The 283985-nt window shown below is 38.3% G+C and overlaps 6 protein-coding genes across 14 annotated transcripts; 1 reads left to right on the forward strand and 5 right to left on the reverse strand.

The window, feature by feature from the left end:
• Positions 1-17811: 17811 nt before the first annotated feature.
• On the forward strand, positions 17812-35851 carry cabp7b (calcium binding protein 7b). The gene is made up of 5 exons (XM_053485829.1): positions 17812-17920; positions 25125-25268; positions 29965-30077; positions 31971-32118; positions 35724-35851. Exons 1-5 carry the CDS (start codon positions 17812-17814, stop codon positions 35849-35851), a joined length of 642 nt encoding a protein of 213 aa, XP_053341804.1.
• An 8267-nt stretch (positions 35852-44118) lies between these two features.
• Positions 44119-52765, reverse strand: zmat5 (zinc finger, matrin-type 5). The gene is made up of 5 exons (XM_053486016.1): positions 52281-52765; positions 52101-52163; positions 50706-50786; positions 48090-48195; positions 44119-46304 (listed from the first exon to the last, which is right to left on the reverse strand). Exons 1-5 carry the CDS (start codon positions 52405-52407, stop codon positions 46163-46165), a joined length of 519 nt encoding a protein of 172 aa, XP_053341991.1. The 5' UTR covers positions 52408-52765; the 3' UTR covers positions 44119-46162.
• Positions 52766-62028: 9263 nt separating this feature from the next.
• On the reverse strand, positions 62029-103389 carry scai (suppressor of cancer cell invasion). Of its 5 annotated transcripts, none has more exons than XM_053485058.1 (18): positions 102993-103389; positions 102568-102631; positions 98599-98710; positions 82299-82394; positions 81688-81804; positions 81506-81604; positions 80753-80849; positions 80482-80580; positions 72277-72429; positions 70111-70251; positions 69916-70017; positions 68664-68742; positions 68078-68177; positions 67865-67946; positions 67480-67552; positions 65872-66045; positions 65627-65727; positions 62029-63334 (listed from the first exon to the last, which is right to left on the reverse strand). In XM_053485058.1, exons 3-18 carry the CDS (start codon positions 98703-98705, stop codon positions 63188-63190), a joined length of 1767 nt encoding a protein of 588 aa, XP_053341033.1. In that variant the 5' UTR covers positions 98706-98710; positions 102568-102631; positions 102993-103389; the 3' UTR covers positions 62029-63187. The 5 variants fall into 5 exon arrangements, with proteins under 5 accessions (XP_053341033.1, XP_053341035.1, XP_053341032.1 ...); XM_053485060.1 differs by having other exon boundaries at positions 70150-70251; positions 103046-103388; XM_053485057.1 differs by having other exon boundaries at positions 103046-103388.
• Positions 103390-103890: 501 nt separating this feature from the next.
• On the reverse strand, positions 103891-122419 carry ppp6c (protein phosphatase 6, catalytic subunit). The gene is made up of 7 exons (XM_053485053.1): positions 122268-122419; positions 116601-116696; positions 116426-116491; positions 115459-115600; positions 115270-115349; positions 107111-107320; positions 103891-104756 (listed from the first exon to the last, which is right to left on the reverse strand). Exons 1-7 carry the CDS (start codon positions 122340-122342, stop codon positions 104508-104510), a joined length of 918 nt encoding a protein of 305 aa, XP_053341028.1. The 5' UTR covers positions 122343-122419; the 3' UTR covers positions 103891-104507.
• A 3445-nt stretch (positions 122420-125864) lies between these two features.
• On the reverse strand, positions 125865-137099 carry ungb (uracil DNA glycosylase b). Its single transcript, XM_053486000.1, has 7 exons — positions 137030-137099; positions 136743-136912; positions 136555-136650; positions 136379-136476; positions 136139-136227; positions 135847-136025; positions 125865-126244 (listed from the first exon to the last, which is right to left on the reverse strand). The coding sequence occupies exons 1-7, from the start codon at positions 137088-137090 to the stop codon at positions 126104-126106; spliced, it is 834 nt and encodes a 277-aa protein (XP_053341975.1). The 5' UTR covers positions 137091-137099; the 3' UTR covers positions 125865-126103.
• Positions 137100-149356: 12257 nt separating this feature from the next.
• Positions 149357-242822, reverse strand: coro1cb (coronin, actin binding protein, 1Cb). Of its 5 annotated transcripts, XM_053485846.1 has the most exons (13): positions 242331-242822; positions 241756-241920; positions 240526-241533; positions 202258-202457; positions 201011-201133; positions 200764-200893; positions 179566-179747; positions 179248-179367; positions 165027-165131; positions 161286-161431; positions 156149-156206; positions 150612-150854; positions 149357-150387 (listed from the first exon to the last, which is right to left on the reverse strand). In XM_053485846.1, the coding sequence occupies exons 1-13, from the start codon at positions 242611-242613 to the stop codon at positions 150268-150270; spliced, it is 2883 nt and encodes a 960-aa protein (XP_053341821.1). In that variant the 5' UTR covers positions 242614-242822; the 3' UTR covers positions 149357-150267. The 5 variants fall into 5 exon arrangements, with proteins under 5 accessions (XP_053341821.1, XP_053341823.1, XP_053341824.1 ...); XM_053485848.1 differs by lacking the exons at positions 240526-241533; positions 241756-241920; positions 242331-242822 and adding an exon at positions 222494-222548; XM_053485849.1 differs by lacking the exons at positions 240526-241533; positions 241756-241920; positions 242331-242822 and adding an exon at positions 218998-219144.
• Positions 242823-283985: the final 41163 nt, after the last annotated feature.

Here is a 283985-nt window from a genome sequence, read left to right on the forward strand (position 1 = left end):
AAAACTAGTGATGGGCTGGTCTTTGAGACACTAACACCAAAATATTTAAAATAAAAATGATTTCTTGTTGAAGTTGGTTGGTTGGTTGGTTGGTTGGTTGGTTTTTCCTGAAAATGTCTTGCTTTTCATTTGCTTTTTCAAAACTGTAGTTTGGAGTTTATAATGGAAATGGGAAAAACACACATTGTATTGGTTAGCTGGAGCTGGTGGCTTGTTGAGACATCATTATGATTGTGCCAAAGAAGTCAAAGATAGTACATATGTGTGTTGATCTTACAAAACCCAATAATGCAGTGTTTCAAAAGAAACATACACTGCTGTCAGTGGGGGGAACACTGGGGAGACGGACTTTACTCTTTTTAGGAAACTAGACCTAATATGGGTTTTGTTAAATACAGGGACTGCAAACTGTCAGTAAATGTGTTGTCATGGACCTTAAAAGTGGTGCTGTTGCAGAAATGGCAGGCAGAGTGGAAGCTGGTAGAATATATTTATAGTTGAAAATCAATCACAAGCCTCCATTGGTCTCAAGCAAGAATCTGAAGAACAACAGTGTGTGTAGCTATGTAGAGAAGGCAGAGCAGGACACTCAAATAGGGATCCAGTCCTTAATCTGTAGCAGAACATACCTTCCTCCTGGTTAAAGATGTGCTCTTGCTGAAACAAACCATATAAAGTCATCCACTTTATTTTTTATTAGTTTAGACTTGTGTCTGCAGTCGCTCAATAATTCAGGACTGGAATTTCCTACAGTTTTGTACCTCAGCCTCTAATAACAAATTGGACTCTAAATAAACTTTGGACATAATAATTAAGACATTATCTATTATATTAAACTTCCAGCCACTCAACACACAATACTGTATGACTGCAAAACAATCCCTGCTATCTGTTATCACCTAAATGAGGATGGGTTTCCTGTTGAATCAGGTTTTTTTTTTTTTCAAGGTTTCTACCTATTGCCACCTCAGGTTTTTCCTTGCCACTGTCGCCCTCTGCTTGTTCATCAGTGACTATCTAATCATTTTAATTCATACACATTTTTCACATTTCATACAAATTTCCCTAATTTTCTTTTGATGCTGTAAAGCTACTTTGTGACAATGACCATTGTTAAAAGCACTAATTGAATTGAATTGAATTGAATTGAATTGAATTGAATTGAATATCAATTCATGAATAGGCTCATGCCTGGTTCCATGCACATAAAATTTTAAAAATCACCTTGTGCATAACACCTAGCATAATTGTGCACCTAGCATAATCATGCTCGTAGCATAGCATAAGTTTTTATTTACAGGTGCAACATGATGACATGACAGCCACAAAAAGACTGAGGATGAATGTAAAATTGCTATCATTTTTATAGTGTTTTTAAACAATATTGCCCGTCCATGGGCGAAGAGTAGGCAAAAATCAAGCATTATTTTCTGCCTGTCTGTTGTTTCAAGTTCAAGTTCAAGTTCAAGTGGGCTTTATTGTCATTACAACCATATACAGTTAGTACACAGTGAAACGAAACAACGTTCCTCCAGGATCAAGGTGCTACATGCAACATAAATCTACAACATAAATTAACAGAGACACTAAACTAGCTAACCAAGAGGCCTAGTTAGCTGGCTAGCAGAGACAGGACAGAGAGACCTAACATAAATTACAACATAAATTAACAAAAAACTAACTAGCTAAGTATAACATTTTTATAGACAACATAAAGTGCACGTGCAAATGTGCAAACAAAAGCAACAACAAAGTGACAGTGTTTATGGTTGGTAATCTATTGATAATCTGCAGACAGTTGACTGTTAGTTATTTATTATTTTTTTATGGCCTTCAGCTTGTCCATTGTTAATATTTCTATCTATGCAGTCTTCTTCTTTTTGGCGGAGTGAGGCTGTGTATAATTGTGTTATAAAAGTGTATTGCTTAGACATTGTCGTCTGCTTGCTGAATTTAGTACAAATACTTTGTAACTGTACGTAAGTATTTTTTGTGTATCTCCTTTACTTGAGTATTTTCTGTATGTGATACTTTTTACTTTTACTCACTATATTTTTTATTAAACACTTGTATGTTTACTCCAAAATGGTTGACAGTTTCCAGGGCAACAGATCCCGCCCACTTAAGCTCTGCGCTATGGATTCTTATCATCTCAAATGGGTAGAGTTGTGAATTTTTAAATGTTTGGTTTGTGCTCCATGCAAATAACATCATTTCTGTAAAAAGTTTATAAAGTCTTGGCATGTGTTTCTGTATTTGCAGTGTGTTTAATTGAAAAGAGTACTTGCATTATACAGTACTTGCATTATTCATTATACTGTATAATAGCAATGGTTACAACTACTGTAGCTATTTCAACTACCAAAGTAATTAAAAATTATAACAATCTGAAAACCATTTGTTTAATTAATGTCAAATCTTGTCCAGGGCCTCCTGTCCATTTGCTTTAGTAACGTAATATTCTCGTAGTTATGATTTTTATCTGCCTTTGTGAAAAACACAAATCACAATGCTATTACTGTTTTTTTCATGACATATTGCCAACTACTACATTACTATCTATTAAAAGCTGAAACCTTGATTTAAAAAAAATAAATAATCGACACTTTATTTTTAGCTACTGAAAAGACATGATGTCTATACAAAACTTCAAGCAGTCCATCACTCACTCTTTTCTTTCAGAGCAGGTAATTCTTATCTGGAAGAAATAAGAAGACTACAGCTAAAGTGCATAAACGTGGATACCATGTCTACAGGATGGGCCATAAAAAAAACTTTAAAAGTAAAATAGTAAAAACAATGCAGAAGAAATAAGTAAAAAGGCAGAAAGATAGAATACACAGACAGAGCTACTGCACAGGCTGCTACTTGCTTCCCCCCAACAAACTTGCTGACTAGCAGTGCTGGACTGGGATACAAAAAAACTGGCATGTTTGGTACAAGCGACTCACTATTACAATCCAGAGTTGGTCCAGTCAACTTTCAATTAATTTGCTTTGACACACTACTCTGAAAACCACCAGCCCTTTCAGCAGTGACTCTGTTGGGTGGGTGTGAATGATAGTGGTCTGGACAACTTTCAAGTCTGCAGGCTTCCCTCTAATTGTGGTTGTTTTTACTGGACTAAAATGAGAGCTGCACATATTTATACTGTATGTACTGTAAACAAACTCTCAATAAAACATTCTAATATTTGATGTTTCGGAATGTTGCTTAGGAAATTTAAATCATGCATGGCACAAGTGATTTTCTAATAATTTTTTTCTGATTTTATTTATTTCACTGTATCTTAATTCCAGCGGGTCAAAAGTTTACATAAACTTGTTTGTCTTTAAACAACTTGCACCTCATATATTCTATTGTATATTCAGTTTTTTGGCCCTTAGCCAAGTTGTTATGCTACTCATGATTTAGCTGCCTCCACCAGTATAGAAAGTCACTGTATGTTCTCATTCAGAGAAGCAGTTGTTGAAGACTTGAAGGCACATAAAAATGAGGATCTCCCCTGTGTTTGGCAAGAATCCAGCTTCTACCTCTTTACATCCACATGTCATCATATTAAAAAAGAAAACATCTCCAGGCAATTTGAGATGCAAGTGTCACACTAACAGCATAAAAATAGTTCCAATTTGTGCATATGACAATGTTAATTTTGAGTTTTGACCAACCAGTCTACTGACTGTGGAAATCATGCATCATGACAATGTCTTTTTTTCTAAGATCCATGTCAAAATAAATCAAGTCTTACTTTTACAAAATTCTAATTCTTTTGGCCTGAATGCAGAGCTTTGTTAATATTCAGCAGGCAGTGAGCTGCTTTCTTTTTCTGTCAGTTGCGTTGCTGTCTCTAGATAGGAGGGGACATCATGTCCTTGAGCACTACACCATGGTGCAGAATGTAAAATGGAAGATTTGTTACACTTCATAGCACCTTGTTTTTTAGACAAACAAGAAACCATTAAAAATGGAATAGAGATACTTAATTGATTTAGTCACAGATGAAACAGATTGACTTAGAATGTCTTCTGGATCAATCTGTCTAAAATTCTGGGACATGCAACTGACTGAGAAGCTAGTTTCCCAAGAGCACTGTAGAGATTGACTAATGACTTTATTCAAATCCTAGATCTGTAATGATGTAATTGAGTAAATTCAACTGACATTGTAATTGAGTGAAATGTCAGAAGTAGTTATGTGTAATTTAACTCTGGGTCATTATTAAATATTTAAAAGGGAAATGGATAAAGGTGAGATTAGGACAAATAAGAAATAGATGGAGGATACTGAGTTAGAGCGCACTATAGAGGACCTACAGAAGATCCGAGTAGGGCTACCCGGAATTTGAGCACAACAAGCAGGAAGAGCTAGCTCGTCGTGCATTTTCCCGGGGACTCCGACCGCCACAGCTTTGCAAGAAGATCCGGTTAGCGGCCCCAGCCTCCCTTTCTGAGGTGCTGCGCGAGGCCGAGGGTGCTGAGCCCATAATGGCAGAACATCACGGCAAAAGAGCCGAGCGATCTCCCGCAGCTCGGGCCCGCTCGGTAGGTGAGCCTAGCCGGGGACAGGGCTACACATCGCGACTAGGCATCAAACAAGCCTCCGAGGTTTCGCGACGACGCCGAGGCCAGGCACCGCAGGACAACCGATGCAACGTTCTCAGGCCTGAGGACAGCGTACGCCAGCAGCCGTTAAACTAGTTCCGGGGGGGGGGTGCAAGGGGAAGCCGCCTTTGTTCCCCAAACTGGTAGATTTAACTTCCGTTCGGGACATGTAAAAAGTCGCGCGGGGGTCTATGTAAACTGTGGCCTGGACAACGTCTCACTACGGGCGCTCGTAGACACTAGCTCTACGGTTTCGCTGTTGCTGGGAGCTATCTGAAGATACGGGCCTGTCGCACAGTGCGAATACAAGTAGGTGAAATTACTCATTCTCATGAATTCTTTGTGGGAAACATCGAGGATGATTGTATTTTGGGGTTGGACCTGTTGGAAAGGTGGGGTGCGGTGCTGAATCTAACTGACAGAACTCTGCGTGGTAACTTCGGGGTAGCCAGGTTGCTAGTGCCCAAACCACAGTCGGACGTGTTGGTAGCACACACCCGGGGGGCGGAACTTCCGGTGGTCACGCCATGTAAACATCCGGTAGCAGACTGAGCGAGTATACTGGGTATAATGCGACTTCTGCACGGCAAAGAAGGGCCCTACCCAGCGCTCGCGAGCACCGCTGCAGGATTTTCGGGTGGGGGCACCTATGGAGCGTGTGGGCGCGGACATTCTTGGGCCGTTTCCCATTTCAGATCGCAGGAACCGTTATGTGCTGTTGGCCATAGATTATTTCACAAAATGGCCGGAGGCTTTTGCTGTGCCTGACCAGAGCACTTCCACCACGGCTCGAGTGCTGGTGGATGAGGTGTTCAGCCGATTCGGCGCCCCGGAGCAGTTACACAGCGATCAGGGGCGCAACTTCGAGGAGGAGGTGTTTGCGGCAGTGTGCGAGCGCTTCAAGGTGAAAAAGACCCGCACCACGCCCCTTTATCCGCAAAGTGACGGCCTCGTGGAACGGTTCAATCGGACGTTCACCACACAACTCGCCATGCTTACCAGCGATCGGCAGAAGGATTGGGACGAACATTTGCCTCTCATGCTTTGGGCATATCACACAGCAGTGCAGGTGTCCTCACAGCTGACGCCAGCTGCTTTAATGTGTGTGGCCTGTTGAATGTGGCCTGTGTGCTAAATAAGGTACTTCCAGCCATTTGCATTGGGCAGCAAACAAGCTCACTCGTCTCTCCAAGTTCCTTTCTAGCGGTGAAAAACGCTACAATATAATTAAAAAGGAGAACCAGAAAGAAACATGAAGACTTCCTGGAAATAAGCCAGCCAGCAACTTTACCTATCAAGTTACCCTCATAAGTGAGCTCATGAGTGTGTGGGAAGTTAGGATCCAAATATACTAGTTCATGATAATCACAATGAATTCCCCAAATCTTTAAAAACTATTCATAAAAAGCAGGATTTCAACTAAAATCTCTTCCAATTCAGGGGGCGAAACCATTAAAATGTCTGTATACTCAGGTGGCAAGATGATCAACATGTCCTTTCATTCAGATGGCATACTATAACTAGATAAATATCCACAAATTCAGAAAGTATATTAAGTATATCAGGAAGTATATTGTTTTGAAATGCACTGTATTTTGCTGGTGTCCAACTGCACCTATTCTGAATTGTACTGGTGGGCTGCCTGGACCAAAAAACCTTCTGGAGGTATTAAGTTGTCAAAAATATTACTCCTAGCTGTATGAGTACTGTTTTGTCCGAATTCAGAAAAAGAAAGTTAATAAGAATCACAGTTAATGTCCTTTACACATTCCTCAAATGTATAAGGTTGGCGTCTCTCTTCTGGCTTTGTTGAAACATAAAACTGCATAACACCAGCATATCAGTAGAAATATATACTATGTTTATGAATATTTCACAGAAGAAGCATACAGTATATACAAAAAAAGCATATATGGGCCTAAATGGGCCTAAAACATTGTGAAATTTTACTTTAGTATTCATAAAAAAAGTCTCCAGTTACCATTTTTTTAACATAATTTGCAAACTAATAACGATCCATAACTGATCAAAGCATCAAATCAAAGACAGCTAATAATAATAATAGTAATAATAATAATAATAATAATAATAATAATAACACACTTATATACTGTAGTACATTTATATTAGTATATACCTTTTCTTTCAGTTTTATTACAAACTATATTAGAGCTCTTTGGAGAGATAACTGCTAATAAATTATTAATTATTAGTTGTGATTAATGATTAATGATTGCAGTGGTGGAGGAGGAGTTAAGGCAGAGGCCAGAGGGTTGGGTGAATGTGAATGAATGCACACCTCAAGAGAATGTGTCTAATTAGTGTTTGCGTCTCTGCAGTGGGCCTCAGGAGCAATAAAACATGAGCAGAGCAAGTGAGCAAAAGAGAAGTGTTCACTCACAGCACCATGTTTGTATGTATGTGTGTGTGTGTGTGTGTGTGTGTGTGTGCTGAATGCAACTGAAAGGCAATGCTTGAATTCTCAATGAGTACAAAAATAAAAACACCTGATCCGGTCCAGTGGACAAAGCTGTGACAACAAGCTGCTGTCTAGATTTAAAGCAGCTCTTTGCAAAGGCCCACTGCTACATGCACCTGACATTTCTCTGCCCTGAATTTTAAAGATGACCACCTGACATGTATGGTGATGGTTTGTGGTGGCTCTTTGAGGGAAAGAATGTGTTGAGACCTGATGTAAATGTGTCAAATTAGTGTTAGTCTATTTTGCATTGAGCAAAGAGCAGGCAGCGTGCATGGGCAAAATCAACACCCTATCATGTGTATGTGTGTGAGTGCTGAACATAGCTAAAAAGCAAAGTTTAAATCCACCCTATAATAAAAATAATAATGTCTCTCATTAGTGTTTTCCTGTTTGCAATGTGCCCAGGTCGCAATAAAGACAAAGTAGAGCAAGCCTGCCAGAGAGACAGGTCCACTCACAGTACTCCCATTTGTGTGCGTGTGCTGAAGATAGCTGACATTTTAATTCAATAAGAGTACAAAAATAAAAGCTGACTCACATCTACGTATCACCTATGCCCATCCTCCTTCACAAGAGTTATCCTGTCACACTGGTTAGAGTAACATGTTGGAAGTCAGCTCAGGGAGCTGATCTAAACTATTGGAGCTATTCATTTGAACTGCTTTAAAGCACACGCCTCGTGGCATCTTAGGCCTCATCAGGGAAAAGTAGGAGGAGACATCTTCTTCAAGTTAGAGTCAAATTCAATACATTGTTGACATGAAAGGAACTGGCATTCAGCCACCAATATTGTTTGTCTGAACACAAACAAGTGGTTCAGTGTTAACTCCAGGGTATGCTCAATTATGTGTTCCCAACGTGATGATAATCTCTGTGTGTAACATAGTAATAGACTTGCAATCTATACACTTTCTATCCATCTTCTTTCTTTAAAACAAATTCAAAATCCATCTTCAGGAACAACCCCATATCAGTTTTAAGATTTTTAAAGTAATTCCACGCTGCTAAATTTCATTTCTTTTTGGGGGATGGATATTCATGATATCAGTATTCTTTTTTTGCCATTCTATTTACTGCATGTATATGTGTGGCACCAGTCACTGAGTCTGACAGGTAGTCAAGAAGATACACAAGGAGGTACACAGACCTGTCTATGAATAACTCCACCCGTCTGTGTTGTGTACGTGAGGCGCTCATGAAATGCTCACAAACATACTGCAGTTCATATTGTTAAACAATGGAAAGGATTTCGCCAAAAGTGTTCTAGAACGACACCAATAAGTTGTGAAACAACTCTACTGGAAAATAAAGATGGTAAAAGCGGAAGTGGATAGTATGCATGCTGATTTAATCTGGAGTTTGTTTAAAGAGACACAACTCTTCAAATAGGTTGTTGGTAAAGCATGCAAGAAGAATGTTAAGGGTGGCTAACCTAGCATTAGCAGACAGGAGGGTTGTTGAGGTTAGCACCCACAGCTGCTAAGCATTTAAGTGATCTCTCAACTTACTCATTGGCTTGAGGCAAGCCTATAATATGACCCATCTAAAACCGTGTAACATCTTTACCATGACCACAGGATGTTTTCTGGAGGCTTCTTAATTATTTGCTTAGTTAAATCCAGGTGGTGACTTTTTTTGGCTTTGTAATGTGTGTATTGTGGTTGTAGTATGGACGTTGGTTAGGACATTTCAAAACGTTTTTTCTTTTTCAGTCATGTAGATGAGTTACTGATGGGCTTCGGGTCATTGTCCTGTTGCATTACTCAGTTTCGACCAAGTTTAAGCTGTCAGACACACAGTTGCCCCTAAAATACTCTGGTACTGTATATATACAGTATCTCATGGTCATTTCACTTACTGCAAATTATAATCCTTTGACTGCTGTGCCTGCCAGTGGGTATAAGTTATTTCTGCTGAAATGCTGTTTTTGCCAAACATGGCATTGGGCATTTAGGCCAAAAATTTCACCATGATCTCATCTGTTCCTTAGTACATTGTTCCAGCGATTTGGTTTGCTCAAATGCGGTTTTGCTGTTATGTGTCCATGTTCTTTTTTGAAAAAAAAAAGCAGGTTTCTTCTGAACACCTTTACAAACAAACTGTACTTGTGTGGTCTTCGTTTAATTATGCTGTCATGTACATTAACATGTAATATGCTTCGTGAAGCCTATAGGGTGTGAGATGTAGGTTTTGTTTGTTTTTTTCTGAGCATTGCATGGTCTGACCATGGGACATTCCTAGGAAGATTGGAAACTGGTTTAAATGCTTTTTCCTTGTGAATAATCTTTCTCACTGTAGAATTTTGAACTTCAAAATGTTTCAAATCTTGAAATGATTGACGTGCGGTAACAATTGCTTCTCTTTTTTTATTGATATTTTGGATTTTTCCTAGATTTCCTAGATTTTGTCCCTAATTTACTCATCTCCAATTCCTCCCCATCACTGGGGGGCCCCACATTAAGACTATTATGACCTTGTGTTTTCTTCCAAAACGTTATTATGACCCTGTGTTTTCTTCCATGTGACGCCACCAACTGCATCTTTTCGAACTGCTCGCACACGCAGTTACGGTGGTGTAACACATTCAGAGGACAGCGCTATACGTCCTTCCGCTTCCGTGAGCTCACAGACGTCCCTTGTTGGCTGTAGAGCCGTGATTAATGTAGGAGCACTAAGTACCTCTCATCCCTCCCCTCTGAGAGAGCTCGGCCAATTAGCTCTCTATAGACACTCAGCTGTGAGAGGCTACAGCATCACCCAGGGATTGAATCAGTGATCTCTGGATGATAGGGCAATCACTTTACCACCGCACCACTCAGAAGTTTTGAGGAGTCTTAACATGATCAAAAAGTAATTAAAAATGAAAACAGCAGACATGTTGGAATCTGCTGCCTTTAGGATACCTGATGATCTCTGCTGCAGCCATGGCACAGCTGCATACTGTAGCTCATACACACTTGCACTTATGCACACAAAACTCGGTACACATTTAGAGCTCATTGAGCTGATCAACTTTCGTATTGCATATCATGGGCTCTACTCAACAGGAAGTCAGTTTAAATTCTAATTAAAATTTTATTTGTCACATACACAGTCATACACAGTACGAGATGCAGTGAAATGCTTGTACGACCGCCGGTGACCTTTAAAAGAAATAAAAACTATATATAAGGAATAAATATTAATAAAAATAAATGAAATACAAAAGAGAATAAATGGAACTAGTAAAATAAACAAACTGTACAAATATGGGCAAATAATAAAAATATTACAAAATATAGAAATATAGGACCATACCATACCATACCAACTTTATTTATAAAGCACTTTACAAACCCACACTGGACTAAAGTGCTGTACAGAATCAAATAAAAGACATAAAAAAACTAAAAAGCTTAATAGCACATATAAAATAAATAAATAAAGACAACACAAATTAGGAACAGCAACTATAGAATAAGAACAAATGACACAAAGTAGAGTAAATAAGATAAGTAAAGTAAAACAAATGAATCAAATGCCAGCATCTGGCAAGTCATCAAAGGCTATGGAAAAAAAAAGGGTTTTGAGAAGAGATTTAAAAACAGCAAGGGAAGAAGCCTGTCTAATGTGCAAAGGCAATTTATTCCACATTGTTGGAGCTGCAACAGCGAAAGCCCGATCCCCTCTAAGCTTACGCTTAGTTTTCGGCACACACAGGAGCAGCTGATCAGCTGACCTAAGAGAGCGGGAGGGCGAATATGGGTGAAGCAGCTCAGACAGGTAGGTCGGGGCTAGACCATTTAATGCTTTAAAAGCAAACAGGAGAATTTTGAAATGAACCCTCAAATATACAGAGATCCACAAAAGGGTTCTCAGAGGATCCCCCAAAGACCATTACCTCTGTCTTTTTTTCATTAAGTTGTAAAAAATTGAGGGTCAACCAGGACTTTATTTCCTCAAAACACCTAAGTAAAGGTCTCACCGAGTAGGCATTTTTCTTTTTAAGAGGAAAATATACCTGACTATCATCAGCGTAACAGTGGAATGAGATGCCATGCTTTCTAAGAATGGAGCCAAGTGGGAGCAGATAGATTGAAAAGAGAATGGGGCCTAAAACTGATCCCTGTGGCACCCCATGTAGTAGAGGAGCAAAGGAGGACACACAATCACCAAGGGACACACAAACGGTTCGGTTCGCCAGGTAGGATCGGAACCACTCCAATGCTACGCCCCTAATGCCCACCCACTGCTCCAAACGAGGAAGCAGAATTTCATGATCCACTGTGTCAAATGCAGCAGTTAGATCTAAGAGGACGAGAACAGCACAGTCATCGGATTCAGTGGCTAAAAATATATCATTAAACACTTTTAACAAAGCTGACTCAGTGCTGTGCAAGGTTTTAAAACCAGATTGAAAAACTTCTAAAATATTATACTTTCCCAGAAAAGCAATTAATTGACTGTACACAATCTTCTCAATCACTTTAGAAAGAAAGGGAAGTTTCGAAATAGGTCTATGGGGGGAGAATATATATATAAAAAATTTTAAATGTTTTAAAGTAGCAATGGCTGTGCAAATATGCATGAAAAGTGACTTATGAAAATGAAAATGTTATTCTGACTAAGGTGATTTGTATGATATAAATGCAAGTGCCCTTTGAGCCTATTGTGTTTCTGGTGCGTCCGGGTGGTCATGGCGCAGGGTGCTTGGGCCCACTTATCGTTGCTTGCAACTATATTTATTGTTAATATTATTCTCATTATTATTATTATTATTATTATTATTATTATTATTATTATTATAAGTGACTTTATGGTTTTAAATAAATAATGGCAGGGTGAAAAAGGTTATATCAGGCCCACTACAATCAGGTGATTTTTTTTAATTATGTCTGTAAACAACAAAATATTTTTTTATTTAAAAAATTATGGTTAAGTAAATAACTTTATTAATTCTGCTACAATTAAACACACAAATACACACACATAGTGTTCACACTATACACTACACACTACAGACTTTTAGCTTGACTGAGCTAAGCACGCATTTCTGAGGACCCATCCACTAAATTTTTTATCTATTATCTCTAAATCTATATCCTTTTTTTATTTCAAAGTACAGTTTTCCATTTTTTTATCCTTAAAAGTATAGCAAAAACAGTTCATTCAACTCATACAACTCATTACATTGCTGAATTTTTATAAAAACACTGATATCTGAGAATATAGCCTCACACTTGACCATATATACTGTAATACGAATAAAACGCAAACAAAAGACATTGTAATACTTTAGAGATACTATTGTCTGCATGGCCCCTTTCAACATGTAACCCAATATCACACAAAGACAAATAATCTTGTCATATTAATGAGTCATTTTTAAATTAGATTTTTACCACAATAAAACTATAGCACAATTAATTCCTTAACAGTAAGACCACACATCAATAACTTATAAGCACAGTGAGATGTTAGCCCTTGCATGCTGTCGAACAGCAGTCAATACACTACAAATGTCCTGTCTTGCTTAGATGTTCTGCATTGATGGAAATGGTTTGCAGTTGTCTGTTATGAATCGTGTCAGTATATATTTCATGTTCGTGTAAGCCAAGTAAAATCAGGCTGCAGGCTTTTGGTTGGCATGTATTGTCTCTCATCAGAGCTCATAGCCTAATGTTATTTTCTAACAATAATAATTACAATAATAACAATTACTTTACATTTTGACTTTAATATCACAAAGAGCTTTTGAAAGAAAATGAAACATTTACCAAGATTTTGATACTAATGGATAAGTGCAATCTTTATCCTTTTTATTTTTAGTTAAAGGTTGAGTAGTGACAGTGACCAAATGATAATAAACCCATGACATTTCATAAAATAAACTCAAATAAACTAAATTTTTACTGTTAAGGTTGTTCCTTATAATTTGTCAAAAGAACTTCATCTGTTACACCATGTACTGTACATGTGAAACAGTAGGAACTAAATTACATTAAGAAAAAACAGAATTACATCAGGAATAATCATTCCTGAAAGGGCTAATGTGATCTGTATTATAATATTCACATGGATGGAAGCAATGCGTCAAACCTTTTACATCCAAATAGTAAGGGCTTTACTGTCTCCAGAATTAATGACAGGACAAAAGAGCTGACAGTAAACAAGGATAAGCAAGGACACCCTTCATATTGCTACTGCACCAAGGAAAAGGAAAGAAGAGGAAGCTTACCTGTGGAGCAACACTATTCTCGTATCTGCTTTTATTGCCATGTGATGCTATCATATGTGTGGTATATAAGGATAGAGTAGCAAATACTTATACTGGCAGGGACAGTCAATGCCGAGAATGTCGTGAATAAATATTATTGTCTTTTTCCATTCCAACTACTTAATATTCAAGATTCTTTATTGTTAATATACTGTCAGGACTTTGCATCACAGTGCATCACATATAGTGAGAATTGAAATAAGTATTTATATGGTCAAAAAAAGAAAAGTAAAGAAAAACTGCAGTCAAGGTGATGGCAATAAATAAGCCAGTTATGGTAAAGTGATGTACAGTATAAAGTACAAGAGCCATGTGGAGTATTGAATATAGTATTGCACAGGTCTTTTACATAACAAAATGTATAATTTAAAATGCAAAATATTCATATTTCTTTATAAATATTGATAATAAAATTGATATACAGTTAGCTTCTAGAAACATATGACCTGTAAAAAAAATGTTTACAGTTTTTTGGTAAAATTTTAACAAGCAAAAAATCTGTGGTGTCTGTAACCATGTTGTAATATCTTAACAATTTTGCATTTTAGAATAATATAGTTTTCAGATTTATGTATATTTTTGCGAAATTCAAACTGGTTTCCTTTAAATGACAGTACATAAAAGGGCATGAAATTGAGCAGATTGGTGCGATCTTTCAGTTTATGTATATGTGTGTTTGTGTGTGTGTGTGTGTGTGTGTGTGTGTGTGTGTGTGTGTTGCGTGCGTGCGTGCGTGTGTGTGTTCATGAGCCTGGAAGCATTTAACTCTTATATGATACTGGGGTAGAAGCTGTTCTTAAGTTTATTTTTTGTGAAGTGATGGACCCGAATTGTTTGAGCAGCAGTTTAAATGAGGGTGTGAAAATTCCAGGACGGGATGGGTTCTTTAGGATGTTTGCTGTAAGTAAAGTTCTTTCAGGGAAGGCAAAGAGCAGCTGTTGATTTTCTTTGCTGAGTCGATCATCCCCTGGAGGGCTTTCTTGTCCACCTCTGAGCTGCTGGTGTATGAAATGGAGATGAAGTTAGTAACACACTTTCAACTGGGCAGCGATAGAAGGACACTAGCAGCTGCTCTTGCTTAACAAATGTGTTTTTTCCCTAAGGAACCAATATCTATAATGTACAATTTTAGTCTATCAGTGCAGATATTGAACCACCATATCTAACACCATTTCTCACTTCTTTTCCAAGTCATTATATACTCAAGTCTTACAAAAGAATCTTTGATGATATAATGAGTATATTCAAACGTGACCTACATGACCTTAAATATCTCTTAATTGCCCTTTGGTATATGCAGGAATTTGGAACATGAATATATTTATTTTTCATATGCCAGCCTGATTTTAGGAAATGACTGATTGCAGAAGTATTTCATTTGCATAATGTTCTACAGTCCTTTTTCACCTTGGCATTGTTGATTGTTTAAATTCTGAGCTTCTGAGCATTTGCTTCAAGAAAGGATCACTTGTATAACAGCTCAATTATGCAAGTATCTAACCAGTCAATTGTGAGGTATCAGGTGTAGTTTATTGGACAATTGAACAGAAGGTCCCAGGTACAAACACCAGCACTACCAAGTTGCCACTATTGGGCCCCTGAGCCCTTGAGCAACCCTCAATTGCTTAAATGTAAATTGCTCTGGATAAGGGCATATTCCAAATGCTCAAATGTAAATGGATCAACCAAATACTTAAAAAACATACAGATACAAGACAAGAGATTTAGACATCATAATAAAATAACATTCCAGTGATCCGAATATTTTACCTGTTTACAAACCCTTGCATTAAACCTTTTGAAAGTCACAGAATGACATTACTTATTTTGAAACATTTAATGAGGCATTATGTGTCAATTTAAAAAATTCCATCACATTGTTTTATTGCCCATGTTCCTCATGTTATAAATATGAAGCCTACAAATTATGATTCTTATAATATTGTCATAAATGTAAGGATATCCTTTACTTACCTGGTTCTAAATTATGTAAATAAGCAGGATTAGATATGTTTTTGCATGCTCAAAAAATCGTAATAGAAAACCAAATCCATGCACACCGCTACCCATGCATGTTTAGCTTAGCAAAATGAGGACCATAAAAGATAATTAATACTGCCTAGATGAATACATCAATTCAAACACTTATGAAAGAATATCCTAAAGGACCACTGTGCTATTTATGCAAGAATTCTAAGGGGGAAATGTATAGCGCTATTTTTGTTGTTATTGTTTTTGTTTTTCAGACAATGTAGCTTAGGAAAGTTTTAGTAAGCTTTTTTATTGAAAATCCAGCTACATCCTTTTGTTTTACTTCATTTCTGCTGAGCGGTGTGTCATACTAATCTCAATGTTTTCTCTACAGTACTTTTTGAATACTTTTAGTGCTTCATGTTTCCCTGTTTTCAACATGATTTGCATTTGTTCCCTGTATGTAGATGATACATCTCAAGGTTATGCTTGTGTACATGTTTTCCAATGTACATTATGTTACTACCCTTACTGATAAACTGATTACATTTTGATCTCACATTTTTACAAAAACAGACATAATGAGAAATCCTCCACACAGACATAGATAATCAATATTTTCAGTAGAATTTAGATGGTAAACTGTAGGCCTGCAGGTTTCACTGAAAAAAGTTTCAGCTCTGCTGGTTTAAAAGATTACATATTTTGATGTTAGGAAGTATGGTTCTGATTACTGACTTAATACGTAGGTTTATAAGCATACTCGTATATTTCCTGATGTAAAATAAAAATAACAACAAAGTCAGAGATTCATTATATAGTAACTTGTTTTCAAACCACAGCAATAAGTCTATTCATTCACTCAATCATTCATCTTCTGTATCGTTTATCCTCATACAGGGTCATATGGGTCTGGAGCCTAGCCCAGGAGACTTTGGGCATGTGGACAGGGTGTGGCCATTCATGTGTCTAACCGGAGTGTACACAAGTAACACCTGTTATTAGATTGTCCATCAAAAAAGCATGTGAATACTTAGGATGACATATTGACAAAATTGTATTTTGTGCCATGACTGAGTGCTTTATGGTGTCCGAGTTCTTTTATTAATATTCCCAAGTCATTGTGCTACTGATGAAGAGGAAAGAGGAGAACCTTAAACTTTTATGCAAATGATATCACATTAATGATAGCACCCTGTGCATTTACTTGCAGTTGTCTCTTTTTATTTGCAGATAAAAACCTGCCTGACCAGGGGGAAGATAAACTGACGAAGGGCAGGGCATAACATGAACACACTAACTCTCCCTTAAGGGTAAAACCGCCAGTGGACTCTATTTTGCTCTAAAAGCTCTGTTTTGGGTTCGATTTTAGAGGTTTTATATTTACTCATTAGTTTCATCTAAATAAGTAAATATAAAACAAGTTTACTAGTGGTGGCATGGTTCAAATTCGGGTCTGGGCGCATGGAGTTTGCATGTTCTCTCGTGTTTGGTGGGTTTCCTCATACAGTCTCTAAAGACATCCAGATTGTGTGTGAATTAGCGTGAGTGTGCGTGTCAGGCGAGTTGGCAAGTGTGTGCCCTGCTGGCACCACATCCAGGGTGTACCCCGCCTCATGCCCTAAGTCTACTGGGACAGACTCCAGGCCCGTCTCGGACCCTGCAAACAGGATGAGGTGGTGTAGACTGTGAGTGAAATTTACCAGCCAAAGGTCTCCAAATAGTATATATTTTTTTATTTGATAACTACAAAAAGATACATGCAGGGCACCCAGACATAAAAGCTCATTATCAAAAAGAAAAAATACTTGCATATACAGCATGCTCAATCTCACACGTGTGATCCTGTTAGTGCTTCAAGAAAATGCGCGTCCCTTTTAAGTGCGTGTGAAGACACGCGCCACGAACCGTGCGCAACTGACAGCGGGGGTCTGAGTGTGGAGTCTGGCTCATAATGCAAGCGAGACGCAGCGATTTTCCTTCGGCGTCAGGGTCAGCGTTCGGAGAAGTAATTGCCAGCGTCTTGTTAAGAAATCGGTGTAGACATCGCGGTGAAAGACGGTTTTAAGACGGCTTATGGTAGAACTTGATTAGAACCTGGTCGTCTGGAGAGACACCAGCCGCTCGAACTGCAGTCACTGGAGGACGTTTAACAACCTGTAGGATTTCAGAGAAGCCAGGCCTAAAAAAAACAACACGCGTCTTGTACTTTCATTCATCCTTCGTTTTAATATGTCTAGCTGGAGATGCTTTCTAGAACAGCAAATAAAGCCTCATAGAATTGGACCTTGCTAACACCCGAGCATCCGGTGATCACCCTGGCTGAAGATTCCCAGAGAGCGGCCACTTCAATGGAGTGAGCTTCGCGTCTTCTACTCCTCAGAAACAAAAAAGGAAGACACCGTCGTTCGTGGGATTTTCTCCCAAGCACCATGTGAGGAATCCGCAGTGTGCAAAAGCACGGCGCGTTGTGTCAACTCCAAGCTTTTGTCATCGCAGAGATGCCGGTGCGCGCAGTGCCCTCCAGGTTCATGTACAGGGGACTCTGCTCCGTGCCAGATATCGTCTCGTACGGGACTCCTGTCAGCCTCCCCGAGGATGAAGTGGAGGGTACGTGACTTCGGGGTTTGTTCGTTTTTACAAGTGTTGGTGATACTTTGCTGAAATAGACCGCCATAGTTACCGTGTCAGTGGAGAGCTCCAGAGCCCCGCTGCCTCATCAGATTACTGCCGATTTCCTGCAGATTTAAAGCGCACTAGCGTGCTGCACCGGGAGAAGGCAGAACACGCCTTGTTTAAAATATGTGATCAATAATTCCCTTAAGGTGTACAAATAGAATAAAATGAAATAACCCTCGTACTATGGTCCCAATTACTGTATATATTTAACCTTAATTAACATTATTTAGCATTAGTACGCCAAACAACACCATATTTATTAATACCTGTTTAATGTCTAATATATACATAACAGAACCCAATTTAATTGTTCCTTGACTAAAGTAAGTACACACTGAGCTAATGCAGTTATATATCCATGATGAGTAATTGTAAAAACGTATTAATCAAAGACTATTGTGTAATGTTTTTCATCAAGCACAGGAAGAACTCAATTCTGCCCTTCATAGTCTTAAGGATTTTTTATTTACAAAAATGTTTACATATACCTTTACAAAAGTAGTTATTAATATTCTGACAAGATTTATTCTTGTACTTTTAATCTAAAAAATGTAATATAGTAAATAAGGTGTTTTTTTTTGGTAATTTAATAAAAACTTGAGACTCATATATTCTAAGTGAAACTCTCATGTATTCATATATTCATATGTTTCAAGCCTTTATTTATTTTTTTCCCCAACGATTATGGCTGGTGACTGGCATTCTCTCAAAATATTTCCTAAGATTAATCAAAATAGGATTAAAAATACAGAACCGTCCAACTTTTAAAAAAGTATATTATTTTATGCACGCAATACTTCTTTAACACAAATCAGTGCTGCATCACATAAAGGCGGTCAGCCTGTGGCACTGCTGTGGCTAATTGAGCCTTCAGTTCGTCTGTATTGTTGGGTCGGTGTTTCTAATCTTCCTTCGGACAGTAACCCACAGATCCTCTATGGGGTTCAGATCAGGCTAGTTGGCAAGTACAGTAATATCACAGTGTTAAACCAGTTAGTGGAAGTCCTGCTGAAAAAGAAAATCACCATGTGTTGACTTTGGACTTGATAAAACACAGTGAACCCACACCAGCAGATTAAATGGCACCCCAAATCATCCTGACTGTGGAAACCTCATAATGGACTTGCCACCTGGATTCTGTGCCTCTTCACATTTTTTCCAGACACTGGGACCTTCATCCGAAAAGACTTTGACCCTCTAAGCAGTGGTTCTGTTCATTTTGTCCTTAGCTTAGGTAAGACACTTCTGACATTAGGTATGTCTCAATTTGTGGGCTACATCCTTCAAAGCACACATTTGAAGGCTGATTATGTCGTGGTATCGCAGCAAAGACTGTCACATTTGGAAGGCTCTTAGAAATGAGCCTGACAAATGCGGCCTTCTTGTAACTGTTAATGATTCACATTAAATCTGCTCCCAGAAAGGTAGGCTTTCATAAAATGTGGTTAAGTGTGGTAACATGACATTAACCAGTGGTAGCTCAGCTGCCTGTATTTAACCTATGCAACAACTTAAACAATATTTTTTAACCACGATAATTGTGATTTTTTTGGGGGGGAGAGGGGGAATTTTTCACAAATTTTCTCCCTAATTTAGTCATGTCCAATTCCTCCCTGTCACTAGGGCACAACATTAAGGCTACTACTGCCACTCAGTCTGAAGGGCCGAAGACTATTGTGTTTCCTTCGAAAAACTTGACGCCAGCCGACCACATCTTTTTGAACAGCTCGCTCAGGCACTATTGGGGGTGGTGTAACACACTCGGAGGACAGCGCTATTCGCTCCTTTCGCTTGCATGAGCTCACAGACGTCCTTGATTGGCAGAAGAGCGGTAATTAATGTGAGAGCACTCTAAGAGGGCTTGGCCAGTCAGCTGTCGCTAGACCTTCAGCTATCACCCGGGAATCGAACTTGCCATCTCCGCATGATAGGGCAAGCACTTTACCACTGCCCCACTCGGAGGCTCAATAATTGTGATTTTATAGATAATTTATACTTCATATTGCAGTGATGTGAAGTAGGAAATCCCCCATAGACCAGACCATCTTATTTTGGTTCGGCCTTAGTGGTCTATGCAGACAGCAAATGACCACAAGCCTATCAAATAATGTGGCCGCCGAATTGAGATACACTAGTTGCCTCTGTATGAGAATTGACTTGATATTATTAATGCAATAGCTGTAGTCTGTTTGTGGTGGATCTTAATGCACTGACTCCAGTTGCATTCCACTCCTGGTGAACTTTTACCAAGTTCAGTCACCTGTGTATCCTACTCTCCTTGTGGAGGTCAGCAGTATTCCCCATTATTGTGATGACGTGTCCCAAACTTAACCAAAATATAACCCGTATCTATACTGTATGAATAGTAATTTAAACTTGAAAGGAAATATTAAAATAAGATATTGAACTTTTAAGATATTGAACTTTTGATTTTCATAAATTTAAAACAAAACCAAAAAGTTTTTAAATAGTTCACCTTATGTGCAATGAATCTGGAATGTATGAGTTTAACCCTTTAAACTAAATTACAAAAAAACAGTTACATGGTATTCAAATTTTTATTTAGATTTGCTGTTTATTATATGATGATATTTAATTATGAACTCCTGTTTGTCTGATTTTTTATAAACAAATTACGTGTATAGAAATGATCTAAATGGAAATAATGTTTTGTCATTTATAGATTAAATAGAGTTTGAAATATAGCCCTGTTAAATTTAAACTAAAATTTAACAGGTAATAATTGGGTGGTCATAAGAGGTAACCCCACCCCCTTATATATTCAAACAATAAACCTCTTATGACAAAAAAAAATACACATACACTAATTCATTCATTATTCACTAATACATAAAAAAACTAATTTCAACTAAATTGAAATAAACTTTTTTAGTAGAAGTTCTATCAGTCTCTCACAGCTGGAGAAATTGTTATAAGCCATAGCGCCCTCCTAGCACCTCTAAGAAATGTTTGTGGTTTATTTAGATTTGAATATATTTTTAATGTATAAAAAAACATAACTTATCTGAAAATTGACATACATTAATAAAACAAAACAATTATTTGTAACCGGAAAACATACAGTAAAGTCACAATGGGTGCAGTGCAAGCAACATTTTTGACTTTACTTTTGTCCTTTTAGCAAGTGTGAATGTTTGATGAGAGAGACGTTAATGATAATGTTTCCCTTTATGAATGCAGTATTTTAATTTGAAGATGTCTAAGGGTACATGTATAATTGTCCCCTTTTGTTTTTAATTATTAATTTATTGCATTTAGTGATTGAGGCACAAATTCTGTTTCCTTATATGTGAGGCTTATTCACATTCCTATAATGTGCAAGTGGAGTTTGCAAATGATTGTGCTTTGATTGTGCTCAAGTTGTAGACAAATTATCCACTGATTTTAAAGGATGAAGCATTTCACTCAGTCAGTGTTCTTCGGAATGACTGCAGTGGACCCGAACTGCCTCAGTCAGGATGAACGTTCTCGAATTCAGACATTCAGTGGGAGAAAAAAGTTCTTATAATGTTTCTCTGACAAAAAGATTAACAGGTGCTTCAGTTGCAGTAAGTGGTGTTTTCAGTGGTATTATGTGCACAATGTCAGCAGCACTTAGCACAAGCATTAACATGCTTTACCAGATGTCTTGGTAAAACCTTACCTGATTTTGACCGAGAGAAGGGGTGGAAACCCCTTGTTAATAAGCAAGAGCTGCGACCTCCCATGCATTGAGAGTGAGACTCACGCAATCAGGCATCTTCCCATTGTACCGAGGAGACGGATGGCTTGTGGAAAGAAACTGTTATATAGTCTCAGTGTGAGGGCCTGAATGATTCCGCACCTTATGCCAGATGGCAGGAGGGTGAAGAGAGTGTGTGAGGGGTGTGTATGATCAGCCACAATGCTGGTGGCTTCATGGATACAGCATGTGGTGTAGATATCCATGATAGAGGGAAGAGAGACCTTGATGATCTTCACAGCTGTTCTCAGTATCTACTGTGGGGTCTTTTGGTCCGAGATGGCAAAATTCCAGACAGTGATGTAGCTGCTCAGGATGCTCTCGATAGTCCCTCTAAAGAAAATGGTGATATTCGGTGGTGGAAGCTGTGCCTTCCTCAGCCTTCTCTGATGGGTTTTCTTGTGTAGCTCTTGTAGCATTTTAGCCATAATTTGTACAGCTGTTTTTTTTAAATAAACACACTTAGGTTAGGAATGTGCACTATAAAGCATAAAAAATATCCTTTTTTTTCAGAACAAAATAGGCAATATAATTAATTAATGTTAGTTTATTTGAACCAACTACCCCACATGACTGAGCAGAAAATTAGAAAATAGGTCACACAGGCAAAGATATAACAGAGATACACATGATCACATGTTTTTATTGTTGTTTTCAGTTGTTTCTATGACTGAAAAATAATAATAATAATAATAATAATAATAATAATAATGTGCTCATTTAGAGAGTTCAACATTATTGCAACATAATTTCCATATTCCAGTAGACGTTTTATCATCATTGACCTGCATTATTATTAGTAGTAGTAGTACATTTTCCTTTTGCTTACAGTATCTTCTGTTTTTTTAGGGTAGTTTTCATCACTAGTGTCACTTTTATTTTGCCTCTACAGTTAAATGCATATATTTAAAAATCTATTTATTTCTGTTATTTTGTGACTTGATTTTGAGCTTTGACAATATGAATAACCATATTTGTCATAACAATAAATCATCCTTGATTTCTTTGAATCTCTCTCTCTCTCTCTCTCTCTCATTGACTGATTCATTTTGGTGGATGTTTCTATTGTACAATTTACTATATAATAAAGTTAGGTATTTTCAGAATCCCACTTCAAGCTTTTCTGAATAGTTGGCAGCTTTGCTTGTTATTGTTGTTGTTGTTTATGTTAATGTTTTGCTTTTTTTGTTGATTTTGTATAAACTCTAGAGCAATATATTAGAATCCCAGGAGTTTCTTAAACCAAGCCCATATGAAACTAACAATCACAGTTAAAGTCACAGTGATCACTTTTTTTTCTACATATAGATCTTTGTTATAACCAATGACTATAAAAGAGTCAAAAGAAATCCAACCATACCAAAAGAAGAGTTATGGTACTAAGAAATGTTTTCCATTTTTGCATAATCTCAGTGTTTACAGACTTTGTGTTGATAAACAGCATGCGCTTACAATGATTCCAATGCAGTAAAGTGTATTAGAACTTGTATCACATCTAAGCAAGTCATGGGCAAGTTAATTTACTGTAGCACCTTGTCCTGAAACAGTCCCAGCTAAAGTTTTAATATTATAGCACTAGGTGGCACTATAGTGAAAAAAAATGTAAGCGCTCATAACTCTTCAATTTGGAGATGTAATTCCTTAAAGAATTAAAGTATGCATAAGAACTGAAGTCATGTATGTCTTTTAAATTCTCTAGTATAATTTGGCAGGCACTGATGATAAAAAAAATAATTGTGAGGCCATAACTCTGTTTGTTGAAAGATGAATGAATGAAATAAATATATTATTGTTTTGACCAATCTAATATCATATTTTAAATGACAGGGAGAAGAAACTGTTTAAACTGTTAAATTTAATTTAAACATGGCCATCTTCCTGTTTGGCGGATCACATATTCATTACATGTCACACTCTCTGTACATGTTAAGAAATCAAAAAAAAAGAAGAGTCATGATTAAGTAGTTCCAAAGTTATAAGATGTTTTAAATGTTGGAGACTTATCGCACCCAACAGAGGAGATTTACTGTAGGTAGAAGATTCTTAAAAGAAGATAATTTATTCATTTAAAAGATTTGGTCATCATCTGTTTCAAATTATATAAAACTTTCAAAATGAACTTTTTAAGAAAATATATCACCAACACTTAAAAACTTAAACAGGACTCAACTGAAACAGGAGACTGGAGATTTAAAGGTTTTGAGCAGTTTTACAAATTTGTTAAATATATAGTCAAAATTGTTTAAAACATGTTCAAAAGTTACTGTAGCATGCCCTTTTTTAATTCTTTAATAGCAGCAACAGTTGGTACTGTAAGACCATTAATTTTGATGTTCCCGCTTGGCATTGTGTTAACAAAACTACTGCTTTTACACAGGTCTGCACACCTGCTCATAATCAATTAATCAAGGGCTGAATCCTGTGAAATCAGTAAGAGGGTTCTTAGAATTGCCTACATGTTTTCTTAAATGTTTAAATTTTGTTAATTAAATAATGACATGAAAAAAGTTAAATGTTGCTGTTTATCTAAAGTTGTATTTGCAGAGACTCACTATGATCAGATGATTTTCGATTAGGATTATGATTTTCGGGTACGAATTTTTTAACTTGACTGTCTCGCCACCCAGAGGTGAATTACACTTAGGATGAGGTCTCTCAGTCATCCACCAAGTTTGATCAAAATATGTCAAGTGCTAAGATATGCCCGTACTTTGGGCTTACTCTGACCTCCTGTTTTGTGGATTCCCATCAATTTCTTTTCTGCTTTATGAACCACATAGTTATAAGTACAAAATCTAAATAAATTATGTGTGCAAAACTAGATGTACCCTTAATAAAATGTATTAAATAATAAAAATAAATGTATGAACAGCATTGCTGAATTTAAGCTTAATCACTCAAGTCAGGGGCAAGTTAATTTAGTTTCTGTTTATTGAACTAAAATTGACTCTTTGTCAAAATGTTGGTAAAATTCCAGTTGTTTAATTTAACCTTGTCTAACTAAAGGAATATTTTAAAGCGCATTTGATTTATAGAAGATTGTTCTTTGTAAGTGGCAATTTAACAGAGGATATTTGACCATTTGCTAAATATAGCGTGTTGAGTATCTCATTGCTCTTATGAAAGATTAATAAATTTAAAGAAGTGAAAGTTTTAAATAAAAATTAAATAGTTCATAATGGTAGGTAAAATCAATGGTAATCATCCAATGTACTATTTTAATTTGTTTTATGTTATTTTTGACCTCACAAATATTAATATTGTAAAATATGATCTTATTAATGTTTCATTTATAAGGAAAAAAGTGCATCTTTTAAATGAACAATCACAGTGTCATTCAAGGATGGACACTTCAGAAGCAAGAAACTCATCATGTGTGTGACACCTCCACAGAGATCCGAGAGGCATTTAAAGTGTTTGATCGTGATGGAAATGGATTCATCTCAAAGCAGGAGCTGGGCATGGCCATGAGATCTCTGGGTTATATGCCCAATGAGGTGGAGCTGGAGGTCATCATCAAGAGACTGGACATGGATGGTACAAACCTTAAGCTTTTTATTTTAATCATGTTGAAGGACTGCAAGAAATGCTACAATTATAATGACCCCAAACACATAGTTTAAAAAATAGTTTAACTATGTTTTAGCCATATCAATACAGGTATTAAGTTAAATAGATTATTTTGAGCTATGGTTAGTAATGTACAGTAAATGAGATATATCCAATGTTGAATTTCATCAAAAGTCAGTTGATAAATACGTTACTGTCCTGATCCTTTAACAGAATGAAGAAGTTTCAATCCTAAACATGATTTAAAGCACTTCAATGAACACTATCAAATATGAAAATATCCAAGTTCTGATAGTTGTGACAATATAAAACCGCACTACAAAACTGTGCTGCCGCTACAGTAGTTTTGGGAGTAGCAGGGAAATCAAAATCAAGATGAAGGGGTGTCAAAATGAATTAAAAAAGTTAAACGTCCATAAAAAATCATTAAAATTTTTTCCCCAAGCGCCAAAAACCCAAATATCAAAGAAACAGATACAGTGAGGTCAATAAGTATTTGATCACCCTGTGATTTTGCAAGTTCTCTTACTTAGAAATCATGGAGGGGTCTACAATGTTCAGCATAGGTGCATTTCTACTGTGAGAGACAGAATCTAAAAAGAAAAATCCTGAAATTACACTGTAGGATTTTTTAAACAATTTATTTGTGAATTACTGTGTCAAATAAGTATTTGATCACCTGAGTCAAAAATTTTCATATTTGGTACAGAAGCCTTTGTTAACAATTACAGAGGTCAAACGGTTCCTGTAGTTCTTCACCAGGTTTGCAAACATGGCAGGAGGAATTTTTTACTTATTGACCTCACTGTATGTCTTTAGTCGTGATTTAAAGATCGTCAGCGACAGTGGCTGTATAGACATCTAGAGGAAGTTCATTCCACCACCTCAGTGTCAGAACAGAAAACAGTCTAGATGCATGTCTTCCTTAAACTCTAAGAGATGGTGGGACCAGCTGAGCAGTTCCGGAGGATCGGAGGGAATGTGTTACAGTGCGTGGTGTGATTAGAACTGACAGGTAGGTGGGTACTGGGCCATCATTAGCTTTGTAATGAAGCATCAGTGTTTTGGATTAAATGCGGACAGTTACAGGAAGCCAGTGCAGGGAGCGGAGAAGTGGGGTGATGTGGGAGAACTTTTACTTGTTTATTTAAAAACAAGACCAGCGGCTGCATTTTGGATAAGCTGCTAAGAATGAATAGTGGACCGAAGCATCCCTTCCAGGAGTCCAGTCTTAAAATAACAAGGGACTGAACAAGCACCTGGGTAGCCTGTGTAGAAAGAAAAAGGTACATTTTCTGATTTTGTAAGCAAGTAAGATTATGGGAAAATGACAAGTGATTGTCCAGAAATACCCCAACATTGCGGGTAGTGACTGAAGGAATGATCCGATTGAAGGTCTGGACAAAGGGATGAATCATCTGAGATTAACAGCAGTTCAGTTTTACTGAGATTGAGTTTCAGCTGATGAGCTGTCATCCTCAGATGTTTTCCTCTTACTGTTTTTATTAGGCTATTATGCAACAGTTCGGTCCAACCGAATGATCTAATTGGATGAGATCCATTCCAATGGTGGTGATAATAGACAGTAACAGCACTGGGACCTTTAAATGTATTATTCATTAACTGTTGGTGAAAGTAGGTCTGTATGGTCCGCAGTGCTGAGGAGAGAGTAACTGCCTGCCAAGAACTACATTCACAAACCAGTTACAGAAGCACTTTCAGTAAGAAAACATGATTCAAATATATCATCTTTAAAAAATACTTTGAATCTTCAATAATTGCTTGTAAGGATGTGTTCACACTTACGTTTAGCTCAAATAAAACAAACCCTGGTGCGGTTGCTGTGTAAGTGCAGTTACTTGAAAAAATGTGAACGCTGCCACCCGAACCTTGGTGCGTACCAAATAAAAGAACTGAGACCATTTGAAAATGTGAGCATTGATGAAAATGTTGATTGACGTGAACACACCACAGACCAATGATATGTTAACATGCCAAGTCTGCTTCGCTAGCATTATCGGACAATTATTGTACCTGAGAACTTTCACTGTCCAATTCTGTATCTGTGATATCCGATGTAGAGATAGTGTTTGGATGGGCAGGGAGTGAGGAAAAAGTCCTAGCTACTGTACAACCCCGATTAAGGGCCCTTTATGTGTGGAACAATTAATTTCTAGCTTTGCATTAAAACACTATTTGAGATGAAATATCAGCATGTCTGCAATGTGGTTGGTTGTAGGCCTGAGGGTGCATGTACTGTACATTGATATTGCGTAAATACAGAAAGGGTTACAGGTTAAATACGGATTATTACTGCTGCATTATAAGGTTATTAAAAATGTGCTTGTAGTGTATGGAATATGTTCTGTGGAACGTGCATGTTCATGGGTTTTCTTTTCACTGTGAGCTATATGTAAATTATCTGCCTGTGTATCACCTGAATTATATGCCTAATTTTACATCATGTTGATAAGGTGAGTGGCAATTTTAGGCATCACATTTTTTTAGTAACATGACTAATCAGATCATTTGGGGACATTGATCTGTGTTTCACCATGGGCATAATGTGTCCATTAGTGGATGTGCCTGTCACCATAATTTACAATTATGAATGTGCATCTAACTGCATGGTAACATGATAATTATGTCTGTATGAAACTTTATACTGTGTTTTCTATTCTTCAAAGCATAACTATTTACCTAAGTTACCACAAGCTAGTTAGTTTTAACTTTAGCTTAGCTACAATGCTACGGTGGCTAATGTAGAGGTCATCCCTAACTTACACATCATGCCATTGTGCACAGAAGACAGCTAGTGGGTTGACACCTGCATTGAAGCTGTAACACAAATTGGCCATGCCCCTAATCATGCATAATTCTATGGCTTAATAGAATTTCAACTGAGGAGTACAATAAAAATAACTTACAAACAGTTCATATATGGAAAAACTAGATATAGAGACCATAAATGTTTTTGTATGTCTGTTGTAAAGTTGGACACTTTAACATGGGGTCTATGGACATTGACTCACTTTTGGAGCTAGCTCCCAGTGGACATTAGAGAAACTGCATGTTTTAGCACTTCAAATAAAATCAAATTCTAATTCTAATTTTATTTGGCACATACACAGTCATACACAGTACGATATGCGAATAAATGCTTATACGACTGACTGTGCCCTTAAAAAAGATTACCAATAAAAAATAAATCATGGAATAAAATAAATAAAATATAGAAAGCTATAGAAAATAAAAATAAAAATATATTATTTATATATATATTATATATAAAATATAAAAAAATAAGCTGTACAAGTTGTATAAGCTGTACTTCCATGTATGCTTAATTTTTCAAAACAGAGGTTACCCCTTAATTTTAGCATGTACTTTAGTCAAAATAAAAAATATGTAACTTTGATTTACTGTCTGTCCTAATTTAATAAATAAATAAATAAATCAGGTCACACACTATTTCCTTGATTGGACCTGTTTTCTTTACATTTATGGCATTTGGCAGACGCCCTTATCCAGAGTGACTTACATTTGATCTCATTGTACTTCTGAGCAGTTGATGGTCACAGTGGCAACTGTGTTCACAAGTGTGAACCTGGAATCTTTCAAGCACTAGTCCAATGCCTTAACCAGTGAGCTACCCCTGTCCACATTTATCTTTGATTATGGTACACATTCACCATGCCACTGTTTCAAGTGATACACTATCACAACATTTATTCCCATCCAGAGTGTTATCATTTTTGGCTGAAATCTTGTATGGGTAATGGGAAAGCATATCCACTCTGTAGTAGATCGAAGTCTTCTGTAGTAGATTCAGCATTTTAAAATTAAATTAAATTTGTGAAAATGATTCCCCATGGTCCCTAAACCACTCTTTTACATAATAAACCTAATGACTTTTGCCATTTTTATTCTGGAATTTGATTCTTGAATTTGTCACTCACCATCTCATCAGGATGTTTTTGTAACTAGCCAGCACATAGCATAGCTTCTGGACTAGTTTGCTTATTAATACATTTTTGGACACAAATTACATTCCAACGAGCTTGGGACATTTTTCACATTCTAGTAAAAGTTGTATATTTATATTTATAATGAAGAATTCACAAATGCAAAATTTTACTTCATATTTTTAATTGTTTAAGGTTGTAACTTTTTAAATTGTATTCTCACAGACAAAACCTCACCACGTCTACATTTTGTTTTTTTACACCACATTTTTACACCTCGTTTAAAAAATTCCATTGATTGGTCACTTCAAATGTCTGCTGTACAAGTCTCTGTGTATAAGGTGTTATTATAGAAACATAAAATATTACAACAATTCCATTAATAATAATGAGACAGTAACTACTGTCCTAGCCATGCTGCAATACAAAAAATACAATAAAGTGCATCTTCCAATCAGTCAGACATAAGTCTTTATATTCTAGCCCAGCTAAATGCTCGAATAAGGTTTATGTTAATGTGTCTATTCTAGTACAGTATTGTTTCTAGAGTAAAGCATAATAATATTGTATGACAAACAAATTTGAAACACACACACACACACACACACACACACACACAGGTCAATTCAATCTACTTGTTTGTTGCACATACTGTATGTTAGCAGTGTGGTCTGTCTGATCTGTTGTATTGTCTGAAGGCAATGGCCAGGTTGGTTTTGAGGAGTTTGTAACTCTGCTGGGCCCTAAGCTGACTGCGGCTGGCATACCTGACAAGTTTCATGGAACAGACTTTGACTCCATTTTCTGGAAGGTATGGACCTCTGAGCTGTTATACTGTGTTGTAATTTACATGATGTATCTATTCTGCTTTGTTATTGGGCAAATATCACTATAAAGTGCCTCTGAGCCTCCTAAATATGTGACATAGTGATTATAAAATGTATTGTAAAATTATTTTATGGGAAATGGCTGCTGATAATAATAGTAATAATAATAAAATCAACCCAAAGTGTGGCAAAAAACTTGCACATGTCCACTCTGTTATGGATTGATGACAGGGTTAGACCATGACAAGGTGGACTTTTTTTTTCCCTAAAGTTTGAACTTTATGAGCACACGCTGGACCTTAAGTTAGCTTGTTTGTTTGTTTATAAGCATCACCATTTCAGGACAAAAGAGGCAAATTGGTATTAAATCTTCACAGGAAGAATAAACATATTGATCTGTCCATTCATCTTCAGAGGTTCACTTCTCAAAGTGTATTGGAGTAAGCTATTCTGTATCACACGTTCGTTTGTGTTTTGTGAGGATTTTGGCAAAAATCTGTTGTTTCTGTGCATACTCTATGTACTGTATACAGAATAAGCTATCTCATTTATTGGCTCTGTTGATTGATGCGTATAGCCACTCACACCTCGAGGGAAAAAGTGCTAAAATAGAAAAGAAAAAAAAAAAACACTGGAAGCTGTGACGTACTATAGCACTTAACTGGTCATAACTTCACTTTTACTTACGACTTTGATTACATTTATGGTGCAGATTTAACTTTAGGCAAATACAGGAGGATTGAAAAAGTTTTATTAAATTCTATCAAGGACATGACAATGATGTGACAAAATCCGTTGAACAGACATACAGACAGGCAGACATACCGTAGAGACAGAATTTTTTCTTAGACTGGTTTCTGTGTATAAAACATAAGGAAATAATTAAAAGAGCGAGTTCTGACCAATGTTCAGATTAAAACCTTTCTTTTATTTATGTAGATTTATTCATAGTTTTTATATTTATCAATATTTCATTTTGACATTAATAAAATGTCACTACAACATCAAACCACAAATAAAAAATATGATAAAAAATTAGGAAAATAAAATAGGTCTAATCTACTCTAGTTAATCTACAGTACTTACAACAGTTGTTTCAATCGCCATTAAACAAAGACAAAATGGTGGTGGTGATGTCACTGATTACATGGGCCGGGCCACCTGAAATGGACAGGTGGGTGGACAGCCATTTTGGGGATATGTACAAAATGTTTATTATTATGAAAAAGAAGATTAAAATCAAAATGCTTGTTAAAAATAATAAGAACATATGTAAGGTATGTTATTGTTAGCAGAGCAGCATGTGGGGTAAATCAAACACACCCAATCAAAGATAAAATAAGGAAAACACACTTTAAAAGGCTTGTAATTCTACTGATATCTAATTTTTTTATCATTATAAATTAAACCTCATATTCTGTTGAGGACACCATTGGCACTTTATAGTGATATTAACCCTGTTATTAACTACGATCGCTTACAGAATGTGTAGGTCATTTTACATTGCATTGAAAAAAAAGGGTCATTTACTGTATCAATTAGTTTAAATTGAGGGGAGAATTTCCATTTAAATAAAATATGGGGGGTAATTAGATAAAATTATAAAAATATTATTAAATGTTTATTTTAAACTAATTAAAGAGAATTCCTTAATTGACTTTTCTTGTGTAGTAATAGACAATAGATATGTAAAAGCCACATAAAGGCAAAATTATATTTGGTGTGAGTGTATGCACATTCTGCTAATTTTATTACCATTATAATAATGATGAGCTAAGCTGGAAATATGTTGACATATTGACACGCAACCAATTAAGTGCCTCCCTATTTATCTGGAAGATGTTGATCATTATTCTCTTTTACATTTTTTTCATCAGTGTGATATGCAGAAGCTGACAGTGGATGAGCTAAAGAGACTGCTGTATGAGACATTCTGTGACCATTTGACAATGAAAGACATTGAGAACATCATTATGACTGAGGAAAGCCATATGAACAGCCCTGAGTGTCAAGTGAATATTGACAGTAAGACTGCACACACCAGCAATTCCATCATGACAATAATTATTTAAATAATTACTTTTTGAATAAAAAAAAAACTATAATATATACCATTTTACATAAATTTACATTTATGTGTGGTCACATGCTGGTCACATTGATCTGTATAGAGTATGTGCTTAATAGAAGGTGACAGGGCTCCAGACTAACTGAACATTTACTCAACTTATTAGGAATAAAAACATATTAGGGAAAAAAAGAGCACCACTTATTAACTGTACAAAGTAAATTATTACATACAGTCAAGTTTTTATTCTCTTCTTTCTAAAAGGAAGGACCTGGGCGTCCATATATATATATATATATATATATATACACACACACACATTGGTTTTTCAGGATTCTTTTTAAAGTGTGTGTGTGTGTGTGTGTAAGTCGCCCTACGCAATATACACCCCCAACCCTCCAAAACACACACACTGATCGCACATAACATAAAACAGAAAAAGCTTTAAAACACTATGGCAACTGAAAAGGGTTGATTTGGAGTTTATGTTAGGAGTATGTCTCTAGTGGCACCCTTGCCCATGGGTGCTTAATCGGATTGAGGTTTGGAGATTTTCCATCCACAGTGGGCTTTGGTGCACTAGGTGTTTTAGTGATTTTCTTTTGCAGCCATCATTGGCTTTTCTGTGGTGCCAGACTCCGGACAGTGTTTGTGCAGTGGCTCTAATCAATTGTTCCGCTCAATTGTCTAAGCTTCAAAATGTCTTGTTTTCCTCCCAAAGCCAGCTCTCTCATTTTCAGCTCACTCATTTTCATGTTTTTCATGTTGGGTTTTCATTGACCAAAAAAAAAAAAACTACAAACTAACTACAAATGCAATATTCACAGGTGGAATCAAAAATCCAAACTAAGAGACATAATGAAAGCTAATAATTGTTTAAACTTCTAACAGGAAACAATTGCCTAGCAGACAAATGTCTCAATGTACTGTATATCAATAATAAATAAAATTATGGTCAAAAGTTAACCTACAATACGATCATATTGACATGACATGTAATAGCAATATTTGGTTTTTAATACTTTTTTGAGCTGATCTTTGGCAGAATGAACATACAACATATTTTTTTTTTTGTTGAGATTTTTTCCTGATTTTCTCCCTAATTTAGTCGTGGCGGAGTAACACACTCGGAGGAAAGCGTTAGCCGCTCCTTCCGCGTGCGCGAGCTCACAGACGCCCCTGATTGGCTGTAGAGCCGTGATTAATGTGGGAGCACAAAGTACCTTTCATCCCTCCCCCCGGAGAAAGCTCGGCCAATCAGCTCTCTTTAGACCTCCGACTGAAAGAGAAGTTTACCACTTTTCTTGGCAGAATTAGGTATTTGATTAGATACAGTATGTTAGATACGTTTTCTGAAAGGATGCAACGTTTTGGGAAAATCCACAAATACAGCACAACCAGCTTTGATGTGCGTTTGGGATCACTGTCATTAAGTTTCAACCATTTAGCAAATCTACTACCAAACCTAAACAGAATGCTATCACTATGCTACTACTATAATGCTTTACAGTGTTCATGGGCTTCACTGCCTCACCTTAACTCCTCTGAACATACGTACTGTACCTCTGGCCAAGTCTTTTCTCGATATGGCTTTTTGATCAAGTTTAAGGGTGTGGATTGTGATTTTAAGTCAGTGTGGGGTGATTAGCTGAGCTCCTTAACTTTTATTCGATCTACAGTAAGCAAGATTACAGTAAGTAAGTGAAAAAAGATCAGGAAGATATTTCCTTTGATAAGATTCTTTTCCACTGTTGCAGTTTTCTCTCTAAATTTCAACGCAGAGAGAATAGGAAGAGCTTCTTCCCATATGTCATTCAGACCCTCAACACATACAGTACAACACCTGCGACTAAATCGATTGAATTTGCTTACACACACACATGCACGCACACACACACACACACACACACACACACACACACACACACACACACACACACACACACACACACACACATTTCTATCTTTAGGCCATAGTTAACTTATAGTAGTATTTGTTTGTATGTGACAAATGAAATTGAATTTCACTTTGTGCTGATTTCAAAAAACCTAAAATAAATTAAATGTTCTCCAAATTCTCTGGTTTTCTTCTGTTAAAAATAAATGTTGTACACTCATCATTTGTTCTGCTTCATAAAAAAGACCAGCTCATTAAAGCCACTAAAAGCCCAATATTGTCATGACATGCATGTTTATGATGAGCAGGTACTGTACATGCATTGCTAAATCTTCCTCAACCGCCCGCTTTTTGGCTGGGCTGCCCATTGGGAGAAATAATAACAAAAAAACAATAACATTTTAATTTTTAGGGTAACTTATGAGTCTTTTAAAGTTGTGAAAATGATTAATGATGAATGGTATAACCTGTGTGATTACTTGTAAAATAAATCTCCACAAACTCCCAAACAATTCGTGGCTTACTTTAAGCTTGGCTAGCTATATAACAAATTCTAAAAGGACGCTGACATTAGCTAAAAAGAAATTAACGCCCATGTTTACTTGCAGTATTGTTTAGTATGATACATTGCTTGATCTGAAAGCACTGCTGCTGTTTGGTCCAACACAGCTTTTTTTTATTATGTTCCTGAAGAATAAGTTGGATGATATCCCTTAAACCCTAAGTAGGGTATGTATTAGTAAAGATATTTATTATTTAATCCAAATATTGTGGTATTCATTATGGAAATATAAGTCCAGTTAAATAATTAAATAGATTTTCAACAAACTTTTAACATTAACCTATAACTTTCATACATTATACTTACTGTATAAATGTAACATGATTTATTCATTATCAATTCAAAATCATTCAAATTCGAAGAGTTATTTTGCGATATAAAAAAATATATTTTGCGTATAATTTGCGATAGTGTTTTTCACTTTTTTGTTTCCACAATATTTTCTCAGTCTAAATGTTTTACAGTACATAGCTTCTGCTCATTAAATGAAGCAATGTAGCATTGTGTCATGTTGAAACAGTTTTTCACATCACTCACAAATATATTGATAAATGGCAGCATTAAGTTCAAAACGCAAAATTAAAAAATGCTGCATTAACTAATATAGCAGAAACCGTATCTCCAAATATGAGTGTGTAAGTTTACATTTTTAATTCATTTATGGTAAACATAACATTTTTAAACTGAATAGTTTAAAAATAAATTACATTCATTATTTATTATTAAAGTTTTTATTAGTATTTTTCACATGCTTATTGGTGACACTTAAAGTTGGGGGGTTCCCCATGTTCAGGAGCAGGGGCCGCTTTGCACTTCCTTGATGATAAGTCTATGTAAAGTTTTGGTGGCCACAACTAGAGGGTGTCCCTTAAGTCACATTTGGCAAAATATCACTTGTTAAAAAAATATCTTCTACATGATTACAATTTGTGTGTAAACATACACAGAGGTGTCTTGCCCACAATTAATGAGCTGGTGTTAGTATTGGAGTTATGCATGTAATTGCATTTGTATATTTGTTGTTTTTTTCTGCTTTCTTCACATATGCATTCAATGAAAAATGCAAATAGTTAAAATATCTGATTTCGCTTTGTCTCCCCTAGCAAGCCCCATGCAACAAGTGAAGCACACATGTGTGCGAAAAAGCTTGATTTGTGCCTTTGCCATTGCATTCGTCATCAGCGTCATGCTTATCGCCGCCAATCAGATGCTTCGTCGAGGGATGAAGTGAGTCATCTTCCCAATCTCTGTGTATTTGCTCCCACAATTCTAGAATATCCATTTCTACGTTCTGCTTCATGTTTATATTTTTAAGTAAATACAGTAAATATTCTAATTCTGATGTGAATCAGAATTAACTGTAGGCCTTATGTAGCATTTGGACCCTTATTTTGTGTTATTTAAAAATATCGAATGTCAATGCATAATATTATAGTATATTTCATTATGGTACAGAGACAAGACCTATAAATTGCTTAAATGTGTTTAAAGTAACTTGTAGCAAACAAAGAGAAGCAGTTTGGGTGGATTTGCATGAATTTGCAGAATCTCCTAGGCCTTTTTCAAAAACTCTGGTCATCATCCAAATCTGATGTCATTATATTGGCAGCCGAGGTTAGCAAGGGTACATCCAAGTTAAAAAACAGCCAGAGGTCAAAATTTTATGTAATCAAATGTGCAGATATACAGGGTGGCCCAAAAATCTGGATCAATAGGTATTTTTCTGTTTTATTTAATATGATGTTTTATTCCAGACCTAAGATGGCTTGAAAACTAATAATATAAAAAATAATAGAACTTATTCCATTTCCAGGAATTTGTTTACATAACATTTACAGTGCTAACAGAAAGTGCTGTCTAGCATGGTGCCACATGATTTAGAAAGTAATTTACACTTGTTTTACTTTAAGCGCTTTCCTATTTATATACAGTATTAGTTTTTAATAGTAACAACCTGTCTTCAGCCTCAGTTTGGAATTCAGTAAGTGAGTTCTGTGATGGTCCTCACTGCATAACCTGAAGTTTAGATGGCAGAACTAAACCTAATCAGGCTGCAGTTTTGCCAAAATGAAACCAAGTATAAGTTAGAAATCAATAAAAGAAAATATTTACTAATATTTAATTTGGTATATGTATAAAAATTCTGATTTAATATACAAATCTGGCTATTTACAATTAATTACACATCACAAGCAACATATAATGTAGGGATAATCTGTTAAACAAAGTTCCCTATTTTAAATAAATATAAATAACATTTACAGTGTTATGTAACAATCATCTTGTGTGATGCAATGTTTATTGACGCGTAAAGCTATTTATTTTTTAAATAATAATATTATTAAATAGTTCTATTAGGATAACCATAGTAAAGAGGGACAAAGAGGAGCTCTCTCTTTCAGGGGAGGTGCAATGGGAATTTGGAAAGACTGAGTATATTGTGATATGTATTATTAAAAAAACGGAGAAAATTTATCAGAAAATTTAAACTGAAAGGAAGATGGTGGAGGTAATGCAACTTCTTGCATGCCAACCACAATAAAATAAGATCAGCGAATAAACAGTGCTATTATACCCAAACTAAAGTTGCTAATTCAAGTAGACTTTGCAATGTTCACATAAATAATTTGAATTTTTATTCTGAAATTTATAGTCAGAATAAACATTAAAATGCACTATATCTAGGTCTTCCACTACTGTGTAAATAATTCTTCCAGTCACTCCACCTACCCAGAAAAAAAAATCAAACTAGACTAATGTAATTAAACTGTGGTTAAATCCATCATTTTATGACCCACTGAAATGTTCTAAAGTAATCATCATTGAAGCTGTCAGGTCGTAGCATTAGTGCAGTATATAGATAGAAACAGAGAAAATTATTATGTTATTGACAAATTAATAATTGTCATTCATTTAAGATTTATGATACATTATTGAACTAATATTATTTATTATAATTCTTAATGGATCCTAGTAGAACAGAGCTACAGTATACAAATACACGTGTGTGTTGTGGAAAAGTTTTTTTTCCATCGTAAAAATGTAATTAAGAAACTAAATCTCAATTTAGGTTCATTACATATAAACTAAAATACCTTTGAAAAAAATCCAGTATCTCAATATACCATATTGCTGTTCGCCGAGTGTTGTGTCGAAGCAGATTCATGGAAAGTTCTTCGAAAAAAAAAAGCGGGGTGGGAAATGTGCACAAGCGACAGGAACAACTGGAGCCTTAGGAATATTGTCAAACAATTTAGATTCAAGAACTTGGGAGAGCTTCACAGGGAGTGGAGTGGGGCTGAATTCAGTTCATTAAGAGCAACCACGCACAGATTTCTTTAGGAAATATGCTACAACTGTTGCATTCCTAGCCTCTCCTAAAGACAACAAGACCCCGGGGTCTGAGGGAAGAGTGGGGAGGCACACAATCCATATTGGTTAAAGTTTAGTATGAAGATTCCACAGTCTGTGATGATTTTGGGTGCCATCTTATCTACTGGTATTGATCCACTGTGTTTTATCAAATTCAAAGTCACCATCGCTGACATTAGCATATTATCTGCTTACAAGCTTTATGATGATTTTTGATATGCAGATTTCCTTTTCCAGCAGGACTTAGCACTGCCCATTGACAAAACTACAACTAACTGGTTTGCTGACCATGATATTATCGTGCTCTATTGGGCAGCCAACTCATCTGATCTAAACAGATTCTATGGGGTAATGTCAGGAGAAAGATGAGAAACCCCTGACCCAACAATATAGATGACCTGAAGGCGCCTCAACCTGGTCTTCAATGATGTCCCAGCAGGCTTATTGCCTCAGTGCAATGTTGCAGTAATTTGTGCCAAAGATGTCCTGACCAAGTACTGAAATATTCCAATGTGTTGAGATACTTCAGATACTGGATTTTTTTTTTCATGAGCTGTAAGCCGTAATCATTTAAATTAAAACTAATATTCTGTTTACATGTAATGGATCTAGAATATATGAGTTTCACTTTTTAAATTGAATTATGAAATAAAAAAAAAGTTATATATATATATATATATATATATATATATATATATATATATATATATATATATATATATATATATACTGTATATATAACTTACACACATAAATATATATATATATATATATACTGTATATATAACTTACACATATATATATAACTTACACAATATCCTAATTTCTTTTATAGATGCACTACTATATACACACAAGCAATATTTTAACAATGTCTATAAAATGTCTATGCATCCATCCCTTGCCTCAGTATGATAGATAATATACAGGTTTCTGTTGGTTATCTGTATGCAATTAATGGTAATTTCAGTCTCTGTTTGCAATCCCAGGGCCTCACCAAAGAGAAACAATATTATTTCACAGTCCCCTCTGAAAGAATTGCAACGGCAATATAGCTTCCACATGTCTTTGGTCTTTGTGTTAGTTTTTAATTTTTAAGCACCAAATGCCATTTTCAAAAGAAAAGCCCAGGGTCCAAAAAAAGAGTTGACATTCAGAGCTATTAATTGTTTAAACAGCCACTCTAACATGGCAGATTGAAAAAACAAAAACATCTATTACGCAACTGATCCAATATTTTTGATCACATGACTATTAGGTGGTCTGCCACCAAAGGTGCCATGTTCTTAGTTGTAAAGCACATCTACACTAATCAGCCATAACATTAAAAGCACTGACTTTAATAACATTATTTATATAATTGAAACAACGCTTGTCAGGGTGTGGGACATATCAGTCAGCAATTAAACAGTCAGTTCTTAAAGTTAATATGTTGGAAGCATAAAAAATGGGAACATCTCTCAACAAGTTCTTAAACAGAAATGTTATTCGATTAATTTACATGCTGTAGGGGTAATTACTTATAGTAGTCCACTGGGTCAGCAACCATAACCCACTGTAAGCTATATTATATGGACAAAAGTATTAGATTGACATTGTATCCAAATACATATACTTCGATATGGAGTTTGTCCCCCTTTTGCAGCTGTAACAGCTTCCACACTTCTCGGAAGGCTGTCCAGAAGATTTTGGAATGTTTCTGTGGGAATTTGTGCCCATTCATTCTGTGGAACATTTATGAGGTCAGGCACTGATGTTCATCCCAGTTCATCCAAAGGCGCTTAAGGGGTTAAGTTCAGGGCTCTGTTCGGCCTAATCAAGTTCTTCCATGCCAAACTCATCAAGCCATGTCTTTATGGTCCTTGCTCATTTTGGAATAGAAAGGGGCCTTCCTCAAACTGTTGCCACAAAGTTGGAAGCATAGCGTTGTCCAAGATGTCTTGGTATGCTAAAGCTTACCCTTCACTGGTGATAAGGGGCCTGATTAAAACACCTGAATTTAATAATTAACAGGTTTGGCCAAATACTTTTGTCCCTATAGTGTATTTTACCAGGTCACATTTGGATGGGCCGAGAGCATTCTACAGTTCGGACACCACCGTTGCTAATTTAAACACCTCTACAAAGTTACTCTTACTAACTTCTGACAGAGAAGGATATATATATATCCATATGCATCTTTTAATTAAAGTAGGCCTTGCGGATCATAAAATAGTACTAGTTCACTCAGGTATTATGGCACAAGACCATTTAGTGCTTGTAGGTCAATTGTAGTATTTTTAAATAATATCTTCTACCCTTTACATTTAGGCATTTGGCAGACACTCTTATCCAGAGCGACTTACATTTTTATCTCATTACACATCTGAGCAGTTGAGAGTTAAGGGCCTTGCTCAAGGGCCCAACAGTGGCAACTTGGTGGTTGTGGGGTTTGAACCTGGGATCTTTCGAACCGTAGTCCAATGCCTTAACCACTGAGCTACCCCTGGCGACCTTTAGACTACCTGAGATTGTTTATGCATGTAATAAAACGTCCAGAGTTAGGGGATTACAGTAGTCTAACCTAGAGGTAACAAAAGCAGGTGTAATGCTTTTTATGCATCATGTTATGACATTATATTTTTATCTCCTTAGTATTTTTGAGATGACAGAAGGCTATCCAATGCTAAAACATAGAACTCTGTCATCAGCAAAACAGCTGAAACTAATACCATGTTATAAATTGTTGCACTCAGAGGAAGCATATTTTGAGTGAATAGAATTTGACATAAAACTGATCCATTCCGAACAACAAATTTTACTTTAGTATAGTAAAGTCGCCATTTAAATGTACAAACTGATACTCAATCAAATAGGACCTGGGGTAAGAGTGGGCTGTTTCTTTAACTTGTACAACATTTCCTATGTCAAGAAACATAAGCAGAGAAACAACCCTGATCAGAGACCAGTGTTAGGTCATTTACCATTCACTCACATGCCGAAACAGAGGTGGCTTGTTCATTTCAGCTGTGCATATTAAAGTAGCAAAATATGCAATAATCTTATTTAAACAGTTAAAATTGAGATGTATCTGCTTCTTGTGCTCTGTAAAGCCTTTATACCATTTCTAAACCGAGGTGCTGAGTAGGTCATCATGAGAGGCTGTTTTATCATAATGCTTGATGAGTTTTGCAAATGCACTTTACAATATTGTTCTTGCTGTTCTTGGTGTTTACTTATCTAATGCCATATGTGTTATTTAACAGTTTTGAAAAAATGCAGTTCTAGAAAGTAGAAAATAAATTCAAACCACACACACACACACACATACACCCATGTACACCAATCAGAGATGACCCACCTAATATTTAAGATACTCTTTGCACCCAAATCACCCCTGACCCATCGGGGCATGGACTCCCCTGAGAGGTGTGCTATGGTATCTGGCACCAACTTGTTAGTATAATTTCCTTTAAGTCCTACAAGTTGAGAGGTGAGGCCTCCATTGGTCAGAAATATTTTGCCAGCATCCTCAATTGAATTGGAAGCTGGGGATTTTGGAGACCGGGCACATCATCCTGCTGAAAGTGTGCGGCTGCACAGCACTAGATGCAACAAACTGTGATGCACAGTGTGTTCTGACACCCTTCCGAAACCAGCATATTTTTTTTTTGCAATTTGAGCTACAGTATTTTTTTTTATTGGATCAGAATACACAGGCCAGCCTTCACTCCACACATGCACCAACGACTCTAAATGCTGAGTAGAACAGGAACATCGAACAAGATCTGGCCCTTTAGCCCTTGTCTAAGATGCTTAAATCCTTATGCTTTTCTATTTTTTTTTTCTGCTTCTAATACATAAACTTTTGGGACAAATTGTTTTCTTGCTGCCTAATAAATCCCACCCACTTCCAGGTAGCATAGTAACGAGATAATTAATATTATTTACTTTACCAGTCAGTCATCATAATGTTATGGCTGATATACTGTAATTAACATGTGTGCATACACAAACTAATCCTGGGTTCAAGAACACAAATTTTAACATGATGTTTAATTCTTTAGAGTAAGGTTGAATAAGTTTGGTATACCTTTGACATAGCAAATTTTTCCATTTCTCCTTAAATCTATTACTGATCTATTTTGTTAATTAAGCAAAATGTTTGGAAAATGTTTGCAGTGTTTGTAATGTTTTGACTAATGTACTGTGATACTGTATGTTTGCCAGAGTCAGCATTTGTATTTAAAATAATGCAAATTTGTCTGACAAATTACTGTGAGGTACAGCTTTATTTAATAATTTAAAAAGATGTCAGGACAGCAGCAAATTAGTATAGAATTTTTGCAAATACGAGGGACATTCAAGCCAAACCAGCACTTGTGATGAAATTTCTTGTGACTAAAAATGTAATACCATTTAACATTTACAGAAGACTTTATATCGAAGTATGGTGATGAGAGACGTTTGACCGTTCACAGTATTACATTTGAAAGGCCAAATGTTAAGATGGCTGTATGTCCATGGATGACGATTCCAGCAAAGTTGGCTTAGAGCCATTTTCACATGTTTGAGCCAATAAAGAAGCTCCTAAGAGGCCAGTGCTTCAGATGTGAAGCAGGCAGTCCGTTTATCGCTCCAGCATGCATAGTAAAACTTCTATACCTTGATTTTGTCCAAGCACTACTGAAACGCTGGGATAAGTGCATTATTGTAGCAGGGGATTATATAGAGAAATAAAGGTAGTTTTTACTTCACAGGCCAGCCTTCACTCCACACATGCACCAATAAGCCTTGTCCACCAACAACTCTTTAATTTTGTTTTGATATTCTGCACAATCAAAAGTGACGGTTTGACTTGAACAGCCCTTGTAATGTGAGCAATATTATTTAAACATGCATGTAATTTACTTGTACAGGTGTGATAGGTGTTGTGAGATAAATCTTTTGGTAATGATATAAATTAATATAAATATACCAATTCACTCATACTTTTTAAAACATATTTTTAGCCACATGTATAATCAAGATGTACATAAATCCTAATTTATAATACAGTATCTTTTTTAATTTACAGATGTTACCATATGGTCACTGAGTTAATATAATTCAATGTAATAATATGAACACATTGTTACACCATGTACATCTGATGTATGTAATATTTATTGATATAACAGTGATCTTAGACCTACAGTGTGATGTAGGTATGTGCTAATGTTTTATGTAAATCTCATGTGAGCAAATGCATTAAACTGGTGGTGTTCATCGGTTTCTTTTAATGGACTAAATAAGTTGCGGTTTGTTGGTAAAGCGGTAGAAGCTTCGTCTTTTGTGCCAGTATTTTCCAACTTCAAGTATGAAAAAAGAAATGGTATAAAATTGTATAGGGCAGTGGTGGCTCAATCAGTTAAGGCTGTGGGTTTCCTTCAAGCACCAGCACCTCCAGGCTTATACTGTTGAGCCTTTGAGCACCGCCCTGAACCCTATACTGTACATGTATTCCTTCCTAACTGGGATATGTGGGGGAAAAAATAATTTTACTGTGTGAAAGTACCTGTGAAAAATAACTGAATTATTTATTTAGTCTGTCAATAACGTCACCATGAACACTCTTTTTAAGCAGCTAAAAAAAAAACTACATGTTAAAAACAATAAACAGTAAAATCTAAGATGGGTATGTATGCATTACAGGTAACTTGGTACATGTATTTGTACTGTTCCATTAAAAAAAAACATGTTGGTTTGGTGCGTGTTGTGATCCAATTGAAAATCTAGCTTTAAACAAATTTTGTGCTCTAATAGACAGTTAACCAAAACCTTAAAGAATAAAGTGATATTTTACAAAATGCAGTGTACCTTCTCTTCTAGAATTCTGTGTATGGGACTAAAATTCAAAATAGTCTTCTATCCAATTTCATAATGGAATCGAAATTAGCAACTGAAATACCAAATGTTCAGTGATGCAGCTTCATAAACACTGTAGTGCTGCTGCAGCACACCAGAATGATGCTCTGCTACTTTTTTTCCTCCTCTCTCATTATTGCATAATGCAGATGAAATTCACTTTCTTTTGTAAAAAGCTGAAAAAGTCAATTATCCTAAGGCACGTCATGCAAGACAACCACTAAAAACAAATGGAATTGGTCAGTTGTGACAGAAAAGTTTAATATGTGCTGATTGATTCACAAGATTAACCCTTGCATTAACATACAAAAACAACCCACATAAAAAGCTGCCAAAAGCCATTTATGAGCACAATAAACAATCATAATAAATAATGATAAATAAACACTATGTTTTTTGAAAAAGCTAAAAAAAAGTAAATGTTTTTGCAGGAAAATGAAAGCTTGCTATGGTCTATGTTACCATACTATAGCGTTGGAATGACCTCATTGCGTAATCTGCAACTTTTCTTCGAACAAAAATTAATTGGCTCAGGAAAAGCAAGTAAATTAAGACAAAAACTACTGGTGTTCACTTTTTGGCTTGATGGAAGGATAGATAGAATTCCTTGATATCTTGCTTTATAGGCGTTCCTTATTTGTTATAGGACAGTTTCCCCTGTTTATTATTTATAAGCCCCCAAAATGGCTGTGTATCTGACAACAGCTGTAATTCCTAAACGGTTAATGTCAGACTTCAGACCTTTAAAGCAGAAAGCCTTGACTTTGCTCACACCTTCACATACAGCAAAAAAAATATCAAAAATATTTAGTTGGACTGCTTTTTGCTTTGATTGCGATCATGGCATAGTTTCGATAGGCTTATGCAATGACACAACATTAATTTCTCACCAAGATCACGTTGTGTTGTTGATGGGAGAGTCAGACGGCTGTGGAAAGCCTTCTCTAGCACCTTCCAAAGATTCTCAGTAGGGTTTAAGTCTGGATTCTTTATAGGCCAATCTGTGTGAAAATCCTGCTCCCTGAACCACTCTTCGATATCCTGAATCATGGCCTTGTCATTTTGGAATATGCCTAAGCCATCAGGGAAGAATGTATATTTTTTAAATCCACTGACTGAAAAAATAGTCATTTTATCTATTCAGATCGTCAGCTGCTCGTTTTTTGGGCATGTTAAATTGCTGAACCTCTCAATCCTGCGGGTTCTCATCACATTATGTACATATAAAAAAAATACTATCACTATTAAACAAAGCTATGGTTTTATTGTTAATATTTTACCATGCAATTTAACCAAGTGACCAAATCTTAGCCCAGTTTCAGTCATTTTAAAATTTCCTTATTTTTTTCTATTCTTTAGATGAAAATTTTACACTTCTAAAAGGGCGATGTTTCTTTTTTTGGCCAGTGTGTGTTTGTGTGCGTTTGTATGTACATACTCATGTTTACATGGGCATCAGAGCAAACAAAGAATGTGCTTGCCAAGGAGACTTAACTTACCAAGCAAACACTTAAAAATAATTGTAAATTAAATAATATTCTGCTACATTGGCTTTTTAATCAGAACCATTAGATACACAAGGAATACAAAAGAATTGATTGGCTCTGGGGCCATTGCTCTCCCAGAGCATGGTAATGGCCTTTGAACAAATACACTTGAAACAATAGTCAATTAAGCCAGCAACTGCTAGATAGGCTAGACTACAAATTATTGTGCATATTAAGAGAGACCTCTAGAGCAAGACGGATTGTAATTCGCTAGACACATGTGGTGAAATAAATGCACAGAACATGCAAGGGATAAGCACTTGGAAATCAAAAGCAGTTAGACTGCTCATATTATTTTACTTACAATCCTGCTTAAAAACATTCTCTCAAATGACTTAAAATTCATGTTAACACAAATCTTTCATGTCCAAATGTTTGTGGACACCCAAACGACACCCATTTTTGGGCCTACCACAAAGTTGGAATCACACAAATGTCTAGAAAGCGGCTGAACCCTGGCCTCAACTTCAACAGAACATCTTTGGGATGAACTGGAATTGCTGCAAAGCCAGGCCTTCTTGAGCCCTCCTTTTATTAAGGCCTATGTAGCGGAATGAGCATAAATCGCCACAGCCAGATTACAAAATTGAGTGGAAAGCCTTTCCATAAGAGTGGAGACTATTATAGCAGTGACAGAGGAAACAAGTCTGTATTTATACGAGTCTGAAATGGAATGTTCAGGGCGACACTAAGGGGTAATGATGAGGTGTCCAGACTCTTTTGCCCACATTTGTATTTTAACTCCAGTCAGGATTGACCTTGCGTCTCCATCCTTCAGGATGCAGGGGCAGAAGTGATGGAGGGAGATCTGGGATGGAGAGCAGAAACGCTGGAACTTCTATATTTTTAGCTGTTGCTTCCTCTTGCAGTTTTAAAACACTAAAACACAAAAAGGTTGATGTCATGTTAAAAAAAGGACAAATTGAAGACAGAACTTATAAATCACCCATAAGGGGTCATTATAAAAATGATGCTGGGCAAAGACCCAGCATGTCAAGCCAAAACAATTGATTACCAGGAAGTCAGTAATCAAATACAATAAACAACTTTTGAGAATGGTTAAAAATTATTTTATGGTCTTATAATATTACAGGTATGAATAGATAGAGGAATCTGGTATACATGTTTGCTAATAATTTAATATTTTTGGCTAAATCAACATTAAATGACTCAGCTAAATTGTTTGGGTATGATTAATGGATAAGTCATGCATCTTCGTTAAAATCCTGTTTAAATAAATAAATAAATGAATGAAGACTTTTTGTCTTTTAAAAAAATGCTGCTGTATAAATTCTGTCTATCCTAATACTGCCCCCATCACGGTTTCAAAAAGTAATTAAAAAATTTACAAAACATTTTATAACACTGACCTTTTCATTTTAAAGGTGCTGATGAACAGCAGCTCGGAAAATAGCGTCAAATGCAATTTAAATCACAGGAAAAGGTGTCCAAATCAGGACCAGTTCAAATGTAAATGACAAGCTGCATTTTTGTGTTATAAATTCCAAGAGTGAGTAGGGGGAGAAAGCAAATTAGTTTTAGTTAGTTCTGACCAAGAAATCTGATTGGACAGGAGGCATTTCTGCTGATAGACAATAAAGGCACTGGTATGTTTTATTATGATGTGCCTTATTTCACTTTGAAGGTGTTCTAACAGTTATTAATTACACTAACTGATAATTGTTAGTTAATGTTAGTTTGACCAGTGGTGAGTAAGTTACGAATAACTGATTAAATAAACAAACAAATCATAATCTCTTAATAAATGGTGTTTGTGGAACCATTGTATAAAAGCAACATCACACTCAAGGTCATGTTGATGTACTGAATATGAGCATGGCTGTGATATCTTCAGCACTCTGGCTGTGGCCTGGTGCTTATGCTTATTAAAGCTGATGACGGGCCCTGAGTGGCGCAGTTGTAAAGTGCTCGCCCCTACTTTCTGTTACCTCCTGGAGAGACCTGATTGGATGATCTCCCTTAAAGAGGAGTGATGGAAGCTCACGTTAGTTTCGGCTCTAAGCCAATCACGGACGCCTGTAAGCTCACACAAGCGGAAGGAACGGATTGTGCTGTGCTCCGAGTGTGTTACGCTGCCCCGTGTGTTATGCAGCTGACGTCTCGAAGTTCGGATGAAACACTAGATATTCTTTAGCCCTCCCTGACCGGTAGTAGTAACCTTGATGAGGGAGTGCCCTATTGACGAGTGGGATTTGGACACGACTAAATTAGGGAGAAAATCTGCGGGGGCATCCTACATAACCCCCTCTATAAACTATGGTGACATTCCATAAAACAACAATCCCTCTTGTGATTTTTGCTCAAATAACCTCTTCAGATGCTTTTATCCAAAGTGACATGCCTTGCGATTCAAAACCATTCTTCTGATCACCTTACCCTTCCCTTAATCACTCAGCTCCCAATTCCAATTTTACATTAACATACCATCATACTTGCATAGTTACAGGTTCCATTTTGGAAAGAGACTAAACCGCAAGAATCTGAATGCATATTTTAATGGCGTTCCGGATTATTTAAATCTACACCATATTTTAAATGCTTATTGTTTCCCCAAAACACATGGCCTTGTTTTAGTTGCACCACTATAAAGAAACACTTTTGGGCATGACAAGTCATCATGTGTTCAAAGGCTAAAATACATACCTTTCTGATGATGGAGCTGCCCTTTTCTCTCTCCTAGACAGCCACTCCTCTAGTGAAGGTTTAGTGGAGATTTCACTTTGGTCCAAGTCCATCTCCTGTTGTCTTTCTTTTGATAACAAATTGAGAAATTACATATTTACTGTTAAGTAAATTTGTGAATATTTATTTTTCCAATGAAACATAAGTTTTAAAGAAAAAAAACTGCCTTGGTAATTTCCTATATGTTACAGGCCACCACCTTCCCAAGCAAAGGTTTTATATTTAAATATATATATACATATGTCAATTCAGGAAAAAGTACATATGCCAATTTAGGAGGGAAAAGACATACTGACCACTAGCACACAATAAAAGCAAATTTAGAGCAGATCAAGTTGAGTTAGCATTTTTTTTATTTAACTGTTGGGCACACAGACTGGTCATTATACTCTTTTTGAAACTGCATACAGGATTTGCTAACCTCTCCTGTTTCATGTCCTTTCAATCATTGCGCACGCACACAAGCTTAGCATGCAAGCTTTATGACCATTTGTGCTCATTGGTATTACTATAGAAATTCTATCCAATATTTACTTTAGCAAACCTTTCTGTCATCTGAATGTAGTTCCTGATTGTACTGTTGCTGGCTGATCTGTCAGGATTATGCCAAGGGACGGTGACAATCATTATTTAGCATTTAATTTGAACAATTAGAGGTCTCTCACTGAGTTAAGCTTACACGAGAGCCTGTGTGGTACACACTGCAAATCAGTCCATCATGCTTACATGCTAAGCTGGGTAACCATCCATCAGTCCATCATGCTTACATGCTAAGCTGGGTAACCATCTGGGCCAATACATTTTATTCAACACCTGTAAAACTTAATGGGCATCAGGTTTCATTTCAATTTTTAATGACAGTTCCTGTGGACTAGCAAGGTGTGCCGGCAGATGGCCTTAATCTGACAGGAGCTGCAAAGTGGCAGAGTGGACTATTCAGCTAGGACAGAGTATGTAAAGGAAATCACCTGTCTACCCCTTGTTCTCTACATATCCAAAAAAAACAAGCATAGATTGAAGTTACCAAAACACAACGTAATATGATCATTCAAGCTCAACATTCTCAGTCTGCATGATCTCTTCCAGTTTAAGCAGGTTTATGTTGAGCTCAAAACACACGCACAACAGCCATATACAGTATGCCTACAAGCCCATTTGCAAATTAAATAACTCACCAGGCTACCTGGCCTTTACACCCAGGTCAAACCATATGAAATTAACCAAGGGTTTCATGGGGGTTTAACCCTGATCTGACTGAAACTTGGTGTACCTTTTGATGTACAGGCTGTTCAGCCATATTAAGCAAGATTCCAAACCATAGGGAGAAAACTGCTCAGTTTAAAGGGAACTGTAAACAGTGTAGGGACCAAGTGATCAATTGATTAACCACTTAGCCAATAACTGTCAAGCAAGATCTCATCAGTCATTATATTCAAATCGAATGCATTAAATATCATAAAGGGCTTAATTAATAGGGGTGCTCTGATCATGGGTTTTGGGGCCAATCACTGATCCCCGAAAACAAAATTAACAGATACCCATATTGATCACCAATCGCTGATTACAGGTCTTTCATTTCACGCATTCTATTTATTAGATGAAGTATTGTTTATTTATTTACAGCAATAAAAAAAACTATGCCAAAACAGCAGTGCACAAATACAACTGAGATCTGAGACAATATTAATCACTGCAGTGATTATATATTATATATCCTATCATAATGTGAAATGGATATATATCTCCATCCATTTCACATTATGATAATTAAACTTCACAGACTGGATAGAGGGAGATGGTATCCAGCACAGAACTGCCACATGTTACTTTAATGCTAGGAGCCTTTTGTAAGCTTTCCACTTTAATCATCCTCTCACTCTTTCCTCTCTCAAACACACCCCTTATTGTGTGTTATGGTAGGTATCACAATATATACGTTGACTTTTTTTAATTATTTAATTGCAATTTGCACAGTTGAACTCATAACATGAGACTAAATAATCGCCCTTTCTTTAAAAAAAGAAAAGAAAAGAAAGAAATTGAGCCAAATCACTGTCAGTCACCATGAAAAGTTTTCTGATTTTGGTTGATTTCATATAGGATGAAATACATTTATTTATTTATTTATTTACCATACTGTACCAAGTGCACAAAGCAACCTATATGTTTGATTTCATATAGGATGAAATTTTTATTATTTTTTTCTCTTTAAATAGCATACTGTACAAAGTGCACAAAGCAGGGTTTATGAAAAAAAGTTTTGCTAAAACTAGAAGAAGTTGAATGGCTTGATCTAAATGTCACTCATCACTTTTGGGATGAGTTGAACCACTGTGTGCCAAGCCTACTCATACAACATCAGTGCCAGACGTCACTAATACTCTTGTGGCTGAATAAGCACAAACCCCCAAAGCCATGCTCCTATAGTACATTAAGTAAGAAAATCGGAGGAAAGTATTTCAGCAAGGTCAATAAGGGTGGTGGTGGTGGAACAAGATATTCAAAAAGCACACATGGGTTTGCTGGTTAGGTGTTCACAAACTTATGGCAACGCAGATTAACAAACAAGGCTCTCACCATGAATATGTTGCTCCAAATTCTTCATATCCTGTTCAGACATATGAGAGTACCTACAGCTGGAACCAAATACGCACTGCCCTGAAAGTGAATCAAAGATCTATTACTATAATGCAGTTGAACACAAATACATAAATAACACACACTGGTTAGACAACATAAAATTATCATAAAGTCTTTCGTACATTAGTTCACATGAATAATTATTAAATTCTTAAGGAACAGAATGTCTGCGTTAGCCATGGGGGACCAAATATTATGCAAATCATGATATTGGTCCCTCGTGTTTCTGGCCACAGAAATCTTTGCAAAAGAAAAAGTCAAATATACAATTACAAGTTGACATGTTTTGGAAAAGAGGAATCGCGTATCCCAGCATTAAAATAATGTTTCCCTGCATTACTATAAACTGACATTTGCTTTATGTTTGTAAAAATCATTTAGCACCATAACTTTATATAAACAGATTAGACATTAAAAAATTATTTTTTGGTTGGTCCCACAATAAATATCTTTAATCAGAAAAAACGAGATGTGGAGGTAGAGGGCTGGTGCACATCACCTAAGGTCACTGTGGGGGATCAGGAAAGAAGTGCACTCCTAACTTTACAGCGCTGCAATTAGTAACATCACTCACACTAAGAAATGTCACAGAATAAGCCACAGATCATTCAGAACACGAAATATTTACTGTAGATTTTCACAGACAAATTTATCCTTCTGTTCTGTGTAATATCATCGATAATAATATATAAGCAGTTACACACACCAGATGGGAAATTATTTAGTCTGAACTCTGCATCGAAATGTGATAATCTCCTGACATTCGTTGAATAAACAAATAAATAGAAGGAAAAGGTCAAAGCCATTCAGGTTACGGTTTAGAAAAAAAGTGAAAATAATAGGAGAAACATTGAAAGATAAAAGTAGATGTTATATCTCTGTAACAATATTATGTGGTAAAATAGGCGAGTATAACTCTCATGTTAACTTACCATCCTGTGTCTCTAGCTTATATAACATTTAATAAAAAATATAGTTTGTTTTTGTTAGCAAAGTTAAAGCAAAATTTTAAGCTGTGCAATCAGACAAATTATATTTTACTACAGAAATTACAAACTGAGTAGCAAATATTAGCTTTTATTTATAACACATACATGCTACATACAACTTTGACAAATATCTTACAAATTTAAACAGCTCATATACATACAGTATACTATAGATAGAATGAGGGAAAATATCAAACCGGAACTAAGTGAAACAATTAAAAATATTTTTTCTTTAATTTTTATAATAATAATAATAATAATAATAAATAAATTTAAAAAAGCCTACCACACCCTCCCAATCTCTTATTTCAGTTTGGCGCTGTACGCTAGCTGAGCGGTTTACCTGTCTGTAGAAACTTCCTGCAGGTTTGTTTTGCTCTCTCGTCCTGAAGAATCGCAGCTGCATCTACAATACAGACGCTGAGTATCAGAGAATACATACCGACATAGCAAAGGAAGTATTGATCAGGCTACAAGGACACACACACACACACACACACCCAGCTGACTCGGTGATCCTCACCTCGGAAGTTATCGAACCAGGCTTTTCTGGCTCGGTGGTGCTGGACGCCATTCAGATGTTTCTTTCTGTTGTGCAGCGTGTCTTGAAAACTGCGATCACAATAATCGCAGTGATAGCGCTTTCCCATTTATCTTAAACTCGAGCTTAAACCACTACTACCCGTGTAATATGTCGGAAAGAGCAGATAACAGGCTTATTCGTTTTCTCCGAGTGGTCTTCTCAAGCCCGAGTTGCTCGCACTTCAAGAGGTTCACTTCACATTGTACTTAGTGGTTGGAAGAAAAAGACACACATTCGTCACATTATCTTGCTAACATTGCAACTTGCTGCTTGCTAACATTAGACGAAACCTGGAGACCCCTGCGTAGTTTAGATTCGCTTAATAATTCCCTGCTAAGGGTGCAGCACAGCGTGTTCAGCCATTTTAAGTCAACAAGTGAACAATGGTTCATCACTTCACCGGAAGACAAGCAAAATTACCCACAAGTCATTGCGCGACGCTGGAACGCAATAAATAAATGTATTGAGCTCGGACAATACTTCACATTAGATTAGTGACCAATGGCGACATGAATGTAAATAATATGACATAAGGCTATTAATCTGGGTAATTGTGAAAGTTTTAAGAAACATCATGCAAAACTCCCAAGTCTGTCCATTTGCACAGCACACTTTAATTCAGTTTTATGACGCTTTTAACAACGGTCAAAGCCGCAAAGCTGCTTTACAGATTTAAAAGAAAATCATGGGTGTGAATGTGTAAGAAAATGTGTACGAATCAGAATAATCAGATTGTACCTTATGAGCAAGCCGACGGAGATGGGTATGAACACCATATGATTTTTTTTATTTTTTATTTATGCACTTGGCCGGGGTTCTTTTAGGATGAAATTATGCATGGAGGCAAGGTGGGAAACAAGCACAGTAATATGGTCAGCAAACCATATTACTGTGGGCAAGTCTTGCTGAAAAAGAAAATCTTCATCTCCATAAAGCTCGGCAGCTGACAGAAGCATAAACTGCTACAAAATCACCTGAAATATGACGTGTGCTGACTTTGGACTTGATATAACACAGTAGACCAACACCAGCAGATGACATGGCACACCAAATCATTGCAGACTCTGGAAACCTTATACTGGCTTTTAAGCAATTTGGATTTTGCATCTTTCCACATTTCCTGTAGACTCTGGGACGTTAATTTCCAAGTGAAATTTAACCTTTCATAATAACTTTCATCTAAAAAAAAAGTCAGTTTCAGATTATTGTGGTTGCATGTACTGAACTAGACAGGGAGACACCCGGTATTTAGACACACGATTTAGCCATAACATTAACAACAGGTGAATTAAAAAAGCTGATACATCACAAATTATTGAAAAAAAAAAGGTTAATGCCTGCTATGATAAAAAGGTATAAAAAAAAATAATAAAGCTTGTTGTGTATCCGAATTAACAGGCAAAGAGTTCAAAGTGATGACTCGGCCTTCAAACTCCCCAGATCTCAATCCGATCCAGAATCAGTGGGATGTGCTGACATGGAGTCTAATCTATGGAAGTCCCAAAGATCTGCTACTAATGTCCTGGTGCCATCTCCTACAGAACACCATCAGAGGTCTGTGGCCTCCTGCCCAAAGGGGCCAGTGCTGTTTTGATGGCACCATGGGAACCTAGCGAATAATTAATGCTTAATGTGTTGTGCATTGATATGATGGCTGATTGGTGCATAGTAATTCACTCAAAATTAAATATTAGAATATGTCCAGATACTGTATTTTGTTATCATCAAAATAAAACTTAAAAGGCTTGAAATATTTTACTTTATATGTAATGAATGTAGAGTATATGAGCATTTCATGTTTTTAATAAAATTATGAAGGAAAAAAACTTTCTTTATGATATTCTATTGTTATATGTAATCATATTAAGATATGTATAATGAGTGTGAGAATGTGGCCATTGAAAAAAAAATTTGATATTTGATTTATATTTACGTTTACTGTCCATTTTTGTAGAGACAGATACAGATTAGAGTTATTCTTGAAAACCTTTAGAGTAAAAACAAATTGGTCACACCAAAAAGATGTGAAGATGACTATGAATCACCCGTTACAATACTATGACATCTTTGGATATTCTCTGTGTAGTCACAGCCTTCCTTGTCTCAACTCTGGAGTGTTTCAATTACATTTTGCAATCAACCTCAATGAAGGAATAGCAATGAAACTAGGCTGCATAGACAGATCTTAAAAGTGCAGTTTACAAAGTGTGCCTAGAGTATAATAGCAGACACTTGATTTATAACATTGCCATTAGTTTCTATTTGAGGTTTCTATTTAAAAGGGTTTAGCTTAGAACTTAGCTCCTTAGACAGAACAGAGATTGTTTAAGCAATTTCCCTCTGGGATTAATAAAGTTATTTGAATCTTGAATCTAAATGTGATCAATCTTTCTTTAAATGCAACTCATGAGATTTATTTTTAGCAGTGGAGATACCTTTTCTTTATTATAGTGAAGAGGGCAGGTTGAAAATGTTTCAAATGTAGCTGCAATTCAACTCATGGACAGCAAAGGGCTAAAAATGTCCCTTCAAGATTAAAAAAAAAAGTCAACATAACTCAGCACAAAATAAACACATCAATTATATTTTAACATTCCTAAATAGCATTCTGAAAAAAAAAACATGTTTTCTATGACATTTTCCCTCATCATTTCTTTTTTGTACAGTTACAATTTGGCAAAAAAAATAAATAAGACAACATGAAATTACTTAAATCATGACAGTTGGATAATACAACTCCTTAACTGACAACTATAAATCGTCATTACTTATAAGGAAAGAGTATTCTTATTTGGTTATTTCTAAAATCATACCACCCCACAATAGCAGGAAATGCTACAAAAAAAAATCCAAACCTAGACTATCTAAGCAATCCTTACCCTCTACAAACAAGGCATCAATGGCATCTTTTCATTTTACCATGGTGTATATGCACATTAAAAATAATAAAGTGTCAAGAGTAGGTAGTTATCTTAGATATTATGACCATATACTGTACAGTATGTCACAGTTTCGGCATGAAAATGCCCTAAATATAACTCACCATTTCAATATTCAGATAAAGGTTTTGCCATCTCGGCCCTGTGCTTTAGGTAGTCCCTTACTGAATCGTCTTGACTTCATTCTTCTTATTCACTAAGTGCTACAGAGTCTCTAACTTACATAATTATAAAAAGATAACCAACAAATGTAGAGGGCTTGTTCAACCTTATTGTCCAACATGCTAAACCAACATCACTGACATGCACACAAAGAATTTAAGTTTAAATGAAGTTCAAGCAGAAATGACAACATGGAAGTGGAGGAACAAAAATCCCCCTATACTGTTCACCAATATATTTTTTTTCTTTAGTGATTTAAAGATGTACTTTACAAGGACAGGTTGGTGTATAAACTGTGCTGGGATTGCAAGAGTTGACTGGCAGTAAAAATCAATGAAAACTTTTTAATGCATCTGTTTGGCAGTGATTTGTACCATAAATATAAAATGAAGCGGAGGGGCAGGGGGAGGAGGGGGGTGGCATGCTTGGAACATGGCACCTTTTGTTTAAACTCACCCATTTTTCAAAATATTAACATGTGACTTGCAGATGTCCCTTTATTGGGACTCTTGGGGTCTTCTCTTGGTTTCAGCCATTGATTTTGGCATTAATTACATCACCAATAACCCCCAGATTGCGTGGAGGAAGATATCACAATGTAAATTAAAGACTTTAAGAGCAGAAATGTGGGGGTAATATCATGAGATTCATCAGCAGTACGAATTGCCAGACTGGAATTTGCAAAAAAAGAAAAAATTGAGATGTCACAGAAGTTATGGAATCATTATTAATATTTTACAACATTGACGCAAAGCCCAAAGTGTGAAGAAAATAAGACCTGCCAAGTTGTTTAACACATCCAGGTGTAAAAGATACATATTCAAACCCTAATGTTTTTGGTGTACACCAAAAGAAGTGGACTTGCCACAGCAATGCTTTCAGTAATCGCTTGCATACATGTTAATCTTTTTTTTTCCTTTTAGTCTGTAAATTGCCAGTGCGTCACCTAAACTCATGGAACATCAAGGACATTTTGTAATCGCTACAGATAATTCTATAGTCAAATGACAAAAAAATATATTTTAGGAGCATACATGGGGCCCAGCTTAAAATCTGGTCCCATGCGATAACAATCGTAACATGTAGCTTTATGATTAACCAGTAACTAGTAAATCATAGTTTTGAAATCACAAACACATGGTTGTGCTCAGTAAAAGGGATTTAAATCATTATGCTCTGTGGCAGAGCAGCAATAAAAATGGCACAAGCCATAACGGTGTGCTGATCATAGCTCATAGCTGTGGGATTTATTTATTTTTGTAGCTTTTGGGGGGATGTATAGAAAACTATAGAGAAAAGGACAAAAAGAGTCTGCCATGCAATGTTGTTTCAGACCAAACAAACTACAATAAAAGTTCAGACTTCAATAAAGTAAAGTGCAATGCTATCATCATCACAATAATTATCAACATTAAGACGGTGAATTGACAAATAAAATAATCACATCACAAGACAGTCGTATTCTAATGTTCTATCCGCTCCATTCATGAACACTGCACAAACTTGCAAGACGACAAGATTCATCTTATCAGACACTACTAAAAATCAAGTCTGACGGAAAGATACATGTCTCTGCATCACAATTTCTTTATAGACAAGCAGGTATATAAATATTCGTACATTTGGCAAAATTGTTATTTAAGCTGTCTACCAAAGTACAAGAATTTTTTTATTAAATAATGAATATGATTTTAAAATGCATACTTTCAGCTTAAATAGGATCATATTCACAACCAAATTAGGTGAATAGTGTAAGGATCCTGGAACCACATTCTACAGACAGATGAGACCAAATCCTATACCAACATAATAAAGAAAAGAGTATTAAAAAGTATTAAAAAGGTAAAAATGTGAAGCATATCCCCTTATCTAATTGTGTGAGCATGTATGGCTTAATTTATAACGTGACTACTGACAAAAACAGCAGGATGAATTCTGAAATGTTTAAGGTTACTTTATCTGCTCAGATTTTGCCAAATGCTTCATACCTTTCTGGGCTAGGTTTTACAATGAAGATTGTAAAATCTACAAAGCATACTTTGAGGAGTGGAATGCACCTGACCTAAATCCAATTGATCATGCACTTAAATTGATGCAACCACACTAAACACAAAATACCACAAAAACAAAAAAAATAATTAACTTGTACCATAATGATGGGAAGAGAAAAGTTATAGAAAGAATGGAACAGCTCATGATACAGAGCATACGACATCATGTGTCAAACATGGAGGTGTTATGGCATTAGTATATGGCTGCCAATGGAACTGGGTCACTGGTGCTTATTGATGACCTGATGGCTGATAAAAGTAGCAGAATGAATTCTGAAGTGTATAGGGCCATACTCTCTGCTCAGATGCTGCCAAATGCTGAAAAACTTCTAGGACGCTGCTTAATATTCCAGATATGATAATGACTTAAAATATACTGTAAAGGCTACCCAAGGCCCAAATGGGATATTCTTCACTGGCCAAGTCAGAAAGCAGAAATACCCACAAAAAAGCAACAGCTGAAGGCGACTGCAGTAAAGGCCTGGCAAAGCACATCAAGGGTACTGTAGAAACTCAGCATTTAGTCCTTGGGTTCCAGACTTCAGGCATTCATTGACTACAAAGGATTTTCATTTAAGTATTAAGGCAATCCTTGTTTTTATAATTATATTTTTTCAATTTAATTTGTTACATTATTTATGAGGAAGGTTGTAAATATACGAAAATAGCTGTGATTCCTGAATGGTTAATGCATTTGCCAAACGATTTGCTTTTTAAAAATTATGGACCTAGCTGTATATGTATGTGTTTCAGACTTTAGGAAGTCATAGACAAGTATTTGCAACCAAGTATTATTTAATTCCTTACCATCAGTGTCCATTTGCTTTTTGTAACTGGACAAAATATAATAGTTTGTAAATACTCATATTGAAGCTGAAAGCTAATTTCCATTCTAAAATACCAATAACTGTAAGTAGTTCCTAATTTTAAATGACATGAATAGATCTCAAATATGCCAGAATTGTACTGTACCTCATTAAGGCAAGACCTCTGAAGGTGTTCTTTGGTATTTAACAAGACATTAGCAGCAGATCCTTTATTTTTTTGTGTAGGCTGCGAGGTCGGTCCTCCTTATATCTGAGATGTTTGTTGAGCAGATTTGAAAGATGTTCAGATTGATATCTGGGGATTTTAGAGACAAGTCAACATCCTGAACCCTTCGTTGTGTTTCTCAAACCATTCAGGAACCACAGTGTGGCGTAAACAGCCCACCGCATTTAGGGAATTTGTGTGCCATGAAAGGGGTGTACTTTTTCTGCGATATTGAGGCACTATGGACACACTGACCGGTCTGTATTTGTTCAGCTCCATATACAGCTAGCTACAATGCACAGAATTTCACTTTTTGTTTCCTAATATTTACATCTATTAAACAAATTATGCCACCTTTGATGGCAGATCAAAAGTGAGCAAATGTAAAACTATAATCTTAAAACATATTAAAACACAATCTTAACACAAATAAAAGTAAATTATGCTTTTAATTTGGTCACAAATCACTTTTCTGCACAGCAATTAACTGACTAACTGATTCTTCTGTCTGGGTTTGCAGAAAAGAACTTGAATATGTCAAGCACAAGGCTTCTCAACTTCCTGCAAGTGATAATGATTGGCCACAATGGGTGGCTACTCTGTGCCAACATAAGAAGCGTTTGATTTGTGAATGGCTTCAGGCCCACTCCTCTCTCAGGATAACTTTACAGATCCTTCTCAGTTTGTTTATGTAACGGTGACTTCTATACACATACTAAAGCAAAGGTTCCCAAACTTCTTATGGCAGACACTCCCTTCTACATCCTGACCCAAATTGACCACTGCCTACACCCATGGACATGTGTACTCTAAAAGAAAAGAAGAAAAACAAGCCTGTTGATGAGGATGTGGCAAAAAAAGAAGGCAGGAAGAACTTAAGTATGTAGTAACAACAGTATTTACCAGTTAACGACATAACTAACCCCTCTTTGTGACTTAATTAACATACTACAAGTATGTCGCAGGTGGGAAAGATTTGGTGGTGTTCTGAGCTGTCATTAGGATATCACTACAATGTTGCTTTGTGAAACTCATCAGGCTTGTACCATAACATGGTAGGTCTGTGGTAGGACCAGGTTGCAAAAGACAGCATTAAGTTCATATTACTTTATGTTCTTGTGGTGCATACTACATTTGTGACATGCATGGAGCAGGTGATCAGTGCGTCTAAGCCATGTTCAAAGAATTTTGCGTAAATACCAGACATAATTCCTTACACCATTACTTCATGATGAAAAGCACTGTGCGTGTCATGGTATTTGTGCAATGATGCAATGACAATCTGATTAGACACAGTAATACAGTAACTTGGATCGTTCTCATTACATGTGGTGAATGAATGATCATGTGTATGATAGAACATTAATGACAACATGATTGATGCATTAAGAACCTGATAGAGATGTTTTCCCATTTTGACCCTGTTTCTGTTGCACTTATCAATACTTTTATGATGCTGTGTCCCAGTGTGACAGGGCCATACTAGCAGAGCCTAAGTTAAAGTAGTTGTACATAAGTACAAGTTATTGAGAGGTCCACTTTTGTCAAGGTCTGGAAGGAGGCCCAAACTGTCAAACTCAGTTAAGAGGCACATGCCTGCCATTAAGTAGAAGCTGCTAGACCAATGTCACTGTCCACAATCAATTGAGATAAGGACTGATAAGGCTAGTTGTCTAAAAAAAGAAGGTCCTGGCCAAAAATTTACATCTTCAAGCTTGAGTGATGTTTGAGCTGACTTCTGGATGTTTGCAAAAATGCCTTTCTGCAGTGAAGTATTTACCAGCGTTATGTTTGGAGAAGTAAAGATTGGACATTTAACCCCATGATCACTGTACCAACAATAAAGTATTCTGGTGGTAGAATCATGTCTTAGGGCTGTTTTGCTTTCAGGGGAAGTAGTGCATCCCCAAGAGGATGGAATAATGAAGAAAGGCTACCTCAGAAGTCTTTAGCATAACTTAGTATATGCTTAATATAAATTATCAGCTAGACAGCTGAAACTTGGACAAAATTGAATGTTCTAACGGGACAGTGACCCCCAAAACACATAGAAGCTGACTGTGGATTGGATAAATTAGGCTAACTTAAGACTTTTAGAGCCTCAACCCTATCAATGTTGCTTAAAAGGCAGGTCTGTGACAGAAAACCACTTCCAAGTTTATCACATCCGATTGGTCAAATATCCAAACCGAATTCTGTGAAAGGCTTGAGGACGACTACAAAGAATGAATAGATAGAATTTGCTAACGTCATTTGCCTGACATTCAACCAAATATTAGGTATGCATGCTGTGTGCATATTGTTAACACTGGTGATTTCATAAATTGTAAAGTATATAAATGTTTTACAACAAAAAGTGTTGTGTTATAAAAAGACCGGGAAAAAAAAATTAATACAACTCCAATATTGCCATGAAATTCATATTTATGATGATAGTTATCTTAACTTCTGACTGCAAATTGGGTTTGATATATAAAATAATATAAAATATGTATACACATACATATACACACACATTGTAAATTCTAGACACTTTTGTGTGTGAAAATCCCAGAAGAGCAGTTTCACACACAGACACACTGAGCACTTCATTAGTAACACTGTAGAAATGCTAAGTAGGGCCTCCATTTGCTCAATTCTTCATGGCAGGCATTCAACAAGATGTTGGAAACATTCCTTTGAGATTCTAGTACATGTTGGCATAATTGCATCATGCAGTTTCTGCAGATTTTTTAGGTGCACTGTCATGCTGTTGTTCTGCCACATCTCAAAGGTGTTATATTGGATTATGATCTGCTGACTGAGAAGGCCACTGAAGGACTCTGAACTCACTGTCATGTTCATGAAATCTGTTTATGACAAAAACATTCCACATGCCATTTCATCATCTCCACCAACCTGGACTGTTGACACAAGGCTAGTTGGGTTCATAAATACATGCTGCAGTATTGCATCAAATACTGACCCCATCCTCTGTGTGCCTCAGCAGAAATCAAGGTTGGTAAGAACAGGCTACTTTTTTGCTGAGCCCATGACAACTGTAGCCTCAGCTTTTTGTTCTTAGCTAACAAAGTGAAACCCAAAATGGTCTTCTGCTGTTGTGGGCCTCCAGCCTCAAGATTTTCAGCTCATCACTATTGCATAGAGTGGTTATTTGAGTTTCTGTAGCTTGCTGTTTGCTTGAACCATTGTGGCCATTCTCCATTGATCATTATCAACATGTTTTCATCTGCAGAACTGTTATTCACTGGATGCTTTTTTCCTTTATTGCACCATTTTGGGAGTCTAGACACTATTGTGCATATAAAATTTAAGACATGAGAAGCGAGATAGAATTACCCAAACCAGACTTCTGGGATCACATATTTTCCCCATACTGATGGTGGATGTGAACATAACTCAAAGGTGTTGGCCCCTATCTGCATGATTTTATGCATTGCACTGCTGCCATAAGATTGACTGATTAGATAATAGCATGAATTAGTCACGTACAGGTGTTCCAAATAAAGTGCACAGTGAATTTATATACACATATACACACACATACACTGAATGTTTTACATAGTTGTCCACCGCACAAATGGTCAAGAAATCAGGATGTTTGTATGGGCTATATGGTCCAAACACTACTAAGACATGCAAAACCGTGAAGTGTTAAATTTGCTAAAATGTATGTGTATTAAAAAAGGCATTCATTTTTAAACCAGCTTCAAAAGGCCAGAGCACACAGTACACATGACACAAGTAATGAATCTAGACTGTAAGCAAACCATCCCAATAAACAAGTCAAGATGTGTAAGACATCCGACTGTCAAAACAACTGCATGTGTTGTCTGCACTACACACAGAACACATGAATTTTTCAGCACAACTTTAAAAAACCGACAAAACAAGAAATTATGGCTGTTATGAGATAACGATACTGTGATAAACCACATCACATTGATTATTACTGCGATGATATCAGTATCAGCAGTACCAAGGTATCAACTCTGACAGTCCGTTGTTACATTTACAACTTACATGTAATATCTGTTTTTGTACATTTCATTTTTCTTCATTTTCTTTGTGAAATAATGCTTTGTATATTAAAAGAAACCGAAGCAGTTTTTTGTGTTCACTGGCAGTTTGTTAGCAAATCTAAACATTGTGATAAATATCATGTATTGTGAAAATATCTTTGAGTATTGCAATTTGTCACACAGCCCTTGCTGTAATTGTATATGGAAGAATCTGAAAAGCAAACTACCAGTCAGTATGTTGTAAAGTTATTCAGACTTTCTTGAATTAGGTTAAGTGCTCTATATTTCACTTCCTCCAGTCTATCTTTCTAAAACCAACAGCTGCCTTTAGCAGATTTTGTCTCTGTAGCTGCACAAAAACACATGCAGGTATAAAACAATATTTAATATTGTACTTTAGGAGCTATATGACACGTAGCTGTGGATCTCCTCTCAATGTGTAAAAATGAAGAAATGTATCTATCTGACCACAAAGATGAGACATTTCTTAAATTGTTAAAAACTATCTAGAGCTAAATATGTAGAGGTGAAGTTAAACAAAATACCAGCAACTTCATTCAGGAGGATCTACAGACCCGGTATGTGTGTGCGCGCCCATATTAGCGTGTAAGGCGGCACAGTGGCATTGTGCCACGTTGCAGTCAGTAGTTATCCAGCATGCCATCAACAAAGAGGTTTTGCACGTCCAGCATGGCTGCCAGCTCCGTTATGTGTTTCTGCAGTAGGTTGCTCTCCACCATTTCCTGTCTGGGCAGCTGGGGGTACGATTCTGGAAAACTCTGTGCTTCCTGTTTTAAAGAGAAAACACAAAGCCAAAACAGCTTATATATTATTTTAAAAAGTGTTACCTTGCAGGGCTTGATACATATTTTTCCCGCAAAAACAAAAACAAACAAACATGTTTCTAATAAAAAATTTTGGAGTGCTTAAAAAACTGGGGGGAGGGCAATGAAAAAAAGAGTGCAACTTTTAAAAAAGTGGGTCATTTACATGCAAAATATTTTGATTTATTTGGTCACAAAGGACACCTCTTTCACAGTATAATGTGCAATACAGAAGGACCACTGAGCATCAGACCAGTTCTTCTTTTTTTAGCCCAGGTAAGACGCTTCTGACGTGTTTGTTGTTCAGGAATGGCTTGACAAGAGGAATACGACGATTTGAAGCCCAGGTCCAGGATCCGTCTGTGTGTGGTGGCTCTTGATGCACTGACTTCAGCCTCAGTCCACTCCTTGTGAAAGTCCTCAACACTTTTGGATGGCCTTTTCTTGACAATCCTCTCCAGGCTGCAGTCATCTTTGCTGCTTGTGCACCTCTTTCTTCCACACTTTCCCTTCCACATAACTTTCTATTAATGTGCTTTGATATAGCACTTTGGGAACATCCATCTTCTTTTGCAATAAATTTTTTTTTAGGTTTTCTACACAACTGTCAGGTCAGCTGTCTTTCCCATGATTGTGCTTCCTACTGAAGCAGACTGAGAGACCATTTAAAAGCTCAGGAACTCTTTGCAGGCGTTATGAACCTTTTCACAATATTCTAATTTTCTAAGATTGTGGATTTGGGGTTTTCATGATCTACAGTATAAGCCATAATCATCTCAATTATGACAAATCACGAATTGAACTATCTTGCTTTGCATGTAATGAGTCTCTCATATATTAGTTTCACCTTTTAAGTTGCATTACTAAAATAAATGAACTTTTCCACAATATTTAAATTTCTCTAAAGCCAGTCAGTATTTGGCGTGACAATGCTTTAAGAACACTTTAGTCTCAGGTACAATTTGTGCAGTTTTACCTTTATTTATAAGCAATATAAATGTAACGAAGTGTAAACAGCATGTATGTTGTTGCTGCTGCTGAGGAAATTAATCCCCTCTTGTTACTGAATGTGACTGTACATTACCGAGCGCAGGGGCGGGAAACCCATCGCTCTTGCGTGTGAATGAAAGAGCGCTGGTTTTGCTTTTAATATAGCGTTTATGGCAGAGGGATCATTTTAACACATTACACCCTTTATTGTAAAACTGGCAACCAGCCTGTTAGTTAAGAGTGCTGTGTTCCGATCGGTAAGTAGTTTCTGAGAAGTAGACTGCACAGGGAGCAGGAAGCACACTTTAAAGTACACTGCGGCACAGACAGCAGCAATCGGCTCTCCACTGCTCTTCCTGTGATATCCCGGATGTGAAGACCTGAATTTTAGCGACTTGAATTTTATTACCTGAATTTTGTCGGCCTGAATTAGTAAGATTAAAAAATAATGAAGATTGTATTTTTAACACTTGAAAATATTTTTGAACTGCAATTTAGTAACTTGAATATTTTTGCATTGAATTTTAAATGCTTGAATTACATTTTCACTTGAAATATACAACCACAATAAATTGCAGTGGCAAAAATTTCAAACATTATTAATGCTCTACAGATTTTTTTCAATTCAGATCAAAGTGCAATGCAGAAAAATTCTAACATTTTTATTGCAACACGTTTTTTTCAGTTTATGTAATTCAACCTGCTATTTTGCTTTAAGAAATTTTGGCACTATTATACTTCCATAACATTAGATTTGATTAATAATACAGAAACTTTCTTAGAGTAAAACCACCTCACTAAAATATTGCCAGGCTGTTGTTCGCTTTCACCTGCCTAAATAAACTGCACCAAGAGGTGCCAGGTATCTTTCCTGAATACTAAATACATTGGTAAATACATAGTACATAAGAAAAAGTACCAAGAGGACATCTTTAAGGGTGCTTTTAGGCAGAATTGCTTCATACCGTGCCCAGGGAAATTCTTCTCCCTCCCAGATATCACATTAGTAATATTTTTTCATAACCAAGTAAACTTGTGTATTTATAGTATGTGGCATTATACACCTAGTTGTTTTTCAAGCCACCAAAAAGAAACACACAGGGAATAAGAACACAAGGCATTAACATTTGTGCTATGCCTAATATTACTGATATCTTTGAATGTCAAGCGCTACCCTTTAGGTTTAAGTTAGTGCATGATAAAATAGGCAGGTATTAAACGTTAGAGAATGTTCAGATGAATATCCAAAGTAAAGTGCTTTCTTACCCGAAAGAGTTTGTGTAGTCGAAGAGTGGCACAGCAAAACACAAATCTGATCATCAGAAGCCTCAAAAACTCATCACCATAGAACTGCAAAAATGCCTGATCTAGAATGAAAACACAAAAATAGACATTAATTCATATCTTAATCATTGCAAGTATGCTCTTGCATACAAAGCTTGCTTCAATTTATTTTTAACTTAATTACATATTGATAAGAAAATAACAAAACTGTAATTTTCTGTAGTTACCAATGGCCCGGGAGCTAGTGAGCATCTGGCCAATGTCGTGAAAAACTTTGCGCAAAAACTCCTGGGACTTTTCCCATAAACCTTGACGCATACTGGTCAGCCCACAGACAGACAGAAAGCCCATTAGGGGATTGTACAGAAAAAGAGTGAAGAGACTCCCACGCTGAGAATTGTCTAAAATGCAGATAACAACACTAGGTAAATATTTTTTTTATACATAAAAATAAAGATTTACCACTCAGCCCTAAAAAGTCAGATAAAATATATAATTTACACATTTTTACATGTACCCCAAAGGACATGAATTAGTTGAATCTAACAAGTAATGGAAGTCTCTCTCAAATGACATCCTTTAGCTTTGAATTCTCTTTCTAAAGTAATAAAGGAGTATCTGCTTTTCAACATTTTTAACATCTTTTATTTTAAAGTGGATCTACATCTTGTTTATTTTTTAACTAATTTCTTTTGATTAAGTTTTTTTTTTTTTTTTTTTCAGTTTTAAAATTTGTCACAAATATCTCATGGGGACAGAAATTACAGGGCTGCTTCCAAATTGTCCAGCTGTTAAAATCTCCACTACATTCGCATGACAAATTTCCTGGCAATCTTTGTTTTTTCTGGATAAAAAGCATCTTGGTAGTGGGGGAGGTGCACTGTCGCCTTGCACCTCCAGGGTGCAGGTTCGATTTCTGGCCAAACTCGATTCTCGTCTCTGTTTGCATGGAGTTTGCATGTTCTTCATGTGCTTGGTGGGTTTCCTCCAAATAGCAGATTAGGCTAATTGGGGTTCCTAAATTGCCCATAGTGTTTTCAATCCTATAGAAGCTGGTCATTGAAGACGCAGCACTGGAAGACATGCCAAATAGCAGCTGGCCAATAAAGAAGCAGCCATGTAATACCTCTCCACACAAGAGATTAGTGACACAAAGCTGGCCAAAAAAAAAAGAAAAAAAAAATGAACAAAAAGAAATGAGCAGTGAAGCTGGAAAAAGAAATAACAAAGAAACTGGTATAGAATGGTAAGTTTTGTTCATAAATAATGTTTTTCTTTTCTATTTGGCATAATTTTTATCTATTTATTTTGTGCAATCTTTTGGCACAAATCGTATTCCATAAACTTCAACGTTACAAAATAAATTTATTTAGCGATATGCTATTTGGTATCACTTAAATGAGGATAGGTCCTCTTTTTGAGTCTGTGTGTGCAAGTGTAATTATGCATTTAAACTGTGTATTTGATGTAATGCCATCTGCCCCTTAGGCATCAATAAAACACATTGATCTATTTTTATAACGTCATATGATGTAGTAAAGAAAATCCCTTACAAGTTTAGAGCCTTAGACAAATATCTTGCTTTAATTATTCTTTGGCAGCTTGCATACATGTGGATAAAGAGGTAAATTTGATTATTTGTCATTCAATTCACTTTTAGCGTTTCTTATTTTATATTTCTGTTTATTGGAAGTCATTTGAAAAAATCCATTGCTTGTTTAGCATTTACAATGCATCCCCACTATTAAAAAATAAAACAACTTATGTGTTAAATATTAAGATGCGTACTAAAAATAAATAACAGAAAACTTAAAAACAATACATAGAAACAGAACCTTGCATGCTTTTTGGATACACGGTAGGGGAAAGTAGGCACACCAAAGGCTGGCCAAACAAATTACAGAAATTCTACAGAAAAAGACAAAAAAAAGTCATATTAATACTTTAACAACATTAATAAAGAAATATTTAACAGTAATACAAGCCTTCATATTTAAAACAATTTCATGATTTTTTTTTTAAATGGCCACATGGAGGTGCTCTTCTGCAGCTGTCTGTAGCTGTCAAACTAATCAATGAAAGATTCTGAAAGAGGCAACACTTTTCCAATTAAAAAATAAAGAAAATTATATATTTATAAATATTTATAAAATTTAATATTATCCTTATGATTATATGGGGGCATATGGTTGGTTTTGCTAATGAATCAAGTAAATTTACCTTGTAGGCCATGCTGTTGGATGAGTCCACAATAATAAACAAGGGCTTCCTGGTAAAGGGATACAAGTCTCCAGGGTGAAGGCTTATGGTTGCACAAATAAAAACACATTAATATTACTGCAAGAAAGAAATGGTAAAAAGGAGCAGTTTACCAGCAATAAGATAGTTTAAGATTTTATGTGTTGTATACAGTGACTGGGTGACATTCGTTACCAGTGCATCTCTTTCTGGGCCTGGTTTCTCTTCTGCACTGCCTCACCATTTACAACATCACGATTAGTGTTTGTTAGAACTCCTCCAAAGTCATAGGGTCCTAAGGAGAATAGGACCAAAGAATAAAGAATTACTGAAGCACTTGCTACTTTTCTTCCTAAGGCTCATGAGACCTTAATTTCAGATCAGCATTTTGGGAGGAGGAGTTTTTTGGGTCACAAAAGAGGATGGGTCTCTGAGGAGTTCGAGACTCTGACCTCGTTGTTATAGAATGGCCTAATAAGAAGAGTGAAAAGTACTTCATCATTACATTTTCTACTCAATGCAAGCAAAGGTACTTCGTTTATCATAAGCTGAATAAGTGAGTGGAGGACACATTGTGTGTGTGTGTTTGAGTGGCTGAACTTTGGTGAGCTTGACAGTATTAATGCATTTTATGAGCCATCATCATCACTGGGTAATTGGAGAAATCATCTTCACTTGCTTTATGGCTTACTGTTTAAGTATAGTATGTGTGGAACAGTCAATTCTGAAATGATCTTACAAATAATAAATTAAATAAGAGAAAACAGTCAAATGAGAATACCTTCATATTCCACACGTCCAGTGGGAAAGACCCCAGTGGCTGACAGATATACAAGGAGAACACTGTTGGCAGGTAGCTCCTGTCAAATAAACCAAAATAGTCCAAATCAGCAACTCAAAAACACAAACTTAACATGGATAAACAACCAAACATGTAAAAACAGCAACTTTTATTGCAACACATTTCAGATCTCAAGAACTACCATTAAATGGGTTAGAAAATTTATACAAATAAAATGGTTTAAAGGTATTAAATTAAGGTATTTAATGGTCAAATTAAAAAAATTAAGAAGAAAAAAAGTCATTTTAAATAAGGCAGCCCTAGCCTCATGCTCTCACATACAGTACATTGTGTTTTATAAGTCATGTGTACCCTAAACATTTCATAGTAACTTTTTTTTAGAACAGCCTTTACTATAAAACAACAAAGAGGTTATAAAAAAAGACTGTTTCATGCAACAGCAGAATGTAATGCACATATTCACAGACATACAGTATGTGAGAGAACAGATTGATAAAATACGAGAAGAGCAAGCTCTCTATGGCCCTGCATAGATAATGACAAATCATAAAAAAGGAAAATAGACTCATACAGGAGATAAAGTGAGAGATTTTCCAACAGCACCGTTACTTAGTAATTGCAAACATGTGGTCACACATGCAAAGGGCACTCTTCTGCTCTTCCAGGAGCTTTGATCCAAAAAAGAGAGCTAGTAACACGGTAACACCTCTCTAGCTGTGCCACACCATTCTACTGCAAATGAGCAAGAGGCAACAGACTGACATGATGCCATATCAGCATTAGATTGCATCAAATTAGCTGGAAATCTCTTACTTTGGTTAATATAAGTACTGCCACACAACACTCTTATAGTCGTGGCGAAAAGTTTTGAGAATGACAAAAAATTAACGCCTTCTTTTTTAAGACCTCTGCAATTCGCCCTGGCATGCAAATTAACTTCTGGGCCACATCTTGACTAATGGTAGCAAATTTCTTGCATGAGCAGTTCTTGAAGTTTGTCAGATTTTTTGTCAGAACTGATTTTTATTAATTAATACAACAATCATGTTAGCAATATAATCGTTTAAAAACTTTCTGTATCACAATGTGTAAAATTGATGGAATATGAACACTTTGCAATCTCACAGTAGTTAGACTTCAAAAAGTTTAATGGCTTATTGACGCAAGCAACAACTATACAGACAGGCTGTAAAACACAAACAAAGTTGTTGTGCAAGAAATGTGTGCTCACCTTAAAGGAGGCCGAAAGGAAGGTGTAAAGCTGGCTGAAGGTGGGTTTGTATAGAAGATATTTGTGGGGGTTCTCCCGCTTGGCTGGCTTTTCACTGGGCTCCTGAAAAAAACAAAGAGATAAACGCCTAAGAAAGTAAGAGAGAGTGAAAGCAATGAAAGGGTGAGAAAAAAGAGACGAAAAAGAACACTCAACGGTGAGAGAGATGGGGAGAGTGCAAGAGTCTTCTCTTACAAGAGTCCCTGCTTTGGTCGTTTGGGTGGCAAGATTGACAGGTTCTCGCTCGAGGGCCTGGAGCATGCGAAACATGTCGATGGTCAACTCGCTGAACTTCACCTGAGCAAAAAAAATAAATAAAATTCTCACATCGTGTGTTCTTAAATTTATATATATATATATTTTTTTTTCTTTAAATCCTGCCTTGATCTTGCTGTTTTAAGAAAAAAGAAATCAAGGCTACACCATGTGCACTAAATACAGTACAGTCTAAAAATATTTCAACAGGGACAATTTTTGCCTCTGTACAAAACCACGATGGATTTTAAATGAAGCAATCAAGATATTATTTAACTATAGACTTTTAACTTTAATTCAAGGGAATTAACAATTATTGTTATAAACATTATGCCAATTAATCTGTGTTGAATTTGCATTTGATGGATGTTCATGTAAACATGCTGATTAAAGAGAAGGACATTAAAAGGCTAAACACTCTAACACTGCCTAATAAAACATCAGCGACAGCAGAAACTTAGAGTGGCCAAATCAACATTTTAATAAATTCTTAAAAAAAGAAAGAATGCATTTTTGATCTTAGAAACACCAAAAGGCCTGACATACCGCCAAAGTGGATGATTGCATAATTATTTCTTTGGGGAAGAAAAAGAATTTTGCATCTACCCAAGGTAAGAACACCCTGGATGAGCTAGACTTGTCAGTGTTGGAATTAAAGGGACACCTTCATAAATGTTAATACAGTCACTGTGATATACAGTTTACCTTAACTTGCAAACCACAGGTAACACTCAACAACAAAAAGGCCTGTTATTGTTTGCGGAGACAGGGGTTGCCCTTCAGTTCTGGTTCTAAAGAAACCTCAGAAGTGGCAGTATGTTGGCTTTTACTTGGGCAGACAGCATACCGAGGACAGTGTAGGGGCTCAGGAGTAAAGGGTATTGCTCTAGTAAAATCTGAGGCAGCATCTTGTCATAAAGTTATCAGCACCTACATTTAAAGTTGGAAGTTTACATACACAAATACACTTTTTACAAGTTTTTCCAATTCCTGAGATCCTAGTAAACATTTCAGGGCAGTTACGATCATTATTTTAAGAATGTGAAATTTCAGAATAATAGCAGAAACAAAGATTTAATCCTTTTATTCTTTCATCACATTCCCAGTGGGTCAGAGGTTTACACTTAGTATTTGGTAGCATTGCCTTTTTTTGTTTAAAAATTGTTTAACTTGGAGCAAACCTTTTAGCCAGCCTTCCACAAGCTTATTACAATATGCTGCTGGAATTTTAGCCCATTCCTCCTTACAGAACTGGCATAAATCAGTCAGGTTTATAGGCTTCCTCATGATGTCTTCTATTTTGGGAAGTGCACCAGTCCCTCCTGGAGAAAAGCCACCCAAACATCATGATCCTGCCTCCCTTCTGTTTTATAGCTGGGATGGTGTTCTTCGGCTTGCAAGCCTATTTCTTTTACCTCCAGAAAACAATGGTCATTATGTCCAAACAATATAAATTGTTTTTCATCAGACCAAAGGACATTTCTCCAAAAAAATAAATCTTTGTCCCCAGGTGCAGCTTCAGACCATAATCTGGAATTTTGAAGCAGTGGCTTCTTCCTTTTTGTGCAGCCTTTCAGGTTATCTCGATATCTTTCTCATTTTAAAGCGGATATAGATACTTTTGTACCTTTTTTCTCTTAAGTCTCCACTGGGTCCTTTGCTGAAGTTCTGGGATCAATTTGTACATTTTGTGTAGAGAAAATCTTTAAATTTTAACTGTTAAAGTACAATTTTTTCAACACTAGTGTTCCTTAACTGGAGTAAATTTAGGTTTAATTATTTTAGATGGCATTTGTTCTGATATAACCATCAGTCTGACTTGCCAGCAATGTAAATCAGTGTACGCATCTCCTGATTACAGTAGCATGGGGACTTAATTAGCACATATTTCAGTACTAGCATTTAACAAATGGCCAAAAAGTTTGCCTTAGACCACTAATTGAACGTAGGTCCACAACAACAACAAAAAATATTGACACATTAATCATTTTTAATAAATAATTATATTTTATATAGTATTTATTTCTGTATGATACAGCTGTGTACATCGGTGTCCCCATAGTGTACCTGACTGTTGCAGTTGCCTACAATGAGAGCATCGGCCAGTGTCAGTTGACCAACCACCATGCCTGGCTCAAGCTGGGGCACACCGCCTTCCTGCATTCGATTGGACTTGACCACCACTGTATTGTCGTCATTCAGGATCATAACTGGATCTGCCTAATAAGTAAATAAACCATAACATTTTATGAAGTATTTACAACACAATATTAAAATGCATCAACTTACACTGCCTGGCCAAAAATTATTTTTTTGACTGCCTTTAGCTTGATCACATTATGCAATGTTGTGGCCAATTCATGTGTCAAAATGATTCCACATGCTCCCAAAACAATTACACAGTCTGGGAATATTCCTATACCGTCAGGAGAAAAGAAAATAGTGTGTGGGGGTTAATTTTAGGCAGATCTTTCGATTCTTAAGAATACATCAGCACAAGGCACGATACATCGCTGTTTAGGGTGAAATTATGGGTTTTTAGGGTGAAAATTCCATCGCAAGGCACACACCTGCACACACCAGGCAATTTGGGCAAGCCAATTAGCCTAATCGGCATGTCATCATAAATATCACTGAAGTGTTTTGGAAAATCCTTAAAAGTTAACTAATAAACACTAATCTCAAAGATGTTCAAATATAATGAAAAGATAGGCTTTGCATTTATACACAGCCCATTTAAAAAAAAAAAAAAAAAGCTCTCACACTAATATTTTATCAAACCACTTTTTGCTTTGATTACAGCACACACTGGCCACGGCATCCTTTCGATAAGCTTACGTCAAAACACATATTACCATATGGAGTCACATTAAATTCAATAAATCCAAGATCTTGTATTGATGATGGGAGTCAGAACACTGCATTAAGTCTTCTCCAGCACATCTCAAAGATTCTCAATGGGATTAAGGTCCAGTCCATGTGTAAAAATGATCTCATGCACCCTGAATCACTCTTTCACAAATTAAGCCTGATGAATGTTGGCATAGTCGTCTTGGAATATGCCCATGCCATCAGGGAAGAAAAAAAATCTATTGTGAGGAAAAATGTATCATTCAGTATGTTTAGGTAGTCAGCTAACCCAATTTTTTGGAGCACATAACATTGCTGAACCTAGACCTAAACAACTGAAGCAAGCTCAAATCACAACATTTTTTAAATAAGTATTATAATAAAATATCAAAATGCCAAGCATGTTCAATTGCAGACTTCATTCAAAGAGCTGCTCTACCGACAGACTTGGGAAATCCTTTGTTCCCAGAGCCATGCGTTGCTTTAACAGCTCTTTATGGTGCCTGGGGGTGTGATTGGAATTTGTGGTCAGAATTTGTACCAATACACTTCCTCAGTTAAACATGTTGCTCTCCATCATAACATACTCACTGTTTGCAGTCATATTTATCTACTTAGCATGTACCCTTTTAGCATTGACTTGCACTACCTCAGTCTTGCCATTCACTTTGGCACTGCTGTCACTTTCAATAGCTATAACTATTGCACATCTCAATTTTTTCCACTAATATTTATCTAATTCAGTGATATTCGCACATATTCATTTAATTCTTATTATAAATTTATATAGATAAACACTATATTGCCAAAAGTATTCACTCGCCTGCCTTCACATGCATTTGAACTTGAACATCCTATTCTTATTCCATAGGGTTGAATATGATATTGGCCCACTGTGTGCAGCTATAACAGCTTCAATAACAGCTCTTCTAGGAATGCTTTCCACAAGGTTGTAAATGGTATGGGGTTGTTTTTCAGGAATTGCGCTCAGCCCCTTACTTCAATGAAAGAAAATCCTAATGCTTCTGCATACCAAGACATTTTGAACAATCTCATGCTAATAACTTTGTTAGTACAGTTTGGGATGGCCCTTTCCTGTTCCAATATGCATAAATTAAGGACCATGAATACACGGATAAGCAAGCTTGGTGTAAAAGAGTCCTGACCTCAACCTGATAGAACACCATTGGGATGAATTAGACCGGCGACTGAGAGCCAGGCCTCTGATCTCAAAATGTGCCACTGGAAGAATGATAAAAAAAATAATAAAGTTGTCTCTGTTTCTCATAAAACAACCTTCAAATGCCTAACTTATTCAGCTTCAAACCAGAACATTTCACAAAAATGTCATTGTGGCTATCACTAATGCTCCGTACTATCAGATTTGCCAAACGGTTAACTATTAACTGTTTTAACTATTCTTTGGCAAAATACTCTCTTCTCCATCCATGAGAGTCTTAAAATTTTTAACCAACATGGCAAATGTTGAATGGAAGGTAAGGTGATTTTAAGGAGATTCTTCATGCAGACTCTAAACCTTTTTTCCTCAATCAGTTAGTCATATCCTCACATGGGTTTTTGTATCACACTTAACTTATCCTTGCCTTACCATCCTCATCACTTGTATTTTAGCATGTATGCCAGACATCTCATAATTGATGGCAGCTCACCAGCTGAAATTTAATACCAGCAAAACTGAACTGATGTCTATCTCAGCTGATTTATCCCGATCAAGATCTCAAACCTACTGTAGACGATTCTCACATCTTTCAATATCACATGCAACCTTGGGGTAATCATGGACAGTCAACACAACGATCCCTTTCCTCCCACATGATAAGCTAATGCTATTTACACTTTTACAGTATCAAAGGGATTCACCATGTCTATCCATTTGCATTTTGAGGAGATGCAGACAGCAGATCTGTCTTTTCACTTAATATACATTAGTTTTCATAAATATGCAAGATCTATTGACACCTGGCTCAGGTGAAACCAGGTTTCCCCAGGACTTCCACAGGTGTTTCAGCTGTTCACACCGATCCATTTAGATTCATCACTCAAAAGCAAGGTTTACTGATTTGAAGATTTGAAAAACAAAGCATGGTTTCCATGCATCATTGCATGGTTTGTACACAGTAATAAAACTGCGCAGCAAAAATATATTCATCATAATTTTTATTAATTTTAACTAAATACAGCTGGTAAAGTTCATGCTGAAATGAACCCAGCATTCCTCCAGGACCATGGTGCAACATAATACAGCAGAGAGACTTTACAGAATTAAATGCAAAACATGAAACAAGTTTCAAGATGTTTTTGTTCAAACAGAGTAAATTTCTGATGAGTGCTTTGCTTTCTGCCATCCATTCCTCATAGCACAATCAGCAGAAATATCCATGACATGTAAAAAAGAACTTTATGTGGGATTTCATGTTTTTTTTTTTTTTTTGCTGTGTAGAATAGTACTGGATGAGCTGATTCCACAGTACAATAAGTCTCGTTGACCTGCCTCATCAGAGAAGAGCAAGGAAATGTCTTGGACCAGGTGCCATCTCTGGGCCTCACCTTTGCACAGTTTTTTTTTTGCAGGGTGAAGCTCTATGTCCTTTCACTCAACCTGGGGAAGCATTTCTGTACAATGGACCAAATAAAGTAAAATGTTATGACAAGAAGTAAATGTAGAAGTAATTTAATTTCACTAAATGCATATGTTACAAAATAGATTATAACAATATCCCAAAACAGACTAAGGCCATATATATTACATATATAAGTCCATAAATGCTCTGCAGTGATCTCACTCACTTATTGTCTATACGACTTTACCCTGTATACAGAGCCATGGGGGACCTGGTACCTATCCAAAGAGTTTTAAGGCACAAGGCTCTCTGCACAGGGTGCAAATCCATGACAGGGCAAACACTTACACACACTCATTCACACATTACAGGCAATTTGGAAACACCAATTAACCTAATCTGCATGTCTTTGGACTATAAGAGGGAAATTATATACACGGAAGAAACCCACTAAACACAGAGGGGGGATTCAAACCCCATACACACAGAGGTGGAAATTGAACCCACACCCTGAAGGTGCCAGGGAGACAGTGCTAATTACTAAGCCACTGTGCCGTCTATGCACACTATACTGCCAAAAGTATTTGCTTGCTTGCCTTCACATGCATGCAAGCTTAAGTATCATCCAAATCTTAACCCATAGTTTTAAATATGATGTTTACCAACCTTCAACTCTTCGGGGAATTCTTTCCACAAAGGTTTAGGAGTGTGTTTATGGGAATTTTTGACCATTCTTCCAAAAGCACATTTGTGAGGACAAACACTTAAGTTGCCGAAGAAAGTCTGGCTCGCAGTCTCCGCTCTAATTCATCCCCAAGGTTGAATGGGCCAACCCTATCGGGTTGGGCGAGTCAAGTTCTTTCACACCAAACTCGCTCATCAATGTCGTTATAGATATGGATTTGTGCACTGGTGCGCAGTCATGTTGGAACTGGTGTGGGTGTCACTAGTGTCTGACCTCACAAATGCGCTTCTGGAAGAATAGTCAACAATTTACATAAACACACTCCTAAACCTTTTAGAAAGCCTTCCCAGAGTTGAAACTGTTAAAGCAGCAAAGAATGGGCCGGCATCATATTAAACCCTATGGATTAAGAATAGGATGTTACTAAAGCTCATATGCATGTGAAGGCAGGCGCACGAATACTATAGTGTACTGTAGCTATCTAAGTACAGTAACAAGACCAAAAAAAAAAAAAAAAAAACATTCAATGTCAATGCATTGTAAAACAATGGGGATAAAAGTTGTCAAATTTAAACTGCAAGAAATTCATGATTACTACAGTTTGAAACGCTACGGACCTTGGGGTTGATGGATCAGAAAGAAAAAAACAACTATACTCTGATCAAAACAAGTGTAAACTTTTAAAAGTGATCAGTGGGCAAAAGCAGTGTGTGAGCAGCTTTATTTTAATCATAAACCTAAATATAATCTGGTCACAAAAAGTGGCAGCTTAGGCAAAGCATATGCAATGCAATATCAGTAATAGTGACAGCATAGGACTACTGAATATCAAAAATACAGCTGCTTTATTGGAAAACAACATGCCCAGTGCTGTGTGTTGCTTTACTTCATGCTCAGTGCGCGACAGGATGTGCAACTTCATTTCAATCATACATCTAAATATAATATGCAATGGAATATCAGTAATAATGCCAACAGGGTATAAGCATATATCTTAAATATCGCTGCCTTTTTGAAATCAGAAGTGAGCTTTGAATTGATTTAAAGTTATAAGAAAATACACTTACTGATCACTTAGTTTATTTTCCACTGGATGACTGGATGAATTCATTTTTTAAAATGCCACTGTTCCCCATATCTGTCACAATCTTCAGGTCCAAATGATCTTCCAATAAAAAAATAAAATAAAAAAATCCAGTCCTTCCAGTAGATTTATACGACATCTTTTTCTGAGCAAGATTCCTACCTCTATGCATAAGAAATATATTTTGTTTTCTTCATTTAAGCCCTTTTTTTCTCTGTATTGAGCATGCCTAAGCACATGACTCTGCCCAAACAATGCAGCAATTAGCATTTATTTACAGTACAAACCCGTTTCCAAAAACGTTGAGACACTGTGCAAATTGTGAATAAAAACAGAATGCAATGAAGTAGAAGTTTCAATATTTTATTCAGAATAGAATATGGATAACATATCAAATGTTGAAAGTGAGACATTTTGAAATGTCATGCCTAATATTGGCTCATTTTAGATTTCATGAGAGCTGCACATTCCAAAAAAGTTGGGACAGGTAGCAATAAGAGCCGGAAAAGTTAAATGTACATATAAGAATCAGCTGGAGGACCAATTTGCAACTTATTAGGTCAATTGTCAATATGATTGGGTATAAAAAGAGATGGCATGGCAGTGTCTCTCAAAAGTCAAGATGGGCAGAGGATCACCAATTCCCACAATGCTGTGGCGAAAAATATTGGTGCAATATCAGAAAGGAGTTTCTCAGAAAAATAATTGCAGAGTTTAAAGTCATCATCATCTACAGTGCAAAATATCATCCAAAGATTCAGAGAATCTGGAACAATTTCTGTGCGTAAGGGTAAGGGCGGAAGACCATACTGGATACCCGTGATCTTCAGGCCCTTAGACGGCACTGCATCACATAAAGTAATACTAATGTCCTGGAAATCACATCATGGGCTCAGGAATACTTCCAGAAAACATTGTCGGTGAAAACTGTTCTGTCATTAGACGAATAAAAATTTGAAGTTCTTTTTGAGGAACTGGGACGCCATGTCATCCGGACTAAAAAGGACAAGGAACACCCAAGTTATAAGCGCTTAGTTCAGAAGCCTGCATCTCTGCTTTTATGGGGTTGCATGAGTGCGTGTGGCATCTTACACATCTGGAAAGACACCATCAATGCTAAAAGGTATATCCAAGTTCTAAAACAACATATGCTCCCATCCAGACGTCGTCTCTTTCAGGGAAGACCTTGTATTTTCCAACATGACAATGCCAGACTGCTGCATCAATTACAACATCATGGCTACGTAGGAGTAGGATCAGGGTACTGAAATGGCCAGCCTACAGTCCAGATCTGTTGTCTACAACAGCGTCGACCTCTAAGTGTTAAAACACATGCTTGCCTACAAAGCCAGAAGCAGACCAGCAGCCACCAATCCTAAAGCATTAATCACACCCAGGCCTACACCATGCTTTTTCCAATCCTCTAACACTACTCAACTTTATACAGTAAACCATCTCTCAGGGTATCAAAAAATGGTATGAATTCTTAGACTTTTCTGTTCACCTCACTGTCTTTCAGTCACTGCTGTGCATGTAAATGTGTTATGAAAGAAGAGCAGCAAAAGTGATTTGTTTTTTTGTGGTCTGAAGGTGTCCCTCTTGCCGGAACAAGTGACTTATTGAAAATTTGAATATCCATAAACAAAACTTGGACCAATGCTCTAAGAAAAGTAAAAGTTTATCAAAAGAAAATAATTACGGATTCCAAGACATGGATTCATCACTATGAGACTAAGAGTCCTCAATCGCTGGCAATGAGAAAGTTCAAAAGTCAACCAGTTGAAAAATTGCTGCTTAATGTTTTCTGGGATTCAGCATTCAATGGTGCTCATCACAGTGCAGTGCTAATTGAAGAACTAATGCCTAAACATCAGATTAAATGCAGTCATGAGTCATGGGCTCATTGATGCCCAGGGGGAGTGAAGGCTGCCCGTGTATTCCAATCCAATAAAAGAGCTTTTGTAGCTAAAATTGCTAAAAAAGTTATTTGAAAGAAAGGTGTCTGAACACAGTGCTTAACAGTTTGTTGCAGATGGGGCTGCGTACAGCTGGCATGTCAGAATCAGAAATGGATAACAGTGCAATGGAAGGTGACCTGGTCTGATAAATCACGTTTTTTTTTTTACATTATGTCTATGGCCAGGTGAATATGAATCACTTACCTGAGAAAAAGATCAGGATACATTATGCACTAGGCGGACCATGGACGTGTTCTCCTCGAAAACCTTAAGTCCTACCATTCATGTGGATATTACTTGGACCTTCCTAAACACTGTTGCTCACCATGTACAATACACCCCTTTATAGAAGCGGTATTCCCAGTTTGCAGTTCCCAGTGGCATTTTTTAGCAGGATGTGCACTGCTACACTGCAAAACTTGTGCAAGAATATTTTCAGAAACACAACAATAAGTTGACTTGGCCTTCAAATTATTCCGATCTCAATCCAATTGAGAATCTGTGGGACGTGCTGGAAAAAACGGTGCAATCCACTGAAGCCTCACCTCGCAACTTATATGATTTAAAGGAACTGCTACTGACGGTTTGGTGGCAGATCCCGCAGCATACTTTAAGAGGTCAAGTGGATTTCATCACTTGATGTTCAGAGCTGTTTTATCTCAGAATAACCTGACTACAGAAGAGAAACTTACAAGTCTGACCTAATTCTACATCAAATGCAAGTTTTCGCACTACTCTCACAGACATTCAAATAGGCAGTTATTGTTAAACCATTTTTATGTTTTTAAATACAATAATTGTTTTTGTAGCTGTAATGTTGATCAGGAACATGACACAAATGCACATAAACAGATTTAAGGTTGTGCTTGTAGTTTACACAAAAATGATTCAATAATAAAATATAAATTTAATTTTAACTGTTCACAGTTGATTCACTCCTAAATTAACATGCATTTAGGTGCGCATCAAGATTTTTTGTTACAATTCATAAATTTAAATAATTATTAATAATAATGAACTACATCTAATGTTGATACAGTATCTAGATCTAAATGTAGACATGAAGGAAACTGAAAGATTTGTTTCCTTGTGCCCTTAATCCTGGAGTCTTACCTCCACAAATGCAGCGACCTCCTGCAGAACCAAGTTCCACTCTAATTGGTCCTCTGTGTTAAACCGCTGTGTGTAGTCTTCAATCTCTTCAGAAAGCTCCTGCACAAGCATTGAGCCTTATTATATATTTTAAGCACTACCACTATTAATGCAAATAGTGTGAGGGGAGCAAAATTAACAATGCATTGCACTAATGCTGCTACAGAAGATGACAAATGTCACTATATTTAAATCAGTGTCATGCAGAAATGGCCTACAGTTGGAAAATTACCTTGACCAAGACTTTCACCAAATCCATTTTGTTGAGCAGCAAACACACCACAATGAATCGCGCATAGTACCGCAACTTCTTTACTACCAACTCAGGCCTAAGGGGAAAAAGCAAGGAGAGAGTAAAGAAGAAGTTTGGGAGAGAGAGAATAAGAAGGTAGGGGGAGAGATGGTGATGAAATAAACAAAAAACAGCACAGAAAACTGAGCAAAGGAGGCCAGGAGAGAGAGAGAGAGAGAGAGCGCGCAAAGAAAATGGCAATGAGAGAGAAATTTAAGACATTTTTCCCTGGTTATCCTCACAAGTAGTCTTCTTATGACCACACAGGTCATTAGTCCTAATCCTATGAGTTCTCTTTACATTCTGTATGTGTGTGTGCATGTGTAAAAATGCTATTACTTTCATTATTAAACATTTTTACAGCCAATTATTTATGACACGGTTTACCAAGCACTTAAGTTATCTTCAGTCATGATTTTTTTTTCAACTGCATTTCTTCCACAAAGTTGAGTCTACTCAATAATGTATTGGAGTGGTCTCAACCCAATTCCAGCTATTTCACTGCCCATTAGCTGTGGCGGGCCAATCTGACAAACTTTTTTGGCTACGCTTCGTGACATGTGCAAATACAAATTTTGTGCATGAGCATCAACAAAAGATTAGCATTAGTGTAAATAAATATATAATACAGTACATGAAACTGAATATATAAAATTTTAATCCAGGCTGTTGTTTTAACAAGTCCATTCTCACCTGTCCTCCTTGTTGACCTGGTAGTAATATGAGCGCTGGCGAATGGCTGAGTAGAAGGAAAATGCTTCATTTAAGTAGCTTGTTTCTGAGGTACGGAGGCTAAGACAGCAAAAGGAAAATCATCAGCACATTCTGAGATTTAACAGTGAACGAATCAAGGCTTTCAGGAAAGGCGGCCTTACTAGTAGTGGTAGTAAAGCTGGCCGATTTTGGAGGCCACCTCGCCAATCTGCCACCTCTTGAGGCCATATCGATTGTCCAAGACCTGTCTGTTCTCCCAATTATCACACAAACACAAACTATGAGGGTACACATAGTGACAAAAATACTTATGAGTGACCAGAATCAATTTTTTGTATTTTATTTAAACATTCTCATTAATTCCATAAACAGTGGTATCTCGGCATACGAATTTAATCCATTCTGGAGACAAGTATTTAAGGTGGAATTTTGTATTTCGAAACAAATTTTCCCATGGGAAATAATGGTAATGCAGATATTCTGTTGTAGCCACCAAAAATATTACCAAAATTATCAAACATAATAATCCCATGGACCTACTGTTTGTGAGTAAATATTGAACACAATGCAACCCCCACCCCCAAGAATTTTTGTCATTCCTTGAAAAAATTACGCTTCTTATTTTTTCAAGAAATTGTCATTTGTTGATAAAATTCTTGTCATTTCAAGAATTTGTCATTTCTTGAAAAAAAAGCATTTTTGCTGAACATGATCACTATTGTTTTTTCTTTTTTTTTCCCCTTTAAATTATTAATTTGAATTAACGGCTGACCTGTGCTGTTGCTGAAATTTCCAAAGTTTGGTATAGACATCAAAGGTACGGCCAAAATAGGACTGCCACTGCTTGTGTCCATATTGAGGAAGATCTCTAAAAGAAAAAAAAAGAAAGAAAGAAAGAAAGTAGGCATATTTTTATTAGGAACTCAAGCTGTGTTGACACTTGATCCACTATTTTGTTTGTGTCTATAATAGAAATAAGTCTTGTATCTGGCTGCAGGGTCAAACAAACTGTTGGCCAAGAAAACAAGCAAAAAAAAAAAGGAAGAAAACAATAAAGGGAATTGCAGGAATTAGGTAACATTAAATCCCTGAAATACGGGGTAAACCATAAACTTTACAGAAGATCTCATCAGAAACAAAAAAAAAATAATTTGAAAAATTAATGAATGACCTTGACCAGATATCTCCTACACTCTTGGTTCATCATAAAAAATGACAGGAAAAAAGCTGCATCAGAAAATATGACACCTTAAAAGTTTAAAAGGAAAATATTTCCACATGTACAATGTGACAAAAAAACAAAAGATTGGGACTAAAGAGCTGTATGGCCATAAGAAAACCATTTGTTTATAAGGTTAATTAAAAATGCTTCAATTTGCTATGACACCTCAAGATTGGACTACAAAGCACAGTCATGGGTTCAGACGCATCCTGATTTACCAAAACAATGGGTGTGTCATGGTAGGAAGGAAAGGGTATGATGTGATTAATCACCTGGAACCAGTTACTGTATGAATTGTCCTATACATGTCATACTCATGCGCCAGTCTAGCCCTGCAACCTTTGAGGACTTTGTGCCAGCCCTGCTTGCTTAAAGGATGTCACGCATGAGCCACAGCCTGGAACACCATCCAGTTCTTGCCCTACTCCCAGCCTGGCTGTTATGCCTTGCTAAGCAGCACAGTAAATAACTTTGCTCACCACAGCCTTGGCATTGAATGAACAATTGACAATGAATGATGTAGTGGCTGTCCCAGTGCACCTGTGGAAGTGCTTTAGAAGCTGTGCCTTCAGGAAGTTTTGTCATGTCGTTCCAACAGACTCCTTCGTGTGGGTCTAGGGAGTTTAGCTCAATTTCAAACTGCAACTACTGTAACCCACTATTTAGAGAACGGTAACTTACTGGTTTCTCTGATTCATTGAACTAGTTTTCTGTTTGTGCTTAATTTATATCATAATTTAAACTCTATGCCTTTCCTTAATTTTGTCTCGTGTTCAAAATTGGCAAATATGGTTGGACCATATTTGCCCCAAGTGCTGCTGACAGTACCATTGTGAGCTTTGTTCAGTTTGCATCAATGCTTACAGTAATGTTTTAAGTCCTGAATCTGCACATAAATATTGTTTTCACTATTTATCTAAATATTTATTACTGCTCATGCATCCTACCTAACCCTCTCTGACACTGAGACAATAAACAAGGAATAAAGAGTGAAAGATGAAGCAAGAATGGCTATTTATATCAATTTCCCTTTTTCGTTTAATGTATTTACTGTACTTCACTTTGACCAAGTTGTGGGAAATGCACCCTTCTCTCTTTCACCCTGTTGAAAATACAAAGCAGAATGGAGAAGGTGCTACAGCAGGTAACAGTGTGTGTGTAAATAAACTCATTTTTATCATCTCTGTTACCATTACAGTAAAATGGAGTTCAGAGAAGAAAAAGTGTACAGGTGGAGTGTGAAAGAGAGAGAGCAAAAGATGTGTAGGAGTTTGGACATTGACAAAGCTGCAGCTGTGATGACTCATAGCTGTGATGTGATGGAATTTAACTAGTTACAAATTTCACTGTTCTCTCACTCTTTCATTCTCATTTGTTCACTCTCTCCTTCATTTGCATTACTTTAGTCATACTGTTAGAGTAGTTCTACAGCACTGACATTTTGGAGCTTCTTCATCCTTTAATAAATACGAATGGGTTACATTTCTATGGCCTATACGGCACCTCGTATATACGACCTGGTCGTGTTTTGATTCGAAGGGGTGATAGGTTCTTTTTCCTACTACTGGGTTTATTTAGAATAATTTGTTGTTTTGGTACTGTTCCCAATCTGCTTGCCATATATTTGATATAAATTGATTTATCAGTGGTTTGAGGTCAGAGGGTGGAATTTGGCATACGCCAACTGTTCCTGTAAGGGCTTGTCTTGCTGCCATGTCAGCTTGTTCATTTCCCGTTATTTCACTATGTCCTGGAATCCAGTAGAAGATAATATTGTGATGGTTCTGTGTAGTTGGTTTGCCTTGATTGTATATCAGTGATTATTGGGTGATTTGTTTTCATAGATTCCAAAGCTTGTAAGCAGGATTTTGAGTCGGTGAATACTAAGGCGTTTTGTTCCCTTTCTTTTTCAATATGTTCCAGAGCAAGTAACAGAGCCCAGGCTCCTCCCATAAAGGTGGAACTTTGGTCTGAGACTCCGTAGTGATGTTGGTCGGTTATTGCTGCTGCAGAAACGTGGTTGTCCATTTTTGATCCGTCCGAGTATATGGATTTATGGTAGATAAAAATGCTTTTTATCTCTAGGATTTTTTGACAGAGTGTATACGGCTGAGTTTCCTTCTTATTATAAGCCTTCTTATTATAAGTCAGTTTCAGATTAATATTAAGCTTTTCCAAGCTCCAAGGAGGTGGGGCGCAATCCAGTGTCTTCTTGTGCCAGTCCCAAGTCTGGATAAATGCAGAGGGTTGTGTCAGGAAGGGCATCCGACGTAAAACATTTGCCAAATCAACGATGCGAATCAAGAATATAATTCCCATACCGGATCGGTCGTGGCCCGGGTTAACAACGACCGCCACTGGTGCCATTGACCTACAGGGTGCTGGTGGAAATTAGGCTACTGTTGGTCGAAGAAGGAGAGGAGGAAGGCGTGTTCGTAAGCAGAGAGAGAAGAGGAAAGGCAGGAGTTTAGGAGTGATAGTAGGGACTTTGAATGTTGGGACCATGACAGGGAAGGGAAGAGAGTTAGTTGATATGATGCAGAGAAGGAAGGTGGATATACTGTGTGTCCAGGAGACCAGGTGGAAAGGTAGCAAGGCTAGAAGCTTAGGATCAGGGTTCAAATTGTTTTACCATGGTGTGGATAGGAAAAGAAATGGAGTAGGAGTTATCCTAAAAGAGGAGTTTGTAAGGAATGTTTTAGAGGTGAACAGAGTATCAGATAGGGTGATGAGTCTGAAGCTGGAAATTGAAGGGATAATGTTCAATGTTGTTAGTGGTTATGCCCCACAGGTAGGATGTGAGTTAAAAGAGAAGGAGAAATTCTGGATTGAGTTAGATGAAGTAATGCAGAGCATCCCCAGAGGTGAGAGAGTGGTGATTGGTGCAGACTTCAATGGACATGTTGGGGAAGGGAACAGAGGTGATGAAAATGTGATGGGCAGGTTTGGTCTTCAGGACAGGAATGTAGAAGGACAGATGGTGGTGGACTTTGCAAAGAGGATGGAAATGGCAGTAGTAAATACTTTCTTCCAGAAGAGGTAGGAACATAGGGTGACATATAAGAGTGGAGGCAGAAGCACTCAGGTCGACTACATCTTGTGTCGACGTTGTAACCTGAAAGAGATCAGTGACTGCAAAGTGTTGGTAGGGGAGAGTGTAGCCAGACAACACAGAATGGTGGTGTGTAAAATAACCCTGGTGGTGAGGAAGGCGAAGAGGACAAAGGCAGAGCAGAGGACAAAGTGGTGGAAGCTGAGAAAGGAAGAATATTGTGAAGTCTTTAGGGAGGAGTTGAGACAGGCTATGGGTGGTCAGGAGGTGCTTTCAGTTGACTGGACAACTACAGCCAATGTGATCAGGGAGACAGGTAGGAGGGTACTTGGTGTATCATCAGGTAAGGGGAAAGTGGACAAGGAGACTTGGTGGTGGAATGAGGAAGTCCAGGAGTGTATACAGGGAAAGAGGCTAGCTAAGAAGAAGTGGGACACTGAGAGGACTGAAGAGAGTAGACAGAAGTACAGGGAGATGCAGAGTAAGGTGAAGGTAGAGGTGGCAAAGGCCAAACAAAGAGCATACGAGGACTTGTATGCTAGGCTTGACAGTAAGGAGGGAGAGGTGGATCTGTACAGGTTGGCAAGGCAGAGAAATAGAGATGGGAAGGATGTGCAGCAGGTTAGAGTGATTAAAGATAGAGATGGAAATGTACTGACAGATGCCAGGAGGGTGATGGGAAGATGGAAGGAGTACTTTAAGGAGTTGATGAATGAGGAAAACGAAAGAGAACAAAGAGTAGAAGAGGTGACTGTTGTGGAACAGGAAGTAGCAAATATTGGTAGAAGTGAGGTGAGAAGGGCGTTGAAGAGGATGAAGAGTGGAAAGGCTGTTGGTCCTGATGACATACCTGTGGAGGTATGGAAGTGCTTAGGAGAGGTGGCAGTAGAGTTTTTGACAAGTTTGTTTAACAAGATCTTGGAGAGTAAAAGGATTCCAGAGGAATGGAGGAGAAGTGTATTGGTGCCAATTTTTAAGAACAAGAGAGATGTGCAAAGCTGTGGCAATTACAGAGGTATAAAGCTAATGAGCCAGACAATGAAGCTGTGGGAAAGAGTAGTGGAAGCTAGGTTAAGGGCAGAGGTGAGCATTTGTGAGCAGCAATATGGTTTTATGCCTAGAAAGAGTACATCAGATGCAGTATTTGCTTTGAGGATGCTGGCGGAGAAGTACAGAGAAGGTAACAGGGAGTTGCATTGTGTCTTTTTAGATTTAGAGAAAGCGTATGACAGGGTGCCAAGAGAGGAGCTGTGGTATTGTATGAGGAAGTCTGGAGTGGCAGAGAAGTATGTTAGAGTGGTGCAGGACATGTATGAGAGCTGTAAAACAGTGGTAAGATGTGCTGTAGGTGTGACAGAAGAGTTTAAGGTGGAGGTGGGTCTGCATCAAGGATCGGCTCTAAGCCCCTTTTTGTTTGCTCTGATGATGGACAGGATGACAGATAAGGTAAGACAGGAGTCCCCATGGACTATGATGTTTGCAGATGACATTGTGCTCTGTAGCGAGAGCAGGGAACAGGTGGAGGAAAATTTGGAGAGGTGGAGGTATGCTCTGGAAAGCAGAGGAATGAAGGTTAGCCGCAGCAAGACGGAATACATGTGTGTAAATGAGAGGGACCCAGGAGGATCGGTGAGGCTACAGGGAGCAGAGGTAAAGAAGGTGCAGGATTTTAAGTACTTAGGGTCAACGGTCCAGAGCAACGGAGAGTGTGAAAAGGAGGTGAAGAGGCGGGTACAGGCAGGTTGGAATGGGTGGAGAAAAGTGTCAGGTGTGTTGTGCGATAAAAGAATATCAGCGAGAATGAAAGGAAAGGTGTACAGGACAGTGGTGAGACCAGCGATGCTCTACGGCTTAGAGACAGTGGCGCTGAAGAAAAGACAGGAGGCAGAGTTGGAGGTAGCAGAGCTGAAGATGTTGAGGTTCTCTTTGGGAGTGACAAGGATGGATAGGATTAAGAATGAGTTTATCAGAGGGACAACCCACGTTAGATGTTTTGGAGATAAAGTCAGAGAGGCCAGATTGAGGTGGTTTGGGCATGTTCAGAGGAGAGATTGTGAATATATCGGTAGAAGGATGCTGAGGTTGGAACTGCCAGGCAGGAGGTCTAAAGGAAGACCAAAGAGGTGATTTATGGATGCAGTGAGAGAGGACATGAAGTTAGTTGGTGTGAGAGAAGAGGATGCAGAGGATAGGGTTAGATGGAGGCAGATGATTCGCTGTGGCGACCCCTGAAAGGGAACAGCCGAAAGACAAAGAAGAAGAAGAAGCTCCAAGGAGGTATTGGGCAAAAGTGTGTCTGACTTAGGATGTCCAGATTTATACTAGATTTTTTTATGGATCGGTAGTAATACTTTGTAATCACAAGGATATCCCCAATTTTAACCAATATAGTGATATATAATTTAAAACAAGGCTGATATGGGGCTCTCTTTGGTCTGTTTGTTTTTTAGGAGTTAACAAACACCATTATGGGAGGAGGAAAAACTACCTTTATTTCTCTATATTAACCCCCTGCTACACTCATGAACTTATGTTTGTCTAGTGCTTGGATCTACCATCAAGGTGTTTTTTCAGTACGCCAGAGCCACATCTGAAATGTCGGTCTACTGGGAACTCCTTGAATAGCTCAACCATGTGGCAATTGCTTGGAGAGAGGTCAGGACTGTACAGTGGAAGTGGCAATAACTATCAGAGGAGTTCCTGTAATGTTCAAATTGTGTTAGTGAAGGTTTGTAAGATGCATATCTTTCCAAGTTGGCATCATTTACCCCAAGTTGGTCATTTACAACATTTAAAACGTTTGCACCATTCAAATGTAAATAATTGGGTCTAGACTTTGACTAAGCCATTTCAAAACTTTTGGTACTTTTGATACTTTTATTTTTTAGCCATTCTAATGTAAATTTAATGATGCTTTACTTGCTTTGGATCATTGTTCTGTTACATGACCAAATTTCATCCAAGCATTAGCAACACATGTCCTCACATTTGCCTCTAGAATACTCTGGTATAAATGCCAAACAAAACAGTTAACACAATGAAAAGGAAACAAATGGATAATGATGCAAAGCTACAAAGTCAAATGACTAAGGGAATTAATACCGAGTTGAACTGAATTGTTTTCCTTGGTCTACTATGATCAAAAGAAAAAATCTGAGATTTAGTGAAAAAAAACAATCAGTGCTGGAAGTCACATGAAAAAGCTAAATCGTAATATGAAATAAAATTGAATAACCATTAAATAATTCATGAATTATCAGTAAAGTAATAATTGTTGACAGTATGTTATGGTAGGATGATAGCTGTAGCACAAGTTTACTAATAGTTTTACAACTGCTACCGGCAAGTGTAAAAAACACAGGATTTAAGCTCAGTATTCTTAAAAAGGTCCCAAACATGCCATTTTTCAATATAGAGCCTGAGCCTGTTTTCTTAAGTAGTACGGAACCCACCCGGAAGTTTGTAATATCGCCTGACAACGCAGAAATTGAAAGAATGGACATGCATCGACTCGATTTGTCTTTCTCATCACTGCATGGGCATGAATTAACGGGCTGTTACGCTGCCGCGAGCAACAACAACAAAAGCGGAGAAGCTTACTGAGAGAGATACGAACGCGATGTGTTTACTGATGTGTTTACATGACTTTTTAATCTTTGACAGACATCGTTATAAACCATCTAACAGTACAAAGGTAAGCATAATATAGTTTTCCGACTAAGTACACAGTTTGCAACTAAACAATCATCTTAATCCATTGTTTATTATAAACGGGCGATTAGGGATTATATAGAGACGGATGTACACAGAGAAGAAGCCATAACCATGTTCTATGAGAGTATAAGTTAACTTACACTCCGCATTCATCGTGATTATTAGAACAGGCGATCTGCAAAGATTCACAGAAAAAGAAATCACACTCACCAAGCCTGGTGAAGATGAAGCAGGAACACGAAGCGTTAGCACAGATCCATTTTTTAGGAGCTGCTTCCTAGCGAAACCTGCTTTATATTGACCCGCGTTTGGTGAAAAATGATTAGCGCAAAAAAATGAACGCATTTAGGTTGATCGGCAGGGACGTTTTTCAGCCACAAATTCAGCCATTGCGTCCTCAGCGGCTCAGATGTCGGTAGTGCATGACGACTGCTGTGTTCGCTATTACACCCAACAACTGTACAACACACTCGCTTAGGCGCCATTTTGCTCCAGCGTTGAAAAACAATGTCCGACAGCTTCTTCTCACTCGGGGCGGGTCTTTGCTAAAACACCAGTGTCAATCAACTAGTGTAGGAGCGGCCGCTTTTGGTGTGGCGTCACCTTGCCAGGCATTTGAGATTGGCCTGATTTCAGAAGGGGCATGTTATTTTAATAAATAAAAAGAAAATCACTGGGCGGCTCTTTATCATCGTAGAGTGGTTGTGTACGCACTCTCCTAACACACAGTTCAGTCCAAACAGCTTAAAAAAGTGCATGTAGGCCCGTATGACCCCTTTAATATTTCAACTTAACAGCCATAGCTGCCATCTTTAAACTTATTTCAAAACCACTTCTCTCCTACTTCTTTTCATGTATAAACATCATTCTAATTCTATTGTTTTTGTTTCAATTTCAAATGAGTGAAAAGAACTGAACTACTGCATAATATGATGCACAAAGTTTTTATTAGCATTTCCAAAATGTAATGGCACCAGTGGTCCAAAGATGCCAAAAACCCAAATTTGACTTTGATGTTAAGGTTATGACTTTAAAGAAAGAGAATAAAGAAAAACTTTTAAGACAGAAACTATGTTTTTTATTGATATTATTATTAGTAGTTAAAGAGTAAATTATATGAAGAAAAAAAAAAAAGATGTCAATAACCTGTTAAAATCCGTTATAGAAGTCAGTTTGGTTACGAGTCAAGTAAAACATCATGAAAAAGCCTCATATCAAGCTCAAAATTTTTGTTTAAGGAAATCTTGCACATTATCAGAGATTAATAGTAAGTTTGATCAGCAAGAGAGAAACGTTAAACATGGAATCTTCCACTGTTTAAGAAGAGAATACCCTGTATGACATCTCTGAAAATGTTTGGAGTTACCTTATGGCAACCAAGAATTTAAGTGACAAATAGGCAGTCTCTGACACCTTGTATTTAAAAAGATTTTCACATATGAATTATTGTCAAAAAAAAAAAAAAAAAAAAAAAACACTTACCCTTAACTTTAACAGAGATACTGTTACCGAGTAAAAAAACAAACAGTTAAAATAATTTAATTATTATGATAATTGTAATCTCTTTACAATTAAGATGGCCAAGCAACCAGCTGATAAAAAGTTTTTTGTTGATCCCCAGGGTCATGTAGGCATTAAACATACTAGGTAAAAGTGAAAATGAAAGTAAAAAGCCATGAAAAAAAATGAAAGTAAAAAAGCCATTAAGGAGATACAGCACTGCTACATGTTTACATATGAAGGAGGCCTGAAACCGATTTTGAAATATCGGAATGCATGCGTTTTTTTCCTGTTTACATGGACATAGAACATATCCGATGTGTGTCACATATGAGCAAATAATCGGAATTGGGTCACATTTACCTGACAGTGTAAATGTAGCCTTAGTTAGGTTGCTAGCGTTAGCAACCACATTAACTAGTCTGACTTAAAAAAAAATAAAAATTAGGAGCTTTATCCTAAAAGCCATGCTTATTTTGCTGTTTTATTTTTGGTAGTAACTGTCTTCATGTTTTTGTTCCAGGTTACCTATACCCTAGCTTTGTCATTTTTTATTTAGTATCAATCCTATTACACACTAAATTAATAGTCTTATTTAGTTTAATCTTTGCTATTCAACAAAATTTTTACTTTCTCTTATTTCTTTCTTTCTAAGTTTGGAACCAACATGGTGGAATACCTCCAGCAGGCTGAAGTGTCAAGGCCATACCCCTACATCCTGACGTTGGGAGATAATGACCAGCGCTGCTCTCAGGCATTCGTCTTTCTGGTGGGACAGGCTCTGGAGCAATGCACACTACTTGGGGAGGATAATGTGTGCTTTAAGGCATTTTATATTTTTGACATCAACTATCCAAAGCAGTGTGTATATAGTATATAGTCCTGTATAGGACTTTTTGTAATGTTGCTATGAAATAGTGAGGCCTACTTGAAAAGTCAGAGACAGTGTTTGTATGTTACAATGAGACCAGGGCTGGATAGTTTTGTTCTGCAGAAAAGATATCTAATGTCACAGGGAGATCCGGCTCTGTAGAAGCTGCCTCAGCCTATTTGTGCAATTACTCCATTCTGCCCTTGTGAGTAATAGTATAGTAATGATGTCGCTGTTGATTATCTGCTCTTGTGCTTTTGAAATTTTTTTTTTTTTTTTCTATGAACATTTAATAGGATGTTATTTACTGCATGTATGGTTTGCAAAACTTGGGAGTTTTTTTTGTAATAGACCAGTATATCAAGGTAATTTAACAGTTTAATAGACATGGGCAGATTTTTTTTTTTTACAGATTCACTGTAAAACATGAAAATAATAATAACCTTTTTGTAAGGTAGAATTAACCCAACATTCCAGTTAAAATAAACCAACATCTGAGTAGAAATTTTGGCCCATTTATGTGGTAGAATTAACCCAGCATTATAATTAAATATGACATAGCATTTGGTTTTGACCCATCTTGCTGGGTTAAACAAATAACCCATTTTGCTCGGTTAAATTAACCCAGCATGTAGTTAGTCCAATATTTACCCAGCAGCTAGGTTAAAACAACCCAACCTGGGTTGTTTTTAACCCAGTATTTTTTAGGGTGCAGGATAAAGCATTGACATTGTTTAACATTTCTAAGTTAGCACCACAATAACACTACCAGGTGGCCAGGTTTACCAAATTCTGGACTACAGTAAGTCTAATGACTGCATTAGACAGCATGAAGATATGTTTTTGTTAAAAACAAAATTCAAAATTCAGCAGGCTACTGTAGCACCCATAAGTGAGCAATTTAAATATAATTCAACTAGTTGCTCATTCAGAACATACAATATGCACTTAAATTTAATTGGCTCTTCATGGATACAATTTTGCTATAGCATCTTCATATTCAGTGGTACCTTAGGGCTCATATCACTGAAGCTGCAAAAGTTTGGTGAAAACATCCACAGTGATTATAGACTAAATGTTTACAATATCAGTTTTGCAATAACACCCGAGTGGCCAATTTTAATTAAACTTGTCCTGTAACTTCACCGTCCATTCTGCAATCCACTGTGTGCTGCCTGGACAAAGCTTGGACTGCGACCAACTAAAGAATGAGAGAAAACACTGCCAAGTTTTCACAGTTTTCACCGCCATTCAACAAAACATATTAACCTTGTTTCCCTATAACAGAAACTAGCTTGTCTGTTTACATTAACACTGGATGACAAATTCTGTACTAGTTCCTGTTAAATGAAAGAAATCCTATTTAACAAGGAAATTTAAGAATGTCATTAGAATTGCAGGATTCATTCCCAACAGTAATAGCCTGCATGGAACTATAGGAAAACTGCAGAACACACCCTGATGGACTGACTGTTGCCAGAGCCTTCACCTACACAAAACACTCAACTTTGTAAGCCAATGTTAACTTGCAAGGATGAGAACGAATGCATTGGACACAAACATCTCTGGCTGGTGCTGGGCAGAGTCTCAACCCTATGTCAATGACTATGGTGGGTCTTAATTTATGTCAGTGTCCATACAGAAGGTGCAATGACAGACTGATGCATAGCCAACAACCTTTCACTGAATGTGAATAATTGATGTAGTAATATCATGGACGACACAGAATTCCTTGGCGTTAATCTATCTGAGAACCTCAACACCAAGCAAAGGAAGCATAGGAAGCTCTTCTTTCGGCAGAGGCTAAGAAAAACTCCTCCTCTTCTCTAAAACTTACCACATTATACGCAGGCACTGTTAAGAGCTTCCTGCCTAGCTGTATTGTTGTATGGTTTGAAAAATTGCACCATCTTGGATTACATGACCATACAGGAGATAGTAGAAGACACCTGAGAGGTCCATCAGGGTCTTTCTTCCCCTTCATCACAGACATTTACTCTATACACCACATCCACTAAGCCACCAGCATTGTAAAAGACCCAACACACAAACTTTCTTTCTACCTCTGGGTTCTTTTTTTTTTGATAGTACCTTGAGTGTGCACATAGTATAATTTAGTTATGTGTAGTCTTAGATGGCTCTGTGTTGTTTTCTGTAGCACCACGTTCCTAGGGGAATGTTGTTTCATTTCACAGTGTACTGTACCAGCTGAATATGGCTGTGAGTGTATAAAGTGAGTATAAAAAACACTTGAACTATGCACAAAAACAAAGATTTTCGTTGTGAAATTCGTTGCGCTTAAATAAACAGGGCCTGTTTGACAGAAGTCACTGAAATGACCAACACTCAGTACATTATGAACATCCAAGGAGCTCAGTGTAGATCTCAGAAAGGATGTGAATTTACCAAGGCATGAATGTCTCTTGGACCAGTCTCTAGACAACTGCATATTCTAGAGCCACTCTCAATTTTCAGACTTAAATAGTCGTGGCTGAAAAGAACACTAATACCCTAAACCATTGAATATACTGAAGTTAAAAATGTGTGACCTGCTTAGCAATTCCAGTGCAATGTTGTTGGTTGATAGTGATACTGTATTGTACTATCACACTCACATGACCTTGCGAATGCAGTAAAAATTTTGATAAAAAAAATGCAAAAATTAATTTAACAAATTCAAGTGTTCTTGTTCCTTAGAATAGTTTCGCTAGTACAGTGGAACCTCGGATTACGAGTAACGCGGTTTACGAGTGTTCCGCAAGACGAGCAACCATTTTTAATAATTTTTTACTTGAAAAACGAGCATTGTCTTAGTTTACGAACACCGAGTATCATGTTTCACGCATGCGCTTCTTGTTTTAACACCGAGCGTCACGTCATCACAAGTGAGCCAACGGATTTTCTCTCTCTTGCAGCAGAATTGTAGGTAATCGTCTCTCCTGCTGGGTGTGTGTGTGTGTGTGTGTGTGTGTGTGTGTGTATAATGTGCGTGCGCGCGCATATTAACGGAGAGACCGTTTTTAAAACCGTTTAAAAATTAGCAAGGAACATCGCTAGTCACACTCGCGTGAGCGCATGCTAACAGGATCACTACTGTAAAGAAAACAACAACAACAAAAAAATTAAACAGCTCCTCACCTTTGAAAACAGTCGCGACAGAGAAGAGTTTGTGTGTTTGTTTGGCAACCTGAGAGGAGGGGAGCTGTAAAGCCGAGACCTATCGTCTCCCCTGCTGGGTCTTAGTGCTTGCAGTGTTTTGAGTGTGCGTGTGTATGTTTGTGTCTGTGTAAGGCAGAGAGTTTGTGTGTTTGTTTGGCAACCCGAGAGAAAGGGGCTGTAAACGCGAGCGAGCCCCCCTTTAGCCCCCTTCTCTCAGGTTGCCAAACAACACACAAACTCTTCTCTGTTGCAATTGTTTTCATATGTGAGGAGCTGTTTAATTTGTTTTTTGTTGTTGTTGTTTTACTTACAGCAGTGATCCTGTTAGTATGCGCTCACGTGAGTGTAACTAGGAATGTTCCTTGCTAATTTTTAAATGGTTTTAAAAACAGTCTATCCGTTAACGTGTGTGTGTGTGTGTGTGTGTGTGCACGCACATTTTACACACACCCACCCTGCGTGCACAAACGAAAACACTTATCTGTCGGGATTTATTTTTACATTTTTTAAGGTAAAGTACAGGTTAATTTGTTATTTTTACTTTATATTTTGTATTAATTCTATTTATGTATTTATTTTTTGGGCTGTAGAACTTCAATTCAATTCAATTCAATTTTATTTGTATAGCGCTTTTAACGATTTACATCATCACAAAGCAGCTTTACACAATCAAAAAAATTAAGTTTGTATGAAATGTGAATGTGTATAAATCAAAATGATATGATTGTCCCTAATGAGCAAGCCTAGGACGACAGCGACAGTGGCAAGGAAAAACTCCCTGAGATGGTAATAGGAAGAAACCTTGAGAGGAACCAGACTCAACAGGAAACCCATCCTCATCTGGGTGAAAACAGATAGCAGGGATTGATGTGCATAATAATGTGCGAGACTGGAAGTTCAGTATAAGAGGAGATGTGTAAGATTAAAGTCCAGTTTGTTCCTGGAGGCTCAGGTGGACTGTGAGAAATTCCAGTCCTGAACTATTGAGCGACTGAAGTCACAGTCACAGCTGTCTGCATTAGTCAAGGACAGAACCACCTTCATGGAATAGTGGAACCAACCCCAGTCACCACACGCATTCCAGGCAGACCACACAGAAGAACGAATAATATAAGTTTCTATTATTTCCTATGGGAAAAATAAATTTGGTTTACGAGTGTGTTAGAATAAGAGCCCACTTCCGGAACGAATTAAGCTTGTAATCCGAGGTTCCACTGTAATTCCAAAAAACAAGCCATTCTAGTCCCTCTCCCAATTTTTCTTTTCATGATAGAAGTGATGGAGAGAGCAAATGTTAAAATCAGAGCTCTAAAATATAATACAGTGGGACCTTGGATTGCGAGTAACTTGGTCTGAGAGCGACTTTCTTCACAGAGTCTGATGTTGCAGTATAATGTGTCTAAAGAGCAACGGTTTTATTTACTGAAAATGCAGCTCTCATTTCTGCAAAATCCTCAAAAGGAGGCAAGTTTCATTACAGAGGTTTCTTGTTAAAGAAGTTTGCCGACAGTGATTCCGTTTGTGTGTGTTTGTATATGTGTGAAAAACTTATCATACACAGTACCCCCTCTTTTCCTCTCCTCTCGTCTTACTTTACCCACAATTCTTTAAAAAGGTAAAGTGCAGGTTAATTCATTTTATTTTGTATTAGTTATTTTTATATGGATATTTTTGAATTGTGGAATGAATCATCTGGGTGTCCATTATTTCATATGGGGAAATTTGCTTTGATATGCAAACATGCTTCTGGAACGAATTATGCTCGCAATGCAAGGTTTAACTCTACCCCTTTACAAATTCTGGGGGAAACTAAACTCAGTTAGTAAGCCATCTCTAAGATGACAAACCAATTGATATTTAAAGCCGTGTTACTTTAAATGCTGAAACTTTGGTACCTGATCAGTTTGAAAAGATTGTACAGTGGAACCTCGGATTACTAGCATAATTCATTCAGGAAGTGGGCTCGTATTCCAAAACACTCGTAAACCAAATTAAATTTTCCCATAAGAAATAATGGAAACTTAAATTATTAGTTCTACAGCCCCCTAAAAAAATACATAAAAATAATTAATACAAAATATTAAGTAAAAATAAAAAAAATTAACCTGCACATTACCTTTCAAAAAAGTAAAAAATAAATCCTGGCAGATAAGCGTTTCCCTTTGTGCATGCAGGCGCTGTGTATGTGTATGTGTGCGTGTGTGTGAGGCTTGAGTAAGTGGAGACTCTTGCTTTCAACCCCTCCTGTCTCCCTTTCCTCAGCTTACACATTAAAAAATTATTTTCTCGTTTAAACACACTCACACACACATTAACGGAAAGACTGTTGTCTATTTTTTTTGTTGCACACGATAGCGTAACAGCTTGTTAACCCATGCTCGTGTAATGATGAGATGGACAAACTAGTCAATGCCCGTTCTTTTATTTTCTGTATTGTCAGGTTATAGTACAAACTTTCAGGTGGATCCTGCACTTAAATCCAACAAAAAAAAACTACTGAAGAACAAAACTCAAGGCTCAATATCCTAACTTAAATCTCACATTCGCATTCACACACACCAGGCTGCATTACCCACAATGCATCTCCTGCACTGGACTACACTTCTGTAAACAGCGGTCATAAATCAACGTCTCTCTCCCGCTACACTGTTTTATCTAAAATGTTTTTTTAAAAAGCTATAAACATCGCTAATGACACTCGTGTGAGCGCAAACTAACAGAATCACTGCTGTAAAGTAAAACAAACAAATGACCCAGCACCTTACCTCTGAAAAGATTTGCGACAGAGTTTCTCCAGAGAGCAGAATGTGTGTCTCTTGCCTTCATTTCTGTGCGCGCGTTTGTGAATGAGGGTTTCTCACACACACAGCCGGCACAGTGTCTAATTATGCTCGCGCACACGCACACACCGCGATGAGGAAGAAAATAGATTTTTAACCTCTGTATTGAGAATTTCTTTTGCCTTTCTCGCACGCACACACGTGTGTTATAAGAAACAGCAGACGCGCTGTACACACACGCTTCCGAACACATAATTAAATATGTTTCACACACACGTAGTCACAGTATTATAGTAAACAGTACATGCGTGCACAGATGTTGATTATACCAGTAAGAGATGAGCACTAAGACCCAGCAGGGGAGACGATTCCGCAGCGCAAGAGAGAGAAAAAACGTTGGCTCAGTTGTGATCATATGTTGCTCGGCGTCTAAACAAGAAGCGCATGCGTGAAACGTGATACTCTGTGCTCATAAACCAAGAAAATGCTCGTTTTTCAAGTTAAATTTTATTAAAAATCTTTGCTCGTCTTGCAGAACACTCGTAAACCGCGTTACTCATAATCCGAGGTTCCACTGTACAAGGATCTTCACAGATTGGGATGACTATCAATAGGTAGTTAAATGGAATTGGTGCATGAAAAGTGAAAAAAAAAACTTGATGAAATATTTCAAAAACTACAGAGGATTATACCTAAATTATAATTATTATTATTTAAGTTAAAAGATGTTTAAACAAAAATACTCAGGAAAATAAAGAACCTCATCATACAGACCTCAGGCCATTGAAGAGCTGCTTGGACTTGTCCAGAAGATAGCAGAAGTCTGTCACAGTTTTCCTCTCACCAAGTGGGATGTCATCTTCAGCTCCCACCCCAGTCATGACAGCTGTGATGTTAAAAGGAAGAAACTCAATTTGTCACCAAAGCTTAATCACTGACTGTCAAAGCATGCAGGCATGTGAATCAATGTAGACTACAAAGCTGTTGTCAAACAGCAAAACAAATATAAAGACACTAACATGAAGGATAAGCTAGACTGCAGAACGCAAAAAGAAAAAAAGTTATACAGGTTGGAGGCTGCCTTATTGGACATTATTTGTTTGCAAGTTGGACATATGGAAGTGGCTTTTGTGCATGTCACTTTAGCTTGATGCCTGAAATTTTTTCCATTTTCAGACACTTAGGCCTGGACGTGTAACGTTATGTGTAAGTAAATAATCTCTACTTGCTTTGCAGAAAGTAATTAAACCAACTGCAACCTCATTGCTCCAAAAAAAAAGAAAAAAAAAGAAAAAATCATGTTATGCGAAATGTACTGTATAGGCACTGTGATGAATTAATGTCTGTTGCAGACAGTGTTCATTTGGTCAATGAAAATGCCGAAAAATATTTTGAGGTATTATAGATTTTGCATGATGGACATGAGACTAAAACTTTATCAATAACTGAAAACTTAATGATAATGCATTCGAATGATAGATGGAAAGAATTAAATCAATTTATTTTTGTCTTCAATAATCTGCATGCTTTTACAAACTGCAACATACTTTATAAATGGGGAAAAAAAAAAAAAAAAAAAAAAAAAAAGGACTTTGCCCTGCCCGTCAAAATCAAAAACAATACTACGTATGGCTCTGTCCAATCTTGGAAAATAGAAGAGACAATTGAAGTAATAATGTTAGGTATGTTTCCACTTGGTAAACATGCAAACAGCAACATTAAAAAAAGTGGGAAGAACACAACAAATGTGAAGAAGCATTTGAATACTAGCGGAACAAAAATGTAAGAAAAGGAAAGTTAAGGTTCATATAACAGTTAGGTGCTGCATTAATACAGTTTAGTTTTAAATGTGTAGCATTATTTAACCGTGCATAGTAATGTAGTAAATAGTATAGATTGCAATGTATGTATTAAATTTATTAAACAGTATTAATTGCAAACACATACATTTACGAGTACTTTATCTTCAGCGCTCTTGAACATTAGCCACTCTTAAATTGGTGTATTAATGTAAAATGCAACCTTGGTTTGAATGTTACACTGCATTCTCGTTTATCTTACTAATCGTAAACCCTGAGAGGGGCCGCAATTTGAAATAATTTTAAGTGAATGCAATTTCTACAACCTTAATAGCATTAGAAATAGTATTTCCCTATTGCAGACTTCAATTACTAAGTGAACAAATCTAATAGCACAAATGAATGTCAGCATTTATCTGTGACTGACAGCTGTTTTTAAAAGGAGAATAAGTCACGTGGGTCTGTTATCTGAAATCTGTAAATCTCATGATTTACAATGCTCCACCTAGCCACTACATTAACAGTCTTCATGGTCTTGTGACTCTTTTTGTAATTTCACTATATATACAAAATTCCTTACAGTCATAGTGAAACCACACTGTGCTTATGACAGTGTAATGTGTAATACATTCACCTTATACATTATGTGACATTAACTGTAACTGTTTTCTCAGGTTTACTTCTCTCCCTCTTTTTCTCTGTCTCTATCTCTCTGTTTAGCTACACATGGCCTCCTGTGCTGCCAGTGATCCAGACCCCCTCTGCCCTCCAGACCTGTCTGACTCATCCTGGTGCCAAGCTTCTGGTTGGAGATCTGATCGCATGGAGGCCCTGTGTGGTCTGCTTGGAATGCGTGTCGTGACTGGGGATAGTTCCACTCAACCAGGAAGATGGTCTTGGACTCGACTGATGCAGACAGTTGTTCACGGATGGCTTGTGACTGCAGTCACTCAACAGTCCAGGACTGAAATTTTCACAAACAGTTATGTATCTGAGCCGTAAATAATAAACGTGGACTCAATAAAACCTTAAACACCTCTCCTGTTACATTGACCCCAGAGCCTCCTAACACACAGCATGTCTGCAATTCAAGCCCTGCTATCTGGTCACCCAAATGAGGATGGGTTCCCTGTTGAGTCTGGTTCCTCTCAAGGTGTCACCCTGTTGTCATTTCAGGTAGTGTTTCCTTGCCCCCCTTACCCTTGGTTTGCTTATCAGGGAAAAACCTGTAATAATAATTTATAAAGTACAAATTTCCTCACACTTTTCAAACAAATTAAAATTTTCTTTCTATAAAAAATTTATAAATAAAACTAAATTGAATTTAACTGAATACTAGACAAATCACAAGTCATTTTAGTGAAACTAGAATAAAAGATGTGGCCTTTGGTGACTAAAAACAAACTAAACCTAACAACTTCAAAATTAAAAGACTAAAATGTGAATAAAACTTTAATTTAAAAATGTGAATAAAAATTTTACTTTAACAAAAATTCAATAGAATGTTATTAAATGTCAAGAAAAAAGGTTAAATAAATGTTTTCAAATAAACCTAAACAAATTAACTAAATTAAAATGATTTTCATTTGGTTAAGACTTAAAAGTGTTTTCAAAAGTTTTATAAAAACGACAGCAAAGTCGGACCCACATTTATTGGCAAATTCCAAAAAGTTCACAGAGGGAAAAAAGTGGTACATATAACTTCATGAATAGAAAATAACTATAACTATATGAAATTGTGTCTAACAATGAAGCTAAATATTTCACTGTTTCTATCTTAGAGAAACCAATGGATAGTGACTACTTTTACTGCTTGCTATGTTTGAATAACGAGCAATAACACACCTGCTACAGAACAACTACAGAAACTTGAAGTTCAGCCTCCTCCGAGAAAATCCCAAAACTGTGCCTGCGTAAAACTCCCCGGTGCACGAAATGGTCAATGAAGATATCGTTTGCCAAAGTTAGAGAGGAAAAGTAGAGTAGAGTTTGGGGATGAATTAGGCTGTCAATTGATGTTTGAGGCCTTCTCGCCCAATATCAGTACCAGACCTTAGCAATTGTCTTATGCAAAGTTGAATGAGCAAATTCTCACAGTCAGGTTACCAAATCAAACAAAAAGTCTCAGAAGAATTTTTTTTTTTTTTAAGGCAAAAGGGGAAAAAATTTGGAATGGATGTTTAACAAGCACATATGAGCGAAACTCATACTTTTGACCATATACTACAATGTAAAAAAATAAAATAAAAAATGATGGGTGATCTACACGCACTGACAAACTCGTTTTATATAGACGTCAAATAAAAAATTAACGCCATGCTGTCAAATATACACATTGTGCATTGTCTTCAGCATCACATTAACTACCCCGAGCAACACAGCGGTTTATCCAGTTATTTTTCAGTGAGCCTCGGGTTTTACGAAGCGTGCTGATATCTTTAATAATAATAAAAAAAAACCAGGACACATGTAGGAGTCTAACACCACAAACTGCATACGACAATACTAAAGAAAACGTCAAAAACGTAAAGGAGTCCATTGATAAATCTCGAACCTTCTTATTTAAAACACAGATCACCTCCACACACAGTATGACAGTTTAACACGCCACGATTCATTAACTCCATGACTCTACATTATAAATACCAGAACAATGCCTTACGTTGCGAACTGTTGTATCATATTTAGTACAATAATGTACCGTGCTGACGTTGACATGCTGTGATGATGTTTGGGTTTTCAACATTCACAATTCCTTTCACACACACACACGCACACCACATGCAGCTATACATGAAAAGTTCAACTCAATCTAGCCAAAATGGTCAACCACCCGTTTTAACGCACATGACCGAGCTGCTACTACGGTTATATACCGGGTACAAACCAACAAAGAGATGAGATTATCAAACACAGCAATTGAGCATTAATGAAATGCACTTACCTTTCTATACCTTTCCTTTATTTCGCCTGTAACGGGATCACAGACCGGCAATGCCCCTGAGGTTCTGGATATGACAAATATGAAAAATGCAAGTTAAGGCAAAGAAATGTGTACAAAAAGATATATGGAGATTGGACATAATTTAACGCGATTGAAGTGAATTTCAGTCACTTGAATTAGACATTCGTCTCTATGCGTTGCGCGGCAATTAGTGCGCTTATACAAATACGATGTTTTTATGCAGCTAATATATTTTTAAAAATCAGCTTTTGCAGGTTTAACACCGAATAAATTCCCAACCTCCATCTATATATGACAGCCCCTTTCTAAGCGTTACCAATTCAACGCAAAGCTGCACAGGTATCCAAATTTGTGCAATTATACAAGCAAAAAAATGTGAACAAAATTTGGGATAATCAACGCACTTTGGAATTCCCCGTGTAAACAGGCCGGTAGATAACCGTTAACGTTACATCACCTGTGTGTTGTATCTTCTTCTTCAAACCCACAAGGGGGGGGGACGTCCTTCTAGGTTGATATAGTTGTGTAAAAGCCTAATGTCAGTGCACACTCATTTCGTCAGCGTTATTTAAGAGCTACTTCATTTAGCTTTTCTTTCAAAGACCAAATTAAGATTTTTGTTTCGTCGGTGCATTTGTGACTGCCGCTCTGTCGGTGACTTCAGTCGTTCCTGTACAATATCCATTGAAAAACAGCTCTCACACTAACATGCTGCTCATCCGACCTCGATGACGTTCCATAAAGCGAAGCATTTAATTGGTTGTCAGGGTTGCCAACCAACCACACAGTTAAGAGGAGGGGCAAGCATATATTTGCATAGACGCATTTTCATGTAAAAGTACGCCACCTTACGACCAGCTTGGTTCATTTTATTCAATTTAGCAGGGTCGTTATCGCAAAACTTCACATAATAAAAATAAAATTAGAGATACGAGTATGAAATATGTGAGGAAATGTGTATAAACCAAAATGATTAAATTATCCTTGATAAACAAGCCGAGAGCGAGTAAGCTGAGGAAAAAATCCCCGAGAAATAGGAAGAAAACCTTGGGAAGAACCAGATTCGCCAGGGAACACATCCTCATTGGGGTGACAACCGATAGCCGGAAATGTTTTTAAGTCATAGCTGGAAGTTTATAAAAGAAGATTTATGTTAACATGAAGTCCAGTTTAGTTATTACAGGCTCAGGTACTAAACATTTAAAAATTTCAGTCCTGAACTATTGAGCAACTGCAGTCACAAGCCATCAGACAACAAGTCCAAGTGCTAGTAAGGGAAAAATGTGACAAAACACACACGGGTACATTTTTAAATTAATAATAAAGGAGTTTATTTTTCAATATTTAATTGGTATGTGGGTCACCATCTCTACAATAATAAAATACAACAAATCTGAAAAAGATGAAATTATCAATACAAATTTAAATGTACAAAATAATCAGACTCCTCTGTCTCATCACCTGGTCCAACCTCATTCCCTTCAAGCAATTTTATTACATACTTCAACTTCTTTACTATATGACCCAATTAAACAACCTGAATACACCAGTATTTAAAGGCCCATACTTTTGGTCTAAGTGGTGTACATTTTTTAGGAGTTGTAGTACCACGTATGATTAAATCCATTTATTATTTAAAAAAAAAAAAAAAGGAAAAAAAAAAAAAGCACCAAGTGGGGCATTGCTTACTTGCCACAAAATGTCAACGTGACAAGCTTGCACTTCCTATGAAAAGGGCTAGTAACATTATCAGGGTTTTTTATAATCTAACCTGAAAGTAAGGGACAGTGAGAGGGGATGCAGATTCCTTAAAAAAACGAAAAAAAGGGGAAAAAACACTTTAGGCTTAAAAAAGACAGAGAGAGGTTGACCAAGATGAAAAGAGGGGAGGGTGGACACAGTGGGCATCGACCTTGCCCTCAGAGGAAGTAGGGTGTTGTGGTTCTGGGTGGAATGACACGCTCTGCATCAGGCACGGCACGAAACAATTTGGGCTCCCGTGTATTCACATCCTTAAACACCATAATTGAGGCAATGTTGCCACAACGATAGCAGTAGTTGGGGGCTGACCACACGGTTACAAGCTTCTCATCAAACATGAACTTGTAGCCCTCATGAACCAGCTGATGTGCACGGCAGATCAGCTTCAAGTTGTTAATATGAACAAACTGCAAAAAAAACAAACAAGAAAAACATGGGTATTACACACATACATTTCATATTGCTTGTTAGGTACATTTATTGTTTTTTTTAATCCATCAAAAATACATTTGATATGTTTTATACTGAATAATAATCTGTATACAACAGTTGTAAAAGATTTTTACTGTTCTCAGTTATTTACTGTTCTAGTACTATTTTCTTAATAGGAATGCACACTAATCAATACATTAAATTAGATGTGAAATGTATGATCTACACACTAAAAGAAAATAAATAGCAGGCTTCCACTTTTATTGCTAAATGACAAGTGTCGAATTATTATAGAAGTGCAATTTCAAAAACCCGGGGTGCCATATTTAGAGCAGGAAATGTGGCAAGGCTGAGGAAATTGAAAAAGCATAAAAGAAAGTCACATTCTCCCCAGGTGAGCATCCTCTCTCTTATGTGACTCTTGTGGCATTCACAGAGCAGTGCTTGACCATGCAACTGCCACCACAGATTTCATCTCAGTTTTCTTAATATTTCAAATTACCTTACATCTTAAAATTTTAAGTACAGTTAAACACTGACTTATACAAGCATGCATCTAGAACAAATTATGCTCACATCAAAACACTTGTATATCAAAGTGAATCTTTCCATAAGAAATACTTAGCCACATTCTCCCCAGGGGTCCGTTCTTCGTACGTCGCACATCTAAGATGAGATCATCGTGCTAATTACGATGCGGCTAAGTTGGTTCTTTGAGCTCACCTGTTGTTGATGATTAGTAGAGCTGGATTGAGTTGTCTAGGATTATTGCGCGTTCGTGCGTTGGTTTAAAAGGCGATATGCATCGACAGTATAAACACTGATCACAAGTCCTCCGATTGGTTGACGAAATGGAAAAAGAGTGAGCTAAATAGTTTTTTGTAACACGAGTTATACGCTGAAATGCCATGGATTGCCCCCCACATAATTGCTATCAAACATTATATTTAGAACATAAATTCATAGGTTAATGGTTTACAAATTACATGAGACAATAAAATTAAATAAATAAGCAATATGAAAATAAATATGTTGTATATGAAAAAATAAAAAATATTAATATTTTTTCAAATACAACATGTATACTTTTATATTGTTTATTTTATAATAAAAATTTGTTTTGTCCAATTTATTATTATAAAATATTTATTTTTGATATATATAAATATTTATTTGCATATTTTTATGACAAACCCCCTGAAAAATAAATGTGTTACAAAATAAACATTATACAAGAATTTGTATTAATGGTCTTGACGGCTGTCTCGTGCCTAGGGTTTATTATAATAGTAATATCATATTTGATAACAATAAACCTATGAATTTATGTTCATATATAATATTTGATAGCGATTATGTGTGTGTGGGGGGGAGTCCATAGCAGGGAGGCATATACTTTTCATTTCCCATGTGAGTCAGTCCATGTCAGTCGTGCTCTTTAACCAATTAGATGTGACCTCGCCATTTCAACCAATCATAACCCGCCAGGAGCGCAGGCTAAATCCTCTTTACATGAAATAAACCTGCTTCAGAGCAGGTTCAAGCTCACGGATATGTTGCTATGACAACAAATGCGAGAAGCGCATCGAAGAATGAAACAATCCAAGATCAGGACAAATCCACAACAATCAAATCCAGCCAACTGAGTTAGCAACATACGAAGAACGGACCCCAGGTGAGCATCCTAAGTAGTGTCTGTGTGTTGCTGTGAGTTAGGCAATAATACAGAGAAGAGCCAAGCAGAGTGGAAAAGACAGAGCATTCAGAAAACCAGCAAGAAGTGCGTTTTGAATAATTTACTTCACTAAAGAGAACTGGGTTGGCACTATAAAGTTGGCACAAAGTGACAAACAGGCACTTATTAGCCACATTCGTGCCCTTGACCATACCACCTTTAAGCCAAAGAAATACTCCCAGACTTTGGTCATGAAGCTGTTCTAATCACCAGTCCAGTAAAAAAACATGTCCACATGTCAGAGGCTTGAAAGTGTGAACATGTCATATCACCAATTAATCTGGAATTAAATCTGTCGAAAATTAATTTGGTCATCGACACAACCAGATCTTAAGGAAGGTTTCAACGTCACCTAATACAGAAGATAAAAAACTTAGACTGTACAGTAACAGCAGTGTTCACTGAATGCTTAAATAGATTCGTTTTAAAACATTGGGCCCAGTTGATGGGGGAAAAGGGCCAAAGATGATAAAAGTTAGAATCAGGTGGTGGAAAAAATGTGCAGAATCCAAAAGAAGGACTGAAAACCACTGAGTAATATTAACTGTGTACTATGATCCAAGATAGGAAAGAACAAATAAAATTAATAGTTACCTCGTTGGTGACTTTGGCACCAAAGAGCCAGCCAGCACCCCTTGGGCTGATAGCCCAAGTGTCTACATCTTCTGGATCAGACCAGACAAGATCACAAAATGCCCCCTTGTGGGGGATTTCCTGGTTCCGCTCAATGGTACGAATCTGGTCCAGAGTCTTGATATCAGGGGAAAGGCCACCATGCACACAAAGGATCTGCTCATCTATCAACTGTAAAGTAAGTAAAACAAATAATTAGCAATACAACATTGATAATATATACAGTAGATTAGGGATATGTTACATTGTATTTATTGTAAAGTTAAAAGTTTATATACATTTGGGTTGAATTCATTAAAAATGACTTTTTAACACCTCCACAGATTTAATTTTATTATTGTTGTTAAAGTTCTAAAAATGATATCATGGCTTTAAAGCTTCTAAGGTGCACCTGTAGATCTATTTTAAGTTCAATCTTCAAACATTTAGTTTGATATCATGGACCTAAGATCCAACAATAGCCAATTGTGTGATGTCTGCTTCCATAATTTGCTGGTATTTAGTGGAATCCATTCTTCCCTTCACCCATGCAATGTTTCCTGTGCCACTGGCTGCAACACAACCCCAAAGCATAATAGATCCACCCCCATGCTTAATAGTTGGCAAGGTGTTCTTTTTATAAAATGCTGCTCCTTTTTTCCCCCTAACATGCCTTTGCTGATTGTGGCCAAAGAGTTCTATTTTAACTTCATACATCCACAGCACTTGTTTCCAAAACACATCAGGCTTCTGTAGATGTTCTGTTGCATACTTCTGACGTTGAATTTTATAATGGGGTTTTCTTCTGCTGACTCTTCATAAAGGTCTTGTCTGTGCAAGAACTGCCATCTCTTAATTACATTTCTCACTGTGGAAACTGCAAGCTGACCACACTGTACTGTCTTCTTGTAGCCTTCTCCTGCATTGTGGGCATCAATAACTTTCATTTACAGATTTTCTTACACAGCTGCTTAGAGGAACCCATGGTTGTTGAGTGTCCGCAAATGTGTGCAAAAGGGTTGAAGAGTCTAACTATTTTTAAAACTTTAAAATTGACATTTACTAATGACAGCTGTTGATCTAGCGAACTGATTAAGGTTTGAAATCTTGTAAAGAGAATCTGAGACTCTGGAACTCTTAGGGTGCCTAAACTTTTGCACAGTGCCACAATAATGCTTTTATTTTTTGTTCAATTTATGGCATAAAAAGTAACTACACATCAATGTTTGCTGAAAATATTGTGCATTTTTCCAATTTCCAAAAGATACTGTGTTCATCTTTTCATAAAAAAAAAATAGCCAAAATCTGTTATTAAGGGGTGCCAAATCTTTTGCATAAGACTGTACAAAATTATCTGTCTCCATAGTTTGTAGCTGCATATAGGGACAATATGACTATCATTGTCTGAAGGTTTGCAAGCCAAAGAACGATATTCCAACGGCGAAGCACAAGAGTCATATAGGCATCATATTGTGGGGTGCTTTGCCCCAGGAGAGACTAATGCACGTCATGAAATAGAAGCCATCATGAGGAACAAGCAAAATGTCAAGACATTAGCTAGAAAGTTTTGCAAATGGTCGCAAATGGGCCTTCTGAACTGGCAATAACCTAAGAATATTTCCAAAGCTGTGGCGAAATGGCTTAGGGACAATAAAGTTGAGGTATTAGAGTGGCCCTGACCTTAATTAATAGAAAGTTTGTGGGCAATACTAAAAGTGTGTGCGAGCAAGGAGGTCTACAAACCTAATTCAGTCACTACTCGAAACATTTGAACCAAGTTAAACAATTAAAAGGCAATATTACCAAACACTAAAGTTAATGTAAACTTCCAATGCTCTGGAAATGTGATGAAAGGAATATAAACTCGAAATCTTCCTGTACTACTAATCTAACAATTTACATTTCTAAAATAAAGTATGGATCCTAACTGACCCAAGACATGAATGTTTACTAGGATTAACTGTCAGGAATTGTGAATTTGGCTACGGTGTATGTAAACTTCAGAATTCAGCTCTATATTTTTTTAAAAGTCAGATCAAAATCCCACGTTGATAATCAGTCACGGAAGCACTTTGAGCAAGAAAACACATCTAATAATGTCATTTTAAGCAACACTTTGTATCCTTATAGATGCTTCCAAGTTATTCCAAACTATCTCTAAATAGTGTGGGCTTCATAGACAATTGGAAGACCTTTTAGGGCAGGAGGGTGTCCATCCCACTCGGGGAGGTGCTGCTCTCATTTCTTGTAATATAGCTCATAATCTCAGAAAAAGCCTAGTTAATCGATGACTATCCAGAGCCCAGGCCAGGGAGCAGACAGACAGGCTAAACCCGTGGTTCTCAAAGTGGGGAATACAGACATGACAGGTGGGGCGCAATGAACGGAAGGGGAATAAGTGGAAAATAATAGGAGAGTACCTATTCTAATTCATGCTTTTCTTTATTGACAATAAAAATCAGACACTCGAAACTATTCACACGCAAAGAAATGGACCATTAATACAAGTAAATTAAAATAACATCAGAGAAAAAGTGGAACCACAGTGCAACAATAACGGTTTAACGTCGGCATGTTAATTGCAGAGGAACAATATGTAAGGAAACATTCGGTATTATATATGTAATTATATATTAGCACGGATCAGGAATTTGATATTCTCTGTTTAACTGAAACCTGGATTAAACAGGACGAGTATGTAGCTTTAAATAAAGCTAGTCCTCCTGGATACAGCTACATACACCAGCCTCAGCTAACTGGTAGAGGAGGCGCCGTCGCAATTATTTACAATTATAATCTGTCTATCGTACAAAAACACGGATACAATTAAACTCATTTAAAGTTCTCTATAATAACATAAATGTAGCTACAAATATTAAGTCAGCTCAGTTGATCCCTAAAATCATTATTTACAGACCTCCAGGGCCGTATTCTGAATTTCTTAGTGAATTTGCAGATTTTCTTTCAAACCTCGTTGTTTCCGTAGACAAAGCGTTAATTGCTGGAGATTTTAATATTCATTTTGAGAATCCAGAAGACCCTCTGAGCATTTATGTCCATACTGGACTCAGTAGGAGTAAATCAGTGTGTAGTAGGACCCACTCATAAAGCAGGTCACAATTTAGATTTAATTTCATCTTTCAGATTAAGCATAAGAAATTTATTTACAATTCCACTGTCTGAAGTTATATCAGATCACTATCTTGTCTCGATTAAAGTGTGTTATAGTGATAATGTATGCGCAGCACCACACCACGCTACCGTACTTAAACGTACATTCACATCAAATACCTCACAGAGTTTTATCAGTAATCTCCCAGAGTTAACAACTTTGATTGGATCACCGTCTGACCCCACAGAACTCGATCGGGCAACTGAATATTTAGAGTTGACGTTCCGTTATACCTTAGATAATGTAGCTCCAGTTGAAAGAAAAATTATTAGAGATAAGAAACTCGCTCCCTGATATAACGACCACGCATGTACTTTAAAACAGACAGCTCGGAAATTAGAATGTAAATGGCGTCAAACTAAATTGTTAGTATTTTAAATAGCATGGAAGGAGAGCATCCTGAACTATAGAAAAGCTCTTAGTGTAGCTAGTCTGCACCTCCAGCACCACCACACTGAGGACTGGGGCCCCACAAGGCTGTGTGCTCAGGCCTCTGCTGTTCACACTGCTGACTCACGACTGTGTAGCAACACACAATTCGAATCACATCAAGTTTGCTGATGACACAACCGTGTTGGGTCTCATTAGCAAGAACGACGAGTCTGTGTACAGAGAGGAAGTGCAGAGGCTAACGATCTGGTGTAAAGACAACAAACTGTCTCTGAATGTTGACAAGACAAAAGAGGTGGTTGTTAACTGAGGACCCGAGGCGACCATTCTCCGTTGTGCATTAATGATTCCTCTGTGGAGATCGTCAAAAGCACCAAATTCCTGGGTGTCCAACTGGAGAAGGTCCTCAGCTGGTCCCTCAACACCATCTCCCTACACAAGAAAGCCCAACAGCGTCTCTTCTTTCTGAGAAGACTGTGGAAAGCCCAGCTTCCACCACCGATTCTGACCACCTTCTATAGAGAAACTATCGAGAGCATCCTGAGAGGCTGCATCACTGTCTGGTTTGGGAATTGTGCCATTTTGGACCGCAAGACCCTACAGCGGATTGTGAGGACAGCAGAGAATATCATCGGGGTCTCTCTCTTCTCTATTGAAGACATCTACACCACACGCTGCATCCGCAAAGCCACCAGCATTGTGGCTGATCAGACACACCCCTCTCACACACCCTTCACACTCCTGCCATCTGGAAAAAGGTACCGAAGCATTCAGGCACACACATCCATACTGTGCAACAGCTTTTTTCCATAAGCCATCCGTCTTCTCAACACAAAGGGACCTGACTGATAGACGCACGTGCACACAAACATACATTATCACTCAGCTTAACTCAACTACCTCAAAACAATAAGACTGGACTGACTAATCAACACAAGTGCAAACACACTGACCTAGACTATCAGACTATTGTACACACCAACCTGTAAATGCTCTTTTGCACAATATTCATTACTGGATTACTTTTTGCACTAAAATTCTTAATTCTTGCTGCTACGTTAAAAAACTTTTACTCACTACCTCAACTTATCACCTCAACATCCATTGTTATGTCGTGTTTGTCACACTGTCACTTTGTTGCTTTTGTTTGCACATTTGCATGTGCAGTTTATGTTGTCTGTAAAAAAAAAAAAAAAAAAAAAATGTAGAAAGTCTTCCTTAGCTAGTCAGTTTTTGTTAATTTATGTTGTTTACTTTTGTCAGGTAAATCTGTCTTGTCTCGGCTAGCCAGCTAACTAGGCCTCTTAGTTAGCTAGTTTAGTTTTTCTATTAATTTATGTTGTAAATTTATGTCGCATGTAGCACCTTGGTCCTGAAGGAACGTTGTTTCGTTTCACTGTGTACTAACTGTATATAGTTCAAGTGACAATAAAGCCTACTTGAACTTGAACTAGATCAACGCATCTCTTCACTCTTATAGAAAATAACACAAATAATCCTAGATTTTTATTTAATACCATAGCTAAATTAACTAGAAATAAGACCACTTCAGAAATCTCCACAACAACATCGTGCAATAGTGAGGACTTTGTAAACTTTTTTAATGATAAAATTGTAAATATCAGGCATAAAATTGAGGCTTTGAAACCGGACAATGCAATTGATGCAGATAGTAAACTAACTATGTCAGATCGGAACCTAGAATACTTTACTTTCCTTGAAGAGAATGAACTAATTTCACTCATTTCTTTTGCAAATACATCAACTTGCATATTAGATTCTATACCAACACATTTTCTTAGGCAGATAGTACCAGCAATAACAGAACAGAGAATAATTAATTTCTTACTCAGCATTGGGTATGTTCCAAAATCTTTTAAATTAGCAGTTATTAAACCGATTATTTAAAAAACCTCACCTCGACCCCTGTCAGCTGTCCAGTTACAGGCCAATATCAAACCTCCCGTTTATCTCTAAGATTCTCGAAAAGATAGTAGCGGAGCAGCTATGCTCATATCTACATAGAAATAGCATCCATGAACTGTATCAGTCAGAATTTAGGCCTCATCACAGCACAGAGACAGCACTCGTTAAAGTAGTAAATTATCTCCTATTGGCCTCTGATCAGAGTTGTGTAACTATGCTTGTGTTACTCGAACTCAGTGCAGCGTTTGACACCATTGATTATGGGATTCTTCTTCACAGATTAGAAAATGTAGTAGGAATTAAGGGTAAAGCCCTCTCCTGGCTCAGATCCTATTTGACGGATCGTTATCAGTATATAGACTTAAATGGTGATTATTCTGCATGTTTTTTAGTGGAGTTGGTGTTCCACAAGGTTCAGTTTTAGGCCCACTGCTTTTTCCCCCCCTATACATGCTTCTTCTAGGCGACATAATACCATGTTTACGGATTAGTTTTCATTGTTATGCTGACGACACACAGGTATATGTCTCAGCAAAACCAGATGAAAAAAAACAGCTTACTAAAGTTAAGCAATGTGTGCAGGACATAAGAAATTGGATGCTAATTAACTTCCTTAATTTTGCTTAATCCTGATAAGACAGAAGTTCTAGTCATAGGACCGCATTCAGCTAGAAGTAAGATTTTAGATCACATTGTAACTTTAAATGGCCTTTCTGTTTCATCGAGTACAACAGTAAAAGACCTCGGTGGGATTATAGATTCCAGCCATTCATTTGAAGCACATGTAGATAATGTTACCAGGATAGCATTCTTTCACCTCAGAAATATTGCCAAGATAAGAAATATACTGTCGCTAAATGATGCAGAAAAACTAGTTCATGCTTTTATCACCTCTAGGTTGGACTATTGTAATGCCTTACTGTCTGGTTGTTCAACTAGATGCATAAACAAGCTTCAGCTAGTCCAGAATGCAACAGCGAAAGTCCTCACTAGAACCAGAAGATACGAGCACATCGCACAGAAGATATTGGCTCCCCGTGAAATTTCGCATCGATTTTAAAATACTACTTTTGACATATAAAACATTAAATGGTCTCACGCCACAGTATCGGAGTGAACTGCTAGTGTCTTACGATCCGCCACGCCTACTTCGATCAAAGGATGCAGGCTGCTTGTCAGTACCGCGTATTATGAAAACTACAGCTGGAGGCAGAGCTTTTTCTTACAAAGCCCCAAAATTATGGAATAGTCTTCCAGATAATGTTCGGGACTCAGACACAGTCTCAGTGTTTAAGTCCAGGCTAAAAACCAATTTTTTTAGCCAAGCATTTTTATAAATAGATTTGTCTTGGGTAAAGGGGCAGATCTGGGGGACTCATGGACATAGAGTATTATGGTGAACTGGTATGTTTAGATGCTGTCTTCCCCACTCTTATTGATCACTCAGGTTTGTTGATGGTCAGGTAATTGTTTGCTTTACATCTCAGGGAGCCCTCATGTTTGTGTTTCCTTCTGGCTCTCCCCTTTTAGTTATGCTGTTATAGTTAGTCCTGTCGGAGTCTCTGCTTGCACTCTACACTAAATATACATTCACATTATACATTATGTGACCATACCTAACTGTTATCTCTCCCTCTTCCCTCTTCCCTCTCTCTGTTGAGCTACACATGTCGTTCCTGAGCTGCCAGTGATCCAAACTCCCTCTGCCCTCCGAACCTGTCTGACCCATCCTGGTGCCTCGCTTCTGGTTGGAGTTTTCGTCACATGGATGCCCCGTGTGTCTCTTTGGGATGCGTCTGGTATCTGGGGATGGTTTCTGTCTACCATAAAGACGGTTCTGGCCTTGACAGCTGTTTCTCTGAGGAGTTGCTCGATAGTTCAAGACTGCAATTGTCTCCAATAACTACCTGGACTCCATATTAACATCAATTAACATCAACTGTTATAGCTGAACTGGCTGCCACCTAACACACAGTATATATGCAGATCAATTCTTGCTTTCTGTTTCACCTAAATGAGGATGGGTTCCCTGTTGAGTCTGGTTCCTCTCAAGGTTTCTTCCGATTACCATCTCAGAGAGTTTTTCCTTGCCACTGTCGCCCGCAGCTTGCTCACCAGGGACAGTCTGCTCATTTTGCTTCATGCACACTTACATTCCATACAGACTTTATTTAGATTCTAATTCTTTAGATTGTGTAAAGCTGCTTTGACAATGACAATTGTTAAAAGCGCTATACAAATGAAATTGAATTAAACAATTTGTGTTATTTTGTTTATGGCTAATGAGAGCTAAAAATTTAACTAGATTTTACCCCCGAACAATGGCTCTAATTAATGTATAGAAGAAGGGACTGTATGTTCTACCTAGCGGGCTACCTTTTCATTTTATATCATTGAGGAGAAAACTTGCCCTCATGTAATCTTTACTCTCCCAAGCCAGACTACATAGTCTGGTACATTAAGTTGATTAATATTGCCTTCTTTTACAAAGTGATGCCTCTCAAACAGCGACCATGTTTACTATCAGCCTAATGTTACTGAAAAAACAATCCCCTTTACCTAGAGTTGTCAGGACAAATCCTAGGACAAAGAGTTGCAACAGATTTTTAAATAGCCAGATATTTAAAGTAAACAAGAACAACACTGTACTTACGGCAGCAACAGTCAGCATGTCAAACACTTTAGTGCAGTATCGCCAAGCATTGGCATTTCCATACTTAGTTTGGCACTCATCTATGAAAAGAAATCATAATAATAATTGTTATAATAATAATAATAATAATAATGATTGCAATTTAATAGCTATTTAAAATAGTGTATTTATGAGTTTTAAAATACTAACCATAAAAGCCATAGACTTGTGTAATCTGCCTACTCTCATGATTTCCACGCAGCAGTGTGATGCGGTCTGGCCACTTTGCTTTAAGGGCTAGCAAGTATGTGAATGTCTCTAAACTGTAATACCCTCTGTCGACAAAGTCACCCTGAAAAGGAAAGGGTAATAAATTATCCTTTAAAATCCATATAGAATCTTATGAGCTAATATATTTTAGATATTATAAATAAAAATAAATCTTATATAGTTAACATGCACAATAACGGGGTATACACAATTAAAGGGACACAGAAACTAAGGGATAACATTTAAGGAAACATCAGTACAAGATACTGATAGGTTCATAAATATTTTTGTTTACATATAAAATTACAAACTTTAATTTAAGAAGTTCGACAAGTGTAACCATTAAGGAAATGCAGCCACACAAAAAGGCTTTTTTCCATATAAAATGTAATATTATATATTAACAATTTATACATGTTCATATTTTGAAAGTCACAGTTAATAATAACTGTCAATTCAGGACAGTGTCCATTATTACATCACTGACCATTGTGGTTTATGAGTTGATATGCCTAGAATTGCATAGATTTTATAAGCAGAACATTATTAGCATTGGTGTACCACAATAATATTTCCTGTTGTGTTATGCAACACATTTTGGTAAATAAGTAAATTGTACACAAGGTTTGTTATTCATGCGTTTAAATATAAATGCTATATTTACAAACTAGCTGGAAATGAGCAGCATATGCCCTTAGAAAAGGCCAGTGGTGGTCAAGCTTGATCATTGACAGTTATATGCAAATTGAGTGTTTGCATTTGTTTTTAAACTGCAAACAAAATGGCACATAGCAGTATAGGTTATTGTATTTAGTAGTTCCAAAAAACAATCTACTTAAGGACTACTGACTATTAAAAATAATACATAGTGTATTAACTAACCCTAACCCTTTCTTCATAGTCATACCATGAAAATGTAGTTTGTGTCCGGTACTTGTCCTCCAGTTCTGAAAAGTTCACACAAGTCATAAAACTAAAGGGTGCAGAGAAGAGAGAGTGAACCATGTGTCATTAAAACCATAAACAAAATCCATAACAAAAATCTAAGCATGATGTTAATACAATATATTTATTGTGGGTACCTGTCCATGGATGTCACCACAAACAGTGACTGGACTTGATACTGGCTGTACATTTGATTCCTCTAGTAGTAGGTCACAGACATAATCACACAATCTCTGTAAATGCAAACAGATGGTTAATTATAAAAACTTTAATGAACTGATGACAAAAACTCACATCCTGGTGTGTATTACACAGTTTCATTTGCTTGAATGAGCACTTGTATTTATATAAAAAATAAAAAAAACTTATTTATTAATCTTGGGTGACCACATTTTCTTACATTGTCCATGTTTGACCAGGTCTACCTTGAATGTGTTTAGTCTAAGTTTAAAAAAAAAAACAAAAAAAAAAACCTATATATCAAAAACCAATGCAGACATGCCTGACATTTGGCTATTTTTGGGAATACAGAGGTTATTTTCAAAAAGTATGATGCCAGCCTGAGATAGCCAGTTTGAGAGGCCTCCTGTCATGTCACACAAAAATATGAGCAAAACAACCTACTAGCAGTATGTTATGGCTGGCCAATATATTATTATAAATGATGTTCTATTAAAAAAAATGCAAAGCTGGGCATAACTTTTTCATTGTACATCTTGGTATAGAAACTCTTGATAAGGTACTACTGAATATTGGCACAAGTACAGTGGGGCAAAAAAGTATTTAGTCAGCCACCAATTGTGCAAGTTCTTCCACTTAAAAAGATGAGAGAGGCCTGTAATTTTCATCATAGGTTTTTTTTGCAAATAAATAAATGGTGGAAAATAAGTATTTGGTCAATAAAATTTCATCACAATACTTTGTTATATACCCTTTGTTGGCAATGATAGAGGTCAAATGTTTTCTGTAAGTCTTCACAAGGTTTTCACACATTGTAGAATGTTTAAAGAATTTATTTGCAAATTATGGTGAAAAATACCAGCTACAATGTGATTTTCTAGATTTTTTTCTTCTTATTTTGTCTCTTATAGTTAAGGTATACCTATGATGCAAATTACAGGCCTCTTGCATCTTTTTAAGAGGCTGACTAAATACGTTTTTGCCCCACTGTACATCTCTTGTAACAGAGGAGTACCTTTGTATACAGAAAGAGTTACTTTACCAGCATATGCAATTTGAACAACCTGTGTCATTTTATAAAAAGGTTATACCCACCTTTGCACTTTCAATACAGCCTTCATATATTAACATTGAAAAACTATTGGTATCACTAGCAAAGTAAGGTGTTGGTGCTTTTGTAATTCCAGTGTTATGCACTGTAATGAGTATGCATTAAAGTGTTTTGCACAACAGGTTTTATGTCGGATTGGCTGGGAATTGAACCTGGACCTTCTGCATGACAAGCGAAAAACTCACATTAAATTTCCAAGTAACTTTGAGGCTGTGTATAATGCGACTTTCGCTGTTCTGTTGGCTGTTTGTTATAATCTTAAAAAACTAAATTCTGTGTATCACAGTATTTTCACACTACAAAAGCATTAGTTTCACAAAATTAGTAACAAAATAAAAACGTTGGCACGCTGGCCACTTCAGTCACCATCTGGAGCCCTGTTTGATCTAGAAAAATCTTAAAATTAATCTTGTCAATAATCACAAAGAGGTAATTCCTTTTCTTCAAAAATATTTAGAGCACACCACCACCAGGACAAGAGAGGAAGACAACATTTTACCACCACAAATGCAAAAATATACAGTGGAACCTTGGATTACGAGCATAATTCATTCCGGAAACAGGCTCGTATTTCAAAACACTTGTAAACCAAATTTAATTTTCACATGAAATAAGAGAAACTTAAATTAATTGTTTCACAACAATTACAAAATAAATACATACTTCCGCCCCAGGCTCAAGTCTTTTGGAGACTGTAACAAGTTTGATTTTAAAGATTGCCCTGTATTGGCTCCATCCATCTTTCCATCAACTCTGACCAGCTTCTCTGACCCTGCTGGAGAAAAGCATCCCCACAACATGATGCTGCCACTACCATGCACATTGTTAGTTTTCTGCCACACATAGCGTTTTGAATTTAGGCCAATACATCAAATGAATCTAGCAAATGGCAAACAGTACTTTTAACAATGGCTTTCTGTTTGCCACACTCAAATTAACGCTAGATTTGTGGAGTGCATGAATAATACAACCCATAGCAAAAAGTATGGAAATCACCATTATTGAAAAAGTTTATTCAATTGTGTAGGAAAGAACAACTAAACATGCCGCCCACAAAACTATTTTTATTTAACATTCCAACCTTCTGGCTTTAAGAAACACTTAAAGTTAAAAATAAAAGAAACTAGTCAATTGCAACTGTTTTTTGTAGATCAAGCAGAGGAAAGATATGGAATCACTCAATTCTGTGTAAAATATTAATCTGGTAATTACTTTGCAGTTTACAGTATAAAAAAAAGGTGCTTGCACACCTTGGTGAGCTGCTGTTGCCCCAAGTTGATTAACATAAATCATGGCTCCAACACAATGTCAGTTGAAACAAGTGCTTATAAAACTTCAAGAAGATAAATCGTCACAAAATGTTGATGGTCCAGACATCATGATGGTTTTAGACACAGCTGAGGTTGTAAAAGGGAAGCGTACTGGTAGACCAAGGAAGGCAACAAACTGTCAAGATAGAAAACTTAATTCAATATGCCTAAAAAACAGAAAATGAACAAAACAACAAAACAAATAAACAAATTCTGGAAAGGAAACTGCAGGCAATTGCAATAAGAAAAAGTTTAAGCTGGTATAATAGTAATCCAGAGATGGTGCAAATACTAGTGGTGTACTGCAGCATTTTTGTTTTATGATTCCATAATCTTTTCCCCAGACTTAAACGAGTCCATATTTTTCTTCTCTTCTTGATCTGTAAAAACAGTTGCAATTGACTCCAGTTTTCATTACTTTTCGTTGTTAAATGTTTTTTAAAGGCCAAAGGGTTGGAATGTTGCATTAAAATAGTTTTGTGGCAGGTCTGTGATTAGTTTTTGTTTTACACAACTTATCAATTGAATAAACATTTTCCAAGAATGGTAATTCCATATTTTTTGCCAGTGGTTGTAGTTGTCCTGTGGTCGAATTCTCCCACCTAAGCTGTGGATCTTTGCAACTCCTCCACAGTTACCAGGGACCATGAAAGAAGCTCTCCAATTAGTTTAGGAGGACAGCCATGTCTTGGTAGGTTTACTGTACTCTTTCCATTTTCGGAATAGGGATTGAACAGTGCTCCAGGAGATGGTTGGGACCGTTATGCCTGACCTTTCTGGTGTGTTCCCTGGGTTTCATTATGCCGCTTGTTCACTAATGTTCTCCAACAAACCTCTGAGCGATTTACAGAACAGCTGTATTTATACTAAGACTTCAATAAACACATTTAGTAATTAGGTGACTTCTGAAGGCAATTGGTTTCATTAGACTTTAATTAGAGGTTTAAATCTAAATGGGGCTGATTACAAATGCATGCCATCCTTTTCAGATTTTTATTTGCAAGGCACTGTATTTGGATAGGGTCTATGTAAATTCTGACTTCAGAACTGTAAATTTGGATTTGGTGCCTACTTCTGTAATTCTATTTAAAAAAAAAAAAAAAGGTAATTCATCAACCAACCTAAAGCATGGCACTTCAGCCTGCTTTCAGTTATCTTTTGTTGTTCATCAAGGCTGTCCAGTCTCCCCTTATCTGTTTTTACTTCCAAGATATCCAAGATAATTCTGCTGCTAATACAATCATTATAAATCAGGTGGCTGATGACACTGTTCTTTTCTTCTCCTACAATTAATTTGATCAACACATATTCTGCAGCTTCTGTTGTGTGTTTTTACATATAAATCGATGTGAACTACTACCTATTTTTTTTATGTGAAATTTATTTATATATTAATGTACATCACATCCTGTACAGTTTCTTTATGTTCTACTCTAAATTTCTTTCTGCTTACAATATCCCTGTAACACCACATACTTTGCCCTTTTATGAATAGCATCCATTTCAATACCAATTATGTCATTTATAAGTAATACGGGACCACCTTCTCCTTAGCTTCTATCTTTAAATGAACACCATAGTAGGAAAGATTTGTCTTACTTCCAGCATATTAATCAAGAACAGAAAAATCTAAACTTTTTTAGAAGGACATTTCCTCTATCCTATTAATATTTCACCGCTGGAGAAAATGTCTTCTAAATATAAAATGGAAAATAGTTTGGACATTGTCTTTAAATTACTTAATCACAAACAAGCTTAGAGATGTTTTAAATTTCTTAAATGAAATATCCTGCTATTTTTGTGGTCTCAAAAAAAAAAAAAACTATTTATTTTGAGACTGTCATTATACTGTAATGTTTTGGGAGAAAAATTTGTCTAACTTTTTGCTGTACAATATCTAACTTTTCTTAACAAAAGATGTGGTGCTTGGTTTCTATTATATTTGGATTTTCAGAGCAACTACATTACTGTATTAATTTTTCTGCATCACGAATCATTGCTTTTAAGCAGTCCACTAACCCCAAAGCTGTAAAGATCCTTAACATACAACTGTCTAGACTGCTGAATCTCTTTGTTTATTCATCTGTTTACTATCACGCTTGTCATTGTTTCTCACACGTTTTGTATTTTAAAAATGGGATATTTCTAACTAGGACAGTCAGAAAATTCCAAGTTCCTACTTGGTCATGAACGCATTACCAGTTGCTCTAGACGTCACACCTATTAATATTAATTGAAACAATGACCTCCAGAGTAGTATTTACAACACTATGATGTGTTCATCTCGTGAATACGATATTAAGGATAAGTTTTTGAATTACCAATAAGCTACTGTAGCAGATTCGTTAATGTAAATATAAAAAGTGTTCCGTTCTAACTATGTTTGCATTTATATACTAAAGTGTCTACGTTTTTTTATTATTATTATTTATTTATTTTGATAGGAAAAATGTTTACCGATTTCGGTCAGGGATTCTGTTTATGAGAAAGGTGACAAGAAGGTGTGTCAGTAATCCATTATGCAGCTAAAGCTAACTACTTCGACATCTAAAACCAAACGACTGGCCTAACGTTACATGTCACTAAACAAAAGCTAATAAATCTTTGCAGGTGCATGACTATGTATATTTGAAAGTCATGGTGCCAACATTTTGATTCGTCTTGTAGCATTACTAGCCAATGTTAAGCGAGCTAACGTGGACTAGCTATTTAAAAATGGGTAAGGCTGGACACGAAGGTCTAGATCCAACACGTTAGTTTTGGTAAAATTAAGGCGTTATTTTGTGTATATGCAACGGAATGACCCAACACGAGTAATTTTAATCAAGTCCGATTATTAAAAAGAAAACATTTTAGCGTACTAACTTGCTAGTTGTTTCCTAACCATATTCCGCGAAAACCCACCAATTGCTTTGGATTGGCTAAAAGTGTTTCCGCCCTTGTGGTGAGATTGGCTACTCCTAAAAAACATCCAATAAGCTACCGAGCGCGTTATATACAATAGTTTTAGAGGCGGTATTATACAAGAATACGAGTGGTGAAAATAATGCTAGGAGACTAACTTAACCTAGCATTTTGCTAGCTCGGGTAGCTAGCTAATCCTGTAGCTAATACACAGCAGTTGCCAGGTTTACCCATGATTAAAGGTTATTTTTTAAATTCCTGTAAGGTTAAAATAAAAGACTCGACAAAATTTAACCCACCTTTAGGTCGTTCTCTGGAAGATATTTACACTGTCTTGCAATTTCAACATACTTGTCCAGGTCCAACGGCGCCATTTTAAGAACAACAACTCATTCTACAGCGAAAAGGAAGTGCAGCTACGTCAGAGCTCACAGGCTGATCTGCCGCCCTGAAGTAGACTCTTTGGTCGAAAATAAAACGACTTCTTCCCTGCACCATGTAATCGCAATTAAAAGTCATTACGTTACATATATTTTTTATTTATAAGTGCCATATGTGCATACGTTAATACTGCTTATTAAATTGCTATGGGGATTTTTTTTCAGTATGGACATAAACATGGCGAGAGTCACTGACTTCATTAGTGTATCCTAAGTGACTGTGCCCTTCAACAGAGCCTAGTATTGATTCTACTGTTAGGGTTTAGGTTAGGGAACTGTGCAATATAGATTGGGGAGAATTTATATTTATAAAAGAGATGAACTGGTTGATCGGCCAATGACCAGATTTGGCTGGATTTCAGGTTGATGGCTGGATTGCTCATGACCGGTGATCGGCCGCACAGCCTCAGGTATAGACAACTATGTCCCGAGCTCAGAAGCTTTCAAGTTATGCAAAAGAAACACAGTTTTTCATTACATTATCAAAAATCGTGCATGTAAAAGCTTCTGATCTGCCTTTTTAGTACCCTCTTTTTAATGTGTTTTTGTGTACAAACATAATAAAGATCACTGTACATTTTCTGTCATCATTTATCAAAAAAAAAAAAAAAATGCAGGCGATACTACAGTAAGTACCCCATACTGCTTCCACAGGATTAATAGGTTCATTATTAATAAAAATCATCATAAAATCATCATCCTTTGATTAATTAATTATCAGCAGGTGTCCAGAACTCTATAAAAGCAGAAGTTTCGGCAGCATTCAGGTGTGTGTTAACAATAACAAGAGGGATAGACATAAGTAATGGTGACAGAGAGACAATTGTTGCTGCACATCCATCTGGAAAGGGTTATACATTTTTTTTTACAAACAATCAGAAGATCAACGTTCTACAGTAGTGAGAATGATTATTCACAAGATTGGCATTTAAGATAACTGCCAATCTTCCCATGTCAAACCAAGCAAGAGTTTCATCTCAGACCATACAGGCCTCACTCTGCATGTTAAATGTTAAAGTCCATGACTTGGGCACCTTGCAGTTAATTAGCCAACCATGAACTCCTCAGTATACCAAAGTATTCTAGAGGAAAATGTGAGGCCATCTGCCTAATAGGTAAAGCTTGGTTTACTCCAAATGTGAAGTTTCTCCTGAGAATGACAACGTAAAACCCTTGAAAATATCGAACCTTTTTATATATGAAGCAATAGGCAGCTTTAACCAATCATTAAAATTCCAGAAACAGTCTTTTACACATTCTTGTGGTATATATATCGTTATTCGTATCTTTAATTTTATTATAACTAGATATTCTGTGAAATTGATTTATCCTTGTCTTTATAAGACTTCTCTTGTTTTCTTAAGGAGAGCTCTGCTGTGGAGGATTGGGTCAGAGGGGTGACATGATGCCTTTTGGACATATAGGCCTACAGTAGGAGGAGCATGAACAAGCTGTTGAAGTTGTAGTAATCCTTAAAGTGCTGGATGACTATGCAGCAACTTTATAAGTGATGTTTGTACATGTCTGTACTCTAAACATTGAGTTTTAAAAGGGCTGCAAGTACATCTTTTGAAGTCATCCAAACGATTTTTATTGAACTTGTTCTGTTCTGGAGCCACATGCTCCCCTCAGATTTACATGTTGACAAACAAACTCTTGTTGCCATACACTTTTGTATCTGAAATTTTGGAAAAAAAAAAATGTTGTGCTGGTTATGATATTGTAATATAAAAAAAATCTGTAAGAAACTGATAAGCATCTGGTGTTATCCAGGCATTGTATTGCCATTTAAGCATTTTACTCACAAAAGAGTAGTTTTGGAAGAATAGAAGTTTTTTTAAGTAATGTTTGTGTGTTTTAATTGTTAAGGTATTGTTAGTCCGAATGGCTTTTATAGAAAAACAATCACTTGAACCAACTACATCAATATTTTCTAAAAGTCGCTAAAAAGCTGTGCAACTTGTTATTAAGCAACTTTCTTTATTTTATGTTGAGTTTTATGTCAGTTGCCCTGCTTTTTAGAGACTTTTATTCTTTTTTATTATGATTCACTTTTTCCGACTAGTTCTATTTAAGTGATTTTTGATTCAATGGGGTGATCCAACAGTGATTTTTTTGGCTGTGGCAAGTCAAAATTAACTCAGCTTTTCAAAAATCACAGTTCATTCCTGATTTAGATGTGAGGAGGGGGGTAATTACTTTTTCACATAGGGCCAGCTAGGTTTAGACAGCTTTTACCCCTCCATCATTTTAGACTGCATCTTGTATTTGTTCAGGTTATCTTTGTGTAATATTAAAATTTTTTGATGATATCAATAATTTAAGTGTGACAAATATGCAAAAAAATCATTAAGAGGCAAATACTTTTTACGCCATGTTAAATAAGAGCCATTATTGACAATTTATGAAGTTGTCAGAACAAAAACCAAATGAGCTTCCTTGACTAATTCTGGGCATATGTAGTGCAGAAGACGCAATATATTACAAAACAAACAAAATATCAGTGTAATGTATTTTAATATAGCCCTTGACATTGGAATTTCCACTGACACAGCTCTGGACCTCAGTAGAATAGCAGAAAACTTGGACACCTCTATGACACCTTAAAGAAAGTTAACCAAATCAATAATGTGCTAGTTAGGTTGAAATAGTTTTGCTGCAGGCTAAAGACAATATCATGTAAAACTGTGTAAAATAATATTCAGTGTTATGTAAGCTAGCAACATAAAGGTGATTTAACAAAACTAAGTTACTAGTTTAGTCTATTTCATTACATACATAATATTTTACTCATAAGGTATGCTGCGAAACTTTTTTTTTTTTTTGCCATTTCTCATTTGTTTTCCCACTGTGCATCTGATGGTTTTGACCTTTTCTCATTTTTTGATTTTATTGATTTGGCTAGCATCAGGATATTGCCCACCCCCAATTAGGACTCAAGCCTAAACCATTTCAGTGTCTCGGAGTGCAGACTGTTATTCTTCATAATTTTACATAAACCAGAAAAAATGCAAGATACCTGTGACACTATATAACATATATTTACAGTATCATGAATTAACTTTGGGTAGCAATTCATAATGTGATAAATTTTACTAATTGCACCGCTAGATACAGTTACAGATGCACTTTCCCCCTGCATTCTTCCCTGCACCCAGGCTTCCAAGACCTCAGGAGGTGTCTATCTCGCTGCCACTTTCCATATTGTATGCATATACAGTAAGAGGCAATAGCCTGCCTTACATACTAGAATCGAGAGGCCCCAGGTTAGTAGTTAGTAACCTGGTAACCAGTGTAAGAATCTATCCAATGACAATAAAAGTGTCTGCCTAATGCCTAAATATAAATGTAATTAATGTAGTTGACTTGTTAAAAAAATAATAATGTATTAAACCTTTTGGGGCAAACTACTAAAACAAACAAGTAATTCAGCATTGTTCTTCTTTTATAATTTTTTATTTATTTATTATTATTTATTTTTTTTACTTTCCAGGCAATAGTGTAGAACAGTAGAGATGGAACATTCTATTGGAATGCTGTAGGCCTGTATTTTATATTCCATCAGTAATACTTTGCTTACATACTCATATTCACTTAACATTATGATTATACTGAAGATGAAACATAGTTATGTTCAAACATATTTCTAAAAACTACATGTGTTATATTTCTGTATACTGTATTTCTAAGAATGGTTACAGTGCGTTCCAATCAATTGGTATCATTCCAGATGCTTGAAGTAAGATGTTTGTCTTTGAGAAGTGTTTGCATCCAAAAAAGCCCATGTGAGCAGAGAATGGTGAGGGATGGCTTGTCTCAAGAACATGATGCTTCGACTATAAATAAGAGAAAATCTATTAGTCACATGGCTAATGGTTAACAGGCCTACAGAAGTTGCACACATTGGTTTAGAGACCTCTGTGTGGTGGGTGGAGTTTTCCTAAAAATAAAGGGGCTCAATTATGTACAATTCCACACAGCTCTGGTGGTGACATGCCATGGCTATGTAAAAAATAATCATGGCCACAACATGTGTATACTGAGATCCTGATGTGAGATGATAGCTTAGAAAGACAACAAACTTGACTGGTCTCATAGCATAACAGCAATCTATAAGAAAGCACAGGTGGTATTTTTTGAGAAGGCTCAGGTCTTTTATTGTCTGCAACCCCATGCTTCAGACGTTTTATAAAATCGTTTTGGCGAGTGTCATTTGACACTTGAGATGGTCTGTTGGGGCTGAAACATTAAAATATCAGACAGAAATAGACTGGACAAAGTCAAAGGCCGGATTGGAATGGAGCTTGACACTGTGGATGTAGTAACGAAGAGGAGGATTCTGTCCAGAATACGATCCATCTTGAACAATCCTTCTCACCTGCTATTTAGTGTTCTCTCTGACCAGAGGAGCAAATTCAGCCAGAGACTTATTACCACCAAGTGTTCTACAGAAACCCAACAAGAGATCTTTTTTCTCTGTGGCCATAAAATTATACAACTCTTCTCTGTAACATGGACACTATAGAAAGAGTCGCTGTTAATAACAATAATACAATATTATTACTTACCTGGACAAATTTGTGCAATATTTACCAATGCTCATGGGCCGTATCACTTGCTAGTGCAAATTTTTACACATATAATTTACCCATGCAATATTTATTTAACAATGCTTTTGGCCTTACCAATTTCTGATTTACCCATATAACTTGTGCAATACCTTTTCCTATTTACCTCACATGTGCAATATCTGGATATTGAATTATGTTTAGTATGCAATGTTTGGGGATTTACTTTTTTTTCTCCTTCTTGTCCAATTTATTACTCTTTTTCTTTCCTCCCAGGAAATGACTATAAGCAACGATAACCAAAAATAAACAATTTCCCTCTGGGATTAATAAAAAAGTCTTTAAATCTTGAATGTGCAGTAACAAAAAAGTGAAGATTAAAGTTAGATTATCGTGTGAAGAAAACATTAAGTAACATCTGCCTTTATAAGAAAGGATCCATGGTGGCCACATTAAGTAACTGAAATCATTTACTTTTGCAATGTGGAACAGTAAGTAATGGTAAGTAAAAGAATTTATGTTTGTCAGTACTATACTATGTTTTCTCATAATTATATATTAATAATATACTGTATGATATACTGCTTTACTATACTGTATATTGTTCCCTGCCTGATGAAAAAGGAAATAAAGAAAAAAAAATTGCACACTAATGCAGTCAGGTCCATAAATTTTGGAATAAAAATACATTTTTGGCCTGTAATCTCTATACCACCACATTAAATTTGAAATAAAACACAATAATAATTCCTAAATGTATAATCCCCCACATTGGTCAAACCCCTTATATTAAAGCTGAAAGAGTTTTATTTCAAATTCACTGTGGTGGTGGACAAAGCCCAAAGGCCAAAAAGTGTTATATTGTGGCGTGGGCGGGGCGGCGGCTGACGACCAGCATGCCTTGCGGGGATGTCGGTGTGTTCACCCTGATGGGGAAGGGTGTTTGGGTTGGTGGCTTCGGCCCTGTTTGTGTGTGTAGGGGTGTGACATGTGAAATGTGCTCCAGCTCAGGCTGATGCTGAATTGGCTGTAGGCTCCTAAGTGAAGGTGCTGCTCATGCCATACCTGCTGGGTGCTAAATAAAGTACTCCCAGCCATTGCATTGGGCAGCAAATAAGCTCACTCGTCTCTCCAGCATTTTTTCCGGCGTAAAAACGCTACAATATTTTATGGACTTCTCCATATTTTGTTGGACAACCCCCTTGCTTTAATTATAATATGCATTTGCTATGACATCCCAATGATCCAGAATTTAATAAATGTTGGACCAAATTCTTGTAATGATTATGGGAGATCTATATCACATAACACTTCTCCAGACGCTTGTACAGTGCCTTAGATTACACATAAATAATAAAATTCCAAATATAAAATGCCTCATTTAAATGTTTTATTGTATGTTTCAGTCAACACTACTTTAAGTTGTAGATACTTTAAAAGTTTGTTAGCATACTGTAACTTATAATGAAATATATCTTCCTGTGGTTTTTTTACATTAGTTTTTATGTAGCCATACAAAACAAATAAGCAAACATCTCAGTTACATCATTCATAAATAGATAAAGCTGATGTGATAAGAGTTTGATGTATTAATGGTGTTAATATTGTTCATCAGTATGACGACAGTTGTGAATTCTGACAGTAATCAGAGAATTTTAGATATTATGTGATTTTGACTAAAGATTTAATTGAAGAGTTTTAAGACTGACTAAAAGGTTTATGGGTCATCCATACTCCAGTTGTATTATAACTTCAGTGCTTTCCGTTAAAATCTACTCAGTCAGGTGTGAATGTGTTACAGTAGTTCATTTGTAACTGCGATGCGAGCAAAAATGTATGCCCCACTTTGAACAGAAGAAGAGCAGCATGCAGTGACAGGTTTTTACATTTAGGCATTTGGCAGACGCTCTTATCCAGAGCAACTTACATTTTTATCTCATTACAAATCTGAGCAGTTGAGGGTTAAGGGCCTTGCTCAAGGGCCCAACAGTGACAACCTGGTGGTCGTGGGGTTTGAACCTGGGACCTTCCAAACTGTAGTCCAATGCCTTAACCACTGAGCTACCCCTGTTTTTTGTGGTATGAGGGTGAACCTGGTGCCAAAACAAATTACGGAAATGCACAAATAGAAGGGTTTGGAAATCTGAAGGCAAAATTTAGACCAATACTGTAGGAATGGTGAAAGGTTCTTAAAGAGAATCATTATTGGTGATGAGGTGATTGGTGATCATCGATAAGTGTCTAAAAGTTAACGGCAGAGTATGAAATGGAAACATCCTGACTAAGTTTATCTATCAGCTGAAAAAAATGGTGCTCACAGTTTTTAGTGATTCTCAAAGTAGTAGCCAGTATTCAAACATTATCGAGAAAAAGTTTTAACAATCAACAGTGTTAGTTACAGTGAGATTAAATGCAGATGACTGCCCACACTGTCGACCCTCTTCAAAATCTTTGTTTTGAGGTGTTAAAGCATCCTCCCCATAGTTCTAATCTTGGTCCCTGAGATTTTTTACCTGTTTGGTCCCCTGGAAGCAGCCCTACGAGGATGAAGATTCACCTACTGTATTATGAAGTGAAGACAGTGGTACATTCGTCGCAACTCTGAACTAATGCATTTTTAATGAGGAAATATAAAAGCTTGTTAAAATCTATAAATAGCTGTTTAGTCTGGGAAACGAGCATTATCAGGTACACAACTGTCATTTATGTGGGCATTTTGTGTTGTTTTTGTTCAGTTTGTATTTTGATTTAAGTTATGTTGATTTGGGCTCTCATATTGGCAATGTTTTCTGTATATGTTCTGTGTGTCTATGTTTGTGGAGCTGATTCAGTCATGTCATGTGTGGTGAAGTTCATGTGTATGTGGGTATTGTGGTTCTTGTCCCCCTGTTTTCGTGTGTGTTTAGCTAGAGCAGGTAAGTAGCTAGGTGTGTGTTTGGCTAGGAGCGTGTTTAGCTAAAATCTATGTTGAGCTAACTGTCGTGCTTCTAGCCATAGCCTCTTTGTGTCTCTAGCCTTGTTGTGATCCCTGCCTCCCTAGTTCCCCAGTGAGCCTAGCCTTTGAGTGTCCCCTAGCCTAGCCTTTGAGTGTCCCCTAGCCTAGCCACTGGGTATCCCTCGTCTCTGTGTTTCTGTGCCCCAATTCCCTAGTGTTGTGTTGAGCTATTAGGTAAGTGTAGCTTAGTGCATGTCTTATGTGACTGTCACTATTAAAAAGACTCTTTTGTTGACACAAACCCTCTGCATTTATGCCTGCTCTATCCGCCCACGGCGATCAACATCCGCCATTACACCCAGTTCGTGACAGAATGTTTGACCCACCAAGGCATAGCAAAGGGGGCTGGGACTTTAATGTTGGGGCGAGCGGACAGGAGGCCCCAGCAGCATCCGAGAGCCTCGTGTGGAGGCCCCAGCAGCATCCGAAAGCCTCGCGTGGAGGCCCCAGCAGCATCCGAGAGCCTAGCGTGGAGTCCCCAGCAGCATCCGAGAGCCTCGCGTGGAGGCCCCAGCAGCATCCGAGAGCCTAGCGTGGAGTCCCCAGCAGCATCCGAGAGCCTCGCGTGGAGGCCCCAGCAGCATCCGAGAGCCTCGCGTGTTTCTGTGCCCCGATTCCCTAGTGTTGTGTTGAGCTATTAGGTAAGTGCAGCTTAGTGCATGTCGGGCTAAAACATCCTTAGCTAGATGTATGTGTAGCTGACTGCCATGGTTAGCTATTAACCATATTTAGCTAATAGCCATGTCTAGCTGATTGCCATGTCTAGCTGATAGCCCTAGTCCTGTCTCTTGTCCCTGGTTTCTCCGTGTCCCTGGTCTCTCCGTGTCCATGGTCTCTTCGTGTCCCTCCTCTTGTTTCTCGTCTTGTCATGTTTTGTCATGTTTCAGCTCCACGCATAGTTTGTGAGTCCTGTCACGCGTTTCGTCCTTTAGCCTGTGTTTCGCCACAGGGCGTTTGCTAGGAGTCCTTCAGCCTGTGTTTTGCCGCAGGGCGTTTGATAGGAGTCCTTCAGCCTGTGTTTCGCCACAGGGCATTTGCTAGGAGTCCTTCAGCCTGTGTTTCGCCACAGGGCATTTGCTAGGCATCCTTTAGCCTGTGTTTCGCTACAGAGCTTAAACGTAGTGTAACAGGTATTAGAGCCTGTTGGTGTCCCTTAGTCTGTGTCCTGCCAGAGAGCCCATGTTTAACCCCATGTTATTGAGTATTATTTGAGTTTGTTTGTTCCTTTGTTTGTTTATGTTTTTATTATTTATACTTCTGTGACTGTCATTATTAAAAAGACTCTTTTGTTGACACAAACACTCTGCATTTATGCCTGCTCTATCCGCTCACGGCGATCAACATCCACCATTACACCTAGTTCATGACAGATAATTAAAAATTAAATGTTTAAACTTTTCTAGTCTCTGAGATTTGAACAAAATCTTGGTTCTTCCAACTGAGTAATGGTTTCTGTAATATATGCGTTATCTCATTTCCTTAAAGCAAGTGATAGTTTGCGTAAAATCATGTACAATTCTTGCTGGTTGGTAGGTGATCTAAGACTTATTTAATGCAATAAAATGTAAATTAAGTATTTAAAAATTATACAGTGTGATTTTCTGGATATTTTTTTAGATTCTGTCTCGCACAGTTGAGGTGTACCTATGATGAAAATTACAGATCTCTCCATTCTTTATTGGTGGAAAACCTGAAAAATTGGCAGTGTATCAAATACCTATTTGCCCCACTCTACTGTATATATGTTCACAGAAGCAAGAGGCCACAACACAATAATCATACCTCATTAATATGCTGCCTTACATTATTTTCTTATTCTTTTACAAAGTTGCCATCTCATTCAATTTAGTATAGTCTTAGTGTTATAATTTTATTAGTATTTATACAGCTTTTGTCAGCAAAGCAAAAAAGTGATCTGGTTCTTTAGTCTGATCTCGTCCTTTAGTACTAGATAATCTGCATTATTAAGTACTGATTATATACAGTGGAACCTTGGATTGCGAGTTACTTGGTCTGCGAGCCTTTTGCAATACGAGAAAAAAATGTATATAATTTTAACTTGATAAACGAGTGAGATCTTTAAATATGAGTAGTATGAGTAGTTTGTTTGCCGAGCATCATTTGATCACAACGGAGCCAATGGTTCTTCTCTCTCGCACGCTGCGAGATTGTGGGTAATCGTCTCCCATGCTCAGTCTCAGTGAGCGTGCGTCACTTGTATAGTCAACATATGTGCTGCGTGTATTATTTATTATAACTTTGTTACCACATGTGTGAGCAAACATAAAGCAAAAGCAAGTGTCATTAGAGAGGTTCCTTGTTAAAGAACCAGTTTCCAGAGTCTCCCCATCAGAGAGCAGAAAAGATGGCGCTGATGAAGTTCGGCAGCCTTCACGACTGATCCGACCACCTTTTCTTTGTTTTTGTTTTTTAAGTTAGTTTTCAGCGTTTTAAAAACAGTCAAATTACCAACATTGAGTACATTAGGTACGATAGAGACACTCACAATTCGACGTTTTTAACTCTGGATCCAAGCTGGCCAATGAGATCCTGAGGATAGAGACACTCACAATTCGACGATTTTAACTCCGGATCCAAGCTGGCCGAGTGAGACCTGAGGAAGAACATAGGATGCGATGCAAAGTGGCGGCCCTGAGGGAAACGAGCCAGCGTCAGGAACAGGCTGAGAGCTGATGCACACCGCACACCTCGCGGGGGGCCTTAATAGTGCCAACCTAACCGAACTTTTATCAGCACATCACCTGGACAGCACATCACCTGGACAGTGGACCATTGTTACACTACAGTCAAGGATGGCTACAAGGCACAATCTTGTCCGCCGTTTGGTAAATCAGACCATGCCGCCATTTTCCATATGCCAAAATACATGTTAAAATAAGGCTGAACAGGAAGTTCCAGTTCAGAGGGAGGTCGCGCGCTGGACGGACCAATTGGTAGCCGCGTTACAGGATGCACTTGATGACACAGCCTGGGACATGTTCCGGAACAGCTCTGATGATGTCGGCGTGTTTACGGAAGCTGTTGTGGGATTCATTGGGAAGACTATCAGAACATTTCTTAACCAGAATCTCGAGATATCTCGCACCGCTGCCTACAACGTGGGACTTGTGTCGGGGGACATGGACCCGTACATGGCTGAGTCATATAACGTGCGTAAAGCGATGAAAGAGGCGAAGCAGCACTACGGAAGGAAACTAGAGTCACAGCTAATACAGAGTCACTCTAGGAGCCTGTGGCAGGGACTAAGGACAATAACAGACAAAAAAACACCAACATCCAGTATGACGAACGCGGACGCGAATCTGAACACTTTCTGCGGTCGCTTCGAGGCTGCAGCTAAAGACACTAGCGATGCTAATGCTAGCGGTGCAAACGGCTGCAGACAGGAAAACATTGCCTGCACTGGAAACACGATCATCATCTCCAAGCATGACGTGAGGAGAGCCTTCAACAGAGTGAACACCAGAAAAGCAGCAGGACCAGACGGCATCTCAGGTCGTATTCTCAGAGCCTGCGCAGACCAGCTAGCACCTGTGTTCACAGAGATATTTAACATCTCTTTATCTCAGTCGGTGATCCCCACATGCTTCAAAGAATCCATCATGGTTCCTGTCCCGAAGAAACCCCATCCTGCCTCCCTCAATGGCTATCGCCCTGTAGCCCTCACCTCAGTAGTGATGAAGTGCTTTAAACGCCTGGTCAGAGACTTCATAATTTCTTCTCCACCCGACGCACTGGACCTACTACAGTTTGCATACCGCCCAAACCGCTCCACAGACAATGCAATCTCTCATCTCCTTCACACATCACTTACCCACCTAGACACTCGGAGGGGGAATTATGTTAAAATGCTCTTTGTCGACTACAGCTCTGCATTTAATACCATAATTCCCCTCCACACTCACCACCAAGCTGGAGCACCTGGGACTTAGCTCATCTATGTGTCAGTGGATCTCCAACTTCCTAACTGGCAGACCACAGGCAGTAAGGATGGGCGGACATGTCTCAGCCTCCATCACTCTCAGCACTGGAGCCCCCAGGGTTGTGTTATGAGCCCCCTGCTGTATTCTTTGTACACCTATGACTGCATGGCCACTACCAACTCCACCGCCGTCATCAAGTTTGCTGACGACACTGTCGTGGTGGGCCTAATCACGAACAACGATGAGTCGGCCTACCTAGAGAGATTGGAAATCTGGAGAAATGGTGCCAGAGGAACAATCTCCTCCTGAACGTTAGCAAGACAAAGTGATGGTGGACTTTTGTACAAAGCAGGAGAGGAACTACCAGACCCCAGTCATTAACAGGAGCCCAGTGCAGAGAGTGGACAACTTTCGATACCTCGGTGTTTACATCACGCAGGACCTATCATGGTCCTGTCACATCAACACCGTGGTGAAAAAGGCCTGGCAGGTTCTATACCACCTCAGACACTTAAGAGACTTTAGACTGCCCTCTGTCAGGTGCTTAGGAATTTCTACTCCTGCACCATAGAGAGCATCCTAACGGGAAACATTATGACCTGGTTTGGTACACCATGCAGGACAGACAAGCTCTACAGGGGGTGGTGCATTCAGCTGAGCGCATCGTCCACACTGAGCTCCCTAATCTGCTCTCGATCTACATCAAGCGGTGCTGGACCAAGGCCAGGAAGATAGTAAAGGACCTCAGCCATCCCAACAATGGACTCTTTCAATTCTCTCTGTTGCGGTCTGGAAAGCGATTCCGCTCCCTGAAGGCCAACACAGAGAGACTAAGGAGGAGCTTTATCTCGCAGGCGATAAGGTCTCTCAACCACAACACAACAAAGGACTAATACCATCTTTTTAACACCCATCACTGACTGGTCATTCATGGCCACTTTGGACACATTCATGCACACTTGCACTACATATTTATATTTTCATCTATGGACCACTGCACAAATCACTTAAATAAGACACTTTAAAAAGACACTTTTATGCATATTTGCACACCCCAGCCGTTTCTAAAATTCTATATTTCTGTTTTTGACAAATTTATATTTTTCGCTTTTATATTTCTATATTTACATATATTGATATTTTGTTCTTGTTCTTATTTGTAAAGTATATTTTACTTTGTACATATGTTTACTTTGAATTTTTTTTATTTGAATTTGAAATAATTCTGTTAGTATATGTTTGCATGCGCAATTGTGTCATTAGAGAGGTTCCTTGATAAAGAAGTTTACTGACAGAGCAGTGTTTCCATGAATGTGTGTGCGTGTGTTTGTGTGTGTGTGTGTGTGTCCTACACGGTAGCCCCCTTCCTCCTCCTCTCCTTTCCCGTCTTACTTAAGCTTCAAACACATGTGCGCGCATGCGCACACACACGCACACACATAGAAACACTGCTCTGTCTGTATTCTTTTTAGTTGTATGCAGGTTGATTTGTTTTATTTTTACTTTATATTTTGGATTAATTATTTTTATATGAGTATTTTTGGATTGTGGGACAAATTATAAGAGTTTCCATTTTTTTATAGGGAAATTTTCTTTGATATATGAGTGCTTTGACATACAAGCATGCTTCCAGAACGAATTATGCACTGTACTGTACTGTAGCAGTAAATTATTAAATAAAATCTGTTGTGTATGCCTTTATACTATATGCAGGTCATTTGCACTATATTAATGGGTTACCCATTTGATTTTAAAAGTCACTAACTCAAAATATCTCAAAATAACTAAATAGCAATAATTTTGTAATTATTACTTTATTACTGGGAATAAACCATTTTTTCTTAAAGATGGTATTATAAACTCACTTTACATGTGAATGCTAAATAAAACCTCAAACTCTACATCATGAAATTTTTGATATTCAAACTTACTCGATCAATGAATTTGCCTTTCCTCTGAGCATATGACCCCCACAGCAGGAAGACCAGGCCTTTTAGATTTCTACTTAGGGTTTGGATCACTGCATCAGTGAAATCTTCCCATCCATAACCTTGATGGGATGTTGGCTCTCTGCTTCTCACTGTCAGGACAGAGTTCAGTAGTAGAACACCTGATTGCAGAAGAAAAGAAAGACTTTGAGGTTTTAATTTGCCACTTCAATTCTAAATGATATTATTACTTAGCTCCCACTTTACACCAACAGAATTCCTTAAAGTCCTTAACCTTGTTTAGCCCATCCTGTCAGGTTACCATGATTAGGGTGTTGAAAGTCCTTGATATCTATTGCAAGTTCAGTGAATATATTTTCCAAGCTGAAGCAAAGGAATAGTAAACAATAAATACATATTTTGCTTGGATAATCCACAAACAGAAAAAGATCGATATTATAAAAAGTTAGACTTCAAGGGTTTAAATCATGTACACTAAATTCATTTAAAATAGTTGTTACATTTGTCTGTATACCTTGGAGGTGGTGGTGAAAGCCTTGGTACACTGAAGCACAGACCATGAGCCTGGCCTTTTCTGGGATATGGGTCTTGGCCAAGGATGACCACTTTCACCTGAATATCAGGGCAAAAAATGTAAACCTTGATGAGCTCATATGCAACTTTTTAAAATTATATTATCTTAAAACTTACAGCTTCGAATGCACACATGTTTGTCCATAAGAAGACTTCCTCTTTACTCGGATAGACAGTGAAATGTTTCCTCTCTTCAGCGACAAAAGACATAAGCTGAATAAGAGAGGCGGCTTAACATCAGCTTTGAAACTATGACTCATACCAGTACAATGGCTTTGAATGTAAAATGTCTGTTGGATTTGTACCTTAGTGAAGTAAGGTTTGGTGAATTCAGACCCGATATGCTTGCGCCAGCTTTCTCCAATGGGCATAAGTTCATTGCGGTCAAAACGCCTCTTCAAAGCTTCTTGTCTCTTCTGTTCTATTTGCTTCAGCTGCTCAACTGTAAGCTGCACACCACTGCTATATATTTTTTCTTTTAATAGAGAAATTAATTCCACAAAGAAAAATCATTAAATATATCAATATACAAGTCAATCTTAATATAAGTTAGATATACTACTCTCTCTCTATTTTATAAATATATTCATACCTTGAGACATTAATAAGACACGTTTTGTATATGCTGCTGGAAAATTATCTGAGCACTGCATGAAACATGCAAATATATATGCTCTGAAAGTCATAGAATCGAAAGTGAAACTTTGAAATAGTACCCTGAAATAGTAGTGAGGTTTACACCACAGTTGCAACTGTCTCGCATACCTACATTGTTACATGGTAAAGAGTTGGTTCCAAACTACCAACATTAGTATGCAAAAATTAGGATTAGCTTGCAACTTTGGTTTCTGTACAGAGAGTGTCTAGACTGAGTTTATAGAATGAAATATTCTGACTATTCTATTTCCACACAACTGTATGAAATGGTGCAGCTGTGCAGCAAAGCACATATTTGATTTGCAGATCTGCACTTTCTCTGTAGGAACAGCCTATGGTTTCATGTGAGGGTGTATTATTAATAAATGTATTATTTTAATTGAAGTTTACTGATTTAGCAAGTTTGTTGCTTTAGGCATATTAAAACATTATTTGATTATTTAAATATTATAACTTATTGAAGGGGTCATACAGGCCTACATGCACTTTTTTAAGCTGTTTGGACTGAACTGTGTGTTAGGAGAGTGCGTACACAACCACTCTACGATGATAAAAAGCCGCCCAGTGGTTTTCTTTTCATTTATTACAATAACATGCCCCTTCTGAAATCAGGCCAATCGCAAATGCCTGTCGATGTGACGCCACACCACAAGAGGCCGCTCCTACACTAGTTGATTGACACTGGTGTTTTAGCAAAGACCCGCCCCGAGTGAGAAGAAGCTGTCGGCCATTGTTTTTCGCCGCTGGAGCAAAATGGCGCCTAAGCGAGTGTGGTGTACAGTTGCTGGGTGTAATAGCGAACACAGCAGTCGTCATTCACTACCGACATCTGAGCCGCTGAGGACGCAGTGGCTGAATTTAGTTTTTAAAGCTAACGTCACCCCCGATTTACCTAAATGCGTTTATGTTTGCGATAATCATTTTTCACCAGACTGCTTTATAAACGCGGGTCAATATAAAGCAGGTTTTACTAGGAAGCTGCTCCTAAAAAATGGATCTGTACTAACGCTTCGTGTTCCTGCTTCATCTTCACCAGGCTCAGTGAGTAATTTCTTTTTCTATGACTCTTTGCAGATCGCCTTTTACGATCTGCAAAGTATAATCACGATAAATGCGGTTTTCCAGTTTGGACTGCATTACCCACAAAGCACTGCGTTGTGGGTAATACAGTCCAAAGCATTGCCCGCACTGGACTACACTCCCGTGGCTATACCCCACCTGTGTTGTGAAGACACGCCCCACAGAACTGGGGGGGGGCGGGCTCAGCAGAGATCATAAGCATATAAAGGAACATGCACTGAAATAGGTTGCTGAGAACAGAGCTAGTTTTTACCAGTTAAAAGTAGTGTTTTTTTTTTAACACAACCATTGAGAATTTTTAATTAAATATATTACAAACTTTTCATTAGGACCCTAAAGATCATATTAACATTTACTGAAACATGTTTCTGGATGATCCTTTTAACTTCCTTTTTCTCATACTGACCACAATGACATTGTACTGCTTTCTGTTTTAAAGCAAAAATTATACACTAAACAAAAATATAAACTCAACACTTTAATTTTTTCTCCCATTTTTCATAAGCTGAACTCAAAGATCTGTAACATTTTCTACATACACACAAAAAAAAACAATTACTCTCAAATATTGTTCACAAATCTGTCTAAATCTGTTTTAGTGAGCACTTCTTCTTTGCTGAGATAACCCATCCCACCTCACAGGTGTGGCATATCAATATTGCACAGGTGTGCCTTAGACTGCCCACAATAAAATGGCACTCTGAAATGTGCAGTGTGATCACACAACACAATGCCACAGATGTCGCAATCTTTAAGGGAGCGTGCAATTGGCATGCTGACTGCAGAAATGTTTACCAGAGCTGTCAAGGGGAGGCGTTTAGACGAGGCGTTGGTTGTGCTGGAGAAAGAATTTAAATAGGGATTTTACATTTTGATATTGGATTGTGTTTTCTTATTTTGACTTTTGCTTCCTATTGCTTTGTCCCTTTGGTTTGGTTGCTTGGCTGTTTTTACTGTATATATTTGTAGATAATCCCATTGTAGATAACTTCACTGTATGTTTTGCACTCACCGGTAGTAGAGGTGTCACTGCCATTTATTTTGGGAAGAGGGAATTTCTTCACTGTTTTTGGTTTATTAAGTCAGGGAAGGTACCTGTATTTTTTTATTTGTGTTTACTTTGGTAGGCAAGCTAGTTGCTAAAATACAGATACCTTTTTGTTTATTATTTTGGCCTGGGTTGATTTGACCATGTTCACTCTTTGTTCTACTTTAAAGGAGTTTGATAAATATAGGGAAGATGATCTTCTCCTAATAGCTAATTTCTTTAATATATTCGTTCCCAAATCAGCTAGTAAAAAGGTGGTTAAGGCCACCATCTAGGCACTGACTGAACAGGTCCTATCTGCCCGAGATGTATCTCAGGGAGTTGGTACTTGCTCACCACTTGCTCCACTCCAGTCCTCACTGGTGAGCCAGCCTGTTTCCGATGTCAGACGACATGTGGGTAGTGCCAATATTTAGAGAAGAGGAGGTTGATTCCTATTTCGCAGTACTTGAGAAAATTGCAACAATGTTAAATTGGCAAAAAAGTGTGTGGACACTGTTGCTGCAGTGTAAGTTTACAGGAAAAGGTAAGGAAGCATACTCCTAGACAGAGAACAGAGCCTTGATTATGACGTGGTTAAAGCTTCAGTTTTGCATGCTTGCGAGCGGGTGACTGAAGCATACAGGCAAAGTTTCAGGAATTTAGTCAAACCTATTAGCCAAACTTTTGTTGAGTTTGCTCATGAGAAATGTAAGAATTTTTGAGCAGTTTAAAGAATTGATCCTACTAGAAAAGTTTAAGACTTGTCTTCCAGAGCAACTAGTGATGTATTTAAATGAACGGAAGATCGATGTGTTGTCTAGAGCTGCTGTCTTAGCTGATGTATTTGTTTTGACCCATAAAACTGTGTTGTCATGTACTAACTCTTCCTTATGCCAGTTGAAGTTGCATAACACAGCCGCTCAGGCTCGCTCGCCTGTTCCTTTTTTTTTTTGTCTGAATCCATTTGCATTTACACTTTTGCCCAACTCTGCTCTTCCCTATTGGTTTCTTATCTCAACATTAATTGGTTGTTTAAAAAAAAAAAAAAAAACACTTTCAAAACCCTGACATCTATTGGGACATTACCCAGTCACTACTTTTTATTTATTCCAACCCAAGCCCTCACAACTTAGTGACTTGATTGGATATTGGGCAGGTATGTAGATAGACCCTCCTCATCGGACATCAGTTCCAGTATTGCAGTCTGCAACAGTTCTTTCTCTGCATCTGTTTGAATAACTCTACACCTGGACTCCAGCAACTGCAAAACATACCATACGCTAAGCCCTAAAAACACTCAGAGATGTGAGAGTGCTGAGAGTGAGGGAGGCTGAGACATGTCCACCCATCCTCACTGCCTGTGGTCTGCCAGTTAGGAAGGTAGAGATCCAATGACACAGAGAGTCCCAGGTGCTCTAGCTTGGTGGTGAGTGTGGAGGGAATTATGGTATTAAATGCTGAGCTGTAGTCAACAAAGAGCATTTTAATATAATTCCCCTTCCTAGTGTCCAGGTGAGTGAGTGATGTATGGAGGAGATGAGAGATGGCATTATCCGTAGAGCGATTTGGGCGGTATGCAAACTGCAGTAAATCCAGTGTGTCAGGTAGTGAAGTCTCTGACCAGCCGTTCAAAGCATTATGTCACTACTGAGGTGAGGGCTACAGGGCAATAGTCATTGAGAAAAGCAGGATGGGGTTCTTTGAAACAGGAACAATGATGGACTCCTCAAAGCATGTGGGGATCACCGACTGAGATAAAGAGAGCTTGGATATCTCTGTAAACAGAGGTGCTAGCTCATCTGTGCAGGCTCTGAGGACTCGATCTGAGATACCGTCTGGTCCTGCTGCTTTCCTGGAGGCTCTCTCCTGAAGGCTTTTTTCACATCATGCTCGGAAATGATGAATGCATTTCCGGTGCTGGCAGTGTCTTCCTGTCTGCAGCCGTTAGCATTAGCATTGCTACCGTCTTTAGCTGCAGTCTCGAAGCGAGCATAGAAGGTCATGTGCCAGAGTCATGTCTATGTTCGTCATACCAAATTTTGGTGCTTTGTAGTCCATTATTGTCCTTAGTCCCTGCCACAGGCTCCTAAAGTCACTCTGTTGGAGCTGTGACTCTAGTTACCCCCCATAGCATTGCGTCGCCTCCTTTACCGCCTTCCGAATGTTGAACGATGCAGCCTACTACAGGTCCTTGTCCCCCGACATTCTGATGGTCGTTTTTTTGTACGGTATCATCCCACAACCACTTCCGTAAACACATTGTCATCAGAGCTGTTTTAGAACATGTCCCAGTCCTCGGTTGGTTCATCTAGCATGCGACCCCCCTTTGAACCGGAACTTCCTGTTTGAGCCTTTGTTTATATTTGGCATGAGGAAGATGGCAGCGTGGTCGGATTTCCCAAACTATGGCCGAGATTGTGCCTTGTAGCTGTCGTGGTGGTGTGTGAGTGCCTCATGCAGCTCGTATAAGGCAGTGTATGTGTTCACTTTTGGTGGTATATAATTGGGGCTGATTATGACCGATGTAATCTCCAGAGGAAGGTAAAAGAACGACAAATGATTGTGTATAGAGTGATTAAAAAACAATGCAATGCATGTTATGATGAGGAAAATCTCCATCTCTTTCATTTCAGAGATTAAATAATGGTAACAATGTCAATTATAGAATCTAGAATCCAGAAGATTTGAAATTAACATGAATTTAGGAAAGGCCTGAAGCAGGTCTTTTAAAAGGCCTCAGACTCCAGAGGGTTTTAAAAGTACTCCTCATCCCAGGAGTTGATTTGAGTTGGCTTAAAGTAGAGAAGGGTGGATTTTTTCTCTCTCTCTGGCCTCCCTGTTTTTGTGTGAGAAATTTGAATGTATAGGTGTGAACAGCTGAGACATGTTCACATCAGTGGAAGTGGGGAGGGGTGCATTTAGTGCATTTAAATGTTGTCTGACATAGTAAAACACAAGCAGGAACACCAAAGCAACAACAACTGAGAACAAATAGCAAATAAAAAGGCTCTGATTATACTGAATAAATATTATTTAGTACAACAAAATCTCTGGAAAAAATCCTATGAAACATTTACACAAATGTAAGACAATTTATTTTTTATGTTATTCTAATTTTCTATTCTGAAAGTCTATTTTTCCAGTTATTTCTATATTTAAAGTTTGATGTCTTTAAATGTAAAATTCTTTAAAAAAAATAACAATAAATAGATACAAACAGAGATAGTCTACAAAGATAACCTATAAAGCACTAAATGTCAGACCATGGGAACTGAGTGGACTGCTGGTATTTTATGATCTGCCATGCCTACTTCATTTTAAAGGTGCAGGTGGCTTGTTGGTACCTTGTTTAATAAAATACTACAGTAGAAGCTGAACTTTTTCTTCAAAGCCCCAAAGTTATATATTAGCCTTCCAATTAATGTTTGCAGCTCAGACACAAAGCCAGTGTTTAAATCTAGGCTGAAAACTTGTATACTTGGTAATTTTTGTAAATTAGTTTGTTAAAGGAGCAGATTTGGGACTCTCTCTCTGTTGAGCCACACATCTAATACCGTTCAAAAGTTTTAGAACACTTTCTAACTCCATGATGGTTCCTGATTTTTATTTCTTTCTACATTGTAAAGGAATGCTGAAGGCGTCCAAAACATGCATTTATCTCCTTTGAACCGTTGATATTGAGATGTTTCTGCTACTTATGCTCTGTAAAGACTTCATAACGCCTCTAATCTGAGGTGCTGTTAATTGGTCATTTTTCAGGCTGATAACTCTAAATGAACTTCTCGTCTGCGGCAGAGGTAGGTTTTGGTCTCGCCCTCCTGGGACGGCCTTCATGAGAGCCAGTTTCATTATGGTGCTTGACGAATTTTGCAAATGCACTTGACAATACTGTTCTTGCAAGAACTATTACAAAAAGGCTGACCTCTGTGTCTTAAAATAACAACTAACTGTTGTTTTTCTTGTTGTTACATAATTACCTAATCCCATATGTGTTATTTTATAATTTTGAAATCCCCAGTATTGTTGTAGATTGTAGAAAAAAAAAAACACTAAATAAAAATAAAAAAAAAAAAAGAAATTTGCAAGTGTTCTAAAACTTTTGAACGGTAGTGTAGCAACAGTGAGCTACCAGTAATCCTAACCCCTTTTGCCCCCTGGATGTGTATGATACATCCTGTTGCCCCACTTCTGCTTGGAGTTCTTGTCGGCTGGGTGCCCCTAGCTTCTGATAAGGATGGCCCTATATTGCCTGCCTGGTGATGTGTGTGGTGACTGAGGACGGTTCCACTTGCTGACCATGAAGATAGCCTTGTAATAGGCCATTAACAGCCTCCATCAGCAAAAATATATTTTTTATTAACTTCAATATTTTGGTTGTTATAATTTTCAAACTTATAGCCAGTATAGCAGGGATTGATTTATGGTCACACTATCTGGTATGAGATGGGTTCCCTTTTTTAACCTGGTTCATCTCAAGGTTTCTTTTTCTTAATCCGAGGAGTTTTTCTTGCTCCTTGCTCATCAAGGACAAACTGATATTTATATTTTATTCTTTTTTTCCTTACATTGCATGCATCTCCCTAACCTCATCTCTCTTGAACATCCTTTCTTTATATCTTCATTTCCACTCAATTTATCAGAGAACTAGTGAAATTAACGAAGCTCTTTAACAATCTGTCTTTCTCTCCTTGCACAGACCACGTCTAACCTCATCCCTTTGCTAGCCTGTGGCCCTTTATTTATTGTTTCCCCACATTCCTTAAGTGGAAGAGACAGTTGGCCCCTGCCCTGTGGAAAACCTTCACCTGTGTACCTTTTTATATCATCTATAATGTACTAAATCAGTAACCTGATTAAGTAACCTGATACACTTGCACACCATACTGCTACTGTAATAAGCCTTATTAAATTACCAAAATACCAAGCTAGTAGGGGTGTGATGGTACACAAATGTCATGGGTCAGTTAAGTATCTTTTTGGTACAGTGAAAAAAAAGCATGAAAAATCTTTTTTATTTATTATGACTGAATTGTAAATATATAAACCAACTAATATAAAAACCAGTAAAAAAATGGCCATAAGTTTCTGAACACAAGGAAGACCAAAGGAGAACTAACAAACATAATTGTTGTTATTATTATTATTATAATTAAAAATTATTATTATAATATTATTATTATAATATTATTATTAAAAGTCTTTACTGTTTTATCCACTTGTCTTTGCCCATTGCTACTGTGATTCATTGGAAAACCGATATGTTCCCAAACACGAGACATAACCTTGCCATAGGCAAAATAGGTGAAAAATTAATTCACTTACTGTAAGAAAACTTGCATTTTATGTAGAAACGTCTATTTTTTAGCCATTGAAAAATAAGAAAGTTATACTGTCTTTTCACTTTTATTATTTAACAAAATAGCAACACAGCTATAGTACACTATTCAGCCACATTATTATGACCACTGAAAGAAAAACTTATTAAAATTTATTATTTTCTTACAGTAGCACCAGGAAGTGGGTATGATACTGTCAAGAACTAACCTTAGGTGACCAGAAGACGTAGCTTTAGCGGTTAGCCCTTTGTTGCGTGAATGGTAAACCCAAACGCGGAAGAACACGAGTAGGCAGGATAATCGCGCTATTTAATCTAAGGACGCTCACAAATGGGGAGCAAGGGAAAGACACAATCTAACCCGCGTCCTATAAATACACACCCAATCAGAAAGCAAAATGGTTTAAGAATGGTTTGAGAAATACAACAATGATTTTGGGGTTTTGAATTAGCCTTAAAATTCTTCAGATCTCAATGTAAATGAGCATCAGTGGGAAGTGCTGGAAAAAGGTCTGATCTATGGACTCCAGCCTCTTGAGTGTACAGAACATTCTCACTGATGCTGAAAGGCTACTGGCAACTTTTAAGATTGAATGAAGAATTTTACTCAATTCATGTGTTGACCCCGTGAATCAATCAACACACCATACATTTTACTGTGACAACTCAGTCCATTCCATTTGTTTGTTTTTTTGTTCATTTATTCATTTTTTATTGGTTCTCTTGCATGACTTAACTTGGATCTTCAAGCTTTTACAAAAAAGGTCATGTATTTCAACCGAATTATGAATATTCTTTCTTTTCAGTTATCGAAAAAACTGACAGATCATCAGCTCCCTATGCTGATACAGCACTACACCTATGCTCACAAGGCTTCATCATTGAACATGCTAAATTATTTTTCCATTATGGGAACGGGGAGGTAAACTAAGTTTGTAAGTTTTACAAAAAAGGCACACTGTTTCTTGTCAAGTATCACTTTATTCGTGAAGGTTTCAGTCAACTGACCATCAGAGCACAGAAGCAGTTATGCATGTAACATGCATGGGTAAAACTAGATTATATTGACTCGGATCACAACGTACATCGAACCAAACATTCTGTACTGATTGTTAGAGTACAAATATGTGTACCATTACACCCCTACAGGCTAATGTATCATATATATTTTTTACTTCCACTTTTACTCACCCAGTTTTAACACTAATCCAGTTTGTGCAATATAATATTTCTGGAGTGCTAAATATGCATCCATACCCACAAATGTGTGTCCTACATTGTGGGGAAAATGTAAAATGAAACACAGGCAGCTTTATTGCATTAGTTTTACATCCATTTTTATCCTCTATGATAGGGAACAGAGATTTTTTTGTAAATATTAAACGCCAGAAGTGACTATTATGCACCATTAACATTAATCTATGTAGCTGCATTTCATGGCATGATTTTTTTTTTAAATGTGACATACAATTCACGTTCTGTATTGACCTTCATTAACAACAAACACAAAATGTTTCACACTGAAAAGTCCAATGTTTGCTCCTATAACGCTTGACCTCTCATTAAATATGAAGTAGCAGGTTTTTGCTTTTTTGAGAAGTAAACACTGACTTGATTCATAATTGCTCAGTGGCATTGAACTTTACTTCGGGACATTGCGTTGCACTCATGCCACACCGAAATGCAATCATTATTAATTACATAGCCTTAATCTGTGGAAGGTGTTTGTTCTGTATTCCTAATGCATTGATTATTGAACTCTTAAACGTTCACTGGAATCAAAATCTTAAATAGACAAACTATATGCAACACAAACCACTTGCTGTCTAACATGCTGCACAGAACATTAGGCATCACTCTTTTCCACCGCAAGGCAAATGCTAGCAAAGCTTAGTGATTATACTGTTGGTAAGATTTAGCTTGAGGTAGTCACTATGTCTTTTCAGAATAAATAAAAATATTTTTTAAAAATTGTATATGCTCCTAAAAGGAGCAACTTAAAGTATTTCCCCCAGTTTAAATCTGTTTTTCCAATAAAGGCCAGGAGCCCTATACTGCCCTATAATGTAGCCCGAGCAGCAGTTTGAAAAGTAATTCATCGGGCTTCATGTGTGTGATTACATGATATACTTCATCCTCCGTGGTTGATGTATAGCTGTTGTAACCGTATGGGTGAATGGGAATTACCCAAGATTAGATTACAAGTAAACAAAAAAAAATTAGAAATAAATGATACCAGTTCAAAGTATATCTACAGTCTACTGATGATATGTTTTTGCCACTTGCTTTCTCCTTTTACAAGTACTAATTGTAATGTTATTGCATTTAAAGGCAAGGCACAGTCATCCAAACTGAATACACCACAAAGTTGAATCTGTAACATAATATGAACTGGATTTATTGTGGCTGTAGTCCTGCTTTTAGTAAAACCTGGAATGCATGCACAAGATGGTTTAGGACACACGTCTGAAGTGTTCAGGTTCACGTCAGATGAGCTCCAGCCAAGAACTGTTAAAAGAGGCACCACAACTACATTTTTATCTACAGGGCGAGGGCCAGCATTTCATTACTGCTCCATGAAGACCAAGTTCAGATGTTAGCTCAAAAAAGAATGCATTTAAAATGAGAATCTATTATGTGACTAGGATTATCTGAAAATGATTCACAAAGTAAAACACATGGATATACTGCAACCCTTTTTAATATATACAGTCCAGTCCATAAACACACTGATCAGCCACAACATGAAACCCCAACCTTATATTGTGTAGGTCCCTCTTGTGCCAGCAAAACAGCTTGTTGAGGTACAGACTGTGAAGGTGTGCTGTGGAATCTGGCACCAAGACATTAGCAGCAGATCTTTTAAGTTCAGTCAGTTGCAAAGAAGGGCCTCCATGGATGAGACTTACTTGCCCAGCACAGGCCACAGATGCTCAATTAAATTATATATGATATGATGTCATGATTCCTGAACCATTTCTGCAATGTGGCAAGACACTGTATTCCCTTAGGGAATACCATTGACATGAAGGGGTCTACCTAGTGTGCAACACAATTGAAGTAATACGTGTCAGAGTATTCCCAGCAGGACATTGTCCAAGACAATCATACTGCCTCCACCAGCTTGCCTCTGTCCTATAGTGCATCCTGGTTCCATCTCTTTCCCAGTTAAGTGATCCTGGCTTTATCAGACCAGTAATATCCGATTGCTTCAAATGAATATCTCACCTATTATAATAATTGGGTGATTTGTTTCTCTTTGCGACATCAACTTCAAGAACTTACTGTTCACTTGCAGCAAGATTTTTCCCATCCTTTGGCAGGTGCAAGTATAATGAGATAATCAAGGTTATTGACTTCACTTCTCACAGATTTTAATGGTATGGCTGATAGGTGTATTTAGACTAAGTTATTGTTCAATTACAGCACTTTTTGTATGTTCTCTCCCTTTCCCTGGCGATGACCTAAATGCAACTGTCTTCCTGCTTTGTTTATGGGGTGTTTTAACCTTCAGTTTTGCAATCAGCAAGTTAAATACATGCTCAATTTAATTCAGGTCGGTTGATTGCCTTGGGCATTGCAGAAAATACAAATTGTGTGAATTAAATATCATGAATTGTTTAAGAATGGTCTCATTGCAAAACTACATCTAATGAGTTATTAAGAATCTGTGTACTGCATACACAAATATGTTTGCCAAAATTTTATGGTCTTGCTGTTTTTGAAGCTTACAAATGTATTTTGTACTTGTGATGTATTTTGACAGAAAACTTTGGGAAATTTCAGGATTCTTTGGACTGCCTCGCTCACTGACATTTATCGGCTATACAGTTTTATTTTGTACGCAGGGTCTCAGGAGGCCTGCAGTCTATCGCAGGAGACCTAGGGCACGACCGTGGACAGAGTGCCAATCAATTGCCGAGCACACATACTCACACGCTATGTGCAATTTGGGAACACCCAGTAGCATAATTGCACAATCTGCATGTCATTGGACTATGGGAGGAAACCAGAGGCAATGCACCAAGAACAAGGAGAACATGCAAACTTCATCCACACAGACCTGAGGCAGGAATCGACCCCTAGACCCTGGATGTGCAAGTACAGTCCTAACCACTAAGCCACCTTGCCTTGGATTTGCATAAAAATAGAAAGGAGCGAGTGTGACAAGATTACCAGAAGAACTCATATTCTCCAGCATGCTCAGTAAAATCTAAAAACTATTTTACTTATAGTACTGTGCAAAAGTCTTGGGCACATGCAAAAATATTACCTAAGCAAAAGATGCTTTTAAAAACATTTCTGTATAAAAGAAACCAATATAAAAAGCAATAAAGAGTAATAAGGAGTAATAAAATAAACAGTCAATATTTGGAGTGAAAACTCATTGCTTAAAATCAGGAGTTTTAGACACAGATTTGTGCAGTTTTATAAGAAAACCGCTGTTAGGTTTTACTAAGCATGCTGAAGAATATGAGTTCTTCTGGTACTGTAACTTTGTCACGCTCGCTCCTTTCTATTTTTAAGCAAATCCCAGGGGCGTACATTAGGTTTTTCGTTACTATATATTTTTTTCTTCACAGCCATGCATATATTAAAATATGAGATATTGAATGAGATGGCAAAGAAATGAGATATTTTTACTGGCCAAGTCAGTCACCTGTTCTCAAATTAAAACAGCATGCTTTTCACTTGCTGAAGACAAAACTAAAAGCAAAAAGACCCAAAAACTAGCAACAGCCAAAACTGCAGCAGTGAAGGCCTGGTAAAGCTTATTACTTATACCCCCCCCCCCACCCCTTAAATTGAAGCTAAAAGTGACTTTGCTCACGTTTTGAGTGTTTTATTTTAAATTCAATGTGGAGTTGTACAGAGGCCATATTCCAAAAAAAAAAAACATACTTGTCTTGTCCACAATTTATGAACCTGATCGTACATAGCCAGCTAATTACTAATAAGTAGGCAAATTAAGTTAGATGTTTTGCATTTATCAAAAGTTGTGTTAAAACAGTGACCTGCTTGTCCTGCTATTATTGTATTTTGCTAGCTCATCTGGTGTTTTAGCTTGTTACCTTTGTATACATCATACATGCTTTTTCTGCTTTTTTTACCCATAGTGTTTTTGTTTGTTACTTTTGGATTATGTTCATTGTAATTCTAATTAATTTCTGTGTCACAGCCATGTTCTTTAACTTTTAACCTGTATAGATAAGATGTATATAAAAAGGATAAACCTTTCTAATGTTTAATTTTAATAATAGTAATAGCCAAAAAAGTGTCAACTATAAAAAAAATTCTAACAAAAGCAAAATAGTAGGTGGGTCATGTGCGCCTCACATTTGGTAGCACACAAATAAGAGTAATACTGAAACACTCACAAAAAACACTAGGGGACTTGGCACTTGCTGCAAGACCTAGAAAAACCAAACTTTACAAAAACAAAAAAGAAAATATAAATCAGATAAATCTAAAATATTTATCAGATAAACCCACTAGACCATGAAAAATACAATACAAAGCAAAATATATATTTTTCTCTTTTTGCTAACAGATGCGCAGGGAGGGCATGATGAAAATGTCCATATTGGAATGTTGCTTCCAGCCATAGTCACGAGAAAAAAAACACCAAGAGGAATGATCAAGTTAACTGCGATTTTTTGGCAGTGACTGGCCCTCTGAAATTAATCTCTTCATATGCTGACATGGTGACTCAGAACTGAGCAACACTTCAAATTGCCACTTTGGCCACCTGCTCTTCAAGTTTGGTGATTCGCCTATCCTGAAGTGTCACAAGGTCTTTGAGCGATTTCACTTCTCTTAGCAGCTCCTCCAACTTCACTTCATTTTTCTACAAAAGAAAAGAGAACATTTCAAACTCTATCAGTACTGTTGTATGCTTTAAACAATTAGTGATCATCAAGCTTACGTGAACTGTCAATTAATTTGACTCGGCCTATATACTCATCTCTAAATTTGTTAATACATGCACCTAAAATGTGGGCAGAAACTACAGTAAATAGTTTGGGGAGAGCACTCTTGTCCTTAGTGATGATTTTACTCAATTGGACTTACTCTCGTGAGCTGAGGAGAGGCAGGTTTTTGAAGAGCTGACATCTCTTCCACCTTCTTGGATGACTTGCTCTCTAGAACATTCTTTTTAACCACCTTGATGTCACGGTTCTTGCCTGGGACATAGCCATGTTTGAGGGAAATTAGAATAGGATCACCATTCTTGCCTTCAAACCACTCCTCTGCTTCCAAGGCCCAATCCGGGCCAGCTGTATCTGGATACAGATCATCCTGGAACAGGTCTGACTGTGGGTGGTAAGCATGAATACAAATGCATCTGTATGTTACATACTGTAAGGTTAAAAAAAGGTTTTGAAATATTTCATTATAGGTTATGCAATGCTTAAAGCATATGTAAATATATCCACAACATAAAAAAGCAATGACAAACAAAAGGTGGGATACATTAGTCAACAAGTAAAGAGTTAACATTGATGTTTTAGAAGCAGCAGAAATTAACAGGTGGAAAGATATAAGCAAATTTGCCAAAGGCCAAATATTGATGGATAAAAAACTAGGTCAGTACGTCTTTAAAATGGCAGGTCTTGTTGGGTGTTCTTGGTATGAATTACTTATGAAAACTCATCTGACGGACACCCAAAGCTTATGTACTGTAGATGTAGGGAGCAAAGGCTAGCTGATCTAGTCCAATTGCACAGAAAAGCTACAGTATCACAAATTGCTAAAAAATGCACACAATGCATTGCAGCTCATTGCATATGGAGCTCCTGTACATAGCCACCAAAAGCACCAACAATTGGCATGTAAGCATCAGAACTAGATTATGGAGCAAAGAAAGAAGGTGGCCCTTTTTGGTCAAATAAATGCTGTGACACTTTAATATCAAAACAATGTAGCAAAGGTAAATGGAGTCTAAGGAAATATTAGTATATGCAACATTCTTTTCGCCATGCAGTGTAGATACAGTCAGGTTCAAAAATATTTAGACAATTTCCTAACTTGTGCCTCTGTACACCACCACAATGAATTTGAAATGAAACAATAAAGGTAATTAAAATGTAGACTTTCTGCCTTAAGTGAGGGGATAATAAAAAAAATACTTTAACCTTTAAAATAATAAACATTAATTTTTAAAGTCCTCAATTTTCACAGGCCTAATAAGTAATTGGACAAATTAGCAAAACAAATATTGGGCTTATTTTTTTCATCTTTGAGGTAGAAACTTTGCAGTCATTCAATTCAATTAAATTTGTCAATTTTATTTGTATAGCACTTTTAACAACTGACATTGTCGCAAAGCAGCTTTACACAATCAAAAGAATTATTTACGTTTGTATGAAATGTGAATATGTATGAATCAAAATGATAAGATTGTCCCTGATGAGCAAGCCATGATGAGGAAGTAATTCAAGTCAGAATTCATCCTGCTATTTCTCTTAGTAGTCATATAATTATTAAAGACCAATGGCAGCCATACAGGCCCATGTATGACACTAACTTCATTTCTGAATTTCTGTGCTATATTTTATACTTTTTTTATACTTTCTATTTTGCTCTAGTGTTATTGGAATTTTACATCTTTAGCATAATTGTATTTTCAGTGTAAATTTTAATTACAAAGGACAGTAATAGTAAGCAGGTGGCACTGATGCCTCTGTGTACTTGAAGTTTGCATGTTTTCCTTGTCCTTGATGGGTTTCCTTTGGGTATTCCAGTTTCCTCCCACAGTTTAAAGACATGCAGATTAGGCTAACTGGTGTTCCCAAATTGAGTGAGTGAGTGAGTAAGTGAGGGAGTGATAGTAAACATTTTAATCTATGTTGTACTGGGAATGATTATATAATTTGTTGTTCTTTTGCCTGCTCCTATCACAGACTGTGTCAAGGGACCATGTGATCTGCATGCAACGTGGAACAGGTTTTACACTGGACACCTTATTATTCTTTTGGGTTTGGGACAATGAAGGAATAAGGTTGCCCTGCATCCAGTGGCTGGGCTTAAACAAATAAAAGTGTATTCAAGATGAAATCCAACATTTGTAATCAACTCCAGACCTTTTATTTTCCTAATTTGTCCTAAAATAACCATACTGTAAAACACACCATAATTGGCAGTCAATTGTCCATTTACTTTTGAAGCTGCGAAAATGAAGGGCCTTTGGTGTACAGGGGCAAAAATTAGAAAATTGCCCTAAACCAAATATTACAAACAACAACAACAACACACACACACACACACTTTATTTGGCATTTAGACATGGGGAAGTCCATCTGCTGAAGTTCAAATCGAGCATCAGAATAAGGATAAAATGTGATTTAAGTGACTTTGAATATTGCATGGTTGTTGGTGTCAGACAGGCTGGTCTAAGTATTTCCAAAACTGCTAATCTACTGAGATTTTCATGCACAACCATCATTATTGTTTACAGAGAATGATCTGTAATAGAGAAAATATCAGCAGCAGTTGTAACAACGCCTTGTTGATGCCAGAGGTCAAAGGCAAATGGCCAGACTGGTTGAAGCTGACAGAAAGACAACAATAATCAAAATAATATCTGGTTAAGGTCAAGATTAGTAGGGCCAGAATTTGGCATAAACAACATGGAACAGAAGATTTGCATTATACAGTAGATGTGCAGCCAACAAATCTGCAGGAACTTCAGAGAAAAGGGGAACCAACCCTGTACTAGCAAAATGTATCTAATGAAGTGGGTTATGAGCGTATATATACAGTATAGTGTTGTGCAATTGGGTAAGCCACAAAAAGTCATTGCTAAACGAACTGGCTGTTTGCAGAGTGCTGTATCAAAACAAATACATGTAAAATTGACCGGAAGAAAAAAATGTCATAGTCAAAGGTGATCAAGCAACAGAGATGGCCACAGCCTTAAGAAGATTGCAAAATCAATTCAAGCTGGTATAGTGATTAGCACTGTCGCCTTGCACCTCTAGGGTCCAAGTTCGATTCCCGGCCAGACTCGATTTCCATCTCTGTGTGTTCATGGAGTTTGCATGTTCTTCACATGCTTGGTGGGTTTCCTCTAGGTACTTCAGTTTCCTCCCACAGTCCAAAGACATGCAGACTAGGCTATTTAGCATTTCTATAGTATGTGTGTGTAATTGAGTGTATGTGTGTGGCCTGCATGGATTGGCCAGAGTGTGCCCCGCCTCATGCCCCAAGCCTCCTGGTAGAGGTTCCAGGTCCGCGACCCTGACTACAGGATAAAGCGTTAAAGACGATAAGTGTGTTGCATTCTTAGTATTAAGCCACTTCTAAACCAGTGACAATTTTAGAAGTTTGTTATCTGGGCTGGAAAAAGGACCCATGTTCTGTGGTCAAAAGGACTTTTTTTCAGATAAGCATAAATTTTGCACTAACATGACATATTTCTGAAAGAAGTAGCATATTTGAATCAAGAGGACAATCATCTATTTTTCATTAAAGTTTTCATCATTGGCTTGAAAAATAAGTCCAACTCCAGTGATGATATGGGGTGCCATGTAAAATGCTAGTGTTAGTCTAGTGTGCTTTATCAGTTCCAAAGTCAACTGTACAGTCTATGCAGACATTTTAGAGCATTTCATGCTTTTATTTGCTGACAAGCTTTAGGGAGCTTAAGAGTCTTCCTTTTCCAGCAAGACTTATGTAGAACCTGCCAAAATTACCGCAAACTAGTTTGCTAACTATGATATTACTGTGTTTGATTCGCTGACCTGACCTGAATCTTATAGATTGAAAGAGGAGAACCACCCGACCCAATGATACAGATGAGCAGAAAGCTGGTGTCAAAACAACCTGGTCTTTAAAAACTGCCTCAGCAGTGTCACAAGATGATCATCACCTTAATAGCAACTAACTACATTGATCCAGTAATTTGTGCTAAAGGAGCCTTGACCACCATTCTATGTAAACACAGTATGTGCCAAAATATATAGTACTGAAAAGACAAAAAAATATTACCATGTTGTCATCTGTGAGTTTATTTCTCCAGACATACACATTATTAGCATATTGATTCCCCATGGTATGCGTAATGTAAGTGTTCGAAGTGTGCCCTGAATCGCTGTAGATGGTGTTCATATTGTTCATGCAGATTCTCAAACAAATCCCGAAACGAACTCCTGCAAAAGGAGACAACTTGCATGCGTAATGCAGGCACAGTTCTTGGCAGATCTTCATAGTTGAACGCACTCTCCTTAAACATTCCCCACAAGTAGGCATCGGGTGTTATAAAATCGGGGGAATAGGACAGGTATGGGATATCAGTACCATATTAAATGATTAGTCTTGGAAAGTTTTCCTGTAGCAGGGCTAGAGCGTTCGAGATGTTTTTAGTGCTGTATATTTTGGCGCACAGATTGTTGTTTGTGAAATTCCCAGGTGATCAGCATGTTCTGATTTTCAAACCAGCCCATCTGACTCCAACAACACTGCCTGGAATTAAAGCCACAAAGAATATGTTTACCCATTCTGACATTCGATGTGATCATTAGCTGAAGCTCTTGACCAGTTGACCTGAATGATTTTCGATAAATGTTTAAATGAGCAGGTGAAAAAGGTGGACAGTGAATGTGTGTGCGTGCGCACACACACACCCACACACACACAAACACACAAAAGGGTGAGGTAAAAATTTCCACACTCTGATTATATTAAAACCTTTGTTGGCCACATGTGCGAATGTGTAAGATCAGTTCGTTTGTAACTGTGGTGAGAGCAAAAAAATGGTTACCCCTCTTTTGATCTGCATAAAAGATAAACAGCATCCAGTAATTAGTTTTTTCGTGGTCCGAGGGTGCCATTAGTACCTTGTCCCAAAACAACTAATGGAAGAGCATGAACAAAAGCATGCGGATATCTGCGCATAATAATCATTACTCGGGATGAGACATGGATTCATCGCTATGCTTCCATACTACTTGCCTGGAAGGAAATGGCAGAGTATGGAACGAAAACAAGAAATATGCTTACAGTTTTTTGGGATTCTCAAGAGCCAGTAATGGAACATTTTCAGGTAAGAGGTTTAACAATCAACAGTGCTCATTACATTGAGATGCTTATTAAGGGCAGCAGCCTAAACCCTGGATTAAACCCAGAGGACTGCTGTCCAAGGGCGTTGTGATCCTGCAGGACTGAACATTTCTGCCCATCTGCCCAGACTTGACGCTGTGCACAGACTTTATTTTAATTGGAAGAACGAGTATTTACTTCTAATAAAGAATTGAAGACAGTAGTGCATTTGTGTCTCGCAGGTCAGCCTAAAACAGGGTTTTTTTTTAAATAGGACAATATGAAAGCACGTTGACAGATGGACAAAGTATATTGAAGGGAAAGGAGATTGTGTCTAAAAACATTTGTGTTTTCTAAATTTTACTTAAAATAAATTTTATAGTTAAAGTGCAGATAATTTTTGACTCACCCTCGTACATAATTGCCCTGCTGGTTAAAATGCTGAATGGTGAACACTGGCATGCTGGTTAAAATGATTATTAAAGTTTTATATTTAGTCATGTTCATGATGCATTTGTATGCAATAGTAGTGCATTGTTAATACAATTACAATTAGCAGTGAGTAGTACCTTTCTTGGGACAGTCATGATAATTGGCTCACATTTCCTCTCATGAAGTTTATAAAACCTTTGAATATAAACATGAGTGTCAAATCACACAACAAAAAGTAGTCAGATCATCTTTAATTATGACATTAAAGAAAAGTGAAATATCTTTTTGTTCCATAACATGACATATTTCTGAAAGAAGTAGCATATTTGAATCAAGAGGACAATCATCTATTTTTCATTAAAGTTTTCATCATTGGCTTGAAAAAACAATAATAAAAATAATATTAAAAAATTATATATTTTAAATTAAAACGTGCCACAATTATTGATACCCATAGGATTATAGTAAACATATAAATTAAGCATATTTCTCATTTAATGTACTTTGAGTTGCCTGGATTATGTAGAACCCTCCAAGCCTTTATCCATAATGTCCTGATTAACTGGGGTACAAATATGAGGTGACAGAGGACAAATTCCCTTACTTATCCATCAAAGATAAAATAAAGTGAACACACAAACCACATAAAGGAACCTCCCACTCGACTTCAATTATAGATCAATAATTTTTTTTCACAGGAGATATAGAAAAATAGATACAGTTAGTCCCTGACATACAAGCGTCACCCGACTCATTTCACCTGCACACTCACATGCACACACATACAATACACACACCGGAGTCTTTATACTGTACATATACTTACACACTGAAAATATTGTATATAATTATAAATATTGTTATCTGGTGCAGTGCAATGTCTATTTTTTGTACAATGAACATGAGCTACTTTCAATATTTGTTTGCATCTACGAATGTTTGTAGATCCGCATTCTATTTCGTATCTGCAGAAATTCGTAAGTCAAATGTTCCGTTCTCAACTGTCAACTTGTTAAAAAATAAGTGGACCTGTTACAAATTTGTCACGATACTATCCGCTGGGTTTACCGCTTGTGGCTCAGTTATTCTGTCACGATACTAACTGGGATGATCAGAATATTTAGCACACTTGGCGGTTAGCCCTTTGTAGCATGGATGGTATCGCCACCTTGTCTCCTTTTATGCTTCCTGTTTTGCGACCGTACTACTTTCGGGATCCTAGTGCCGGTGGCAGAACGGGTGTGTGTGACAATCATCCAAAAATTATTTTAAACCATTACAAAAATAATCTAGAAAACACTGATATTCCTGTCAGTCTGTGACTGTTTTTAATTTGGCAGAACCTATTTGTATTCTGGATGCACCTGCATTTACATACAGCTTGTTCTCCAGTTTTGGACTTGTTAAGTTTATGTTTCTTTAGGGAGCAGGATAAAATTAGAATGCTATCAAGTAAAAATGAAAACAAGCAACTGTTGTTGTAATTTTTGTAATTACCCAGGTGGAGTCAATCCAGGAAGGAGGTTGAGCACACAGTCAAAGAACCTGTGTGGAGCGAGAGAGAGATGCAACTCTGGCTTCACATCCAAATTTCTTAAATGTTCTCCAGAAAGATTTTTACATTTCTGCTCAATGAAAGGGAAAGTTGTGGGTGTAGTAACAGAATTGAGATGTCATGACAGGCAAGAAGAATCCAAGAATTGAATTACATGAAACCTGATTACATGATGGTCATGTTACCTCAAGTAACCATGGAAGATCTAAATCAATGGGACATAAAAGCTTATAAGAAAGGAGATCTCAGAATGATTTCCCCAAATTAGGGTGATGGGAACAGTTTTATGAGTGATTGAATACAGGGGTTTTCTGTTCAAGGCTTACACTGGCAGGGGAGAACCCAAGGGAAAAGAAAGAATGTCCAGGTCTTTGACAGTTGTGCCACAGGTTTGGTCTGATCCTGAATCAGGAAATGTGTAAGGTTTATTTCCACTAATAATTACTATGTAAAATAAGGAATGTATGCTATGGGAGTTCTTCTGAGTCAAATCCTCTATGGCTGCTAGTCTCACCAGAGGGAATTTGATTTTAATGGACAAATAAGGTACTGTAGAAATTACTGTCTCAGCTACAGATGAAGCATGCAGTCATTTCAAGATGGCACTGCCGTTCTTCTAGGATGATCTGAGTTTGACTGGGATTCGTTCGGCTGAAGAGACCACAGAATGTGATTGTGCATTTTCCTTCCATCTGAGCCTGATACAAGTGTTAACTCATCCTCCCAAGTCCATAAGTTCATGAAGATCGCACTGTAAAACTCAAGCAACTAATTAATCATTGTTTGAAACTAATAATCTTTTCAGGAACATGTTGTAAATAGCGTTATTGTCCCAATGACAAGCTGCTGACAGTATCTGAAATTATAGTCTGTACGGGGGACTAATTATAGCCGAGTCATAAACAGAATGTGTACCTTGACAAAGTTTTAGCAGTTGCTTTGCTGCCCCTCTGCCCCAGGGGGAACAATCAAAACTGTCCTCAACTTGTTGGTACAGTAGAAGTCTTTTAATAAGCACAAAAAATTAAAAAAGGGCTTGGATAAACTCAATGAGTTAAATGTGAATGATGCACAGAAAGAAGTGGGTCCTGAAAGTCAAGAATGAGACCGGCAATGAGAGACGTTCTTGGCGTCCTTTTAAAGCAGACAGAGAATTACATAAATGATTTCAGGTGTGGGGAGAGTTTAGGCAGCCAAATCAAAACACTGGTGTGTATCTGGAATAGAAGAACTTAGAAACTAGTGGGGGACAACCTGTGATGTTCCAATGGACACAGTGGAAGTTTGGGAGCTTTAAATTACAATAGCATCTCAGGGTCATGTATTCTGAGCACTTTTCCAACAAATCCATTACTGCATCCAGTATTGAGGCATTAATCCAGAGTCCACAGGTATACTTTATAACAATGATCACCCTCGTCCATTTGTTCAGACCTCATATTATACACCCTAAAATTGAGAATAATCAAGAACTACATGAGAAAAACCTAAACTCAAGAAATGTGAAGACAACAACACATAGCAACAAAAGTCAAAATAAGAGTCCTTACACCAAAATCCAAAATGACACAAAAGTGTACTTGGACTGCAGGACGCTCTAGGGAACAGCCCTTACATAAACTATATTTCTAAAAGTATTCACTCACCTGCCCTTAAATGCATATTCACTTGGGTAACATTCAATTCGAAATCCATATGGTTAAATATGATGTTGGTCCACCCTTTGCAGCTATGTATAACAGCTTAAACCTTTCTGGAAAGGCTTTCCAAAAGGGTTTAAGATGGAATGTGTTTATGGGGATTTTTTACCATTCTTGCAAAAGTGCATTTTTGAGGTCAGACACTGAACGTTGGACGAGGAGGCCTGGCCCGCAGTCTCTGCTCTAATTCATCTCAAAGGTTTTCTACTGGGTTGAGGTCAGGACTCTCTGCGGGCCAGTCAAGTTTTTTCACACAAAACCATCTTTGTTTCATAGACCTTGATTTGCACTGGTGTGCAGTCATGTTGGAACTGGTGTGGGGTTGTTTTTCAGGAGTTGGGCTCGGCCCCTTACTACCAGTGAAAGCAACTTTTAATGCTTCACCATACCAAGATATTTTGCTCTTTCATGCTACCAACTTTGTGGGAACAATGTGGGGAAGGCACCTTCCTGTTCCAACATGACTGCGCACCAGTGTACAAAACAAGGTCCATAAATGGACATGGAGGGGCGAGTTTGGTGTGAAAGAACTTGACTTGACTGCACAGAGTTCTAAACTTAACTCAATAGAACACTTTTGGGATTCATCTTAGAGAGGAGACTGCAACCCAGGCCTTCTTGTGCAACATCTTGTGGACCAGTCTGACCTCACAAATGTGATTCTGGAAAAATGGTAGAAATTTTTTTCCATAAACACAGTCCTAAACCTTGTGGAAAGCCTTCTCAGAAGAGTAACAGCTTGTATGAAGTTGTTACAGCTACAAAGGGTCAACATCATATTAAACGCTATGGATTAAGAATTGAATGTTAATCAAGTTCCTATGCATGTGAAGGCAAGCAAGCGAATACTTTTGGCAATATAGTGTATTTAATAAATGACACTCACAATCTAAAGATCACTAAAATACTTGATGGTCTGATGAGCCCAGATACAGTGGAAACTTCGATTAAGAGCATAATTCGTTCTGGAAGCGGCTTGTATTCCAAAATACTCGTTAATCAAATGTTATTTTCCCATAGGAGATAATGGAAACTCAAATTATTCGTTTCACAGCCCAAAAAAATAACTACACAAAAATAATTAACACAAAATATTAAGTACAAATAAAACAAATTAACCTGCACCTTAACTTTTAAAAAACAGTAAAAAATAAATCCCGACAGATAAGTGTTTCTGTTTATGCGCGCAGGCGCTGTGTGTGTATGAAGCCCCTCTAGTCCCGAGAGAGAGGGTGTGTGAACCGTCACAGTGTCAAATTATGCGCATGCACGCTCATAAGAGAGGCTGAGGGAGAAAATGGATTTTTAACCTTCTAATGAGACTTTCTTACACAGTAAACCTTGCACGGATGTTGATTATACCAGTAAGAGACGAGCACTAAGACCCAGCAGGGGAAATGATTTAACCACAATTCTGAAGCGCAAGAGAGACAAACCATTGGCTCAGTTGTGATCACGTGACGTCAAAACAAGAAGCACATGCCTGATACATAATACTTGGCACTCGGAAACCAAGACTTGCTCGTTTCTCAAGTCAAAGTTTATTACAAATCGCAAACTGCGTTACTCGCAATCCGAGGGTTCATTGCTAATCCAGAGCAATGGGCATATCAGGGTAAGAAGTAAAGCAAATGAAATAATGCAACCATCATACACATTGATCACTGTAAAAGCTTTTGGAAGCATTGTCATAATCTGGAGTTGGTTCAGTGTTTAAAAATGGAATCAACCTAAATGTATTGCACCATCAGGTTATCCATTCATTGGATTTTTTCGTCCCTAATGGCACATGCATGTTCCAAGATTCAAATTGTGAGAGTGGTTCCAGGACTATGAGGAATTACTTTTACACATGAATTAGTCACCACATTGTGGACTGTAATCAAAGTTAAAGGCAGTTGAATAAAATATTACTTTTTTATTATAACTTTTGGCCTGATAGTGTCCAACAGAGTTACTCAAGTATACAAGATTAAGTTCAGTTTCTGCTGGCAAAAAAAAGAATATGGTGCTCTGTACCTGGCAATCTCGCATTTATTAACGTCTAAGCCCCTTTTGGGCATGTAGCCCATGCCCCTCTGTGGTTCTTTGCTGGAGAAGGTGTTAAGGTAATGAACATACGGTGCTTCATCGGTGATCTCAAAATAGCGGATGCTGCTGTCTCCCTGTGTGAAGACACAAAAGTTTGAACAGTACTTAATAGTAGACTTCATATTTTACCAAAACAATAAGTTTGACATAAATGTTATCTTTTTAAATGCCCATTTTAATTAAATTGGCTTCTGAATTTTATCTCTTTAGTTTAGATACTGGAGCTACAAGACCAGTGTTACTAAAAGTTGAGGTTAAACTGACAGTTAAGCAGTTACAGTTTTTCTTAGTAATACTATTTATATGTGAAATGCTGTATTTAGATTAGATGAAAGCTGATTTTCTAGACACCCCTTCCAATTTATATAAATTACTCGTGTGCAGTTCATAGCTTTTTTTCCCCTCTGTGAAAGTGTCCTGCATGGGAATTTTTAATAAAATCTTCCTTGCTTACCACACTTTAAGGCCACAAAAAGAAAGACTGTAGCCACTGCATCAGTTTTACACGAACAATATTTAATATAGAGGAATTTGTTGCTGATAATAATTATAATATTTCTCCCAATAAACTCTTCTGGAATGCTACTTTTTTTGGCCAGTCAGTATAAAGACCTCAAAAATGTAGCATCATGCTAGCAACATGCTAATGGTGTTATTAGCTAAATGCTATTATAGTTAGCATAATGCTAGCGACATGCTAATATTGTTAACATCATGCTAGCAACATGCTAATATTGTTAGCAATGTGCTAATAATGTCAGCATAATGCTAGCAAAAAAGACTGATTGGTTGCCTGAGTTAAATGAGCCCTCCCCCATGCCTCTGCGACAATGGGATCCACAGTTGTGTTCAGTTTCATAGTTCCTATGGAAGTTACCATTATATGTTAATTGCCCCCTGCTAGGGCAATTTCCCATCCACTACTAAGAAAAGTCAAGCACCCCATTACTGAATGACGTAGAACATTTTAGCTACGTTTACACTGTCAGTTAAATCTGACCCAATTCCGATTTTTTGCTCATAAGTGACACATATCGGATATGTTCTATGTCCATGTAAACAGGAAAAAAACCTGCATGCATTCGTTTCATATGTGGAAATAAATCAGATATAAATCAAATATGTGCTAATGTGATTGTCGTGTAAACAGACAGATCGGATTTCCTGAGTCGTTGTGTTCTGTACGTCATCACAACTGTGACTTCTTTGCGGTTTAATGACATAATGTTATTCTCCGGTGGAAGCGCGTGTGGAAGAATAACATCGCAGGAAAAAAGGAAAAGCCCCCCGTCCACCTTGTGTTAATGCTTAATTAGGCTAAATAACATTTAAAAAATCAGTATTTGGTGAATGAAGCATATGCACAGACTGCAATTATGGCGTTTTTTTCTCCTCTGTTTTAAAACCATAGTGACGTTTCTCAAACTTTGCATATATCTCAGATCTAGCGTCAAGCATATTTTACCTTCGTCCATCATGGCTAGTAGCGCTAGAATCTCCCTTTAAATATGTGCAATATTTCAGATGGTATGGCAAGAGAAAACACTTGAATCGGAATTGGGTCATAGTTGAAAGAACGTGTAAACAGACAGTAAAAAAAAACAGATATAGGCAACAAATCAGAATTGGGCATCGAGACCTGCAGTGTAAACGAGGCTTTTGACACCTCTATCATGTGTCTATGACAAACAGTACAAGACTACTTACGTGCCAAAATCTCCATTATAAGTCAAAGGGGCAAATTTAGGCACCTCTTGCACCCCCGGGGGGAAACCTAATACCCTTGTGCGTGGTATGTTCTGACACACCTTGCAAGCCTCTTTAAATGTGGTCAATTAGATCTTTTTACGAAATTTTCACTCTATTCTAGAATCCGCCAAAATGTTTCTCAAGATTAAATCTATGGGATTTTTAGGTTAATACAATTTACCCCCCACCTCTCAAGAGTCATACCACCCCATTCCCGAATAAGCCACACAATTTGGCACCTCTTTCATGGGTTTACGACAAATGGTACAGGAATAGGTATGCACCAAAATCAAATGGGGCAAATTTGGGCACCTCTTGCGCCCCAGGGGTAAAACTTATATCCTCCTGCTTGGTATGTTAGCACAGTTTGCAAATTTGTGGTAAATGTGGTAAATTTGAGACTTCTACAAAATTTATCGCCCACCCCAAAAACAATCTGACATCTCATTCATGGGTCTAAGACAAACCGTACGGAACAAACTTTTGTACGGAAGATGAATAATAATAAACAAAAAAAAAAGAATAACAAGTCTGAGAGATAACAATAGTAGTGCTTCGCTTCACAAGCACCACAAATAAAGTGGAAAACAAAAAAAGTTAAAAAATAATTATTATTTTAATAATAAAAGTAAATAATAAAATGATAGTTTTTTTTATTTAAATTATTTTTATTATTTAATACATATTTTATTATTTTAATACTAATAATATAATAGTAATGCTTTCCAAGCACCACTAACAATCCTAATTACCAATAAACATTTTAAATGGTTCCTCTACACAAAAGCAAGACCACCACTTCATTTTGCCAATTTAATTATAAAATGCAAAGAGCTTCATAGACATGGTTTAACAAGTTGACAGCCTATGTCCTGTGGTTATGTATCGCTTAACAGAGAATGGTGTTATAGTTATTTATTCCTGACACTGTGTTGTAAATAAAAAAATAAATAAAAAAAAGTATTTCAAACAGTGCAAAAAACAAACAAACACATATTAGTATCCTTAAGTAATATCAGATGAGAGGGAGTGATGTTTTACTAAATACAGTATCTGCATAGCTGTAATGCATATTGGCATGAAGGCGCAGTGCGATATTACAGCATGACCTCATGTGTGATATTGCTTTCATGCAACATTTCTACAAACTTGATTATCAACAGATTTTAATTAGTTTGTTTATTCAATATTTTGGAAGGTTAGTTTATTTAATAAGCGGTTTATTTGGCTCTGGCAACACATCCTTCTGCAACTGGCAGTAATAACATTAAGCTGGTGACTAACAGTTAGTATAATTAACGGGGTAAATGTAGATTTAAAATCTTTTCCAGTACTATGTAACCAAATGGAACAGAAAATAAACCATGGAGGTGGTGGTCAGTCCTTTCAATTTTGTAGTTTTCTCTTTATGTCTTCACTTATTCCACTTTAGAATATCTACAGTAGTTAACTGTTCTGGGTTTAACCTCAAATAGCTAAAATGTAGGATAACTAACTATATGGATAGATATAATTAAACATCCTAGTGATGGTATACAATATATTAACACTCATGGAAGTCCACTTTTCTAAGTCAGATTACTTGTTATAAGCTAAATGTCATTTATAATCTCCTCTATTTTGTAATCTTGTAGCTTAAGTTCAAAACTTAAGAAGTAAATATTAAACATTAAACTTCAATATCCATTAATTTATTACAAGAGGAATAATAGTGAAATTATTTAATTGTTGGTTTTACTTTTGCATAAATAATGTGTAGCACCCAGTGACCAATTAACATTTGCACAGATTTCGGTGAAACATTCACAACAGAAGAAGGAAATTTAAAATGTAAGCATTTAGGCACAGTGACTTTTTCCAGATAGTGGCCACAAAGGTTAAAAACAGCATTGTATTTAAACATGTTTGCAAATCTCTTACCTTTCCACACAGGTAGACAATGTTTGTGTCTGGGTCATAGAAGGGAAGTAACACTCCATTGCTGGTGTCCATTTCATGTACTGAGATTGGCTCGTCCATGCTTTTCTGCAAATTAAATTCCATCTTAAGTGTCATAACATATCAGATAATGATAACTTAAGTACACAGTGTTTTTATGCAGCTGCATACAAATGAAAGTCAAACTCGCAAAATGCAGTATGATAAATGAACCATAAACAAAGCTTGTCTCTTAAGACATCAAAATGAGTTCTTTTTTACATCATATGCAAATGACAGTACCCAAATTACCCCCATATACACAGTCATGCAGGACGTAAACAGGCACCCATTGCTTTATGATAAAATATATGCAATCCGGAATTATAACGAAAAATATTTGTTTATTCTTTTGAGACAAACATACTTTAAACATGCATAGATGTAGAAATTATCACTTTCAAAGAGGGTTGATTTTTAAACAGGCTTTGGTTAATCACTAAGGTTGGACATATAAGTTGAAATAAAATCTATCGATAAATATACATGGTTTCTGGGGAGAAACGTGGTTGATTTAATTTTCTTTTGGAATACTCTTTTAAATTTTTTTATTAATGGTATCATTTATGCATAAACAGTACAGGATGTCATGAAAGTTTTCCTTGTTTTAAATACAATATAACCTCTCTTCAAATTCATGTGCAATCATTGATGTGAAATAACTACTGTAGGTATTTATGCTGGTGCTGTCACAAAGAGGAACATGTAGCACATCAGCCCAGCAGAGACAGAGATCTGAATGTTTAGTGGTAATAAACTGTTTAGGAAGTGAGGAAAATACCCCTCCCCCTCCAAAATTACCATGCCATCCCTCAAAGAACCTAAGGCTTTAGTGCTAGTGACCGCTGCTATGTTACAAATGACATGAATTAGAATAGAATAGAATTCTAGAACCTATCCTTATTATATTCTATGTGCTTAGAGCAACACACAACATGTTGCCAAACAAGTGGCCAATAACCACTTGCAGCCCTGTGAGATCTGTGACAAGGGAGATACGTATTAACAAGAAACTGTTGTTCACTACTTAGAACTGTCCTCTCAAATACATCCAGTGCCACTCTTAGTAGTACAAAGCACATGCCCAACATGGAGAAGCCATGTAAAGTGTTGTTGATGGAGAAGCTCAGCAAATCATTGGACTCCCTCACAACTGACAAAGCACCAGGTATAAATGACATGCCACATGAAACCATAAAGGGCAGAATATCCTCCTTGCTTCAGCCACTGCATGAGCTAGTCTCCCTGTGCTGGGATGAGGGCACAGTCCCCCGAGTTAGCCTCATTGTCAATATGCATGATAACATCCATCCTCAATAGACTGCAATTTCTCAGTTTATCAGATTAACTCTGAATTCCAATATTTAGGGCAGCTGGGTCAAAGACTGATGAAGACTGTCTACGCTATTTATTTAGCAATGCATTTTTGTGAAAAGATTTGCCTTGGATAAAGGATCAGATCTGGGAGAGTCATGGATGTAGAGGATTTTTGTGAATGTTTGTCGTATGTTGACAGTGTAGTGACGGTATAGTCTGGGTTTCCTCTCCCTTTAGGTTATGCTGTCATTGTTAGTCCTGCCAGAGTCCCTGATTGCACTCTGCACTTAATATACTGTGACCATAACTATTTCTCTTTAAGAGACCATACTTTTTCCCTTCTCAATCTCTCTCCCTGTCTCCTGACCTGCCACTGGTCCAGACCCCCTCTGGACCTTTCGGACTCATCCTGGTTCCTTGTTTCTGGTTGGAGATCTCATTACATGGAAGCCCCGTGTGGTCTACTTGGGATGGTTCTATTTTACTATGAGGAGGTCCTAGCCTCGGTTGATGCAGACAGTTGTTCTCTGAAGGTTTGTAACTTAATAGTTCAGGACTGGACATTCCTACACTTTATTATTTAATTTTTTGAGGGGGGATTTTTTTACCCGATTTTCTCCCTAATTTAGTAGTGTCCAATTCCTCCCCGTCACTAGGGGGCTCCAACATTAACACGAGAAGCGCAGCACCAGTTAACAGCGTTTCACAGGTCATTTGACTGCCTATTGTTTTGAATGGGAAGTTGTCGCTGACACACAATGATCGCTGGATGGCGCTTTCACCCAAAGCAAATAGTTTAGCTCCAAGATTAACTTGCAATTGGACAATACACCATTAATTCCCGTGTTTTGATCATCAGCGATTTTTTTTTTACATATTCAACTGAGAAAACCTACTACAGAGTCTCTAAGGGAACAAAGGAAGGGAAAAAAACAGCGGAAGAAAAAAACAACTCATGTTTTGCATAATAACCCAAAATTTTAGGCATGATTTTTTTCTGCTGTTTTTTCTCCTCCTTTGTCCATCTAGGGGCTTCGTACTATAACAAAAAGGAAAGTTTTACTTAATTCTATAACGCTTTAAGAAAATTCATTAGTTTGTTCATTCTATTTGAAGCTTCTAAACGTATCGGATGTTTTTTTTAGTGTGATAGTGCTTTAGATGGAGCAAAGCAGCGATTTAGTTCTGAACTTGCTTCAAACATATACAGTATCGTTATATCAAACATAATACACCTGTCCATAAATAAAAAGGAATATTTATACCTTTATGCAAAATATATTTCACTTAAATACATAGATTAAAACGAGGAAAGAATGGTGATGCAGACAAATGGAAGGAGGAAGGAAACGGAGACATCAGTTTTCATTATTTTACAAAATCTGAATATATTCAGTAAATGTATGAATTATACTCAAAGTATCAAATCCAACTATGAGGACTGATTTAATTTGTACCATCTAACATTTTATTTTCTATTTATTTTATGTTTTTCTGGTTTAATACATTTTAGGCAGAGACGTCTGCTCGGTCTTGTTAATTTGTTTTAAAACCCTCAATACTGCCAATTCCCCCATTAGTGAAACCGGTTTGATAACTTCACACCTATCGTGAATGAAAGGTGAAAAGAGGGATTACAGTAACTGGGGGTCTGCGGGTGTTAACCTCGGAGCGCGCTGTCGCGTTGTATTCAGCGAATAGACTATATATTTGTTTGTTGCATTTCCGGGGGAGTATGTCTGCAGTTTTATCGATAAATCTGCTCATATCTGCGCGTGCGTTTATCAGCCTTTTGATCAACGGCACTCACTTTCACTTTGCAAAAGGCAGTGTTTATTGTTTACTGTATATTTAAAGTGCATACTCATTGCAACTCATCAGATCTTTTTTTACCTGAAATTTACCTGAAACTCCGTCTCCACCTGATTTAGCTGGATGTTCAAATTCTCAAAAACGTTTAACCTTTAGTAAGACTTATCACACTGTAACTATAATATTTACAAAACTGAAAGGTTGTCTTATGAATAATAAAAAAAAAACTAAGTTAAAGCAGATGGGCTATAGAACAGATCATATGTTTTTTTTTTTTTTTATAATAAATGAACAGCTCTAAGTAGATAAATATAGTCAAATTTACTATAGGTTTTACTATAGTGGATTCCTGCCAACAGGACAAAAACTTGAAAATGTAACGCTTAGCTTAGATTTGGTTTATGATATTATAGTAGAAAACACAAGGTAAATTTGACTATATTCATTTACTTAGGCTTTTACTATAGGCTTTGCATAGGGGTCTGTCAGATAACGGTAATTTGTCTTCAGTCTGTTAAATTCAGCGGGCGTGGACTCATCGCTGTGCTTGTTGTAACTAAAAAAACGCTGCAGCTTCTTCAACATCTTTTCACTCCGTGACCGTGCTGAAATCTGACACGACACTACGTTAGGCTACGTCTTGACTCATTTGCATACGGATGGTGATTGGATGTTTACCAAAGGCTTAGGGGAGAACCATGTGTGTGTGTGTGCGTGTGTGTGTGTGTGCGTGCGCTGCAGCCTGTGAATGAATACACACAGCGGAGGGACAGACACATGAGGGAAATCTAATACCGTATCGTGTAGTGTTCCTTTTTTAGCGGATTTTTTCGCTAGCGCAGATCATTTTATCAACTTGTAATATATTCATTTTGTGAGTATATTAACATGTGCAGATATTTATTTGAGGGGGCGCTGCCCCCTCTTGCCCCTGCGTAAAGCAGGCCTTGATTTATATATATATATATATATATATATATATATATATATATATATATATATACACACAGTATCTCACAAAAGTGAGTACACCCCTCACATTTTTGTAAATATTTTATTATATCTTTTTAAAGGACAACGCTAAAGATATAAAACTCTAATAGAATGTAAAGTAATCAGTGTACAGCTTGTATAATGGTATGATGTTGATGTCCCCTCAAAATAACTTACTGTAACACACAGCCATTAATGTCTGAACCGCTGTCAACAAACATCACATCCTATGGTCTGATGAGTCCAAGATAAACTTTTTTGGTTCAGATGGTGTCGAGCGTGTGTGGCGGCGACTAGGTGAGGAGTACAAAGACAGATGTGTCTTGCCTACAGTCAAGCATGGTGGTGGGAGTGTCATGGTTTAGGGCTGCATGAGTGCTGCCGGAACTGGGGAACTACAGTTCATTGAGGGAACCATGAATGCCGACATGTACTGTGCCATACTGAAGAAGAGCATGATCCCCTGACTTTGGAAACTGGGCCGTAGAGCAGTATTCCAACATGATAATGACCCCAAACACACTTCCAAGACAACCACTGCCTTGCTAAAGAAACTGAGGGTAAAGGTGCTGGACTGGCCAAGCATGTCTCCAGACCTAAACCCTATTAAGCATCTGTGGGGCATCCTCAAACGGATGGTGGAGAAGCGCAAGGTGTCTAACATCCAGCAGCTTCGTGACATGATCAAGGAGGAGTGAAAGAGGATTCCCTTAAAAACATGTGAAGCTCTAGTTGATTCCATGCCCAAGAGAGTTATGGCAATGCTTTAAAATAATCCAAACCTACATGGCCTTGTGTGAAAAAGTGATTTCCCCCCTTAAATAACCCCCTTAAATAACTTAACTGTGGTTTATCACACCTGAGTTCAATTTCTGTAGTCACCCCCAGGCCTGATTACTGCCACACCTGTTTTAATCAAGAAATCACTTAAATAGGAGCTACTTGACACAGAGAAGTAGACCAAAAGCACCTCAAAAGCTGGACATCATGCCAAGATCCAAAGAAATTCAGGAACAAATGAGAACAAAAGTAATTGAGATCTATCAGTCTGGTAAAGGTTATAAAGCCATTTCTAAAGCTTTGGGACTCCAGCGAACCTCAGTGAGAGCAATTATCCACAAATGGCAAAAACATGGAACAGTGGTGAACCTTCCCAGGAGCGGCTGGCCGACCAAAATTACCCCAAGAGCGCAGAGACAACTCATCCGAGAGGCCACAAAAGACCCCAGGACAACATCTAAAGAAATGCAGGCCTCACTTGCCTCAATTAAGGTCAGTGTTCACGACTCCACTATAAGAAAGAGACTGGGCAAAAACGGCATGCATGGCAGATTTCCAAGGCGCAAACCACTTTTAAGCAAAAAGAACATTAAGGCTTGTCTCAATTTTGCTAAAAAACATCTCAATGATTGCCAAGACTTTTGGGAAAATACCTTGTGGACCGACGAGACAAAAGTTGAACTTTTTGGAAGGTGCGTGTCCCGTTACATCTGGCGTAAAAGTAACACAGCATTTCAGAAAAAGAACATCATACCAACAGTAAAATATGGTGGTGGTAGTGTGATGGGTTGGGGTTGTTTTGCTGCCTTAGGACCTGGAAGGCTTGCTGTGATAGATGAAACCATGAATTCTACTGTCTACCAAAAATTCCTGAAGGAGAATGTCCGGCCATCTGTTCGTCAACTCAAGCTGAAGCGATCTTGCGTGCTGCAGCAGGACAATGACCCAAAACATACCAGCAAATCCACCTCTAAATGACTGAAGAAAAAATGAAGACTTTGGAGTGGCCTAGTCAAAGTCCTGACCTGAATCCTATTGAGATGTTGTGGCATGACCTTAAAAAGGCGGTTCATGCTAGAAAACCCTCAAATAAAGCTGAATTACAACAATTCTGCAAAGATGAGTGGGCCAAAATTCCTCCAGAGCGCTGTAAAAGACTCGTTGCAAGTTATCGCAAAAACGCTTGATTGCAGTTATTGCTGCTAAGGGTGGCCCAACCAGTTATTAGGTTCAGGGGGCAATTACTTTTTCACACAGGGCCATGTAGGTTTGGATTTTTCTTCTCCCTAAATAATAAAAACCATCATTTAAAACTGCATTTTGTGTTTACTTGTGTTATCTTTGACTAATAGGTAAATGTGTTTGATGATCAGAAACATTTTGTGTGACAAACATGCAAAAGAATAAGAAATCAGTAAGGGGCAAATAGTTTTTCACACCACTCTATATTGTACATTGCAACATTACAAATTGTGAGCAAGAAAAACAAGCTGGTTGACTCTATCTCTGGATTTAATGCTGCACAAGTACTGTACATGTGACTACATCACCCTCTGGGCTAAAAGTTCTGTCTGAAGGGGGCTTGTGGCTGGGATGTATGGAATAAGATCACTGTCAAAAATATTTGTGCGTAAAAAAAAAAGTTGTGTGTGTAATCCTGTCTTTTGTCTGAGTTGGATTCCAAAATCTACGGCCACGACAGCTTACAGATACGAGATTTTGTGTGTTTGTTACAACACAACTCTGAAATATACAAAACTCGTTTTTACAACTCCTCTGTTTCACGGACGAATTGCGAAATTACGCATACGAATGCTGTGTGTTAAAGGGGTCATACAGGCCTACATGCACTTTTTTAGGGTGTTTGGACTGAACTGTGTGTTAGGAGAGTGCGTACACAACCACTCTACGATGATAAAGTGCCGTCCAGTGGTTTTCTTTTCATTTATTATAATAACATGCCCCTTCTGAAATCAGGCCAATCTCAAATGCCTCACTGTGACGCCACACCACAAGAGGCCGCTCCTACACTAGTTGATTGACACTGGTGTTTTAGCAAAGACCCGCCCAGAGTGAGAAGAAGCTGTCGGCCATTGTTTTTCGCCGCTGGAGCAAAATGGCGCCTAAGCGAGTGTGGTGTACAGTTGTTGGGTGTAATAGCGAACACAGCAGTCGTCATTCACTACCGACATCTGAGCCGCTGAGGACGCAGTGGCTGAATTTAGTTTTTAAAGCTAATGTCACCCCCGATTTACCTAAATGCGTTCTTGTTTGCACTAATCATTTTTCACCAGACTGCTTTATAAACGCGGGTCAATATAAAGCAGGTTTTACTAGGAAGCTGCTCCTAAAAAATGGATCTGTACTAACGCTTCGTGCTCCTGCTTCATCTTCACCAGGCTCAGTGAGTAATTTCTTTTTCTATGAATCTTTGCAGATCGCCTTTTCTAATAATCACGATGAATGCGGAGTGTAAGTTAACTTATACTCTCATAGAGCATGGTTATGTAGTCTTCTCTATGTACATCCGTCTCTATATAATCCCTAATCGCCCGTTTAGAATAAACAATGCATTAAGGTGATCGTCTAGTTGCAAACTGTGTACGTAGTCGGAAAACTATATTATGCTTACCTTTGTAACGTTAGATGGTTTATAACGGTGTCTGTCGAAGATTAAGAAGTCATGTAAACACATCAGTAAACACATCGCGTCCGTATCTCTCTCGGTAAGTTTCTCCGCTTTATGTTGTTGTTGCTCGCGGCAGCGTAACAGCCCGTTAATTCATGCCCATGCAGTGATGAGAAAGACAAATCGAGTCGATGCATGTCCATTCTTTTAATTTCTGCGTTGACAGGCGATATTACACACTTCCGCGTAGGTTCAGTACTTAAATCAAACCAAAAACTACTTAAGAAAAAGGCTCAGGCTCTATATTCCAGCGTTTTCCAGTTTGGACTGCATTCCCCACAAAGCACTGCGTTGTGGGCAATGCTTTGAGGGTAATGCAGTCCAAAGCATTGCCCGCACTGGACTACACTCCCGTGGCTATACCCCTCGTGTGTTGTGAAGACACGCCCCACAGAACTGGGGGGATGGGCTCAGCAGAGATCATAAGCATTTAAAGGAACATGCACTGAAATAGGTTGCTGAGAACAGAGCTAGTTTTTACCAGTTAAAAGTAGTGTTTTTTTTACACAACGAATTTTTAATTAAATATCTTACAAACTTTTCATTAGGACCCTAAAGATCATATTAAAATTTAATGAAAATTGTTTCTGTATGATCCCTTTAAACCACTGTCAAAAATATGTCATCAAGGCCACATGCACAGGCATTACTATCCGAGGGAAGAGGAATCGATTCGGCGCATGCTACCCGCCACTGTTTTACCCCAGTCGAGCGCTCTCTCATCGTCTCAGGTAAGTTTTTTTTTCCACATATTCGGACATGTTTAAGAAAAGTAAAATTACAGAGATGTTTTAACTATAGTAGGTAAGACTTTAGGAGGCTGTGCATGTGGCCTTGATTATGTATTTTTCACAGTAGTTTCACGCACAGCGTTCGTGGCCGTAATTTCGCAATTCGTCTGTAAACAGAGGAGTTGTAAAAACGAGTTTTGTGTCTGTAAACGGTCAGAGTCGTATATTTCAGAGTTGTATTGTAACAAACACACAAAATCTCGTATCTGTAAGCTGTCGTGGCCGTAGATTTTGGAACCCAACTCAGACAAAAGACAGAATTACACATAAATCTTTTTTTTACGCACGAATATTTTTGACAATGATCTTATTCCATAGGATGCACAGGTATTTTTGAATAAAAAATGCCTAGAAACACTAAATGAAACGAGGCATAATCGTGGTGTTTTATCTGCAGTGGTAGATCTGATTAATTCAAACGCGAGAATAAAGCTTTATATCCTCAGGTCATTACATTGTTTTAGCGCTAATTTCACAGAAGCGAGTTTAGAACTAAATCGCTGCTCGTGCTCCATTTAAAGCACTGCAAATGACCATTGTTAAAAGCACTACAAAAATATAATTTAACTAAACTTAATTGAACAGATCTTTCTTGGATTCCTTCCTAAATATCAGCAGTATTAAGCAGGGCTGTGTTCTGGCACTGACCCTTTTTCAGGCTCTTCTCATCAAATAACAGTGGCTACATTATCTACATTAGATTTGACAGGAACCTGTTTAACTTGTTATGTCTGTACTCAAAGACTGCGATCATGGGTAGAATGATTAAGAGGATGTTGAAAAAGAAAGTGGTGAAAGGACACATCCAGGTTTGAATCTACCAGACTAAAATTCCACATATGGTACCTTAAGTGCATCCATGGAATAAGCTGGCAACACCACAACCCACACAGTGGCATCTTGCAGCATGCCATATTTCCAGCAGGTATTGTCTGTTGAACGACACAACCTTTGAAAGCTAGATCATATTCAATTCATGGAGGATTTAATATAAGGAGATGACATGGGGTATGGGATTGATTTTGACTTGGTTATCTTGGTGATGGTGAAGGGGATGTCCAACTCCTCCTCAAGAGCTGTGAACAAGGGTGACTAGTAGCCCAGGCAGCACTGAGATGTGACATCGAGTGTGGAGAGCTGTGGGCATACTCAACCCACGGTAGGAACTTGCTCCAGGAGGTGGTGTCACAAGAGGTGACACATCTTATGGTGACTTCAGGTGCTTGATTCTTCCTCTCTGTCTGGTCATTGAATTGAATGAGAAGACTGTTCCTGGCAAACATTGGTGAGGATAGGGGCTGATGTGAATCACTTCTTGAGGGTGGTGGAATTCTGTCAAAACCACTTCTTGAGCCGTTAAATAGGCAGCAATGGAGCTTTAGCCCCTAATCAAGTGGTGGTAGAAGTTGGTGAAGCCGAGGAACCGCTGAAGCTTCTCCTCTGAGGTCAGGGTTGACCAACTGGTGACCACCTGGAGCTTGGCCAGTAGTTCAAAAAACAGACAACCTTGGGAGAGAAAGAAGTAGCATGTGCCTGGATCCTCCTTAAAAGTAGGTGGGGTAGCCTGTGACGATGGTATGGGCTTGTTTTGTACCGGGAAGCTCCTGCTGACGTGCTCCGAGAAGGGCGCCTTGGCTCTCATTTAGTCAAACTCAGTTGGATCTATATCAGGTGAATAATTCTGTCAAACGGCTGACCTTGGCGCAAGAAATTTAGGTACAGGACACAAAATTATTAAGACAATTGTTAAGAGGCAAGAGAGAATAAATTTTTTGTGAAGGAGGCGTGGCTGATAAAGTGAATGCAAATGGTTAAGAATATGAATCCAATTGGCTCTGTAATGAAGACAAATCTTAAGACAGAGCCGTGGTCAAGAATGCGTGAGCATTTGATCAATGCCGTAAATCCTGCCAACAAAGCACCTAGCTCTCTGTACTTTCTTTTGTAAGCGGCCAAGCGTCTATACACCGCCATTTATGTGAGGATAGTTTTGTTTTATTAATCCATGCAAAAGTATAAGTGTGTGTGTCTGACAGAGAGAGAGACAATGCACGATTAATGTAGCACCAAAGAAAGCATGAGAAGACAAATCTTGTGTGTGGTAAATATACTTCTTGTGTTTTCTCTGGTGTTATGTTAGCTACTGATCCATAGCATTTTTTCTTGACTCTCTTTATGACTACAGTCTTGTGCTGTCTCCCTCTCTATTACACACACACACACACACACACACTTTTACATTTTACATGCATAAATAAAATGAGAAGTTCAACGGATTCAGTGATGCTGATAAGGAGTGTGATTTTTCCTTAATGTGCTATTGGTCAAGAAGGCTCACCCGCGCCTCTTCTTCTTGAGAACACTTAAGAAGAACCAGCTGTCCTCAACTACTCTGGTGATTTTCTACCGCTGCACAATAGAAAGCATCCTAACCAACTGTGTCACAGTTTGGTACGGAAGCTGTTCTGTTGCTGAGCGCAAGGCACTGCAGCGGGTGGTGAAAACTGCCCAGAGTATTGCAGGGACTCCACTTCCAGCCATTGAGGACATCCAGAAGAAACAGTGTGTGCATCAAGCAAGCAAGATTCTTAAGGATTACTATGGAGTGATATCTAGGACATTATTCAAAAGGAATTGCAAATTACATTTGCAATTGCGTTTCCCATATGTGGACGCACAAAGTGTGCCATAATTCAAATGCAATTGCAAACTTTGCGTTACCGTTTGCTTTTTCGCCCTCACGAACGCACACTGACTGCCAAATTTCAGATGAAAAAGAAAAGCCCATTTACATTTCCCATGTCTTACAAGTCATGAGGCAGTCATATTTAAATAGCAAAATCAATTACCACGTTTTCTTTTTCACTTTTTCTGCGTCGTGCATGAAGCCGGGCAAAATTCAAACGCAATCGCTAATCCATTTGCAATTGCATTTCCAACGCATTACATGGAAACCTGTAAATCAGCGTCAGGGGTGGGTCTATACTGTGGGGCGTGATTGTATGTGGAGTGACATCACTCGCAGTCGCCGACCACGAGGGAGAAATTTGAGCAATGGAGGTGAACCGAAATTATCTCATTGTTTATCAAGAAATAAACACAAAAATGACAAATCGCATATTTTCTTACTCTGGAGTGGACAGAGAAGCTGTTACAAATAAATATATTTTAAGATCTTTTCCTGTTACAGTCTGCTATTGAATTTTTTTTTGTAATGTTATGCGCTAAAATGCCTCCCTGCCACGGATTGCCCCTCCTACATAACCTCTATCAAATAATATATTAGAACATAAACTAATAGGTTTATGATTTATAAATTGCACCAAACGAATTTAATTATAAAATAAGCAATATAAAAAGACATGTATAGGAAAAAAATAATTATATTATATATTATATATATTATATATTTTTTTCATATACATGTATATTTTTATATTGCTTATTTATAATAAAAAATCGTTTTGTGTTATTTTTTCATCATAAACAATATTTATTTAGTGTAAACATTTTTGTATTACATGGCAATCTCCTGCAAAATAAATGTGCCACAAAATAAACATTATATGAGAAGTTGTATTACGTGTCTTAATTTTCGTGTATTAATTTGTCACGTGTCTAGGGTTAATAATATATTTGATATTATTAATATAATATATTTGATAATAATATGAATTTTTGATTGTGATGTCCCAATATGTTTGATAGAGATTTTGTGGGGGTGCAATCTGTGGCATGGGGCATTTTGGCGCATAACACCAACTTTACCGCGGTTCACCTCCATTGCTCAAATTTCCTCCTCTTGGTCGGCGACTGCGAGTGACATCACTCCACATACAATCCCACCCCACAGTATAGACCCACCCCTGATGCTGATTGACAGGTTTCCGTGTAAATAAATTAGTAATTGCGTTTAAGTTTTGGCAGGTTAGATTGGCGACACAGAGAAAGTGATAAAGCAAATGTGGTAATTTATTCATAAAAAAATTGGCAGTCAGTGTGCATTCGTTAGGGAGAAATAGCAAACAGTAATGCAAAGTTTGCAATTGCATTTGAATTATGGCACACTTTGTGTGTCCACATATGGGAAACGCAATTGCAAATGTAATTTGCAATTCCTTTTGAATAATGTCCAGGATATCACTCCAGAGATTACTCTCACTCCACCCACAAACTGTTTTCTCTCCTGCCTTCTGGTAGGCGCTTCAAGGACCAGCAGACTGAGAAGCAGCTTCTTTCCCAGAGCTGTCTCCTTATTAAACTCTGCCCCTCACTGACACCTGGCCACCCCTTAAACCCCCCTATACTCTTTCCATTACCATTACACTATTTAATATGGACTGCACTACAATGTACATACCTGTTTAAAGAAACAAATATCCATGCACAATACATTTGTAAACTCTGATTGCGTATATATCTGTACATGTCTACTAAAAATTCCTGTCTATAGAAAATAGCAACCTGTACATTATGTTTATATCTATTTGCAAATTCCTGACTACAGTTAATAGCAACTTGTCTATGCTGTTCATCTATTGTAAATTTCTGATTATAGTTACAAGCAATCTGTATATTATGCTCACATAATATCCATCTGTAAAAAATTACCCATAGCTTCTCCCTGCACATATACCTTTTAAGGTACTTAGAACTTCTACCTTTATCCTGCACTTTCTGCTTATTGCACTTCTGGTTAGACCTAAACTGCATTTCATTGCCTTGTACTTGTAAGTACTGCATTTTATTGCCTTGTACAAGTTTAATCTAATCTAATCTAATCGCTTATTTCTATGCTTTCAGTATAAAATAAATTTATCTTAATAGCTAACTATTTCTACTGAAGTGTTTTTTGATTAATTTGAAGCATTTGGGTGCTTAAATAAATAAAAGTAAATAAAAGAAATGTGACTTATACAACAAAGTGACTATTATGTTTTTTCTATTTAACAACACATCACAACATTTTTGCGACAATGCTGTTCATCCCTGGTGACTCATCCCCAGGTCAAGACTTTGTGGTATCCCTGGACAACAATCAAATCACTCCTTCAGCCACTGCCCGCAATCTTAGGGTAACCGTGGACAATCATCTGTCATTTTCCCCCACACATTGGTAACCTTACTTGCTCTTGTCGATTTCTTCTTTACAACATCAGAAGAATCTGCCCATTTCTTTATTTACAGGCTACTCAGGTGCTTGTTCAGTCCATTGTTATTTCAAGACTGGACTACTCCCCCCCCCTTCAAATTACCTTTTTTGTAAGTGGCTTTGAATAAGAGTGCCTGCCAAATGCCTAAATATAGTCAAAATATAGTCCGGAAAATACGGATAATAACAATCTGCAATAACATGATAACGACTACTATTGCAATATAATTTAGCATGTTATGCTTTCTTTGGATTAGACCAGTGACTTGTCTGTTTTGTTTTAGAAACCCAGTGATGATTCAACATCTTGTGGAAAGGATGGTCTGCCTCTGGATTTTTGGGTGACATAATCATTTAAGTAATGAGAGAATAAGTAAGGCAATTCCTGGGATGGGCTAACTATTTTTTTTTCCACATCAACAGCATACCTGCCTCACTGAAAAAGAATGCACCAGATCTAGTAAAAAAGCACCATTTCTTTCTGGTGATTGACAGATTGAACAGAAGGTTGAAGGCCATATTGTCCCACGAAGGGGAATGAGCAGTTGTCATTGTAAAACATATTGTTTAACACTTATAAAATATCTTTTCTACAAATCTAATCACAGAGGGGAGCAGTTCAGGCCTTACCGAGTTCCATAAGGCAAGTTGTCTCTCACTCATGCGACTAAAGCCAGTGGTGAAAATGTTGCCGTCGGCGAGAAAAATGGCTCTCATGGGCCGTGCACCCTCATGAGCTTTATCTTTCTCCTGTAAAAGATACAGCAAAGAGGTAAGTAAGTAAAGTAAACGATAATCAATTACACAATAAAGGTGCACAAGATGTAGAATGGCAGGTACAACAAATAAGTGAGTTTGTTACCCTTATTTCTATTTTTTATTTTTAGTGTATGATACTGCCTAATATTTTGGAACAATAATCAGCGTAATCAAGTGCATGCTACTAACTGCAGTGATCTTGGCCTTTCGAGGGTCAATGACTCGCACTTTCTTGTCCTTGCAAGCAGTACAAATGAGGCTACCATTGCGGTTCCAGCACACGCTGAAGATCATGTCTGGGTGCATGTCATCCAGTGTGATGAGGACCTCACCAGTTCCCACATTCCAGATCAAAATCACATTATCACATCCTAAACAAAGGGAAGAGATGTTCATGCAGCAACTGCAGGCTCCTAATGTTTCCAAATACTTTTTTTAAAAAGCTGTCATAGAAGGTAAATAGCCCTTAAAACCCAGAGCATGTTTAACCATTTTTTTTTTTTCATTTCAAATGCAATGATCCAAAAATGGCTCTCTTTTCCCTTTATGAAAAGAAAAACTTAATATTTATATTAAAATATATTAAAATAATACTCTGTAAAGGTAGTCACTGACTTAGAAACATTCAAGTTACAAATTTCCGCAGATACAAAAGGGAACAAATTACAGAAGAAGCTCTCGTGTATTTTACAAAAAATAGACGAATATTTAGAATAATATACAAATATTTCTAATTATATACAATATTTAAAGTGTGTAAGTCAGTGTATAAAATGTCTAAAGTCCAGTATATTGTTGGTGTGTGCAAGTGGGGGGTGTGGGAGAAAAGGGGTCGGCCTCACCGGTTTCAATAAATCAGTGCGGAAGCACAATGATAGAAAATGGTTGTCCTGATGGTGAATAATCCTAATTTTAAAAAATCCTCAACAAAACAAAGTTCACAGTCTAATACAGTGGAAAACAGCTCTGAGACAAAATTGCGTCTGAGATTCCCCTCGCAATTTAAAGAAGCAGAGACGACACTGTTACATTTGACATGTGTGAGATACATTCTCTTAGGCGCGATTATGATTTTTGGCCAAATAAAGGCAATGTGAGAAACAGGGAAAGATTTAGTCAAGTGGATGGGTATGCTTAACATTGTGTATTCGTGTCAATGGCGTATAAAATTCCCGTTGTCGGACTAACATATCCGATTTATAAAAAAAATCATTCATAAGTCGAACTAGGGACTAGTTGTGTATATATATATATATATATATATATATATATACACATATACACATACACACAGTGAGGTCAATAAGTATTTGATCACTCTGTAATTTTGCAAGTTCTCTTACTTAAAAATCAAGGAGGGGTCTACAATTTTCAGCATAGGTGCATTTCCACTGTGAGAGACAGAATCTAAAAAGAAAAATCCTGAAATCACATTTTATGATTTTTTAACAATCTATTATTAAATTACTGTGTCAAATAAGTATTTGATCACCTGAGTCAAAAATGTTTAATATTTGGTACAGAAGCCTTTGTTAACAATTACAGAGGTCAAACGGTTCCTGTAGTTCTTCAGCAGGTTTGCACACACTGCAGTAGGGATTTTGGCCCACTCCTTTATACAGATCTTCTACTCTCTACAGATCTGTCAGCTTTCGGGGCTGTCGCTGAGCAACACGGAATTTCAGCTCCCTTCAAAGATTTTCTATTGGATTTAGGTCTGGAGACTGGCTAGAACCTTGATATTCTTCTTACGGAGCCACTTCTTTTTTTTTTTTTTTTGCTTCTTTTCTTTTGGTTTTCCAGGCTGTGTGCTTTGGGTCATTGTCATGTTGGAAGACCCAGCCACGATCCATCTTTAATGCTCAGACTGAGAGAAGGAGGTTTTTGCTCAATATGTCACAATACATGTTCATCCTCTCCTTAATACAGTGCAGTCCCCTGTCCCCTGTGCAGAAAAACACCCCCAAAACATGATGCTTCCAGCCCCATGCTTCACTGTAGGTATGGTATTATTGGGATGATACTCATCATTCTTTTTCCTCCAAACATGGAGAATGGAGTTAAGACCAAAAAGTTCTACTTTGGTCTCATCTGACGACAGAACTTTCTTCCATGACTCTTCTGAATCATCCTGATGGTCCCTAAAAAACTACAGACGGGTCTGGACATGGGCTGACTTAAGCAGGGGAACCTTCCATGCGATGCAAGATTTTAAACCATGATGTCTTAGAGTATTACTGATAGTAGCCTTGGAAACGATGGTCCCAGCTCTCTTCACGGCATCCCCAGCTCCTCCCGTGTATTTCTGGGCTGATTCTTCATCATTCTTATCATCATTGATACCCAACAAGGCAAGATCTTTCGTGGGGCCCCAGACTGAGGGACATTGACAGTCATCATAAGCCTCTTCCATTTTCGGCAATTTGCTCCAACAGTTGTTCTTTTTTCACCAAGCTGCTTCTAACTTTGTGAAGGTCTACAATTTTGTCTCTTGTGTTTTTGACAGCTCTTTGCTTTTGCCCATGTTGTGGGGTGCACAGGTGTCTTTATGACAGCTAACAACCTCAAACAGGCGCGACTAATTAAGAATCATGAGCAGAGTGTAGCTGGACTATTTAAAAGCAAAATAACAGGTATTTGAGGGTCAGAAATCTGGCTGATAAGCAAGTGATCAAATACTTATTTGACAAAGTAATTCACAAATAAATTGTTTTAAAAAAATCATACAATGTGATTTCCGTATTTTTCTTTTTAGATTCTGTCTCTTAGGTTTTATTTTTGCACAGCACAGTGAGGGTTGTATTTTGTTAGTCATCTGAGGTTGTTTTATGTTTTCAATACCATGACTCGCTACAATTGGATGATTTTAGTTTTACATAGAACACATTTAAGTGTGTAAACTTAAAAACCCCTCAAAAACTTTTTTATGACCATATATCTATGTCACCTGTCTGAACTTTGTTAGAAAAGAAATCAGTAGTTATATAGTCAATTACACTGCCAAGAGAAATAAGAGCTTTCCCTAATTATTTTACTCATATGCGTTGTCAGAGGTGTGGATAGATATGTTTACATTGTTACACCCAAAAGAAGTGCATATTATATGCATAGAACCATAGTTATGCATTTAAAAAGTTATGCACTGTTAAAAAATTAGAACTCAGGAGTTTTCATTTTAAATAATTACACTTTAAATGTTTATAATTTTACATTTACGAATGTAATTTATTTATTAATAATAATTGTGACTGACATAGTGACTTAGCGGTTAGCATTGTTGCCTTGCACCTCCAGAGATGGGGGTTCAAATATCACCTCGGTTTATGTGTAAGAAATTTGCATGTCCTCACCGTGTTTGGTGGAATTCGTGAAGGTACCTTAGTTTTTTCTCATAGTATAAAGACAGGCCTCGCCTCCGAGTGGCACAGTGGTAAAGTGCTCGCTCTATCATCCGGAGGTGCTGGTTCGGTTCCCGGGTGATGCTGTAACCTTTCATAGCCAGAGACCTCGAGAGAGCTAAATTGGCCGAGCTCTCTCAGCGGGGAGGGATGAGAGGTACTAGTGCTCCCACATTAATCGCGGCTATACGCAATTCGCGGGGCGTCTGTGAGCTCGCGCACGCGGAGGGAGCAGATAGCACTGTCCTCCGAGTGTGTGACGCTGCCCCCAACCGTGCGTGAGCAGTTTGAAAAGAAGAGGTCGGCTGGAGTCACGTTTCGAGGAAACACGTGACAGCCCACGGCCCTCCTGGCTAAGTGGTAGTAAGTAGCCTTAATGTGGGAGCCCCCCCTAGTGACGGGAAGGAATTGGACACAACTAAATTGGGGAGAAAATCTGGGAAAAAAAATTGGACATGACCAAAATTAAAAAATTTAAATAATAATAAAAATAACGACAGGCCTTGTGCCCTGGACCGTTGCAACCCTACAGAGGACAAGCAGTATAGACGATGGATAGATAATGTTCTTATATCAATATAATTAATTAACCCAAGCAGGGGTTGGGTTAGTATCACTATACTGATTTAAATTCAGTTAATTTAAAAAGGTCTAATGGCAGACAATTGCAGACATCTCTGCCAAAAGAAACCACATCCTGCCTCCCTCAATGACTATCGCACTGTAGCCCTCACCTTAATAGTGATGAAATGCTTTGAGCGCCTGGTCAGAGACTTCATCATCTCTTCACTACCCGACACACTGGACCCATTACAGTTTGCATACCGCCCGAATCTCTCATCTCCTCCCTACATCTCTTTTTCACCTGAACACTAGAAGGGGGAATTATGTTAAAATGCTTTTCATCGACTACAGTTCAGCATTCAATACCATAACCACACTTACCACCAATCTGGAGCACCTGGGACTCAGCTCATCTCTGTGTCAGTGGATCTCCAATTTCCTGATTGGCAGACCACGGGCAGTAAAGATGGGCAGACATGTCTCATCCTCCCTCACTCTCAGCACTGGAGCCCGCCAGGGTTGTGTTCTGAACCCCCTGCTGTAATAATTGTACACGCACGACTGCGTAGCCTCTACCAACTCCACCACTATCATCAAATTTGCTGATGACACCGTCGTGGTGGGCCTGATCACTGACAACGATAAGACGGCCTACCTGAAGAAGATTGAAAATCTGGAGAACTGGTGCCAGAGAAACAATCTGCTTCTAAACATCAGCACGACAAAGGAGTTGATAGTGGACTTTAGTACTAAGCAGGAGAGGGGCTACCAGACCCCCGTCATCAACAAGAGCCCCGTGAAGAGAGTGGACAGCTTCAGATACCTCTGTGTTTACATCTCGCAGAACCTGACATGGTCCTGTCACATCAACACCTTGGTGAAAAAGGCCCAGCAGCGTCTCTTCCACCTCAGATGCTTGAGAGACTTCAAGCTGCCCTCCAGGGTGCTCAGGAATTTTTACTTCTGCACCATAGAGAGCATCCTGACAGGAAACATCACGACCTGGTTTGGGAACAGCACCATGCAGGACAGATGAGCTCTACAGTGGGTGGTGCGATCAGCTAAGCGCATCATTTGCACCAAGCTCCCTGACCTGCACTCAATCTACAGCAAGCAGTGCTGGACCAAGGACAGGAAGATCGTGAAGGACCTCAGGCACCCCAAAGCGATTTCGCTTCCTGAAGACCAACACAGAAAGACTGAGGAGGAGCTTCTTCCCGCAGGCGAAACGGTCTCTCAATCAGTACACCACAAAGTACTGATCCATTTTGCACATCAACACATGGTTTTTGCACTCACTCTGGACATTCCGGGCCTTCACTGACACTAGTGGCCACACCTGCCCATTAGTGGACATTAGTTATTTACTCTAACATAAGTCACTTTAAATATGTAACTTCAGGCATATTTGCACACCCCCTGGACATTCCATGCACATAGTCACGTTAGATTTCCATAGTCATTTTAAATATGTGAATCATGACACTTTCAGGCACATTCGCACACCCCTTGGACATTTCTATTTTTATTTAACTGCATTCCTACACAAAAAAATCCACAAAAATATATTTTCTTTTTGGTACAGTTGGTTTTCTTATTTGTCTATATTCTTCATATATTTTGTACTGTACAGTTATTTTATTCATATTAGTTAAATTTACCTTCAATTTTCTTTTCATATTTATTTCATATTAATAATCTTTTATTTTAAGGTCACTGACAGTCGGCTAAGCATTTCACTGCCACTGTGTATGACTGTATGTGGCAAATAAAATTTTAATTTAAAATCTAATAAGTCATATGTTTACAGTAAAATGTTCACCACCAACTCAAAAGTATGGAAAATATCTTCAAAGGCTCAGAGACTTACTTAGGATGTCATAAAAGATTTCCAATCATGCTGGGGACTTGGAGGCCTCTTAAGCACTGCTATGTTTCATGTACAGTATATGCCATGATAAAAGGAGAACATATAGGTAAAATTTTATTGATTTGAGATGAAAATATTGGAAAAAAATTATAAAAACTAGGGATGCACCGAAATGAAAATTCTGGGCCGAAAACGAAACCGAAATTTTTGGATGCACTTGGCCGAAAACCGATACCGAAACCGAAAATGGCTTCATTAAAAAACATGTTTAAAATAATAATTTTTTTTTTGTATTAAAAAAATTTTGCATATTGCAACTTTGCTGTCCTCATCTGAAACTTTGAAGTGCTTCCAAACCGCCGACATACTCCGTGTTTGATGCGTAATGACAGCGCGAACGAGACGGGAGGATGGGAGAGGCGTGGCGACAATTTCGGCTTTTATTTTCGGCGCTTTCTTACGTTTCGGCCGAAACCGATAATGCTATTTCGGCCGAAAATTTTCGGCGGCCGAAATTTCGGTGCATCCCTAATAAAAAACACATTAAACCAAATTAAAATTTGTCAGTGGCCTAGTCTATATGCCTAATGTGAAACAAGCAGTTTTTGCCTAAATCAATATGATGTGTCTACTTGAAAATAGTTTTGGATTCAATTGTAATATAACTTGATTTACAGAATGTGTCTCAAAATGTCTTGCAAAATATATTTTATAATGTAAAGGTTAACTAAACAAAAAAGCAGATTGATTACAGTGGGTGGATCAACACTTTGTATTTTTGTCTGCAATTATAGCTTTAAGTCATCTGCTATATGTTTCCATTAGCTTTGCATAGATTCGATAGAATTGTGTCAAACTGGATGAAAACCATTGGTGACCAGCAATTCTCATGGCTTGCCACAATGGCAAGACATGTTTAAATGAATTGTGTCCAGCCTGTCTTTTGGAAAATTCCAAAGTTAGCCTGTTTTTTAAAGTTTTTAAGGCCATCTTCCATCTCAGCTGTGGGTCACTCCAGTTCCTTCACAGTCACCCCTGCCCGTTTGGTTGCTTTGCTGATTAAAAGCCTGACCCAGTCTCTAGCCAGTCTATCCATACATATACATACCCACATGCACGCACACGCTTATTCACACACTATGGCCAACTAGCCTAATTGGCATGTTTTTGGACTGTGGTAGTGAACTGGCAAAGGAGACCCACCAAATAAAGCAAGAACATGCAAACTTCATGTACACAGATCATAGGCGAAAATCAAAGCCAGACCCTGGAGGTGCACTGTGCTAACCACTAAGCCACAGTGTCATCTAAATATTAGATTGGTTACATCTAAATAAATAATTGTACATAAAATTATTAATAAGCAAACATTAAGTAGACTTTGTTGAACACAACAGAAATTAGATCAGACACACCCTTGATTTAATACTCATACAGTAAGTACAGAATTATGATTATTATCTCCTTATATTTAAAATGTCATAATACACTGCCTGGCCAAAAGCATATCTTTCCACCCTTAATAGACAATAACAAAATAAAGATCAATTTGTATTCAATATAATAACAAACTTCACCAGAAGACCATTTTTACACATCTACATTTTCCAAAGTACATTCTAATGACTTATAAACAAATGTGAGAAATATATTTTATTAAAATAAATATATAAAAAAATAAAGTACATAAAATTTTTATTTTAATACATTTACATTTTTATCTATGTATTAATATATTTTACTTTGTTTTTAGTAGAACCTTAAAGAATGCAACCATTGAGGGGCGCAATCCAGTGTATTCTTGTGCCAGTCCCAAGTCTGGATAAATGCAGAGGGTTGTGTCAGGAAGGGCATCCGACGTAAAACGTTTGCCAAATCAATGATGTGAATCACAAATACCATTTCCATAACAGATTGGTCGCGGCCCGGGATAACAACGACCGCCACCGGTGCTGTTAACCTACTGGGTGCCAGGGAAAATTGGGCTACTGTTGGTCGAAAAAGGAGGGGAGGAAGGCGTGTTCAAAAGCAGAGAGAAAAGGAAAGGCAAAAGTTTAGGGATGATAGTAAGGACTTTGAATGTTGGGACTATTACAGGGAAGGCAAGAGAGTTGGTTGATATGATGCAGACAAGGAAGGTGGATATACTGTGCGTCCAGGAGACCAGGTGGAAAGGTGGCAAGGCTAGAGGCTTAGGATTCAAATTGTTTTACCATGGTGTGGATAGGAAAAGAAATGCAGTAGGAGTTATTCTGAAAGAGGAGTTTGTAAGAAACGTTCTAAAGGTGAAGAGAGTATCAGATAGGGTAATGAGTCTGAAGCTGGAAATTGAAGGGGTGATGTTCAATGTTGTTAGTGGCTATGCACCACAGGTAGGATGTGAGTTAGAAGAGAAGGAGACATTCTGGAGTGGGTTAGATGAAGTGATGCAGAGCATCCCCAGAGGTGAGAGATTGGTGATTGGTGCGGACTTCAATGGACATGTTGGGGAAGGAAACAGAGGTGATGAAAATGTGATGGGCAGGTTTGTTCTTCAGGACAGGAATGTAGAAGGACAGATTGTGGTGGACTTTGCAAAGAGGATGGGAATGGCAGTAGTAAATACTTTTGTCCAGAAGTGGCAGGAACATAGGGTGACATATAAGAATGGCAACTACGCTAATTCTCTCCATCTGTTCTGTATTTTTCTACTAAGCCCGAGGCATCGGGAGATTGTGCCAACTTTAGTAGACAAAGGCCAACCCTGCAAGATTTCTGGGGCATCCAGAAAAGGACCAGCTCCAGCAGGATTCTGCTTTATGATGATGATTGGAGCCACGCATGCTGCTCCTGTGCTTCCAGTGACCCAGACCCCATCTGCCCTTTGCACCTACTGACTCCCTGTGCTGAACTGGACTTCATGTTAATTTAAATAACTTCTGTTATATTGAACTTTCACCTGCACAACACACATGATGTTATATAATTTCTATCTGTTATCACCCAAATAAAGATGGGTTCCCTGATTGAGTCTGGTTCCTCTCAAGGTTTCTTCCTATTGCCATCTCAGGAAGTTTTTCCTTGCCACCGTCGCCGTCACCCTTGGCTTGCTTATCAGAGACATTTTATTCATCATTCATTTATCTCATTATTATCTAGACACATTTTTCTCACACATACACACTTACAAATATTTTCTTTTCTAAAAAATTCTTTTAGTTTTGTGAAGCTGCTTTAAGACAATGACCATTGTAAAAGCGCTATATAAATAAAATTGAATTGAATTAAATATGAGTGGGGGCAGAAGCACTCTTGGACTACAGGTGGACTACATCTTGTGTCAACGTTGTAATCTGAAAGAGATCAGTAACTGCAAAGTGTTGGTAGGGGAGAGTGCAACCAGACAACACAGAATGGTGGTGCATAAAATAACCCTGGTGGTGAGGAAGGTGAAGAGAACAAAGGCAGAGCAGAGGACAAAGTGGTGGAAGCTGAAAGTGGTGGTGAAAAGCTGAGAAAGGAAGAATGTTGTGTAGTCTTTAGGGAGGAGTTGAGACAGGCTATGGGTGGTCAGGAGGGGCTTTCAGTTGACTGGACAACTACAGCCGATGTGATCAGGGAGACTGGTAGGGGACTGGTATACAGGAAAAGAGGCTGGCTAAGAAGAAGTGGGACTCTGAGAGGACTGAAAAAAGTAGACAGGATTACAGGGAGATACAGCATAAAGTGAAGGTAGAGGTGGCAAAGGCCAAACGAAGAGCATATGAGGACTTGTATGCTAGATTGGATAGTAAGGAGGGTGAGGTGGATTTGTACAGGTTGGCGGGGCAGAGAGATAGAGATGGGAAGGATGTGCAGCAGGTTAGAGTAATTAAAGATAGAAATGGAAATGTACTGACAGATGCCAGGAGGGTAATAGAAAGATGGATGGAGGACTTTGAAAAGTTGATGAATGAGGAAAATGAAAGGGAACGAAAAGTAGAAGATGTGACTGTTGTGGAGCAGGAAGTAGCAAATATTAGTAAAAGTGAGGTGAGAAGGGCGTTGAAGAGGATGAAGAGTGGAAAGGCTGTTGGTCCTGATGGCATACCTGTGGAGGTATGGAAGTGCTTGGGAGAGGTGGCAGTAGAGTTTCTGACTAGTTTGGTTAACAAGATCTTGGAGAGTGAGAGGATTCTAGAGGAATGGAGGAGAAGTGTATTGGTGCCGATTTTTAAGAAGAAGAGACATGTGCAGAGCTGTGGCAATTACAGAGGCATAAAGCTAATGAGCCAGACAATAAAGCTGTGGGAAAGAGTAATGGAAGCTAGATTAAGGGCATAGGTGAGCATGTGTGAGCAGCAATATGGTTTCATGCCTAGAAAGAGTACATCAGACGCAGTATTTGCTTTGAGGATGCTGAAGGAGAAGTACAGAGAAGGTAATAAAGAGTTGCATTGTGTTTTTGTAGATCTAGAGAAAGTGTACGACGAGAGGGGCTGTGGTGTTGTATGAGGAAGTCTGGAAAGAAGGGAAGTATGTTAGAGTGGTGCAGGACATGAGAGCTGTAAGACCGTGGTGAGATGTGCTGTAGGTGTGAAAGAAGAGTTCAAGGTGGAGGTGGGTCTGCATCAAGAATTGGCTCTGAGCCCCTTTTTGTTTGTTTTGGTGATGGACAGGTTGACAGATAAGGTTAGAAAGAAGTATCCATGGACTATGATGTTTGCAGATGACATTGTGCTTTGTAGCGAGAGCAGGGAAAAGGTCGAGGAAAATTTGAAGAGGTGGAGGTACGCTCTGGAAAGCAGAGGAATAAAGGTTAGCCGCAGCAAGACGAAATACATGTGTGTGAATGAGAGGAACCCAAGAGGAATGGTGAAGCTTCAGGGAGCAAAGGTAAAGAAGGTGCAGATCTTTAAGTACTTAGGGTCAATGGTCCAGAGCAATCGAGAGTGCGAAGAGAAGTGAAGAGGCTGGTACAGGCAAGTTGGAATGGGTGGAGAAAAGTGTCAGGTGTGCTGTGCGATAAAAAGAGTATCAGCAAGAATTAAAGGAAAGGTGTACAGGACAGTGGTGAGACCAGCAATGCTCTATGGCTAGAGACAGTGGCACTGAAGAAAAGACAGAAGGCAGAGTTGCAGGTAGCAGAGCTGAAGATGTTGAGGTTCTCCTTGGGAGTGACTAGGATGGATAGGATCAAGACTGAGTTCATCAGAGGGACAACCCATGTTACATGTTTTGGAGATAAAGTCAGAAAGGCTAGATTGAGGTGGTTTGGACTGTTCAGAGGGGAGATGGTGAATATATCGGTAGAAGGATGCTGAGGTTGGAACTGCCAGGCAGGAGGTCTAGAGGAAGACCAAAAAGTTGATTTATGGATGCAGTGGGAGAGGACATGAAGTTAGTTGGTGTGAGAGAAGAGGATGCAGAAAATAGGGTTAGATGGAGGCAGATGTTTCGCTGTGGCGACCCCTGAAAGGGAACAGCCGAAGGACAAAGAAGAAGAAGTAGAACCTTAAAGATTGACCTAGACCATACATGGTTCTCAAAATTTAAATTACATGTGTAAGAATGTATGTAAAAATGTAAAGAAAAAATAAAATAAAGTAACTATAGCAAATACAATGTGTTGTATAAACATTAAAATAATTGAACACAGGGAGTCAGCGGATGCAGCGGATGAGTACAGACGTGTGTTCGTGAGCTCTCGGTAGTGGCACCTAGCATCTGCCTTTATCCTGATTTAACCTCTCAACAATTTAATTTGTTTGCATGAGGCAAAGCTATTAAGATCACCTTTGTATGGCAAGCTACAACTTAGGACATAAAAAGCAAAAGAAAGCCACAACTCAAACTCCACGGCACCTGCACGCGGTAACCGCAGGAAACATGGCGGACGGGGAAAAAGAAATATCCTTCAGTAAAATTCTCCTTGCCATTCAAGAAACTAAAGACGACCTCACAAAGCATATTGACAAGAAAACAGCCGATATAAAAACAACTGTCAGGAATGCTGGCTTAGTGGACAATTGATGACGCGTCGTAGCTGGGAAACGTGGAACGTAGGGTGGATCCGTCGCATGGACGAGGGGAGTAGGAGTCGAACTGCACATGGGTTGATTATCCTGGTGATGGTGAAGGGTCCGATGAAACGGGGGGAGAGCTTGCGTGAAAGGGTTCTCAAGGGAATGTCCTTAGTGGCGAGCATGACTCGGTCTCCTACCCGGTATCTGGGGGCCTTGGTGCGGTGGCGGTCTGCCTGTCTCTTATAAGAGGAGCGGGTTCATAGCAGGGTGCGTCTAGCGCGTAGCCATGTTTGCTTGCAGCGGCGGACGAAGTGTTGGGCTGACGGGGTCTCCACCTCTAGTTCCTGGGCTGGGAAGAGTGGAGGTTGGTAGCCTAAGCAGCACTGGAACGGGGACAAGCCTGTCGACGAGGAGGGCAGAGAGTTGTGGGCATACTCAACCCAAGGGAGGAATCTGCTCAAGGTGGTCGAGTCCCGAGTTGTCATGCAGCGGAGGGAAACCTCTAGGGCTTGATTCATCCGCTCGGTTTGTCCGTTGGACTGAGGATGGAATCCAGACGATAGACTGGCAGTCGCCCCGACGAGTCTGCAGAACGCGCCCCAAAAGCGTGAACTGAGGGCCCCGATCCGAGACGACGTCGGTGGGCAGACCATGGAGGCGAAACACGTGGAGGACTAACTGCTCCGCAGTCTCCTTGGCGGAGGGCAGCTTAGGGAGTGGGACGAGGTGCACAGACTTCGAGAAGCGATCTACTACGGTCATAATGCAGGTGTTGCCCTCGGACAGAGGCAGGCCAGTGACAAAGTCGACGGAGATGTGGGACCAAGGACGGCGGGGAATCGGTAGGGGTCTGAGAAGACCAGCAGTTGGTTGGTTGGGAACCTTAGCTCGGGCGCAGATGTCGCAGGCTGCCACGAACCTGGAGACGTCCCTTCCTAGCGTAGGCCACCAGAATCGCTGTTGGGTAACGACACGGGTCCGGGCGGCCCCTGGGTGGCAAGATAGACGGGAACCATGGGCCCATTCCAACACCTGAGAACGTAGACGGATGGGGACGAAGAGGCGATTCGGGGGAACATTGCTTGGGCCGGGCTCCAGGGTCAGGGCCTGCTGGACTTTGGTCTCAATGTCGAATCTTAAGGCTGCGATGAGACAGGAGGGAGGTAAAATGGTGTCGCATGGAATGGAGTCCTTAGAAGAGGGAAACTGGCGTGATAGGGCATCTGGCTTAACGTTCTTAGAGCCTGGTCGATAGGAAAGAACAAAGTTAAAACGTGAAAAGAATAACGACCATCGAGCTTGACGTGCGTTGAGTCTCTTGGCGGAACGAAGGTACTCGAGGTTCCTATGGTCTGTCCATACCAAAAATGGGAGCTCAGTTCCCTCTAGCCACTGTCTCCATTCCTCCAGAGCCAGCTTGATGGCCAAGAGTTCTCTGTCTCCCACGTCGTAATTCCTCTCGGCTGGGGATAGGCGACGGGAGTAGTATGCGCAAGGGTGCATCTTATTATCCTGGGCGGACCTCTGGGAGAGAATGCCACCAATCCCGATGTTGGAGGCGTCGACCTCCACCACGAACTGGCGCGAAGGGTCGGGGATAATGAGGATGGGAGCAGAGGTAAATCTCCTCTTGAGCTCGGCGAAAGCCTTCTCCGCCTCCGTGTTCCAATCGAAACGGGTCTTCGTGGAGGTCAGGGAGGTGAGTGGGGCGACGACAGAGCTATAACCCCGGATGAAGCGGCGGTAGAAGTTGGCGAAGCCCAGGAACCGTTGTAGGTCTTGTCGTGAGGTCGGAGTGGGCCAATTGGAGACTGCCTGGACCTTGGCTGGCTCCATCTCGATCCTGGAAGGGGAAATGACAAAGCCCAAGAAGGTGGTGGAGGATGTGTGAAACTCGCACTTCTCTGCTTTGACGTAGAGGTGGTTTTCCAAGAGCCTTTGTAGGACTTGACGGACATGACGTCGATGTTCCTCCAGGTCGTGGGAGAAAATTAAAATGTCGTCTAAGTAGACAAACACGAAGACATTAAGAAAGTCGCGCAGGACGTCGTTAACGAGGGATTGGAAGACGGCAGGGGCGTTGGTCAGGCCGAAGGGAACGACCAAGTATTCGTAATGTCCTGTGGGTGTGTTAAAGGCCGTCTTCCATTCGTCCCCCTCCCTGATACGGACCAGGTGATAAGCGTTCCGTAGATCAAGCTTGGTGAAGATGCCGGCCCCCTGGAGGAGTTCAAAGGCGGTGGTCATGAGAGGAAGTGGGTAGCGGTTCTTAACGGTGATCTCGTTGAGACCTCTATAATCGATACAGGGGCGTAGGGACCCATCTTTCTTCTTCACAAAGAAAAATCCTGCCCCTGCTGGAGAGGAGGACGGGCGGATGATTCCAGCGGCGAGGGCTTCAGTGATGTATGTGTCCATGACTCCTCTCTCTTGGTGGGTTAGGGAGTATAAGCGACCCTTCGGAGGTGATGATCCTGGGAAAAGGTCGATGGGGCAGTCATACGGTCGGTGTGGTGGAAGCGACATGGCCCGGGTCTTGCTGAAGACCTGCTTGAGATCATGATAATCAGAGGGGACTTTGGAGATATCCGGAGTCTCCTCAGGTTTGACTGGGGTGGGGAGTGCGTGATGCGCGGAACGAAGGCATGAAGTGGCACAGGAGGGGCTCCAGCCCGTAATGATCAGCCTGGTCCAGTCTATCTGGGGGCCATGGAGAGTTAACCAGGGGAGGCCCAGGACCAGGGCGGCATGAGATTTTCTTATGACGAAGAGACAGATCTCCTCAGAATGATTTCCTGATGACCTCAGAGTGAGCGGAAGTGTTCTCTCCGTGATGGACGGGAGGGAGCTCCCATCTAGGGCCTGGACTGCCAGAGAAGTGCTTAGGGGTGTGCAGGGAATCCTGAGAGCCTTGACTGCAGCAGCGCTGATCAGGTTCCGGTCGGAGCCGGAATCCACGAGGGCCTGAATGGGGTGAGCTTGGCCGTTCACGATTAGCGTTACAGACAGCAGGGGGCGATGTTCTGGGAGTCTGTTGGAAGGAGCGCCCTCTAGGGCTCCCAGTCTGACTAGAGGGCGTTTCCTTTTACCGGGCAGTCTCTAAGAACGTGATCGGAACTACCGCAGTAGAAACAGGCTCCTTCCAGGCGGCGGCGGCGTCTCTCCTGTTCGGAGATGTGGGTTCTGCCCAACTGCATGGGTTCCTCCTGGTCGCTCTGAGATGGGGGAGAGGATGGGCGAGGTGCTCTGGGAGGAGGTGATCTCCTAGCAGGGGGAGACCTCCGGGTAGGGCGTCTGGAACGAAGACGTGAGTCAATCCTCCCCGCGAGATCCATAAGTTCGTGAAGGTCTGAGGGAAGTTCACGGGCGACTAGTTCGTCCTTGAGTGCCTCTGACAACCCTTCCAGGAAGACGTCCGCCAGGGCCATGTTGTTCCATCCACTCGAGGCGGCTAGTGTCCTAAACTCAATAGCGTAGTCGTACGCAGAGCGTGATCCTTGGCGAAGGCGCAGTAGTCTGGTCCCGGCCTCCCTGCCGACGTGAGAGCGGTCAAAGACCCTCCTCATCTCTCCTGAAAAGCTCTCAAAGCTCTCACAGCATGAGTCGCGGGCGTCCCAGAGGGCTGTACTCCACTCCCGGGCTCTTCCGGTGAGGAGCGTTATCACGTAGGCCACCCGGGACCTTTCTGAAGAGAAGGTGGAGGCTTGTAGTTCAAAGATCAGTGAACATTGAGATAAGAACGATCTGCAGGTTCCTGGTTCCCCTCCGTAGGTGGGAGGGGCTGGTAGGCGTGGCTCGCGTAGGGGCTCTGAGGTTACGACCTGAGCTGTGGGCGCCTGGAGATGCTGCACGCGGGCTGTGACATCAGCTAGCGTCTGCCTGGTGGTGACGAGCTCCTCCTGGTGTTTTCCAAGAAGCCTTGACTCTCCAGTGCCTGTCTCATTCTGTCCAGTCCTGCTGGATCCATGATGGCTGGATTATTCTGTCAGGAATGCTGGCTTGGTGGATGGATCCAGAAGCAGGTGCAGGAGCAGCACGCGAGTAGCTCTGGTGGAACACTGTAGGTGCGTGACTGAGTCAGCAGGTGCGCGCGCTCGGGGCCGTGAAATCCGTATGCGCGGAGTAAATGCAGGGGGCGTGGCGGTGTGCCGTAGTCGGGAGAGCGTGAGCTTGGGTCTGAGCCGTGAAATCCGTCAGCGCAGCGTCAATGCCAAAACGTGAGGACAAGCCGTGGTCGAGAGAGAGCGAGCGTGGGTCTGAGCCGTGAAATCCGTCAGCGTAGCGTCGATGCCGAGACGTGAGACTAAGCCGTAGTCGAGAAACGAAAGTGAAAGTCCGAAGCCGTTAAATCCAAGAGCCGTACAAAATCAGAATCGTGAGACAAAAGGCGAAATCGAAAAGACAGGCGAGGTTGGCAACGTGAAACTACATGAACAAAAACGCGAGAAAACTGCGGTGAAACAACACACAATAATCCAGCAGCGAGGCAGCGCGCTGCGCTTCCTTATAAGCTGGGTGAAATCAACGCCAGATGGGAAACCGGTCTGTCGGCGGGGCGGTCCGGGAGGGGCGATGACAGCGTGGGAAAGCATGACCACGTGATGAGAGCCTGACAGCGTGGGAAAGGAAATGTCAAATAAATGACACGGTCTTTGATCAGCGCGGAGCGCTGAGAGCGTGACAACAACATTAACAAAAATCGAGTCTTCACTCTCTACGCTGGCGGAACAGTTTGAGGAGATACAGACACGAGTGAGTACAAATGAAGATAATAACAAAGATGCGCGCGACCGTGTTGGCGAAATGGAGAAATTGATAACAAACCTCAAAGACAAAACTGACGACTTGGAAAACCGCAGCAGGAGGTCTAACATTAGGATAATAAATGTGCCAGAACAAGCTGAGGGTCGTGATGCTGTGGGATTCTTGGAAAAGTTTATACCGGAAATGCTGGGGAAGGATAACTTCACCTCACCTGTCACTTTGGAAAGAGCACACATCGCATCTTAAAGAAGTTGGATAGACCGCGGCCCATCATCGCCAAATTCCTGAACTTCAGAGACAAAGAAAAAACCCTTCGACTGGCCAGAAGTAAAGGAGAATTGACATACGAGAACAAAAGGATATCATTCTACCCAGATTACAGCGCAGACCTGCAGCGAAGGAGAGATGAGTTCCGTGACGTGAAGAGGATATTGCGAGAGAAGGGAGTGGAATACGCGCTGATCTACCCAGCCCAGCTTCGCATCAAGTATCTGGAAACAGTTAAGTTCTTCTCCACCCGAGCAGAAGTGCAAAGGTTTTTGAAAGACATTCCAAGTGAGTAATAAAACTAATTAAAGTGACAGCAGTACACAGCCCATCGGTATAAACACTGATAAGAAGTGTTGTGATTCAAGCTACGTCATAATAATTGAATACAGTCAGCTTCAAATGTTTAAAACAACGGAGACATTGACTGATGATAAACTCTTAAAGCCTACATGAGAGGCCATATTTTATCATACAGTGCCCACAAGGTAAAACAAATTAGAGAGAGACTCACCAAATTGGAAAGAGATATTAAAAAGCAGGAACAGGAATACATTGCCACCAAAAAGGAAGAACATCTTAATACACTAAAAAAAACAAGGATGCAGTATAATAATCTATGTACCAGCAAAGAGGAAGCAGCTATGGCCAGAACTAGATATCACTATTATGAATTCGGAAACAAAACAAGTAAACTCTTGGCATGGCAAATTAAAAAGGAAACATCTGATAAATTTATACATTCAATATTAACCGAGGACGGCAGACTCCTTGATAATTCACCATCCATTAATGCAGAATTCAAACAATTTTACGAAAATTTATATAAAACTGGCCAGGATGCTGAAAATATTGGAGCAAAAAGGTTCATGGATGTAATAACTCTTCCCAAATTACAAGATGAGGACAGGGATCTGCTGGATGCAGATATATCAGAAATGGAGGTATTCGAAGCGATTAATTCTTTACAAAATAACAAGACTCCCGGACCAGATGGCTTCCCCGTCGAGTATTACAAGGCCTTTTCAAAAAAATTATTAACCCCACTCGCGAACATGATTACAGAAGCTCTAAAAAATAAAAAATTACCAGACTCATTGGAAATTGCAACAATCACACTGCTTCCAAAACTGGGCAAGGACAAACAGAAATGTGACTCATACAGACCCCTCAGCCTCTTAAATGTTGATTATAAGATATTATCTAAATTAATTGCTCTAAGACTGGAAGATGTTATTCCAAAGATAATTCATGCTGACCAAACAGGCTTCATTAAAAACAGATACGGAGCAGACAATGTGTGGCGACTGCTACACATACTGAACACTGCTCAAAAAAATCAAAATCCTATGTTAATAATGTCTATGGATGCAAACAAAGCATTTGACAGGATTGAACCAAGCTTTTTATTTCGGACTCTAGAGGCTATGGGCTTTGGGGAGAAATTTATTCAATATGTTAAAACACTTTTTAATGCCCCCAAAGCCAATATTTTAACAAATGACATTCTGTCTAACACTTTCTCACTATCTAGAGGGTGCAGGCAAGGCTGTCCAAGCTCCCCCCTGCTCTTTGCACTCGCTATCAAACCATTAGCCATCGCCATACGCTCTAACACCTCCATAGCAGGAATTAAATTTGGCACAAATGAACATAAACTTTCTCTGTATGCAGATGATCTCTTATTATATATAACTGATCCACAAGCATCGGTCCTTCCTCTGTTGAAATGCCTCAAAGAATATAGTGCAGTCTCAGGATATACATTAAATTATGGTAAAAGTGAGATTTTACCACTGAATATACAGGACATTAATATTAGAGCACTCACTGGCCCATTAAAATGGTGCAGCACTGGTTTCAAATATTTGGGTATACAAATTGGTAAAACAAATGAGCATATATTTAAACATAACTATATAAAGCTATTGGAACAAACTAAACTTAACCTTCAAAGATGGACTGATCTTCCTCTGTCTCTCATAGGAAGAATTAATACTATTAAAATGAGCATTTTACCCAAGTTTACGTACTTATTTCAATGTCTTCCGATTAATGTTCCCAAAAGTTTTTTCAAAGAACTTAACAAACTTTTAACTCCTTTTCTATGGCAAAGAAAAAACCCCAGGGTCAAACTCATCTCTCTACAGGCTCCATATTCAAGGGGAGGACTCAACTTACCAAATTTTAGGAATTATTACCTTGCTTCTCAGTACAGAGCGATTTGGGTCTGGCTGCATGCAGAGAACAGTGAAGTTAGATGGGTCCCAATAGAACAACATGAGATGAAATCGATGGCTTTAAAGGATATTCCATTCATAGGCACAAAAAAATGCTTAACTGCACTCACAAATAACTTAATAATATTGAATACATTTGCTGCTTGGCAAGAATCTCATTCACTTCTCGACACAAATATTTCTTTTCTTAGAAGAGCACCTTTGTGGGGTAATCCCAACCTCTCACACCATCTAGCTGACTCAATGTTGCGGGGGTGGAAGAAAAGAGAAATCCACACAGTGGCTGACTTATACATTGATGATACTTTTGCTAACTTTCAACAACTAAATGAAAAATTCAACCTTCCCAAAGAAAGTTTCTTCAAATTCTTACAAATTAGAGACTGGGTTAAGGAGAAATCCAAAGAAACATTCCCATATATCCCGAAAGAATCTCCTCTTGAATTCCACCTATGTAATAATTTACACAGATCAACAAAAGGAGTAATATCTTCTATATATGGTATCATCAATGGAAACTTACCGATTTATGATAAAACATCTACAAAAGGGAAATGGGAGAAAGACCTAGACTGTACTTATGAGGAGGCAGATTGGTGTCATCTATTGGAACAATCACAGACTGTACTAACCTCCACAAAACACAGGCAAATTCAATTTAATATATTCCATAGGACATACTACACTCCTTACAGGTTACATAAAATTGACAGCAACATTTCTTCCAAATGTCCAAAGAGATGTAAAATGATTGACGGTGATCTTATACACATGCTATGGAGTTGCCCAGTGATAGAAGAATTATGGAAACGTGTCATTGACTTAACATCAAGGGTAATAGGAAGTCAAATTGAAGAGGACCCAAAACTATGGATCCTGGGGGATACAAGCTCTATTAATGTGAATTACTACAAAAAATACTTTATCTTATTGGCGCGCACAGCAGTTAAAAAATGTATTCTGATCAATTGGAAATCTGAAAATTCACCGCTAGTAAAACATTGGATTAATGAGCTTGTATCTTACTGCACACCCGAAAAAATATTGTATAATGTGAGAGGGAAACATGCAGCCTTTAGAGAAATCTGGGGCCCTTTCATGGACATTTTGCCTTCTTTAGACTTGACTGCCCAGGTCAGTATGAGCCCTCCTGGATCGACTTCAAATTAGCCCTCTGCAGTTCTATCTTGTATAACCTCCTCATTGATGCATTTATTGTGAATAATTTGTAGATTTAAGTATGTGAGTATACAGATGGATATATGTATAAACTGTATAGACTACTTAGATATATAAACGAAAAGAAACTGACAACCATACAAGGGAAGAGGGTGGGGGGTGGGATGGGAAATGTTTGTGTACTGTAACATTTGTTTTTGTTTAGTATTGATTTTGTTTATTTTATTTATTTTATTATTTTTTTGTTCAAAATCTGAAAATGTTAATTCTTTGTACTTAGCATGTAAATAATGTGACAAACTGTAGATCCTTTATACATTCTGTTCACATCCTGTAAGTAATTATGTTAATAAAAACAAATTAAAAAAAAAAAAAAAAAATTTAACACAGACAAGGCTGATCCTGTGTACAAGCCTATCTTTGGCAGACGCTAATGAATATTAATAAGTATTAACTGTTGTTAATACTTAAATAAACTGTCACATGACAAGGTGTAAAAAAAAAACTTGCATCTTTTTTGCAAGATGACTTTGTGCCTATCGTTATGCTTAGTTTGAAGAAATGTATAATAAGGTCTCAAATGACATGATCTCAGTGCCATGGAAGGAAGGTTAAACGTACAGGCTACAAAAACTATTTTCAAAAATGATTTTTATAGATAGATCTGCAAGGCCAAGACGATAACGATATTACTCGTCATTTTATGAGTTATACATCATATCATATATATCAATATGTAAAGTATTTTATGAATATTCTTATTAATTTGGTACTTTTAAGTCTGAATCAATCTTTAAGGTTTCAGATTTCCAGAACTATTTGAGTAAGCAGCAGGTAAAGTGTCCCATTAAGTTTTTGGTAGTTTAAAATACAAATCCCAGATTGTAACACTATGTTACAATGTTCAAAGAGGTGAACAATTATGTAATTAGGAAGGATAGATTATATTAACTATTAATACACTATTAACTATTATTACTAAATTCTAATTATTGGTCAAAATCCTTTTTACTAACATTTCATGCTGACCCCATTTCACAAAAACCTTTTTGAGTTTACCAACTAGACTACCTGGAAAATGTTAACTAACAATTGTTAAGTCTGCCCTGAAGGTTGCCTACCAGCACTGAGGAGAACATTACGAGCTGTGGGATGCCATGTCACAATGCCAACCCGTTTGGAGTGTCCCTCCAACACCACAACAGGCTCTAAGTGTGGAGCATTGAGTCCATTCTCTGGGATCTGCCACACCTGACGAGACAATAAAAAGTGTAATGCAGCACCTTATCTCCATTTAATTTATACAGTCTTGGCTGTGCTATAATGTTCAGTGTTCATGCTACACCCAAACACATTGAAGAATCATACCATTATAGTACAATCTTCAGACCCGCTGGCAATCACGTGATCATTGTGAGGGCACCAGTCAATGTCCAGTACAGGGCCTGTGTGCCCACACACAGTTGGGTAGGCTTTATCAATACGACCTGTCTGGAAAAGAAAGCGAGGAAAATTATATTTTAGCAACCAAACAGAGTTCAATCTGAACAAAGAAAAAAGAACATACATAGTGCATAGTTAAAACATAGCAGGAAGTAAATTATTAAGATTAGAATTATACTCAGTCAGTAATCATGGCCACAGTTCATAACAGAGGTCAGAAAATAGGCAGGCAGAAAATAATTAGAATAATCCATTCTAGGAGTAACCTCAAGAGCAGAGGGATCCAGAGAGACATTCTCAGTGACGCAAAGTAGTAGAAAGAAATCCTCAATGCTGGCAGGAAGTAGTGTGGCATTAATGGATCAGGGAGGTAGGGAGGTGGAAGAGCTTTCTTTAAGAAACCAGGAAGTGGAACATAGCCCTCTACAAAGCAGGATTGTGAAGCAACTCTTCATGAAACTGGGACAAGACAAACAGGAAACAAGGCTAAGGAAGCCAGTGCAGCTTATGCAGTCATTAGCAAAGCCAGGAGTTTAGAAGTTGATGTCAGCAGGCTGGTGTCGGGACAACATCATCCTCAATTTTAACAGGAGCTGTGATGAAGATACTTCTATTATGTCAACTTCAGGTTTGGGCATGGCTTAAGTGGCCTTGAGTTGTCGGTGGACTTGGCTGGCCCCTTCTCTTAATGTATAAACATCAAGTATACTGCTGCTATAGTGTCTATATTTGAGACACAATTTTCTAAGGAGAAAATTCCTCGATCACATTGACAATCACTGAGTTTCTGTTTAAAGACCCAAGACTACGAATATAATGAACACAAAGTAAGTCAGAACATAAATATATGCTGTATACTGTGCAAAAATATTAAGGCACATGCAAATAACTGCAGTAAAGCAGGAATTACTTACTAAAAGCAGTAAATACTAATTAATAGAACAAAGCCAATAATTGGTATGACAACCCTTTGTTTAAAGTATAATCTCAGGTAAGATTTGTTTAGCTTCATATGCTGCTTCGTTTTACTGCACATCATGCCGAAACACCCAGAGTTCTTCTGAAGATTTTGTGGAAAAAAATCCAATACAAATACAAAATTTATACTAAAAGCTTCAGAGGGTGCCTATAACTTTTGCACAGTACCACACACATACATATATACAAGTTACCTTTTGAAGAGGAAGGACAATAAAGGCTCCACCCCCACTGGCCTCCACAATGATGGCAACAAATTTGGGGTTGACAGCGCAAAAGGCACTGTCCCAGGTGACCCGTGACACCCTGATATCATCATAGCACTGATCATTTTTCACCGCCTGGCCAAAAACATGGCGGAACTTGCTCTGACGAACCACACGTCTGATCATCTCTGAAGAGAGACAGATCAGAGTAAGTCATTTAGCAGTCATTTTTGTTAACTCTTATTCACACAAGGTTCTCCCTGGAACTACCTTTGAGCAAGCTCGTTACAAAGTGCTTTTTTTGTTTTTATTTCGCCAGACCAGTAAAGCTAGAAATCCAAGATATTTCATTATAAAGAGTCATAGCAGTAAATCAGGAATGTCCAAACTGGCATAAAAAGGGCCAGTGTGGATATAGATTTTTTATCTAAACCAAGTATGGGACACGCCAGATTCCACCTGTTTAATCAGTTAATCTGTGCATTCTTTTGCATATTATGTCTCCTGCTTAAATGAAAAAAAAAAAAAAAACAGCCTTTTACAGATAATATTGGATACCCCTGCTCATGTAGTACAGATGTCTCTGAAATGTTACATATGTGACAAGACTTTTTTTTCAACAGATCACAATTTTAACTGTAATGGACAAAAGGACATAGCTAGGTTAATCACAGGTTAATAATAGACTTATATAAATGAATTAATACACTCAGTTGCAATAGCATGTTCATAATTTTGCCACTTTGCCATCACAATGGCATAGTGTGGCCTGTGTTCTCTTTATTTCATGGTGAAAATGCATACTGTAACTTTGCATTTGGTAGCTGTTTATAGGAATAATGCAGTCTAAAGAGGTGTCAATACAAAAGTCATCAGTCGGTAAAAAAAAGAAACAGAATCAAAAATATGGCAGAAATTTGTAAAAAAAAAAAAAAAGTGGCAAAATCAACAATGTAACACATTCCTAAAAAGAAGCATGCAAACCTGATACCAAACACAACACAAAGATGGTATGCATCTCATTTTCAAGGTCTAAAAAAAAAAAAAAAATTATAATAATGATGATTATATAGCTCTGGAAAAAAATAAAAGTGACCACTGCAAATTTTCTCCAGAAAACTGGGTGGTCATCAAGAGGAAGATGGTCACAGACCATCAAGCAAAGCTAAGCTGTTTGTTTTTTTGCTGAAAAAGAGTGGTATAAAGTTATTCAACAGCAATGTGAAAAACTCAAATCGGTGTTATTCCCACAAATACTGATTTTTGAACGTTATTTAGCTAAAGCATTAACATAATTTGTTTGAAAATTATTTGCATTTTGTTTTATTTGAGTTTGCAAATAAACCCTCAACTGCTCAGATGTATAATGAGATAAATGTGTAAGTCGCTCTGGGTAAGGGCGTCTGCCAAATGCCTTAAACGTAATGCTTTTATATCAAAACTAACTATTATTTCTTATGTAGGAAATTCGCTTTGATATATAAGTGTTTTGATATACAAGCACACTTCCTCTTCAAATAGAAGAATGAGAGAGGAGGGAGGGGGCTACTTTGTAGGACAACCTTCTCTCTTTCTCACACACACACGCTTCACGGAATATGTGTTCATGGCCGGGGAGATTCATGCAAGCCTTCCGTCACAAAGTGCAATGCAAAGCATCAGATGCAGTGGTGTAAAGCACGCCGCCACTGGACTATAGAGCAATGGAGACGTTTTTGCAATTATGCAATTATGATGTGGGGTTGTTTCTTAGGAGGGCTTAGCTTCAGCATACCAAATGTTCCAATGTATAAAAGACAAATACCAATATCAATATAAATATATAATTAAAAAAATCTTAAATTTACTTGTATTATAATCATGCAGTGTTGGAATAAAAGCAGAATATGCACTTTTATTACATCTCAAACATTAACATTTAACAAATGTTACATTAAATCTCTCAAATAGGCATGCAACGGCTGAGTAGTATGGGGTGTGGCTCAAACCCCGATCCCCAGATCCAAAAATTAAAGTGTGTGTGTGTGTGTGTGTGAGTGAGAGGGGGAAGGTATAAGAAGGAGGGAAGGGGCACGCTGTCCAATGACACACTATTGAAATGACCATTGTTAAAAGCACTAAATAAATAAAATTGAATTGAATCTATTGACACTTGATAAACACTATAATAAACATGCCTGCACACACGTGTTATAATAAAACACGCGCGTGTGAAAGGACGACTTTCACTCACACACAGACACACACAGTGGTCACAGTGTTATAGTAAACAGTACACACACGCACAGATGTTGACTATACAAGTGAGAGACACGCACTAAGAGATCACGTGACGCAAAACAAAAAGCGGATGCGTGCCACATAATACTTAGTACTCGTAAATCAAGGCACGCTCGTTTTTCAAGTAAAATTTTATTTAAAAATTTTGCTCGTCTTGCAGAACACTTGCAAACCGGGTTAATCAACCAATCACATGGCAGTTTCTTCAATGCATTTAGGGGTGTGGTCCTGGTCAAGACAATCTCCTGAACTCCAAACTGAATGTCAGAATATGAAAGAAAGGTGATTTAAGTAATTTTAAGCCATGCCAATTTTTATGGCATGGTTGTTGGTGCCAGGCGGGCCGGTCTGAGTATTTCACAATCTGCTCAGTTACTGGGATTTTCACGCACAACCATTTCTAGGGTTTACAAAGAATGGTGTGAAAAGGGAAAACATCCAGTATGCAGCAGTCCTGTGTGCGGAAAATGCCTTGTTGATGCTAGGGGTCAGAGGAGAATGGGCCGACTGATTCAAGCTGATAGAAGAGCAACTTTGACTGCAATAACCACTCATTACAACCGTGGTATGCAGCAAAGCATTTGTGAAGCCACAACATGCACAACCTTGAGGCGGATGGGCTAAAACAGCAGAAGACCCCACCGGGTACCACTTATCTCCACTACAAATAGGAAAAAGAGGCTACAATTTGCACGAGCTCACCAAAATTGGACAGTTGAAAGTATAAAAAAAACATTGCCTGGTTTGATGAGTCTCGATTTCTGTTGAGACATTCAAATGGTAGAGTCAGAATTTCGCGTAAACAGAATGAGAACATGGATCCATCATGCCTTGTTACCACTGTGCAGGCTAGTGGTGGTGGTGTAATGGTGTGGGGGATGTTTTCTTGGCACACTTTGGGCCCCTTAGTGCCAATTGGGCATTGTTTAAATGCCACGGGCTACGTGAGCATTGTTTCTGACAATGTCCATCTCTTTATGACCACCATGTACCCATCCTGATGGCTACTTCCAGCAGGATAATGCACCATGTCACAAAGCTCGAATCATTTCAAATTGGTTTCTTGAACATGACAATGAGTTCACTGTACTAAAATGGCCCCCACAGTCACCAGATTTCAACCCAATAAAGCATCTTTGGGATGTGGTGGAATGGGAGCTTCATGCCCTGAATTTGCCAAAAAATCCCCATCAACTGCAAGATGCTATCCTATCAATATGGGCCAACATTTCTAAAGAAGGCTGTTTTGTCACTGTTGTATATAATTGAGTAGTGGCCCCTTTAAGAAAAGTGTAAGTAGGAAGTTGTCATGTGACCTGTATTCAGAGGCAGTCAAGCAGAGACAGAGAGTAGCGTGTTCGGCTTTCCTTGCAGTGAAATGCGATATTTGAGTACTCCTTGCTTGTAGTAGCATCGTGGGTATGTGTTTATTATTTTATTGATTCCTACATGTGTTTTGAAATTATTGACAGCACTTAATTTAAGTGTTAAGTTCTTTCCTAAAAATAATATTTCTGACTAGGTTGCTTTGCTAACATATTGTTGCATTAGCATTTTTTGCAGTTCATAGAGTGCTAACACTACATGTACAACAGTGCAAAAAATAAGGTTTTGGTAACTGTCTGTTAAATGTTAGTGAATATGTTATATTTGAAAAAGTGCTACAGTTAAAATGAGAACATTTAATTTATTTCTTTGAGCATTTGTTTAGCTGTGCATTTTACACAGAAGTTTAATTGGATTATTCTTTTGTACTTTTAAACATTTCAGTTTCACCTTTCTTGTTAATGTCAATAAACCTGTGAACAAGGAGAGTCTCGTCTTCAGAGTCTTGATGTTAGGAAAGTGTTTATCTGGCTGTCAAGTTATATTCAGGACATATACCGAGGGCAGCACAAAGGCTTTCAGCACCTTGTTGAATTAATGCCACGTAGAATTAAGGCAGTTCTGAAGGCGAAAGGGGGTCAAACACCGTATTAATGTATTAGTATATATACACACATGTCATTTACTGTATATACACACTCAACAAAAATATAAACGCAACACCTTTGTTTCTGCTCCGATTTTTCATGAGATGGACTTAAAGATCTAAAATTCATTTCACTTGGGCAGTATAAGGTACACCTGTGCACTACTCATGATGTCAGATCAGCATCTTGATGTGGCACACCTGTGAGGTGGGATGGATTATCTCAGCAAAGCAGAAGTGCTCACTATCACACATTTAGACTGATTTGTGAACAATGTTTGAGAGAAATGGTAATATTGTGTATCTGGAATGAATTTTAGATCTTTAAGTCCATCTCACGAAAAATCGGAGCAGAAACAAAGGTGTTGCGTTTATATTTTTGTTGAGTTATGCAAATATATATATATATATATATATATATATATATATATATATATACACATACACACACAGTAATGATCTGTATGTTCTGACACCTTTCTATAGAAACCAGCATTAACTTTTTCCTTAATTTGATGGTTCATTATACTTCGATTGGATCATACAGAGGCCAGCCTTCTCTCGCCATGTGCATCCGTGAACCTGGCCACTCATGACCCTGTTGCCAGTTCATCGGTTTCCCTTCCTTGAATCACTTTTGGTATGTCTCGACAACTGCAGCCTGGAAATATCTCACAACAGCTGCAGTTTTGGAGTTGCTCTGACCCAGTTGTCTAACCATTACAAATTGGCACTTCTCACAGTAGATACATTTTTAATATCTCCTTACAATGGCATCTGGAGGTGGGTGGGATGTATTAGGCAGCAAGTTAACATTTTTACTGACGTTGAAAAAATGGGCTAGCATAGGGATTTGACAAGGCAATAAAATTGGTTTAGGCAAAAATGCATTCTGGAGCTTCCCAGTCTGACTTGAGTGGCAGATGTGTTTCAGCTTATATGGGAGGGCATATCATGCAGTCTGCCTCCCAGGCAACTTGAAACTATCATCCTCAACCCCATCACCCATTTGGCCCTAGGTCCTTTGAAATCCCCAATAGCAGAGAAGATTATTTGGGGCATCAATGTTATTTTACAGGTACTGTACACATGCAATCGAATTTTGATTAACCTCAACCTAAACTCTGTCTTTGCAACTTTAGTGTTAGACCCCACAATTGCTAATTAACTAGTCACTGATACATGTATTGATTCCATCTCAAAGTAGCTTTCCCTGGGACCATTTCTGATGGCACTTGTTGTGTTTTGTACTTCAAATTCCTTCCACAGACCACAGACTAGCAGAGTAGGCTAACTGGCATTTCCAATATTCCCTATAGAGTGTGAGTGTAGTGCCCCAAGTCCCCTGGGATAGGCTTCGGGCCCCCTGTGATTCTTTACAGGATATGCAGTAGAGAACGAGTGATTGATAGTTTGATATAAAATTATAGTAGATTTATTTATTAATAAATAAGAGTAATGAGGCATGAATGTTTCTGGCCTAATAAACAATATGTCAGTCAAGTCAAATTCCTGAAATGTTAGGGTGGTATAACCAACATTCAGGGAGCTATTTTGTTGCAAGATACAAAATGACCCAATATTTATTTATATGTGCCAATAAATAAATAAATACAAAAAAAATAATAAATAAATAAATAAAGCTAGTGGCACCCTACATGCCCAGGCCACTAACTGTCTTTAAAATATGACATAACCTTTTAAACATGGCAAGGACTGTCAAATGGTATGACCTCAGTAAAACAATTACAATTCATAATAATTGTAAAAATTTGTTTACAATCTTTACAACAAGGTCAAATCCATACATAAAAGTTTATGATAATGGCAGTTGAATTTAATTTGTAATTGAAATGTCACATTTAACTCTCATTGCGGATTGTTCTGTTTCTTTTTTCAAACACCAGTAATTTAAAATGCTAAGCAAAGCTTTACTATTGGCAAACTTACTATGTAAATATTACTTAAGTGTTTTGTGTTATATTTAAAACACAATAGCAACTGTTCTACAACTTTATCAAAGCACTGTAAAGCAATGGAAAAGCCTGGTCTTGGTGTTATTTTGTAAGTATTAAAATATTATAGATGTCAATTTTACACACCACAGGCTCATCTTAGCAAAAATAAATGGGGACCCTTACGCAGGAGCCTGTTACTGTACCTTGCCAAATGACATAAGAGTTCGTTTTTTTAGATGTAATGTAAATAATGTAATGTGGTAATAAAAAGAAACGGTGGTATTTATTTTTTTCTATTTTATTTGTACTTATTAACAGAGAAAAAAGCAGAATATCCACAAAAAAGCAGAAGTACCACAAAAGCCAAATGAGCAAAAAAGGTTCTTGCTGATATTCTCAATTTAACTCCATCTACAAACTCTGCAACATCTGCTGATGAGGAAATTTAACCTAGAATTCCCAATTGAGTGAAAAAAAAACCTTAGAAGAGAACTATAGACTTAAAACTTAAAAATTTTTGAAAAAAGAACAGATGGATTAGTTATTTGAAAATAGAATAACAATTTTCTATTTACATGTGCATGAATTCTACAGTAGATGAATAATCCTTTACAAAAAAAACATTTACTTTTTTTTAAGACACTTGACAATTTAGGCACAGTCCATTTTTTTTTTTTCAAAATGTACAGTACAAATATGATCTCAAACTACATAAACTTGACGCATGCTTTAAAAAAAGCATTTAAATATTTTTTTTCTGCTTACCTTATTTGTCATTGACCCATACATATGGAAGCTTGTTTATGTCAGATTAAATTAATGAATCATTATGTCTAATGAATAAAAAAACAATCCTTCTAATAACAAATTACCACTACAAATAATAAATGTGCACATCATAAAATAACAAATATCCATACCTAATAATAAAAAGCCCAAATACACATTAAAATTAATGAAAAGCCAACTACTAGCCGACAGGTCAAAAAGGAATATCTACACATTAAATAACAAACACAGAGGTCGAATATTTAAATGTCAGACACTGAAGAAAAAAGACAAAAGAACTTCCACTAAATTCATTCAATTCAACATTACTCTTTTCTAATTAACTGTATATGTGCAATGTAACCAAAGGGGCGGGGGGGGTTGGGGGTGTCCAGTGTCTTCTGTCTGGACAAATGCAGAGGGTTGTGTCAGGAAGGGCATCCGACGTAAAACATTTGCCAAATCAATGATGCGAATCACGAATATAAATCCCATACCGGATCGTCGTGGCCCGGGTTAACAACAACCGCCACTGCTGTTGTTGACCTACAGGGTGCCGGTGGAAATTGGGCTACTGTTGGTCGAAGAAGGAGAGGAGGAAGGCGTGTTCGAAAGCAGAAAGAGAAGAGAAAAGGCAAGAGTTTAGGAGTGATAGTAGGGACTTTGAATGTTGGGACTATGACAGGGAAGGCAAGAGAGTTGGTTGATATGCTGCAGAGAAGGAAGGTAGATATACTGTGTGTCCAGGAGACCAGCTGGAAAGGTAGCAAGGCCAGAAGCTTAGGATCAGGGTTCAAATTGTTTTACCATGGTGTGGGTAGGAAAAGAAATGGAGTAGGAGTTATTCTGAAAGAGGAGTTTGTAAGGAATGTTCTAGAGGTAAAGAGAGTATCAGCTAGGGTGATGAGTTTGAAGCTGGGAATTGAAGGGGTGATGTTCAATGTTGTTAGTGGTTATGCCCCATAGGTAGGCTGTGAGTTAAAAGAGAAGGAGAAATTCTGGAGTGAGTTAGATGAACTTGCAGACGTTGTAATCTGAAAGAGATCAGTGACTGCAAAGCGTTGGTAAGGGAGAGTGTAGCCAGACAACACAAAATGGTGGTGTGTAAAATAATAAATAACCCTGAAAATTTGGAGAGGTGGAGGTACGCTCTGGAAAGCAGAGGAATGAAGGTTAGCCGCAGTAAGACGGAATACATGTGTGTGAATGAGAGGAACCCAAGAAGATCGGTGAGGCTACAGGGAGCAGAGGTAAAGAAGGTGCAGGATTTTAAGTACATAGGGTCAACGGTCCAGAGCAACGGAGAGTGTGGAATGGAGGTGACGAGGCGGGTACAGGCAGATTGGAATGGGTGGAGAAAAGTGTCAGGTGTGTTGTGCGATAAAAGAGTATCAGCGAGAATGAAAGGAAAGGTGTACAGGACAGTGGTGAGACCAGCGATGCTCTACGGCTTAGAGACAGTGGCCCTGAGGAAAAAACAGGAGGCAGAGTTGGAGGTAGCAGAGCTGAAGATGTTGAGGTTCTCTTTGGGAGTGACAAGGATGGATAGGATCAAGAATGAGTTCATCAGAGGGACAACCCACGTTAGATGTTTTAAAGATAAAGTCAGAGAGGCCAGATTGAGGTGGTTTGGACATGTTCAGAGGAGAGATGTTGAATATATCGGTAGAAGGATGCTGAGGTTGGAACTGCCAGGCAGGAGGTCTAGAGGAAGACCAAAGAGGAGATTTATGGATGCAGTGAGAGAGGACATGAAGTTAGTTAGTGTGAGAGAAGAGGATGCAGAGGATAGGGTTAGATGGAGGCAGATGTTTCGCTGTGGCGACCCCTGAAAGGGAACAGCCGAAAGACAAAGAAGATTTTACTGTATATGTGTAGCTTTTGTCACTCATAATTTCATTATTTGACACAGGTCTTTGTTATTCATTGCAGTCACATTCATTACTCGATGTGGTGATTCTTTATTTGATGTGTACCCAGCACCAAACCTGTCAATCAACCTAACTTGTCAACCTACCAGGACAAATCTCCATTCTTTACCATTCCAAGCCAAAACAACATGGTGATCATAGTGACATGAGCTATAGTTGCCTTGACCTATTGTGAGTTGGTTTGCGATGGTCAATTTATTGTCCAGACTTAAACATTAACTAAAGACTTTTGTTTCATGTCAAGTGGATTATGGATAGGATTTAATGAAATGCAGTTCAACACAGTTAATCTAGAAAATTTAGGGGTACAGCTTTTACGCACTTACTGTACGTTAAAAAAAGACCCTTTGCGAACTTCTTAACACAGCTTTACTTTATACAAAATTATTATTTAAAATACACTGATTCCAAAATAAACTATATAAATGAAATGCTATGCTATATACTGTATGTATACAGTGGGTATGGAAAGTATTCAGACCCCCTTAACTTTTTTACTCTTTGTTATATTGCAGCCATTTGCTAATCATTTACGTATTTTTTCCCTCATTATATGTACACACAGCACCCCATATTGACAGAAAAACACAGAATTGTTGAAATGTTTGCAGATTTATTAAAAAAGAAAAAAATTAAATATCACATGGGCCTGAGTGACCCTTTGCTGTGACACTCATATTTAACTCAAGTGCTGTCCATTTCTTCGGATCATCCTTGAGATGGTTCTACACCTTTATTTGAGTCCAGCTGTGTTTGATTATACTGATCAGACTTGATTAGGAAAGCCACACACCTATCTATATGAGACCTTACAGCTCCCAATGCATGTCAGAGCAAATGAGAATCATGAAGTCAAAAGAACTGCCTGAAGAGCTCAGAATTATGGCAAGGCACATATCTGGCCATGGTTACAAAAAAAAAATCTGCTGCACTTAATGTTCCTAAGAGCACAGTTGCTTCCATAACCCTTGAATGGAAGATGTTTGGGACGACCAGAACCCTTCCTAGAGCTGCTATCTGCTAGAAACTGAGCTATTGGGGGAGAGGAGTCTTGGTGAGAGAGGTAAAGAGGTAAAGAAGAACCCAAAGATCACTGTGGCTGGGCTCCAGAGATGCAGTCAGGACATGGGAGTTTCAAGTTGTAGAAAGTCAACCATCACTGCAGCCCTCCACCAGTTAGGGCTTTATGGCAGAAACCTTTTTTCTCCAAGATGGTGAGAAATAAGATTCTCTGGTCTGATGAGACCAAGATAGAAAATTTTGGCCTTAATTTTAAGCGGTATGTGTGGAGAAAACCAGGCACGGCTGATCACCTGTCCAATACAGTCCCAACAGTAAAGCACGATGGTGGCAGCATCATGCTGTGGGAGTGTTTTTCAGCTGCAGGGACAATCAAGTGAAAATATGAATGCGGCCAGGTACAGAGATATCCTGGACGAAAAACCTTCTCCAGAGTGCTCAGGACCTCAGACTGGGCTAAAGGTTTACCTTCCAACAAGACAATGACCCTAAGCACACAGCTAAAATAATGGCTTCACAACAACTCTGTGGCTGTTCTTGAATGGCCCAGCCAGAGCCCTGACTTAAACAAAATTGAGCATCTCTGGAGAGACCTAAAAATGGCTGTCCACCAACGTTTTCCATCCAACCTGACAGAACTGGAGAGGATCTGCAAAAAGGAATGGGGATCCCCAAATCCAGGTGTGAAAAACTTGATGCATCTTTCCCCAAAAGACTCAGGGCTGTATAAGGATGCTTCTACTGAGCAAAAGGTCTGAATACTTAGGCCCATTTGATATTTCAGTTTTTTGTTTTTTTTTAATAAATCTGCAAAATTATTAGTGTCTTGACACAGATTCTCAATTGGATTTAGATCTGGACTTTGACTGGCCCATTCTAACACATAATTATGCTTCAATATAAACCATTCCATTGTAGCTCTGGCTGTATGTTTAGTGTCATTGTCCTGTTAGTAGGTAAACCCCAGTCTTAAGTCTTTTGCAGACTCTAACTGCTAACTCAGTGAGTTTACAGATTTGCCCTGTAATTAGCTCTATCAATCTTTTTATCAACTCTGACCAGGTTACTGGTCAGTGCTGAGGAAAAGCATCCCTGAAATATGATGTTGGCACCAAACCGTTTCACGGTGGGGATGGTGTGTTTAAAGTGATGTGTTAGTTGCATTTAGGCCAAAAAGTTAAATTTTAGTCTCATCCTTCTTCCACATGGTATGTGTCCCCCAAATGTCTTGCAATTGCCAAAGGCACTTCTAATGGCTTTCTTTAAACAATGGGTTTCTTCCTGACGCTCTTCAATAAACACCATATTTGTGGAGTGCACGAATAATAGTTATCCTGCGGACCTACCTCCTGCTCAGTGAGATGCTAAAAGCTTGGGATATTTTTTATAACAAAACCCTTCTCCCCCACAACTTTATAACTGACAAGTCTGGTGTGTTCCTTGGGCTTCATGATGCTGTTTGTTCTCTAACAAACCTGGGCAGGGTGAACGCCCCTGTGTAGATAAAGTCTTGATGGGCATCTCTATGGGCAACTGTCATACCTGCTTCAAGTCTGCTACCATTGTGCCAGTGCGAAAGTGACTTTCGCCCCGTCACACTCATTGAGAAGTGCTTTAAAAGACTTGTCCTCACCCATCTTAAAGACTGTCTGCCACGAACTCTGGACCCATAGCAGTTTGCCTTTCGCCCAAATAAATCAACAGATAGGTCAACAATCAGCAGCTTGTACTAAAGAAAAATGCAGTCTCCGTTATTTGGACACATTTTGGCTTCAGTAAGGATGACATCGAACAAAAAAGTCAGATGTAGACATTGTAAAAAAAAACGCAATTGTTTCGATGCCCTAAGGTAACACCACCAATTACTGTAGTTTCAACAGTTGAAGCACAATCACGTTACTGAATATGAACAGTGCATGGCTCAAAAAAACTAACAAAAAGAGACTGACAAGCGCCAAGCAACAAGTTGCCTGAACTATGAGGGCAAAAAAATAAAAAAATAAATAAAATAATCGTTCATTAATCGTAATTGAGTTAAAATGTTCAATTAATCAAGATTTTGATTTTAGGCCAAATCGCAAAGCCCTAATTGAAAGCATCCTCACAAACTGCATCTTAGTGTGGTATGGCAACTACGCAGCTTCAGACCACAAAGCCCTTCAGAGGGTGGTGAAAACCAACCAAAGAATCATTGCTATTCAGCTACTAATCTTTAGAGGACATTTACAAGAAACGCTGACTGCAAAGCACAAGAGGCATTATCATATCAAGTCTCTTTTCTACAATAAGAATAGAAAACAGAAGGCCTTTTTTATTCCAATATTACTATTCCCCAGTGTACAAAGCAAGGACCATTAAGACATGATTTGATAAGCTTAGTGTGGAAGAACTTGCACCTTTGGGATGAACTGAAACAAAGACCGAGCCAGGCCCTCTTCACCAACATCAGTGCCTAACATCATAAAAGCTCTACAGAATATTGAACGAGTATGAATTTTGGTAGAAATGCTTCAAAATATACATGTCCATATAGTGTATGTTCATGTGTATGTGTATTGTGTTACAGTAAGCATTTTATTTTCTTAACATGTCTTCTTCGCTGCACAATGTTTGCACAGTTATACTGTTTTTACCAAATATACTATCCATATTACCTACTGCACTTCTGTTCATTAATCACTTTTGAAATGAAATAACATTCCTCCAAGACCAAGGTGCTACATACATGCAACAACATAAATTAACAACACACTTTACCGGTGCTGTGTCGAAGTTGGTTTCCCCATCAGCATGCATTTTTTTTAGCCCCACCCCCGTGAAATCGGCACAGGGAACGGGCATTTAGGACTACTAAATGGTCTACTTCTCTGTGTCAGGTAGCTCCTATTTAAGTGATTGCTTGATTGAAACAGGTGTGGCAGTAATCAGGCCTGGGGGCGACTACAGAAATTAACCTCAGGTGTGATAAACCACAGTTAAGTTATTTTTTAACAAGGGGGGCAATCACTTTTTCACACAGGGCCATGTAGATTTGGAGTTTTTTTTCTTCCTTAATAACGTAAACCTTCATTTAAAAACTGCATTTTGTGTTCAAATATGTTATCTTTGACTAATAGTTAATGGTTTTTGATGAGCAGAAACATTTAAGTGTGACAAAAATGCAAAAGAATAAGAAATCAGGAAGGGGGCAAATAGTTTTTCACACCACTGTATAATCTGTGTCTTATATCATGTATATGATCTGTATTAATCTGGGCCAGGAGTAGCTCAGTGGTTAAGGCATTGGACTACGGTTCAGAAGGTCCCAGGTTCAAACCCCACAACCACCAAGTTGCCACTGTTGGGCCCTTGAGCAACCTTCAACTGCTCAGATGTATAATGAGATAAAAAAATGTAAGTTGCTCTGGATAAGAGCGTCTGCCAAATGCCTAAATGTATTAACAACAGTGTTCAGAGCCTTCAAATTTGGGATTAAAATTGCAAGTAAAAATAACAAATGAAAACAAAAACTTAAACTAAAAACATACTAAAATGAAGAGGTTGACGGTCCCTGAACAATCTTTGTGTTCATATTAATCACATTGTTGGCTATTCTCTTTTAGTCAGGTCTAGGCTCAGCAAAATTATATATTCAATAAAATTATTTCCGCTAACTATCTGAATGTACTGAATGACCTGGTCGACCATAAAATCTTGCTTGTTTGTAGGTGACCAAATACTTATTGTACCGAGGAATTTACCAATTAATTTATAAAAAATCCTACAAATGTGGATTTGGATTTTCTGGATGTTTTTTCTTATTTTGTATCTCATAGTTGAGGCGTACCGATGATGAAAATTACAGGCCTCTCTTTTTTTAAGTTTGAGAAGTACAGTTGGTGGCTGACTAAATACTTTTTTGCCCCACTGTATGTCTGTCCAGCCAGATTTTGTTACAGCATCACGTAAATCTGGCGGGACAGAATTTTATCTTACCTAAGCCATTCCTTAGATATTTGCCTAACGTTAAACCTACACCACAAATTAAATCAGTAAATGTTAAAGTATGTAGAAGGGAAGTTATAAGTAGTTATGTGCCAGGTTATAAACACCCCTGAAGTAAAACTGTTGGCACCCTGGACAGAATTTTATGAAACTCATGCCACAAATAAAATGTGTAGAGGGGAAGTTCAGGGATTAGTTATTAGTGATGACTCGTTCATGAACGTTATTTAGAAGATTGAGTAGTCTCGGAGAGTGATTCGTTCATTTTCTACTGGGCGCACATGCACAAAGCATTGCAAGACCTCCGTAGGTTATGTACAGGAAACAGGAAAGAGTAGTTACCTTTGAGTCTTTGGTCCGATTTGTTCGTTCTTTTGTCACATGACTCCCATAGACGCTATGCAATGTGATAGATTTAAAAGAACGAATGACTCGGACCAGAAGAAATGAGAGGTGAGCTGCTTATTCTGTTTATTATAACATGTACTTAGCTGCATTGTAATGTTGAATTTTTATTACTGGAACTACAGCCAAACTTTTTGGATGTACATGAGTTGGGTGTCTGTTTATTAAAAATGTAACATTTTATTTTATTTCTGAACAAAAGAACGAAATTAACTAAATAAGTCAAAAAAAGATTCGTTCATTTTGATGAACAACATTCAAAGAACTTGGTCACTAAAAGGATTCAAACTTCCCATCACTATTAGTTATAAGCCAGATTATAAACCACAAGTTTTGCAGATTCCAGATTCAGTTCTAGATTTAACAATCTACTTTAAAAATACTAATAAGCTACTTGCTGAACGTAAACAAATGCCTGCACCAATAAATATTAATTACAAAAGATAAACTCTACGTTTATCCAACCAGGCAACCTGCAGCCTATCCCAGGAGGCTTAGGGCACGAGACAGGGTACACCCTGAACAGGGTGCCAACCTATCGCAGGGCCCACACACATACACATTCACACAATTATTCACACACCACGGGCAATTTGAAAACGCCAATTAGCCTAACCTGCATATTTTTGGACTGTGGGAGAAAACTGGAGTCCCCGGAGAAATATATATATATATATATATATATATATATATATATATATATATATACACATACACACACTACCGTTCAAAAGTTTTAGAACACCTGCAAATTTCTTTGTTTTTGTTTAGTGATTAATTTTCTACATTCTACAACAATACTGGGGATTTCAAAACTATAAAATAACACATATGGGATTAGGTAATTAAGTAACAACAAGAACAACAACAGTTAGTTGTTATTTTAAGACACAGAGGTCAGCCTTTCTGTAATAGTTAGGGGGGGCCAGGGGTAGCTCAGTGGTTAAGGCATTGGACTACGGTTCGTAAGATCCCAGATCCCAGGTTCAAACCCCACAACCACCAAGTTGCCACTGTTGGGCCCTTGAGCAAGGCCCTTAACCCTCAACTGCTCAGATGTATAATGAGATAAAAATGTAAGTCGCTCTGGATAAGAGCGTCTGCCAAATGCTCAAATGTAATAGTTCTTGCAAGAACAGTATTGTCAAGTGCATTTGCAAAATTCGTCAAGCACCTCACGTCAAGGCTCTCACAAAGGCCGTCCCAGGAGGGCAAGACCAAAACCTACCTCTGCAAAAGTTCATTTAGAGTTATCAGCCTGAAAAATGACCAATTAACAGCACCTCAGATTAGAAGCGTTATGAAGTCTTTACAGAGCATGAGTAGCAGAAACATCTCAATATCAACTGTTCAAAGGAAATTAATGCATTTTTTGGATGCCTTCAGCATTCCTTTACAATATAGAAAGAAATAAAAATCAGGAACCATCATGGAGTCAGAAAGTGTTCTAAAACTTTTAAACGGTAGTGTGTGTGTGTGTATATATATATATATATATATATATATATATATATATATATATATATCGAGTGTATGTATACATGTGTGTACACACACACATAGACACACACACACAATTATGTTAGCTAAACGATGCATATTTTCTTCGACACCCCTGAAGTATGTCAGTATAACCACTCAGCCTTGGTGCTGATGTAATCTTTCACTGTATGATTAATTTTTCCTTGTCCGTTTTATCAATTCCACTTCACCCTGCAGATCTGCCTTTGTATGATGATGGCCCACTGCCTTAAAATGCCTATCCCTGCATACAGTGTGTCCTGCTAAAAAGAAACCACTATGATACCTGGTTAAACGCTAGTTATGATACAGTATACAGTAAAAATCACAACGTTGTTTTAAACTCTGGGTGTTTATTTAAAACTATAGGGACTTTGCAGTCGCTTTGGGTAAAGCGGCATTTGGGTGATGGGTGAAGCAAAAAAAAAAAAAAAAAAGAGTCCAAATTACTGCAATTTACTGTTTAGACCGCGCATTCAGATCTGTATATGAATAAAAATAGATGCACGCATTAGATTTTAGTATTAGAAATTATGATATCTATCAGATATCGGCATCGGCCAGTTTGTCTTTTTTTTACTTGTAGAGTGGTTATCTGACGCTAAATTTTGAATTAATTTTGGAATGCTATGCTAGCCTCGCTAATGGTGCTACACTACACCCGGCATTATAGGTGATGGAGGAAAACTATCATTAATGCGGCAATATACAAAGGACTGAATAACAGTGCTTCGATAACGTCAAAGTATTGCTTGCCTCCTGCATAAAATGCTCTGAATGCTTTGAATGACAAAGACCGGCAGGGTAACTAACTGGAGCTCTTCATGTCCCTGTGTTCACATAGTAAATCAATGATGCCTGCTAAAAGACTGTAATGAGAATCTCTTACCTTATACAGAAATAGTCTGTTCAGAAGCAGAAACCCAAAACAATTATGTTTTTCCCAGTACCAGGTCCGTCAGTGTACCGCTGTTAGGTAAAAAAAAAAAAAAAAATCTTCCCCCCTTCTCGTTAATCTGAATAAAACAGAGCAACGCCCTTTATGCTTCTCTACCGTTCCCCTCCTCCACAATGACAATTAATACCAACCAAGTCCTCACATCCTTATCACACATTTCACTGGTATAATCTGGTTAATTATAATCAGTAGCAAACGCATTAACAGCATATAAATATTGTGCAGAAAATTAATAAATTTATATATATATATATATATATATATATATATATATATACACACACACCATGTTATAAATTATTACACAAATTATATCTTTCCCTGATTTTCATAATTAGTCATTGCATCAAGTCATCAATCATTAGGGTATAATTTGAATTTTATTAAACAAACCTCCTTATGATAACAATATTTATTTCACAAATAAAAAACTGAAAATGCACTGTTCCAAATTATTATGCACAACAGTTAAAACATTTTATAGGTTGTAAAGGACTGAAAATGGTCTTTTGTTGAATTTGCAGCGTCAGGAGGTCATATTTACTGAAATCACCACCATCTGTTGCCACCATTTGCCGCAATGACAGCTTGACAGCAACGTCTCATGCTCTTTACTAGCCTCATGATGTTTTGAGGCAATGCATTCCACTCTTCCTAAAGTGCTACACGCAGTTCTGTCAGATCATGAGGGGGTGGGGTACGATCATCCAGTCTCTGCTTCAGCTGGTTCCAGACATGCTCTATGGGGTTCAGGTCAGGGGACATTGATGTTCATACCATATGAGGCACTCCAACTTCCTGAATTTGAGCTGTGACAATTCTGCCACAATGTGTTGGAGCATTATCATCCATGAACAGAAAGTTGGGGGTGTGCTGGCGCAATTGGGGAATGATGATGGGTTTTATGATGTCTCTGAGGTAAGAACATGGTGTCTTGGTGTCAGTGAAGTCACCTGCAACGGTCGTCTGGCATTCAAGCCAAAGCGTCAGTTGCGAATGGTTTGTCTGGAAACCCTAGTACATCTCGTAAACGGGCCTGCAGCTGTGTGGCAGTTGCATAACGATATCTGAGTGCATAGGTCTTTAGGTACAGGTCATCATGCAAGTCTGCTGATGACACTTTGAGACACACCATGTTCAGTTGGCGCTGCCTGTCTGTTAAGTGACGTTGTGTGTTCATGGCTAATGGAATGATGAACTTGGAATGACTTACTGACAATACCAGCTTTTTATACCCACAGAATGTTGAAATTGATGCCACATTGAAAAAGGTTGTCTTTTGGAATTGGCCCCAATATAAGGCACACCTGTATACAATGAGACCATTACATGGAAAACACAAAATGAGGTGTGTCTATCACCCTAATACAATTGCCTCCATATCCCCAAAATATTTAAAGTAAAACAAACACCGTATGTATAACATCTACATCTACTACTGTATAACATCTAAGTCTCTCAAAATATCCCTAACTTATTGTATTTAGTATATATACACAGGATAAATTCTCACATAAAGTTTGAGAATTGCCAGATATCAGTCCATTGCAAGCACACACTTTGTTTACGGTGGGGAATGCAGGATCAGTTTGTGTGTAGTTGGGTGAAGTAGCAGCAGGAGTGTGGAACTGCTCGTCCACACACTGTTGGGTGTGGCGTAACACACTCGCAGGACAGCGCTATCCGTTCCTTTCACTTCGTGCACTCTCAGATGCCCATAACTGGTTGTAGGGCCCTAATTAATGTGAGAGCACTAAGTCTCACCCAAGTTCTCCGCGCACGCGACTTCTCGATTCTGTGCGCGCTCGACTCTGCCTGCATGCGCGTGCAACATTTATTTTCTGTGCGTGCTCGACTGTGCCTGTACACTTGCTCAACTTTGTCCAGTGTTACAAAACTGCCACAAAACCAGCAAATCACAGACATCCACACACAACTTCTGATTGGCTGTTCCCTGGCAATATTGACCGCATAACGGAAGCGTTGTAAATAAAGGTTTATAAGTAGAGCGACCAAGTTGTCAGATTTGAATTTTAGTCGATGTAGTCTAACATTGAGCTATATGGATAGTTAGATAAGTAAATAAAAACACTTATCTTAAGTAAATAAAAAAATAAATACTATAATATTTGTTTATAATATTTATAAATAAATACAACTTTATTTATAATCCCTTCCCTTATATAATTACTTTTCATTTGTATTCCTATTATATAGAATAATATAATTTTTATTTTTTCAAATTATTATTTTTTTTTATTAAAGCTGCTTTGAGACAATGACCATTTTAAAAGCACTATACAAATTATAGTATGTGATACAAAATAATGTTTTTTTGTTGAAATGCCTAGTTATTCTGTGGAAAAGGTGCTCTGGTCCTTTATATATATATATATATTGTTTTGTGTAGCAAACAGCGCATCTCTATTACGCTGCTAGCATACAGTATAATGTCAAAATGAATGGATGTCTCACATTACATAATATGAACGTTAAGCAGTGCTAGTGAACAATGAGGCATTATTGGACCAAGTATTGGGAGGTATGACATAAACAGAGGGTAAATAAATTAAATATTGTATGATTTTGTATCCCAAATTGGGACATTTACAGAAAAAGGAAATGTTCCAGGCTCAGGAGATAGTAATATCTCCTAATAGTTGCTCCCAACTGAGAAAAGTAGCACTAGCAGATTCTCGTGTTGCTTTTCATTTTTATGTTATTAGAGTTTTTTATTGTTTTTTTTTACATGGTAAGTCCAATGGCAAATGGGAGAAGTTGACTATGAGGATTTCCACAAACCCTGTTAAAACGTGCAACAGAAAATGCACCTTAACTTCCCCAAACACTGTGAGGCAGTCCCAGTTACTCTGGTAAAGGCAGTGGCAGTGAGAGCTTATTTAACTTTGATCCCAGATTATCTTTTACCATTCCAGAGAGCAGATCTTGCCAAATTGCAGTTTAAGTTTTCTGATGTGTTTTTCCTGTTACTGTAAAACAGCCCAATCATGCAAGAAGTATGTTAGACGGGTGCAGGACATGTATGAGAGCTGTTAGACAGTGGTGAGATGTGCTGTAGGTGTAACAGAAGAGTTTATGGTGGAGGTGAATATATCTCAAGAATAGGCTCTGAACCCCTTCTAGTTTCCTCTGGTGATGGACAGGATGACAGATAAGGTTAGACAGGAGTCTCCATGGACTATTGTCAAGAACTAACCTTACGTGACCAGAAGACGTAGCTTTAGCGGTTAGCCCTTTGTTGCGTGAATGGTAAACCCAAACATGGAAAAAAACGAGTAGGCAGGATAATCAGGCTATTTGATCTAAGGACTCTCACAAATAGGGAGCAAGGGAAGGACACACTCTAACCCGCGTCCTATAAATACACACTCAATCAGAAAGCAAAGCCAAGAAAGTGAGTACTCACGATTTGACGAACGATTCCGACGTGGCATGGGCAAAACTCAATGACTGAGTGAGGTGTTATGCTTTGTTTACTCCTTTTATACTTCCTGGTTCCTGTGCATGACAACTATGATGTTTGCAGATAATATTGTGTTTTGTAGCAAGAGCAGGAAACAGGTTGAGGAAAATCTAGAAAGAGGAAAGAATGCTCTGGAAAGCAGAGGAATGAAGGTTAGCTGCAGCAAGACAGAATACATGTATGTGAATAAGAAAGACCCAAGTGGAATGGTGAGGCTACAGGGAGCAAAGGTAAAGAAAGTGCAGGACTTAGGTCAGCGTCCAGAGCAACAGACACTGTGGAAAGGAGGAAAATAGGGGTGTGCAGGCAGGTTTGAACGGTATAAGGTGTGTTGTGTAATAAAAGAGTATCAGCGAGAATGAAACAAAAGGTGTTCGGGTTAGAGACAGAGACACTGAAGAAAAGACAGGAGACAGAGCTAGAGGTAGCAGAGCTGAAGATGTTGGGGTTCTCTTTGGAAGTGACAAGAATGGATAGGATAAAAAATTTGTCTAACAGAAGGAACAACCTATGTTAGATGTTTTGGAGATTAAGTCAGAGAGGCCAGGTTGAAGTGTTTTGGACAGAGGAGAAATTATGAATATATCGATCGAAGAATGCTGAGGTTGGAATTGCCAGACAATAGATCTAGAGCTATGCTTAAAGGAAATTTATGGATGTAGTACAAGAGGACATGAAGTTAGTTGGTGTGAGAGAAGAGGATGCAGAGGATAGGGTTACATGGAGACAGGTCATTCGCTGTGGCGACTCCTGAAAGGGAACAGCCGAAAAACAAAGAAAAAGAAGCAGAAGAATCATGCTGGTACTCAAGACCATCAGGGCTGTCTATTTTTGTGTAGCGCTCTAGCTAATAGTGGCTCACATTTATTCACCCATGGATTTGACTGAGGGTTACTGGCAAATTTCCTTGTTACAAAATTTCAAGGGAAAATAGCTTTCTCTACCCTGTTCTGTTTGGGAACAATCCTTTATACTCCAGTGTCAGTAATAACCTTATTAACTTTGTGTTTTTTTTGTGTGTGTGTTAGGATTTTAGGTTGACTTTGTGTTTCACTGTCTCTCAATCACAATTACACCACCACAAAGTACTGACCCACACATATGGTTTTTACACACACACTGGACATTCTGGACATTTCTGGACATTTGTTTACACTATTGGCCACTGCACAATTACACTTTGTGGTCATCAAATCAAATCAACAACTACACTTCGTGGTCATCAAATCAAATCACATTAAATCACTTCAGCACAAATCACTTTAAGCATATTTGCACTGCACAAGTCACTTTTAATATGTGGACTGCACAACCATGGACATAACCATTCTTTTATTACCATTTATTCGGCTGCTCTTATTGTTTTAAATTTTTTCATATATTTTCCATATATTTTCTATATTGTGTATTTTGTGTACAGATATTTTATTTTTAACTTTTATTTGTATATTTTTATTTTTATTTTATTCTTTTCTAGTTAAACTTACCCTTTATTTTAATTTTCATATTTATTTCCTATTCGTATTCTTAGGTCACGAGCAGTTGTCTAAGCATTTCACTGCATATCGTACTGTGTATGACTGTGTATGTGACAAATAAAATTTTAATTTGAATTTGTTTAGTGTCTCTATTTAAGCTCCCATGTTGAGTTAGTCTTGTCCTTGCATCTGTTCAGTTTAGTTTCCAGTTAATTTATTCACTGGTCAAAGTATGTTCTTTTGTTCATGTTCCAGATCCTGTTTATGTTTGTTATTATTAAAGTCTTAATCTTCTGGTTACACTGTGCCTGCAGTCAAATCCCTAAAGGTAAAATTAAAGCACCCTGGTATAATGATTGGTATAATGAACAGAACACCTGTTAAAAGCTTTGAGACAATGACCATTGTTAAAATCGCTATGTATAAAATAAATTAAATTGAAAAGTAGTTAGCTCTTCACTCAGCAGTGGGTATGTTCCACAATCCTTTAAATTAGCAGTTATTAAACCACTAATTAAAAAAACCTGACCATGATCAATGTCAGATGTTCAACTACAGGCCTCCTCCTTATTTCTAAGATCTTAGTAGTGCAGCAGCTATGTTCATATGTACATCGGAATAGCATACACAAACTGTATCAGTCAGGGTTTAGGCCTCATCACAGTACAAAAACTTGTTAAAGTAGTACCGGTAAATGACCTAATTGCCTCTGATCAGTGTTGCTCTCTTTGCTTGTGTTACTTGACCCTAGTGCAGCTTTGGACAGAAGAAAATGTAGTAGAAATTAAGGGAACAGTCCTCTCCTGGACTTTCCAGTCTTTCATTCAATGCTCATGTAGATAATATTACCAGGATAGCATTCTTTCATCTCAGAAATATTGGCAAGATAAGGAATATATTGTCACTAAATGCTGCAGAAAAATTAGTTTGTGCTTTTATCAACTCTAAGTCTGGACATCCAACTAGGTGTACTAACAAGCTCAAGGTTGGTCCAGAATGCAGCAGTGAGAGTCCTCACTGGAACCAGAAAATTGTGACCATACCTAACTACTATCTCTCTCTCTTTCTTTCTCCCTGTCTCCCTCTACCAAGCTACACATGCCATTCATGAGATGTGATTAAAAGCTTGCTCATCAGGGACAATCTGATAATTTTGATTCATGCATATTTTTTTCACAATTTATACACATTTCAATAATGCTTTGCGGCAATGACCATTGTTAAAAGCGCTATACAAATAAAATTGAACTGAATTAAATTGAGTCTATAGAAAAGCTGATGGCTATGCTAGATCGATTTATTTATCTTTCCCTTATAGAAGATAACAAAATAATAACTATTAAGTAACGTAGAAAAAATAGCTATGTACACCAATAATATGGTATTATAGAAGTGATAATTTTATGAGTTTTTCAAAGTCAAAATGGGAAAAAACTCATTTAAAGTCAAACAATTATAATATATAATACTGTTATTATTTTATAATAAATGCCTATTTTTAATTATTTAATAATAAACAAACAAACTATATCAGATCATCGAAAATAATGTTTTACTGCCCTTACTTATTTGCTCATTAAAATAACAAAATTTGGCTACTAGATTGTTCATGTACAGGTTTTTCAAACAGATAAGTGCAACATTTTTTTTTTACCCTTTCTAAAAATCCTTAATTCTTTCCTATAACTGGATATGTATCTAAAAATCTTAAACTAGCCACTATGAAATACCTAATTAAAAAAAAACTTGACCTCAACTGATGCCAACTATACACAATATCTAACCTCCTCTTCGTTTCCAATACTCTGGAAAAGTTTGTAGCACAACAGTTATGCTTGTACTTGCATAATGTAGGCTGTAATGTATCAGTGAGGATTTAAACAGACACATACAGTATATCTCAACAGACACAGTGCTGGTTAAAGTGGTAAATGACCTACAACTGACTTTTGTTCAGGGTTGAGTCTTCTTGATTATTTTGCTTGACCTTGGTGCAAGGTTTGATACTTTATTTCCTTGCTAGAAAGTTTTGACATTAGCTCTCCTTTTTCAGTTTACAGAATTAATAGATGACTTTTCTACTTATAACAACGTGTGCTTCAAGGTTTTTTTTTTTGGTTTGTTTCTATATATGCTTCCTTTGGGTAGCAGTTTCCAGTGTTGTGCTAATGACAAGTTTGTATATTTCAGTTGTATATTTTTAGTTATATGTAGTGTGAATAGTCATTCTGATTACATATTAACTAACAAGTAAGTATGAATAAAAAAGCTCCAGAAAGTCCAGAACTATAAACTTAGCAGGATAGTTCTTACTGGAATCACCTCTATCTTATCCACCTTGCACTAGCCCCCTCATAAAATCTCATAAATTTTAAAATACTATTATTGACCTAAATCACTCTTAAAGGTCTTGTGCCACAGAACCTGCTAAATTGAAAGTGTTCAAGGCGCTTAGTTCTAGGGGCATGCTATTTTTTGGTACATTGTTTGATGAAAATTGTAGCAGGGACAGAGCTTTAACTTACACACCCACACATTGATGGCATAGCCTTTTAAGCAGTGTTTAAATCAAGCGTCAATATTTGTTTAATTAGTCAAGCCTTTTGTGAATATTTTTAGCTAATATAGCAGACATGGAGGGTCCATTAACATTGAGTTTTTGGGGAAACTGATATGTTTGGATGCTCATTCTCACAAGTTCACTCAGGTTTGTTGATAAGCAAGTGGCTGGCAGTCTAATATCTCAGGCTGCTTTCATGTGTCCATGTTTCCTTCTGGCCTTCCTTTTCCCTTCTGTGACACTGAGAATAACTAGTCGTGTTTCTCCTTCTCTCTCGTTTCTCCCTCTCTCTCAAAAATACAGAGTGCAAGGGTTAAAGAGTGTGGTTGGCAAACTGGCTCCCTACATTCTACTCTAACAGAAGTAGACTGTCCAGTGTGAGGTCAAGAGTGTGGCCCTATGTAACACCCTCTAATGAAAAGCCAACAGCACAGCTATTCTCCAGGCAATGTTTTCTGCTCAGCACACTATCGAGGTCAACCAGGCATTACATGTACAGTGTTACAGCTGGGACCTAATGCAGCAAAGCCATGTTCTAGCAATGCAATGCTCAACAAATAAGTATGTTGTGCCTTATTATTGCCTTTTATAAGTTGCCATGCCGTGATACCCTCCCAGGGATACCATGTTCTAGCCAAGGTATGCCCTGTTCTGCTCCAGGCAACAAGTTCTGCTTAGTGCATTGTCGAGGTCAGCCTGGCAGCCCTCATTCTTCGCTGCCTGTGAATGTCAATCCAGCAATCTACACTGGGTAGATGTAGATCTGTCATGCACACTCAAGACGCGACCGGCACTAGGACCCGGAAGTAATGCGGTCGCGAACCAGGAAGCATAAAGGGAGTAAACAAACCACAGTACAACGCTCAGTCATTGAGTTGCCCGATGTCAATTGCCTCGGTTACGGTCATCAAACTGTGAGTACTCACTTTTTTGGCTTCGCTTTCTTGCTGAGTGTGTATTTATAGGACGCGGGTTAGATTGTGTCTTTCCCTTACTCCCCAATCGTGAGAGTCCTTAAACTAACTGCGTGATTATCCTGCCTATTCGTGTCACTCCGCGTTTGGGTTTACCAGTCACGCTACACAGGGCTAACCGCTAAAGCTACGTCTTCTGGTCACCTCAGGTTAGTTCTTGACAAGATCCAGCTTTCAGGTTTTGACAAGGTGACCTCTCACACCAGGTGCCAGTCATTTCATGCCATATACCAGTCAGAGCCACCCCAGGGAAGCAGACGGACAGGAATTAGTCAAGTTTCTGCTGTAGTCAAGGGAGGTAACAGCCACCTTAATTGGGTGTAAAATATAAACCAGCATTATCAATATAAACTGCCCTGTCCTGAACAAACACACATACAGTATAGGCATAAAAAAGAAAGAGCAACTTTTGTATTTGAACAAAAAACAGAGAATTCAAAATACTACTCAGTCTAGCACAATGTATCATGCTATTATGAGCTGTTGGCTTAGTTTCGATTCTGTGTACTTTGTGTGTGTGCAGGGGCGGACTGGCCATCGGGAGCACCGGGACGTTTCCCGGTGGCCTGACGGTCGTTCTGGCCTGCCGGCTGCCGCTGTGCAGACGATCAGCCTGGCATGTGATAGGCTGGTGTATAACTACGAATTAATTGACGGATCTCTCAATCTACGAATCAGGCAATGGAAAGGGAGGGGAAGATTAGAAGATCAGGAGGGAAAATTACACTCCCACATCACATGACCCAACGTCAGCGACGCACTGCCTAATATCTGGCTATATCCAGAGACAGGGTATATCTGACTAAATCGTTCAAAAAATGGAGCGTAAACGCAAAGGAGGAGCAGAGAGTCAGCGTATAAAAAAAAAAAAAAAAAAAAAAGCCCTGGCCGCAGACGCAGCAAGCTGCTGCAAAATCCCAGCCATGTTCGCCAGTAAGGGAACAGGTCGGTCAAGATTACATCTACATTATATTTATAATAATTTGGCAGACGAACACTTTCATCCAAATCACTTAGATTATCACAATCGATAAAAATAAACCAACAAACAAGCAACAATATGTAAGTGCTGCTGTGTCAAGTCTCGTTTCGTCTGAAAAGGTGACGAAGGAAGCAGCAGCAGTAGCACTAGTGCTGTAAATGCTCCTGCTGTTGAGCTAGAGGTGGTGGACAGTTCAGCGTTTGAGTCAGAGCAGGGACCTTCAGGTAAAGTTAAAGATAAGCAAAACTAAACATGCAGGCAGCAGGCTATACTTTTTAAACAACATGTGCTTTTTTTATGATTTATAAGATCAATAGTAGGACTGTGATTTTGGGGACATACAACTGATGGCTGCACAATTATAAGTACAGATTATTGAACACGCTTATTTCATATTGCAGAGCAACTACATGTGCAGAGTGAGAGAGAGAAGGATTCAGGGAAAGGTTAAGGAGACAGTGAAAGCCTTTATATCTCTTTTGATTATTTTGCCTGTCCACAGTCTAAGGATTAAGATTTTTTTTTTTTAAGTATCACCCAATTCAAATGCCTACTGGTGTACTAGTAGTGCTAATTACTTACTGTTTACTCTTACTGGTCTGTTCCACATAATGCCATAATTGAGTAAACATTTACTCAATTTACTTAGGTTTTGTTAAGTTTATTTGTGTTTGTGTTTCTGATGCATTTGATATACTAGAGTTGAGCACTGAAAATACATAAAATGTAATTATTTCAACATGTGAATGTGTCTCTTATCTCTTTTAAAAAGCCAATTTTCTTTTTGTCATTGGTTTGGTAATATAAATGGTGTATTCCTAGTGAGTTGTTAAGGGCTATTTTTTTTATTCATTTATATTGCATCTGGTAGTCTACCTGTTACAATAATAGGGTTAGCCTACAAGTTTATCAGTCCAGTAGATTACATGAATAGGGTGGTGGTGACTGCAGCAGTAGAGGTGGCCTGGGAGTGGAGTCAAATTCCCGGCCTGAATTATTGTCCCAGTCCGCCACTGTGTGTGTGTGTGTGCAGGAAAATGGAGTGCATAATAAATATTGTTGCACACCCCCCTGGACGTTCTGTTACCCGGATGCACAACACACTTTAAATACGTGACGTTTCCATTTATATTCCAGGTTTATAGTAAAATTGTAAACTAGGCTATTTTGTTTGATCTGGTTTGAGAATGGAGCAACAATACATAGATGTCCTGAGATTTTAATGTGTTTTTTTCTGGCACTTACTTTTACTTGAGCTTTCATAGCTCCATAAAGTCCCTCCTTGCACTCATCACAATAAGAATTACTTTTAATTTCATGATATATTTTTTAACTATATATATATGTATAAAGCTGTACAAGTCTTCCTGCTGCCTAATGTGATGCCTTTCCCAGATGCTGACACACTTTTACTGCTCTGGTTTCCAAAATCTTATGTCACCCAGAAGAGATTACGTTTGCTTTTGAGTATAGGCCTTCTCTAGGATTTTTTCTAATGTTGTCTCAGGGAGATTTTTTCCAGTGTTAATGGTGACAGGAAAAAGTAAGAAACCTTAATGAAAACCAAATAAAAAAAAACATTACTCTTTAGGATGACACAAGATAATAGATTTATAACTCAAGTGTACTTATTCTTGAGAACTGGGACAAAACATGTTTTTAATAAAAAAAAATAAAAATAAATAATTATATATATATATATATATATATATATATATATATATATATATATATATATATAAACTTACTATATATTGGTGAATAGTGAAGTGTGGATTATCAAACTTTATTTTGCAAAAACCTCCCAGTTGTACTATTTTTGTAAAATGACAACTTTTTCAGTGCATTACAGTGTTTTTGTCAACACTATTAGACATTAAAATATGCATTTAAATTATATCTAATTTCTTGACAACATAGATTTTGTCATCCTTTAATGTGTCTTACCAAGTGTCTGTTTTTGTAATTGTCATATAATTATTTCAAAACTCAATGCAGCACCTTTAAATAGCATTTAATTAGGATAAAAACTGTCAGGCATCGGTGGGGGCGTAGTGGATCCAAGCGCAGAAGAGACAGTTCACTTCGGATAGAAAATGGAGTATGAGTGCTTGTGACTGGGTTGACAGCGTGGTAGTTTAATGCTTTGACGTTGATTCCGCGTAGAGCTGTGATTAGAACTAAACCTGTTGAAATGCGGAAGCGCGGAATGCCGGCATGAGCGTGCAGAGGTGGGGGGCGGTGTGTGTGACGCTTGGCTCACAGGAACGCGGAAGCGCGCGGAGCAGGCACGTAATCCAAGCTTTATGCCGGTATGGAAAAACCTGAGTCTTGCGGGGAGGCAGGGGCGAGCAGAGCCGGCGAGGAAGTGCATAAAGTGAGAGCACCGTGAAGGAGGCCGACATGGGATGGAGGAGCTAGAGCCGGTTGAACAACGACAATGTGATTTCAGTGAGGAGAGGAGATAAATTGTGGTCGTGAAGCAGGCGAGAGTCGAAGCCGGCGGTTGAGGGCAGGTAAGCAGTCGGTAACGGAGAATCTCCAAATGTGTTTAATCCAAAACGAAAGGCAAAGTCGTAGTCAAAAGGCGAAGAGAGGTCGATACTTGGCAGGCTGAGACGAGAGATAACGCTGGTAAATTGGGGCTGAGAAGGCACACAATAAACTGGCGATGTGGTGGTGTCAGCACGTGGCTTAAATGAGCATGAGAGGTAATTACTGATAGGTGTGTAGAGAGCGGAAGGTGAGGTGGTGAGTTGGAAGGAGTGGTTGGGAGAAAGGAAGGGGAGTGCTTCGGTGATCATGGCGATGCTGTGGCTTAACGTGGTGTGACAGTACCCTCCCCTCTACGAACGCCCTCAGGCGTTCTAACAGGTGCCTCGGGGTGGAGTCTGTGAAAATCAGTGATTAGAGAGCAGTCTAGGATGAATCTTGCGGGTACCCAGCTTCTCTCTTCGGGACTGTAACCCTCCCAGTCCACTAAGTACTGGAGACCACGCCCACGGTGGCGAGACTTAAGGAGTCTGTGGACAGTGAAGGCTTCACTCCCGTCTATGAGTCTGGGGGGGGGGGGGGGCGATATGGGGCATCTGGGAGATGTGGAAAGTGGGGTTAATTCGGCACATGGTGAGAGGTAGCTATAGTCGGATAGAGCATGGATTGATAATGCGGTTAATAGTGAAGGGACCAACAAACCTTGGAGAGAGCTTCTTTGAGGTGGTCTTGAGGGGAAGGTCCCGTGTAGATAGCATGACCCTTTGGCCGACGTGATACCTGGGAGCTGATGATCGATGACGGTTAGCATGACGCTGGAAGGTACTCACTGTGCGCAAAAGTTGCTTGCGGGCCTGCTGCCATGTCCTTTTGCAGCGATGGACAAAGGATAGCGCTGAGGGAACCGCCACCTCCTCTTCTTGGGCAGGAAAGATGGGTGGTTAATAACCCAGGCAGCAGTGAAAGGGGGACATGCCTGTGGAGGAAGTTGGGAGCGAGTTGTGGGCATACTCGACACAGGGAAGGAATCGGCTCCAAGAGGATGGGTCCCGAGAAGCCATGCACCTTAGGGACTTCTCAAGCTCCTGGTTCATTCGTTCAGTTTGTCTGTTAGTCTAATGGTGAAATCCAGATGAGAGGCTTGGGGTGGCGCCGACAAGGTTGCAAAATGCCTTCCAGAACTGGGCCGAGAACTGGGGACCCCTGTCCGAGACGATGTCGACAGGGAACCCGTAAAGTCGGAAGACACGATTAACCAGGAGCTTAGCTGTTTCCTTGGCAGACGGGAGCTTGGGTAGTGGGATTAAGTGGGCTGATTTAGAGAAACGGTCTAAAATGTTCAGGATGCAGGTGTTATTCTGTGATGGTGGTAGGCCGGTGACAAAGTCGAGAGATATGTGAGACCAGGGGCGATGAGGGATAGGGAGAGGTCTAAGTAGGCCCTCCGGAGGTCGGTTAGTGTTCTTGTTTCTGGAACAGATATCACAGGAAGCCACAAAGCTCTTTACATCCTTTTTGATAAAGGGCCACCAGAAGCGGTGGTGCAGGAGGAAAAGAGTGCATGCTGCTCCCGGGTGGCAAGCTAATCTGGAACCGTGGGCCCAGTCCAATACCTGAGGGCGCACGGAGGCTGGAACAAAGAGCTTATTTGGGGGAACGATACTTGGGTCTTCCAGGGTCTGTTGAACCAGGTGCTCTAATAGACGTTGCAAGACCTGGCGGACATGGTGTTTGTGGTCCCTTTCAGAGCGTGAAAAGATTAGGATATCATCCAAATAACAAAGACGAAAACATTGAGGAAGCCCCGAAGGACGTCGTTTATGAGGTCCTGGAAACAGCCGGTGCATTGGTCAGACTGAATGGGACTACAAGATATTCGTAATGGCCCGTAGGGGTGTTAAAGGCAGTTTTCCACTCATAGCCTTACTGTATCCTGACAAGGTGGTAGGCATTTCTTAAGTCAAGCTTGGTAAATACATGGGCATCCTGAAGAAGTTCGAAGGCGGACGTCATCAGCGGGAGGGGGTAACGGTTCTTTACTGTAATCTAGTTTAAGCCTCTGTAATCAATACAAGGTCTGAGGGACTTGTCCTTTTTTTCTACAAAGAAAAACCCAGCTCCTGCCGGGGAAGACGACGGACGGATAATGCCTGCTGCGAGTGACTCGTTAATGTAATGGTTCATGGCCTTTCTCTCTGGGTGAGAAAGTGAGTAGAGTCACCCCTGGGGTGGGGAGGTGCCAGGAAGCAGGCCAATAACGCAGTCATAGGGACGGTGAGGTGGTAAGGAGACTTACTGAGCACCTGTCGCAAATCGTGATATTTAGCGGGAACCTTGGTTAAGTCGGGGATCTCCTCTCACGATGCGAGCAAGGTCTGGTCCACAGGGGCTGAGCGTAGACATAAGGAGAGTCAAGGATGCTGCTTTTAATCCAATCAATGTGGGGGTTATGTAATCTGAGCCAAGGGAGCTGTGATTAGGAATAAACCCGCTGGAATGCAAAAGCGCGGAATGCCGGCACGAGTGTGCCGAGGTGGGGGGCAGTTTGTGTGACGTTTGGCTCACAGGAACGTGAAAGCGCGCGGAGCAGGCACATAATCCAAGCTTTATGCCGATATGAAAAAACCTGAGTTTTGCGGGGAGGCAGGAGCGAGCAGAGCCAGCGAGGAAGTGCATAAAGCGAGAGCTCCATGAACCAGGCCGACGTGGGATGGAGGAGCTAGAGCCGGTTGAGCAACGGCAGCGTGAGTTTGGTGAGGAGAGGAGATAAATCGTGGTCGTGAAGCAGGCAGGGGTGGAAGCCGGAAAGGCGAGGAGACTTCTGGTTTGAGCAATGTAAAGCGGACGCGTGCGTGTGAGTCTCCCGACAACTTAAACTTAAACAATAGTAATTGTTACTGATAACAGATCAAGCAAGCAGTAGTGGACGGCAATACAGGTTTGGCGTCAAAAATGCCTCACTATAAAATGAAAACAGCTGATCAAGATCCAAAGAGAACATCAAAAAGTAGCAAGCTGTCTAAAATGGCGACGGCTGCTTCAGTGGCTAACGAGGAATTCTCTTTAAGTATGCTGACTACGGAGCTGGAAAAACAACGCGAACATCTTAAAGAAGATATGAGTGCGCTAATCAAGACTTCCCTTGCACCAATACAGCTTTCCATAGAATCGTTTCAGGAGACTGTGGATGCGTTTGGTAAACGTCTCGCAACAGTAGAAACAATGGCCGGGTAAAACTTCGAAGCTCTCAGTAAAGCGGAGGCAGACATTGCTGCGTTAAAAGCTACCAACGAAGCACTGTTAGACCGTCTGGACGACCTTGAAAATCGTTCACGTTGGGCGAACCTCCGGACCATAAATGTTCCCGAAGACAGCGAAATTGGAACGGACATGGTCAAGTTAACTTCGGATCTGTTAAAAGACGTCATGGGGGTTCAGCACCCGAAGCCGAAGGCCGCTGGAGGGAGTAATTCCCGGTAAACTCAAACTGTTTCTGAATGACAAATTTAAAGGTGTACACACATCCACTTATTATTTTGTATTTTCTTTCTTCTTCTACCGCGACGGTTCACATTTTTGTTTGAGAGGGTACTGTTAAAATACCAGCGGATGGACTAGTCGCATGACGACTTACGTCCTTGGGAAGGTACTGTAATGAAGCACTGGAAGATGGACCATAATTAACCCCCCAGTTTTATTATTCTTATTGTTATTATTCTATTCTGTTTTGCTGATTGCCTGTCTGAATGCAGTATTTACAAATTGCTGTGATGTATAAGAGATAGGGTGTCGGGAGCTCAACAGTTAAGTAGTTAATGGGTAGCTGGGAGTGCAACAGGGTGAGTGGAGTCCTGCAGCTTATCTCATTTGGGGAGGTAAACATAGAAAAGAGTGTTGTAATATTAATGGCGCGGTTTACTGCTTCAGTGACTATTTTTTTTTAACTTTTATTTTTATTATCTTTATTTCTTCTGAATACTTAATTTGCTTTTGGGCTGTTTTCATTCATTGCCAGAGATATTAAGAAACTTAGCTGGATACCAGGTTTATCTATGCCACAGGTGCAGTGTTCATCCTTCTATGCTGTACTATGTCTGATGTATCAAGCAGAGGAATGACAGGAAAGTCGTTTGTTAGGTTTACATCATGGAATGTTAAAGGTCTTAATGGTCCTATAAAGAGGTCCAGAATTTTCTCTAATCTTAAACGTCTTAATTCCGATATAATCTTCCTTCAAGAGACACATTTGCTTAATTCAGACCATCTTAGATTGAAGAAACTATGGGTTGGGCACATTTACCATTCTAAATTTAATGCAAAGGCAAGAGGAACAGCAATATTAATACATAAAAAAATTCAGTTTTCTGCTTCTAATGTTATTGCTGATCCTCAGGGTCGTTATATTATGGTGACAGGTAGGCTGTTTCAAACCCAGGTCTTGCTGGTGAACATTTATGGCCCCAATTGGGATGATAAAAATTTTATAAGAAAATTGATTGCGTCTTTACCCTGCTTTAATTCATATTATCTGATTTTAGTTCCTTCTAAAATGGCATGCGATATTTCAGCATTTTTGAGCCAGACAGGCTGCGTAGACCCCTGGCGATTCTTTAACCCTTACAGTTAGGCCTTTCCTTATTTTTCTCATGTACATCATTGTTACTCTAGAATTGATTATTTTTTTATAGACAAAAGTCTCCTTCCCTCAGTAAAGCGAGTGGAATATTCTGCTATCGTAGAGTCTGATCATGCTCCCTTATTACTAGATCTCTCTTTTCCATCTAATTTACAAGTTATACATGGCAATTAAATTCATCGCTGTTGTCTGATAAATCATTTTGCAAACATCTGTCTTCCTCAATTGACAATTTTTTTGAATTTAATTCAACGGAGCATGTCTCCCCTTCTCTCCTTTGGGAGACTCTAAAAGTAGTGCTTAGGGGAGACATTATATCATATACTGCTTTTATTAATGGAGAGAGGGAAAGGAAAAGGCATCATTTAATTGATGCAATATCCAAAATCGATAGTCAATACTCTACCTCCCCTACACCAGAATTCTATAAAGAAAAGATTGATCTTCAGACTCAGTATAATTTAATTTCATCAAATCAAGCAGTACGGCTTATTCTTCGGTCACGAGTTTTTTTTTATGAACATGGTGATAAGGCTAGCCGATTCTTAGCCCATTAGCTTAAGTCCAGGTAATCAGCACAACATATTTCTGAAATTGAGAGTGATGCAGGGGACTTAACAATTGATCCCCTTACAATTAATAATATTTTTATGAACTTTTATTCTAACCTTTATACATTAGAAACATCTAAGGATCGATCTAAACTGGAAGAGTTCTTTGATAAAATAAATGTCCCCACTATCTCTTTGGATCATAAAAAAGACTTAGATCATCCCCTTTAGTTGCAAGAAATATCTGAGGCCATATCAGCTCTGCAGAGTGGCAAGACTCCGGGGCCCGATGGCTTTCCGATTGAATTCTATAAGAAGTTTTCAATTAAATTATCCCCACTCCTTCTTAGAATGTTTGCACATTCTTTATCTCAAGGAACTTTGCCAAAGCCCCTTAGTGAAGCACTGATTACTTTTTTTACTGAAGCCCCAAAAAGATCCATCTAAATGCAGCTCATATCGACCAATTTCTCTGTTTAACGCGGATATCAAAATTTTAGCTAAATTATTGGCAATTCGATTGGAGTGTCCTTTAGTTAATATCATCTCAGTTGCAATTGTCTCAGTAACAATTGCAATTGAGCCATTATCGCTAGCATTAAAATCTATATCCTCTTTCCATGGCATAGTTAGGTGTGGTGTTAAACATAAGCTCTCATTATATGCTGATGACCTGCTTCTTTACATTTCAGATCCTTTATCATGCATCGATCACATTATCAAAGTTTTGCACAATTTTGGGACCTTTTCTGGCTATAAGCTGAATATCTCCCAAAGTGAATGTATGCCTGTTAACTCACTCGCCAGACATATGCCTGACTCCATGCTTTCCTTCTGCATGGCAAGATCTAAGTTTAAATATCTAGGCATCAATATCACTCAGAACTTTAAATGACTATATGAAAATAACTTCACTTCTCTATTGACTAAACTCAAATCTGATTTTTAAAAATGGAGGCCTCTCCACCTGTCTTTGGTTGGTGAGTGAACTGTGTTAAGATGACAGTTCTCCCAAGATTCTTATATTCATTTCAGTGCCTCCCTATCTTTCTATCTAAAGCTTTTTTCAATACATTGGATAAACATATCTCCAATTTTATCTGGGATGGGAAAATCCCAAGAATTAGTAAAAAGTTTCTTCAGAAAAATAGAATTGACAGGGGTTTAGCTCTTCCTAACTTCTTATACTATTATTGGGCAGCTAAATCTTGCACAGCAACCTCTTTACAAACTCTTGCAACATGAAGCTTACCTATTAAAATAGTTAAATGTACATCAAATCCAATTGTTCATTTTACTCTTAAAATATGGACTCAACTACGTCAGCATTTGAAGTTAAGATAAGTACTTTTGTTTTAGAGTCCAATATGCAATAATCATGCCTTCATCCCAGCAAAACTAGACTCTGCTTTCACAACAGTGGCAAGATAAGGGAATTTCTCGGTTCAGTGATCTTTATATTGATGGTATTTTTGCACGTTTTAATGATTTGCGTTCCAAATTTACTCTTAATTCAGTTGACCTTTTACGTTATTTTTAGATACGTCATTTCGTTATTGCCCAAAGCTCATTTTTTCAAAACATTCCTTCAAAGTCTCTTGTGGACTCTCTGTTAGAATTCCCCTTCCATCTACAAGGTCTTGTTTCAAGAATATAAACAATTTTAATGTCTTTAAAAAGTGCAAGAACAGACAAGATCAGAAGCAGGTGGGAGAGCGAGCTCAGTATGCAATTTTCAGGGGAATTTTGGAGGAATGCCCTCTATAGAGTGAACGGTAGTACTACTTGTGCCCGACTGAGTTTAATACAGTTTAAGGTATTGCACCGTATGCACTTTAGCAGAACACGGATTGCCTCCTTTAATCCTGCTTTTGACAAGACCTGTATTAGGTGCAGTGTTGCCAACTATTTTCAACGGAAAGTAGCTAAAGTCTGCTCGAAAAGTCGCCAAATGTCGCTAGATGACGTCATACGTATATTTGCATATTGATGACGTAATTACGTCGTATTAGCATTTAGCGTGTTTTCCCTAATCCTTCCTCATGTGTCCCATATAATTATGAACTTAAGCTTTGTAACAGTGAGTAATATAAGTGCATCGGAAGAAAAAAATAAATAAATAAGAAAAAAAAGAAAATGGTCAAATTAAATGGTTTTATTTCAAGCAAAAGAGAAGCAGGTAAGTGATAGGTCCGTTGCAACACCGATCAGGGCAGACACAGGGAGATGAGTAACTGTACCGGGAAAGCAAGACCTCGTGCTTACAGGACAGTATTGGCGACATTTGGAAACTTGCTAAGGTTTGTCCAAAAGTTGCTAGATTTGTCACTAGGCGCTTTTTTTTTTTTTTTAAATGCGGATTTGCGCATGGGCAATTCATTTGCAGTCAAGACTCGTACAAATCCCCTACAGCATCTCCTGCAGTAACTGCAGCTGGGGGGGGGGTGTCTGTGAGTGCTTTGGGACGGGGGAGGGGCCGGCGGCGGCAGCTGCTGTGGCAAGTTGAGAAGAGTCAGTACAGACACATCAGAGTCTCCAAAAGTCTCCAGTAACACAAGAAAAAGTCGCCAGATTTGTCGCTAGTCGCTTTTTAAAAAAATTGTCGCTAGAGGGATTTGAAAAGTCGCTAAATATAGCGACAAAGTCGCTAAGTTGGCAACACTGATTAGGTGTCTTACAGGCGAAACAGACTTGACTCACATGTTTTGGGCATGCCCCACACTTACTGCTTATTGGTCAACTATATTTGATACACTTTGCAAAGTGTGTGAAGCACCACTAAGGCCATGTGCAGAATTTGCAATATTTGGTGTTCCAGGTGATGAATCAAATTTGACTAAAAGACAACTAAATATCATTGCCTTTGCATCCTTATTGGCTCGCAGACAAATTTTTCATTCAATTCATATTTTTAAAACACCTGAATTGTGATTTAGGTGGCTTTGAATTATTTTCGAATTTTAGAGAAAAATACAATATTACATGTGTGTGCTGGACATGTTTCGTCCCAGTTCTCAAGAATGACTGATATTGTGTTAAAAGGATGATCAGCTTGAGCATATTATAAATAATTCTTATCACAAATCTAACAATACAAGCGGGTTTTCACACATACAAGTATGAATAAAAGTGAAATTGATACACAAAAAAGTATACAAAAGAGGGCCTCCGAGTGGCGCAGTGGTAAAGCTCGCCCTATCATCCGAGGAGCGCTGGTTCGAACCCCGGGTGATGTTGTTTTCCTCTCACAGCCGAAGGCACAGAGAGAGCTGATTGGCCGAGCTCTCTCAGGGGGGAGGGATGCGCTCCCACCTTAGTCACGGCACTACAGCCAATCAGGGGCGTCTGTGAGCTCGCGCACACGAAAGGAGCGGCTAGCGCTTTCCTCCGAGTGTGTTACTCCGCCCCTAACGGTGCGTGAGCGAGCAGTTCGGAGGAAACACGGGATAGCTTTCGTCCTCCCGACTGAGTGGTTGTAGTAGCCTTGATGTAAGTGGGAGCCCCCTAGTGACGGGGAGTAATTGGCCACGACTAGATTGGGGAGAAATTGACAGGACTAAATAAAAAAAAAAAAAAAGTATACAAGAAAGAAAAGTTGTGATATTAAGCCAACGAAAACCAACAAAAAATTGATACACTACAAAAAAGTATACAAGAAAGAAAAGTTGAGATATTAAGCCAACGAAATGCAAGAGTTTTCTCAAATCAAGCTTGAAGTCATTCCTAACTTACTGTTTAAGTTAAGCTAGTTAATAAATGATCAGCTAACTGAAGGTTTTAGTAAATGAATTGTGTAAAGCTGCTATGCGACACTGTCAACTGTTAAGAGCGCTGTACAAATAAAATAAAATTGAATTGAATTTAGGTTTGGCTAACCTAAATAGTCACATTAAAACTTCACAGTCACAGTAAAACTTTGGTCAGAATTTTAGATGTGTTTTATCAACAACACTATTTTCCCACATCCAGTTGCACTCATGATTGGCTACTTGTTGTTATGATCAACATGATCAGAACAAACATAAATAAAACTTTCATTGTTATTGTAAGACAAAGAAGCCACTTAGTCTCAGTACATTTACAGACTTCTGAGCACAACAATCACAGATTGCGATTCCAAACCCCACCTGAGGAGTGCTATAAATGCTCATACTGTACATTACTAAGGTTAACTCGTTAGCATATTCCTAAGAAGCATTAATGACAAAAATTGAGGATTACCTGTAACACATACCTGAGCATACCTGATCCTGTTTTGTATTAGAATTAAAACATGTAAAATGTTTAAAAAATAGACTCACCTTTTTTTATTGGAGTTCTTCTTTCCATTTTATTTAAAAAAGGCTTTTTGACATCCGAAGTTTTGGTCATTTCCAATACTTTATTTTCCTGGCTTTCAGTATTAGTTTTTCTGCTTTGTTCTTCCATTATCTTATGCACATTATCAGTTTTCATAATGGGTTCTGATCTGAATCTCAAAAACTCATTTTTATCCATGGTATTTGAGGTGCTATGGGTAACTAGACAATTATCTCTGTCTGTAGCAAAGGTTGTTTTTGGTTCCTCCTCATGTACAATTCTGTGCATATATGATTTGCAATCAGTACCTTTATCTGTTATATCTGCTGCTTCTTTTGAAACTGAGAAATTGATGGGTAAAACATTATCTTTCTCAATGGCAACAAATGGATTTAGTGGCTTCTTTGGTACTGGTGGTGGAGGGCCTTTAGTTTTTGCCTTTTTTTCCAAAATGGGTCTTATCTGAGATATGTCAGATGCTTTTCGTTCAGGGAGATAAGTTACTATTTTTGTGAAGAGGTCCAGGTCTTCACCATGCAAATCTGAATAAATTGCAGGGTGAACTTTAGGCTGAACACCAGGGTTAAAACCTCCTGTTATGCACGTGTAGGAGGGTGAGTCTACTGTGCCTTTATACAAAGACAACATATCTAGATTTGGAGTGGAACTGTAAAAGTCATCAGTAACATAGTGTAGTGCTGACTCTCTTCTTCCCATTTTAATGTTTTTGTGCAGAAGATCAGAATATGGCCGAGACTTGTCTATTCCAATATCTTTAGCAAAATTATTTTTTGGCTTCTTTGGAATAGGTGGTGGTGGTCCTTTACTTCCAGCTGATTTTGGTTTTGGGGAATCTCTAACCAAGCTATCTGAGATCATGCTCTGGATCCTATTATCAGGGGCAGGTAATATGTAATCTTGGGCTGACGGTGTAATGAAAGCAGTGAAATCGGAATGGTCTTCTTCTTGTAGCAAGGAAGCTGTCATCATTTCACTCTCCTCAGCATTATCTGGGGGAAAAAAAAAAATATATATATTTTTTTTTTAATTCATTTACATAATTTACTTTCATTTTCACTTATTTATTTATTTATTTATTTATTTATTTATTTATTTATTTTACTTAGACAATAAAAGGGAATAATAAATTTTCCACAAAAAAAATAAAATTTCTTTGGAAGTACTTGTTGATTTTGTTATCTCTGTTGTTGATACCTATGTATCTTACTTACTTATGTTGTCATTATAGACTTCTTTGTTTGATTCATGTCTTCTTTTCTTAGGTGCATCTTCTGTTCCAACTTGGGATTCTGCCCTACAGTTACTTGATAACTTTTGCAGTGGGAAATTATTGCTTTCCTGATGTAGGTCTCTATCAAAGGCTATCTCAGTATTTGCTGAAAGAGAGTAGACAATTGATAGATTTCACAGTGTATTTCACAGCCGTACACCTTGTACATGTGAGGTATCAGTGTAACTGACACTTTATTTCTCAATTCATCTAGATGGCCAAGTGATATATGTTTTCTGACCAGTTTTTTTTTTTTTTTTTTTTTTGATGTCTTTTTAGCATATATAAGCATGTTCAGGATGAGAAAAAACCTTGTAGTAGCTCAATGTCCTCCTCAATTTTAACTAAAACAAAACTTTGTCTGAGCTATTGAGATCTTTCTCTGGGTTAGAAATTGTCAAGTTAAATTATGCAGCTGTCTTTTGTCGTGAACAGCTATGATTGATGGAATAGTCTGTCTTACGTATTTATTATACACACATCTTCAAAAACATACATACTGTAATTTTTCCTTACCTTTCTTTAAAATGTAGTCTTGGTTCTCTGACATGTTCAAGGCTGCCATAGGTAGAGATTCACTCATCTTTATTTCCTCCATGTCATTCATATTGTCTTTTCTTTCTTTGCCTGTGTTTATATCACTGCTCTGTCTTTGCAATATTGATGAGATGCCACTGGTTTCAAGAAGTTCACAGTCATTTTTTCTTGAATTGACTGGACTCTCTGACATGTTGGGAGGATCTATAAAATCAGGCAAAGTTAAGTTGGCCTTTGCACTATCTGTCTCTTGCAGGTCCATTGGTTAATTTAGTCTGCCTCTTTAATATTCTAGTGAAAAGTGTCCCTGACTTCAGTTGTGCATCTCTTTTACAATCATTTCCAAATACATTCCAGTCTCCTGTGTCAAAGGCCACATTAACACTTTTTCATTAAGGTTGAATCATTACCGTTGTCATCAGCAGAAGATATTACTCCGTCTTGAACCAAATAACAATCCATGTTGTATAATGACAACATTGGTTTCGTAGTCCTCTCAACACTGGTCCTCGAGGTTTCTTAAATTTAACTTCCTCCTCTTCCCTGTTTGTGTTTAAGAAGTAATAGAAATCCTCTGTCACTTGTCAAAAGCTGTGTCAGTTACCAGGACATTGTTCTGTTTCTGTCTCATGGCCTCTGTAGAGAAAACAAATCGGTCACCGTTAGCAAATAAGCATGACGTGTTGGATTATTAAAATATCCTCCTCCTATCGCATTCTCTCCCTTGTTCCTCTCTCCCTCAAGCATGTTGTGATGTCTATAATTAAATGACTTGTCAGTGCACCAGTGAGTCACAGATCCAAAACGGGAACAGGACAACTGGCTCAGATTGGTCACCAGGTGCGAAGGTCACATTAAACCTAAAGGGGAAAAACCCACACTGAAAAAATATAACCTTCCTTAAACTTAAAATAATTGAATAAAATAATAATTATTCACACTAAATAGTATGAATCTAAACTGACATATCTGACATACTGACATTTTGGTAAACAGTCTTACCATTTAAAATATATTAATTTCTTATTATCTAATTTTTAAAACCTTTTTGCATTCATGAAACAAATTGTGGTAAAAACAACAGCAGTGTAACTACATAGAGCAAACTTAAAATCAATACAGTAATCAACATTTGTGCCAATATTCAACAAATAAGTTTCATATATGCAAAGATATACTAAGAAGTGGTTGCTTTCATAACATTGATGATGAAGTTTATACACTGCAAAAAGCAATATCGCAGCAAGTGAAAATCTTTTTAATCCAGCCAAATTCATCTAAAAATACTTAATGTAAGATTACTGTACAACCAACCAAATATAAGATTATTAAGACTATATACACAATGTTTTTCAAAAAGTATTTTGCGGTAAGAGATTTAAGAGAAATTAGCATTTTTACATTAGCATTTTACAGACAAGGGTTCCAGCGACACAAGCTATTTGTATATATATTTGTCTGGACATGGGCTATAGGATGTGTTACCATATTAGGAATCTGGAAGCGCAATAAGGGTGTTGTTTTAAGGGCATAGAGGCATGGCGTTCACTGATATGATACAGTATGATGTTAAATTAATATCAGAAAACCTTACATACAAGTAATTATAACAATAAAAATGTAAAAAAAACTTGAAGGCATGAACACTGAACTTGTAGTATCATTTAAGCACCACCCCATTGTGCAGCACCCCCTTTTGCTCTTACTGTGTGTGTGGTTAGAGCAGCATTTTCCAGCACATTGACTGAGATGATGCGAAGTGCACCCTGGAGGACTTGGAGGCACAGATTCAGGAGGTTTGCAGCAATATCCCAAAAGACTTTCCTCATAAGCCTGTGCATTTCACCCCAGCCTATTGAGGAAACTGGGTAATCCCACCAGTGTCTATGTTAAAATTTAAAGATTTGCTTTTATTTTCCTAAAGAAATATAGTACATGTACAATTTGTTTCAATGAATTTGTAATAAAAATAATATGGACTTCATTACCAATTATTAATGCCTTGTTACTTTTCATGCACCCAGTAGTCTAATATGTTTGCCTTTTGAAACTTTTTGCTTCACCATTTAAAATCTTGGTAATGTACATAATATGCTTTACCTACACTTGTCACCAAGTGATATAATTTTTTTTTATTTAAATTTTTTTTTAATTATCTTAAACAACTTAAACAACGGAGTGTGACCTTTAAAAGTATAACTAATCAAAATATATAGACATTTGCAGTGTTGCGCATGACAGCCCTAAAAGAGTGCAGTTCAAATTTAACATATTTCTGGTGAACGTTGAACTGAACAGTTCAGTTTAAAACATACTGTATGTTTAACATTTAACTTTGGTGAAATTAATGCCAATTTTATTCACTGCATTTTTCTTTTGCCAATGTTTGTCAAATACATGATAAGGTGATTTTAACAGTCTCATTCATTAATTAGCATTTGATAGCTAACATTATTTGAACTAACTGATTAGTTGTTGGTTAATTGCTATATTGAGGCCCATGTGATCAAACTTCCTGTTAACATGGTTAAAGATCTGATAGAACATATAAATGATTAATTGATGCTAGTAATAGAATAGAACGTCCTTCATGTTACATTGTTTGCAGATACTCCCTTTTTTATTAGAAACCCTAAGGATTATTATTATTATTATTAACATTATTATTATTATTATTATATTGTAAGAGTTAACCCCTAGAGGGCGCCAAACGCCCAAAGACTTCGTTTTGTGTTTCTTTTTGTGTTTTTGGCAAAGTAGAAAACTACAGGTCCCTGGATGCACCTTGGTCAGGTAATGAGAACTCTCACCTGAACCGAGGTGACTTATTAGTGGAAGTTAGTATAAATAGCCTGATTATGTTGAGCTCCTTGTGTAGCATTTGTTAATAGGTGCGTTCGACTTCATGCGGCGCTGCACAGACCGATCGGCGGCTGACTTTAAGTAGTGCATGCCGGTTAGAAATTATGTCCGACTTGATCCGGCGCCGACGCCACGTGATGTTCACGTGTGGCATCAAAGTAACGCGAGAGCGTTTCGAGAACAGCCGGCTTGCTCAGCCAGCGCAGCATTTCAGGAGCGACTGCACCAGGCTGTGATGACGTCACAGCTTCTCATGATTGGCCACATTCACCACATGACGATGATCACGAATGTTTCGTGCCTTAATCCATATAATTGCATAATAAATCAATGTGCATGCCATTTCGTGAATAGTTTACGATCTTTTGACTGCAGTACAATTTTTTCTTTAAATTCTTTATATTGCATTTGTGCATACGTTTATTGTACTTTTTCCATACAGACCACTTATAGTATTCAGCTGCATATTTAAGTAATATTTATGGAATAACTAAAATGTCACAGACATTTAATGTAATGTGGTCAACATTGATTGATGCTGAAATCTGTAGTTGCTGCTTCACTTGCATTTAGATCACTTTTATACACTGGTATAAATTATAATAAAGACAAATACATTGTGCTTGTGCATCTATGATTTTTCTCGGTAGCTTGTCTAACCTGCCCTTAGCTAACTGAAGGTAAGAGTTAAATGTAAAAAAAAAATAAAAATACATACCACAAAACACAACATAACTACAAAATTATACTACATAACTACAATCTAAATCAAACTACAAAAAAAAAAAAAAAAAAAACACAGCCTAAATCCTTATAATGTGCAGGTCATTCATGTTCAATGTTTTTAGTTTACTAAAACTTGTTTATGCCATAAATATCACATACATTCTAAACCACAACAATTACAAACAGACAACCACTTAAATTTTTTTTATTTTATTTTTTTATCAAATTTTTCAACAAAACAACGGCAGTGGTACAGGTATCTCAACAACAGGCAAAATTTTGTAACACATTCTAATGGCTATAAATGCTTAAATGCAAAGACAAAAATAAAAACAAATCACAAAACAAGTTTAGAAAGGCATAGTCAATGGAGACCTTCAAGAAAGCTCCAGAGAGAGGACTGTGTGATAGTTTTGAGTATTTCCCCAGATGTTCCTCTCTGATGTCATTGCAAAAGTTACAGCCGTTGACACAAAACAAGGTAAACACTTGTGATGAACAAACACATACTGGACACATAAGTGACAACTACATTTTCAGCTTTCTCTCTAAACAGCTCCTACAGTATCAGCGATCTAGGTTGTGCTGCAGTGTTTCCCCCACCTCCTTCTCTATGTCCCTCTACCTCCACTGAGTCACCTGTACCCCTAAATCTCAGTTTTGTGAAACCACCAACCAGCCAGTGCCCTGTGCAACAGACACCTATTAGCCAGGACCTACTGACTACGACCCTAAAAACCAATGTAGTGTGTGGTAACCCTTCAGGAGCCAGAAACCCATCCTCCGTCCAGATAGACCGCCCTGAATCACAAAGTATGGCACCTAAGACTGGAAAAAAAGATGCATGTGTTTGCAGTGGTAAAAAACTTTTTTTCAGAAATCACACACAAAATGACGTTGAAAAGAGTTAAGGATCGCCGCCGTGCAACTGGGGAGGGAAAGCAAACCTGGGAGTATTACACAGTAAGTCTTAAGACTGCACTGTATCATTTTGCATCTTATTACAAAGTCACTTTCGTGTGCTTTTTCTGCAGCAAATGGATGAGCTATTTGGGTCCTCTGGACTGCACCACCTGGAACGATCTGCTCTACTCATCTATGTGTGGAAGATTCTCAAAACAGGCCTCCATTAATCTCTCTTCCTCAAGCTCAGGCAGCAGGTGCTTCTGTAGATGAGCACATGGGGACCTCTGCCAGTACAAGCATGTCCAGAAGGCAGAGATCCTCACAACCCTCACAATTTTTTGAGGCATATGAAGCGCATGCAGAACAGCTGTGCTCGAGTCTCTTGTAAGGCCGGACCTGGAGAGATGGTGTCAACTAAAAGAGAGGCGCAGACAGTCTTTTGAAAAAAATATTGACCAGTTTGGGAACTGTTGTGGAGGAGCTAAAGAAAATCGGAAGACAACAAGAGCAAATTATACAGTTACTAAAACCTTCTTGAAAACATGGCAAATAAAGCTTATTCTGTTTCAAGCAAATGTATGTACTTTTGTCATCTTTCCAATGTTATAAATTGCCTCTTATTTTCAGTTACAATTTCAAAATGCACTTTGAGGTGACACTCCAGAGCTTCTGCCTTGCAATTTTTGCACTTTCATACAATTTTACTAGTAAGTCTTATAGACTAAATTATATTAACTGTCTACAATTTTTAACTTTCATTGAAATGATTGTATGTTGGTACTGCAACATAAGACCTAAAATAACACCACTAAACAAGACATAATTTGATTAAGTATAAGCTTGATTTGTAAAACAGTATTTGTTCAGTAACTTTAAAATGAAATGATTTACACATGCACATATATTGTCGCCGTTGTTCATCCTGCTGCATTTCTTCCAACAAAAAAGGTATTTCTATAGCTTACAGTCCATCTGCAATAAAGTAGGCAAACGCCACATGATCTGCCATGTTTAAGGAAGCAACGAGATGCCAAACGTGTCCGACTTGACGGCTCCGTTTTCAGCTCCTCCCCGACTGCTTTCGGCTAATCTCGCCGATCGGTCTGCACAGTGCAGCATGAGCTCGAACGCACCTGTTATGATTATGGTTGTTTTCTTTAAAGTAAGCTGTTATATTAGAGTTCTCTTGGGGCTCTAGGAAAAAAAGCTTTTGTTTTGGTTTTGCTTTAATACATCAATAAAATATTATCTTTAAGTCCTCTTATCCACCTCTGCATTTATGCCACGCATGCGTAGACAACCAGTATGTGACATATATATAAGACAATATATATAAAGGAAAACATGAAGATACATATTTTTTTGTAACAACAAAATTAAGGTGGTCAGTCACAGCCCAGTTTAAAAAAATCAGTCTCACAGAGAAGGTTATGGAGGTCATTTATACCCTCAATTTTACAAGGTTTACACATTTCTCATGGGTGGGAGTGGAGGGCATGTACAGGTACTGATGAGGTCTTGTCAGGTGTTCTGTTAACTGAAGAAGAAATATGTTACCCTTCACTGTAGTCAAACCAAATGAGAATCTGATTTCTCAGCTTAAGTAAAACATAGCACCTTTTTTGCAATTATCTCTAGGGCAGGTGTGGATAGATGCATAGAAGACGTTTTGTTTGGAAAAAAAGGAATTTTACTGCTCAGACTGGGAAAAAAATTGCGCATGCAATAATGTGCATGAACTAGCACACTGGACATTTGTAAACAATATGGCCATTACGTCAATCAATTCTAATGAGAAAAATGGTAATTAAATTAAGTTAAATTGATTTCTATAGCACTTTGTGTCTTTAGTGAACAGTCAACACAAAGTATAAATAAAGACACGAACAAAGGAACAACCAAACTCAAACAATACTGAACTCTGTGCTTACAGGTGCTCTCTGACAAGACACAGGCAGGGGGACAAATGACACATCCTGTGGCGAGACACAGGCAGAAGGAGAACAAACACATAACAGGACACAAACTATGCGTAGAGAGCGGGGAGACACGTAGAGAGCGGGGACTAGGGCTAAAGACATGGCAGTCAGCTAGGCATGGCTTTTAGCTAAACATGGTTAAGATTGCTCTTAACCATGGCAGTCAGCTACACATACACCTAGCTAAACATGTCTTTAGCCCCAACATGCACTAAGCTACACTTACCTAATAGCTCAACACACTAGGGAATTGGGGCACAGAAACACAGACAAGGGATACCCAGTGGCTAGGCTAGGAGATATTCCAAGGCCAAGCTCACTGGGACACTAGGGAGACAGGAAACACAGAATAGCTAGAGACACAAAGGGGCTATTGCTAGAAGCATGCTAGTTAGCTTAACCTAGATTTTAGCTACCCACACTTCTAGCCAAACACACCTATTTACTTACCTGTTTTAGATAAACACACATGAAAACAAGGGGACAAGAAACAGTACATACATACACCTAGGACAGGACTGAATCAGCTCCACACACAAAGACCCACAGAACATACACAGAAACACTGCCACTAAGAGAGCCCAAGTCAACACAACTTAAATCAAAATATAAACTGAACAAAAACAAACTAAAACAAAATGCCCACACGAATGACAGTGGTGATACCAAAAATGCTTGACCCAGATCCCCAGACTAAACAGCTATTTATAGATGGCTTAATGGCTACCTAGGCTCAGGTGTGCACTTGCACCACCTGACCGAGGTGCCTGCTGGGAAACTGAGTCAGCCAACAAAACTACAAATAAAAAACGGTGACCTCTGGTGGTGGACCCTTACATCAATAGGGAACCCATCCTCATTTGGGTTAACCGGATAGCAGGATTTGTTTTGCAGTCATACTGTGTGTTAGGCAGCTGGAAGTTTAATATAATAGATGAAGTGTTAATATGAAGTCCAGATCGTTATTGGAGGCTCAGGTACAAACCTATAGGAAATTTTAGTAGAAAGGCTCAGGTATAAAATTCTAGTCGAGATCTCTGACCTGACCAGGGTTACCAGAATGATTCAGACAGGTCTAGAGGGCAGAGGGGGTCTAGATTACTGGCATCTCAGGATCGGCATGTGTATCTCGACAAAGAGAGACAACAGTTACAGTAGGTATGGTCACAGTCACATAGTGTATAAGGTGAATGTATATTTAGTGTAGAGTGCAAACAGGGACTCCAGCAGGACTAACCATGACAGCATAACTTAAAGGGAGAAGGCCAGAAGAAAACACAAACATGAGGTCTCCCTGGGAAGTAAAGTAACCAATCACAAAAAAGCTTAACTAAATAAATAGATTTTTAGCCTAGACTTAAACACTGAGACTGCATATAAGTCCCGAATTAATCAGAGTTAATTGGAAGGCTACCTTACCCTCCAATAACTACCTGGACTCCATATTAACATAAATTAACATCAACTGTTATACTGAACTGCCTGCCACCTAACACAGTATGAATGCAGATTAATCCCTGCTATCTGTTATCACCCAGATGAGGATGGGTTCCCTGTTGAGTCTGGTTCATCTTAAAGTTTCTTCCTATTGCGATCTCAGTGAGTTTTTCCTTGCCACTGTCGCCCTCGGCTTGCTCATCAGGGACTATCTGACCATTTTGATTCATGCAAATTCACATTCCATACAAACTTAAATAATTCTTTTGATTGTGTAAAGTTGCTTTGCGACAACGACAATTGTTAAAAGCGCTATACGAATAAAATAAAATTGATTTGAATTTTTAAGAAAAAGCTCTGCTCCCTATTGTACTGTAGTTTTCATAATATGTGGTACTAACAAGCAGCCTGCATCTATTGATCCACTGAGTCTGCATCCAGGCATGGCGGATCATAAGATACTAGCAGTTCACTCAGTTACAATGGCCCGAGACGATTTAGTGCTTTACAAATTTTTTCTGTCCACAGTGGTTAAAAAAAATATCAGATTTATAAAAAATAAGACTGCGGATTTTTTCCAGTTTTAAACATAAAAGAAATTATTTTATCCACCACCCATAAGAAGGTGGGGAAGCATGTTTCCACTTGAGGAGAATAAGCCTCCTGGGTCCGGTTTCTCGAAAGCTTCTTATCGCTAAGTAGTTCTTAAGTAGTACTTAACCTCTCTCTTAACGTTATGGCGCATTTCCCGAAACGGTTGTACGCTAAGTATCTCTTAGGTAAGTCACACGTTTGTAAGGTTGGTCTGGACCAACCTTAACTAATTCTTAGTGTAGTTTCAGCTCAAGACGCTAGTCGCCGCTACTGAGCAGCAGTCTTTATAAATCAGCGGTGTACTGTATGCAAGCACATTATGGCACGTTATCAAAGTCGTATTAATGATGGAATATACTGTAATTGAGTTTGAGAGTTTTATTTTATATCAGTACTAATAGAGTGACTTTTAATTAGCCTCTTTCATAATGTGACTAATGCATAAAAATTGCAAATCACTTTTAATATTGAACAGGTGGCAAACAATTTGGCTCTAAGGCTAATCGCATAAAGGGGTAATCATGGTTGCGCCCAGAAAGCAACAGATATGGCAGCACTACAGCGTGTTCTTGTGCTAAACCGCGGACCTGCTTGGACCTGTGCTTGCCCGGCAAACGCGTCGCTCTTACGCTTTACGTCCTGATGTCCAGCTGCTTGCAGCACTAGGATTTTATGCTACCGGAAGCTTCATGGAGGCTGTAGGAAAAGTCTACGGCCTCAGCAAACCCTCCGTGTGAAGGTGCATCCTCGCTGTTACTAACGCCCTTCCGCGCCATGCTGGGGATTGGATCCGAATGCCAGCAACACTCCCAAAGGTCCAGGAGGTGCACCAGGGCTGCCATACTATTGCTGGCATTCCTAAAGTCCTAGGCTTGGTGGATGGAAAACTAACCCCAATCTCCACTCCATCAGTGCTTAATCAGGCATACATGTTGCGAAAGGGATATGGGCCAATAAACGTCCAGGTAGTGGTGGACCACAGGGGTCTAATCAATGATCTGGTGGCGAAGTTGCCTGGCAGCACCCATGACAGTTTTGTCTGGGCCAATTCTGCCATGGGTGAGCAAGCAGAAAGAGGTGAATTTGGTCTGAGCGTGTTTCTCGGTGACAGTGGATACCCTCTAAGAATGTACTAATATAGGGACATATTAATAGGGACATTAATATAGCCCTATTACAAAAGCTGCACTATCCAATGAAAAGTGTTTGTGCTCTATGAAAATACCTTCAGAATCTGACTGAGTGTTGTCTGGATAAATTCAGCATTTATTTATTCTTTGGGTAAGAGTTAATCTGCAGGTTATTTCTGTGGCTGGAATATAATTTGATGCAGTTCATGAAGGACACAAGCTGAGGATATGTACAGGAGCTAGCGAGCTAAACGCTCATAACCGGGTTTATATTTTTCTTAATTTGGCCGTGAGTTTGCGCGGTAGCGCGAGTGCTCAGTTAACGAGCTAGATAAAAACTCTGAAGTGTTTATCAGTTAAGAAGTGGGGGGAGGTGTGTGTGTGTAAGTGTGTGGGGGGGGCTTCAGTACTTGGTAAGTTGGAGTTTGGCTTTAGAGATGAACTAATGCTCATATATGAGTGTTATATCGCTTAACTTATTTGTATGAAAAGCGCATTAAGTAAATTCTCGGTTTATTTAATGCAGACGATAATACAGACAGACCGGGGTTAATGCTAACAAAGTTCAATGGTTAACATTAGCACAGGCAGTTTATTTACATTCCAAAATTCCTAAAACAGTATTTTACACACTCTGTGGTGTAGGTTTACTAATATATTTTATTTTTATTACAACTAGATATTGTGTAAAGTTTATATATCTTCATCTTCACTAAATGCTCCTGTTGTCTTTAAGCAGAGCTTCGATGTGAAGGATGGGGTCAGACGGGTCACGGTTGGCCTTTTGGAGCTACTGGAGGAGCCTAAACAAGCTGTTTGAGGGAGCTGTAGTAGAAATGACATCACAGTGCAACAGCTTTTAGAATGATGTTTGGTCAGGTCTATATTCTGAACATAGAATTGCAAAATGTCTGATACTTTAATTCAATTTTATTCAATTTTATTTATATAGCGCTTTTAACAATGGGCATTGTCTCAAAGCAGCTTCACAAAAATGAAAGAATTCTTTAGAAAATAAAATATTTGGAAGTGTGTATGTGTGAGAAAAATGTGTCTAGATAATAATGAGATAAATGAATGATGAATGAAATGTCTCTGATGAGCAAGACAAGGGTGACGGCGACGGTGGCAAGGAAAAACTCCCTGAGATGGCAATAGGAAGAAACCTTGAGAGAACCCAGACTCAATCAGGGAACCCATCCTTATATGGATGATAACAGATAGTAATAACATCATGTGTTTTGTGCAGGTGAAAGTTCAATATAACAGAAGTTAATTAAATTAACATAAATAAATTAACATGAAGTCCAGTTCAGCACAGGGAGTCAGTAGGTGCAGAGGGCAGATGGGGTCTGGGTCACTGGAAGCACAGGAGCAGGATGTGTAGCTCCAACCCTCATAAAGCAGAATCCAGCTGGAGCTGGTCCTTCTCTGGATGCCTCAGGATCTTCACAGGGTTGGCCTCTGTCTACTGAAACTGGCACAATCTCCCGATGCCTTGGGATGGGTAGAAAAATACACTACAGATGGAGTAGTTGCCATTCAGGATAGGTGTACTGGAGTATGAGGTTATGGGATGAGTTACATGTATGCCAGATTAAAGAGATGCATCTTGAGTCTACTTTTGAATTGGAAAACCGTGTCTACTCCCCGAACACTGTCTGAAAGGCTATTCCAAACTTTGGAGCTAAATATGAAAATGCCCTACCCCCCTTTTGTAGATTTAAAAATTCTGGGAACTACCAGAAGTCCGGAGTTTTTTGGTCTTAAGGAGCGTGGTGGATTGTAGCATATCAGAAGACTGTTAGGACAACAGGTGTTATCCTGTTATTTTAATGATCTTTAAGCAAAAATACAAAATGTTTTTACCTGTTTTATACAAATTACTGTTTTACCTTTGACTAGTTTTGGAAGAATACATTTTATTTTTAAAGTCATGTGTGCTTGTTTTAATTGTTGGGGGATTGTTTGGGTATTTAAAAATACATTTACTTGAATGGACAACTTCAATGGGCAAAAAATGGGAGACGATGTTGTTTCAAATAGTCAAAGAGTTGGGCTAATAATAATTATTATTATTATTAATATTATTACTGGTCATAGAAACAAATGAAAACAACAGTTAAACACTTGATTATATGTATCTGTGCTAGTTTGTCATAATCTGTGCCATAATCATTTTCGGTATAAATTTTTTGGGGGGTTTTAAGAACTCCATCAAAAGAGCAAAGACAAACTTAGAAGGAGTGGAAGGTAAAAAACCTCAGTGGAGAATACTGTGACATGGTGCTAATTGCTCGGTGTGTGTGTGTTTTTGGCGGGGGGAGGGGTTTGTGTTAAAGTCAACGGAGAAATGCAGGAGCGCACACACACACACCTCTCCACCCACAAACGCTTTAACTGTCATCTTGTAAATCGTTGATTAAACCTAACAGCTGTTCAGCATCAGTCCTAAACACAAGCGCAGGGTCTGTTTTTGTCCCTAATTAAAAGACATCAATACGTTAATAGTTTACACAATGATGACATTGTTTATTTTGCGGGAAAATGTAATAAGCAATATTTAAAATAAAACAAACCAGGAAGTAAGTGTTTCATACATTAAAGTGCTGTGTATAACCAAGTGCCCTAACAAATAGCGACAGTGTAATGAGTGTGTGCGCTGTTAGGGATTGGACGGTGGATGAGGATAATCATTTACAAGACAAAAGACAAAAGTTCAGAGGCGTGTTATGCCCTAATACGACCCCCCCCCCCCCCCCGCCCTCATTACGCAATTACTATCTTCAAAGAAAAGCCGCTGCCCCTTTTCATTCAAACGCATTAGTGTGTGTTTTTTCTTTCCCTGCGCTCAGTTTTGTGATCACAGTTGCGTTCAGTATCATAATGGAACCAATTACCTAAACAGCAGCAACAACAACATTATGATCACACTTTGTTGGATTTATATTGCTTAAATATTTCGCAGCTCTGTCCTCTTTGCATTGCTACGTGTTTATTTACTTTCTTTTCGCACCGCACGTTTAATGCACTCTAAAATCGACAGTATCAAACTTGGAAATTATAGAACATTCAATCAAAAATCACGTTATTCAAAGTAACAAATTTGTCACTACTCTTCTTTTATGCAGCACGACTAAAAAGATAATAAAAATTACACCAAAGTGCTGCAGGTTTGGTGTCCGTGAGCTTTTCCTCATCAGAGTTACACAGGGGGCATTTTGTGGCTGCTCCAGTTACACTCTACTTAGATATTGCACAGAGGGGAGTTCATTTCTGTTCTCTTCATCCTAGCTTAATTTCATCTGAAGAAATAATAGTAAGTTTTGGAAAGTCTGAGTTCATCTTCCCAGCCCGTGTTGTGTATGGGCAGGGTAGCATCATGGCATTTTGGTGTAATTTTTAATATCTTTTAAGCCGTGCTGCATAAGAGTAGTGGCAAATTCGTTTTATATATATATATATATATATATATATATATATATATATTTTTTTTTTTCTCTCTCACGCTTTCTCTCTCTCACTTTCTCTCTCTCTCTCTCTCTCTCTCTCACACACACACACACACACACACACACACAAATAACACATGAAATCGCGTTAAACCAAATGAAACTATGGCAAAAATATATAAGCAGTGAAAAATACAGTACTATTCTGTAGGTGATTCCTGTCCTGATAACAGGCGCTGACCCTCTGGAACTGTTTAGTTCTGTTAGTATTGTTTTCAAGTGTGAATGTTTACGGGGATTTAATCTGTCTCTTCTGCCGCATCTATTCACAGTTGTTATAAGTGATTAATGTTCCATCAGATCTTTGATGGGGGAACGTTATGCTGGTTAAATGACTAAAGACATATTGATCCGTATGGACAGATATTTGTTCCAGATAATAACAAGTCTCTTACTGAGGATATGACCCATCTATGTGAAGAAAAAAAATAATAAAAGAGACTGTCCTCGATCTCCAGGCCTGTAGCATGAGAGATAACCTGGTGTTTTCAGGCATCCCGGAATCTGCCGAAGAGGACGCAGAAGCTACAGTTAAAACCTTTATCAAGACATACCTAAAGCTTCCTGAAGACACCGTGGAAAACATCTGCTTCGAAAGAGTTCATCGGATGGGAGCGAAGAAACCTGGAGCCCCGAGGCAGCGTCCTATTGTGGCCAAATTCGGTTATTTCAAGCAGAAAGAGCAGGTAAAGAGTCGCGGCAGAGAGCTGAAAGGAACAGACTTCAGCGTAAACGACCAGTTCCCCAAAGAGATCCTGAAGCGATGCAAAATTTTGTTCCCAATCCGACGCAGTCTCATCCAAACGGGCTCCCGAGCTGTCATCGCTGTGGACTGGCTCTATGTGGACTGCAACATCAGTAGCACTCCATTGTTATACTAACATAGTACTGCCATTTGTTGCCATGGCAAAAAATCCACTCAAGGATTTTGTCAGGAGACATTCACACCTCAAGCCTCATTTGCATTTAACACCTTTGCCCAACTCTGCTCTTTCCTATTGGTTTCTTATCTTAACATTAATTGATTGTTTAAAAAAAAACACTCCCAAGACCCTGACATCTATTGGGACATAACCCAGTCACTACTTTTTATATAGCCCAACCCAAGCCCTCATAAATTAGTGACTTGATTGGTTATTGGGCAGGTATGTAGATAGACCCTATCCACCCCCCCCCCCACCCACAATACTATATATCCCCCAAATCCTTTAAAAAATGACAATAGAATTGATTCAGAATTTTTTAAATATTTCAAATATATATATAATAAATATACAAATAAATATACAAATAAATATACAAGCAAAGTAAGAATAAGGAAAACTTTATGAAGGTGCAATAAAATTAAAAGCAATACTAAAACAATCATGCATAACAGTGCTTGTTAGATGTCCAAAATAAATGTCCTTCTAGCTCAGTCCTATTAAATATTACACGCTGATGGCATGGCACGCATTGGCCCTCCTCCTCATCAGACAACAGTTCCAGTATTGCAGTCTGCACAGTTCTCGCTCTACATCTGTTTGAACAACTCTACATCTGGAATCCAGCAACTACAAAACACACCATACGTTAACCCCTAAAAACACTCAGAGATGTACCGAACTTAATACATAGATGAATTTGTATACTTACTTATCTTTGTCGGTTTTTAGCCCCTGTCTTAATAGAGTCTCTTAGCTGAGACTTTCCTGGCTGAGACCTATTTAAATAACAATTTCTGAATACCCTTTATACATTCAGGGTCTGCATCTGCAAAAGTCATCTTCAATTCCTCCAGCAGATATGTCATCACTGCCTGATCATAAAGTAAACTAATTCTGTGTGAAAAGACAGTAGTATCATTAATTACATTTAAAATGATTATGTAAAACCCCAAACATAGCATGTAAAAAAACAACATTCTTACCTAGTTTGTGGATCATATTTATGTGAGTTGTTTTCTGAATTATGCAGTTGAATACAACCGCTTTAATACATACATTTGTAAACAACATTGTATAATTTGGATGTGTCAAACTTTTAAATATGCTGGACACCTACAACAGTTCAAGAAAAAAAAGTAAACGTGTAGCCAAATGCTAAGGCTAACTTGGCAAGGTATAATTTACCACTGTATTGTCAGGTAACATAAAGGTCAACTTACTGCAATGCCCACGTTATGTGCCCTCTTAGCTCTTTTATGCACATGGCTTGACTCTTCCTGCGGTCTTTTCTCATCAAACTTGTGCTCAAATGCATCAAGACGCTGAATAACCTCTTTGAGAAGAGCAGTGTGTGCAGCTTGCTTCTTCTTCAAACTCTCAAGCTGAAGAGACAAAGGCACACCATGGCTAATCCCCCCACCCGGCTATGATAAGAAGGACAGTGTCTCTTCCTGCTAGTCATTAACATACAAAAGGCCTTTACACCTCACAGCCATCACCCCTACAAGCTGTAAGAATTCCTAGAAAGTTTTACTGATTCTCGTATACATCCACATACATGAGGTATCTGGTCGTTTCAGAAATTTCCTTTGCATTCTACCTTTCCAAGCACTCTGCCTCATACATCTGGCAAACTTAAAGTTTGGCAGGGGTTTCCCATACCATATTAGTCCGGATACAGCTCTTTTAATGCAGTGTCTACTGATTCTGAGTCTCCGTTCCAATGACACCGGCAATGATCCTCAGGCAGAAAATGTCCACTCATCTACCTCCTCCTGTATCCTTTGAAAAGATTGATCTGTACCGTCAACAGTGAAAAAGAGTGCAACATCTTGCCAACACGTTTTGGGAGAGATGGAGACGGAAATATATGTCTACACTACAAACTCGCAATAAATGGCAAGAAAGTAGGCCAGACATTAAAGAAGGTGATATAGTCCTGTTAAAAGACAATCAAGTGAAAAGAAATGAGTGGACTATGGCTCTTGTTACCAAAGCTATCCCTGGCACTGATGGGAAAGTCAGGAGATTAGAACTCAGGGTAACTAAGGGGGGTAGTGTGAAAACATTCCTTAGACCTATTGTGGAGGTGATACCTCTTATGTCTGTCTAGATTTACAAGTCTGCAGTATTTGACACTGTGTTTAGTGATATTGTGTTCAATATCAGACGGGGAGTGTCATGTTATTAGTGAGAAAATCGTTCCGTGTTTATAGCGACACCCGCTGGCCAATTTTTACATTGCCAAAGTATCAACTTCCTGTTTGGCCATTTTATTACAAGAGCTACTCTGGAAAGCATTGTATTTACAATTTTGAATCATCTGCTTGTTTAAAGCCTTCTAGAAGCATTGCTTGGAAGTAATGTAGTTAATCTAAGTTTAATGATTCAGCATTTGCATGTATTGTGATTTTGTGCACTTTGTACATTTTGTGAGGTTGTATACCATAAGCAGCTCACCTGTTATCTTCACTGTGTTGTTAGGTTAGCTATGTTGAGAGCCTGTTCACCTGTTTTGCAGTGTCTCTGTATAAGAATACATTGTTTGTACTGGTAATGGAGTGATTAGACTAAAACAAAACTTTATCGTGCTATTAGTTATACAGATTCAGTAATTAAGAAACTGTGTTCAAGACATTTACGAGTAAAGGAGACTGAACTTTATTCCCCACGTCTTGAATCATCATTTAACCTACAGTTACTGACTGTTAAGCTATCTGTCAACTTGTGCACTGAAGCCATGCACACTGGAGGACAGAATACTATTGCAGCAGGGTTGTCGTTAAGTGTTGGCTGCAGCTGGAAAGAGCCAGGGGTCCGTTCTTCGTACGTCGCTAACTCAGTTAGCTGGATTTAATTGTTGTGGATTTGTCCTGATCTTGGATTGTTTCGTTCTTCGATGCGCTTCTAGTATTTGTTGTCATAGCAACATATCCGTAAGCTTGAACCTGCTCGGAAGCAGGTTTATTTCATGTAAACAGGATTTAGCCTGCGCTCCTGGCGGGTTATAATTGGTTAAAATGGAGAGGTCACATCTGATTGGTTAAAGAGCACGACTGACTCACGTGGAAAAAGAAAAGTATATGCCCCCTGCCATGGACTCCCCCCCACCCACACACATAATCGCTATCAAATATTATATATGAACATAAATTCATAGGTTTATTGTTATCAAATATGATATTACTATTATAATAAACGCACAAGACAGCCGGCAAGACCATTAGTACAAATTCTTGTATAATATTTATTTTGTAACACATTTATTTTTCAAGGGTTTGTCATAAAAATATGCAAATAAATATTTATATATATCAAAAATAAATATTTTATAATGATAAATTGGACGAAACTAATTGTATTATAAAATAAACAATATAAAAGTATACATAATATTTCTATTTTTTCATATACAACATATTTATGTTCATATTGTTTATTTTATTGTCTCATGTAATTTGTAAACCATTAACCTATGAATTTATTTTCTTATTTAATATTTGATAGAGATTATGTGTGGGGGGGGGGCATTTCAGCGTATAACGTGTTACAAAAAAAAGTTGAGCTGCTCTTTTTTCATTTCGTCAACCAATTGGAGGGGTGCTAGGTGTTTCTACTGTCGATGCATATCGCCTTTTAAACCAACGCACAAGCACGCAATAATCCTAGACAACTCAATCCAGCTATACTAATCATCAACAACAGGTGAGCTTGAAGAACTGAATCAGCCGGATCGTAATTAGCATGATGATCTCATCTTAGATGTGTCAGTTCATCTCGGATGCGTCAAGCGACGTAAGAAGAACGGACCCCAGGTGAAGTTACGAGTGGTGAACATACTGCTCACTGATGTCATCAACGCCTTCAATTCAATGTTATTTGTATATCGCTTTTAACAATTGTAATTTTCGCAAAGCAGCTTTACACAATCAAAAGAAATTATGGACCTTTGTATGAAATGTGGATGTGTATGAATCAAAATGATTAGATATTCCCTGATAAACATACCAGTTTACCATACTACTCTATGTCCATGAGTCTTCCAGATCTGCTCCCAAGGCAAATCTATTTACAAATATGCTTGGCTAAATAAATAGGCTTGTCAGAGATCTGCAAAAATAATATAATTTATTATGCCCCTAAATACATCATAATTTTCAAAATACTCATAATTTTCATTTGGTATGTTAAAAGCAGTTTTTCTTTTTACTCCCTATCTCATGCAGACACAGAAGTGATATGGATTCTGTATGTCAACCTTGGGACGTAGTAGCCTCTTATAGGTGCTCAAATAAAGAAAAAAAAGGACAGTGTATCTCTAAACAACAAAGCCAGAAATTAATCGCAGTATGGATAATTGCAACAACAAAATGGGGCATTGTGTAGTCAATTTGTAAGTAACCTAGACATTAGAAAGGATATTGGCTGTACGGCAACAACAGCCCATATAAAAAAAAGGTTAAAATGGCTGTGGCAGTGCATGATATTAATCTGTTCAATGACAATGCAACACATTTCTGCCAAATTCTCAAAATGAGGCACAAGCAAATGTTATTGGATATGTTCCTTGTTAAAATAAAAAAAAAAAAGAATACTGTAAGGCAACAGATAGCACGGATTCTGTTAGTGGCCCGTCCATTATGCACCAGATAAATCACACCTTTCATGTCTTTCAAATCAAGCGTCACCTCCCTTGCTTAGGACCGCTCCTGAGCCCCCTTTGAAGTGGAAAACCTGCATTTAGGTCTTTTTCCTCCAGCCTGACAATGTAAACATACAAGTCTCCAGATTTGTGCTTATAGGCTGTGTCCAGGTCTATCCTTCATTCCAGCCAACACAAAAAAGGTTAAGATAAAAAAAAATAGTGAATAAATAGAAACTAAGTGATTAAGATGAACTTAACGTTCCCAGGTGGCATGGTGTATTCGGTATTTCCAAATTGCCTATAGAAAGGGTGTGCTTGTGCCTCTGACTAATGCCCCGGGTCCCCTGGAGTAGGCTTCAGGCCTCCCATTATCTTGTACAAGATAAGCACTCTAGAGAATGAGTCAGTGAATGTCCAAAGAGTCTACATAACTTCTAAATTTAATGTGGTAACCAAATGTGATTGTTTTTTTCTCTATCTGCTACAATGTTCCAGACATTCTGTCACCTAAAAAGAAAGCAGGATCAATCTCTGTCTGTAGAACATAAACACCTGATATAGTAATAATATCCGATGGTGTTGGATTAGCAGTGCTCTAAAAATCTTCAGGCCTGTTTGTTCAGTATCAAAAAGAACAAGACTAGATATGGAAGTTATAAGGCATGAGGTGATGTTAATAAGCTGTGTCTTTTGTTTGATGAATGTATGAACTGCAGTAAAACAGCTACTTTGATGAACAGCTATTTTCCTGAACCTTAATTAAAGAATATATAATAATGCAATCAATATAATAAGAATAATTTATATTATGCAATTAAAGTGCTGTTAATAAATAGATCATACAATAAATAACTAATAATATCATTAAATATTTGTGCCAATCACAACATGCATTACTAGGTGGTTGTCCTGCATCCTCAATAAACAAGCTACAGTTAGTCCAAAATGCAGCCGCCAGGGTTCTCACTAGATCCAGAAAATATGATCATATAACACCTATATTATCATCCCTGCACTGGCTACCTGTTCAATTTAGAATTAATTACAAAATAGTACTACTTACATACAAGGCTTCAAATGGTTTAGCTCCCTCATACCTAACCAGTCTTTTGATACGCTATAATCCACCACGTCCCTTAAGATCACAAAACTCCGAACTTCTGGTAATTCCCAGAATTTTAAAATCTACAAAAGGAGGCAGGGCATTTTCATATTTGGCTCCAAAGCTTTGGAATAGCCTTCCAGACACTGTTCGGGGAGCAGACACGGTTTCCCAATTCAAAAGTAGACTCAAGACGCATCTCTTTAATCTGGCATACGCGTAACTCATCCCATAACCTCATACTCCAGTACATCTATCCTGAATGGCAACTACGCTAATTCTCTCCATCTTTTCTGTATTTTTCTACCCATCCTGAGACATCTGGAGATTGTGCCAGCTTCAGTAGACAAAGGCCAACCCTGCGAGGTTTCCAATGCATCTTGAGAAGGACCTGCTCCAGCTAGATTCTGCTTTATGATGGCTGGAGCTACACATCCTGCTCCTGTGCTTCCAGTGATGCTGACCCCATCTGCCCTCTGCACCTACTGCTGAACTGAATCTACACAACTTCTGATATATTGAACTTTCACCTGCACAACACACTTGATGTTATTTCTATCTGTTATCACCCAGATGAGGATGGGTTCCCTGTTGAGTCTGGTTCCTCTCAAGGTTTCTTCCTATTGCCATCTCAGGGAGTTTTTCCTTGCCACTGTCGCCGTCACCCTTGGCTTGCTCATCAGAGACATTTCATTCATCATTTATTCATTTCATTATTATCTAGACACATTTTTCTCACACATACACACTTCCAAATATTTTCTTTTCTTTTCTAAAAAAAAAAAAAAAATCTTTAAATTTTTTTTTTTTTGTGAAGCTGCTTTGGGACAATGACCATTGTTAAAAGCGCTATATAAATAAAATTGAATTGAATTGAATTGAATGTAATCATATAATGAACACTTAACTAATTGTCTGCTTTTAATGACTTATTAAATGACATGTATTTATTTAATACTTTCATATTCCATCCTCCATATGGCACTTGCATTTGTCTACCTTACCTTGGCATAAGCATAGGTGGATAATGGTAAAACAGCCTAATCTGATTGGCTAATACTTGTATTGTTTATATCCTCTCTTTCACAGAAAAAGCCGAAGTGGTCCCTTCCTTCGGATGTAATATTGTTGGTACATCAGCTAATACGAAAAAAATATCTATCTATCTTTGGAGTGCAATACCGTGTTTCAGTACTTGTTCACTGTAAGGTTTTGTAATATTGTAAGACAATGTAATCTAATATAAAGATTCATGTCCCTGAGAACAGACACCTCACTGTGCTTCCTCATGCCTTTTGTGGTAACACCTTCTATATCCTGTATCCAGAAGAGAATACAGCACCGTTTAACACTAGAATTACTGACTTTTTTATTTTCTGGTGCAACGCCCGAGGTGTTATTCACCCCTGCTGAGATTTTCACAGGTCTTCAGCTTGAACCTCCTCAATCTTTTGTTGTGCAAACCACCCATTACCTGTGAGGCCTGGCACATTTGCATTTGTTTACTCAGAGTAGCTCAGATCCAAGGCAGATCCAAAGCTCTATGTGTGACATGGAAACCTTCAGAAATGCCTGGCGTATTTATACAAAATATCCCACACATTCACTGACCTGCAAATATTAAAGACACACATTTACAATACATGGAAACACAAGTCTGTTGAAAAAATGTGTGAAAACAGAATTAAAAGTTGCCACTACAATGACATGAATACAACGAAAACTTGCTAACACTTCAGTCTCCAATGTATGTTTGTACACAAATGTCATAAGCTAAGTGAGGTTATGGTCCATGCTTTTTGACATTTTCGTACACGTACAGAATAAAATTGTCATTTCATTATCATTGGCCATCACTTAATTCCAACACCAAAAGTGAATTTTGTTTTTGTGTGATCTCTCCAGCTTTGCATGTTCTCTCCTCTGCCTGTTCATGTACAAATAAAAAGAAAAACTTAAAAAAAAATTCTGTCCCTCAGTTCCAGGTTCATCTTTTCATCCTTCTGCCTTTTGTCTCAGTGGTTACTCTTCCACACAGTCTGTTTGTCTGTTTCAGAGTCTGTTTGCAGCATTTGCAGACCCAATGACCATTGTCCCTGCATTCAGCAATGGAGTTCCATGACTCTCAGCACAGTTCTTGGTGGAGCGTGTCCAGATGTCAGAAATCGCAGCAAATCTGTCTTTATTAGTCCCACAAGTGGAAAAACTGCATTGTCATTGCACAAAAGTGGACAGTGCAAGACAAAAACAGCTAAAATAAAAACTGTACCTAGAGTACTGAGATGCTGTCCATTGTGACTGTATATGTAAGGGAGTGGCATTTCATGACTACAGCACAGTGCTGTGCATAAAAGCAGATCGACCCAGGCAGGAGAATCATTTCTCAGCATTCTTTGAGAATCATTTCTCAGCATTTTTGAGAATGCATATCAGAATGGCCTCCATATCACTGCCACGCAGGAAGAACCTCTCCGCGCAACAGGCTTTGGTCTGGCTTTAGGAAATGGATGAAACAGACTCTGATGGAGGATAGATTTCATCGGTCCAGCAGGCCACTGTACCTCCTCAGAAGAATCCGAAAAAAGAGATGGAACAAGAACCCAACATGCCTCCACGGAAGATGCACCGTGGTACTGGGAAGCCCTGTCTGAGTCAGATGGCAAAAGACGGCACTGTGTGGGTAGAGGAGGACATTGAAGTGCCCAGTGCAGTGGCAAATCCGTGGGAATGCTGCAGACCCTCAGGGAGTGTACGGTTCATCAAGCCCGCAGAACAGAGCCGGACTGGAATTTGGCAATTCATGAACTGATGGCATTCATTTCAATTCTGTTTGTAAGAGCAATCATGTGTCCTGTTGGTGCCATTGTGGATTGCTGGTCAGAAAACTTTCTGGTGCCAGTAATCAAAGAGAAAATGCCCCGAGATAGATTCAATTTAATTATGCAACACCTTCAATTTAATGACAAGGACACGCGGGCAGAACGGGTGAAAACAGACAAATTTGCTGCAATCTCCGACATCTGGACACGCTGCAACAAGAACTGTGTTGTCTAAAAGGTTTTGTTTTCCGGAGCAAGTTTTATATAACTTTTGTCACGTCATGTTTAAAGAAACATCCGCGATGTTTTAAATGAAAAAGCTTTGTTGTGGTGTCAGTACCGCCGTGTTTTAGAGAACTGTTGTTTAATTTTTAACTAAATTCGTGCTTTAAATAACTTGTTAATTAATTTGGTAAAAACAATTGAAATGGATACGGTATTTGCAAATGTTTATGACAAGCATGCGAAATACTCTGTTATTTACAACAGCTCAGTACTTAGTGAAATAGAAACATTACAACGCTTCTGTCACTAACTTACTACGTCATCGACCCGCGTCCACGGTTGCTATGGGTTACTAGATGCGGGCGCTGAGGCGCCGTCTGCATGCTTTAACTGTATGCGCTGTAACGTGGTCAGAATTCCGAAATGGGCAAATTTACATTCAAATGTTCAGTTGTTTTTCATGTTGTTTTTCATTAAGATATTCATGATAACGGTTGGCTTGCTTGTAGTTAGATTTAGTATTTTTCCATCAGGCACTGAATGCAACATTTAGATATATTGTAGTGTAACAGGCGGTTGCCTAGTTACGGGCTTCCGGCCAGCGGGGGTCGCTGCAGCCTCTAATTATGTAATTTTAATAAAAGAGGAAGAGAGACTGGGCCTAGGTAACAGCAGCCATTCCATAGCCTCAAGCTAAATGCTAATAGCTAAAAGCTAATGCCAAAGCCTAAACCCTAAACCCGAGTGTGGGATATCTTTGTCCAAAGCGCATGTGAGTACATGGGTTTTAATATATATTTATCTTATTTGTGCAAAGCCCGCTGAGGCATATATTGTATGTTTATGCTTTGAGAACTCATGGCGTTCCTCCTGCTGTGATCATGCAGGATGTTTTTTGTTTCTTTGTGTTGTTGTTCCGTGTCTGTGTGTTGCCTGGGAGCTGGAGTGTCGGCTATCCCCTGGGATTGAACACGTCAGCGGCAGTGTGCGTGCGGTGCCGAGGACTCGGCTGCTCTGGCGCAATCGTTAGAGGGACGTCGCTCACGGCAGGGACATCGGACCCGGAGCGGGACGTCCCCTGGTTCTATCATTTTACTTTTAAGGACTTTTTGATTAAGAGAAAGGACTCTATATCTATAATCACGAGCACGGACTGAGTGAGTGTGTGGTACGAGTGGCCAGCATGTGTGAATGGTATTCTGTACAGCACAATATTAAATGTAAATTTACTTTGATTATATATTGTTGTCTCTGGTGGTTCTTATCCTACTCCCTGATTCTGCTAATGGCTAGATATTGTTTTAATAACAGTAGCGAGTTTGTTACAGTGGCGCCCAACGTGGGGCCATCAGAGTTTATACATCTTGTGTGTATTTTACATTTATGTGTTGTCATTGCTGTTTATTTGTGCATGGTAATTGTTGCTGTTTGCTGTTACCTAGCCAGCCTTCTCCTGCTCCATTTGACACTCTGCAAAACATCACTCAGGATTTGGTTAATCATTTTGTTTATTGAATAAGTCAAGGTAAAGTGGGACAAGTCATGGCCGAGTCCGATTTACGAGCTGAGGAAGGGTCGGTAGCTCATGATTTCACCGCAGGCCCTTTCGTGACGCATCGTGAGCCCATCCAGGAGCTAATTAATACTCTTAGCCGTCTTTACCTAGGCTCCGAGGATGAAGAAGGTTCTGGGGTGGACGACGAAGGCCCACGCGGTGACGATGGGGTAGAACAACCCCTCCCCGATGAACCGCTGCCTCCTCCTCCTCCCGTCGACACCGAAGACGACCAGAGTCTCATCTCTATGGTGCTGGCAACGTTCCCTAACCAGCTGGAGACGGTGCTGCAGACACTGGAAAGTAAACTCTCTCGGTGAATAAATGAGCTGGCTGATAAGATGGAGGAGCTGCAACGCCATCGCCACACGGACATTTTAGTGAGCCAGCATAAGCTGGAGAGTCAACAGGAAGAAATGCGACTAATGTGCCAAACAATAAAAGAACAATGTGAAGGTCAATTGAACAACGTAGGCCGTTCCATGGTGGAGTGTATGAGGAGGCTGGACTCACAACTAAAGACTATGATGGGTGCGCAACCGGTCGCTACCCCCACTCCGTTCCCTCAACCAGGGCCCAGCTCTCATCCTGCCTTTCCCAGTAGCTGCTCGCACGCTTCTACCTTCAAGGCCCCTGTAAAGCTGGAGTTACCTAGGTTTGGCGGTACTGAAGGAGAAGATCCCATTAGTTTTGTGAAAAGGTGCGAGGAATACTTAGCCTTACACCAGCTTTCTGATGGGGACATATTAGCAACACTCCCTTCTATACTCACCCACACTGCTAAGGACTGGTGGACCGCAGAAAGACACAGTGTCAAGAGCTGGAGGTCATTCAAAGCTGCGCTGCTGAAGGCGTTCCTCACTGAGGATCATGAGGTCGAGCCTGAGAAGCGTCTGAGAGAGCAAATCCAGCGCCCAGACGAGAGCATAAGGGACTTCGCCTTTCAGTATCGAGCTCTCTGCCTGAGATGGAAACCAGGGATGACTGAGAAGGAAATTGTTCAAGCAACGCTGAGGAACTGTAACCCCCGCATTGCCAGTCTGCTGCGGAGCACAGTCATCTCCATAAACGAGCTGGTGCGAATCTGGATGCTGGTGGAAAGAGATTTTAATGCCGCCAAAGCTTTTAGGCAGAGACAGAACCCCATTCCAGCATCCCAGCAAATGAAGGAGGGCAAGAGACCCACCAGCCTCAGCATAGCCCAGGCCAGTTCTTCCTTGTGATGGTACAGTTTGCCTTAAATCACGTGTCTTGTACAGCCGTCATCGACACAGGCAGCACCTTCTCCCTCATCACCGAGACACTGTGGAAAAAGATAAAGAAATCAACCGAAAAGTGGCAGTCTGCAAAAGGACAGTCATTCTCATTAGCCAATGGCTTGGTTCAGGCTGCGATAGGCAAACTGCATGCCAGATGCTTCTTGCAAGGAATAGAGACTGAGGTTTGTTTTTTTATCATGAAAGATCGCGATCTTACCTTTCCCTGTGTGTTAGGGCTAGATTTCTTGACAGAAACTGGTGTACAGATTAATTTTAGCCAGCGCTCCTACACTATCCTGGGTAGGGGCGCTAAATACTTCCCGTTAGGTACATCCACTCATGGCTAAGTCTCCCTTCACGTAGCCAATCTGTTACCCCAATTGTCTGACGTCTCTGAATCCTCCATCACCAGCCGAGTCATCCCAACATCACTCCGGCCTCAATATTTGCAGTACGCCCACGACATCCCCCTTAGTGGTCATCTGGGGCGGATGAAGACCCTGTGGAGGTTGCTGGAGGTCGCCTACTGGCCGGAAATACGCCGTGACGTCTGGGAGTATTGCAGGAACTGTACCACCTGTCAGAAGTACAAACCTCGCATAAGTAAGCTGGCAGGTCTACTACACAGCACACCCGTAGTGGAACCTGGTTTTATGTTGGGAGTGGATCTCATGGGTCCTTTTTCACAGACATCCCGTCTCAATTAACATCTGCTGGTGGTTGTAGATTACTGCAGCAAATGGGTTGAGATGTTCCCTATGAGAACAGCGAAGGCTCATAACATAGCTAACATTTTAATCAAGGAGATTTTCAGATGGTGGGGCACACCAGCTTACCTGGTTTCTGATAGGGGTCCACAGTTCACTTTCCAGCTGCTCAACACCATCTGCTGGCAGTGGGGCGCCACCCAGAAGCTCACCACCGCATATCATCCCTAAACCAACATCACAAAACGTACTAACCGGACATTAAAATTCATGATGGCAGCATTCATCAAAGAAAACCACAAACAGTGAGACCAATGGCTTTCTGAGTTACGGTTTGCTATCAACACGGCCTGGCAGGAAAGCACTGGTCATACTCCGGCTGAGATAGCACTGGGACGTAAACTCAAGGGACCATTGGAAAGAATGCTGCATCAAAACATCTCACCTGACCATCCAGCCTATTCCAGAGTGGAGCGGCAGGAAGCTCTGTTCCAAGCTGTCTGGAGCAATGTAGACCATGCCCAGGAAAGGCAGGCGAAGTACTACAACCTTAGACGGCAGGCTGTCACATACCACGAGGGCAACCTTGTCTGGGTTCGTGCTTTTCCTTAGAGGATTCTCACATGGCCAAGCTAGCTCCAAAATGGAAGGGGCCTGCCAAAGTTATCAAAGTCCTTAACAAGGTAAACTGTCAGGTGCAAATGATTAATCAGGCCGGGCCATTCACGGTCCATGTGGCCAACATGAAACCCTTCTATGGCGAAGTCACGCCTTTTTCCGAGGGGGAGGGGGTATAACAGGCAGTTGCCTAGTTACGGGCTCCCGGCCGGTGGGGGTTGCTGCAGCCTCTAATTATGTAATTTTAATAAAAGAGGAAGAGAGACTGGGCCTAGGTAACAGCAGCCATTCCATAGCCTCAAGCTTAATGCTAATAGCTAAAAGCTAATGATGAAGCCTAAACCTGAGTGCGGGATATCTTTGTCCAAAGCGCATGTGAGTACATGGGTTTTAATATATATTTATCTTATTTGTGCAAAGCCCGCCGAGGCATATATTGTATGTTTTGTGTTGTTGTTTCGTGTCTGTGTGTTGCCTGGGAGCTGGAGTGTCGGCTATCCCCTGGGATTGAACACGTCAGCGGCAGTGTGCGCGCGGTGCCGAGGGCTTGGCTGCTCCAGCGCAATCGTTAGAGGGAGGGACATCGGACCCGGAGCGGGACGTCCCCTGGTTCTATCATTTTACTTTTAAGGACTTTTTGATTAAGAGAAAGGACTCTATATCTATAATCACGAGCACGGACTGAGTGAGTGTGTGGTACGAGTGGCCGGCGTGTGTGAATGGTATTCTGTACAGCACAATATTAAATCTAAATTCACTTTGATTATATATTGTTGTCTCTGGTGGTCCTTATCCTACTCCCTGATTCTGCTAACGGCTAGTTATTGTTTTAATAACAGTAGCAAGTTTGTTACAGTAGAGTAATTCCATCTCAAATCAACCAATGAAAGAGAAATTTTTCACCATCACCTCTCAGATTTTGCTGATTTTTTTCATCAATTGATGATATTGCCATGAGAATAAAAAACCCCAATTTGTTTGTCCCAACTCCCATTGGTAAAAAAAATGGCAGCCATCTTAATTTTTGGCCTCAAAGTGCTTTAAGACATGCCACGCCCCTTTTTGAAATCCTCTTTTTCTTGATAACTCACTTGCTATATGTCATATGGAGATGAAACTGTCGGAATTTGGCTATCTGCTTGGCTATCTGCTGTGGTTATGGATATATTTCTGAAAAAACATTTTTTGGGGGTACCCCTTTTCGACCCCCCAGAAACCAAGGTCTGCATGTATATATGTTACTCAAAAAAATAGGGGTTACTTCACATCACCTTATCTTGAAAATAAATAAAAACCGGGGGTGTGTTATGCCCTGTTTTATAGAAATCATCAAAAATTAATTGTCCAGGTTTTGCAAATGTTTTACGATTTGATACACGTTATATACAGAGAATGGATGTACACAATAGGCCTTATCTACCAGTAAATGTGTCATTTTATGGTGGTACATGTAAGATACATGTATCACTGTCAAACAGTATTATGTAATCGAACCATTCAGGTTCATACTGATCAGAAAGTTGAATTATCTCCTACCAACTCCATGAGTGACCTCGCACTCAAGGAACTTGGTGATTGCATCATATTTTTCTTGGTGCTAATTAAGTGCAGAAAAACAAAAGCAGGTGAGTGTATTTCATTTATGTTAATTTATTAACTGAAGCTTTCCAATGTAGTTTATCTTAATCACAATCTGATTACAAAGACTTGATGGCAAAGCTTGTCTGTTCTTTGGATTCTCGTGACTATATGTTGCACAGGTGTGAGCAGTGCCCCCCTAAATCAAAACTATCTGATTATCTTGATTAGGGCAGGGCAATATGGTCAAAAATATTTATCACAATATATATTTGAAAATTTGCGATAATGATATAACTGACGATATGATTGACACAAGACAAAGCAGCTGTTTGTATGTGCATTAAAGCTATATAAAATTTTAACAGTGCAAATGCAAATTCCACACCACTGAAGTTGCACAATTTTTACAAACCAATTCAGGTTCATCTGTTTCATTCCGCTTTCGCCTTTCTTATTCTCCGCCGCCGCCAAGCTTTTTCCGCCATAAGCGTTTGGAAACAAAGGCACTGCACATGCGTGTTTTACCCATATTCTATCGCGATATTTCATTTTCTTATCATTGCCTAACATTGTACCGGTATTACCGTGGAAGGTATAATCTGGCCCAGCCCTAATCTTGATGGTATATTTGCTGATTTGGACCCAGATGACACTGTTCAGTTCAAGCAGTGGATTTCATTATGAGACTTTGTGAAAAATGTGACCCCTGTACAGCTCATCACTATACAGCCAAGGCCCAAGCTGCTTATTTGAAAGAACTGAAAAAGAAACTTCCCGTTGGAAAGGAGGCTGTTATCCTCATGGATTTTGCCGAATGTTATTTTTTATTTCTCAGGATGCTGTTCAAGATTTTCATTGGGATACATCCCAGGTGGTTTACTATAGGGATGGTAGTGAAAACAATAGTTCACTAAGTTGCAAAAGTTTTTGTGTTGTCAGTAATGAAAGGGAACACAATGCTATTGTTGTTCACAAGTTTATTAAGGTTCTCATGAATCCACTGAAAGTTCTTCTACCAAATTTAATTCATGTGCATTACTTCTCACATGGTGCAGCCAGCCAGTACAAGAATTATATATTTTTTTTTTACAAATTTGTGGAGGCATTTCCTATCAAAATGACTTTGGTAGCTACAAAGTGCATGCCTTTTCTAGTTGATATTATTTGTGTCACTGCAACTTGACAGGTCTCGTACATGTACCTTTTTGTCTTATTCCATGAACTCATTTTTGTGGGCTTTGTTCTTTCAGAATCAGATACCCAGGGTGATAAAAAAAAAAACTGTGATTAGTCCTTTTAGTGTAGAGAGATGAATAACGTCATTATCAGTCTTTGACTAGACATGCATTACAGAAGAATTTGAGGTAACTTTTACTTTGAAAGAAGCAACTTTTATGAGTATGCATTAAGTATTCTACAGATATTGCAGTACATTTCTGTGTATCAAATCATTTAATGTTGCAAAACCCGGACAATTAATTTTTGATGATTTCTATAAAACAGGGCATAACACACCCCTGGTTTTTATTTATTTTCAAGATAAGGTGATGTAAAGTAACCCCTATTTTTTTGAGTAACATATATACATGCAGACCTTGGGTTCTGGGGGGTCAAAAAGGGGTACCCCCAAAAAATGTTTTTTCAAAAATATCTCCATAACCACAGCAGATAGCCTAATTCCGATTGCAGAATCTGAATCTACATACAAACTTGCATAAATAAACCCAGTCATCTCCATATGACATATAGCAAGTGAGTTATCAAGGAAAAGAGGATTTCAAAAAGGGGCGTGGCATGTCTTGAAGCACTTTGAGGCCAAAAATTGAGATGGCTGCCATTTTTTAACGAGTGGGAGTTGAGACAAAAAAATTGGGGGGGTTTATTGTCATGGCAATATCAACAATTGGTGAAAAAATCAGCAAAATCTGTGATCATGTGGTGGAACCCTCTGGTTGATTTGAGATGGAATCACCCAGTAGTATTATTTAATTGTAGTGACAGTAAGTGTGCTTGTATTGTTTTGACGCCTTGCAATGTCAGTTTTGAAGCAACATCTGTCTGTTAAGATTGTAATCTACATGTCTACATATACTACATGCAAGTTGAGTGCTTAAAATGCAAGTTTTAACATGACGGTCATTACCAGGGACTGTGAATGCATGGAGTATGTGTGGATTGTCACTTTGATAGTTGTTTGGCTAGTAATATCTGGAGGGCTTTGCTCACTGATACTTGTGTCTAGTAGGTGGCAGTGTTCCACTGTTGTGCTTTGTTCCTGGTACTAACTTGGCCTAGGTAATGTTGCGTGATGTCACTTGTTTGGCATATTACAAACTGAAAATCTGAAGTGCCTGAATTTAACAAATATTGAGAGCAGTTTTGTGCGAAGATGAGAGTCCAAGCAGAGAACAGTAACAGGAATTATCTGTGCCAGAAAGGTTTAAGCAAGTAGGAAAATACTAAGGTTTGTAGAATTGTTGTAAACCAGCAGTGTTTACAGTTTGTAGACATCGGTGATAATGAAAAGAAAGGAAACTGGGCTGTGGTGGCGGAGCTAAAGATTTGCTTGAGAATGACAAGAATGGACAGGATTTGGAAGGTGTATATTGTAGGAACAGTGCAAGTAGGGCAGTTTGGAAAGAAAGTTAAAGAGGCCAGATTAGAATACTTTGGACATGTGCATAGGACTTTATTGAGATGTAACTGTTAGAGGACATGGACTTTATTGATAAGTAACTTTTAGAGACGGAGTACAGGCAGAAATAATATTTTAAACAGTTTTGTGTAGCAACACTAGACACAAAGTCTAGCCACATAACAAGTTTTAATTTTTTTATTTTTTTTTAGGTTTAATGGATTCTGATCCTCATGACCCTATGACTATGACTAACATGTTAATAACTGGTTCTTTTGATGTTCGGGACGTAGCACCGTATAAATGTGCTATCTTTGCTGAGAATAAACTGTGTGTGTGTGTGTGTGTGTGTGTGTGTTTGTCTCTCCCGGTCGATCGGGTCAGGACCGGTAAGTGTATCAAGGTGAGCAGACACAACAAGAAATAACTCTTATTCTCTTAGCTTAAAACTTAGCTTGGACACACTTCTTCATTTTAAAACCTAACATTCACCACACAGCATTTAGAGGGGCACGGTTTCACAGATCACAGTTTATCACTTACACATTTGTTAAGTATACTGTTTTGTTTATTAAAATAACAAATACAGTCTAAAAACAAAAGCGAGAAGCCTGGTATGTTGCCTTAGTAACTATACTGACATAGTTACCTATAGTTGCCATCACTATATTGCAACCTTGTTGTCATAATTTTTGTTTACTTTATGAAATAGGCCCGTTTGCTCGTGTTTGTTTACCGGCCAGTCTTGCCATCACCAAAATGGCGACAGCGTTCAGATACGTTCCAGTTCGCGCGTTGGCGTCCGTTAGAAGCAAACAACTTTAGTGTTTTTTCTTTTTTTTTTTTTTCCGTTTTTCCATTGTCCACCCTGGATCAACTCGAAGAATATATCGACGCTCACTACAACAAACTCTGTTGCAACATGCCAAATTACAATGGTAAACCCACTTCAATCTCCAAGAGACTCCATTTTGATTCACCTCCAAGCTCAAATTCAACACCATCCTCACCATCTTGCTGTACCGAGGTAAGTGATATAATACGCTCAATTGAAAATAAACTTTCTGGACTCTACACAAGAATCGCATTAATAGAAGTCATTCACAAGGAATTCCACGAACTATGTCACAGTTTAGAGTTCAGCCTAAATAAAACAGATAGACACCCTCACTAAAGAAAATAACTTTTTAAAGGACTTAGTTCACACACTTTTCGCTCAGCTCACTTCTGTGGTCACAGAAAACAAATCGATGATTTGAACCAATTCTGGATTTACAAGTACGCAATTTATTGTTCACAGGCATTCCGGATCAAACTCCAGACGACCCCGAAAAATTAATCAAGGACTTTATGGCAAAACAACTCAAACTACAAGCTGAAACAGTACAAAGCATCACCTTTCACCGTGTCCATCATATTCATTCTCAACAAAACAACAACCGACCGCGACCTATCATCGCAAAATTTGAACATTACAAACACAAAGAACTGGTTTAAAAACAAGGCAGACTTAAAGGTACCGTTTACGGTCTCAACGAACAATATCCAAAGGTCATCCTTGTACGTCTAAAGTAACTTTTCACAATCTGAAAACAGAAAATGAATGAAGGAAAACGTGCAATCATAACAGTGGACAAATTATACATAGATGGGCAATTATATTGTGACAAGGATATTACCCCCTGACTTTTTTGAACACATTACCTTACATTACATTATCTCTTTACACATCTCTTTTTTGCATTTAGGTCTCATCATTCCCCCTCCTTAAACATTATGTTGGTTTTTAAGTTTCTTTTTGTTTGGTCATTGTTAAATTTTGTACGTTTTGTTAAATCCATGTCTACATTATACACTTATCAGTATAACAATAACATTGTGTTGTCATATGCACACACACATGTACACTACCACACCTTTTTATATACATACACTCACATATATACATAAGCAGTACTAAAAAGCCCATATATTAATATACATACATATCATTTATTTATTCATTTTGTATTTTTCTAAGAGATGTCACCAATTACTTTTTTATCCTGGAATGTCCGTGGACTTGGTTCCCAGACAAAGAGGATTAAAATTTTTAATAATTTAAACAAATTAAAAGCAGACGTATGTCTTCTTCAAGAAACACATTTATCAGAATCTGATCAAAACAAAATCATATCATCACACTATCATTTATATTCCGCCCACTACAATACACAACAGAGAGGAGTATGTGTTCTAATAAATAAAAATATATCATTTGTTTATATTACCACAATTACAGATCCAGAGGGACGTTTTATTGTAATTAACATTTCAATTAACAATAACTCACTCACAATAGGAAACTTATATGGCCCAAACACAGACGACCCATCTTTTTTTTTGAATTTTTTTTCCTCCGTTTCAAATATTTCTAATTGTCCAATCATAATAGCAGGTAATTTCAATACAGTTTTAGATCCAACTATAGATAGATGTAATAATATTGACAATAAACGCATCTGGAAATCTGCAGAAACCATAAAACACTTCATGTGTGATGTTGGTCTTGGCGATAGTTGGCGCCTCCAGCATCCGGACATTAAAGCATTTTCTTTTTTTTTCACCAGTTCATCATTCGTATTCTCGCATTGACTTTTTACTTTTTTCTCACCAGTAATTCTATTATATCCAATACTTCTGAATCAAAGAACCACCCAATTAGTGATCATGCTCCACTAACATTAAAATTGAATATAACCAATGCACATAAACCCATTTCTAGATGGTGATTTAATACCTCTCTTCTTCAAGATCACAATTTCAACAATTACTTTAAAAGAGAGTGGGCTAGCTTTTTAGAGATAAATGAGTCCCTGGAAACATCCCCATCTCTTTTGTGGCAAGCAGGAAAAGGCAGTATTAAGAGGCAAAATAATTTCATATTCCACTTATAAAAAAAGAAAGAGAAAGAACAACAAGATGAATTAGAACAGAAAATTAAAGAACTAGAAGATATCAACGTAAATAATTCAACAGAAGAAACACAGGATATGCTAAGAAAATATAAATCACAAATAAATAAATTAAATAAACTAATTAATATACATACTCAATTCCTTATTTACAGACTACGACAAGAACACTTTCATCATAGTAATAAATCTGGTAAATACCTGGCTAATCAAATAAAACATCATAAAGAAAAAACAATTATACCAGTTATTAAGGACTCAGCAGGGATATCCACCAACTCACCAGAAGAAATAAATAAAATCTTTCAAAAATTCTACAGTAAACTATATTCCCCTAAAAAAGAATCCATCCCAGAATGACATAAATCTGTTTTTTAGCAATGTCAACAGCAAATAGATATTCTAGAATCACCTTTATCAAAACAAGAACTTTTCTAATGCTCTTGAACACATGCCCAACAATAAATCACCAGGTCCTGATGGCTTCCCTGCCGAGTTCTATAAACACTTTTGGTCTATCCTATCACCACTTTTTATTCGGTTGATATGCGAATCAAAACAAAAATCTAAACTTCCAGACACCATGAACACAGCCACAATTGCTCTTCTCCTCAAACCCAATAACGATCCTACATTACCGTCAACCTATCGCCCAATCTCACTAATTAACGTAGACACTAAAGTAATTGCTAAAGCTCTTTCTCATAGAATAGTAAAAATCATGCCAACTATAATTCATCCTGACCAAACCGGTTTCATTAGAGGTAGACAAGCATCAAACAATACCCGTAGACTCAGAAACTTAATTCACCACTCATCAATAAACAAATATAAATCTGTCATGCAGAAAAAGCATTTGATAAAGTAAACTGGAAATTCCTGTTTTCCGCATTAGAGAGGTTTGGTTTTGGGGAATCATTTATTGATTGGGTTAAAATTCTCTACACATCACCATCAGCCACTGTCATTACTAATGGACTAACATCGATGCCCACTCTCTCCATCTCTATTCACCATATTCATTGAACCACTTGCAGTAGCTATCCGTCAAAACAATTACATTAAAGGAATTTAAACATTAAACATACATCATAAAGTAAGTCTCTACGCTGATGATATATTATTATATTTACAAAACCCCCAAAAATCATTACAAGAAACAATAAAACTTATGGATAATTTTTCTAACATCTCTGAATATTTAATTAACTGGAATAAATCAACTATACTACCATTAAATTCCACCAGCTTGGATGTGGCATCCCAAACAACACAAATTCCTTTGTGCACGAATTACATCACATATTTGGGTATCAATGTTTCCGCCAAGCTGTCAGAGTTGTTTGCACTTAACTATACCTCATTACTTAAAAAAAATAGAGGACAATCTTCAACGCTGGATGAAATTGCCATTATAAATCATGGGCAGAATATCAGTAACAAAAATGTCTATAATTCCAAAAATAAACTACTTATTTTCAATGATTCCAACACAACCCACTCGTAGCTGGTTCAAATCTCTAGATTCAATAATCACAAAATTCTACTGGGAAAACAAGACAGCAAGAATTAAATTAATAACTCTACAGAAATCAAAATCACAAGGTGGATTAGAAGCAACACATTTTTACAATTATTTTCTGGCTAATCAACTCCAAAACATATACAAATGGATTCAACCTAACTCATCAGAATACACATGGCAAGATATTGAACAATCAATCTGCAAAGACATTAACATCTCAGAATTACCCTTTTACAGTCGAACAATCAAAAAACATCACTGTTTTAAAACACCAACAATAGAAACAACTCTGACAGCCTGGTGGAAGTTCCATCAGATCACAAATTCCCCACTTATATGATGTAAATATACCCCAATTTGGAATAACCCAGATTTTTTAGCTAACAAGAAGCCACTTAACTTTCGCACATGGGCAGATAAGGGAATCATACAACTACAGCATATTATTAATAATAATAACCTGGTACCATTTTTCCATATAGCTCAGATATACAGCATTGGGAGTAATTGCATCCTGGAATATTTACAAATCAAACCGTCAATTAAAACAAGATTTCGTAATCAACCAATCAATTTAGACCTTTCCCCCCAAATTTCAGAGTTTATTAATATATCGGCCTTTAAAAAATTACTCTCCAAAATATACAAATTGATATCAAAATCAGAGAACGCATTAGCTCTACCAACCACCAAACATATACTCCATGACTAAAAATGCTAACTTACAACTCATACAGTATAAAGTACTCATTTAACTGGACAGAAATTATTTAAAATGGGTTTCACATCAGAGACATGTTCACATTGCACACAAAACACTTGTGACACTTATCTTCATGCTTTTTGGCATTGCACTCCAATTAAACCATTTTGGGAAAAAGTTACTGACTTACTCTTTAAGTATATGGGATGTCACATCCCACTGTCTCCCTCCCTCTGCATACTAGGTAACATATCCACAATAGATATAAATAATTCAAATGGGCAATTACTATTCGTGTTTCTAACTATTGCCAAGAAAACTATCCTCATGAACTGGAAATCAAGAAATACCATTTGCATTTCATTGTGGATTTTTTTTTTTTTTTATAAAATACATCTCTATTGAAGATCCTCTTTGTCTGGAGTCATTCTCCAACAACACTTTTATCAGTACTTAAACAAGAGATAGAAACTATGTCTAATAATTAATCAAATTAAATTCCCAAAGGGAGGAGAGGGGGGAAGAGGAAAAGGGGAAGGAGGGGATAAGGAGGAGGAGAGGGAAGGAAAGGGGAGGGGAACGAAGAGGGGAGGAAAGAAGGGAGGGAGAGGGGAGAAAAAGAAAAAAGGGGAAGAAAAAAAAGAAGAAAAAATTTTACATACCATTTTTCCCCTTTTGTTCTATTTGTTCTATTTACTTTATTCGCTCTATTTTTTTGGGAATAGAGGGGGAAAAGAGAGGGGAGGGGAAGGAAGGAGGGAAGGGAGGAAGGGAGGACAGAAATGCTGAACGTCATACCTTTTTAATGCATTACAAAGCAACTGACACACACTGTGTACTTCAAGGCTGATCATATAATTTCCACCTCCTCATATAATTATTAATGTTGTTGTTTTATTATTATTATTATTATCATCATCATTTTTTTTCTTCTCTCTTGTCTTGGGCCCTTCCTTTTCTTATAGATATTATTATTATTATTATTACTATTATTATCGGTCCTCTTCCTGATTCCTCAACCTCCCCTTTACCTCTTCATTACTATCATTAATATTATCACTTATACTTTTATTAATATTATTACTGTTCTGATTTGTTCACAACGACCCACCCCCACTGCCAAAGGTCCAGAATTATTTGTTATTATTATTATTATTTTTGTAATTTTTTTTTGAGACAGATTAAAATTGTTGGGCATTATTTAAAATAACACTTTATTACAAAACAATTTCCAAAAAAAAAAAGAAAAAGAAACATGTGACAAGACTGCGCAGCAACTGACGTTTTTTAAATCTGTGAGGCGGCATCCAGAGGTGTACAATATGGGTCGAAAGGAGCAGGAGAGACGGAAGAGAAAGCAGGCAGCAGCGTCAATATCGCAGAATATTGAACATATGTTCAAAAAGACTGCCAAACAGATTAAGTCTTTTACTACCTCAAGATCTATGACTAGTCTGTAACATCTTAAATAAGTAGCCTATCTGATGGATCTGTGAATTTATTATGTTAAAAATGTTAATCCATCAAAAAAAAAAACAGAAAAGGAAGAACGACGAGATCAATGCATAAACAAACCTGCTTGACCATGTGTAAAGTTTTTCTAAAGTTACGTAGTAGGAGAGGCGAGTTGCTCGGTCTGTCCGCTGTGCTTCGGTAAGCTTCTCTGGCCAGGAGAGACTCAGTCAAACACACACACACACGTTGTCTGTCAGAAAGGTCTCTGTTTATTAACAGCAAAAGATGGGGTTTATATATGTTTGACCAAACGCCTGTGCCATAGACATATGTTACTACAAAGAACATGAACCATTGTAAATGTCCTGTTGAGATCCTGAAGAATCAAAGGAGAGGAAGATAGAGAGGTGTCCGTCCAGGGACAGATCACAAGATGTTGGCTCGAGTTAGGGGGAGAGGGGGAAGGAGACAGAGGGGGAGAGAGAGAGGGGGGGAGAGAGACATGAAAAGAGAATGGGAAGGTGAGCGTGGGAGCACTCACACCTTAAGGAGCAGATGCAAGAGGAGACAGGAAGGTAGCAGCAGGAAAGATTTAACACGTTAATATCAGATCTATGAGGAAGAGAGCAAGAGAGTAGAAATAACTCCTTTATATATAAAATAATTCTAACAGTTGCCCCCTTAAATTCTAACAGAATTTGTGAATGTCAATTAATCAAAACTGCCTTCGAGGTGATTAAGGTCCTGCACATGAAGAGCCACATAAGAACCATTAAGCAAGGCGGAAACATAACGAGAGATTAGTGACCGTAGGCAGCTGAAAATACAGGGGCCAAACAGAAAGAGAAGTAGGAAGACAAAAAGTACAGGAATAATCATTGCAAAGTAAGGGGCAAATGAGCCAAACAAAGAATAGAGAAGTCCCCAGTTTGTGTTACCCCGTTCATCATTGTTTAGTTGTTTAGAGATTTTATGCATTTGTTCAAGGGCAATAGAAATGTTACCATGAATGTCGTCGTTAGGGGGTATGTATGTACAACACTGACTACCAACCATAGCACAAACACCACCTTCCTTAGCAAGTAAAATATCCAAAGCCATCCTGTTTTGTATAACGGTCAAACGAAGAGCCGTCAATTCTTCCTTAATGCCAGAAATGGCGAAGCTGGTAGCATTCACAAAAGATACCAGGCGATAATGAGTTACTTCTAATTGATTCCACAATTGTGTTATGCCATATTGTGGAAAGAGTGCCTCCCAAAATTTAGCAAATTTAGATTTAAGTTGATGTTCAGGTGGTGGAAAATCGTCATCCAAAGAGTCATAGATAGATCGTTTTGTTTTTCCATGATTATTATGCGGATTTGTGTGAATGAGAGTAATGGGATCCTGTAGAGGAGCCAGGGCACACCGACCTGACCAATCATGAGGCAAATGATCATGGGCAAGGCCACCACAGATCCACCACCAGTCTACAAGCATCTGGGTGCCTTTCTCATTAGGAGTTGTAAACGAACAGTTATATTTGGCAGACGTTGGGGAGCAGATACAGTCCCTACCTGTGCCGGGAATATAAATTGTCTGGCAGACATATTCTGTCCCTACAAGTCCCTACAAAGTTTGTGCCATTTCTCTGAAAGCATAAAGGAAAAATTATCATGGGTTTTAAAGTCACGACAGAAACAGGCATGGAATAATTAAGAGGAAGAGTGACAGTGTAATTGTCCTGGAAAGAAACACAGGCATCCTCACAGTAAGAACCATTATTGCAGGTTTCCATACGACTATTATTAGTTAAATATGGGCCACGAGTATAACCTGTTCGTTCAAAAGTACGACCGTCTATAGAAAACAAGGTACCTGGTTTGGCAAACGAAGCAGCACAGATAGTGTAGTTAGCTGACTTTGGTAGAGGTTTATGCCTAAATGGATGTTCTGCTGAGTGAGGTAGAGAGGTACAAACGAAGCACCCATTATTGACCTTAGTTTGTTTAGCAATAAAAGTTGCGTATTGCCAGAATGAGTTATCAGGAAAGCTAGCTATTGTTAGGGACAAAACTGTTGCACTCAACATAGCAAAAGATATTACTGTGGAGAAACATAGACTCATAATTAGTAAAGTTAGCAAAGATGATAAGAAGGATGATAAAGAGAATAGATGGAAGAGTTATAGAGAAGATGGTCAGGATTAAATCACTTCTAGAATCACAATTAGAAATTAAATTAACAGTACATAGGTCATCAGGCGTTGGCACAAAATAAAATAAAATGTGGAAAAAGAGCTAATACAAAGTTGAACCTATATGTGTATGTGAAAAAGGTGAGAAGCGACGAGAGCCCCCTTTTGAGGTGTCTTCAGGACATTTGTCGCTCCACTAGCCCCTCGGTGCGGGCTAGGAGATCTTGTGAAGTAGTGGTCGATTATCTCAAGCAGTCAGAGTCGTCTGCGGTGCCTTCTTCACACGGCTGGCGTGAATCCACTGTGGCTGTGAATCTGTGAGAACAGCTGTGCGGGTCACTGCAATTACAGTTGTAGGTGTACTGTAGGCAGCGTCCCCCACCTTCCTGGGATTCAAACTTTTCACCAGCACTGTATCACCTGGAATGAAAGAATGAGTAGGCTTGTCTGTAGGCAGAGGGAGAGAAGCAGAGACATTACCATGAACACTGTTCAATTTTTCAATGAGTGCTTGCGTGTAATCGCCGACAATCACGTCCAGATCACCTGTAAGGGAAACACCGGGGTTACCTTTTACCCAGGGGGTGGGGAATGGTCGTCCCATTGTAATCTCAAATGGTGAAAGTTTGGTTGTAGAATTGGGTGTCATTCTAATTTCACAAAGCACAGACGGTAACAGGTCAACCCAGTTCTTACCTGTATCCATCATGGCTTTGGTCAACCTATCTTTAATTGTTCTGTTCATCCTTTCTACCACACCAGAACTTTGGGGATGGTAGGGGATGTGAAATTTCCAATCAATGCTTAAAAATTTACACAATTTTTGTGTCACTTTGGAGACGAAGGGCGTGCCATTATCACTGTCAATAGATGTTGGAATACCATATCTAGGAATGATTTCTTTAGCCAGAATTTTAACTACTATTGTTGCATTTTCTTTTGAGCATGAAAATGCTTCTACCCATTTAGAAAATCTGTCCACAATTACAAGCAGGTATTTAAGATTTCTGACAGGTGGCATGTGTGTAAAGTCAATTTGTAAACATTGAAATGGTGCAATAGGCATCAGCAAGGCATCATGTTTAACATGTTGTCCTTGTGTATTTGCGCGAGCACAGATCAAACAGGAATCTAATAGAACAAGTGTAGCCTGTTTGATATTGCGAATGCAGAATCTGTCCTCGATCATACGGATTACCCCCCGTTTTGCGACATGTGAAATACCATGAAAATGTCGCACTAATAACGGGAGGACAGATGCTGGAAGAGCTATATGGCCAGTCTCATCCTGAATTAGCATATCGCTGCCAGGTGAACACTTACGGGAGGACCAAAAATTTAGATCTTCAGGTGATGAATGGGTTTGCAAGAAGGCTATGTCAATGTCAGATGACAAACTTGGGACGGAGACATGGGACGTCAGAGAGAATACTGTATCCCTACAAACCTGTGGGGACAAAGGTGCTTCTTTAGCGGCCCATTTGGCAACTTCATCAGCTAAACAGTTACCCAAAACTTCTTCAGAGTCACCAGATGCATGACCTTTGACCTTCACTACAGCCAATTGTGAGGGAAGCAAACTAGCTTGTAGAAGATCAGT

Source organism: Clarias gariepinus, chromosome 24 (genome assembly GCF_024256425.1).
Source record: "Clarias gariepinus isolate MV-2021 ecotype Netherlands chromosome 24, CGAR_prim_01v2, whole genome shotgun sequence".
Classification (NCBI taxonomy): Eukaryota; Metazoa; Chordata; class Actinopteri; order Siluriformes; family Clariidae; genus Clarias; species Clarias gariepinus.

Coding starts and splice junctions, on each gene's coding strand:
- cabp7b (XM_053485829.1), top strand. CDS start 17,812: ATGCCGGTGCGCGCAGTGCCCTCCAGGTTCATGTACAGGGGACTCTGC. Junction 17,921..25,124: donor CCCCGAGGATGAAGTGGAGG/GTACGTGACTTC, acceptor ACACCTCCACAG/AGATCCGAGAGGCATTTAAA. Junction 30,078..31,970: donor TTGACTCCATTTTCTGGAAG/GTATGGACCTCT, acceptor TTTTTTCATCAG/TGTGATATGCAGAAGCTGAC.
- zmat5 (XM_053486016.1), bottom strand. CDS start 52,407: ATGGGAAAGCGCTATCACTGCGATTATTGTGATCGCAGTTTTCAAGAC. Junction 52,164..52,280: donor CTGGTTCGATAACTTCCGAG/GTGAGGATCACC, acceptor TCTGTATTGTAG/ATGCAGCTGCGATTCTTCAG. Junction 46,305..48,089: donor GCAGCTCCATCATCAGAAAG/GTATGTATTTTA, acceptor TTTGTGTTTTAG/TGTTTTAAAACTGCAAGAGG.
- scai (XM_053485058.1), bottom strand. CDS start 98,705: ATGACTGGGGTGGGAGCTGAAGATGACATCCCACTTGGTGAGAGGAAA. Junction 68,743..69,915: donor TCCTTTCGGCCTCCTTTAAG/GTGAGCACACAT, acceptor TTTATTTGACAG/GAGCTACCTGCCAACAGTGT. Junction 67,947..68,077: donor GCCCAGAAAGAGATGCACTG/GTAACGAATGTC, acceptor TGCAACCATAAG/CCTTCACCCTGGAGACTTGT.
- ppp6c (XM_053485053.1), bottom strand. CDS start 122,342: ATGGCGCCGTTGGACCTGGACAAGTATGTTGAAATTGCAAGACAGTGT. Junction 116,697..122,267: donor TTCCAGAGAACGACCTAAAG/GTGGGTTAAATT, acceptor TTGCATTTACAG/AGATTGTGTGATTATGTCTG. Junction 115,601..116,425: donor ACACAAACTACATTTTCATG/GTATGACTATGA, acceptor TTTCCTTTTCAG/GGTGACTTTGTCGACAGAGG.
- ungb (XM_053486000.1), bottom strand. CDS start 137,090: ATGCAGTGCTCAGATAATTTTCCAGCAGCATATACAAAACGTGTCTTA. Junction 136,477..136,554: donor ACATGTGTGCATTCGAAGCT/GTAAGTTTTAAG, acceptor CCTGATATTCAG/GTGAAAGTGGTCATCCTTGG. Junction 136,026..136,138: donor GACAGGATGGGCTAAACAAG/GTTAAGGACTTT, acceptor TTCTGCAATCAG/GTGTTCTACTACTGAACTCT.
- coro1cb (XM_053485846.1), bottom strand. CDS start 242,613: ATGGACCTGCAAGAGACAGATAGTGCAAAGGCCAACTTAACTTTGCCT. Junction 200,894..201,010: donor CTGAAGATTGTACTATAATG/GTATGATTCTTC, acceptor TTGTCTCGTCAG/GTGTGGCAGATCCCAGAGAA. Junction 165,132..179,247: donor AACTTGCCTTATGGAACTCG/GTAAGGCCTGAA, acceptor TTTAATTTGCAG/AAAAGCATGGACGAGCCAAT.